Source organism: Manduca sexta, chromosome 27 (genome assembly GCF_014839805.1).
Source record: "Manduca sexta isolate Smith_Timp_Sample1 chromosome 27, JHU_Msex_v1.0, whole genome shotgun sequence".
In the NCBI taxonomy this organism is placed as follows: Eukaryota; Metazoa; Arthropoda; class Insecta; order Lepidoptera; family Sphingidae; genus Manduca; species Manduca sexta.
In genome coordinates this window covers 10,430,668-10,719,025 of record NC_051141.1, presented here as the reverse complement: position 1 = coordinate 10,719,025, position 288,358 = coordinate 10,430,668, and the positions used below count along the sequence as shown (strand labels likewise).

The following is a 288,358-nucleotide window of genomic DNA, read 5'->3' as shown; positions in this document are numbered from 1 at the left end:
TATAATATAAGCGTAAATCAATATTAGGGCCTTTGAATTTGTCCTATCCCGTCCCTTATTCAAGGTGAAACTTACCGGATAATCAAATTCGACTAACTTACTATATCATTGTGAGTTCATTTTTAATTCGACTACTGTGGCTTAATTTAAAACTTTCAATTTTTAAACAGCGTGAGTGGTTTTCTTGATTTTTTACAAATTACTCATCTCACATTACCCACAAGAGGAATGCACGAGAAAAGATATCGTTCGCCACCCGCAAGGGAAGACTCTTTCTATTCCCATCTCAAGGGAAATAACAGGGTGGATCGGTGAAAAAAATTATCTTTGGTGCCTACGACGAGCAAGTAGAGTAACAGTTATGATGCTCATACAATCAGCACTTTATACAGAAAACATTCAGAACAGGCGTACACGAATCGCGTATTTCAAAAAGATGATCATATTTTTCTTAATATTTTGATGATATTTGTATATCGAATTGCATTTAAATAAAAGAAAATATTTTAATACCCAATATAGTTTTCGTATTATTGAATCTTTAAAATAAATCTCTAAGTCTATCTGATAGTAAACGGTTATTTGTGACACTTGATGAATTTAAGAAGTGGTTACTTAGGGGTATATGCCGGTTGATTTTCGACTTAAAATTCGCATAATCTTCAAACAATAATAATGAGCTCATAATAGTAAATAATATTATCTAGGATGTGAATGACCGTCTCGACCCGGTTCATATAGAAATCATTGAAAGTGACAGCTTGCTGTTCCGTTTTATAAGGTGAGTGAGGTTTTTGGAACCCCAAACATTCCTAGTTTTCATTCCATTTCTTAAAGGCCAGAACGCATTTATAATTCTTTTGGTAGTGCAGGTGTTTATGAGGGCTGGCGATTAGAGAACGCCTAAAGCATAGCCAAGATGCCTTTCTACGAACGTAAACGTAAATATTATGTATGAGGACGACATATCCTGGTGATAAACTTATCGATGATATATTATTATTGTCTTTCCCATATATTTTATTATTTTATATTGGCTACAGCTAAAAAATTATTTGTGTTTTTTTTAACATGTGAAGTCATTGTGTATCTTTTATTTTATAGTTATTGCTCGCGCCTAAGCCCGTTTGAAAACGTTTTTCCGGGGTAAAAGTCCGCCTTTATACTTTCTAGGGATAAAAAGTAGCCTATAGCACTTAGGAATAATAAAGCTTCCTATTAGTGAAAGACCTTTCAAAACCAGTTCAGTAAATCCAGAGGTTAGTCCCTACAAATTTATATACTCACAAAGTTTTCATTTTTATAATATTAGTATATATACATTTATATAGGTCCCCCTGTCTGTGGTATAATCTTCCATTCCAGTTTTCATTATTATTCATGTATCTAATAAAAATTCTCAATGCGACGACCGAGCGAAGACAACACAAAACCGCAACAATTCTCTAAATGTTATGAATTTACTGGTAAAATAAAAATAATTGTTTTATGTTCCTCTTTTTACCGTTTGCAAAAATTCTTGTATCATTTTAAACTAAATTACATTTCGAACCTCTTCGTATGTATTCTTAGTATTGCTACGAAGTGCTATTCTCTGCCATTACTGATGTAGTATATTTATATACAACGTTGTCCTCAAAATTTTATTCTGGATATTATAGAATTCTTTATAGTTAATCTATTCCTCTATTCTACTAATTTCAATATACAGACTAGCAGTTTTATCGATGATAATGTATAAATATAAAAGGCTGTACCAGGTTACTTGGAGGATTCACTTTCTATTATTTAAATGTACTAACAATATGCAAGCATTGAATCAAACTTCGTATGCAAATTATACTAGGGTATCATTATTTTAAATGCTCATTTTATGTCCGTTCAGAATATAAAACACAGATATATTAATTATCTCCTAGTTGCTCTCCCGAAGGTTTTTGACTTAATTAGGTTTGAAACGAGCAACTGGCTTGCCTGACAAGGACCACAGCTGCCCATGCGATTTAGAGACACAGCACACGAGTTTGAATCACAAAGCTCTGCATAGTAATGAAGCGAAGTTTGTGTGTGGTGTTGCGGACGTTTAATTAAACTCCTTTGATAATATACATATGATTTGGTGAACAAAACAATATAATACTACTAAAAATTGGAATCGGATTTTGTAAAACAAACTTACGTGTGAAACTGTTTACTATCTTTTACTTATTTTTGTGTCACCACATTCGAAAATATATACATTTCCCATTCTCATCCCCCATTTCACTCTTTAGGAAAAAGTCATAATTATGACAATTCTTAGACTCGCAGATATCTTCATACCTAATTAATTTGGGCAAAGTTTTACTTTCACGCCCCATTTCACTCGCTTTAAAGTTGATAAAAAAGTATTTCTCAGGGGTGAAGTTAGTATATTCTTACTTTAGTTATGGTCATTTTGGAGGCAAAAATTAATGCGTGAGAGATGCTGCGGACTGCCTTACTTGTGTAAGCGGTTTTCGTTACTGTAATCCTTAGAAATCTTATAAGGTAAAAGCCGGATAGTTGCCTCGAACGGATACATGCCTCAGTTTCAAATACACTGACGATACGATTGTTGATAGTGTTAGCGCTTGATCATAACCGAAAGTGTCCCCCATGCAGGCCTTAGTGCCACATAAACCGTGGATATAGGCACACGTATTTTATCCATATGCACAAATATCTTCCACGGCTAAGCTTTGACGAGCGTTGAAATTATATTAGTAAGCAATCTCTGTTGAATTTCTTTATTATTTATTAAGATTTTTGTAAAATTTGTGTTTATTAGCATGCGTAAGGGTTAAAATTACACTGTTTATTACTCTTTATTGTTAAATAGTTTTTCTTTATTTCACAAACACAAAGGGCAAGTATCCGTACCAAAAAGGATAGTTGCCTTATTAACTTTTGCGGATAGCAGACAGTTTACTTAAATTAATACAAGTTTGTTTCTATCTCTAGGAAACCTAGAGAGGCATCTATCCTCACATGAGGCAAGTATCCCCAAAGCATTTTTGACGTTAGGCTACTATCCGCCATAGTAGGCAGGTATTCTACTTTTTAAAGGTCAAATAAAACAAGATTTACTCAAAAACTATATCATTTATATTAGTAAAAACGGGCTAGTATAGAAGATGAATAACCAATGTTTCAATATACACTTTGAATTCAACATTAAAAACAAAAGATTTTTCTAAAAAGCGGTTTCTAAAAATAAACATAAACATTGTTTCAAAGCCTTCAAGTCAAAAATTACATTTTGAGCGAATAAGTAAAATAACTTAACTACTCCATTATAAAATACAGGAACGTAGAACACACAAATTGTTTGATATTGGTGCGATCGGTCCCGAATCGTAGCGTCGCATCGCACTTCTCCGAAATATCTATAACGCAATAAACTAAAGATCAGTAGACTCTAAAAAATTCTATCATGCTGGTTAATCATTTAGATAAAAATGTGTCGAATTAACTGACTAAACAATATGATATAGGTACCCATTGCTCTGTAGTACATACTATGAGTGTGGACTGTGGAGGTCAAAAAACTTGTTTTTATTTGCCATGTTCCAAAAATAACAAGTCTCGTAAGTGTGAATTATAAATGAATGAAGTTCATAAGTGCGGGTCGATTTCTTCTCAGATAACCTAATTAGTTTACGACAAAAGCTTGAAGCGGGTCTTACTTAACGTGTTCAAAGAGCCACGCTGGTCTTTTCTGTAATTAAGGTAAAGCTTTTCCAGATTAGCGCCAAACTAAAGTTATGCATGTCTCTAAGATATCCGTTGCGAGGTCTCTGCAATCTTCACCAATACACCTTTCTCACGATTAAATGATATAAGTGACGAAACTCAATCAACTTTCCCGGTTGAAACCGTCTCTATTTTTAGGCAGTTAAAACTAACTTTACGTATTTTTCCTTTAAATTAGGCAGATACAATTTAAAATCAAGGTAAAGCACAAATAAAATATATAACTTATATTTGCTCAGAACCTCGCGAGACCTGCGACCTCGCCTCAAACTTAGAAGAAAGTTTTCCAAGCAAGACTTCTATAGAATATAATCACTCGTCGCCTTCGCAGTTCAGGGTGTGAGAAGTCACGTGTCAATACAGTACGGTACAGTCATGAACGCCATACGGGTATAAATTATGTAATGAAGTTTTTGCCTTCGCTCGATTTTCGTTCCTCTACACGATATTTTTGTATAAACGCCGAACTAAACTGAACGACGTGACTGTGGACTGGTACAAAGGAAAAAAAGAATTTACTCAACACTATTCTGTGCTCACGGGTCCGCTTAGGTAAATGTCTTTTCCGGAAAAATCTCACGGGAGTACCTCTCCAGGATCAAAAGTAGGCCATGTGTCAGTCCAGGTTTCAAGACATGATCTATCTCTTTATATCTAAGTGCCAAGTCTTATCCAAATACTTCCAACGAAGTGCGACATTGGTTAACAAATATTGAATACCAGTCGACCCGACAGACGATGTCCTGTCAACTATGAATTTGCAGCGCGCATTCTGTCAATCGCTGGAATTAACTTTTCTTAAATTTTCTAACGTTCCGCTCAACTTACTGAATTTTTTCTTTCGTAAGATCATTCTCCTGACAATAACAAACACAACAAAAAAAAATTGTAAAATCGGTCCAGCCGTTCACGTGTGATGGCGTGACCAAGGGAAATAGGGATTTATTTTTTTATATATAGATAGATTTCCGCACACTTTTGGCTCTATGATACTAGTCGTAAAATATAGAATTTATGTGGATTGTAAATCACTAAAAGACAATCATAACACAAAGGAAATAATCCTACAGGACCACCTTTCTAAGGATTATGTCTGACCGTCCAACCAGACCGTAAGCCCTCAATTACATTTTTCAAAAAAGTCTCAGGGTAAACAACATATACATTATTTTTTTCTACAATTGTTCTTTTCTCGAATTCTTGAAAAAATATACGAAATCATTGTTTATGCATATCGTTTTTATAAATTATCGAAGCCATTAACATATGTATACATGTAAAAACTATGACTCCTTCCTTATTCCTGACACTGCGAGTGAAATTAAATTAAATATTTAATAGAATATATAAACCGTTTAACTTTATTTATATTCTGTATATTTTTATTCTACCACCAGTTTAGAAAACAGTTTCCACCAGAGAAGAACCGACAAGAAACTGGAGTGTGGCTTTGTTTGAATCGTTATTAGGTGATGATTTATTTTAATTCATCTACTCTACAAAGTGTTACACAGCCTTGAAGTTCATTGACATCCGAAATAAGTGCTTTAGTACCGTGGTGTCACCACCATGCGACGTGAATTTGTTTACCCTCTTAAAGCTCTTTAGTTGGGAAATTGCCGAGGTTCACCCACTTTGTTTGAGAAAAATGACTGATTATTCCATTAACACGAATATTGCGTAATCTGTACTAAACTGTATATTTTCGGAGTGCTTTGGGAATTTTCCTTTTTTTCCATCCAACAAATAAAAATTGTGTTCCAGAAAAAAATATCTTCTATTGGCTAAGATGATGAAAAGTGTTTACCATAACCAAATCATAGTTACTACTATACTAAATCGATTTTTGGCTGGAAATCTGAATTTGCAATGATGAAACTCTTTAAATAAATTTTATGTACTACAAATCATTTACTAAATTTAAATGCTGCCAACGTTTTCTGCGCGAAAATCTCGTTGCGATAACATCGCGCTGAATCTTTTCAATTGTTTTATCATTTCTTTCTGCTCGCGTTATGCTTGGTCATGTCCCACTAAAACGTTTGCAAACGCTCTACACGTCGTAAAACGGGAAAATAGTGGTTTGAAAAAATGCCTCCACAGCAAACGCACATTGTGTGTGCTGACCAAATCTATGCCGTTGATACTAAAAACTACGACGCATGCTCCAAGCCGAATGGATGCCCCGCCGGCCCCACCGAGAAGGGTCTTTAATTCAATTTTAAACTTAATTCTATTGCGTTCTTTGCTTATTTTGAGTTTAATTCCGTATTAATATAATAAATGAGAAAATGATCCTGCCTGTTACGTTTCATTTGTTGTATATGTAAACGAATTTTATTATTATATCTACGTACTCTGTGTACTGATTTAAGGTAACTTCCTTTTCTAATTATTGAACCCTTGAAAGGTTAATGCTCATGCTGAAATTTATAAACCGCTAAACAAGTTAATATTTTTGGTTTGTTAACATTTTGAAAAAACAAACCAAACATTGGAAATTCTCTTCTTTTGAACCCCCAAAACAAAAATAGCATCTTATAAGTTTAAGTGTATCTATATGTGTGTCAGGAATAGCAGATTTCAAACGAATGGGATCTGATTTGATCAAGATGGTTCTTCTTATAATTAAGGAAGTTCTATTAAGGCATTTGAAAATCATTAGCTCTTTTCCTACTTTCACAGTTCCGATTAATTTCATATATATATATATATATATATATAAAAATGAATCCCTATTTCCCTTGGTCACGCCATCACGCGTGAACGGCTGGACCGATTTTACTAATATTTTTTTGTTGTGTTTGTTATAGTCAGGAGAAGGATCTTATGAAAGAAAAAATTAAGGAAGTTCTATTAAGGCATTTGAAAATCATTAGCTCTTTTCCTACTTTCACAGTTCCGATTAATTTCATATATATATATATAAAAATGAATCCCTATTTCCCTTGGTCACGCCATCACGCGTGAACGGCTGGACCGATTTTACTAATATTTTTTTGTTGTGTTTGTTATTGTCAGGAGAAGGATCTTATGAAAGAAAAAATTAAGGAAGTTGAGCGGAACGTTAGAAAATTTAAGAAAAGTTAATTTCAGCGATGGACAGAATGCGCGCTGCAAATTCATAGTTAAGACGGGACAATGTCTGTCGGGTCAACTAGTTAACCAATAATAATATAGTACCTTACAATTTAAAGTACAGAACCAAGTTCCTATTTTTTATATAGAATAAGAGAGAAAAGTAGCCATTAATTTAAAAACTTTCCTTTAACTTAAGGAACAAAAAATATATCAATTAAAAAGCTTAATTGATTTTAACAACTAACAATATTTATTGATCTTTATACCATTACATCTCTAAAAAGCAGTGTTGGACTTATCAATAGGTTGTATAGGTGCTGTATAGACCACGGTTATATTTTAAAATAGAGGTGGTCATACAAGCCCAACTTTCTGAATTTGGGGAATTTTTAGTACCCCTCCTGTGGTGCTGTTTTCCTTTTTTGGTCGCCATGCTGTTATATAAAAGTTAATTCTGCTCGCGCTGCCTGCACATTCGGCACGTGGGGGGGTGGCACCAACTGACTGGGCTATACCAAGGAAAATATAAATCCGGCACTACTTCAAGAGTAAAACTGTTGAGTTTGTATAATATTATCGTCAAATTAGATATCTATATAATGACTATCTCTTGTAATAGGCGAGAAAAGGGGAATTGCGAGTCGGCAGGATGAAACTAATGAAACTCGTTTATTTTGAAATTGTATGTCTAAATAATCATTTAATTACATTTTGAAGTGATTTAAATGCAAATTATTTTATTAAGTACATTTTTTTGTCAATTAGACGTAATTAAACATGAGAGTCAAAGCAAAGCTCTCGAAAAATAAACCGCACGATTCTATAAAATGCGTTCCATAAATGTAATGAACAGCAAAATGCAACACGCAAAAAAATATTGATAGGGCATGTTTATTTACGCAATATAGGTATGATTAAAAGATGAAATAAATATTATCTTCAATAAATCAACAGTAAGTAGATTAGAATAAGGAACTTCATAACATGAACCGATATTATTAAAATACGTTACAGTGAATCATAGGTAATTGAAAAAATAAAGTAAGCACATTGAAATTATAAACAAACATGTATAATATAAAATTATATCAGATATCGATTCAATTGAATGTCTAAAGTAGCATGTTATATTAAATCACCATCTAAGTGGCTACGTGAAAATGTCGGAACAGAAACCTAGATTTTATAATCAAATCGAGTGCTACCTGAGAGGAATTCAAATAGGGCTCTAACCGGTATAACAGATAAGTTAGGAACTTCCATATAACTTTCATTCTATCCTAACGGCCACGTTCTTTTGGACAGTAACAGCCATAGTTACTGTTACTTTATCAAAATTATGACGTCATATTGTGGCAAATACCATACATTTACTTTAGCGATGTTTGTGTTTTGTTAGTTCTAAGGCTTTTACTTTAGTTGTTATTTTTATAGTTGATGGATAAACTTGCTGTGCGTCAGTTATGTTTATGTGATTCCTGACCGCGTCGCAACGTCCGCCATCCCTATTATACCCGGAGTGGTAGCCATGTGCATCGTGTGCACTCACCGCTCGCTAACGATAATCCCACCCTATAATGTAATAAAAGGATGGGACGTGGCAGGCAATATTCCCATGCCGCAAAAAATATTGCGGTGTTTTTTAAATGTTCATACGATTTCCGGATTAGGAATTCGATTTTTGAATCTCGTCCGTTACACATTTTTCAAAAAGTTTTTTGAAATATGAAATTACACATTTTTTAAAATTTTTTACGCATTTACATAATATACAGTTTGAAAATATTAGACGTGTTTTGAAATAGATCTTGCTCAATCCTTACTCTATTTCCGATATAAAAACTTGCTAGACATAATGTAGCTTCCTATCGACTTCCTACAGCGAAGAAAAAGTGTAAATGATTTCCGAATCGCTACAGTCGTTCCAGAGTACTCGCAATTACAAACTAATAGAAACTTTAACTAATAATGACATAAATATTACAAGTAATAATAACGTTACATTCCGTAATTTATTTGCAAATAGTTACACAACTTACGAAGTTGTTCGAAATCAAACTAGGGAAGTAGGTGCCAATCGGGAACTGTCTGCCCTGTGTCGCTTGCCTGGCATCGAAAACTAGATATTATACAATAACTTTCTGCTTCCGAACAATGAGACACTACTGGATGGCTGGGATGCAATGTTATCCATTTCTGTATGTATGTCTTTTATGTATCTTTACAATGTTCATTTTATAATAAATTTCAGGCGACCGTGAGGCAAAACATAAACAAATAAAATTATATTTTTGACGTAAATCTTTACAGAATCCTTATCACCAGTCAATGAACTAAACAATAACTAATGTGATATTTCGTTATTATTTTTCTAAATTGGGAGCGAAAACAAGCAAATATACGCACGCGACTAATAGATTCGACATTTAACAAAAAGCGAACGCAAAAAAAAATGTTACGACTAACAAGTAAATATTCCAGCGCCGCGCCATGAACGTTTCGCAGAGTATTCGCGGGCGCCAAAAACGTTACTTTACATGGTAATGTTTTTTTCAATTGAGCCCTTCCTTGTCTTACATCGTATACAAAATAACATTAGATATCAGTTTTTGTAAAGCGCCGCGGAGACTCTGTCAGCTTGTTGCCGCGAAACATTATAGAAAGAGGGCCCTATTCCAGTTTTATTAGTATATAGGGGATTTTTTCATTTTTTGTTTATAGGCGTACTAAAGCTGTCCTTCGATTAGAATGCCCGTAATTGCAAAGAGATGTATATTCTTCAGTTGGTGGAATAGAGTCCTCTGACTGACTTTAAGGAACTAGTAATTTTTTAATTTATCCAAACATTTCCCATTAATTAACACTAATTAAAACAATGGGTTATTCTCAAGTTTATTATTTAAATATATTAATTAGAAAGTCTTCGTATAGAAGATAAACACTAACGTCGTAGAGAGTTACACCTTGTCACGAAATGCTTTTTTTACGGATGCAGAATTATAGAGAAATTATTCCACAATATCTTTGTTATGTGATTAAAAACTGATCGTGATAAATGTTTTTGTTTTGTGTAAGACGTGTCTGTTTTAATGTAGTGGAGTCTGAGGGAACGCAGTTAAATACGTTTAGATCTACGAGCTTAAGCTAGGTTTCGTACCACGAGGAGAGGTCACGTCGCATTGAACTGCGACACCGGTTTGATTTTAACTTTAACGTAAAATGCTGCTTCAAAAGCAAATTTCATTGTAGCGATGTCAGCTTCTTCTTAAGGTAATATACACTATACCAGGATCTTGAAAATTATTATGGGATATTAATTACGGTGTTAACCCCTAATCAAGGGAGATGAAAATGGCGCCGGTTAAACGATTGTAATGTAATTTGGTATGGTATATCTAGAACCTTAAAAATAATAATATGAATTATTTATTTTTATAAAAACTAATGAGAGGGGATCATGACGGGGAAAACTAAACCGCTGAATCAATATGTAGTAATAAAATTCGGTATGGACATATCTTTAACATTAAAAATAAAATTGTGACATGTTCATAACTCTAAATAAGGGAGCTAAACGGTAAAAAAATACAACTAATTTGAACGTATTGTTATTCGGTATGGACATATCTTGGACGGTGAACTTTTGAGTATAGATATAGATTTTTTTATGATTTCATGACTAAGTGAACACAAAGAGGTAAAACAGAATCAGTTATCTGATTGTGATGCAATTTGACATAGGAATATGTACAATGAATGGTGTGACGCCTTAACACAGGGTATGAAAACATTATAATTTAAAAGCTAAACCCATTAGGTTGAAATTTGAGACGGAAATTCTATCTTTAACTTTAAAAACCTTATCCAAACAGATATAATATACTATATTTAAATCAACTTTTAATATGTTGGAAAAGCACTGAAACTAGGTAAATCATCGAAGCGATTGTGACAAAGTGTGGTTCTACTTATTAACCTCTTAATAGAATCCTATAATGATTATAATTGATGCAATTTTAAATTTATCGTCTACTTGACCTTAATCAAAGTTAAAGTGAGTATTTTTTTAACGCCAAACTTAAAAGTAATATATGAGACCAACTTTAAAGTAACAAATACCATGGATACTATTAAAGAATCACCTGAGCGAATATCTGTCACCCAGGTACTATTTATTATAAGAAGAGAGCAGAGCAAAGTAGAACTTGTATTCATAACATCTGAACTTCTATTTTAACAATCAATATACTGGAAAATTTGTTAGATTTCAATACAATGCAGAGAATACACCGATATCCTACAGAGTACAATAAATGAGACAAGCCGACACGCAGCGGTGCGAAGTGGCGAGGTAACCAAAGTAAAGTACGTGAGGCGTCAATCGTAATGAGCGGAATCAATTTTGTCCATCAAGCCCTACGCGTGGCCCATACACGATAAGTCAAATAAATATTATTAACCCGTGACTCCGACATGTTTGTACAGGTACATACATAATTTGAATGCATTTAAGGATCCCTTAATTAACAAAATTCTATTTAGTGTAGCTTCTATTCTATTTATATTTAATGTAATAAGAAATTAGTTATTTAATACACGAAAAAGAATTAGTTATTAGAAAGAATAAAATAAAATGTTGAGACTAATAAAAAAGGAACTAGCGGCTATATTTGCACAAATAATCAACAAAATAATAAATTTATATCAATACAATGTGATCATGATAATATTCACTAAATACTAAATAGATTTGGATTGAGACGAAGTTCCCGATCTCAATAAATTATAGGAGTTGACGATGGAGCTAATGAGAGAACAAGAGACATAAATACTAGTGAGGTTCTTCGAGTAGATAACCGATCGATCAATGCCAGCGAAGATGGAAGGACGGTCCGCACAATAATGCTGCAGCAAGGGAGTTCCCTTGATAAAATGTGTTTAAGGTTCGCCTACTGACGTCAAACTATAGAATTACCAATCGTAACATACGAGTATGTTAGCGATTGGATAAAGTTCGTGCAAGTGCCGACCGCTTTACCTATTTCTTTACGAGCGTACCCGCTGCGTAATACACCTTTTGTACGCTTTATTCGATGTATAGGACTGTCAATTACAATAACTATACAATTTATACGGGGGACTCATGGACGTGGGAAACGATTCGGATTTATCTCATTATTGACTGATCAATAGATAGAAAGAATATTATGACGAGTGTAATGCTATAATCAATATTGAACATAGCTAGCACTACCAGATTTTTTTTTGGTTGTAAATTAACTTAAAGATAATATTTTCGAGTACTGGCTTGCTGTTCTAAATTGCTGATATAACTTGAAAAACAACTCTATGTTAATAACACATAGATGATTAGTAGGAATATAAGTATATTCCTACATTGATCAAATGAATACGTAACACAACAGATAAAATGGACAGTTAATTGGACGGATACTAACTACTGGGTAACTTGGTAAGTTATCGGATAAAGGCACTTTCATAAAATGACATATTTGTTAAATATCTGACCCGTAAACAAACTAGTGAGTGCATTCATTCAACTTGAAAAGCAATATAATAGGTACTAGAGAGTTGTCATCTTTGTATTGTTATGTCATTTGTTTACGTTAATGTTGGTTTGGTTGCCAACAGATAGAAGGGAGTTAATTATCTGGCAACTATCACACAATAGACATGTTGGCAATCAGTAACCAAGTGTATTTGTGTCATCTGTACGTAACATTGTTTTTTATTTAATCCTTATCGTTTCGTCTAATGAAATTAGATTTAATTATTCCAAATTGGATCTACTGTCGCAAAAGGAAATCACACAACATAACGATAGTTTTGTTTTGTCTTAATTTTGTATATGTTAAAATCGTTTGTTATTTTCGAAAAAGATTATTTCCCTTATTATGCATAATATTTCTTCTATGTACAATAACAAAATATTTAGAAAAATCACTTAACTTTTTTCCTACTCTCCTTTTATCAATTATTGTATCAAGAATGTTTCCCTTTCTCGGATCGAGAGTTCCGTCTCGTTATTGCCTAAACTATGTCCACGGCAAAGCAAAATGGCGGAAGCATTGTTAGGTTTAATTTGGAAGTCAATCAAACTCCTGGGTGTTATAAGACACTTTATGTTTCAGTGCGAGAATTGCAGTATGGAACCACGCAGTACTTTAACAGCTTAACGATAAGCTTTAGAGTAAACAAATACAATAATAATTGTTCTTTTCTGTGAGTTAATGCAATGGAAGTTTATTTTGTATTTTTTAATTTCGGAAGATAAGCCTATTAGAGACTGGCTTTTGCTCTCAGCTCCGTGAAAATCCTAGCTTAAAACGAAATACAAAAAGACAGGTCACGTAAAAATTGATCTCAACTTTATAAAGGCGTGTTACAGAAAAATGAAGCTTATTTACGCGATTCTTACATTTTATTTTAGAATTTGCTAATTATAATTATTAATCTGCTATACAGCTTTATCATAAAATCTACATAGATTTTAAAATGAATATTCGATTTCATGATATTGAATTTAAGATGTACTCTTAAATTAAAACAATTGACGGTGGTCAATTGTTAGTCGTAATCGTTAGCCTAAAATTTTAACCATCACCTGAATTAACTAAATAATAAACAAAATAATCTTTCAGCTCATTTCTTTACCTACTATAGAATAATTTTTTTTAAATTAATATTTCGCACCCTTTTAACATGGGTGATTGAAATTGAAGATTACTAAATAAAACTTGTAATGATACTAATGCTACTAATATTATAAATGCGATTTTTTTTTTAAAAATGGACGAATGGATGTATGTATGTTTGTTCCTCTTTTGCGAAAAGCTACTGAACGTATTCGGATGGGACTTTACAGTAATATTGGTTATACATCAGAATTACACAAAGGCTAAAATATAACGATACATATAGAAGTGGCGATGGCCTAGTTGGTTGTGGAACGGACTGCCGAGACGAATGTCCGCAGGTTCAAAACCCAAAAGCACACACCTCTGACATTTCTAAAAAAATATGTGTGTATTCTTTGTGAATTATTGCTTGCTTTAACGGTGAAGGAAAACATCGTGAGGAAACCTGTATTCCTGACAAATTCTCTATAGGAATTTTCGAGGGTGTGTGAAGTCTACCAATCCGCACTAAGCCAGTGTGGTGGACTAAGGCCTAATGCCTCTCAGTAGTAGAAGCCCGTGCACAACAGTGGGACAGTATATGATACAGGGCTTATATTATTATACTAGCTTTTGCCCACGGCTCCGCCCGCGTTATAAAGTTTTTCAGGCTAAAGTTTTCCGTTATAAAAGTAGTAGTTTCCCGGGAGCCTATGTTCTTCCCAGGGTCTCAAACTGTCTCCATACCAAATTTCATCTTAATACGTTGGGTAGTTTTTGAGTTTAACACTTCAGGCAGACAGATGCAGCGGGGGACTTCGTTTTATAATATATTTTTTAGAACTTTTTAAGAGGAACAATCCTGTCATACATCATAGTTGCATAACTTTAACCGTTTACGCAGCGCACGCAACGGAAGCTCTCAAAACTAATAATTTTTCCTCGATTTGCAACATGTTTCATTACTGTTCCGCTCCTATTGGCCATAGCGTGATGATATATAGCCTATAGCACTCCACAAACAAAGGGCTATCCAACACAAAAATATTTTTTCAGTTCGAACCGGTAGTTCCTGAGATAAGACAATACTGCTCCGCTCCTATTGGGTATAGCGTGATGATATAAAGCCTATAGCACTCCACGAACAAAGGGCTATCCAACGCAAAAAGAATTTTTCAGTTTGGACCGGTAGTTCCTGAGATTAGCCATTACTGCCCCGCTCCTATTGGGTATAGCGTGATGATATATAGCCTATAGCACTCCACGAACAAAGGGCTATCCAACGTAAAAAGAATTTTTCGGTTTGGACCGGTAGTTCCTGAGATTAGCGCGTTCAAACAAACAAACAAACAAACAAACTCTTCAGCTTTATATAATAGTATAGATAGATTATAACAGAAGGGTGGAATATAAAGGCAAATGATTTAATTATTATATTTTATTAGACGGTCAGCGTTGCCTTATACTAGTGTACACAATTGAATGTCCATAGAAATTAATGCCTTGGGTTTTTATACCCGTAATTGAACAGTTGGATGTCATGACATCTAACTGTTAAATGACTGATGTTGATTGTTCGTGACATATTACGAACAATCATCGGCGGACCATAGGCAATGTCGATACTTCTGGCCGGCTCGAGAGAAATTTGCGGCATTCAACCGCCGTGGTATGGCTCTGGCTCTGGCTCTGGCTCTGGCTCTGGCTCTGGCTCTGGCTCTGGTTCTGGCTCTGGCTCTGGCTCTGGCTCTGGCTCTGGCTCTGGCTCTGGCTCTGGCTCTGGCTCTGGCTCTGGCTCTGGCTTTGGCTTTGGCTCTGGCTTTGGCTTGACATGTGCTGCGTTGGTACAATATATTATATAACGATACATACCAAGCAAGTCGGAAAAAAATAATCCCAGAGAACTCCTTCAACCGGGTGAAGCCGCCAGCAAATGCTAGTAATTCATAAATCCTTAAAGTATAGAGGTCAGGTCCTACAACAGGTCTAAGCTAAATTTTGCTATTACTTTTTACTGATTTAAATACTCAAATTGAATTACCACGCGCCAATGAACTGAGCATTGAAAATTAAGGACCGATGCGCAGTTACATCAAATTAGTAATAGAAATTAGAAATAGTATAATAATTATGTTTACAACTGACTGAGACCTAATTGCAGTGCATTATTCCAAAACTTTGTCGGATTGTCCACTGTTCATTAATAATTATCAGTGTAGTTTACTAATTGTAGCAGCAAGTTATTTGGGGCTATGTATTAATTCAATTGATTATTTCCGAATTCGTCGAAAACTGCGTTCATAGGTTTTCGAGGTACTTTCGTAAGTAATCCTCCGATTAGCATAGAGTTTCTGTTAATATATTATATTTCACGGAGCGTGTACGCATCTTTATTCTCCTCACATGAAGATCAGAGGCCCCAAGTCGATCAACTGACTACTTTACGTCTCGCTCTATGTCTATTTGCGCAAGAGTGAGGAGTATTAATAAAAATAGTTGCATAACACTTCTTACCCCGAGGCAGACATGAAATCTCATATTTAATGAATCATTACTAGTTATAATAATTCATAAGTATACATAAATAAATGAAAATACTCTGAACCTTTTACCAAAAAATGCTTTAGCCATTCTTTTTAATATTAATAATACATGAATAGTCGCGCATTGATGTAGAGAAGGGTCGCGAACCGGTTTTCACTTAGGTATTTATTTTGAAACATGATAACGTCAGATTGACATGCTACCCACGCTTTGAGATATATTTACGATCGAATGCACGATTGAAGGGATCATTAAGAATTGCACATATTCAATTTGTTCTTGTCCATGATACAAGATAGTTCGCGTGACACTAAATATTCTGTCAACCTGTCCTCAGTGCTTTTTATACATTTCAAATATGTTAACTGGAGCTTTTTTTGCTTTACTATAACCTAATATAAGATAGTATTTCTACCAGAAATATACCCGAAATACACCGAAGAAACACCAAGTTCAATCTGAATAACGACGTGACTTTATTATATTTCCAATAAAAGAAAATTAAAACTAAACACTTTTCCTTGCTCACCTAGAATACAAATTAGAATTAATGTCCAAAGAACCCGCTACTTTCTAAAAACTAATATTTTATGGCAAAGAGGATGATTAAAGTGGCTTTTAGTTCCATTTGAATTTTGTAGCAGAAGCGATAAGAAAGTAATTCACGTTTAATTCCGTTAATCGAAGTCATTAACTGCCGGCGTCATGGCGTCTGTTTTAGCACCCAGACGCCATTTTGCCAACGCATAATGCCTAACGAATAATCTATCCGTAGAGTCTCTATTCACAAGCCGGAATCTACTTGCCATGGTCGATCCCGCGTCAGAAGTCAGCATTATAAAATTTGTTATGAATTTTCTAATATCTGTGGTGTGATATATAAAGATAATATACATATTAATTTCAATAATATCTTTGCGATGAATTCTGTCTACGAATATTTAATAACTTAAGCGATATCAAATTACAGTAATGTTATATTCTTTACTGATTTAAATTATAATTAACTTTATAATTGTTGCGATTTACAGCGATGTCCACGAACGGTGTACAATATAGATCTATAGGTCTATAGACCAGTGGACTGTAGACATTCGGTTTACTTCCATCATTAAAGTATATGTTTCTCTGGGCTAAAACCGCGTCCATTAGCCGTAGCATTCGTTATACCATGTCGCGGTTTTAACATGTTTTTCGTGTATGTAAATATTTTAAGACGTATCATTCAGCTTTTCAATTTTTTTTTTTATTACCGGTATACACATAAAAAAATATATACTTTTAAAATATAACGAATAATTGACGTTACCTCAAAATTCAGAGTTAAAATACAATAGTCATTGGGGTGTGGTAATACGAAGTATCATAAAGTAGAACCAAGATTCAATAATTGAAGGAATATTATTTAATTGTATCTATTAATTGTTTAACGATACAAATGATTATCTTTGATATTGCTCGCTATTTCCGGCTCCCATCTATCGCCATTTAACAATAATTTCTCCTTGTTATATATGAGTTCTTCTCGTGTTTCTGTTGAATATTCGAAATTTGGGCCTTCTACAATAGCATCAACAGGACAAGCTTCCTGACAATAACCGCAGAATATACATTTGGACATATCTATGTCGTAGCGGATCGCGCGACGTGAGCCGTCGCAGCGCTCCTCGGCGTCGATTGTAATGGCTTGCGCTGGACAAATGGCTTCACACAATTTGCAAGCTATACATCGTTCTTCACCGGTTGGGTATCTGCGCAGTGCATGTTCGCCTCTAAAACGCGGAGACAGAGGACCCTTTTCAAATGGGTAGTTGATTGTAGCAGGCTCTTTAAATATGTGAGCCAAAGTCACCGCGAAACCTGTAAAAATACACAAAGTTTCAAAACCAATAATTATTCAAAACTGGTAGTAGTTGCATTACTTAAATTTTTTAAAGTGACTTGCATAAACTATAATGCGACCATTGCCAACTGCAAAGTTTTGTATTCGAATGTTGGAAACAAACTTCTTTTCCACTAAAGCGCTTAGCAAGCAAATATGTTTCATTAGAGTCGCAATTAGTATGGAAATAGGAGTTAAACTTTAAAAACTTGTACAGTTTTGCTCCACGAGAAATATGAATAAATTAAAGTGGAGCGACAAAAGAGAAGATAACTATAGAAAGAGAATATAATTCTAGGATAGCGTTTGCGAGGCCTTTAATCAGCAAATGGCCACCGAACCATCGCGCGTCGTAGGATTTATCTAGTGCATCTTATTTCTCGACAGTGTTTGCCTTACATTGCATTCTCACCCGTAATAAAAGAACAATAGAAACCTCGGATTAATTCCGTCCAGAAGATAGTTTGCGAAGCTCGGTCGAAAAAGTCTTTCATAGTCGTTGATGGCGGCTTATCATTAATGTATATAAAATTGACTTCGTATTTTGTGCGAGGATTGTAGTAAAACGGCGGATATGGAGGACATGGTTGGCAAGAACTGGGCGGGCATGACAAATTCTCTGGCGCACACGGATTACCACTACAACTTCTGTGAACATTGAACAAGGTTATGAGAGTCTTCTTATTATTTGTCTTGAACAAATGGTTTGTTATAAACATGATTCTTTTGGATTGTTTAGAAATTCAAAAGTATTATAAATATGCTCTTTTAATCAAAATGATATGCTCCAATGGTCTTTGGTTGAAAAAAAGAATCAACTTCATTCAACAACGTCAGGTTTTTATGTCAATAAAATTTACTTTTAAAAAATAACAAAAAGGTTTATTAATTCCTTTTATCTGTTAAACTCTCAGAACAATGTTAAAATAATTTAATGGGATATTTACCTCAGAACAATGACAAGCAATTCCATGATATTGAAATAAATTTATTATACACTAGCTGACCCGGTGAACTTCGTACCGCCTACCAGTCGATTCTTTACTTTTTTTTAATACTTATTTTGCTATTCGGGACAAAAAAAAGTTGAAAATTATAAAACACTCAAAAAAGAAAGTTGAAAAAAAAGAAAGTTTTCTAAAAAAATAAAGTTGAAAATTATAAAACACTCAAAATTCTTTCCATCGTTCCATATAACGTCACTCAATTGTTTTGTCTTTCCGGATCCCCTCCACTAACACTTAAACTTTATAGTATGGTATTAAAGTTCAAATTAACTTTTAAGTATTATTTCGAATATTTTGTTTAGGAATATAGAAAAGTGTTGTTTTTAGAATTTATCATGTAATATTTTTAAATTTTTCTCTCCGTAAAAGCATTCTCGTACTTCAAGGAATACTATAAAAAAAGAATAAGCGAAATCGGTTCAGCTGCTCTCGAGTTTTGCGCTTAGCAAGACATTCATCGATTCATTTTTATATTATAGACCTATTATTTTTATTATTATTTTTTTATTTCGTCAACTTCCAAAAAAGGAAATGGTTCTTAATGTCTATCTTTTAGATCTACACCGATTGTTTTGAGATTTGTTGTGCGATTTCCTTGAGTACGTTTTTTTTTATAATTATACTAATGTTAGAATAATCTGTGTTTGCCTGATTAACCATTTCGACCAGCAGTAAATCCATGAACAGTCATAGAAATCAACAAATATACAGCACATGCCTCACATAACTTTGTGATTGGAGTGTCAAAATTAAACAATGTAACGCGATGTTTTTATTATCCATTATTTTTAAATAAACGTTTAGTCAAAAGAGAGTTACACTTTTAGAGCGCAAACATTAAGAATAAAAAAAAACACATCTATACTATTATATAAAGCTGAAGAGTTTGTTTGTGTGTTTAAACGCGCTTATCTTAAGAACTACTTACTGGTTCGAATTTAAAAAATTTTTTACTGGTGGATAGCTTATTTATCGTGGAAGGCTATAAGCTTATATAACATCACGCTTCGGCCATCAATAAAAAACCATTAAATTCGAGCATTAATGAGAAATGTTGTATAATCGGAGAAAATTTATTCCTTTTGAGAGCTTCCGTTGAATGCGCTGCATAAACGGTTATAGTAATGCAACAATAATGCATTACGAAATTATTCCTCTTAAAGGTTATAAAAAATATATTATAATATAAAGTCCCCCGCCGCATCTGCCTGTGTTTCTGAACGGACTAAATTCAAAAACTACCCACTTAAGTTCGATGAAATAAGGTGATAGTTTGAGACCTTTGAAAGGACATAGGCTACTTTCTATCCGGGAAATTTCATTCCGGGCGAAGCCACGAACAAAAGCTAAATACAAATAAAAGAACATATGGATTTAAAAGTAGTTTAATACATTTTTTCATTTCAATTGGCCGTGTCTTGTGATCCATGATGTTACTCTCGTAGTATAAATCATATTAATACGTAAGTACCTCAACATGTGCACTTTATATGAATAAACATTCCTAATATCTGTATATAGAATGTCCCAGAAAGTAGTGTCAAGCGGAGGTCCAGAGATAGAGCACCCCTTGGGACATCCAAATCACCCCCATGTATGTTCCGCGATTTTTCATAGTTTTCGAGTTATGAATATTTTTCAGAATTTTTGAGAATTTTAGTTTTGAACGATTAAATGTTTCCTTTTTAAAAAAAAGTAGAAGTCTTATTCGAAATTTTTTTTTGCCACTAAATTTTCATTAGTTGTACTTTTTTGCTAAAACAATCAGCTTCGTAACGTTAATGAAAATTATAAAAATGTAGGTGTAAAGTGAAAAACTTACGTTCTATGATTTATAATTCAAATTTTCTTCTGTAAATTAAAAAACTAAACAGGTAACTTCGTGGTTCTAAGGTAAGTCAAAAACTTCTCCAGATTCTCAACTTACATATTTATAAAAAAACATAGTCCTTCATTATTATTTTGGCTAAAATCAGCCTTAATAGACAGCAAGGTGGAAAATTCTTAAAGTATGCCATTAGATTAATTTTTTTTTGTTGACTTCTAATCACTCCTAAGGTTAATTAGTTTGTAAAGTAATTGAAAATGACTGCAAGAAAGCTATAAGTTAAACATTTGGCATATTCTTGTGCTTAAGTTCAATTAATTTTCCATGATTCGTTCTCGTGGGTTAAAGTTTGTAAACGTGGATGTAACTCTTTTATCTGCGATTACAATGGGCCGAGGGGAAGATACCGAATTATTGCTATCTCTCATTCTCATCACACTCATCAAGAAAACATTTAATCGTTCTAATCGAAAATTCAGAAATATATTCATAACTTGAAAACTATGAAAAATCGCGGAACATACATGTGGGGTGTGTCGGATACCCCAAGAGGTGCTCTATCTCTGGACCTCCGCTTGACACTACTTCCTGGGACACCCTGTATTTACTTCAAAGGCGTCCTAATATTTAACGCATATATCAAAAAGTATCTAAAAGTAACAACAAATAAACGCAAAATCTTAAACAATAAAAATATGTATCCAGAAAAGTTATTTTATTTTCTATTTCAGAATTACTTTAAGTGACGAGAATAGTGATGAAGTAGGTCGCGTTTCATCGGTTGCATTGTTAAGTATGCTGCGGTCAATATGCCATTGTGCTATTCTTAATTTAGACTAATTTGCATTCGATTATTGATATTTCTGCAGGTTGCTAATTATTTGACAGTGACAGTGACACATGACCGTTTCTTAATAGCTGATTTTTCAATCGTCACATAAAATTTATGCATAGGATAAAGTACAACCTAAACGAATTAAAAATAACATTTGTACAAAGCATCAATTTGTTTTAATTTAAATTCAGTAGGTTAAACCTTTTTCGGTAAAAAAATGTTATCTGACGAGGAAAAAATTGTATATAGCAACAATTTTTAATTTTATATGTGTTAGGGATGTGCTGGATGGTCAGCGAAGGATATTCGCGGGCGGATACGGATCTGATTCTGAATACGGGTAATTGGTATCATGATCCGTATATACGGATATAGATAAGAAACCTCTTTATTACTCAATCGATGTCGGTGTGGTATTTGTATGGTTGCTCGCTACGATAAAAATTTTTATTGTAAGAAATAAATAGTAATCAGAAAAGAATTCAATAGCTTTTCACTGCTACCTAATTACCTATAATATAACTTCATCTACCTATGGGTTGAACATGAAAACGGTAAAAAATCCGCCATAAAAATAACGGGTACGGATCTTTCTTTCCTCTCAGATATCCGTTCATACCAATCAAATACGGATATCCGGCACATCACTATTAGTAGTGTATATACATACCCTTGAATAAGCTACATATGCTTATAGCTTATTCAAAGCTAAAAATCAGCTCCTAACTTACTAAATACATCAGTGAATGAAATTCGTGAATAAATAGAAACGATGTCAAAGTTCATTTTAGTTACGCGAAAGTGATTCCATTACTTACAACTAAGTAGTACTTAATTTGTTTACTTTGCTTATTGAGTATTAATACTCTGGTTGCTTACGTAAGGAGCTCTTACGCGATTTGCTATGATTTTATTATTTTTATTGATTTTTCACCAATACTACATAACTATTGAGTGCTACTGGCTACTTTTTATCCCGGGAAAATATTCCGGAAAATCTTTGATACACGGTCGCAACCGCAGACAAAAGCTAGTTTAGTTATTAATTATACCTACATTATTTGCTTTTAACGACTTACTCTTAACCGAACGATACCACAATGATAATAAAAATAAAATTAAACATACCAATGCCATCTACGGCTGAACGATTATAATGCAGTCAGGATCACATGTGCGTACTTACGTTATCGAGAAAGGTCCCGTCATGTGTTCAGTGTCGTTAGCTGGTCGTTATGCTAATAGCTAACGTTTCGACATCGCGTTAACGCACCCATATCGGGAATTATTCCACTTTATACGTGTATGTGATGTTATAATTGTCGTTATTAAACATCCAGTCTTCATGAACTCTGAAAGTAACAGCTAATGTGAAAGTCATTATATACCATCTCTCAAGCGTCTTAACTACAAAAAAGGTAATCATAGGTACATTTCTTTATTTATTTACCAATCAATGAAAAACCTGGCGAAAAAAGGTGATCAGCTATAGGAAAGGTAAATTTAATATGTGCCCGACTAACTCTCATGTTGAATTCAGAAATAACTTGTCAGTTCGCATAAATTTTGTGCAATATTTCTACGAATGCATTTATATAACATGCGATTTTCAGTCACAACATCAAAATGAAAGCTATAAATCGAATAAGCCATCGGCGACTAAAATTCCTACTACAATACATACAATACATTTTCAATGGTTATTGGTTAGCTCACAGCCGAAGAGTGTTTTTGAAACTGTAGAGGATCGGCCTAAGTAATTATTGCAAAAGGAGGCAGCTTTATTTAACATTACAGTCGCTAAAAATACAATAACTGACGTGAAAAACATTATCAAACAGGGAAATTAATAAAAACAACATACTTAATTGCCAAACTTTATTTATTACGTGAACATGAGTACATTCAGAATTAGTGCACATTACAAGATAGGTATATATTAAATATTAGGTATTTATTTTTAATCCAAATAGGTGCTAATAGCTAATAGCTACTACAAATTAAAGTTCTAAATATACTAAAATTAAACCGCATTAAACAATGTTGAAACTCGCGTAGTTAGCTTCTGATACATTTGTGGCCGGAAGTGTATTTGCTAACTTCGGGCTAGAATTAACAGTTACCTAAAACGGTATATTCGTGTTTAGCGTGGTAACTGAAAATAGTAAAATCAGTTTATATAATATAAATCAGATTGTTTATTTACATATTTGAGTACCCATCATACTTGTAACTAGTATTTTTTATTTTACAGAAATATTTTATCTTCGAATTTGCATGCTATTGTTTCGAAAAACGTCAGTGGTTTTAAGCATTTTCATGCAGGTTTATAAATGCAATAACTTTTAATTTTGATGCCACCTATGAAAATTCACGTAAAAGTTATGCGCCTTTGTGCATAATTTAATATCTATAGAGCTTTATAAAAAACCATGAAAGTGTGATACAGATAGTGAACGCAAATTTATTCTATGACATCGATAAAGTTTCTCGATATAAACGGTTGTTTAAAAAAGTCAAGTTTTAATTTAATAAAACTTCACGTAAAATGGATAATGTAGAGCCTAAAATTTTAAATATTGTTGAGTCAAACCGTATTTTTGAAGTGCGCTTAATACAACCTTTTTGCTTACGTATAAAGACTCACTATCTTCCGGAGAATTTAAATACAAAAAAAATGGAATTGGCGATACTCTTATGAATCTCGAAATTTCTAATTCATTTTATAATTATATTTTTGTGCTGAAAAATTATTTATTTAACAGGAAACAAAAGTTTTACTGAAGAAAGCCTTTTTATAGGTGTGGACACCAATGTTTCTATTTATTGTTGTACGGAAAGCTATCACAAATCGTTTTTGGTTTAATAATATGATAAATTATTTTCTTGGTTTACATATTCGCCGCAGTGCGATAAAAATATTAGCCTATTTTTGAATATATGTGATATTAAACTAATTGAAATATTCTTATATTCGAGATAAACAACATTTTTATTTACTTTTTAGCCCTTGGAACAAGGTGAGATGTTATTATGTGCAATGATCGCGTTTCTTTATCCGTGACAATATCAATTTTGTTCCTGATACAATACAAATTAAATAATTTTAAATAAAATAAAAATCTTACATCGTTAATAAAATACATATGACTGGGCACCTATGACTCAGGAAATAAATTTCGAGATTTTGTGAGAACCATCTTATTTTATGAAATACGACCCCCCTTATTCATAGACGTTTTTTATCTAACGACCGAGTAAGGCTGTGATAACAAGTCTGTTTCTCAGTGCTGACGGCATGACAGTCTTCGCAGTGCGTAGACGTAGGGCCGTTGTGATTGGCTAATATTGAAATACAACAATAATAACCAATCACAACGGCCCTATGTTTATGTCTCAGTGCCGTTGGGCACTGAGAAACAGGCTTGTTATCACAGCTTTACTCCGTCCTTAGATAAAAAACGTTTATGAATAAGGGGGTACTTGTTCACAGTTCCTGTATAAAAATCTTATATAAGAGTAAGAGTTTCTCTTTACGTATTTTCGACTTTACAAGTACCTTGTTGTTGAATCTAGGACATCTATATGTACTTATTTGAGTCTACATCGATAGCCACTTAGTTATACATATATGCGTTGGTTAATGACATTTTCACAAACTATTATACCTTACCCCTAAATAATATTATAAATATAAATTTGTGAACATGTTTAAATATTTAGAAGTAAACCCTTAAACCTCTGAATACATTTGGTTAAAATTTGGAAAACAGAGAAAGCAACAACTCCTTTATCAACGAATAGCCTTTTAAATCCCCGAGACGCTGAACTATTTCGGGGTAAAATATTATACTATTACGCGAGCAAACACTATGTTATATTTTTTTCTAAAGAAATACTGCTTCGAATTATATTAAAATTATAGAATAGATGCAAAAACAAGGCAAAAAATGTATCTTCTTATAACAACTTTTATCGATGAATATAAACTCATTAGAATACCCTTTTTTTTCAAATTTATTATTTGAAAAGAGGCTATTCTAATGAGGTAAAATTAAAAATTATATAAAACGAAAATATTATAATTACTTTATAATTATTTGTTTCATCAAAACGCTTTCCGAGACTTCATTTTCGCTCAAGCACACTCTAAAAATACGAAAGAATCATACTACGAAACAAAAAACATTTACTTCCATACTACGGTTATATGCACGATTATCATAACTCCAGAAAACTGTAACTAAAGTCGTCTACCAAAGCTCGACTAACAATCAGAGACTACTTAGTAATCACAAAAATAACACCGAGAGCAATCAAGAGCGACCGCAATTACAACTTCTGCACGACTACGGAGAAGAGGTTATAAGATTTAGCTTTAAAAGCAGAAGGCAATGTAATTAAATACAGCGTTTAATTGTACGAATTCGAAGCGAGTAAAATACACAATATTAGTTGACTCCTGTATTATGTTAGCAATTGAAGCAGGTCTTGTAGCAAGACAGAGACACTCTAAGCGAACTTTTAGAGTTCCAAGGACGAAAGGTTTTTTCACTGAGTCAAAACCTACACGAGACAAGGTTTCGGGCGAATTTATGAGAAAAGTTAATATTAACAAAAGGTGGTAAAATAAAAATGTACAGAGGCTGAATTTATCTCTTAATATAATATCTTCTCACCGTTTAATGCGAATAATATGGACAGATAAGACTAGGTGCGTTGGCACAAATGATGTAAGTGTTCATTCATTACCGAAAATCATTTGGAATATTATAGCATTGAATGTTATATTACACTATAACTCCTAAAATGCTTATATATTTATAGTATTACAATTTAGATATGTATACAGTGTCAATATAATCACTGATAACAAACACACAAAAGAAAAAAAAATACAATCGAATTGAGAACCTCCTCCTTTTTTGAAGTCGGTTAAAAATAAACTCTGATGAAATAAGGTTGTTCGAAATGGCATCGGCCGTTGAAAATATATTAAACTTTGTTTATATAAATATTCTAAATACTATTTTAAGTTGTGTTACTATTTATTACTAATTATAATTATGCAGAGTCATTGTGGTACCTATATTACGGTAACACATACTCATATTATGTAGTAGAAAATGGTAGGTACAAGGCAGGCGAGATTCTATCTACATTAAAAAATGAAGAGTTTTGAGGTACAATTTTGAATTTATTTTATATAAACGAGAGGAAACAAGTCGACTGAGTTAATTATCTATGTATAGGAAATGTAGGTAGTAATGTGATAAAAAAAAGAGACATGAGGGTCGTCTACGCCGACTTTTAGAAGCGATTCAAAATAAATTTATAATTATACCCCTAAGTTTATCATAAACCACTATTCCCTGTACTTAAATAATATATTATTTAAGAAGTGATAGCTTTATTAACATTTATACTTAGTATCTACGTAGCATATTATATTCATGTTAATACAATATTACTTAATCATAAAATTATATACAGAGTGTCTGACCAGATAACTTTCTTGAAACAACCGACCAAAATAAGAACATAAGCGAAACTATCACTGATACGAAATACTAATATTTTTTATGAAAATTCACTAACATAAAATATGTTCTATTACGTACCAATCCACATACGCTACTATAAATAGCTTAATATTCTATGAAAAATTAGCAACAGACAATGTGTGTCATTACATAGCATTATAATATACAGGGTCATTTTGAGATCGCGTTACTAAATGATACCACATACTTATCTACTAGGAAATAACACATTACAGTAACTTACTTGAGCCGTAGATGTAAAATAAAAAACGTGTAAGTTTCGAACAAAATAAATATACTTTTAATTTTATGTGCCCTAATGCCACTACTACTTCTCTAAGATAATTCGTCACTGTGGCAACATCATACATTCAGTCAGAAATACATTCACACACACACCATATCCGCATAAAACTACAAAATGATAAAAAAATCAGAAAACTAAAACTAGGATTTTTGGTGAAAATATTAATGGATGATTTTTGGCACAATGTCAGCAAAGATGAAGACGAGTATATGGTTTCATTTGGTAATGCAATGTCAAAATGACCCTATATATTGGTAATTGTTAATATATTGTTAATTGTTAATAGAATGTTAATTGTTAAATAATTTTATATTATATTGTTAAATGGCTAGATATTTCATAATATGACTATTGACTACAGTGTGTACACAATGCGATAAATTACGTACTTTATCCAGATTTTATTTATAATCTTGTAAGAATTGGTCAGAGTAATGATATAAAACAAAATTTGTTAGTGTTTTGAGATCCTATATTCGTAGGACTCTCTCAGCGTAACGTGAGACTAACCCAAATTGCCATCCATCTCAGTAGCGTATCATTAAAATGACAGAGTCCGTAGCCAAGACGCCACTCTACTTCCATTATTAACGCTAATAGGAACAACTAAAAAATGTAAAGGTACAACAATCATAACGATACGTCTATCGCTAGGACATGACATACTCATACATAAAGTTAGCGTTAATTAATGTAGAGAGATGAGTTAACACGCTGCAACAGCGAAACTAACCACCCGCACTACTCGACGCGGCGCGAATCAAACCACATTATTAATAACTCGACCTAAACTTTTTGTCGCCAGTAAAAGCATTATCGCTACAACCGTAGCCCCAAGGGTGGACGATGGAACGTTTATGTCGGGCTAACAGACTTATTACGCCTAAACTTTAATGCCACCCTTAAAGTAAAGCATTGTTGGAGTGGCGTGAAGCCAGGACGCTCACATGTACATTATGCACATCTTGCAACGCCTTGCCATGCACTCCGAGATGGCCTAACTGCATGACTAATCATATTATGCTCTTAATTTAACAGAGCATGTATCACAAATTTAAAATTAAAGGTTGTGTTGCCGTATTTTGAACGGTAAGTTAATTTATTAGAATTTGAAAAGGCAACATGTAATTTTTTTGTGTCAATTAATTTTGTTTTATTTTATTACATTGACCAAGCCTTACTCTAGCTTACCTATAAGTAATATCTACAAAACATGATAATTAATTTCAACACAATAATCCTTTTGTCTTAATTCCATTAATATTTTATATATTGGATAACTAAAACTTATTATAATATTAAATTATTCACTTTGGCTGTAATAAATAGATTGGAAACCTATGTATCTAGATTTTAGCTTTGCAAATCTAAACACCAAATACATATTTTTACACAGTATTATATATTTACAACAGATTTAAATAGAACCTCGTAAGAACACGTACATTATTAGGTACAAACAGTTTATAGCCACTTGGCTATCACACAATACTTCCAAGACATAAGTACTACTGGTACTTAATATTAAAACTACTACCTGAAAATAGGAATTTCTAAGCTTAGATATTATATGTGGGTGGAATTTTGAGATGGGGCAGCGAGGCCATTAAGCGGCACTAATTTTTGTTATGTTTAAAAGTGAATCGATGGCGTGTTTTTCCACAAAATGTACGGTGAAAGATTTTTTGCAGTTCCTAACCTTAAAAGGCAATCGAACTTCTAATAGTCTCATAGAGTCTATTGATCCGTGTAACAACATTAGCACATAAAAAAAACTTTATACCTATACATAGGTTGCCCAATTTTCAAAATCTATGGATATAAATTTTAATTTCTTCAAAAAGTATGATTAGACTCTTTAAAAGATTTCTTCTAGCTGCAGTGGTTAAGGTAACTGCCCTTACTGCCTCATCTCGAAAATCCACTCCGTATACAAAGTAGGTATATGAAGGATAGAAATATACATATTATGCTGAAAAAAATTATAATTAAATATTTACTTATATAATTATGATGAACTTCCATCCCTAACTTACAATCAATACCACAATAATTTCGTACCACAGTCCACATCATGATGATCATCGAACGAGCAAGTGAATGAAACATTGCTATGACTGCAAACCGGTTATTTTGTTCCACTGCCGGATGAATCCCAGAAAACTTTTCGCGCCTGACTATCATTTATATTTGGGTTTGTAATACATACGGGATGAATAGATTTTAGCGAGGTGAAAAAGAACAAAATTGAAATCTAAATGATAACTAGAATTTACTTAACTGGAATCTATGTGATAATAAATATTCTACGCAGTCATCAACAATGACGATTTAGTTTACGGTAAAATTGGATTACGTAGTAATAATTTCGGCCTTTTTTACCCTCTTAGTTCCTATTCACCCCGTTTTACCTCTATTGAACTATTTTATAATATTTCTTAATTATCGATTATATGTTCTCGGTTCTATCACTATTATATTTGTTATCTCTCTGTACAATCTACTCGAATTGGTGTTCCACTTACAGGGCAATTGTTGCCAATTGCAAGAAAAACCTAAAAATCTTCATAAAGGTGAGTCCAGCTTTTTGTGTCATTGCATGAACGTATAGGCAGCCCCAAATTTAAAGTATAGGCTGACAAGTCGACGTTTATACGGTGCGGCAAAATGGACCCACTACACCCGAGGGTACGTGGATTAGGGTCCAATAGAATGTCGACTGACGAGATCTGATGACCCCGCGATAACATAATTATGCCGACCTTTTGGCACCGGATATACACTGGCTGATCCCGAAAGGTTTTCATGTCTTGTGTACGGTGGTATCTATCCAGGCGGATATAAAATATATCCAACCACCAGCAAAGAGAGTCTAGTATAGTGTGTGTGTTGTGTGTCAACGACTAGCATACGTTCCACGTATTAAATTAGGTACTTTGTAATTCATACATTCAGTGATTTTTTCGCGTGTATATTAATTTGAGGCTGATTATACATTGATGCAGACTGCAGCCAATGCTGAACTCCTACAAACAAATACGAATATTATACATTATTAATTTTTAACATTGGATTATGTTTCATCATTAGTATTATATCTATTATATTTATATCTGTACAGACTATTCGAATTGGTGTTCTGCTTACAGGGCAACTGTTGTCAATTGCCAGAAAGAAAATAAAAGTCCATAAAGGTGAGTCCAGCCCTATTGATCCTGTTTCGGAATAAAAGATAAGAAGTTGATACATTATGTAGATCTTCCTTTTATAATTTTTCAAATATGAATGAATGATGAGACGAGGAAACCCTTGGCTGGTATTAAGTTTCACGATTACTCAAACACGGAGCACTATAGAACTCTGTATTACAAAGTACTGCGTGACACTGCTCTCACCATGTTGAGACTTTAGCTATATTTCAAATTAACACATTTTCTAAATGTATTTTCAGTCTCATACTGCACGCGTTGACAATAATCGATGAAAAAGAATTTTACAAAATTTTTGATGTGCTTCTATTAGCAGACAAAATATTTTGGTTACAATTTTTAATGATTATAAAAAAAACTCAAATACCTACTTTTTACTAATTTTTAATCAGAATGAATATCGCAACCGACATTTCGCACTTTTTGCTAAGACCACTTTCTTCTTTAAATAAATTTTAAAATGTTTATGGCAATTTCCAATTTTTCTATAGAATGATTATTTTTCTGCCAAAAGATTGCGAATCCATCTATTTATACTTATGTTATAAATATATATTATGCAGCTCTGTGGTTTTGCTTTTAATGACGACACGAGCTTGCCGTCCGCCTGATGGTATGCCCTAAGACCGTCCATAAATAGTACAAACATCATCCAACACCTTGAATTAAAAAGTATTATTTGGTATTCCATTGTACTCGCCATCCTGAGACAAGAGATATGAAGTCTCTTATTATGTCCAGTAATTACACTGGCTACAATGCCCTTCAAACCGGAACACAACAATGACTACACACTGGTGCTTGGTGGCAGAAATAGACATTGCGGTGGTACCTACCCAGGCGGACTCTGACAATTTAGAGACCTACCACCAGTGTGTGTGTGTCTGTCTATTACGTTTTCACGGCCAATCCACTGAACTGATTTTACTGAAATTTAGTGCCATCTTAAACCATAAGAGCATTAGCTATTGTTAATCCCGACAAACTTTTACTCGGGCGAGCCGTGTGCAAAGGCTAATATATTATAAATATTATTGAAATTAATTGGCAAAAAAGTCGCTCTGGTACAAAGTGCAAAAGTCAGTTATGGTGTTCTTCCTGAAAAGGCTCATTATGTTCGGTCTACAGCTTTATGACACTTGCGAATTGCGAGTGATTGCGTAGGCAGGTGATAGCGCAGCGAGTTCGCTACTAATTCGCGTCGAGTTCGCTGATAATTGCCTCGCAATTTGCCAATGTGAGACTCCTCTCATTAGCATCTCTCATTCCGAAGTGTCTGGTGAATGAAGACTACTCTACACAGGATATGTAGCATACAGCTTTGGATGGAAAAGCATGCGCCCAATGCCGGACTCCTACAACCAAAACATCTATGTACTTATTCTACTTTCGTTATGTTACAATGATGTAAACCGTTATACATTTAGTATTATGTATTCTATTGTTATATATTTTCTCTGTACAATTATATCGAATAGGTTTTACGTTTACGATTTATTATTTGCTATTAATTCAAGTTAAAATTATATATAAATGTTTCTCCACGACTACATACATGGAGTCAATACGAGACGTGATTAAGTATTCATTTAGGTTAATTATTTCTTGAGAGGCCGTGGCCAAGATTTCTTTTTATAATCGTTTTCACTAACGTTATATATTAGAATGACAACCTAGAGATAGATTTAACGATACGTCATTTCCATAGGTTTTTTTGTTTTCTATTAGTATTAACGATTATAGAACGGTATCTTGGCTACGGCTCTACTATTACTACGTACAACTATTATAATTTCCCCTCTACTAATATTTGCAATAGGTCTATTGTTAACAGTGAGCTCAATTTAAAAGTCATATTCATTACAATAGTATGAGTAAAGTATATCATTAGTTATGTCTAGTATATGTATGTTATATAGTATTTGTTATGTACAGTCTATCCGAATTGGTGTTCCGCTTACAGTGAATTGATAAAGAAAATAAAACTTCATTCGAATGGTGAGTCCAGCACTACATCGCCACTCCTGTTGTTGGACTCCTACAACCAAAATGTATATCTATTACTTGACTATATTTTATGTGTTACGACCTATAGCTATCACGGTTTGTATAGTATCTTTTTTATTAGATTTTACTTCCATTATAATGATCTTGCGAGTATAAATGTATGGTAATTGTTAACGTATGCTATGTCATATGATATTTACTATGAGTACTTATAAATTATTGTGGTTAAAATGCCTTACGATATAATCTTATCTAAAATGTCTTATATTCATTTATAGCCGTAACAAAACCAAAAATTACCGAAATAAAACAGCGAATTATAATTGAATAAATAAGACAACGGAGTAACTATGATTCGAATAAAAAACCGGATCTAATGAATTACGAGCCGGTATTGCTAATTACTCTGTTGCATGTCAGAACTAATACCCCGACGTTAGTATTTGTACCTTCGCAACCACATAATAACCAATCTACCTGCTAATATAAAAATAATTATGATAATCTCAAAAAAATAATTTTTAATTTATTATTTCTAGTGTCTGTTCAGTGGTCGAAATTCGACCGTCGAATATAAAATATTTGTAACGCATATTATATTTTAATTTTATTTTTCCACCTTAACCGTGTGAACTTTAATTATGCGAAATCTGTCACACCTTCAGGCGTGCAATTTGCTTAAAAAGAGGTACAAAGTTTTTTCTTAACGTGTTAAAATATAGATTTGGTCTCTTACCTACCAAAATACTTTTTAAATCTTTAACAACAATCGAATGAAAGGAATAAAACCGTCAATGTTTATTTCGAACGAACAATTTTATACACAATGCTTATAGAGATATGTGGTAACGTAAAATTCCTTTTACTGAAGTTAGGTATTTTTCTAATAGAAAGAATATCAGTGAAATGCTTTACAAACTCTATCGAGAGGAACTAACAACAAACAAGTGTCCAAACAAGTTTATTTGGGCTTCGCACACTCCAATCTATTGACTTTTATATTAAACAAACATAAAGCTAGGCACGATTATAAAACTCTATTCGTTAAAACTGACACACTTTGTTTACTGTTTTCAAAATAGGAATAATTTAGAAAATATAACAATAACTCTGAGCTTTACAAAAATGTATAAAAGACATAATGATCTTCCCAACTGGAAGGGTTTTGTCCGTAGAATTAATAATGAACTTTCTATGCGCTGAAATAGACCGAAAATATTATGCAGTTGAACATCTTTTATAAAAGCATGGGTAAAAAATGTGGTGATTTAAAAAATAAATTGAATGACGAAAGGGGTGAAGTCATTCGCCTGATGGTAGGCATTACGACTACCTATAAATATTAGCAACACTACCCGGAACTTTTAATTACAAAGCTCTGCGTGTCACTATCCTGCAATCGTCACCCTGAGACATTAGATGTTGAGTCTCTTAATGCCCTGTAATGATCATGGCTACAATGTCCTTCTAACCGGTACTCAACACTGTTTGCACAATACTGCTTAGCGGCGGAAATAGACATAGCGGTGGTACCCACCCACTCGGCCTCTTGCATAAAAGAGACCTACCACCTGGTTACATGTTTGGTGATTATTAAAATGAAACCTTTTTTTTTTAAATGAAAATATATGATGTAGAGCATATTTAAATAGAGTATAGCAAATAGAGCATTTGAAAATTAATGATCAAAATTAGTTTATGAGTTCAATTTACATTTTAAATGATTTTACGAGACTACTTGTGCCCGTAGTTTCGTCTATGTAGATGTATAAACTCTTCCCGTAGTATTCTCGTGTATTATGTTCTTTACCTGTTTTTTTAGTCCGATATCCAGCGACATATTTTCATTACTAAGTTCCTCTCGACCGATAACTTGTGAAAATGCTTTAGTTTGTAATTTCAGTAATGTCGCGTAAAGATTTCACTGGTTGTTCAATTCAAGTTGTGGGTTCGAATAGTATTAAGTAAATACTATGTCTTATGGAGTACAGACCTTTTTTATGAATCCAAAAAGGCAGTGTATCTCTCGATTTCGTTTATTCCCCTTGAAACCCAAAACTATTAAAGGCTATCGAGCATTGGAGGATGAAGTCACGAACTGCCTGCACTACGTTCGAGGCTAACCTCTCATGTGAGTACAAAATTATGAGCCACGTCGTCCGGTTCAATTACAGTTAACAGCACTCTTACGCCTTAGTACTCCACGGTTTGTATTTAATTACTTTATATTTATTAAAGCTTAAAATAATTTTATGAATTAAGATGTTATGTTATTTAAATAAAAATTTTAGTCATTATATAATTATGTTATAATATGAATAGAGTCATAATTAATTCATTTCAGAATGACTAACAATAATTATAATCAAACAAAAATATTAATAAAATTAATTTTATACGATAATATTTTTATATATTTAATACGTATTCCAATTCTGTTGAACATGATTATTCATCCTATTTTTATTTAACACTACCGCCCCATAAACACCATGAAAAAATCATGGATACATACATCATTACCAAACTGACAGGCAAAGATTAGGAAATGTGGCAGGGCATTTGGCCTTCGAGCAATACCCCTAGCTACTCAGAATATACCGCCTCACGTTGCTTTTTGTAAGACAGTCGTGTCCCAGTCCCCGGACGAGTGGGCCTATTCATGTTAGAAAGAAGATGTACCGTGAGTTTCTACCATATTCATTACAATAAACAAATAGTGCGTTTACACAAAAATAACACGCCATATGTGTAGATGTTTTAAAAACTTCACGTTTAGGTGTTTAGTAAAAAACCATTTCACCCAAACTGATTGCCAGCTCAAACTGATTCTATTATTCAAAGTTCAAACTAATTTTATGCAACACTGAGATTTGGGAGCAGTAAATTGTAGTTAGAACTAGGAAATTCTAGTTGTAACAAAGGTATTCGGATTATACTAGTTGTAACGAGGCGAACCGCGTCCTAAGTAAAAACTGTATTCTAGTGGCTCTATGTATACAGGATGTAACATTATGCTTCTTTTGCTAATTATATCGTCAATTCATAAGTTACGATAAACTTTAAACTGTTATCAAACTTTCCCCATGGAATTAGTTAGACATAAAATATATCAAATAAAGATACCTCAATGTGCTCAAGATATTGACTTTAAATGTAGATTAGAATCAAAATAAAAAAATTAAGTACGATGATTTCATTCGAAATTATTTTTTTAATCTTACTCTTTCGGTTACATAGAATTAATACAAAATACATTACAATTACAATATTAACGGCGTATTATTTCTTTTCCTATATGGGGAATAAGTGTACCTCTTTTAACTGTATATTAGTAGACACCTTAAAACTGAATATTTTTTGTCAACTGTACAACAGATATAATCTACTATGTACATACTATAATATGTTTTCCATAATTTTTCATGTTATTGGATAAATTAAAATCAGCAATAAGTAAATGTATCTATTTAGTTATAAAAAAGTCATGAACTATGTATTTATGGTTTGTATCTTAAAAGATTATCATGTTATTTAATATACTATAAAATAAATAATATTTAAATTATTAAGTTGTGTCTCCTTATCTAAAATAACATTAATACTAGAATTAAAGAAAAAATGTTTATCCTTAAAATACTCCTATTATATCTAATATTATAAGTTTTGTTAGCTGCTATTTACCACATGACTTAAACTTACATATAATATACTTAGTACCTATAAGTCCCGTTTCTGATAAAATCTTAAACGTTTTTTTTTATATAAAACTCTAATATTATTATAGAAAAATAGTCTTTATATTCCATGAACATTACCTTAATATATGTACATTAATAATATAAACACGACACTGCGCAAACTATTAGTCTTCCAGTTTACACCAGATCGTCTTCATATTCGTATCACATAATATCATTAGAGTTAAACATAGGCGGTGGTGGAGCCGCAATGTAATAACGCATGGGTACCGATTCGTTGACAACAGTAGAAATGGACGCGAGGGGGGTCGGTGGGTCGAGGAGAACGCGCACCGTTTTCGGCGGCGCAGGCGTCGGCTGGGCGCATTGTTAGCTCCCTTTGGACACGAGCTGGTAGGGCGCGTGGATGGTGGCCACGCTGCCCAGCTCCGTATGCCCCAGCAGCTCGTCGGGGTGCTCATGTTCGCGCTCGCGTCGCTTCTCCTCATTGGTGTAGTAGTGTGCAGCGCGGCGCCTCGTGCAGAACAGCGCCGCAGCCACGGCTGCAAGCACCGCCACACACAACAACATCAGCCCTGCGATCACGCTCATCTGAGCTTCGTGCGTGGTCGGGCACGGATCAAGTCGATCGAAGCTCAATTCACCGAAGTTAGTCCCGTGTAATCTCATGGGCGAATAACACTTTAACTGCCGTATCGTGCCGTTGAGCACGGTGGTCGCCATGTACAGTAGCATAGTGACGGCCCCGCACTGGTCGCAGTGCCAATGATTCTTATACAAGTTCACCTCGGCTATCGCTTCTAGCCTCTGCAAGTCCTGTTCGTTCAATGTTTGCAACTTATTGTGCGATATATCCAACCGCTGCAAAAACTTTGTCTTCGATAGAAGTTTGTATGGGAAAGTTGTTAATTTATTCCAAGATATGTCTAAAGCTACGAGATGCTCATTGTAAATGAAAAAATTTGGAGGTAATTCTTGTATAGATAAATTCGCCAAACCCACGCCGTGAATCTCCGGTAGAATTTGTAGTACGATTGCAATTTCGTTTAATGGTAAGTTATTACCTCCAAAGTTTATAGTTTTTAAAGAATCGACCACAGGTGCGAATGTTTGCAAATGGAATCTGTCGATTTTATTGTGACTAATGTCCAAGTGTACAAGGGCGGTTAAATTGGTGAGCGCTGCTGGCGCCAGCAGGGCGAGACGATTACGTGCCAACGTTAATACACGGAGTTCTTGATTTCGCCCGAACATGTTGTCCACAACCACCGATAACTGATTGCCGTCCAATTTTAGTTTTTTTAACTTTTTCAAGCTTATAAATTCGTCGGAGGTCAAATATTTGAATTGATTTTCTCCCAAATCCAATTCCTCGAGGTGAGGCACCAGATGATAAATTTGTGTATTTATTCTTCTCAATAGACATCGTCTACACTTAAACACTCTTAAATGCTGTACATCCTTGAACACTTCCGGATTTAAATCAGCTAAAGGATTCTCACTTAGATCCAAAAAAGATAATTTCGCTAACATTCTGAAAAGCCTTGGCACCAACGTAGAGATGCGATTGTTTGCCAAATTCAGCGCTTTCAGTGAAGTTAGATGTCTGAAAGTTTCACTTGCCATTTGCTCTATGTTGTTATGGTCGAGATATAAATCTGTAAGATTTAAAAGGCCTCGGAAATTATCAGCACCAATACTTGTCAGGTTGTTGTGTGTAAGATTTATAAGCCTTAAGTTTTGCAGGCCCCAAAAGGAATATTGTCCGATTGAAGGGACGTTTGAGTTTACGATGTGTAACTCAAGGAGATTGGCGAAGGGCGTGGGCTGCGTGAAAATGGGCCCGATCGTAAGGAAGTTGGGGTGACCCGGAGGAGCAGATATGATAATAACATGTGCGCTGCGATCGATGTAGTCCACGGGCACGATGTGCATGTCACCACGGCTGCACGTCACACGCACCATGCTGCCCTCCGCCGGGTCAAACGTGCTCTTACACGAGCATTCATCAGGACACGTGATTTCTGCTCCGCGGACACTCTCAGATAATGATATTGCCAGCAGCACTGACGTCAGAATCCAACCCGTTGGGTTTCTGAAACAATAAAAATAATAACATTGTATTTTTATTTTTCCAAAAGTAATAATATTTTGCTTACATAAAAAACATAATATTATATGTCATAACTTATTTGCTAGTTTGTTCAAAATGTTTTGGTTTTACATTAAACATTTAAGTAGAACCATACAAACACATGTATTTATTTGTTAAAAATACAATAAATTTGGGAGCATTCATGTTTTGGAGCAAAAAAGCCCAAATTCTGTGAACTAGGAACGAGATTAGAGTCTTGTGAAATATGCGCCTCGCTTTGTCTGCGGAATCCAAACCCCCTGAAAAATAACACGCAGATAACAAAAGGCATTTTGACGGGAGTAAGCGTCATTCATTACGCGAAACTCCGAACTCTGAATGAAATTCTCTGCCTATATAAATTTTAAAATGAATTTAAATAAAGAGACTTAAGATAAATTTAAAATGAAATTACTTTTTACATTGCAAAACCCCGCTTTTACAAAAAATATCGCACATTTAACATGATTTTTTAAAAGAATAAGCAATATTGGAACGGGTATATGTCCGAAACGTATCGGAAATATAAGTAATTAGCTTTTGCTCGTGGCTTCGCCCGCGTGAAGGAGTGTTTCGGGATAAAATTCCACTGTATGATATACGTCTTGCTACATATTTTCCCGGTACTGATAGGTTCAAACTAATTTTATGCCCATAGGGGTTGAATTTATCAAAATCCTATTTAAGCGAACGTCTTCATCATAGTAGCTCCAATCTTTAATTTCAGTTCAATAAGTCGAAAATCTAAGAAGATTTATACAAACTTTCATCCCCTATATTATCCCCTTAGGGATGGAATTTATCAAAATCCTTTCTTAGATGCCTACGTCATAGTAGCTTTATGCATGCAAAGTCTCAGCCCAATCGGTTTAAAATTGACAAAGTTTCATACAAACTTTCATCCCATATTTATCCCCTTAATTAATCAAAATCCTTTCTTAGCGGATGCCTACGTCATAGCATCTACCTGCATGCTAAATTTCAGCCCGATCCGTCCAGTGGTTTGGGCTGTGCGTTGATAGATCACTATGTCAGTCAGTCAGTCATCTTTGAGTTAAATTATATTTAGAAGTAGGGAATGATGTACATATTTTTTTTGGAAGGGCATTCCCTTCCAAAAAATTAATGTAAATCAAACTTTACCTAATTATTAATTAACAAAATCTAAATTTAAATTAACTTTAAAGATTTAACTCTCAGAAAATAAGAAAGAAAAATTGATTTTAGCAGTATACCCCCATTAACATTTTCATATTACTATTAACCATCTCACGTGGTTTAACCATTATTTTCTTTAAATTTATTTCTGGATATTTCATAGATATTATTTTATATTTTATTTTTTATTAACTTCATAATCATATCTTACAACCAAGAACACTAAGTTCTTAATTAAATAAATTTATATTAAGAGTAGTAAACTCACAAGACTATAATATAATCAGAGTTATTAAAAAGTCTGTTTTGTGGCAAAATGAGCATTCTCGGAAAGATATTGCACGCGCTCATTCTATCACTTTACAAGTTCGTCACATGAAATCCCTGTTGGTGACACAATCGATTTATATTCGATGAAACCTATCTTCAACCTGTCACAAGTTCGGGAACCAAGATATCACATTTTAAGCAAATGTCAAAAAGATTTTTATGTTCATTTATTTTCCTCTTGTTTCAATCTATTGTACATAGGTACGTATAGGTACGTACGTACGTACGTACTTTCACAAAGCTTGCTTTGCCATTTTTGTAATGATGTGCATAATCTTTTTCAAAAGAACATTTTAATTAATTCTATTTCGACACTTCATGGTCTTATAAATTAATGTAAAATAAATAATAAATAACTATTTATTTACACATAGATATGTCTACTTAGTTCTAAACGACATATAAGATTCTATCGGCAATAGCTAAAAACCATTTTGCTAAAACCAGCATTCAAATAAAATAATTGAAATCCACAGAATGCCACAATAAAGTTTAGAATGCCACAAGAACATAAAAGAGGCTAATCCTAGAGAACTCTTCATTTTGTAGCTCAAGTAAATATAACAAAGTAATATGACAATGTTATGGATAGTGTTATAACCGGCCCCGCAGGTGCTAAAAACTCATAAATTCAACGACAATTTTATATGGAGCTCCAAATTCTTTTAAAATACGGAACCATTTTCTAAGATAAATATTGAACTGTAATTTTTAAAGGCAGAAAAACAAACACTTTCCCATAAATTTCTCTAGAGAGTCGACCGCACGGAAACGCCGACAGAATATGGATCGGGTATTTAAAAGGCCATCTAGGTGCCAGAGGCAATCTTATTATAGACTTCAATATGTTTCAGTATGCGATGACATGCGCTCTAAAGGGAACTTCCAGCGAAATTCTAATTAAATACTCATAAAAATGTATATGTATGTACCGATATGTTTACATTTAAGTATTTGTTTTCAAGTGTACATATCTAGTCATGTATTGTAAAAAGAAACTTTGTTTTTAAATCTTGTTAAATCTTAGTAGAGTTAGAAGACATCATAGATTTTATCCATAAATAAGAAGTCGTATTAAAACCACCATTTAACGAATAAGCAATACTTTAAGCCATTTACATTTTTCTATTTCAAGGGTTTCGAGTGCCCAAAGCGCTCACCTGAAAGTCCGGTGTGTTTGTATAAGCCAGCCCTGCCAGGGTAACAAAAATGGAGTTAGGATAAAAAAAAGGTTTTGTATTTATTTAAATTAACAGGTGTTGCTAGATTTGAAAAAATGAATTGTAGTTAATCAAGATGATTTTCATCATCGCAACATCGTTAATAAATTTATAAATGAATTAGCATGCAATTCTTTATTTCTTTATGTTACCTGCACACTAATGTCGTTTCGAGCAATATCAATAAATAATGAACGGTATATTTTAAGACTGAATAAAAAACCCTGCTGAGAATCCCGGCAAATAATTTAGGATTTCAAAGGAGCATTTAATCAATTTTAAATAATGTTAAATACTTTTCCGTGTTGCTGTAAATTGACTTTATTTATTTAGCTAAAAATCTTTTCATCTCTTTCTGTCAAACGTTTACATACGCGGAGTTTTATTTTCTATATACCATAATATTACCATACCATAATATTAAAGATTTTCGTTACCTGGTATTAATAAAATAATATTTTAGAGACGTAGACGTATACATTCTCAATAATTGAGGCCGCGCATATAACATGGCGAATTACTTGTCACGTCAAACTGCTGAATAATCCGATTCCATGATCGTACATCAATATACATATACGGATATATTGATGAATGTACACACATTAACGGGTCATTTAACAACGATTGCTCTTCCGTCGGTGTCAGCGGGTAAATGAATGGAATACGAATTTCCAATATGGATCAACAATGTTTGTACTAATCGTTCCAAATAACATCGTAAAATGTGCAGATATCCAAATGTACCTCCATAGCCTCTACATGTATCATAAATCAAGGCAGACCAAATTTTCACCGCGATAAAGTCACTCCTCAGTGTTTCGCCAATTTCGAAATTTATTTATACGAGCACTTAATAAAAAGTTATTAAATGTGTAAGTGTAAGTGCACAAAATGTATTTATTCTAAATTTGTTTGATAACACACATTACAAAATATTAGTTACCCTGTAGGTTGATTCCCTATGCCACTCGCGATAACACACCGTAAACGCGTGTTGTCAAAACAAGCTCTAAACACAAACGCGTTTCATACACGCGCCACGATGCGTAATTGAAAAATAGGTATTGTGTATGCCATACGATAGGTTGTCTATGCTTAATATTTTTATATTACGGTGTGTTAATGCGTTCAGAAATCTTTCATCCCCTCGAATCGGCAAGTATCGGTTTTTGAAAAGGCTTTTTTGTTTGTATTCGTGATATTAAATGATGTAACTCGAATAAATCACTGCCAAACTTTATTTAATCCCATTTTTGTATATACTTAAATGTAAGAAACATGAAAGGAATATAAAAATAATTTAAAGAAATTTCTGTAGACTGTGATTGTCTTCAAACGAAAAAATATTACTTCAAAATGATTGTCAAATGTCAATGTCATAGACTTATTTACTTGATTTGTTTACTAAAGCCACATTTTAAAAATTGAATTGAATTGATATATTTAATGCTACTGAAGATTTTACACGAATGCTGTTATATGAGTAATAGTAAATGCTGTTGTGCTAATGCAGTTTGTGCAAAATTGTTAAGGCATTAACTCATTTTTTTTTTATTTAGTTAAATAATGTGACGAGGATGCCGTTTATCTGATGATAAGCGATACGACCGCCCATAAACAGTTACAATGCCATCCCGGAACTTTGAATTGCAAAGCACTATGTGACGTTCCACAGTAGGTTTTCAGAATGAGACAAAGATTTTAAGTCTTATAAAGTAATTACGCTAGTTACAATTTCCTCTAAACTGGTACACATCAGTGCATGGACACAGTTTAACTTGGCTATAGAAACAGACATTGCCATAGACACCTTATAACTATCAAGACAGACATTCACATATAACAGACTTACCACCAATCATTAAAATAAGTGTATATTGCCTATTAAACATTATTTTTAAAAATTTATAGCTCTATTACCTAGTAACTTCTATTAGCCGCTCAACCGACATTAATCTTTTTGGAATAAAAAGTACTCAATTCAATCCACAGCTCACTGTCTGAGTACCATATTTCATACACATTCATTTAGTTATTAAGGTGAAACTGATTAATTAACAAACATTCAAACTCATGTATAGAAATTTTACTTATGTTATCTAAGACTGAACAACAAATAAAAAATAAAACAAAGATAATGTGTTGTTAAAACTGAGTATATTTTACTATTATTTATTTGGAATATCTTGCATTACATTCACTATCCTGTAAAAGTAAATAATTTTATTATTACATTTGATATTATCAGTTTTGTTAACATTAGTATTCAATGTAAGATGCCTTTGGTCTCCTAAAATAAAAAAGGAAGTGTTTGTACAAACAATTTTAGATTCAACATGATTACATACTTTTGTATGTAATTGTTTAAAATGATTGGGATTACCTACATGAAATTTTTGCTTTGTTTCTCTGGATCGATATTCACATTTTGAAGATTTTGATATTTAATTTAAAGCTGGCTAAGCCCTTGATTAAGACGTCTACCAATTACTTATAACAACAATAATGTATAACTAGTAAAAATTTCTTCAATAATCTTTATTGTTATCAAACTTTATAGGTACAAAACTTTCACCACAAAGAAACTACATAATATTAATTGTAATGTACATAATTAAGAAAACATTGTTTAAAAAGATACCTTCATTCGTGTTTTATATTTGTTTGCCTATCTATTTACTAATAGAAATATTACATCGAAGTAATGAAAAATAAACTTGATTGACCTCAATTGTTGTCAAAAGTCGGGTTGCCAGTAGTAAAGTAGCTTATTTTTCACCGCTGAGCCCATAACACAAATTTGACTATCAAGATACAAAAACATAGGTTTGAATATTAATTCGATCATTTAGGATTTATGTTTGTTTTGTTTCTGATAAGGTAGAATATTATATTTGAGTTTTCACGATGTAAAGAGGATACTATCGTCAATAGAAATTATACAGTCGTTGTATCTAAATAATTAATTTGTCTAAACGCGCATAGACGCGCTGGATTGCCGCACGTTATTTTGACAATTCGTAACATGCCCGTAAGGCGGATGTGTCACACCTCATCGTGTTCATGAAATGTCAAATTAGCATCCAGAATACTCTTACACAGTCATAACACGAAGTTAACGAAACACGCCGTGTTACAAGTTCGACATTGTCGTAGAGAATCATGCCCCTGGAGTGAAATCATGTCAACGTGACTTTTTGACGATGCTCAAAGTCAACGGCAAAATTACCGAAACGAAAAGTCCCTCCCAATTCCAAATAACATAGATAATATATTTTGTTATGAATATTAATAAGGAGTTCTAAAGATTCGATATGATAATTATTTTGATATCAAATGACAAAGTCACGATAATATTCTACGGTTCTAAAACGAGACGGCGAATAGCTTTGCTAAAATACACGTTTTTTAAGTATATTGGGGAGACTATGGAAACTTTTATAAAATAGCCCTCAAGCATAAAAGTCCATCAGCGCAGAAAAGGTCTACATACTTAGTTGTAAATTGCAAACATATTTAAGACGATAACTTTTCCTAATCGGATTTTAAAGAACCAAAGCATTTAATCTACGCTCAGGTATATCCTGTCCATCTGTGAAAATTGTATGTAAGTCTGTTCAGTACTTTCGGAAATATGCGCTTACAAACCAAGAGAAAAACAGACAACAAATAATTCTAGAAATTGCTGGTTTTTGTTATATTATACGAATAAGAAAAACTTTAGACAGCACCTTTCCCTTTTATTACTTTTCTCTCGATTTATAATAAAACAGAAGAACATGACATGTGTGTAAAATGCCATGTTCTTATGTTTTATTATATTATGAAGGTATAGATTTAAGAATATTTGAATTTTGAAATACCATAACGCATGAATTCGTCATAATATTGTCTTTGCCTAAATCATTCAAATAATTATAGTGCCATAGAAGTGATAAAACGAGATGAATTGGACCCGTGGTCATCGTCCGCACGAACTTCGTACCCTAAAAACTTCGATTAAGTAATTTTCTAACTCATACAAAACTTTTCTCATTATAAACTTGCGCTAGAGTTGTTATTATGATATTGTTCATGTTTATGAAATGGTTACTGCCATTTAATTGATTTTAAAGCATTGCGAACTAATTTATTTAAATAGGTAACGTAGGTGATTTACACATTGTCAACACAAGGTGTATGGCAGGTCTTAATGCCCATAGATATTCTTAACGCAAAGGTTAACTACCTATGGGTGGTGTATAGATATAGAGGTGAAGAAATATTTATTAAAATAATTCTAATAAGAATAAGAAAGTGAACTTCACGATATCTAATTATAAAATAATTTACATAAACCTAGTAAATACATTATTAATAAAAATTCACGACAGCCTACTGAGGAATGGAACGGTCGACCGAGACAATGTCCACAAGTTCAAACCCAAGGCACACACCTCAAAAATTTCGCGGTTGCGTGTGTATTATCAATTTATATATTTCGCTTTACCGGTGAACAAAAATATTGTGAGGATACCTTAAGATTTCACCATAGGAATTTCGAAGTTATGTGAAATCTGTCAGTCCACACCAGGCCAGCGCGGTGGACTATGGCCTTAAACCCTCTTAATAATAGAAGAGGTCTGTGCTTTTAGCAGTAGACAGTATATAATATAGGGCTGGTATTATGTGAATGCTGATTCGTGAATACAAATATATACTTAAACAAGACACATAAATGGATACACTAAATGTTAGCATGAAGATGATGCTCCTTAAGGTAACGGCTGCCGAACTATCATTTTAAAAACCGGCCATCGGGAGAAGGATCTAACTTCGAATGGGACTGTGTTCCAAAAAAGACTGGATAAGATAGCGAAGGAAGAGTAAACGAAATCGGAGTAATGAGGAGGACTCTTCAGAAGATTTCTAAGAAGCATAGGTTCCCGTCATGACTATTGCAACCGTAAAATAGATGGAGGCCAAATAAGTGCAAGGGAAAGGAGACATAATAAAAGAGAACAGCGTAGTTATGCTCGTAACTAATGGTAATGATGCAGGTAATTATACTTTTGCAATAATTGTATTATGGTTTGGTTGCTTCATATTTAATTTCAGACTCGACAGTCGTATCGTAATAATATATTTACATCAATTATTTTTCCGTGCTGTAACGCAGAGGAAAGTAGTATCAATTATTCATAATACAGTAGTATTTTTATTGATAAAGTTTTTGAATGGAAAATAATCATATTTATTTTACTTGCTCAAAATGTAAAATTATTTTTTATGTAATTCGATGACACGTATTATTGGGAATTATAGTAAGATAACGGCACCCTTGATGATTCACCTGATTAAAATTGTTCCGTGAAAAGAATATAAACTTTTGATTCAATTACAATATATTTAATAATAAAATTACCAACAAAAAATTGACGTATATTTTACAATATAGCAAGAAACATTTTTTTTTTCTAAATCATAGCTGGTGGGTCGTATAAGGCACCTGAGTGATCTACATCAGCCGCAATATGATATTTACGTAAGGATGTATATTATAGACATTTAAGTATTACTCTTTTCTTATGGTTTTATTTCCAAAAATGCTTTGAAGTAAATAAATCAATTACAAACTTGGTCGTGGCCTAAAAGTATTCAAAATAAAATTTATATGGAAACGATAAATAATTGACTGAATAAAAAAAAAGTCACGTATGTAGTGAAATATTTGGTAACAATGTAACAATAAATCAGGGGTATTTTCGGTCATTGTCTCTTTATTTTTATGAGAAAACTTGTGGTGGGCAATATGCCTTGAGTGGGACACTTCACCTAGGTTCAGTAAAATCTTAGGTAACAATAAGCAAAAAATAATAAAACTTACCTAAAATTCAATGCAAAATAAATTAGGTATGTTGTTGCAATAATAAAAATAATGCAATGCGTTAAATTTCTATTATTTTAAAAAGACACGACTTAAAACTGGGCGGTAATAACTCACCATCGGGTACCTCAGGTGTTGGGCAGCGCAGCTCTTCATAAAGTAATGTTCAAAATATTTTAAATTGATCTCAACAAATACATAGTGAGCGAAGTAACGTTTTTTTTTTTAAATCTTTAGTTCTCGTATTGACGCTCGGCATCTGAGGGACAAAGTGAGGGTGAGCATAACGGAGAGTATTTAATACTGGCGTATACACTTGTGATGAAACTGTTTATATCGGTATCGTGACGTGTTACGAAAGGAGATCAAAATGTAAGTGAGTGAAATTGAGCAATTAAATTTTATAAATGGAAGTTTAGAGGACAAGGAAAAGATGAATTCAATTAATAAGGAAAAACATATAAGATATGTGAATGTCGAGGTTATAATTGAGAAAGGTGTATAGAAAAAGAATACACAAGTACTAAGCTGATCAAAAGTGGATTTCGACCAAGATAATAAATTATGTCATTGCTATGGCGGGTAAAGTATAGTGAACATGTATTCCATACAAAACGCTTGAACTAATTAAACGTAAGCATTTTTAATCACACTCGTTGTTGCGCGGTTTACAAAATTTCCAAATAATAAAAAACAAATTGACTTTTAATAGTTTACAAAACAAACGCAATCTGTTTTAATTTTATAATTTATGGTAATTGTGTTTAATCTGCGCATCGGTTATTGTTGCTGAATAATGACGTGTTGGTAAATACTATTAAAAGTGTATTTCACCTAGGGATGTGTTTATTGACTTCTTAGTAATCGTATTGACGCAGAGCACTTTATGTCTCGACTCTCATGTGTGGAGTAAGTCGTGCCTCACGTCCATTAAACCGGTAAATCGTTTCCCAGGCCACGGCCATTGTCCTCACTTTTATGGGTAAACGGAATGAAATACATACCTAATTATGTGTTGATTTATTTTATTTACTGTAGTTGGTGCGACTTCAACCTCTTTATAACGCAATTTTCTGCATTATAAATATACCAAAATTACTCTAGCGATCTATAGAACCACCTGTACAACGCCAGCGCCACCTACTTAAAAATCAGGTTGACAATTCCAATATTTCTCACGGAAGCACATTGCCGGGATAAAAAGTAGCGTATCTGTTAATCCAAGACTTGGTCTATCCACGTGTCAAATTTCAACCAAATCCGTTAAGCGATTAATGATTTCTTATTATTACGCAAATGTGAGACATTGAAATAAACTCTCGTCATTTCAAAGACTTTGTGGTCACAGGTCCGTTAAGCAAATTCTGTTTACTTCTAACAAACATACAAACATTTTATATTATTAAGAAGTAAGATAAGATACAAAATGATGATTGCTTCAGTGGCGCAATTGTATTCCGTGCGCGACACTATACCCCTCTGAGTTCTCGGGTACAAATCTCGAAGTCGGACAGTGATACTGGTTTTTTGCTAAATTAGTTTGCCTCGATAGAGAATAAATTATTAAAAGGATATAAAAAAATGTAAGCGCGCAATATGAATATTATTCACTGTAAATTGAGTGTTTTATAGAAGTGCAAAAGTGATTCAGTAAACGTTTTCATGCGTTATTTTATTCAATTTATATTTATCTTTACTGGCTAGATGTATATGGTATGGTATAGCTGAACAAAATTTATTACGTAGAATAACATAATCTGGTATAATTTTTAAAGTTGCCTGCCTTTATGGATGTAGCTTATCGTCAGCCAGCGTGAGTCGTAACCGGCATACATAATATAAACTTTAACACATTTGTATGAATATTAGGAAGCGAATCGTTGAGCTAACGTGAGGGATTATTGTGAGATGGACTATTATTCTGTCGTTTTACGAAATCAGCAGACAAATGGCGGCTGTTTTTCGCTAAATTGTTATTCGTATTCATTTTGCTTTTGCGATTATTTTATTACGCGTGTTAAAAAACCCTCTAAAAATTTTGCTCGTGTTTTCCCCGCACATCATGCATCGGGCAGTCATGCGATGGAGTTAAAATGTTATGCATTTAGGGTTTTTCTAAAACTTATTGATTAGTCCGGTCATGTTTCTGACATGTGACAAGTATCGCAGTGTCGTACCCACCTAACAATTACGCGCGTTTCGAAAGAGTGCGTTGAACACTCATCATCTAAACGGCGCCTTAGACTTATCTACATCCTAGTCGTATTGTCTCAAATATTTTTTTATCTCAGAGATAAAAAAGCACATCATATTGATATAATACCATAGATATTCAAATAGTCTTTTTCTATCCGGACAGAACGAAGTGACCAGTCTGCACCTTATGGTAAGCAGAGTCTAATAGAATGCCAACTGACGAAAGATGATTATCCCTTGTGAGTTGACACAATGATGCCGGTGTGTACAACCGGATATACACAGGCTGATCCCGGAACGCGACACACTTTCATGGGCCACTATGGCGGGTTTTAACACCTTGTGTGCGGTGGTCGCTATCCAGGCGGATTTAAAATATATCTTATGACCACTCAGCAAATTGACCGTCGAATAAAACATGGCCTAAAAGTAAGTAGGTGCGTAATATATGTATTCTAACAAAAAATCTGTTTACTAATAAAATCTATTGGCTCTACAAAATTCAAATTGCGGCGAACCCTCCTTCGACTTCGAGAAGAACTTTGTAATAATGTTGACAACTATATTAAATTGAGACTCTATTCACCTCGCTGCACTATTACGCATTAAATTAAAAAAGGGTCGTGGGCATTGAACCTTCGTTATCGCAAATATTTATATCATTTACCATATCACACGCGAGCGCATATATTCAGCGATTTTAAATTACCATTGCAGTCCGTCCAACTAGATAACGGGTAGTAAACCAACATGACATTGAGCGGCTAATTGATTCCACTAGCTGGCATTTATACCTATCATGACTGTACTTGCCTCAAACCCGAAGAGTTCGCGAGAGTACTGTTAAAGTTAATTAAATAGTATTAAGGTAGTTAGATCCTTCAAGGACCTATCTATCTGTAATGTCGTAATAGTTTATACTTTCATAATGAACACAAACGCAGGAAACACGTACTAGGTCTTAGATAAGTACGATAAGTTTTGGTCTGAACATTGCATCATTTTATACCAAATAGGTCTAACTCCTAAATATATTAATAATGCTAAAAATTACAATCCATAGAAAAAAAAGTTTACGGTATTTTACAACGTAAAAACTAACTGACTGATAGTCAAAGGATTGTCACGATGACGAGCATTGGCAGGTCCAAAATGTTCTCAATTGATAGGTCATCCAAAACAAAACGTCCTCTCATACCGAAATGTATTATTTACGTATTGGTGCTTTGAAGCACAGATCGCGCGTTTTCTTTTGGTATTTGCAATGACACATCCCATGTTTGTCTTTATTGTCTATTGTAACGCATAAAATTATTATTTTTTAACTGTCTATATCAAGAGTGATTCGTCAGGGCCATATGATGCGTGCAATTATAGAATATATAATCGCACGCATCATATACGCCAATTACCTATTTACACTATTTACGATAAGATTAATAAACAGCGCGGCATCTCAACTTAGCCTAAAAATCGTTGTCATAATTTATAAAAAAAAATGCGGAAGGAAAATTATTTAGGAACTGCGAAATAAGGCGACAAGGTGAACCAAACAACGCTGTACAAAAGAAAATGGTTTTACAATAAGCTTTCGATCACTACTCAACACTATCGATTAACATTCCAACCTTGCCTTTTTTCTAATATTCAGCGGGGTATTCTTTTATGCAACTAAAAATTCGCATTTATAGCATTCCAATATCCAGATCACTTTTGAAGTGATTTGGATATTGGAATGCTACTATTTATTTTATGAATAAAATACAGGTTTTTACAATATTATTATTATTATACAATATAAGGTGACTGTAGAGGGATGAGAACAAAATGAACCTCAATCACGGGAACCGTTTTTCGTACAACTGTATTCGATACTCGCCGTTGAAGTTCGATTGTACGAATCATAAAGGGCTACCAATGGTCTTTTTTGTATGAGTCTTGAACACAATGAGATAAGACGTTATATAAAGAATCTTGTTCGTGGGCTCAATTGAGGGATTTTATCGTTATTATTTATCTTCGAAACACATTTGTAGGAGCTTCCTTTTATATCACCCTTTATTTTACATGACGTGGTACAAATTGATTTCTCGGGTTCTCGCACGACAAGGGTACCGCAAAAAATACACTATCATAAAAGAACAACCATCCCTCAGTAATGACTGTACATTTACATTTTAAGAATTCTATTTACTATTATTGGCTACCTTTAAACATTGCTATCACTCATATTTAAGAGTAACACAATTGTAAAAATGTCTACATGCGAGTACATTCTTGTAATACGCATCCATTTCGTATTATATGTGATAAATCACAATATATTGAAATCAAATTTATCTTTATTTATTAACTGTATGTCAAAACTTTTATTTCATAAGTAATTATTAATAAAACTTAGAGTGTCGGATAGCCTAGTCATACAGTATCTGCTATCCACTAATGAAAATATCTTTAACTACTTACATACCTATACATTTGTTTATACCATGTAAAAATACTACAATACGATCCTAAACTTACAACTTCACAATAACAGTATATTATTCTTAACAGAAACCAATTTTAGCACATTTCGTCGCATTGTTTATATATGTGTATATTATAAAGAGCAAACTAGAACATAACCTTCAGACAAAGAACGGCTTTAAATCTTCTATAGTATTCTTATCATTCAAAATACGTTTAAAAATCCTATTTTATTAGAATTGTATTGTGTCTCGCCCTCCTCAATAAAATCCAGTTTGTAAACATTAAAAGAAATATTCCAGGGTACACAGCTGCAATGCCAAATCCATTCAATTCGAAATCTCCAACAGTGTTCCAACTATGACAATAAATTTTATTTTGATATAATAACGACAAGCACATCGAAATACGAATTTAGTAAGCAGAGTGGACTATTTGCGCAAAAAATTAGGGGAGATAAACAATAATTTATCCCGCGGTCCGTTCAATGGCTATGATTTTTGTATTCCAACTGAGTTTGCTTTTAAGAGCGAAAACGAGATGCGTTATTTTAAATGCGCAGTAATTTTGAGGTGAGTATAAAAGGCTTCACTTATTATAAAGGACATTCGTGACCTCTACCCGCACTCCCCAATATCATACCTGTTTGTAAATGAATGCGAACAGCTGTAAAGTAATATATTATGCAAACACATTACACGCGTATATTGCTTTTTTTTACGATAATAATTTCTTAAGCTTTTTATTCAACGTATCGCGAGGGCCGACGTCTATTCAGAACACGAATCAAAAGAGTTTTAAGTTAAAATCACCTTTAGTAACTATAAATGAAGCCGCCACACGAACGAATGCTCATCGAATATTTAAACACGGGCATTCCATAAGGGCGTCCGCATTCACTAACCGCTAACTGGCGATTCGTATTAATATTCAAGAAACGTTTTTATAAGGAATAAAAGTTATTACTGGCGCGTTGAGCGGGTAGCTCTACATCGGCAGAACCGGACTCGACGTTCTCAGCGGATAGGGCGCAGTCGCAAGGGACACTCCGACTGGTCTGACCGAAGCCTCTCTAATAGAAATACCGTTGAGGGTTGAATTACGAACATGCAGAATATATTATCCGCTGGAGACGGTTTCACTTCTACCTTGTTTGTATAATTTGCATTATGTGACTGCAATGTATATTAGGTACAGTAAATTAATGCACTGCCATGTCTATTGAGCTAAGTTACAAATACTATAAATCAAGAGCCATTTTATTTCTTTTTAACAAAGTGAAAAGGCACCGTGATGGGTTTCGCTCCAATAAAATTAATCTAGGATATTTATCAACGGTACAAGCAATATGTATAAATGTTGGCATTTGTATTAATGACGTTTAATTCTTATGGAGATGCCTTTGAAATAAATATGAATTAAGTAAATGTGGTAGAATAAGGTTAAAAACTGACGGGATATAAAGTCGATGTGCCTTAAGTGGCAACCGGTATATTTTCTGTTTTAACGTGATTGCTATCGATGCACACCGCATATACATACTTCACCACAACAAAACGAATATTTTATGTTTTCCTTATATATTTTGAATGTACTATTAAGTGGCATTTTCTTATGCTATTAATGGTGAAGGAAAACATCGTGAGGAAACCTGCACATCTGAGAAGTTCTCTATAGGAATTTCGAAGGTGTGTGAAATCTACCAATCCGCACTAGGCCAGCGTGGTGGACTCAGGCCTAATCCCTCTCAGCAGTAGAGGAGGTTCGTGCTCAGCAGTGGGCAAGTATATAATAAAGGGCTATTTAATTATTATTATTATTTACTTAAAGTCTCATTACACTATTTATTCCACGCTCCGAACCGATATGGCTTTATTTCATTAAAACAAAGCCCGCAAATGTGTTTTGGTGTTTCATTTGCCTTTAGTAAAAAATTGAGCGACACGTGACACTTGTTTGTGAGTATTGAATGTAAAATATAAGTTATAATACGAACTGTTTTCGATTAAATATTTATTTTTTTAACAAAACTAGTTGGTTATCTTCCTTTATTTAAATTAATTTATATGTCCAAAACTTTCTGAACTAACCCGTTTGGACAACAACAACAATGTGTATGTAAATTGAAAATGTAAATGAAATGCGCATGATTCGCAAATTGATTTTTTGTGCTCACCAATTCGGAAAAAGCTTTTCCACGACTATTTTCCCACGAAAAGAGATGAAACGGGACTCAGTTTCGTGGGTACCGCTTTAGTACGAAGATAAAAACTTTTAGCACAATACCTACGCAAGTCCCTCAAAGATTTTAACCTAAAATTATCGTCATAGATCTAATTCACATGTCAAACAATTCGTACGTTCCTGTGGTTTGTGTGATCAAAATAAACATTTGCAATTATATCAAGGGTATCGCAACATTTCATTCATCATAATTTATATAATGCAGTGACGATATACATATTACTATATATAAAGCATGGTTAACATTTTGTATTTCTATCGAACATAAAAAATCTGCCAATTATATTATGTTCCATAACGACTACTCGTGTAAAGTGGTTCTTGCGTAATGAGTAGTCTTTATGTTTAAAAAATGTGTCGTACTTGTGGCTGGATATATTTTGTATCCGTCCGGATAACGACCATCATAAGGTATTAAAACCTGTCATAGTGACCAACGCAAGTTAGCCGCGTTCCTGGATTAGCCTGTGTATATCCGATTCCAACAGGCCGGCATATTTGTGTCGACTGACAAGAGATAATCATCCCTCGTCAGCTGGCGCTCTATCTGGACCATACTCCGCTAACCATCAGGTGCAGTAGAATCATTTTTCCGTGCCCGAATACAAAAAAGACATTAAACATAGAACAGAATTTGAACACTTCACACGTTCATTTACATTTTGCATGACGTTTAACTTCAGTAACAACTAAAACAATTTATGTTGACGTAGGCCAGCGTTTAACCCGATTTAAGCACGGTTGTTAGGAAGCATTTATAATCGTAAAAAGATCTAATAACCCTTTCAGAGTCGCCACCGGATTCATAAACGATGTTTGTGTTGGGGCACAATATTGTCCTGAACTAATTTATCTGACGTTTAGTATCGTTCATTTATCTCAAAAAAGCGGCGTATCGATATTTTTAATTTTATTCTTTTGTTACCCTAAAATTAATGATTGTCGCAGAACTATTAGAAAGTCTGATTCAATCTTGAAGGTTTTATTGCCATCAACTCATTGGATGCCGCAGATTTAAAAAAAAAATTCTATATCCATACTAATACTGTAAATGCGAAACTAGCTCCGTCTATTGTTACACTTTCACGGACACACTGTGGAAACGATTTGGATAAAATTTGATAAAATATATTGAGACGATGGGAAAGACTTAACATTCCAGAAACATACATACTCCTAAGGACTTTTATCCCGGAAAATTTCACGCGGGTGGAGCCACGAGCAAAAGCTAGTACTTAATATATTTGTGTTAATAAACAACTCGGCACACTTACTTGTTTCAACATGAACATACATACTTACTTATACAGTTATTATGAATAAATATGGAACAGGTGCCAGCCTCTAGCTCACGGCGTTTTTACATAACGCGAACATCTTAAACCAAACAATCACTTTGGTGTTCCGGCTTCAACTGAGCATAACGTGTGCAAAATATAAATGTTCTACTTACTAAAATTCTTAAACTTATTGGCAAACTAATTAGGTGGTCTTAATAAATTTGGTTTCTCTCAAAGCTTTAGCATACGGCTTCATTGGAAGATTCTAGTTTGCGAGTCCTAATTTGACACTATCAAACGCACATATTGATAGATTTATGTTTGACATTCTTAAGAAATACTGGGCGTTTTACAAACGTGTAAAAAGCAATTTAACAAACTGGCTTAATGAGGGTGTCTAAGGAGGTTTGTTCATAATGATCGTGACAGACTATAAGTTAGGTTTCAAATTTCTTTACAGAAACAATGTACTTAACACGTATACAAAAAATTAAAGAACAAGAAACATAAATAATTCAACAAAATATAAAATAATTCAGATATATATAAAGGAATACTTGAAACAATGTTGCTACAGCTGAGAGATTGTACCATTACTAAACCCTTGACAACGTCGGAATTGTATCCCGCAGCCGCAATCGCGACCACAGCAGGCACTTGAGCAACATGATACAAGTTGATGTTCCTTTTCTATTTCTGTATCTCTTAACTCACAAGCGGTTAGAAAACTTCATCCATCCAATTTCAGAATACGCACTCGTAACCAAATATTGATTCTAATATATCGTAATCTTACACTTACAGTATAAATGTTTGATTTTAAATATTTAAACTGACTAGCATATGTACGAAATATACAGCTGCAAACTGTACGATTGCAGAGCAAATACTTAAAAGCGAATAAATAAAAAAATTCGCAATTTCTTCCCGATTACTGATTCGTTTTAAAACCATAATTTATTTAATGTTTATCTTGTAATGCTCGTATCTACTATCCTGATAATTATTATAAGGTAATAATAAATAATAATGCCAGCATTGTATTATTTACTGCGACACTGGACACAGGCATCCGTTACTATTTTGTGCCAATATTTGAAGCCATGACTAAATTAAATTAAAATTACATTTCCAATGTTTTAGCTAAATTTCACTTTCGCTGTTTCATTACTTTCATTCAGAGATCAAAGGTGACCCTTAAGGGGTACGGTCCATTTCGAATGCTATCGGAATTGAATAAAGCGGATGTTATATAACCCTTTGGAATTGTATGTATTAATAATAGACGTGTTCATAATATGCGTAAAATACTAGTACGTCCATTGCATGTATAATGAAGGATAGAAGTCAGTAAACAAAGGCCTACAGACAATGTATTGTACGTTATGCGTCCAGTCACTAACCAGCTTTGGCAACATTATACTGCTGTAACGTGAACAAATTTCAGTATATGGCTTAGAAACAATTTTATTTTTTACCAAATAGCTTTTGTCCAGGTAGCTTTCATATGTTACTATCTACTATGAATGTTATCTTAAGAATACCTCAACACTATGATATTAAAAAATTCGGTAAACACTTTTGAAAAGAAAAATCAGCAGTATTTGTTAGACTTTTGAATCCGTAAATATGGGAAACGATTCATAATATAAAATCCTTTGAATTGTATTTGTCACAGTGTAACTTCAACAAGTGAAATATTCGTATACTGTAAGGTGGTCACCGTATTAAACTGGATGATCAGCGACTTTTGACGTTCAACATGTTATGTAGGTATATGTACGATTCTTGTAGTGTTTTTTTTCGCCACTGGCTGTACCTAGGGATTTCTATAGGCAACATTTTCTGAAGCTTTACCTCTTAATAAAGTTAGTAAAGAATTTTTAGTAATCATTGGACCACCTTCTTGTTTTAGTAAAATATTTTGAAATCAAGATTATTAAAAACCAATTATCATTAATGAAAAATAGTCTTGAAAAGTATTAAAGCACATTTCAAATAAATATAAACAAGTCGACAAAATCAATTTAAATTGAATAATGAAAGCAATTAAAATTGATTTTACCACAACAGACCGACTGCACATGCATAATAAATAAATTGAGAAACTTTGTTGAAAATATTTAATTTGTAATGAGGTTAATATGATAATTGTTATTATTAAATTACCTGGCTGAATAGAAACATTCAATTGTACAGCGTGAAATTTATAAAAATAAATTTTAGATGGAACATCAGAGGCAGTTAAACCTTAATCGCTATATAATATTATTTATTATTGTCTCCTATATAAAGAACGTTTTCCTGTAAGCTTAAGCGCTCTAATAAGTTAAATAAGCCCACGAAATAGTAAAACAATGACATAAAAAAAATAATTAACTCATATTAGTAAAACAAGAACTTGATTAATAACAGCTCCACAAACCTTTCGTACAATTTAAAAGAAATAGCTATTTTGATTTAGGAAGGCTCACTGTTACGACGTCATTATTCTATTTGTAGACTGCGGCTACAAACATACATATTACATGAGTGATGTTTTGCAATCCCGACACAGACCTCGCTACTATCGCTTAAACATTAACAATCTCTGTTCGCGGAATCCATTATCGACAATGAAATGTGATATATTACGTACATTACGTTATTGTACAACATCGTTAGCGTTTATCATTTTCTTACCTTCAAACTTATTAATATCATTATCACGGATTAATAAAATTCATACTTTAAACAAATCTCTAACTTAAGCGCGTGCTTTAATGATTCTTTCTTGCTGTCTTCCACATTTTTCCTTACACTCTCTCATCTACTTAAGTCTAGATGCTAGGCCAGATACTATTTGTTAATAGTAGGTACTAGAGTGTGAATTTGTCTATAGTAATATATACACGTTATACGTTAAGATAAGTTTAAGTTTTATCAGCGCCTCATTTCTTTTGTTTGTCAGTTTATTTGTATTTAGATACCGACAATAAATTTAGTCTTAATGATTTACAATTTGAAACGAATAAAGTTTATGTGATCCCAAAAAATGTAATAGGTAACGATATAAAAAGACGAGCCCAATACACATAACCAGGTGCGTAGCAATTCTCCTTTTCCACTCAATTACTCACCATTATACGTAAAACAGTGTACTTAAATTCAAAGTAAAAATGGGCTTGAAGACGTAATCTTGATATTACATAAAATTACTTTGCTTAACATAACTGGGTGCGAACAGTAGGTATTAATCGCAGGACTGATATTAATGCAGCGTCGGTTCCGTAACGGGTCTATTATTTCCTCTTTTTCTTCGCAAATAGGATATTGGACCCAAATTACCATTTTCACATCTACATAAACATAATAAGGCACTGACTAGGCGCTTAATGGATTAATAATAGGTAATATTGAACTTGTGAATATACCAATGTAGATAACGCAAAACCACGTCTAAATATTAAATACTAACAACTATGTATTATCTTATTACGGCAAAAACACCTAAGTACATAAATAAATAACATAACAAATATCTCGATAAATATCTCGATTCTATATTTTAAGCACTAGAAGCATAAGGGTTTTCTTAATAACTAGATTAAAACACGTCACCGCTGTTGTTGCCTGCGGCGTTGCGCTCACGTTTGCATGGGACTCAAACTTCAACATGTAGGTATTGATTGATAAAACAGGAAATATAGGTATACACATATATCACATTCGGAAAATGTCTTACTACTTATTTCATACTAAATGTTGCCCGCGGCGTTACCCGCGTGAAAGCCTTTCTCGCTACAAAAGTCGTTAAAATACAGAGAGATGTCAGCGCTGTCTATTTAAACAATGAGATAAAAAAAACACTATGTCCCAAGGGACCAAATTACCGGAATTTAAAATAGCCTATGAATCCCGAAAGGGTTTGCGAAATTTCATCTAAATACGTTCGGTTGTTTCTGCGTATACTTCTTTCAAACATCCAAATATTTTCACAACCTATCGCATTTATTATAAATGCAATAATTTGTGAAATTCTTTGGATGATATTTTACATTAATTATAATTGCGAAAGTAGATATAAATTGAGAAGGATTAAATAATCTTTAGAAAATCCATAATAACATCAATAAAACTGATAAATTCAAAATAGGAAATTTTGTGTGCAAATTGTCACTATGAATTACTTTTTAGTACATACATAAACATAACATAACATCACGCATTTATCCCCGAAGGGGTATGCAGAGGCGCAACTAAGGCACCCACTTTTCGCCAAGTATGTTCCGTCCCATGATGTGATAGGGGGCGAGCCTATCGCCATATCGGGCACAAATTCCAGACTCCGGGCTGATACTGAGCAGAAAAACCCAAATATCACTTTGCCCGACCCGGGATTCGAACCCAGGACCTCAGAGCGCTATGATACCGGGCATGCAATACAACTACGCCACCGAGGCAGTCAAACTTTTTAGTACCTTAAAAAAACTCTAAATCAGTCTATAAATGTCTCTGCGGGGCTAATTAATAATATATTAATAAAAACTCTATACTTAAAAAATATGAGTTTAACAATAACGATGTTAAAATCTTTGTGATTTTCATCTTTCAAAATTAATTACACGCGCTTAGCACAATTTCGGGATGTGCGTAGGAGTAGGTTAAGTACCTAAATATGTTGTATAACAAAAAATATACAATATTTTTGCTATGTATTATATAGTATAATATTTTCTATAAATTATGTAATTTTCCTATAGTTGTTAATTTAATAATAGTTCAAAATCATAACGCATCCCCTCATCTGTACAACTAAACGATATGCCTGTGTATTTAGCTGTAAAAGGACGAGTGTTCGCTCATAGCACCGACACAACCGGCGCCATGTGTGTGACAGCTTACACGAACTAGTTCCGTCACTGTTTGAAAATTAGGCTTCAAATCTCAAATAGGAAACGGTCATATTTGGCAGCTAAAATGTTTGCTTATTGCTCGGGCAGGAATACGAATCCTACTCAGGGTTATTATTTTTAAGATGTGAATGAACTTAGGGGTTATTACGCTCCTTAATATGATAGATACTAGAGTAAGTTTGAATGCGGAACTTATAAAATATCGTGCAGATACGTTATGAATTATAATGGCACGCCTAATTAGTCTTTCTTGACCTATATTGATGTAAACAAACATTTCACTTCCTGTATGGCTAGGTCAAACGGAAAACGCTCCATGGCAGTACCGTCGTGGCGCTCAGACGCGATGTGGAAGTTTATCAACTAAACGCGTTTCTAGCGCGCGCCAACATACTACCGGGTGCCACCGTCGCAACCTAATAACTAATAGGCTAATTATAGAGCGATTAGAGTAACGTGTTCAGAGATAGGATGCCATCAATAGTATTAACGCAAAGACCTAGTTCCTACAGCGAGCGTGTGAAATTAATTACAATCATAATTATGACTGCCACCATTTCACTGTAACATAGACTGGTGCAAGGCGCTTTTTGAGGTGATGCTGGTAAATATTTAATTTACAATAAGTTGCCCTAACCCGTAACGGATTGGCGTTAACGCCCTTCGTAACAAGGAATTCCATTCGGCTGCCTGCTCTAGGATTGAACCGACACGAGGATCCCAGGTTATAGTTTATTTTATAATATTGTTCATAGATCTATCAGATAATGCTCATTGAGAGAACATAATTATATTTAGAAAAATAGCTTTTGTTCGCAGCTCTGCGCTCGTGAAACGTTTTTCCCGGATAAAAGTCCCGCTTTATATTTTGATGGGACAAAATGGAGCTTATATTTTAAGTAAGACCTCTAAAATACATTGGGAGAAACTGCATTCAACTCCATGCAGTATTTTTTTTCATGCAGTAGCTTTTTCAGGCAAACAAACGAAAAAAAATTGTTTTGGCATTAGTTGCTTTAATAAAGACCATTAATTTTTCTTCAGTATCTTTAAAGCACAGACAATCGACATGTTAGAATTAAATTGTATGTATACATAATTATATTCGTCAAGCTATTTACAATTATAATTATAATATCGCTAAACATTTGAAAACACACGTGATTCCATTTCTACAGTAAAATACGGCTACCCGGCGTCATGATTATTAAATCTATGTGAATTTAAATCCCACAACACCCAGATTTGAGACCAATATTTGCAGATCCCTCAAACATTTGTCTCCATATGACACATCCGCCCGCTTGTCGGTTCACACTTCTCTACTCTAGAACATGTGTAATGATATTAACTAACTTATTTATGAAGAAGCTATCATCTATGCCAATACAGCGTTTGGCAAATGAGGTCAACGTTGTGTTAGATAGTACGCAAATAACATGTAGATCTGCATACTACGTACGGAGCTTGTGCAAACTGGGCGGGATTTCCGCACCTCCGGTAGTTATTGGGAGTAAGTATAACAACTCTTTTATTATACCCCGTATAATATCGTTATATGTTATTAAACATATATGCCCTAACCTATGAAGGCTCTTACATTTCGACTGTTGAAAGGCTAATTGACTTAAGCGACACTGAGTTTCATAAATTCTCGTCTAGGTCTAAGCATCTATTTTCTAAACATTTATGTGCTACAAAAGCAGATGTCGTCGAACTCTATCGTTCTTACTTAATATATTGGTCTTAAAACCAATGTACATATTTGCCCGATATCATAAATAAAAAAAAAATACATGTTTAAAATTAGCACCTTTTTCTACGATTATTTAACGTAATATTTTTTTTTCGAAAAGAATGTCGCTTAATTCAATTAGCCTTACATCGTCGATATGAATTTATAACATCTTAAAGTATTTATTTTACTACGGAATATTCAACAATTATAATCTTTCCCAACCCTCCTATTTATTGTTGATATAAATATCTATTTAAGTTGCGGCTTGAAATCGAGTCGATTTCAGACGCTCTTCAGGCATGAGTGTTGTCAGACACTGGCTGACAGCAGTTGCAATGGCAGATAATTAAATAAAGCGAATAGCTCTATCATTTGCTCGAGAGTTCAATAATCAAACTTAAAACGCGATCATTATTAATTAATAGTTATAAATAATATATGTGACATTATAATTTTTTTTATCCAGGCCTCACTGCACCTGATGATAAGTGAAGAGACGCCAAAAAACATATTGACCGCCCAGAGAGATAATCATCCCAAGAAGGTCGGCACCATTATGCCGGCCTGTTTAATTGCTTGTTCACGCTCCGCTTGAACGACTCCAATTTAAAAATGTATAATACCAATAATGTAGTACGCTAATAATTCTAATTAATATTGATATCCATATAATATTTTTACAACAATAGCCCTATCACGATTATGAAGAAACTTTGGTGCTGCTGAAAGCTTCGTCCGCGTGGAACACCAGCGTTAAAGACATGGGAAGAAAGTCCGACTGCATACTTGGCCAAAAAGTATCCGTGTATTACATATGTCTATTGTCTATACGCTTACCCAGGATATGGTCGTTCTATGCGCCTGAGTTTATCTAAATCCGTTCAGCATTTTCTGCTTTCTAACAAACATCATGAACATTTTCATGAACTTTCGCATTTATAATAGAAGAAGTGTCATGGAAATAACGTACCGAAAAGGAATAGGGTGCCTTTATCCCGGATAATAGAAATGTTTCCATTGGATAAAGTTTAACTCCTCTTTCCTCAGAAATTGCCGCTACCAAAAACACAACAGGAAAAACTAAAAATATACACACCTACAGAATTATAGGTTTTAGATGGAAATATCTTTGTTTAATATTTGTATATAAGTAACCCTACTGAAAATATAATTGCATATAAAGAAAACCAATTGCCCTATTAACTATAGACTTATTATCTTATACACTTATAAGTAAATAGTGAGTCAAATTGTTTTGAATAAAACATTCGTCCTATTTTCAATCCTTCCTTTAATTTTCCTATGTTGTTATATTTTATAGTTTACTATTATGATTAAGTATACAAAACAAGTTTCCTATAGATTAAATTGTTACGTAATTGTAACTTTTAAACGCCTTAATCACAGAGTAAGGAAGTTGTACAAAACAAATCTATAGCGCCCAGTATCCGATACTATCAGCTAGTGTCAAATGTCAAGCCGATGGAATGAAATCTTGATTAAATTGCGTTGAGTGCCTACCGTAATGACCAAATCTCCTAACTTTTCACTGTAATGGAGGTTGCGTCAATCGAATATTACGATAATGAGATACATTTGCTACGTTAATTTCCACTTAAACGGCTGGTATTAAAATATTTTTAGCGAAATCACATTATTACTATGTAGTTACGGTTTATCATTAGCGATATTCAAATGCTCTTTGTATAAATGTATTTGATATCTTAAAATCATATTTAACAAATATTTTATCAGATGAAGGCAATAACGTACGGACCGGTTATACCTAATTACGGTGTTATGTAGCATACAAGAATTTGATATTGATATATCAGAGACCCATGTTTTGAATAATTCTGAAGTAGTGATATCTGACCTTTAATGTTGAGCGATTCCACTGTATTTTGATAACAATACGCATCAAACCTGAAGTTAGTGTTTTTTTTTCTTCATATATTGTAAACTGCTAGCTTAGCTGAATTTCTGTCACGGTGGACAATCTCAACTGAGATCAGCCAAGTAAGCAGGAGATATTATAGTGCACATTACCTACACTCTCGTAGTCCGGTGAAACCGCAACCCGACATAACCGGAGAGAGATCAGGCGCAGGACCAACGACTTAACGTGCTTTCCGAGGCACGCATTGCAACACACCACCGAGGCCGTCGAACACAGGGTCATTTTGACATTGCGTTACTAAATGAAACCACGTACTTATCTACTCGAAAATAACATTTTAATATTACGCGCCGTAATTCCACCACTACTTATTCTAAGAGAATTCGTCGCAGCTGCAATATTATACTAAAAGTATTCACTATTCAGAAATATACTTACGCACGCAGCATATTCGCATTAACTACAGAATGATCAAAAATCAATAAACTAAAACCAGGATTTTTGGTGAAAATATTTATTATTAATAGATGATTTTTTGCACAATGTCAGCAAAAGTGAGGCCGAGTATATGGTTTCATTTAGCAACGCAATATCAAAATGACCCTGTATAATTGTTACACAACAAAATTCTGCTATGAAAATAATTCTAAAGCTAATTAATGGACATGTTTATTTTTGACTAGAATATGAAGTATCCCTACCCTCTACCGCCCGCTGAATTTCATGGTCATTCATTATGTATTGATTACTTACTAATATCAATATCGTAATGTACACAAGGTCATAATTTGTCTGCTCGATATAATTCAGCAGACTCTTCGAAAGTTTATCGGTGAGAAAGAAATATTTATGGTAATGGTGTATTAAGAAAAACTGTTACCATTTCTATCACGTAATGTACAAAATATGTAAATATAAAGCGCTGAGAGTTTTGCTCGCAGGTACGAAGCTAAATAGGTGAAAAGAGAAAGAATTTGTACAGCTTTGATAATGAAATGGATGAACCCGGCCAGTAGATATGGCCAGTGTTCCACTCAAGAGTAAAAATAATTCCATCTTACTGGTTAATGTGCCAGTAGGTGCCCGTGTTTCATTCAATAAACGGAACGGATTTTGCTGAAGGTAGGTAACTCAAGAGGTCTTTAATTAAGAAAATCCTTTTAATACGTTGAAAGAAAGTAGTAAATGAAATCATCCTTTTTAAACATTTGCTAATGAAAGTAATTCCGACTAGAATATTTTATAGTTTACATAGCAAAAGGTACCTAATATTACTAAAATATTTACGTTCATTAATAAGTAGATTTAATTTATTTGTCAAACAAAGGCAACCTTTTAAATAATGTAGCTTTAAACATGCAGTTTCTTAGTTTCATACAAGAGAAAATAACAATGAACCTTTATAAAATGAACTTTGTTGTATTAAAATGCCCTGGCTTGCGTATATGCTCTTCTCACTAAGGAAGCCATTTAACAAAATAAATAATAAAGAATGACCACGCGGGTATCCTTTTTCATATTACATTAAAAATTGAAACATCTTAATATTATATCAATTGTTATTGAAAGTTGTAATTGATATACAGGGTCACTTTGACATTGCATTACTCAATTAATACTACATACTCCTCATTATCTTCGCTGACATTGTACCAAATAATCAGGACATAACGAATATTTTCACCAAAAATCTTGGTTTTAGTTTTCAGATATTTTGATAATTTTGTAGTTTAATGCGAATATGGCGTGTGCGTGAGTGTATTTCTGCCTAAAAGCGTGATGTTGCCGCTACGACGAATTCTCTTAGAGTAATACTAGTGGCATTAGGGCGCGTAAAATTAAAATTACTTTTTATTAATATTTATTTTGTTCGAAATTGACTCTTTTATATTTTATATCTACAGGTCAAGTAACTTAATGTAAAGTGTTATTTCCAAATAGATAAGTATGCGGTTTCCTTTATTAACGCAACGTCAAAATAAGCCTGTATTATTTTTAAAAATCATAAAACGATACATAACGCAGATGTGAAACATAAACACTCCTCCTCTAATATTGTGAAGCCATGAAAGTTTAATTAATTATAATTAAGTAAAAGAGATAATAAATTACAGGTATATTATTTACCACAAGATAAGAGGGAAATAGTGTAAATAATATTATTATAACTGGTTATGCATGCGTAGGTGTTATGAGATTGCCATATCACAGGGAGCAAGCATTAAGAAGACCTTAATGTTTATCGATTTAACCAGCGCCTGTTAGTCGGATATATTTATGTGTGATAATTGGTGTGTAAAGATATTTTACCGAAAATACTCTTTTGAAGTCTACCCGACTAAGTTATAAATTACGAGTATATTTCGCCAATATACTTAGTGCTTCCAAAAACACTTTTAGAACAACTAAAACTTTGTCCTCCGCTTATAATTTGAGCCTGCAGTTTTATTTGTTTGTTTGAACAAATTAATGTCTGCACGCTTTGATTCTAAAAGGTATGTAGTTTTACCGAGAAAAAAAGGAGCTATCCATGGAATGGCCGGGCAATGCCGAGACCTGAAACAATTACACATCTACTAGATTAAATGTTTCTACCTCTTCTACGGCTTCATTGCTTTTTTTACATTAGTAAATACGTTATGAAAAATTCTGCCGGAGTCTCATTTATTATATTATACAGGCAAGGCAGAGTAACTTTTCTGAACCTGAAGTTAAAGGGCGTCAAGTCCAAATATAAGGTATGTACTATGAGCGTCCAAAGACCGTATTTGCTTTTGTGCTCAAAATTTCTCAATTAATAATAAAGCAGATCTAAGATGGTTGAAAACTGGGTCAGTATCTAGAATAATTTGCATAAAAAGAAGTTAAACACCTTTTTTAGTTATTACAGCACAGAAAAACACACTCACTTGTGCGTAGTAACTACCAATTTAATCACAGGAATTATCACAGATCATTAGGACTCTAGCTCTGAAATTGGCTCACCTATTATAATACATTAAGTGTACAATGCCATATGAAATTTGCAACATTTTTTTGACAACTATATAGAATACAGTGTATTTGTATGTTCAGTTGCATTTCCATTTACATATTTATTTTCAGTAAGTTTGTAATGTTGACAGTTAAATTAAGACAAGGTACGTAAAAAATACTAGGTAATATAGTCAAATTTTATTAGAATACGCTTAATTCTAAATCTGCAGGCAACCTAGTATATTGTCACTTATTATACCGCACAGTAGCTTTATATAAAACGGGAACAAATTCAAAATCTAGTCTAATCTTTCCAATACATTGTGTAGTTTCCCACTAATGCCTTTTAAATTTATTTTTGTACTTAATCGTCTTTTTTGGGACTATATTGAAAGGTCGTCTCCATGATATGTGGAGAAAATATATCTTATTGCTAGGTGAATAACTTCCACCAAGCACTACACAATAAAACCTTTAATATTGTTTAAAACAGCAGTGTATATAAAGTCACTAAGTCTTGCTCATAGTAATATCCACATAAAAGCCCGTTACTGATTTAAAAATTACCCTACTAAGATATAAGGTAGATCATTGAAAGAATATTCATAAACAATGCGACATTTCCAGCTTAGTAAGTACGCGCAGGCTAAGAAAAAACAATCCTTTGCTTCATTTATTCGTAAATTAAACAGGTACACGTTCCTTTTATATTTGATACGAGTTAAAAGAAGCCAGGCTGAAATTAAACTGATAGAAATATAGCCCGCAAAGGTATATAAAAATAACCTTTATAGTAGTTAATAAGAGAATATTATAAAAAACATATCAACATATGAATCGCCGTTCAATATTTCCCAACTACCTTTTTAAGATAGGTCTTCAATATTGTAAAGATGTGGTTATTCCCAAGGACACTGGTCAAATTATCAAAATATTTGATCAAAAGGAAACGACGCGGCGCACCGAACGATATAGATACTTTGTTAAATGATATATTTATTCTATTATAAAAGTTTATGAAACGCAATTTCGACGCAGTTTTATAAAAAGATACTGCGTAATAAAACTACTATGATTAAAATCAGATTTAAGGGGAACTTTGTACATAGCTCGTGCAGCTGTATTCTCCCTTCTTATTTACCTCGCGTTTTATATTGCATATATTTGGGGTCCGAAACTCAGAGGGGTGGAATCAAATAGGGTTCCTCATTAGTGTCCGATTGACTGTAGTTGAAGTATGAGTAACAAAATAAAAACTATTGTACCTATGTTAGCATGTATCCATTTTGATACCTTTTACTGTACCTATTTTGACAGAATAAAACACTATCAAATATCTAGATTATAGTGTACTCAGTGTATTGTTATAATGGTATTCAAATATCAGTAAGCCTCACGGGATCGTAATACTGAACAATAAATCGCTATCTATTGAAAAAATCAAATTGCGCTCATTCACACACAACAATAACGACTTAACTGCATACCATTTTAAAATACTGTTATTAGTATCGACTTTGTAGTTTAGAAAAGTTTAGCAATACTGCATAAATAATAATAATAACTCTACAGACTTAAATACCTTTCTGAGACGGAAACCTACAAATATCTAGGTATGCCTGAGGCTCTGGGTATTGTGTGAGTGCAGACGTAAAACAATCGGTGAGGGAACGTTTCTTTGGCCGCTTGAGAAAAGTACTCAACAGTTTTTTTATCGGGTGGGAACAAAATTCGCGTCTTCAACGGTTGGGTTATGCCTATACTCATGTACTCTTTTGGTATACTCAGATGGACTCAGGCCGAATTGGACGCCCTGGATAGAAAGGTCCGGACTCTACTGACGCCACATCCTATGCACCACCCACGATCGTCAGTGATGAGATTGTACATACCGCGGAAATGCGGGGGCCGAGGTTTACTTAATGCTAAGGACTTGTATAATCGCGAGGTGTGCAATCTTTGAGATTATTTCCTTCACAGTGAAGTGGGCATGCATAGGTTTGTAGTTAAGGATAAAAGATTACCCCGCTCTCCTTGGCGAAAGACAACTAGCGGAGAACTGGTATTAGCTATCAGGGAGCGCCGGGAAATATTAAAGAGCAAAGAAGTATACGGTCGGTTCTATCGGGCCCTTCATGGACCTGATGTAGACCGGCGTGCGTCCGTATCTTGGCTACGTTTTGATAACCTCTTTGGGGAAACTGAAGGTTTGGTCTTTGCAATTATGGACGAAGTTATCAAAATGAACATATAGGAAATACATCCTGAAGGACGGTACGGTCAATATTTATTGGGCATGCCATCGTTCTGGTGAATCCATCAGGCATATAATTTCCGGTTGTTCGTATCTTGCTAATGGCGAGTACTTTCATAGACAGAACGTTGTAGCCAAGATCGTACACTAGCAAATTACTCTTCGATATGGTATTGAGTCTTCTGAAGTACCATTTTACCAATATATACCACAACCAGTTCTCGAAAATGATCATGCAACACTGTATTGGGATCGTTCTGTTATCACAGACAGGACAATTCTTGCCAATAAGCCTGATATTGTGATAGTAGATCGATTGTCGCGCCGGGCAATACTTGTTGATGTCACCATTCCGCATGACGATAGCCTTGTTAAGGCCGAAAAAGATAAAATGTCTAAATATTTAGACTTGGCACATGAGGTTACCGACGTGTGGGACGTGGACTCTACAATTGTAGTTCCGTTTGTCTTTTCTGCGCATGGGTTGATACCAAAAAGCCTCGACCAACATCTTCAGAAGCCCTTAATTGGCCGTTGGGTTGGAAGCCAGATGCAGAAGGCAGTATTGCTGGACACGGCGCGCATTGTGAGGAGATTCCTCACTTTGAATCCCTAACCGCCGGTGGCCTGGGTCTTGAGCTTCGCCATCGAAGGGTCATTAATTTTTTTTATATTTTTATATGCATATTTTTTTATATATATATTGTAAAAATGTAACAATAAAACCTTTAAAATAAAGAGAATTGACCATAACTCTAAATATAACTAGTATATGTAGGCTTCATACATTTCACGCCTTAACGGTTTTACTGATATGGAAAAAAATAGTTATGAGGATAGTTTGAACTCCGGTCTCCGAAAACGGACATGGGATACTTGATTTTAAATGAAGGGCGAAATAGGGGTGGTTTAAATGGGAAGTTATGAAGCTTACATGGATAAAACCCTAATCAGTAGGAAATTTGATAGAAATGAACTTTAAGAAAAATGTTCAGGCATAGTTAAAAAAAAATCAGAAGGCTTTTTGATCTTTCATCGTAACAAGTAAAATTTACTCTATTTTTAGATATTTTTCCTTAATTCATTTAGTTTTAATTAAATATATATTTTTAAAATAAGTATTTATTTATTTTATATTAAATACTTTCTAGCACATATAAGGTATAAAAAGAAATATATACCATAGAGACTAGCCTTCAAATAGTTCACTACAAATGCATATTATGTTTCCATATATATTATAATTCTCTTTGATGTTATGTGTATATTCAAACATTACATGGAATAAATCCTATAAAATTGCCTCTATTTGTTAAATACTTTTAACTTATACTGAAAATGAAAGGCTAAACTCTAGAAATTGCATCGTCTCAACAGGGTGCGGTTATATCGAGGCGTTGAAGTTCTCGTGTAATCTAACTCCTAGGTATCAACGTTGACAATGGTATGACCTCGGTCGAGCCTGTGTGTTCGTGCCGTAGATTCATATCACAGCTTGACTCTACACGACTTTGACGTGTCGGCAGTCAGTTTTCAACTCCACAGGAAATTTTAATTGCTCTTTTTGAAGTTCCAACTTCACACCCAGTTATATGTTTTTGGCTTGTTATGAAGTTAAAAATGTAAAGAAATATTCTAATACAAGGGCACTGAATTACAAAATATGTATTTAACTAAGTATTTTTGATCTGTAACGCGTACAGACTAAAAATTACTCAATTATGTAATTACTATATATACTTACTTAATATTGTTGTAAGTCAGAGATTTTTATTTACTTAATTCACATTTCAAGCCTTTCCATTGTCTTAAATGCTTTTCCGAGTACTTCTCAAATACGACTATTATAATTATAATCAAATGTAAGATAAAAAAATGTATTAGCAGGATAGCTAAGTGACTGAATCGATAAGCACCAGATGGTCTAGACCTAGCCACGTCTGGCGTGCCAGTCGACAAAAGTTTTTATCCAAGAACGTGAACTGAACGAATATAGGTACGGTTTTTATAGGTCTCCTCAAAGGGATCCTTTATAAATCTGTATATTCGCTGTCTAAGGTAACTGGGGGCAAATGTGATATTAACTATTTTATTATAACAATAGTCGTCCCATTCAGAATCTGGAATACTTAACCACATCGCGTGTATGTTTAAAACTAAATATAATATCAGTTTATCCAATGCGCTATAACTGTTACAAGACTTAAATCGTTACGCTGCATTATTTATCAATGTTTCCAAAATATTAGTCATTGATCAAAATCAGACAGGCAAATTTTTTTTCAGATTAAAGACGGCCTTGTCTTTAAGGTATATTTACCAATACCACTTTGTGTAGAATGTGTAGCAATACACTTAGGTATACATTCGTTGTGAATATGGACTATTAATAATACATATTGTATCCACTTCTACTTCGTTGTATATCTAGTTCATTTAAGAAATAAAAAAATATAAATTATGAAATTCGTGAGTTTTGTAAGTTCATTGCTACGGAAAAAACTTAACCGCCGGAGTTTCTCAACTCATTATGTAAAATTTTATAAACTTGTGTGCAGAATCGTTGCCCAACGAGGTAGGTGCGCTGTTTGACCGGACTCAGAGAAAAATGTGCCCCAAACATAAACACTTAAAATATTGCAATCCATTGTTTATCATAATGGCGTACGAAATGAAAGTATGAAGTGTGGCGCAAAATATAAATTCTCATTATTTCCCGAAAACAACGAAATCAATTTTGTCACGACTATTTTCTCTTACAATATCGGGGATATAAAGATTTCATCGAGTTTTCTCAGAAACGCAATTTATTATTGCATGAAGCTATGTGCGAATACTTTTATAGGTTGAGCGATAATACCAGCGGTGCCCTTATATTTTATTTTCCGAGTAAAAAAAGAAATCTACCACCCCAATGGATGTTTACCAAATGTGTAATGGCACTAACGAAAATTTACTGGCAGCGGAAAGTTCTTAAAACTAATAGCCTATTACTATTTAGTTGTAATGTAACATTAAATATTCTGTAACGATTAGGATTATATAAAGGATACATTGACACCATTACAATTGGAAACTAACGCAAAGTTGTATAAAAATAATTTTAACAAAAAATTAAACCGCCTTCAAAAACCACTCAAAACCAAAAAATTATTTCACATAACAGGTATATATTGGATACCAATTTTGGAGTCGGTGCCTAATTAAAATTGCTAGTTAGCTATATTTGTTACATACTCCGTCTATGAGCTAAATTTCTTTCAAATCAATTAAAAGGAGTAGGTTTGCGTGTACTACTAACAAACATACACAGTGAAAGGTGTAATACCAAGCACATGTATGGTGTTTCATCTTTTTATTTCCTCTTTTTTCGAGGCAGGGAGTGTAATATACCCACATTTGACCAGCTATATGTAACAGGGGAAGATTTTGGGTAGTGTACAGTTCACAAATTTAAATATATCCTTAATAGCTTCCATTTGCTATGCTGCGGCGGTGTGTTTATCTCCGGTGACGATCTGACTTGCTGACTTTTTACGCTGGCAGCACATTGTTTTCGTATATTCGTAAATGTATTTATCTAGCTTAACTAGCAATTTTAATTAGGCACCGACTCCAAAATTGGTATCCAATATATATACTGTTATGTGAAATTATATTTTGGTTTTGAGTGGTTTTTGAAGGCGGTTTAATTTTTTGTTAAAATTATTTTTATTTTTTGCTTTTTTGTGTTAGTAAAAAATAGACCGTCTCGATGGCGTAGTCGTGTTTTGCTCACGATGCGACTATCACACTGAGGAGTTACACCTCTGAGTACCACTGAAAAGGGGAAAAGGTGTGATGCTATTTATATGTATATAAGAAGTAGATTCAAGCAAACCTAACGCAAAAACACAACTGATATATTTGGCTCACAGTACGACTATCGCGCTGTGGTGTTACACCTCTGTCTACCTCTGAAAAGGGGAAAAGGTGTGATGCTATTCATATGTATATAAGAAGTAGATTCAAGCAAACCTAACGCAAAAACACAACTGATATATTTGGCTCACAGTACGACTATCGCGCTGTGGTGTTACACCTCTGTCTACCTCTGAAAAGGGGAAAAGGTGTGATGCTATATATATATGTATGTATGTAAGAAGTAGAGTCAACTAAACCCAAAGCAAAAACACAACTAATGTATTTCGCCCGCAGTACAACTATCGTGCTGAAATGTGACACCTCTGCCTACCCCTGAAAAGGGGAAAAGGTGTGATGCTATATTTATGTATGTAAGAAGTAGATTCAAGTAAACCTAACGCAAAAACAACTGATATGTTTCACACACAGTACGACTATCGCGCTGAAATGTTACGCCTCTGCCTACCCCTGACACTCGGAAAAGATGTTATGCTATATGTATAAGTATATGAGAAGTACACTCAATGCAAAAACATAACTAAAAACGTCATAGGAAAGCAAAATTCGCGATTTCGTTTTCTAGTACGACATCATTATTCTAGTTTTTTTAGTTTTAAAACCAAACTACTGAAGCGATGTTGAAAAAATTTTATGGGACCAAACTGGAGAGAAATTATTTCGAATAAAAAAAGAATTTTCCAAATCCATTCATAAATGAGCGAGTTCTAAGGTAACAAACATACAAAAAAAAATAAAAAAAATAAAATTCACGACGAATTGATAACCTCTTCGTTTTTTTGAAGTCGGTTAAAAAAAGTCTAAAATGCCAAGCCTACGGCTCTAACGGGTTAACCCAGATAATATTGGAAAACCAGAGTCTATAGGTAAAGTTTACGTTGATTGAAGCAGTTAATTAATTAGCTAATTTAACCTGTAAAACAAAATACAATAATGATGTACAAATAAAATAATACAACAAAATTCTGGTATTTTATATATTCGGACTCGTTTACAACAATTTCCAAGCAGCTATTCTCTCAACAACAAACGTAAGACCTCAGCGAGTATCACGCATGATACGGGCATAAGAACGCATCAGATCAAATAACTTGCTCGCTCGAACTCCAACATGTTTGTTTTGGGAAGTTTAAAGACAACTTTAGTTTATTGTCTTAGAATGTACAACGTCCCTTACAGGTTACAGACAATGTATTTTATAATATATTCAACAATGTAATCCGGGTTTACATGCCTTGAGAGTCTCTGGTTGCAGGCAAAATACATTATTTCTATCGTATATCGTGTGTATAATTTGTGAGTAGCATTGCGGAACGGATGATCGAGTACCTTTCCAAGTTACAAAACCTTTAGTTAATAAAAAAACAAACCAAAGAATGAGATCTCACTAACGACTATTAAAATCTCTACGATAATCATATGTACGAATTTTCATTAATTAGTATCTGTAGTTGAAAACACGAGTACCTCACTCTCAGGCGACATTGAACAGTAATTACTGCAAACACTTATCCGTAGTTTATAACCTATTCCAATTTTAAACATTAATTTTATTCATAAGCAACTAATAAGCGATGATACCACGATTCATTCATCCTTTATTTACAGAATGTCTATTAAACTAAGACATATTGTGAACAATCCCGGTCATCTAATGTAGTATTAGATTACAAAACGTATATTCGTTTAAAAATCGGGGAATCAAGCAAATGGATTATCTACACAATATGAATTTCAACGTATTATCTTTCGTAGACTTTGAAGACGTTCAGAAATTGAATAAAATTTCTGAATTTTCCTACGACAAAGGACTTATATAAAATTTTATTTCTACTTACAAATGTGTTAATAAATACTTAACAAAATGCATTACTATATTAAATACCCTACGTCGTTTTGACATGATTACAAAGGATTTATTTTGATTAGTTAATTCTCAGAATCTGATAGAAGATTGAGATTGAGATCGTTTACTGAAAATGGCTGTTAACCGTGACACAACAATCTTGGAAATTCAATGAAAGTCCCGTTTGAATATAAAGCTTATCGCTATAAGCTATTTAATCTACGAATTATAACGGAGGTAGGTACAGTCCCAAACAGACCCGATATAGTTTAATCTTTTTGATTTGAAACAAGTTACATCTGTTTTTGTACATTTAACACACCAATCTTATCAACTGGTCGAGATACGTGGCCTTTAGACCAATTATTGGGCTATTAAGTAATTAGAATCAGTTATGAATAGCGATTATAACTGAGATAATGTATAAAGAGGCAGTTTAGTAGTGATGTCGTAAATGCTTTCAATTACAAAATATATTTGGATTTACGCCCATTAGTTTTCGACGAAACTCTCGGGGTTCGATAATTGTGAGCATAAATAGGTCGCTAGCTTAGTTGGTTGCGGAACGGACTGCCGAGACGAATGTCCGCAGTTTCAAATCCTAAGGGCACACATCTCTGACTTTTGTAAAAATTATATGTGTATTCTTTTTAAATTATCGCTTGCTTTAACGGTGAAGGAAAACATCGTGAGGAAACCAGCATACCTGAGAATTACTCTATAGAAACTTCGAGGTTGTGTGAGGTCTACCAATCCGCTCTAGGCTAGCGTGGTGGACTAAAGGCTAATTCCTCTCAGTAGTATAGGAGGCCCGTGCCCAACAGTGGGACAGTGTATAGAACAGAACTTATATTATTATTATGTTGTATCTTTCCTGCGGGAAATCACAGCATAAAGGCCGGTCCTTTTGGAAGGCTTGCGTGGGGACATGGATCCAACACGTAGAGGCCCCTTTAAGATACATTACTCTAGTTGGGGTTTATACAACTTGCGAGTACTCTCTCTGTCTATACTTATGGAGGAAATACAGCCAAAGACAGCGCTTACAAGGTGCAGGGACTATTGCAGAAAAGATAGGAATTATACCGGGTCTATGGATGGGAGCTAGCTGGACTGATTGCTGGGCTATTGACTGAGACAACGGGACGCCTGCCAAGTAAAATATCTCAATCTTATGTATTCAAGGCAGACGGTGACTTGCCCCCCACTAGATGGGCATCCCATAAGTGGCGTAAGCCAAGGATGCAACACCGGTGTGGGTGGCTTAAGAGTGTCGAGAGGTGTGCACCGATTTCACCATCGCTGGTCGCTATCGCGTCCCGGAGCGGGCTTCCTCGCTATTACGCAGATTGAGCACTTCCACCCTGGAGCTTAGGTTCTTAGCTCTTGCGACTTCCACCCCTAGCCGGCCAGTTAAGGCAAACCAAGGGTCAGGGGGTCTCATTTAGCCCCCACGGAATCAGGGAACGCGGTGTCGCCACTCACCGTCGGCTCGCCACAAAGCCGCCCCTGCGGGCTTATTATTATTATTATATATGCTTTCAATCTGTGTGATTGACTTTATAATTTTATAAAGTCAATTACACAGATTGAAAGTCGAAGTGTTAGCAAGGTACAGCCATTTAAGAGTTCGTAGCTCTTCTAATGTAGATTCATATTTCTCCTTAGCAGAAATTAACAAGCGATTATAATTAGACGGGCGCGAGTATGGATTTATTTTCATAAATCCTGCCTCCTAGTGACATCTACAGTTTTGTAAGTTTATTAATCGCATTATACTGAGAGGTTGAACCAATCGCTAATTAACCTAATCGATATTAATGAAACGTGGATATGCCTGCTAATTTCAGAATGCGTACATGATATTTTAAGACTTACGACACAAAAAGCAGAGTTAAAATTTTATTGGAATTGTATCGCCTAATTTTAAGACATAAGTATTATAGTCCTTCGGGGAAATATAAGACGTATAACTCTAGAGAGCGGCGCTTGCGCTTCCTTTGCACTTCAAATTTTTGCCCGCGAACGCTCGAATATGTTTAAGAAACCTGTTACTATATTAGGTATATAATATAAAAATAGCTTTGACGCTTTACAAATCTTCAGAAAATATAAACCTAATATAAACTACAAACTAATTACTAAAACTAGATTTAAATTCCGTGTCTGCATATTATAATAATATCCTAGGAATGAGAAAAATGCTTGACAAGTGTAAAGTTGAAACCTTTATGCAACGAATGCAGTGGCAGGCAAATGTCTAGAATAAATTGGATGAGAATTGAAACTAAACCACATTTTACGTGCTATTGATGTTACAAAAAAGCAACCCAGGCCTCGGACCGGCTCGAAACGATGTGGCACGTTCTTCCTTTCTAATCTACATTTGATAGAATAACATATAAAGAAAAAAAATATGGTTGTTTTTAAATTCGACCAAAACTTATTTAATGGTGTGGGAAAATAAACTTAACTAGGTACTCGGTACAAGCTTTCAAGTAAACACATATCTCTCTTTATAGTCTGATGAATTCCCACTGATGGGAACTCAAACACTTTTGTTAAATATTCCATGATAAATCTTGTTTTATGTTTAAACTCCGACCGTATGTTGTTGTAACCGTTTGAATTACTAATTAGCGAAATAAAATCTAGTGACAGTTAGTGAGTACTTGGTATGTTAGATATGTACACACTTAATTCGCTGATAACTCTTTTCCAAAGAGTTAGTTTCTGGTAAAAATTTATTGTACGAAAATCCACCCGTCCAGAGATTAAATAAAGGACGATAGATTGACATCTGTGATCGATATCAGCTATTTAAGGTACAAATATGGCAATTTACACCGACTCATGTTAACATACGCGACAAATATATCGTGAGGAAAAAGAGTGAGAATGTTAATCTCTACGAATTCGATTTATAATAAAATATTTTTAAATCTAGATTATAATATGGTGTACTTAGTTTTAAACTAGACCAAATAGATAAATTCAAATTGTTCAAATAATGGAATTGCATGGAACTGAAGTACTCAATTGTAATTAGATTCAATGTGGAGATATCTAGAACTTGAGGCTAGATATTCGATAACAGTTGCCCGCAAATGGTTAGGATATTACGAATGAATTATTGAATGAAAATTTACCTATTTTGTGATTGAATTGGTAATGTACTTTATCCATTACGCGCTACATTATACACCACAGTAACCTAAAAATATAAGCCATAATCTCTTAAACAATAATTTGGGATTCCCATGGGCCAAACTATCAATTTATACGCAAAAGTCGTCACAAGATGAAAGAGACACATAGAAAAAGAAAATACAAATGGAATCGTTAACAGTATTTATTGTCTTAAACATGTCATCAATATTTAATAGTTAATTTACATTGATTTTAATTTACTTTGTCACTATACTTTATTGGTGTGAACAACCGGCCGTCGTGGTCTCAATATAAATCCAATATCAATCTTTCGAGTGATTTCGACTAGATCAATAAATAATTTGGCAATGATAATTAAACGTAGAAAGGTATAATTACTATTTAGGACTTTTTCTTTTAGGGTCAGAAATGAAGTAAAATCTTATATTTATATTAAACTTTTAAGTCAACTCATTGATTTATTAAAATTTAAAAGGTTTAAAACTTCGGTTACATTTAGCTAGTATCAGTTCAACGATAGAAAAACATAATGATATGACAAACTAATGCCAGACAAGTAACCTGCCGACGGACATTGGACAATGGACAAAGGTAAGTCCTTTAATGTAATAAAACGATTGTTACTGCTATACTTATGTATGTGACACACGAAATACTTACTAAATAAATCAACAATTATTGGATAAGTATTTATATCAAAATTACTTAATTATAAATGCCCACATGTGTTAAGACCATAAAAATATTAAACGGCCTTTTATATTTAAAAAGTAGGTACCTTTTCTAATTGCGATCTCATTATAATTACGAAAGCACTGCGAATTAAGAAAATATTATTTACAGCAAATCGAAAAAGACTATATTAAACTTTGATATTGAATATTTCGAGTTATAATCATTATATAGTTATTTTATAATACAGTGTTACCACGGATGTACTTATCCCAATAAAAATAAATAAAAAATATTACCAGAATATATTGGTAATGTGTTTATTTTTGTAATAACAATATGAATACTTTCCGTATTTAAGGATGCATGCTATTTCTAAATAAATATGGTACGTGATATGGCTATCGGTCTTAAAAATCACGACAAAAAGTTGACTGAAACTGTAGAAATTCTCAATAAGACCTCGCAATATGTGATGGCACCTACTTCCTAATTATTGCATCTTTTTATATGTCGGCATTTTATTTTCTTAATAGCTCATTGTAATAAAATAACAATTAGAATTTAAAGCCCATAATTTTTTATTTAAAGGTAAAAAGCATTTTTAGTTCCCTAAAGAGCGGAAGTCAATAACGTTTTAATTTTTGCCCTTGTACAATTGCAAAAGCAGAAAAGAAAATCCTGATACCATAATTCCAGTTTATTTTCTTTTAATTCCTTTAAATGATATCTACTTTATTCACCTTTGTGGCCATAAAGTAGCAAATCAAAATAAGAATGTTCCCGAGGGACAAAAAACACCGTGCAGAGCCAAAACAACTCGCGGAGCAGCAGAATAAATCGCAAATGCTCATTAGATACCGGCACACGTCGACAGAACAACGAAAACTTTTTGTAAACTTTGTAAAAAAATAATACATACCTCCGCCAATGCCATACTGTCCATCCGCACCAACTTTTATTTCTCATTTTCAGTTGTTAAATTATTTGACGAGAGTGTAAAGTTTAAGCGAATACATGGCCCGCCCGCTAAGAACAGTGACGCGAAGCAGTCGAAAGCGCGGTACGATTGCCGTAGCACGAACGCGACGGTCGGCGGACACGAATGTGGGCGCGAGTGTGACTGAGCCCTGAGCACTGAGCAGTGAACACAGAGCGGCACACCGCCGCGCCGAGCACCGCTGTGCGAACAGGGTGGCTCGTGGTAGTCGACACCCTCGCCCCGCACTACGCCGCCCTCGGTGGACGCCGGCCGTCTACGCGTCTACTCTACTTATACAAAATTATTCCACACCGGACATACAGCGCTCAAGAAAAAATACCGTGTAGCACTTTCACCCCCATATAATTTACTTGTCGCGGAATGTTGTAATAACAGCTTTTATGCTTACTTTGAGTTTTTCTACAGTAAAATAACTGCAAAGAAGGATCAATAAGTAACTATAATATTATTGTTATTTATTTTTTAAATATAAATGTCGAATAATTTAATAGTATTATTATGTATATATACTTTTTACATATTTATCATCGAGAATTTATTAAATCTAGGTATCATAGTTTCAGTAATGGTATACAATATACATATAAATAATCTGTAATCAACATCATGATCCTAATAACATGTACAGCGTACCAGTGCCGAATTTTTATTTTTTATGAGTGTAGACCACTTTATTTCCGCCGCCCCATATAGATAGGTTTATTTATGTATGTAAGTTTCTAAAATACTTAATCATTTCCATTTGTTTGTATTATGGAAGGCACTAAAGTTAAAAAACGAATGATTAATTAAATCGAGTGAACATCTTTTGAAATCTGCGACCCATAAGAGGCTGGCCCCATAAGGCGCGGCCTATACGGCCTATTTGCAAATCCAGGACTGCAATATGTACATATGTCTGTGCATCTGGTTGTGTATAGGAATTGTGGTTTAGAAGCCTCAAAGGACATATTATGTCCTAAACGTTAACCCCCTTATTCATAGACGTTTTTTATCTAAAGACCGAGTAAGGCTGTGATAACAAGTCTGTTTCTCAGTGCTGACGGCATGGCAGTCTTCGCAGTGCGTAGACGTAGGGCCGATGTGATTGGCTAATATTGAAATACAACAATAATAACCAATCACAACGGCCCTATGTCTATTTCTCAGTGCCGTTGGGCACTGAGAAACAGGCTTGTTATCACAACTTTACTCTGTGCTTAGATAAAAAACGTTTATGAATAAGGGGGTTAGTATCTAGCACATTTAAAAACACGCGACAAATCTAACTAAACTTTTTTTATAGTAGAATTACTAGTGTCTTAAAAATATTTTTGTTTCTTTTATTACATACCATAGATTTTAAATAACAAAAGACTTCCCTCTCTTACTAAAAGGATAGATGTCCCAGTGTTCATAGAGGATAAACGCCCTAATGGCGTGGAATACAAATAAAATACTGCGACAGTATTAAATACCACACGAATCAATAGTTAGCTATTGATAGAAAAAAACGATTTGAATAGATTTAGATTCAATTACTAAAAGTTAAAATGTGTTCTAAGATATTTGTTCCAAAGAACGAAAAAAATGAGTAAAATGTTTACTAATGTCATGTCCGTAAGGAAAATGCGTTATTTTCATTTATGGTTTAATGTTCAAGGACGGGTCTATCGATTATAATCATTAAATAATTTTTCTTAAAATTAAAAGTCTTTATATCACAAATAGATTTCAAAAAGTTGCGCATCTAAGTATATATACCCTGTAATAAAACTATATTTTTTTACTACTTTCTTGTAAAATATCTTCATATCACAACTCAATTTTTAAAATGCGGACATCTATAGTGTATAATGAAGCCATATTTTTACCAGTTTCCTGTAAACCAGATATTGAATTAATTTATTTATTTAATTACGATCATGATAGTTTTAAAAACAATTATATTTTTGTAAAGCATGCAATTATAGTCATTTTTATTAGCGAGCAGTATCTACGAAATGAGTTCCGTCACTAAATACTACTTACGATACAAATCTTTTTGCGAAATACTCACTCATAATTTGTACAGCAATTATATCATAATACAAAATTCGTATTAGCGTATTTAGTTTCCATCCGCGGAATTTGAATCAACTCTAATTATTGGACGAACTCTGAGCTAAAAGATAAACGTTTAGCCAAAGCTCTAAATTAACGAGATATTCTATAGGCAGTTTCGCGGGGCTTAATTGATTAATAATCAATCAATAGCTTACTAATATTATTAATGTTGAAGGTTACGAAATGTTTGGACGTTTGTTGGAAATAAACACAGAAACTATCACAAACAGTCATATCTGCACTGACAAAGTATATGTTAAATTAACATAATATAAACTACTTCTTATCTCCGATAAGTTCACAGTGCGACTAGCGACAGTATTTATCAACACCTCGTTATTAATAAAGGTTGTGAATAACTATCAAACAATGCAAAAATTTACGACAGACGAATAGACATAGCATGTTAAATGTATGAACTATATGCACGCAATCATACACAATACGTTATACTAAAACTATTTACACACATTACACACCCTTTGTTACAAACCACTTGTCAAGAAATGTCAATATACGTTTTTGTTTGCGTTACCGATATTATCTTTGAAGCGGTCGTTTCTTGTGTCTCCCTTGCGAGTTAGGGAAAATTTGATCAAAGTAGGCTTTTGATGTTCGATGAATAGATACTACTGCAGTTGCGTTTGGTGTTATGCTTGTGACAGCTATCTACTTGTATTGAGCGGTTGAAAGCTCGTATGGAAGAATCTGCCCGTTATCTTGTCTATTTTTGCCGCCATGCTGTACATGTACTACACAAACTTAACTGTATATTGACGAGTAAAGACGTGGTATTTTTACATATAGTGACCCTACTGCACCTGATGGTAAGTAGGGTTCAATAGAATTTCGAATGACAAGAGATGATTACCCCCCTGCAGTCGACACAATTATATCGGCCTATTGGAACCGGATATACACAGGCAGATCCCGGACTACGACACACTTACGTGGGTCACTATTGCGGGTTTTACATGTTGTGTATGGTGGTCGCTATCCGGGTGGATATAAAATATACCTGCCACCAGCAAACCGCGCAAGGTACTCGCGCATACAACGTAGATGCCTATTACACATAACTTGTGTTTATTGTGTATTTAGCTTGTTTAAAAGAACACATATAATATCAATGATAAGTACATGTACTTCTATGATATTAAAATCCATTATATACTTCTATAAAAACATATACTTACTTATTAAAAAAAAAATTGTTCGTCTTTACTTGTGGTGTCATAATTATAAATATAAGTTATTACAAATAGTAGAGAACATAATGTGATAAGAGCAAGTGTCTGAATTTTTCACCAATATCTATCAAAATGGTTCGCTTAAAAAGATTTCGTTATATATAAAACGACCTAAAACAAAATGCATAGACGGTAAGCAATATTTGTTTTAAAACGATACCTATTCGCTTTCGTGTCCTTTAAAGGAGCTCCCCCACATGCTCTATAAAATATATCAAAACATTTGTAAGGCAATATTTTATTAGAATTATTACAAAAAATATAGATTGTTATCCTGTTAAGTCAAATTCTTAAACACAAGTTTGTTGCAATTAGTTGTATAACAATAAATACTCAATTATAACAAACTGACGGTTATGAACTGATAAGTATAAAATGGACAAATATGTTCTACTTTATTTTATAACATGTTAAACGATGTTACAAAACTTGTCATGTATTTTAACTTGTGTGGAATCGTTTCATTCCTTAACTTTTTTAATGGATTTAATTAAAGTTATTGAATATTCTAGTGTTATATAGCATTCCATAACACATGTACTTTTATTAGATATCTAAGTATGTTCACCGATTGTGTTCGATTACCAATACATATATTCTTTTGAAGTAGAATAGTAGCCTATTTTTTGGTGATGAACAAATTACTTAAGAAAATAGTACATATCATAGGTACGTCCAGCTTGGTAACATCAAAATAATTCGTACATTCTTCGATTTTTGCTAGACTAAGTTTTTAGCAGAAAGGTTTTAGGTACTATACTGCACTTTCCTCCCACTACTACGACCATTAGTTTAAGGGGACCGTAATAGTCATCACACGTCAGTGTGATACAACATCGTCCTATTTTAGCATAATGTCACCTCACTTTAAAGTGTGGTAACTTAAAGTGTAAACATATACCCATTAAAAAGGAGAAAATTCTCAAGTTTAGATAACGCAGGTAAAAGAGAATGTTACTCCCAAAACATAGAATTTTTAATGAAACTGAGATACGTAAGCATTATTCCTTAAATTGCCTAAATTTATAACAGACGCACAAAATACATATTGAAGTAAATTTTTAAACCATAGTCTCCAAAGCATTCATTCTATTTTTGCTCATACTCCTTTGAAGTATGTTATGATCGTAGTTGGCTACAAGTGTCCAACATAACCTTTGATAAACCTATATCTAACGGCCGATTTTAAAGCAGCGGTAGTCTAGCGGCTAATTATTGAGAATTTCATGTAAGTTATAAGGCATGCGGGAATAATAGCTTTATAATTGCATTAACTACTCTTTGTTTCTTTTATAAACTATTACTTACTAGTTTTCCGGTGAATCATTCTTCGGAAATCCCGGTGGCGTAGGGAAGACCGAACCCCTCCTATTGTTTGCCTTATTATTATGGATAGTTGAAATTTTTTCTCCAAATCTACATAACGTATTATAAACATGCTTTATGAAAAAACTTTTACTCGTATACGTACTTATTATATTATTATAACTAGTGTGATTTTTATATACCCTATAGCAATGCAAATTGGTATAAAAGTTATTTGGTATCGGGTTATTCAAATTCCTAAATCAACTAGTGCAAAAGAGACAAAACTAAAGCACTAAACTTTTTATGATGGAATTTATCATGGAAATATCAAAATCTCTAAACCTCGGAAAAAAGGTATGTATGCTACTTAATCTTTCGAATCAAAGGTTAGAGAGTTTAATGGAGGTGAACCTACACAAATAAACCAGTACGAAATAATATTTGGTGTCAAATTTATTAATATCAGCTGCTCAACAAGAGATGACTACTTATTATCTTTCAATAAAAGACCTATACTGGCAATAACAATAACATGACGCATATATAGTGCTAATCCATGAGGTTATAAAAAAAATATTACTTATTAGCATTTAGTATAAAATCATTATGACACATTAACTTAAATAACTTCTATTCTGCAGATATGTCACTAATGTTTTTCATTACGTTGTACATTATATTATATAAGTAGTAGAATAATAACGTATATTATACTTGTACTTGTTGATATCGACTAATTGGGGCAATAAATAACATCCAATACCTACTGCAAGCCCGAAAAACGCCGAACTTCGGCTACGAACTTATGCATTGACATCGGAAAAGTCTCGTCAAATAAATAATCGGGAGATTTTATCGTGATTCCTGAATAAAACCCATACATATCAAAAATATTAATTTGTCTACTAATAATTGGTTATTTGCTTTAAAGGTTTCATATATCACATGTAATACGCTTTCATTAATTTCAATTTCTCTCAGTGCAAAATAGATTGCATATCGGCTGTCGGCCATTGGCCTTCTCAATTTCAGCGCTGGACTGGCGCGCTTTATGGCTTTTTCTTGGAATTATATTCGACAGCAAATAATTATAAATTACGTTTGAACCGGTGAATTGACTGAGTACGGAGTACTATTTTGTCGGCAGGCAAGAATTTAAATACTGTCCATATAAAAAATCTATCTAGATTATTATTATTTCAGATGGAATTGGAGAAGCATTTCGAAATTTTGGCTTAAGACGTCATTGTACCATCTGAATTTTCGTCTAATTAAAATATATTTTAATTAAAACAATGGATGTGTAGTTAAAAAGGAGTACTAAACTTCAATCAACAATAGAGAATAGAGATTCAAAATCCAATTAGTAGTCTTACAGAAATAGAATGTGCAATTCTTGTTGGTTTACTCTTAAAACGGTAGGATTCAACTTTAAGTTGTTTTGTATAATAAATCTACCAACGGTATTTACAGACGAGTGCTCGTCGAGGAAACGATTTGATATGAAAAATAATTGTAATATCACGTGAAGCTTGATTAATTTATAACCCTTTTTCAAAATAACGTGAAGTTTCAATAGATTTCAAAAAATGTGATGAGTTTTAAAGTAACCTACGACACTAGCTGAAGCTGAATAGATAAAAATTGTCACGATCTCAATCATCGCCTCTCTTGTAAAAAAAAGAAATCTTTCTCATTAAAAAAATGCTTCCTTTGCTTAGAATTATAAAAAAAGTATATTATAAGCAAAATTTAAAAAGTTTTTTACCCGAAAAAAGTATTTTTTATTTATTGCGCCTATATTGGTGGTTTAGTAAAGGTGAGCCGAAGAACGGTTTCCTTTCCAAAAGTGATAAATATTGTTAGAGACCAAAAATTAAGTATGTTTTCATTGGTCGCTGATGACAGGACAATAAAAGAACTTCTTGAACATATTCATTACTTATTTTAAAGATAAGAAGCATCTCCGCCTCAGTAACTGACCATTGAATTGTTCAATTTATAGAATATGCTGTACTAAAGCGCGATAAGCATTCGATCTTACACGTGTAATTACATGTGTTTGTTAAAATTTACACAGGAAGTCGTGTCAACGCAGTACCTAAGTAATATTTTGCTCTAGTGAATATCTAGTAATGTTGATTAGTTATTTATTCACATGTGTATGTACTATTTATTAATACTATATATTCTGTCTTAATTTTTTTTTGATATCCCGGATTGTCCAAAAACCAGTTTTCATCAAATCCTAGAACAAATACCTAATAATCTCCCAATACAATTGGAATTTTAGCGCGTGTCAATTCTAATGGACTGTGCCTATACTTAGTATCTATAATTCTAGCAGGCGTACACAATTAGTTAAATAATCGACTGTTTAATTAGCTACCTCGGTTATTACATAAAAAATGCCACTGGAAATTTCTATACGTTAGCGTTCTCATATACATGATATGTATGATGAATTGAATCGCCTATTCACCAGCCGATCAATTTGACCAGCCGTCCCCGCCTACTCTATAAATCAATGGCGTCGGTCTGTTTCAAACTAAAATTACTGCAATTGAAAATTAATTAATTTCTGATCAGTCGGGGTTTCAATTAATAGAACTAGAATCTGAAATCTAAGGTGAAATGCCTTTTATTTTTCAAAGACTATAGTGCTTGTAATAAATAATAATAATAATAATAAACGTTGATTATAATCACAAGATATAGTTAAAATATTTATATTTAGCTGCAAAAAATCGTTTTATTTTACTCATAAGACTTGTAACAGTAATCCGCATTGTATATTCAAAAAAATTTCTTCCTTGCTTGCTTTATGACTGAGGACACCTCTAATCCCCTATACTGAGTAGCACAGACCGAAGAGAGGGTTCATAGTAATGTATAAGGCATATTATCGATTTAATTATATAACGCTGAAAAGTTTATATGAACTCACTAATCTCAGGAATAATTGCTTCGAATTGAAAAATTCTTGAGGAAGGCTTTAGGCTGTATAACATCACGCTAATTACTACTAATAGGATCGTAGCATCAATGAAAAATGTAAAAAAATTGAGAAATTTTATTCCTTTTGAGAGCATTCGCTGCATGTCGGAATTATTGCTCTTAAAAGTTTAAAAAAATATATTATAAAGCATTGTATCCCGCCACATCTGTCTTACTGTCTGAACGCTTGAAAATCTCAATGAAGTTTTGGTATGGAGATATTTAGAGACCCCGGGAACATAGACTACTTTTTATCCCGGGAAAATATATAGCGAGACTTTTATCCTGGAAAACTCTTTCCAGGATAAAAGTCTTCTTGATGCGGGCGACGCCCCGATCAAACAGCTCTATGTTATATAATGATCAGAGCATCTATCCTTCTTCAGCGTCTATACGACAACTTATATATTTACGAAATAGTATTCGAGTGTATTAAGCTTTTAACCACATCGCATGATTTTAATATTAATACATCATACAGAGTTTGTTTAGGTAGTAAAATTATCAACAACTGTAACAAAATTCATTCCACATTGTTCATAACACACTAAGGAACTAATAAACACCTCCTTACCTCGAGTTGTAAAATCCAACGTCTTGTCTTTAAAAAAATTGTACTTTCCTTAGAATTATAAGGTTTGATAATATGTGAGAAACTTAGAAAATGTTCATGGCAACAGTAATATACCCCTACAATCTATATTTTTATAAGTATTTCTCTATGTTAATATTCTACCTACTTGTTTATTGTTAAACAAATATCTAGGAAGCGGAACAATTATAATAATACTAACATAATATCATTAGTACGTGTACCAAACGTGTGCATACACCCCCCGAGGCAATTCTTGTGCGCTCGCTCTCCACACCGATGCACGCCTATGCATGGGGGGATTTGTCGCGGCTCTATACATACAGATAAGAGTGCAAATCTTTGAGGGAAGGCCATGTTCGCCAGTGGACATCCTGCGGATGATGATAATGGAATACTTGCTTCATCAAATGCTGGACATGAACTAAGTTGTCGTTATGCCCTAAAAGATCTCTTTATATTCGGATATGGGTGTTATATAGCGCTCTAGGTGCGACATTTTAAAATTATTTCATTTCGTGACTAGAAGTTTATAGAATCAATACGATATAGTAACAAAAATACATTATTGGCATTATTTTGAATAATACTCGAAGTTGTTATTTTTTGTGTAATTGATATTATTCTTACTTAAATTTTAAACTCAGATAAAAAACTACATCAATATATAAAATGCGATAATCCCGAGTCATACATATTATAATATCATAGTATATTTAGGTAATAAAATAAATAAACTTTCCGAATTTTTTACGATTTTACTATTTAAAAAGTATGGGAATCTAAGTTTCCCAAAGTGTCGATTATAATTCATACAATCAGTTATATTTTTTATTCAGCTCTGCGGTGTCCATTCCATTACGAACCTAAGCCGTGAAATGTCACCGAATGACGTTGATAAATGACGTTCCACTTTTGGCAATTTTGCACTTTTTAACAGTATATTTAATTTAAATATATTTAGGTTAGTCCACTAACTGGTATACTGTGTAAGGAATAGAGAAATACCTGCCATGACAATTCTTTTTTTATTGATTCTCATTGTAATTGCTACTGGGTTCTATAAATTTTAATATCAGATATCTCAAGGTGATGGGTAACGTACGATTTCATGCAGAATCAAATTATTTAAAATTCAGTCAATGTCGGTATTGTTTATAATATGACGCAGCCATAACTTATAACGCTAATCAATGCCCAGCTCGTCGTTAATTTGTATAATTTTGGAAATGAATATCAAGGTTTTTATGGCAAATTATTTGTAAGTTATTTATGAATACCAAAGGATTCTTTGTTCCTTACAAACTAAAATTTGTCCAAGTTAATTTACATACTAATATTTGATCTTGATTCTATTTTATTTTCATTGTTAATTTTCTAATGAGGTAGATACCTAAGTTGTTAGTTTTAACGGATGTATAAATTAAACTATTTTACGAATTTTATTGCGGTTTTAATATTTTACTTAAAATTCGTAAAATAGTTTAATTTAAATGTCTAACATTCGCGTAAACTTAAGAAATCATTTAACGGATGTATTTCAAATTCGGATCTATTTCTTCCATAATTATTTCTTTAGTATTAGTATAATCTAATAACCATAATGTCTGATTATCGCATAGAATTACGTATTATTATTCAATTGGATATCATTGGGCTGGTACATCACGTTATAGTTGTTGCTAAGGTCAGTGAAGACATGAAATATTCATGAATACGGTTATCGATTGCACTGTTTATTTTTATTTATAATGTTTTCAAACGATATGGATGTTCAGAAGATTCGTATGATAAGGTTGATTATTGCGCAGCTGCTGCCATAGCTTTTGTTTTGCGTTTATTTATAGATGTCGTTTGCGCCCTTTTTGTTTAATAGCATTGGTCGAGTGAAAAGAACGAGTTAGTACTTGATAGCAACTAGTAAAATAACCCACAATGTAGAAAATATTATGATTTCTTCCCAATCTTAACAAACAACAATTTAAAGATTACAATTTTGTTTATTGCTACAAAATTTCATATAGTTGGAATGACTACTTGGGGACTATTCGTTTACATACAAATTTAATGAGTTCGCGACGTAGTTATCCACCCACTGCTGAGTATAGGCGTCCTCTTTGTCGCGCCACTGTTTTCTGTCGTGTGCGAGTCTTAGCCACTTGCTTGCATGCTGTTTGCGGCATACCATGTGGTCATCCGCCCATCGGGCTGGGGGTTTGCATCTACTCCTATTCTCTGTCTGCATACGTATATTTGATTTTTAGTTGACCATGTCTTCAACTGCATATTCTGAGAGACACACAATACTGCACAGAAAATATAAGTTTTTAACCTACACAGTGTTACTCTACTTTGAAACATATGTAAATATATATTAATTACATTCCCGAAATAAGGTGAGTACACATTATATAATTTACGATAACGATATGAATCAAAACTTATGCTGTCCTTTTATGTATTCCAATCATTGTGTTCGTTCCGTTAAATTTTATATGATAATCGAACTATTTGCATTATCTTTGGGACTCATTAAATGCGTATGTAACGGGGGTTTAAAGGTACGGTAATGAACTGACCGTTGGTTGACACATATTTCAAAGATCTATAAAAGGCTTAAACCTTTCCTGTGGGTCAAACCGATCCAAAACGGTAAAAGTAATAAATAGCATCCATGTACTTAGTGGTTTTAGTGATACATTTAACTAAAGTATACCTGCTCAGTGATATTTATTTAATATTTATGATCAATAACAACAAATAAAGTACTTCATAAAAGATACATGAATTCATAAGTTTCAATTATAAAACATGTAAGGAATCTTCCAATTACAAATAAACTATCAATTATAAGTAGGTGCTTTTATAAGATTTATTTGATTGCTGACATTTTAGGAGTACTCTTTTATTTCTTTACTGGCAGACCATCGTGAATGTTTTTATTGAATAAAATACGAGGCATTTGAAACGCTAATTTCTAGGCATGTTCCGCCATTATGAAATATTACGTCACTTCAACATTTTAATACCTTCCTTGAACTCGTTAGTATCACTAACGGGTAATGTAATTTTGATACAGAAAAAAAATTAAGTACAAAATGTTTAGGCTTTCAGTTCAAAATTCCTAAGGTTGAGTCTGAAAAATGGTGTGTGCGGTTTCACCTACTATCTGCGAAGTTTCATTGTTGTCACTTCGCAGAAATGTTGCCGATATCTCTTTATTAATGAAAATCACTCAGTCTTTGTTCAATTGTCCAATACTTGTCGCAGCTTCAAATAAACGTCCTTTTATTATTGCAGTATACAAAACAAGCCCATTAGTCAAACATGCTAGCTATCTGATGAGGAAGTCGGGTTTAGACAAAAGGAGGTAGATTGCAAATTTGTAATTCTACTTACCTGCAAGTGCACTTTTTTAAACTGTAGAACAGGATAAAACTCATATCCAGAGCGATGAAGGCCTCCCAAATCAAAATCATTGTTTTCACATTTTTTTTTAAATCTTTTAAACGAGATTTGTCCATTATTAGTTCTGCTATGGGAGTACATAAATCCTTTATTGCAAGCTAATCTCACTGACTCGCACATTGACGGCAATAGCTTTATATACACAGTTGACTGAAAGCAAACTGAAACATTCCAGAAATGTCTCGCACGTCTCCAAGTTTCTTGTATATAGGTTGACTTCGCAGTGGCCCGGAACATTTCGAACTATGTAGATTGGTTAAGCCGCCTGGTGTTTCCTCCAAATGAGCATTGGACTCGAACAACTTCTCGGTAACATTATAAATCTGAACTGTTTGTGTGTAGTGTGTAGTATGTACTTAAGAGACAACACCTCTTCGGAGACCGATTTCGACTATTGAAAACAGAAGTGCTTTTAGCATCCGCATAATTAGCCTTATCAGGACGTCTCCTCGTTACATTATGATTAAGCAAAATCTATTTTATCTCCAAATAATTCAATTGTACTTGCCGTGAAACATATTTGGCATCTTAACTACGATAGGTCGGACAACCTTATGCTCTTTATGGATATATGTGATTTACATGCTCTACGCTTAGTAAAATGTAAGATTTATAAATAAAATATTTACAATTATTAGGTACTTTTTCCTTCATTCTGCAATCTTTCTTTATGCGTATAGCTACGTTACAAAACTTTAAGGATGGTATCCTATTGCTAACTATTATATTATTGGTGATGTGAGTTCGTAATTAGAGAGGACCATCTGGATATCTTTAACGGAGGCCTATGTGCAGAAGTGGACTTCGTGTGGCTGATAATGATGTGGGCATAGTTTAATGGGTACTGTGCGCAGAATAAAAGTCAAAATAATGTTATACTTTATTTAAGGCGCTATGCATACGTCTGTAGCTGAGTTAAGTAGCGTAAGCTACGGTCATTTTCATAGTAGTGTAGTGGTTCTTGGCAAAAAGATAGATTGGGTTAACGTGACGAAATCTGAATCAGTATACTACGTTATACTTTTAACCAACAACTTAAAAAGTAGGGTGTTATAAGTTTAAAGTATGTATCTGACATCTGTATGACTCTCTGTGGCATCGTAGCTCATAAGTGAGTTTTGAGTATGAGTCGATTTGTATGCGGTTTTTTTGCGAATCATTTCCTATTTTCACAGGCCCAATTATTTAGAAAATTTGTGTTCTGTTACTTCTGTGGTATTACCAAGATACGGCAACCTTCAAGTTGTGCTACACCGATTAGTCTGCAGGAAACCCAACTTCTTAGCAACTTAAGCAGATAAATGTCGTTTGGCCTCGTAAGAATGATAACAATGATAGATGGATGATGTTCGAGGCCCATGGTGGAGAAAACAGTTTTATGAAAATTTTAAATAAAACATTTAAATAATAATATAATATAGTATCAGCCCTGTATTGTATACTGTCCCACTGCTAAACACGGGCCTCCTCTACTACTGAGAGGGATTAGGCCTTAGTCCACCACGCTGGCCCAGTGCGGATTGGTAGACTACACACACCCTTGAAATTCCTATAGAAAACTTCTCAGGAATGCAGGTTTCCTCACTATTTTTTCCTTCACCGATAAAGCAAGCGATAATTTAGAAAGAATACACACATAATTTTAGTAAAGTCAGAGGTGTGCGCCCTCGGGTTTCGAACCTGCGGACATTCGTCTCGGCAGTCCGTTCGACAACCAACTAGGCTATCGCCGCTTCAAATTAATATAAACATTTACGTAATTAATTTTTTTTATTATATGCGACATAAAAATATCTCTAATAAGTAAAAAAATAAAAGTCCAACGCCATGGATCACCAACACCTCGGTCCGCCCCGTGGTCACGAACTTGCAGTCTTCGAAACGTCGGGCGAAAATTATAATATAAAAACCGCGATAAAATCCGCAAAATAATTTTATTTTAATATATTTGTCAATTCAATTTATTATAAGAGCCTCATATTATTTTGTCTCAACTGCCCTATCGTCGGAATATCACTGACGATGTATTTCATCCTGGCGAAAACGAACAGTTTCGTTTCAATAATGCGAGCGGAAATTAATTAAATATATTAATTAAGTGTTAAAGAAAATAAATAATGACGAAATTATAAAACCCGCATCATGATAACGTCAGTTGTTATTAAATTCGTTTTGCTCTCGCGAAGGCTGCAGGGACAATGAATGAGCGCGGCTTTATTTTGTTTTATTTAACACAAGAATACAAAAACTTTTGGCAGTCAGTCATTGATCGGTATCCGTCGTCAGCAAGAAGCATGTAATTACGATGGGAGGGGAGGACAGCTTTGAATCATGGCAGCATGGGGTCGATTTTCAATTTGCATTTGAATCCGCGCATCACGTCGGGGTGAAGAGTCCCTAGTACGTCAACAAAGAGCAAAGATTAATTTACATGCAATAGGGATGGACAAGTGACAACATTGCTGACATGCGCTTGTGTTGTACGCACATAATGTTATGCACTGATCAAACGCATTGCTATGATAGTCTAATTACATTCCATGCACGTGACACGTCCTCAATTTTGGATATAATCGATTAAATTTATAGCTATATTGTTCATGGCCCTTAGTTACCGATCTATTATGCCGTTAACTGAAATTCCTACTTAATGAAAATGCTAATAATGATAGCGTAACAAATATTAAAAAAAATACATGTCAAATTGATAACCTCCTCCTTTTTTAAAATCGGTTAAAAAGGAGATGCTGTCAATTGGAGGTGGGGTCAGAGGCCAGATGCAGAAATATTGCAGTATGTATTGCTGGACACAGCACGCATTCTGCGCCTTATGAGAAGATTTCTCATTTTAAATGCGGCTTGGGTCTCGACCTACGCAATCATTTATTATTTTTAAGACATATACATCATTTTGACATTGCTTTACTAAATGAAACCACATACTTGACTTCACCCTTGCTGACATTATGCCAAAAATCATCCATTAATAAAGAATACTTTCACCAAAAATCTTGGTTTTAGTTTTCAACTTGTTTGATCATTTTTTAGTTTAATGCGAATATGGCATGTGCGTGAGTGTATTTCTGATTGAAAGTATGATGTTGCCGCTGCGACGAATTCTCTTAGAGTAGTAGTAGTGGCATCAAACATCACTGTTTTAACCTATTTATTCACTTGAACAACAAAAAATTTCACTTATTTGACTAATATTTTTTATTAAAATCCAGGTTCACCCTTAGATTCGAGTTCTTTTATGATGAGCGCCACTCCGTACACAACCACAAGTTGTCAATATTGACCATACTAAAGTCAGTTTTAATGGATTGCAGTTCAATTTAGTTGAACACAGCGATTGTTCGGAACGCCAAATCTAGTACATACCTAATACATATATATCGATGAGTGGCATTAAAGCCCATAAAATTAAAATTACTTTTTATTGATATTTATTTACACTTTCTTATTTTACATCTACGGTTCAAGTAGCTTATTCTAAAGAGTCATTTCCAAGTAGATAAATATGTCGTATCATTAAGTAACGCTATGTTAAAATGGCCCTATATAAATACCCTTTCATAAAAAGAGTATATAAAGGGAATAAACTTATTATAATAAATATTACTATTCTAATGTAGTACAATGAAACGCCATTCCTATTTTGTATTTCTAGGCAGGTTTTATAGGCAACTAAACTTCGGTAGTTACATAACGTGTCTCTAATTAAGCGGTTAGGGCAGTTATGTTCACAAACGAGACATTTATTTCCCCCGACGGCTGACTTGTCGCTGTTTTTGTGTGATTCGACTCCGTAATTACAAAAACTGAAAGCAAAAATGAAACATGATAAAAGCCACGTACAATATATTATGTCAACTTTGCAGTAACGTAATTTACATAAATGAAAAAAAAAAGAGGTATTGTGATTTTGTAAAAATAAAATAACGATATTATATAAGAACTAGTTGACCCGACAGACGTTGTTCTATCTTAACTATGTATGCACGCGCGCATTATGTCGATCGCTGACAGTTATTTCAAACCACTGACTGAGGTATATAAAATTAATATTTTCGTGAAGTTCTCTTAAATTTTCTAATTTTCCACGCAATTTTTGGAATATTTTCTTTCATCAAAACCTTTTCATTTTTATATATATAGTTAAGATAAAAATATAAATAATTTGCTCAGGGAAAGAGCTCATACCTCAGTGCACGTCATGTGTAGGTCAGCAATGTTTTTTTATGATTTCGGTAACAAGAAGCACATAAAGACATCGAATACACAGTAATGACATCTGTTAGAACATTATAGGAAAAATAGGCCTAGATCCGCTGTTGCATTAGTCATTCTTCCGCGGGCGTCTTTATAGATTTTAAGTCCAAAATAGAAATAAATTTCTATTCATGTTTGCGATTTTTCATAGTTTTCTCGTTATGAATATTTAAGAATTCTTGATTTGAACAATGTTTTTATTTTTTTTAAGTAGGAGTTTCATTTGATTTTTTTGTTGCAACTAAATTTTCATTGGTTATACATTTTGGCTAAAAACAATCTGCTTCGTAACTGTAATGAAAATTATGATAATGATGGTGTAAAGTGAAAATTTACGTTCCGTGAATTACGACTTAAAGTTTCTACTTTAAATTAAAAATCTAAACAGGTGACTTCGTGGTTCTAAGGTAGGTCAAAAAAATCTTCAGTCTCTCAACTTACATATTCATTTAAAACATAGCCCTTCATGGGGGCTACTTTGGCTAAAGACAGCGAAGCGGAAAATTCTTAAAATTTGCCATTATATCACAATTATTTTTTTGACGTCCCATTATTCCTAAGGTTAATTAGTTTGTTAACTAACCGAAAATGACTGCAAGAAAGCTATTGGCATATTTTTATGTTTAATTTAAATTCAATTATATTTGCATGATTCTTTCTCGTGATTTAAGGGTTGTAAACTTGGGTGCAACTCTTTTACCTGCAATTACAATGAGCCACGGGGTAAAGAGACCGAATTATTGATATCTCTCAGTTGCACCCATAACATGATAATTCATATAAATATAAAATAAATATGAAGTCTTTAAATAGAAAATGGTAATATTTTCAAACCTTAAGCCATATTCGATACACAAAGCCAGCGAATACACGAATAAATTGCAAAACGGGGCCTTATCAATAATAATGTGAATTCCATTTCACTTCTTTCACTAAAAATAAAATTTTAAAGAGAAGGTAAAGTGTTTATGTTAATATAAGTACTAACGTAATCTTTTTTTTGACAATATCTCCTTTCCCAATTCTATTAAGAACGCTTCTTACAGTTAATTGAGAAAAACAACGTGACTGAAAATAAAGAAACTCATAATTCCAGGATGTAACTATTTTTTATTTATTATTGCGGGATTACCAAAGAAAACGATTTAATAGATTAAAATTGGATATGTTACTTAAACAATAAAGTTTATGAGTTTGTTCATAGCTCTACTATCGTTCATCTGATTGAGTTGAAACTTATTACCTACAGCCCCAAGATTTATAATCGTTGATATAAGTGGCGTGAAGTTTCTAATACAGAGTTTTATCAAGATATTTGTAGAACACGAGTCATATCGGGTTACATTTAAGCACTTAAGAACTAATTTGTACCACGTATTTTAATTTAATTTAAATTCATTACTTGTCGGAAGGCTTACAGCCAAATAACTATTTCATAAATATAAAAAAAATATATAATTACATAATTTGCTAATTACCATCCTCCACCTATAAATTATCAAGCACAAACATCTTACAAAATACAAAATAATATTCCGTTAGCACAATATGAGTCCGCAGCGGATATAGTAAGGTCTAAACAAAAAAGTTTCGTACCAGCATTCCTTTAGCCTTATTTACTGTGGTGCAGAACAGGTCAATGTTAAGATTCAGAGGCAGCTCATTAAGCCTTTGAAACTTCGTGAAAGAAAAACGTTCTACCTGTATTTACTAATTGAAGGCGATATGGACAGTAAAGGTCTTTGCCTAAAGTTAAGCTGATTAGTGCGCAAGGAAATTTTCGATAATATATCTGGGCAATCAATTGAAACCTGGGCTAGTATCATTAGAAAGCAAATATTACCTATCATATGTATACAAGGTATTAATTTATTTATTGGGTTTTTAAATCAATATTCATAATAAACAAATGATTATAAGTATATATGTAGTTTGTAAGAATATCACAAAATACCTATATTGTTAAAATAAATACCGTTGGAACTAATAGGCATACAATCTTTCGAACCATGGTATAAATATTTGTTGTGAATAATTTATGAGAGAGATCATCACATCTGTACACGCTTCCTAAAATTTTACTGAATGTTTTATACGCAAACAAAATTACTATGAATACAAAATTGTAATTTTATCATAGAATATAGTGCAGTTTAAAACTTCCTAATGCTGTACAGGTGGCTCGTTCGACAGTTATGTGTACTCAGCCGATTAGAATTTGTTGTTGCAAAACTTTACCGTGTTGCTTGCATTTAAACTCACTCAAATTACTATTGTACGAAAGTACTTTAGACACTGTAATAGCCTTACTTACAGTCTATGATTTTAATGTGAACCAAAAGCATATACTTAATATACGTCTTTAATTAATAACAAAATATTAACTCCTCAGTAAGCTTTTAAATTATCCCAAGATATAATTATTAGAAAGATTTTCGTTTTTTTGCGTTCGGCGCTCATAGTTGATTCATTGTATGAATCAATCTGTGATATTATATTGTGACAAAATATAAGTATTTGGTTATTATTATGATATTGAGGTCACCTACGATAATTGACACAAAAATATAATCATAATATTATGGTAATTCGGGAAATATATTACAATAGTTTTTATTTTAAATTCAGATGAACGTTAATCATAAATATATTATACCAAATTATAATCAATTCTCTCAACCCTAGATATAACCAACATTTCAAAATAACCTCAAAATAAATATGAAAATAAGTAATAGTACGAAAACCCCTCTTTAACTAAAAAATTATAAGTTAGTTGTTTTATTTGGAACTATGTACTTTATTCTTTCTTTGTCATGTGTAACATTTACTATCATACAAAATTAAATTATGCGAGACGGACTCTCATACAAATACAGGCATTCTCCTTTATATTTAAAAATTATACTATACCTTTTATTTCGAAATGTTTTTCTTATAATATCGAAACAAATAAATAAAAATTGTAACTCAACTCGATTGTTATGAATTATCCTACAAATTCCAAATGCCAGTATATCCTTTTGAGAGACAGATATTACAAACTATTGTTTTTGTGTCTATGCGAGTATCGTGCGGGTCCTCCACGGGTTAACAATACTACACGTATAAAGCCACGTCATGTAAACGTGTTGCTAAGCAAATGCTGAGAGATTACACGGACACGTCGGATGCAAGACAATAGCAGCTGCTGTTGCAAATGAATTCTACTAGCCTAATGGAATTTATGGCGCGTAATAAGTTTATAATTTCCACTTCGTACTTTGTACCCAACGCCGATATATAAATTTCACTGCTAATCTATACAACCAGAGCCATTAATATATTCTACAGGATGTAATTTTCTTTTAATTTCCTGTAAACGAGATAATCATTATTGTAAGAAATATTTTATATGCTACTCACAGGAAATGAATGCGTAATACCTAATCTTGAATACTTATGAACAGAACGTGGTATGGTAAGGATAATTAGAAATAATATTCAATGTTTAAGTATTTTCTTAACTCGCTATTTAACCCCTGACGTAAAAGGAAGGTGTTATATGTTTAATGTGTTTTTATGTGTATCTATATAATATATGCCTGTATGTGACATCGTAGATTTTAATACGCTTTTTTGTTTGTTTGAAAGCTGATGTGGTCGAGATGGTTCTTAGATATAATTTATAAATATCCATTCAGGAGTTTGGAGATCATCAGCTCAATTTCAACTTTTAAAAATTAGGTGAACTCTTACTTCATTGATAATTATTATTTATAACATATGACAATCTTGTGTTGATGCTGCAGCTTCAAGTAGTCTTCGGCATACTCAGCTGCTCAACAAGTTATAGCAAATATGGAGTATTTGCGCTCAAAAGAATGGTTTTAATGAGTAGGTGGGAAACAAATAATGAACGAGGCCCCTTGTAAAGCAAATTATAATTTCACAATTTTGAAATATACAAATTTAATTACAAAATTGAATAACCCCCATACAACAAAAAACTTTAATTACTAAAAAATAAAATGAATTTGTTTGTCCTTTAACTTTACTCAACTTACAGAGTAATATTTTCGCCCGAGCGTCATTATATTTAGCAACAATATATCAGTAAATCGGTTAAATATTCCGTCATTTGTTTTATTTTTTGGGAGTACTTCACCTAAGTTCAATAAAATCTTTTAAAAATGTGATAAAAGGCAAAAAATAATAAATTAATACAAAAATTCAATGTCAAATAGATTAAGTAGATATATTTTTGGACTGCCTCGGTGGCGTAGTTGTATTGCACGTCCGGTACAATAGCGCTCTGAGGTCCTGGGTTCGAATCCCGGGTCGGGCAAAGTGATATTTGGGTTTTTCTGCTCAGTATCAGCCCGGAGTCTGGAATTTGTGCCCGATATGGCGATAGGCTCGCCCCCTATCACATCATGGGACGGAACATACTTGGCGAAAAGTGGGTGCCCTAGTTGCGCCTCTGCATACCCCTTCGGGGGTAAATGCGTGATGTTATGTATGTATGTATGTATTTTTGGAATAATAAAAACAATCCAAAGTATACATATATAATACTCTACTATTGTTTTTATTTAAAAACAACTTGACTTCTGGGGAATAGCTACTGCCACGACGGACTACAGAAAAAATGTCAGCCATTTTCAAAATTATAGTGCGCCGAAACCAGTCGCAAATGCAATTTATTTTGTGGTAGCAGACGCTTAGAGCACATAATTTGAAATGATTTGGTAAAAGTTTTACTAGGATTTTTGTAAACTAGAATGTGACACTATCATCAGTCGCACTTACATTATCTAGTTATTTTTTAAGTTACAATTTCTAATTAATTTCTAAGCGACATCAACTTATGATTATTATCAGCCCGCAATCACATGGACTATTAGAATACCACCTCGCTATACCTTAAGCCTTGCTAAAAAGCCGTGTCATTCTTTTCGTTTTCCTTTTTAGTACTTTAATTCAGGGTGTTATCGATACAGAGTCGAATGTATTATCACTGACCAGTTGTATAATTCATCATTTAAATACAAACCGTCCATCGTGTCGAAACGCTCTATTTTCTTAATCACCACTTACGAAGGCAAATTTAAAATGACTATTTTTTTTTAATATTACTAGATATTTATGTTTAGAATCGCCGGCGCGTTTATATTTTGATGATAATAAAATGGTAGTGAGCATAAATTGAAAGTATTTGGTGAGACTAATTCACCGCCACTAAAACTATCCCATTATTGAGATTATTTCAAAATAATTTGCTTTTTTTCTTATTAAAACATTTCAGTTTCGCGATAATAGAAAACATCAACTACGCCTCGCAATTCGCTGAATACTGCTAAGCACAACAGTACTAAGTATAACCCTAAGTTAAACCACCTGAGAAAAATGGACTGATCCGGAAAATCGAGTCCATAACGCAATCTCTAGACCATTGAATTGGAACTAGTAGCCTTACAGGACGGCAATAATAATAAATGAATTTGCACAAAAGAAAGCAAGCTGTACCTAAGGTAAAACAGAACGCTCGGAAATTTAAAAATATATATGTAGGAACTCAACATTTTTAATGATCAGATAGATACAAAAAAATACCGCTGGTATAATATATTTGTGAGAATTAACGTTATCGATTCCCAAATAAGAATGAAAAAATTGAGATATATAAAAGGTGTGTCAGTTCGTTAGACACAGACCTAATCAAACATGAAATAATAATAACGCAACTTTAAAGATATTGTTGGCATGAATCTATAAAGACATTTCATATGATATTATTATAATTGTTTTCATTATAGGCTCGCCGATATTACAATAATAATGCAGAGGCTAATGAGATCTACGAAACATGACCGTACAGGTACATTCCTGATCTATAGCGGTAGTCATTAACTTATTTTATTTATACTTTCCAGTTTTTGAAACCAAGCTTTTATACAGTTTTTTGTATTGGATATATATATTTTGTCTTGTTAAGGAATAATACGTCGTGTGTTCAAGCAGAATTAGCGATGTTTGCCTGAAGTAACATTTTTCTGAAATACTTGCACACATGTACTAAAATAGTACTTTAAACATCTTGTTGTTAGTAGGAACTGGGGAAGACAGATCAAACTTCAGATAAATCCTTAACTTTAAATTAATGTCTGCGTTAATACACTTGAGAAAATAATTAAGTTCGTAAACAACTAACTTGCTAGCAGTCGCACTACCACTGAGTGTGAACTTTAAAATCAATGAATATTACTATTACCTTCATAATCACAATAAGTAGTAGTTTTGTTCCTAACTAGTTAACCGCCTGATAACGGCAACTAAATGAAATAGTGTGTATACTCTCTCGGGAGCAAAGAGAAGTATCAACTAATATTAGTTATGTAGCTAGTGTTATAGGTAACATAGATTAGAAAACTCCTAACTTTACAATGCAAGATAAAGTACGGTTTTTAGCTTTAGGTACAGCCAAAACGCTTTCTATGACATTGAAAGATATTATGCTACTACCTACTTGTAAGTATTTGGTTAACTGAAACCGGCATCATGGAATTGTAGATACGTACACTGTAGGTACTCATGCTATTATGTCATCATCATCATCATCCGCTCTGTATGATATAAGTACTAGCCCACTGCTGGGCACAGGCCTCCTCTACTACTGAAAGGAATTAGTCCTTAGTACACCACGCTAGCCTAATGCAGATTGGTAGTCTTCACACACCCTCAAAATTTCTATAAGGAATTTCTGAGGTATGCAGGTTTCCTCACGATGTTCTCCTTCACCGTTAAAGCATGCGATAATTCACAAAGATCACACATAATTATTTAGAAAAGTCAGAGGTGTGTGCCCTTGGGATTTGAACCTACGGACATTCGTCTCGTCAGTCCGATCCACACCCAACTAGGCTATCGCCGCTTTTTATCGTTATGCCATTATGTATTTGTTTACATTATTATAATTGAAGTGACAGATACACAGATGCAAACAAAACATCAGCTATATTTTTTTACTTTGTAGATGGGTAGACTTGTGTATAGTCCCACAAACTTATCTGGCCCAGCGAGATAGTCGCTGTTATTGCATTTGGTGTCGCCAGTAAAAATATATTTGCAATAAAATGGGTAAGCAAGTCGATGTAAACAAAAATATTATGGTAAAAATTTTGAAAACTACTAAATCGATTTCTATTCTGATTAATAGTTTCGGAGAAATGCGTGGATAAACTAATATACGTACATGTGCTTATAAAGATTTGTATATTTGTTTGGCAGCCATAACAAACTATTATAATATGTAAATATATTGCAGTTCCTATAATAATAAAATACATAAGTAAGTGCCAAATAGATCTCCTTTTTTAAAGTTGGTTAAAAATATGAAATTATGCACACACTACCTGTGAACCTAGACTTGACATTAAACACCTGGCGATTTGAAAGAAGGTTTCAAAAATATTTATATTTTAACACAATAATTATGATCATCTAATGTATGGCGAGTGTTCTCTTATTGAAATACTCCAGCTATGCCTTTACACCTGAATTATTTTATTCATTAGTCACTTCGTCATCAGAGTCACTACATTTGCTTTCACTGCCACTGGCTAAATTAATGATGAAAGGCTCGTCTAAGTATATATCCCTACTTTTATACTCGTTCTCAAGTTTTTTTATTCATTCACTGTTATCTTATTGAAGGCTTCTGCAATCAAAGAAGGCATTTAAGAATTAGATTTTTTCATTCTTATATCCAATCTAGTAGCACGTACGAAACAGTGTTTACGTGGAATTTATTTTCAAAAGCCTGCAACACTAACTTGTGGCGGCAACTACGCGTTCATACAATTTTTCGAATGGTATTTGGTGTAAAAACGACGATTTTCTTCCTTCTTAAAATTTAAGACTTTTAATATAACATTTCTCGCATCACTTTTTAAAGCTATCAACATTTTTCGTTAGCTATAACCACTAAACGGAAAATAAATACATAAGCAAACAACCAAAGGCAGTTATGTCAGCGAATGGCAGGCAGATTGACATTTCAAAATGACGTCGTTAGTTCCTCTTTCAGCCACGGCGCCAGATAAGTTTGTGGCACTATAGCTTTCCATGTTCTGAGCATATTATATATTATAATCAAAGAGAATTGTAATATATATGGAAAATTATAATTCTCTTTGACTATAGCGCTCTCCAAGCGCTCTCCGTCAACTGTCACTCACATATAGAGGCAAACTCCTCTTTCCAGTATTATATATTAGTCTATGAACTCCTCAGACAAACTGAAAGATACTCGAGGACAATTCAACAACGTGTATTATAAGATCCTTGGGTATATACTGCCGTGCTAAGCTCAAAAACGATATCTCAAAAAAAGCAAAATTGTGATTTTTATGGCGTCGGATAACTTATCTAAATAACGATATCTTGTTTAGACCTTCTTAAAAAAAACCTTAAAATAGTATTTTCTATCTCAGTTCTACTTAAAAAAACCTATAAAACTATATTTACCAAACTGCGATTATCTCGAAATAAAGTTTCCCTGACATACCGCTTTTGCGCCACGGCAGTATAGCGATAACCAGCAAATTACAAATCGAAAACCCACCACAACAGCGCTAGCGTAACAAGTGGGTACGACATCAAGACCGAGTGAAGTGTGTCGGGTTGAAAAATTATTAAGTGAATGTTATTATATTAATATCGAAATATGCCTTTATCATAATTATTTAAAAAAGTGTGTCATAACTAAGAGAAAGTTTTTTTCTTTTTTATTTCAATATCCTACTGTAATAACTTTTGGCGGTATCTTTAATATTTACCTACTTGCTACCGTGGCGGCACCATATTTTTTACGCTTTTCGACGGACTCTTTTTCATACCACTTTTTAAATACATTTCGAACTTTCCATATATATTATAATTCTCTTTGTTTCGAACCACCTCGTGTATGGAAAAGTGTTCGTCAAAAAGGATTATGGTAACTATAAGTTATTAGAGGATATTATTATTTTTTTCAGATGAGCATATTTAAAACAAGAAAAAACCCTGCCTGTATTTAGAATCCTTCTTGCCTCTACCCTCCATATTGTATCATGGAGGGTAGAGGCAAGCATCAAGTAAGCATTGTTGAATTGCAAAACATATTTTGTGCACTAGTGAAGAAGTTTTACCCCTCTTTTGGAAAAAATATACTTTTCCATATATATTATAATTCTCTTTGAATGTACTATTTTCATCAAAAAAACTTTACAATTTTTTTTTCCAATGTGCCTAATTGTTCGACAATTCTGAGTCGACAACAAAGAGAGTCGACAATTATATTTCTCTTGGACATGCCGTACACACTGTAGGAAGAGAAGTTTAGTAACCATCCGAAGATTTTTTAAAATACTAGCAAGTTTAAAATCGATATCGCCCCATTATCATAATCGATTTAGTTAAGACCGAATTCTCATAAGCTCACCACTAATATTTTTTATCTTTGTTTTTTAATTTTTGTCTGTAGAGTCAATTTTGCCAGCTGGGCGGTTCCGATATTTATTTTTTAAAATAATTTATTATTATTGTGTCGGAGCTACATAAATTTATCGTGTCATTTACGGTTTTATAAACTAGAAGTTTAAAATGTGAGTATAAATAAGCTCTTATGCCGCTACGTAATTAATTGTTACATGTCGATTGAAATCAATACCATTGTACCTAGATTGTTGCGAAAGTAACATAAATTAGTGCAATAACCTTACAAACAAACCGTACTTTAGCCGGAAGTTTAACTGAAGTAGGCATTTATGCTTTATTAATTCACATAAACAAATATGTTTTCACTCCAATTGTTAAATAGGCAAATACTTATACTGACGTCTCGTCGAGTAACAAAGTTTTTAGACCACGACTCAACCGACATTCTTTTGTGTCACGAAGTTCTAAATATGCGGAAATCTATTTTGCGATTTTTCATTGTTAAGTCGTGTCCTCGTCCTACTCAAACCCATTTTATAATTGGCCACTGTCCTCTAAAATAACAGTAACTTTCAAATGCTTACTGTCTACTGCAACTATTCGGATTTTGGTATTATTAGATGCATAATTTTTTATACTCGTTCTGTGTTTATAGCTGATAATTATTATTAGTCTGAAACCTAATTTAACAAAATTGAGTGTCAGACATGAAAATCAATTCAAAAACCTTCATACAATGTTGTTTAATACTTGGCATGTGGTAAAATTTAAATACCTTTTTAAAATTACACAAACTTAATATTTGTGTAATAAAGTGAACAACAACAAGAAGTTCAGTAATCAGGTACTTATGTAAAGTAAAGAGAAATCTATTGTCTCAAAATTACAGAAAACTCTTTAATTTGTCAAGTATACATATCTTTTAAATGCTAATGCTGGAACATTGTTTTATAAAGAGGTAATTTTTTTTATTGGCATGAGCTCTATAATTTTTATAAAGGAAACATTTCTAAGGTTATAAGTTGTCCTTGCGAATGTGTTTATTTGCTATTGTTATGCGAATGTATTTTATCATTAATTATTTTTAAGCTTGGCCTAATTCTTATTAGATTGCAAAAAGACTGACAGTGGGTTGGCATAAGGTTAGTCGTGCCATTTGATAGTTTCAAGCATCATTCGATAATTGAGTGATTAAACCAGATGATGAAACATATCAAGCAACAAATATAAATATAATATATCTTGTAGAAACTACAAATCAAAGAAGTCATTAACAAATTGGATTTTAAATCTAGATACAATAGATTAAGTTTAAAAAAATATATAATGCCCCTGCTCGCAGGATGGTTGAGTGCTCAACTGTGACATTTTTTATTGTTATCCATTTTGAAGTTGTGACATCATATAAATTGATAATACCACACAGTGAAATTAATTTAAGGTCTTTTTACCTTTCATACCACCTACATTGCAATGCCACCTTTTTCATCTCAACAGTTTATATTTGTGTCATGTCCTGGTTAACAAATTGCAATCAGCACCAAGTAGTAGACTAATAATTATTACTATATTAATATAATGTTTATTATATTATATAATATAATGTTTATTATATTATTTTATTAATTTGGGACAAATAATGTTGTTACAATAAAATATAACTTAACAGTATAATATATAGTGTAAAATATATTAAATGTGAGTTTTTGTTTTACGGTTTATGTACCTGTCATTGTATTATCAATATTATTGCAAGAAATTATGGATGTTTGTGAAAAATCTATGAAAATCAATATTGCTAAAAGGTTTGCATAGTCTTAATTATAATAGAGAAGAATTGTCAGACTAAAATAGTTTGGCTTAAAAGTTAGGAAATAATCTGTGGAGATAACAGCCAAGATGCAATAGTGACAATGAACTACGAGGTGATAGTTTTCCCATTAGCCATCTTTTGCAATGTTCTTATAAAATACTTTTGTTTTCATTCTTGAAATTATGTAGGAACAGGTACAGAAAGAAATAAATTAGTAACTTGACATATACCGCAACTATTATCTTGCAATCGGGAACAAAAGGATTTCAAAGAAGATGAATATTATGTTCATATTTTTAATCCAACATAACAATATGAATGTAATATGTCTTTCGAATTGTCAACACTTAGACAAGATTTATTCCGGGAAGGGACTCTGCAGATTAAACCCCACACATGAGCAAATAATATAAGTCAAGATAGGTTTAACTTTTTTTTTATCATGACACTACATTCATTAGCCTGATTAGTGCTGGCTTATACAAATACACTGGACTTTAGGGTAAGCGCTTTAGGCGCTCGCAACCCAAAGTCCAACTATGTACGAGTTCATATTTTTTATTTCTTTTTGGGTGACTCAACCCACTTACAAAAGAAATAGGATGAAATTTGTATTATTAACATTTGAAACCGCGGAGATGAGCTCTATCTAAACATAACTATATAGTAATTTAAACTTTATATTAATTTTTCCCCATGGCACTGTAACTCTATAAAATTTGATATATGTGTTATAAAATCAGGGAAAGTATATTACTATGGGTGAGTAGATAGAGATTATTAATATTGCATCTGTGGAACTTATTGGAAACTAATACAGTGAAGGCAAAAGTATTGTACTTGATTTATATTATCATAATACGATCGACTCACCTCATTTTAGTGCCATGAGTCACGTTTGCCTAAACATTTGGTTCGGCTGACATTTTTTACAAATTCGTAGGTGTAAAAACAGGTATAAAAACCCGTCGGCTATACTGCTTTAACATGACTTAACTTCACAAAAAGTTGTTATCAACGATTTATAGAGAGAAACTTAGGCAAAATGTATTAACATTTGTAACTCAGCAACCATAAGAAAATACTTCGTAAATATACCTACATATTTTACTTTGCCTGTTTATTTCTGTACTATATTTTTTCCGGATCTGGCTGGATCGCTGCGGTATCACTGTCTCTCAGAAAATTGGGCAGTGTATTAAATTTCCTTTTCGTAAGGTCAGCGTGATTGCTAGAAGCCACTTCGCCATGGATATCCATTCCTTTCCTTAATATCAACAACTGTTGTTTGTCAGTCAGTTATCCCAGTCCACACGGACTGCCTACAACCTCTAAAAATATATATGATTATCTATCATGGGGAGACTTTAGTTAAAACAGAGCAGACACAGTAGATGCTCATGTAGAAGAAACTATTTGTTACACAAAAGTTGTACCATATTTTGCGGAGTTACAAGTTAGGAAATACGAAAATTCAAATATATTTTATAAATTTGATCAACAATTACCATAAACTTATTTAAAAAAAGTTACTGTTCGATCTCGGGGCTCGACATATCCTAGAATTCATTGGAACCGTGATAGTTAATATTTTGGTTTAGCATAACCATAAAATCATAGTACTACTGCATTTATAACAAAATATACATATCTTAGTCATTTATTTTTCTTTCCAGTTCATGATTGCCGAAGGCGCTATAAGTGCGACAGTTTCTTCAGTTGAGATTACAGGTATTTGTTATTTTATTGATATTTCCAAAAATATTATTACATCTATCAAGCTGTTTGTATAACTTTTATCGGTAATATCCATAGCTTTGCAGTAGCTCTCACCATAAGATTATTTTTTTAGTACAATAGTATTATACTCACAAGCAATACATTTGGTTTGATTTTAATATTTTTGCAAGTTTATTTTGTCCAGCCATAAAGCTTATATAATATACGTAATTTAAAGAAACAAAACGTGGATACTTCCATACTGGAACTAGCTCTATTCCTGACTACCGTACAATGAGGTTGATTATAAACTTCAGGCTCGTATTTTTAAAAGATATATACCTATACCGAAACTTTTATACATTTAACTCAGTGTATTTTCGGCCTGTCGTCATTAGATTCCTTATTTCCATCCCAAATACATAGAGGAACTAAAGTCCAAACATAAGTCGTGAATGCTATTCTCGCCATATAAAAAGTGAACGATTGAAAGGAAATGTTGAAGCCCGCAGAAATCGCAACGGCATGCTTCCACTCCGCGGTCGTTATCGGTCAAAGAGTGAGACCCTCCCGGTAGAGCCGGCATATTTATGCTGTTGACATACCTATTATATGCCTACAGCTTAACTCCACCACTTTTAAATAACCGTTGTCCGTTGAATAATGTTACATTAAACCTCACCGCAAACGGCGTACGTGTTTGAAAAGCTTTTACTTTCAAGATGCTCTCATGGGATGATTGGGTACAAGTGGGTATATAAAAGCTCTCTCGAAATTAGCCACATTTATTTATAGGTTAAAATTTATCGTAATAAATCTTTACCACTTTTTAAGAATACTGATACTAATTCATATTGATATTATTAAACGCGGGTCTGCTGCATTTTCGATTGATATATTTACCCTCTTAATTGCCTGCACTGATTTTACTGAAAGGTATATATATTATTTAAGAATATGCATTTCAGTGAAACGATATTTTTTCTTATGAATTTTTTATTCCTTTAACTAACTGACAGTCGACAGACGTTGTCCCGTCTACTCAATGACTAAATATAAAGAGGACAGGCCTCAAAAGTTAGCTATATGAATAAGTTATATTTATGTTAGGGAAATCGACGCAGAATTGTCAATATATATGTCTATCTCTTTTACTCAAAGCTTATTTGGAACGCAACAAAAAAGACAAAAATAATTGCTTTCTTCGCATATGGCACTATTTCGTTTACTTCAACACACTGGGACCGCCTTGCGGCAGAAACGCCATTTTATGCTGGCCAGTCGGCAAGTACATGTAGTGTCAGACGATGTAAACAAATCTTCATAAATATTGAATTTAAAGTAATATAATCATATTCTCAATTGTTCAGTGTGTTTATTAGTGTATTTGTTAAGTTTCGAAAATGACTCAGTGTTGTGTGAAAGGATGCAAATCGAATTCACGCAAGAAAGACCCCGAAATATATTTTCATAGGTTAGTAACTGTTTTTACCGAAAATTAGCAAATATCTTTGTATAATTACTTTTTGGATGTGTTTTATCAATTAAAATGATATGTGGATCTGGTTTGTTAAGCTTTGGACTCTTTTAGGCGTGATTTATACACATTAAAATCATTATGTTTGTTTACACACGAGCTTAGGGATGGGTGGGTGGATTTGTTTAGAAATTATTGATATCGATATTTTAACAGACGCCCGTTTATCAGTTACGGTTTTGTCTTTGAAAGAATGTTAGAGCACACATCAATATTGTATTATTCAGAAGGACAAACTAAGTGAAATTAGAATATTTTTTAAGATAACCAAAAAATTTAAAAACCAAGGCAAAATGAATTGAGAATATTGAGCGACGTGATTGGAATCCTACACCAAATACATATTTCTTTACATTTTGAGAAGATATGCATAAACCACACGTTTAATTAACGCGAGTAAAGATAACTGTTTTCCAACAATATTCCCGATAAGTAAAATAGTAATGATTATTATACTTCACCTAATAGTAATATTACTTTAATATATTGCTATGAATAAAATTAGAATTGTTACATAAAAGAATAGATAAACATAAAAGAAACAACATAAAGATGAAATGTAAGATATATTTTTACAATTGGCGGTCTTATGTTTCGAACAACCTTTGCATGCACGGAAATAGATACATAATCATATTGTTGTTATTGCAAATAATTATTATAATTGATTATCTTAACCACCATTTTACGGTCATTGATTTTAGTTTGCTGAACCATAGTTATGTTTCTCGATCAAAGAGCATAATAATAAAATAAAATAAAACCAACCAAATAATTGCTGGCTACGCTATCTTATTCCATTTATCATGTATTAAATAAATATCTTAATCTGTAACTTAAATTTTTAGCAAGGAATAGTGCAACATACAAATATAGATCAAACACAACTGGATGTTTGTCACAACAGGTACTGCTTTGTTTAACAATTGTTACTTATAAATCAGTTTCAGTTTGTTTGTTTACATTATGATTTGTTATATTTATATTATGCTAGTTCCTAACCCCTTTCGTATTTGATCTTTTTGGGGCTTGTTTGTCTCTCTTAATTCTTCGATGTCGATACAAAATTTTCGGTACTAGCATATCAAATTGTAAGGGGCGGAGTCGGCACCATTTTGTTCATGAAATGTGCCGCATGTCACGTGACCATATTACCCATCCTCTATACTTCTTTTATCATTGCGTCTACTATGAATTTGCAGCGCGCATTCTATCAATCGCTGACAGTTATTTCAAACAGTTGACAGTTACATAAAATTAATATTTTCGTTAAATTTTTCTTAAATTTTCTAATTTTCCGCGCAATTTTTAAAAAAAAATGTGATATCGGTCCAGCCGTTCACGCGTGATGGCGTAACCAAGGGAAATAGGGAAGATTACGTATACAGTACGGGCCACACAAAAAATACAGAGTAAAATAGGAAGGAATTCATAGATTTTACATAATAAACTCTGATGCTTCAATCTGATAGCAAATAATGAACATAAACCGTAAACATATACTAATACGACGATACGGCGACTAATCGCGTTGTATTGGGGATTGATAATTTAGTAGGTGTATTAATATTGTCGCATTTTTCGTCCCTGTGTGTTCATAGCACGGACTGATGTAATAGGACCTCTAAGTGATAGATCTAAGTACATCCGATTATTCCGTGGCAATATCTATCGAAAGTTTTTCACCACATTTACCGCGATCGTTGTAGAGTCATACAAATAATATTAAATTATATCTGAAACCCAACCACTAAGATTACCTCTAAACGTATATCATATTCGTAATTTTAAGATGGACGTATGCAAAACGGCATCCTATAAGAAATATCTGTGGCGCTCTATAAAATTAAATATTTTTTCATATAATCTCTGCAAGCGAAATTGTCTGATCTCAGACAATAACTGATCCATCATGGTAGTGAAAATATTTGCATAGACAAAATTGAATAAATTTAAACCCAATGCTAGTGCATAGCTATTAATCATTTTTGCATGCTGTTGTAATACCTAACTGTCAGCACCGGTAGGTAGTACGTTCTAGATCTGGCGTTCCGTACACTCATTGTGTTCGACTCAACTGTACTGCAATCCGTATACCTGCCTTTAGTATGATTTCAACATGAGAGCAGTTGGGTATGTACGGAGTGACGCTGTATATATAAAAAAAACTCGAGTCTAAGTTGACACTGGGTTTGAATAAAATAATATTCAAATTAGTAAAATTATTTGTAGTTAAGTGAATAAATAGGTCATAACAATGACGTTTTGGTTGCCATTTTAGTTATGATTTTGAGCAAATAGTTTATAAAGACGTTCGTGTCTATAGAATATACGTTAATGATCAGCACCGATATGCGAATATCAAATACTTTATCGCAGAGGATCTGATCTTATCTTAACTATCACACTTTCTTTGTTGTTAATAGAACTCAAGCAGGCTAGTTTAATGGTACATCAAGTTTACATCGAAGACCTCACGGTGCTATCATTTTAAATAATTAGTTATCACTGTCGCAAATTTCACATGTTCAAAATAATATATGCAGGCAGAGGAATTAACATTTAAATAGTTAAAATCAAATAATGCAGAAATTCACCGTAATTTTAAATCTAAAATTTCGTCATTAAAATCGATAATATATATAACAATAAATTTTGTGACGCATTATTATTATTGGTTAAGAAAATCATATTATAATGATGACTTATAGGTATCATATCCAATTGGAGTCCTAGAGGGTATACCTTTTGATAATTATTAAAATACCAATTAATATAATAATGAAAATACTTATATGGAGGCTAGCTTTAAAAATCTAAATTATATATGTACTTACTTATATTTATATTCCTTTTCTAAAAAGGTTGCAAATCAAAACATAAAATCTATTTAAGTATCCTCACAAGACTTTTACTTGCCCTTTGTCGTAGAACAGTTTCGTCAATAATAATGCGATATCTACAGTCATCTAAATATTATTATGTATATACGTAGTGATATTAAAATATATCCATAATGACTCACCCAACTAGCTCCGCCTAGTCATCACGTAACATTTTAATTTAAAATAATAGTCATGCGTAAATAATTTTCTACTATACAATATTGTTATAGTTACTATCTGTTTTTTAACTTTAATATTAATATACTTATTGTGTATACATATATTGATGCTATATGTTGTATTTACCTATAATCGTAAGTTCTATCTAGATGTTCGTCGTCACAAACGTTTATAGATTGAATAAAATAATGTAGGACCGCGTTCTCGATGTCATAATCGCATTCAATATGATTTAATAGTAGAAAAAGCAATGAAAAAACTAAGCAAACATATTAAACACATGCTACAGCTAAATATTCAAAGTTTCATCTGGAGAAGCCTTAAAACAATGGAAAGGAAATAATATAAATCCTAATAAATTAATCTTGGGTCAAATGCATATTAGTCTATACCAGTCATACTCAACCTTTTTTTTACTAGGGCCACAAAACGTTTCAATCTTGGGATCCCGGGCCGCAAGCGAGAAATTATTAGGTCATATAAATAAAAAGTAAATCAAAGGTAACGATGTATTTACTTTATTGATGAAAAGAAGATTGAAAACATTATAGACACTTTCATTTCTCTTTAATACATGGTAATCTTGACGACAACAAATTACTAGCTAGTTTTTTGTCTTTAAGCTCCGACCCCCAAACCACTCGTTCTCTTATAGGCGCGAAATTTAAAATAGAACGGAGCATAGGAACTTCAAGTGGACCAATCAAAAATGCCTTAAACGATTACAAACAAAATAGAACTTAAACGATTAAGAAAAATATTCAAAATGAAATGCATATCCGATGTAGAATCCCATTGCGATTTATCTGGCTGCCTTTTAGATTTTTTCATACCTTGCCACTAACGCGTTTGTAGAAACTAAAACAATAAAATTAAGATTAGTAATTAAATACATTTATAATATTAATTATGAATGGGTATAATTTGACTCTTGTTAAAAATTACTAATGTTATGCATAATATCTTTTTATAGTAAGTATATATCTGCGTAACCTAACCAAACACTAAAATAACAGATAAAAGCATTGGCCACTTGAAGCAGTAACATTATTACTGTAGCGGTAACATGATTAAGTGTAGCTTAGTGTGTGTCAGTTCAGTGCCGTCTCAGCCGTGCTCGGCATAACGTCCATATTATATCGTGCGGCTCGTGTCCAACGTGGTTATTGTGTGAAGAACGCGTTACATGGCAGTCGGCACACAGGCGGCCTTCATGCTTAGTGGACGGATGACCGCGGCGGCCGCGCCGGCCGCTGAGCGCGCGGATCCCGGCGCAGACTTTCACCTGCTAGACCGAGACGCGATTTCATCAAAACAAACTGCAATTTCACGATTTACTTTTTTCATAATCTAACACACATTCTAATATTAACCTATACATATGACTATTAAAATGCATTGTGATTTGTGACACATTGTGACGTTATCGCTTTTATTACAAATTTATGGTTATATTAATAACTTTCACTGATTATGCATGTGTGGTGGAAAACTTATTACAGATAATCAGTATAGAAAGTGAGTTTTTAGCAGGTTTTTGTCGGTTAACCCTAACAGTTGAAGATAAGTGAAGTTGTTTTTAGCGCTCTAGAATAATATAAGACAGTATACTACCATTATTTTAGAATATTCGATGCTGAAATTTTTCAGAAGCCTTCTTCATACACTTTGGGAGCACGAGGCCAATACATTGATATACTATTATTTTTGTACATAGATAGTATACCTAATCAGAAAGCGGTTTCTACGAGATTATGTAATTTGTAAATTAATTGTTAAATGGATTATAGCCTCTAATATAATTAACATCCTCTTGTAAAGTTCGTTCAGATGAAAAATATTTTTATATTTTTTAAGTATTTTAGTTAGTCTACAGTAAATGTCGTATTCGCACCCGTAATCAGCTGAATACTCCAGACAGTTTTCCAACAGGGTTCTCTTTCTTCAATGGTTAGGCGACCTCCAATAACAGAGTCATGCTACGAACTCTCTTTATACAAGTATTGACGAAGGTGGATTGTCATATTTCTAAATCTTATTTAATAATATAACCCTCATTGTTAGTCAGAACTTACTCTTTTATACTATTTATTACTTCCCATTATGAAATGAAATAAATTAATGGGAAGTAATAATTGTGCTCTTATTTTTATTACTCATATAAAATTTTTAATCTGTTAATATACGAATGCATAAGCGTCAAATTTATATTTCCAACACTAAACACTAACAATAATGTATTTATACAGGTTACCGTCGCTATTTTGAAATCATCGGAAAGTATACTAATTGTATCAAAATAGCATACATACCTAATTCCTTTATAGTCTCACCGTTTTTCGCATGAGTAGATCGGGTATTCATACATTTTCCAATGAGTATAGATCAATGTCCATATTAGAGATAAATAGATGGTCATTAGGCAGGGATGACAGCGTGATGGTATATCGGGGCGCGGCGGTCGCACGTGTGACGCGTGTGTGAAGCTGATAGCGTATCTGGTGCAGAGAGGAGCGCGCATCCAGACGCGGAGTCAGAGAGCAGGGCTCTATATGGCAGTTCCGCAATCACAATGAAGGTGGATGCCGACGCGACAGAAGCGCCCGCAGCGCCGCCCACCACGCCGCCCACCGCGCCGCTCGCCGCATCCGGAACTCCGATCGCTAGTAATACAGAATCGCCTGTCTCATCTTTGGACGGTTTGTTGGTTTAACACCTAACGCTAAGAGCACCATGTATATAGTCAGTCCTGCATACATTATTGTCATAACACATTTGTGTGTGTAACATGTCACTAACTGGGCTAACCCTGCTTTTTTTTACAGTAGATGAGGTATTTGTCAATCGAGAAAGTGGGTCTCCTGAATGAGTGATCACCATGATCGACCATGAACATCTATGTTTATACGTAACGATTCGTACGTGTCGACTCCAGAGAGACATCAATATTAAGCCACTGCCAATCTTACTAATCATACGAAACGCTGCAGAAAAACTGTTAGCTTCGCGTTACTTTAGGAGAGCCGGTAATCCCAACCGATCTTAACAGGCCAATTCATACCCTATAACGGAATTGGCTACGGGCCGCCTCTACCACTCACAATATTGCTTTTAATCAATATTAAATTTTACACAGCGCAAGAACATTTTGATCACTTATAATAAACTTATGTAATTTATTTTTGCTTCTTAATATAGGTAGCAAGTACTTAAAGTACCGTTTCACTCATTCTATACCACATAAAACGTACCTAAATTATAATAATAATTTTGTTTCAGAACTACATTTGCTTATGTTTTATAATATATTAGATACTGTTACAATTCAAGGGTTCGATCCCTGATTGACGGACAAGTTTCTGATATGTGAGACTATTTGATAGATCTGGCGATAAATATTTTCACTAGTTAATAACTATAAACACTCCATAATACAAGAATCAAAGGTGCAACCATCGAAACGTATAACCTGTAATGAATATACAGTAGGTATTATAACGAAATGCAAAAAAAAACATTTATAGGCATTTATAGAAATATAAAGATATACCCTTTCTTGGACAGGAATACCATAAGAAGTTTAATTTAATATTTTTTCGTTTTTTTTTTTAATTCCAATAAGCATCAATGCTAGATTTTTCATTTTTTAAGTATAGGCCGCTCAGTTTGTCCACCGCGCATGTTCTGTGCCCGGGTGCCTATTTTCCGAGAGCAAAACAAACAAGGACCCCGATTACAATTGTGCCGAGCCTAGGCCGCCGTCTATACAGTATATGGACAAATCCAACACTATCTCTTATAAGCTTTATAGTCTCTTACAAAACAATTACTGGCTTCATAATAATAAACAGAAAGATCAGTGGATATCATTGATATATTTTTTTATAAATGCAAGATCTAAATCTACTTACACTCAATTACTGGGTAGAACAATACGAAGTGTTTCACCGAAAAATGTTATATGGGAATGCAAGTCATAAGTAAAGAGCATATATGCATGATTAACAGAAATCGTCTATTTATATACTGCAACAGCTGATGTCGGAAGTCATTTAAAACATTTACTTAATTTATTAAAAATTATTAAGAAATTCTATTCGGGTAATATATATTCGTTATTTTAAATTCTCTAAAAAAAAACATCTAGAAAAAGTGCTTGCTGTTTGTTGTGTTACCTACTGTATAAATACCAGGTTTCCGTAATAGGGTCAATGGTTCTGAAATATTCTTTACTTCAATAAGATGGGTTGTATATGTTTAAAACGCACGGACGAATTAAATCAGATTGTTCTTTTGTCTTATGTGTATAATTGCAAAAGAACATTATAGTTGGATAATTCTAATGGTTGGAAACAAGTATGCTATTTATCATGTTGGTGTCAATTGTCCAGACTTGCGCGTGCCGGAAACTGAGGCTATCCCGAGGCCCGACCGGGCTTTGCTCGCCAAACTGGAGGAGGAAAACCGTCGCATCGAGGCGGACGCGAAGAGCGCCTCGCTTACGACCGTGCATAGCAGAAAGAGTTCCGACACTTCGCAGATATCTTTGGCTTCCGGTAAGTGACATTATAATATATGTCAGTTGCCACATTTATGAACTGAACGGCTTGTCTGATTCCTTTTTTCTTGTGTTCTTAATTATCAGGATAAGGTTTCTATCAAAGAATAATATTGAAAAATGAACAGGAAGAAACGGGGAACGTTGGAAATTTATGTTTGCATGATTTTTTTTTCCGTTTGCGCTACATCTTCGAAATTCCCTAACAAATTTCAATAAAATATTTAGCGAGATTAGTTTGTTCCAGCTTGAATGATAAGATAATTATGGACCCGATAGGTGGCGCTATTGACAAAATCTAAAAGACTAAAGTTTAGGTAAAATCCGGTCTACGTACGAGGACTGTGGCAGGACGTCTGCCGGGCCCATAACTCGTTGACCAATTTAAGCGCGTAGGATCTTTTCTCTTTTAATAGGTATTGCATTTTGTTTTTAATGCAGATTATCGATAAATGGATGAAATAAAGTTGATCTAATACATCAACAATTCTAAGGTCTTTATGTAGGTGTCTATTCCTTGTTTAGGTGAAATTTTGGATTGTATGGATCTTCACGATTCAATTTGAGATTACAGAACTAAGGCGCAGATGGACCATTATTCAGAAAAAAGTTATTGCTACGTATTATTATAGATAATCACAAATACTGGTTTTCAGTTTAATTTAAATTATTGACTTATAGAAATGTATATTAAATGGAACTTTTTATTTAATCAGGTATGAATATAAGACACTCCAAATAAAACACTTTTCATGTTTATATATAAGTAAGCCGAGAAACAATTTTACGCGATGTAACTGTACACCTAAAATCATTGGAACGATCCCGAGCTTAACCACACCCACTGAGATAACGTAATGGCCTAATTGAAATCACAAGGGCCAATAACACTTAGAGCCACCATCGTGCTTAATTGAAAACCTTCTGTATATTTTTTACTCCAAATTACACACCGAGCAACGACATTTGACCTTGGTTGCGACACACTTATCGGCCTTAGAAAGCCCACCCATAATGCTTTGTTGTTATTTACAGAACCTTTAACTATTTCTACATTCATGGCCAATATATTTTATTAAGTACATTAATTAATAGTTATTTTATAGCCGTTCTCAGTAACATTTACTTGGAGTTTGCTATCTTAACTCGACAGTAAAAGTTATGCTAACTGTTATTGCTGTTTCAATATCCAGCGATATGCTTGCAACCGCCGAAGCGCAAAAATAAGCAGTGCAACTGATTGTAAGAAACCAGCTGCAAGAGTCTTATAATAATTTACGATCTCTTAATAATTAGAGATAATTCGAACCTAACTAGTCATACCAGCCTATTCACGGTAAAGATGTTTTCTACTAAATGTGGAAACGTAGTTGAAGTGGCCTCGTGACCAGCTTTAATTGTCCTCGATGGACCGCTTTAACTGATGTCGCACTAGGGCATTCATCCGCTTTCTCACTAACGCGAGAACTATTATACTCGAGCGAGAGAACACGGTTTCGCATGCCCGTCCCCCACAATGAGATCTAGGTGCGTAGACTACACTCGACTTTTTCCTATGGTGCTTTAAATTTCATAACCGATCAAAAAGCATATCGCAATGAATCCTATTTTGTTTCTGTAATATTGACAATGAAATATGAAATTTACCGAAGTCACTTGCATATTGGGCAATTACGCGCTCGCGTCTCTACCGCGTTAAGGGAAGTGCTTCTCCTCGCACTTTCACTCTGTCCAAACATTGCCCAGACACTGAATGACGTCGTTTTTTACCTATTATTTTACATATTTTCATAGTAAGCCGGTGTAAGGTATACAAGGGGTTATGGACTCAGTTCTATGCTCGCTCAGTTGATATTATACTCTCGAGTGCTACATTGGGCCTTAAGACTGGTCAAACCAACATAACCGTTCCCCTCACCTGTCCAAGTGACGGTAGCGATAACGCGTAATTAGCCCGCGAAACTAAAAGGCCATTACTGCAACCCTGCCAACTTCTGAGTGTATCTAGACACGATATTTTTTGCTATCTTTTTTTGACTTCATGGTATCAAAACAACTCTTTCGTGGTCAATATGGAATCTTCTTGGAATTCCATACGTTCAAGTTTTAATACATATAATTATATTTTCTATATATTTTATTAAAAAATGACAAGTCTTTACATAACATATGAACTTATATCCTATGGCCTTCACACTATTATGTTCTATACTTTGGTTGATGTATATGAAGATATCTATTTTTTAATCTATTAAATATTAATTTAAATTAAGTTATCGATTATTTTTCCAGGAATGGTTACTAATATTAAAGACTTATTCGAAATAATGTGATATCGTGTCCCAATGTTACCCAATGCATTCATTAGCAATACCGATTGCTTCAGGTTAAAAATAATCGTCTATCTACAAACACATCCAATTATAAACAGTAAGGTGTAACTGGCACACGGACAAGCAGAAAAGATACAATTTTTATCTCTTATCAGTAAGTGACAAGCGATAGTGCAACGCGTTTCATCTTCCTCTGGTGCAAAATAAAAAAATGTGTTTCGTAAAATGAATGAAATAAACGATTTATTTGGTAGTAAAAATGTGTTGGAGTTCTATTTTTCTAGCGTCCTAGAAAATTTTTCGCTAGGTATGTACACGTATTATACCTAATTGTTACAACACAAGATGCGCAACTAGCGTGATTCATGCTTTAGTTAAGTGTATAATAGAACAATTATATTCTATATATTACGTACATTTAGGATTTCTATTACGCTGTTATTAGATATTTGTGTTGAAAAATCAGAGTGCATTGTGCATCAAAATATGTTTAATCATCAGCGTAAATCTAGGATACTTTACTGGTGGTAGGTCTCTCATATGTGAAAGTTCGCCTGGGTAGGTACTACCGCAATGCTAATGTAACTACTGGACATAATGAGACTTAACATCTCACGTGTCAGAATGGCGAGCGCAGAGGATACCAAAGAATACTTGGTAATTCAAGGTGTCGGGTGGTGTTTCTACTGTTTATGGGCGGTCGTATCGCTTACTTACCATCAGGCGAACGGCAAGTTCGTCTCGTCATTCCAAGCAATAAAAAAATAGGATAAAGGTTCCGATGACGTTCTTTATCAAAATAGTTGTATTAAAAAATAATTTGATCCACAAACTGACAACTCGTCCACTTAAAAACACCATTCATAAAAACATTTAAGGTTATAGCTTAAGGCGATACCTCAAGGTCCATTTTCATATATTTTGTTTCACCTTTAATCTGGGTAACTAAACAAGTATTGGCAAGTAAAGAATTTAAATTCACGTCTAGTTAGTGATTAGTTCTCGCAGTTGAAAGAAAAACGTAAAAATAATTAATAATCATGGATATTTCGGCCTTTAAAATTTAATACGACGAAATTAGCTATAACCTTAAACAAAAAATATACAGTTACCCAATTATGTTTCATAAATTTTTGAGCAATCTAGTTACTTGCCTAAGTTTATTATAGGTGCTTGTTTAACTAGCACAAAAATATGATTTCTTTTTCATTTCTGTGTTTATACAATTTTAGTGTAAATATATGTATACGGACTGAATGCCTTCTCTACAACCAAATCTAACGAAGTGCAGACATACAAGATTATATTGATGCTTGCAGCAACAAGTTCTAGTTATGAGGCAGAAGCGCGAGTCAGCGGCGGCAGTAATGGTGAAGAAGATCTGTGGAGTTTGTGGGGACGGATCGTCAGCAATTGGGAGACGGAGTGGAAACGCCGCAATCAGTTCGTCAGGGACCTGGTCCGACAAGGCGTGCCGCATCACTTCCGAGGCATCGTATGGCAGCTCTTAGCAGGAGTCGATGCGTCACCCGAAAAGAAACTTTACGCTTCATACATCAAGGCATGTTGTACTATTTGGACGATCAATATGTTAAACACTTAATTGTAACTTGTAAGTTATATAAGCGTAAATGCAAAAAGGGAATTGTTAAGAAATCTCTTTAAAAATACCTACCTACTGGTAAATAAGGAGTTGGCTACATGTAAAATACCTTCATGAACTAGCATAATATTGTATTCATGAATTGATTATAATTCACTACATAAAATGCCCAGAATATGTGAGCATGAATGTGCAGTCAACACTATATACTGCAAGCGCATTGCACACTGAAATCGCGTAACGAACATTAAGTTCTATTATTTTTAATTGCAACAGGAATCTATTAAGTGCTTTATAATTACCTTTATTTCGGTAAAATATTAGTGCTGTATTATTCTCATATAGCAAATGACTACAAGAGATCAAGGTATGTTATTACACTTATTTTTTTGAACAGGCAAAGTCCGCGTGTGAAAAGGTGATACGGCGTGACATAGCGCGCACGTACCCCGAACACGACTTCTTCAAGGAAAAGGATGGGCTCGGCCAGGAGTCTTTGTTCAACGTGATGAAGGCTTACTCGCTGCATGATCGCGAGGTGGGATACTGCCAGGGCTCGGGATTTATTGTCGGTCTGCTACTTATGCAGGTTAGTGCCATTCTATTTCTGCTCATTAAGGGTGAAATTTATGTATGCTGAATCTGTTGACCTTTCTGAAGCTAATTACATCAGAAGTTGCGATTTAAATATCAAAGATTGTAAAATTCATACGACTTTTGACTTCTCATGACTTGTTACCTTTCAGTCTTTAAAAACAAAACGCAGTTGTCAGTATTTTTGTTTGATCGTAAACTTTAATGTAACTTAACAAAATATTAAATTTGCTAACGGCTCCACTGTATTGTAGAATGGTTAACTTAATTTTGTGAGTTTTGGTTAATGTCAGTTTTCGATAATATCATATGAATATATTAGATGCCCGAAGAGGAAGCCTTTGCAGTACTTGTGAAGATCATGCAGCAGCATCGCATGCGGGACATGTTCAAGCCGAGCATGGCCGAGCTGGGACTGTGCATGTTCCAGCTGGAGAACTTGGTGCAGGAGTTGTTGCCGGACCTGCACGTGCACTTCCAATCACAGGTTACTGTAATCTACATTACCGACTTATAATTACATGGAAATTAACATGGCTAACGAAATTTCGATGTGGTACAAATATAGGCAAATTTCTACTAGTAAATAGAAAAACGCTTGATGCTATTTCGCTGGTTCATTAGCACAAGGTTTTATGTTATATTTATTGCCCAAATTGAATTTTGTATTCACTAAGAAATTTCAATAATCCGGAAAGATAAATAAAGTAGGAACCGTGAATTATTGACTTCAAATTTTTACCAAATTGAAAATAATATGTTTCATTTTTCCGACTTAAGTAAAAATTTACATACAACCTTGTAACAGCGGGCATGCATGTATGGATATTGCTAACTTCTTTAATATTTTTTTTATCAATTTATATATTGAAATTAACTCAGACTTTTGATTGACAGTTACCATATTTTTTTTATTAATGTATATATTTAAAAAACCGATGTTTTTGAGTGACAGTTGCCATAAAAGTGGTTTCGTTTCCAGAGTTTTAGTACCTCGTTGTATGCGAGCAGCTGGTTTTTGACTTTATTCACAACGACGCTTTCTCTGCCGCTGGCCTGCAGAATCATGGACGTATTCCTGTCTGAGGGAATTGAAATAGTATTTAAAGTTGCATTAGCTCTACTTACATTGGGAAAAAATGATTTGCTATCACTCGATATGGAAAGTATACTTAAGGTAAGTCCGATAATGTTCAAAAGTATCGATTTAAATTCAAATTATTCTCCTACTTCTTATTTTTAAAGGCGGAATATCGCGTCAGTATTTATGTTATTGTTATTTATTTAACTTAAATGTTGTATTTCAGTACATACAAAGAGAACTGCCAGCAAAGGCGGAAGCAGATCAAGATGCTTTCATGAATTTATCTTATTCAATTAAAGTGAACCCAAAGAAAATGAAGAAGCTCGAAAAAGAATATACAGTAATCAAAACTAAGGAGCAAGGTGATATCGCTGTACTAAGAGTGAGTAATGCCGGTATGATACTGTAAAATAGTATTTATTATACCTAAGCGAAGCTAATTGTATTTATAGTAACAAGCATTTTAATTGGCTGGCAAAGTAAATTATTAATATCGTGTTGGTAATAATATTTGTTGCAGTGTTTACGTCAAGAGAATCGTTTGCTGAAGCAGCGGGTAGAACTCCTAGAGAAGGAGAGTTCTGCGTTAGCGGAGCGGTTGGTGCGGGGGCAGGTGGATCTGGCGGAGGGCGAGGAGGAGACGTTCGCGCTGGCGCGGGAGGTGCAGGCGCTGCGCCGAGCCAACGTCGACGCGCAGCAACGGCTCGCAGTCGCACAGGATGAGATCAGATCGCTTGAGATGACCATAGCTGAGGTATCATATTTAATTATCATTTTAAAAAACTTTTTTTTTTGTACATTACATGATGTCTTGGTATTTAATTATTTGTAAGCTGTTTTATTGAGAAAAAACAGGATTTTCTAATGAAATTTAAAAAATTTAATCATTGAATATCAATTGATTATTATAATTATTTATGCATATTTTTATTTCAAATGTGTATTTTTTAGTTATATATAGGTAATAGAGTTAAATGAAATGATAAAGCTTAGTTCAGACTGGCAAATTCACTCAGCAATATGTGCAAGAACATCCAGATGTGTTTACAAAGCGGCAATATTTCAATAATTTTAGACACATGAAAATAACTACTTAGTGTGATTTATTTCCTTGTGTCAGCTTGCAGTGCTTGTTTAGACGGTAAAAATCGCTTGCGAAAGTCCACTGCAAGTTTTATTGGTAATTTAAACGTTAAAACGTACGTCATGTAGAACAACTCGCGTCAGTCGTCGCTGGAGGGTATAGAGGGCGCGGAGGGCGGCGGCGGCGGCGGGGGCGAGCTGGCGCGGTGCCTGCAGCGCGAGCTGGTGCGCGCGCGCCTGCACGCGGCGGAGCGCGAGGCCGCCGAGCGCGAGCTCACCGCGCGCATCGCCGACCTCGAGAACGAGAACAAGAGTCTGCGGAGGCAGCGCGTTGATAACAACGTCGCGCATTTGCAGGTCACTGCACTTTTTTCTTTTTCTTCAATGGAACTACTGCTAACACAGACCTCCCCTAAAAATTTTCGGACTGATCTGCTAGAAATTTTTTAAATTGTGTTTTTATAAATTAAAATCAATTTATATAAAATGCACTATAAACAATGAAATATTGCATAGTTTTTAGATCATTTAGTTATAAATTTATAGATAAATGAAAAAATTATAAATATTTATAAATGGTATACCTTCGCTATAATATTAAAGATCGGTCATTTCTATTTAATTCTTCTCCACATTGGTATTGGTTTAAATGATATGCAATACCGGTCCAGGACTTCAACAAATAGAAACAAATCCATAACATAACTAAGGTACTTATGTGCCTTAAACTTAAGGAACAAAAACATTTCTTTTCACGTTTTAGTAACTTTATACTTTGGCCATAGAAAAAAAACATTACACTTTCTATTGCACATAAGATAAAAATCTATAATCCATAGAATTCTGACGTTAGCTACAAAACACTCATAGTAATTTCAATAAATAAATATAATGTTTTACAGGACGAATTAATCGCCGTTAAACTGCGGGAAGCTGAAGCGAACTTGTCATTGAAGGATCTTCGTCAGCGCGTGTCGGAGCTGTCGGACGCGTGGCAGCGACACCTGCAAGTATGTACCATTGTATTATAATAACATGTACTATTAACATATTCATGACTATGTTTACTCGCACTTTTGCCAGCATAAAACTCGCCATTTGAGTTTTTAACTTTCGATCGATTTTCATAAACGATTCCTTCCGCTCCCTCGGGATTGACAGCAAAAATCAGTTTGACAAGACTATTTTTTTACCACAGATCCGCAAATTGTGTGTTCGAATATTTCGTGGAAATCTAGATTGGATTCGCTTTAATGTTTATATTTAAAAGGTAAGTTTATAATGATTCTGTATAAACATGAAGTCATATTCCCAGGAACACAGACAGGAAGCGCCGCCAACGCCCGTGCAATCCAACGTGGTGTCAGATATAATGGCGACGCCCAAGAAGCTGCTGCGCGCGTGGGAGGGCCGCTCGGCGGACATGCAGAAACTCGACGAAGAACTCATGACCACCAGGATACGAGAGGTCGAGGCGCTCACTGAGTTGAAAGAGTTGAGACTCAAGGTGAGGTAACGATCTATTTGTTTGAACCATATGTATATGTATAAATTAGTGGTTTAGACCCTATGGTATACTAGTAGATTACGTTTATCACAAACCGTTTATGAGAAATTGTGTTAGTTGTAACGAAATCTCAAATCGGGATTGAAATTAAAAATAAAGTGTCATCTTAAGCAATAAATAAAAAGGTGAAGTGATTTGACGTCACAATGTAGACAAAATCATCGCCATTTGTAAAATTTTATTGTTAGATGCTATTGATAGGACGTAAGGTGCGATTGCCGGCTTTACGTTATACGAAATTATTAATTAAATTTTAATGTGCAGGTGATGGAGCTGGAGACGCAGGTGCAAGTGTCGACGAACCAACTGCGGCGGCAGGACGAGGAGGCGCGGCAGCTGCGCGAGAATCTCGACGCGGCGCTGCAGCGCGAGCGCGTGCTGCAGGCGCGCCAGAGGGAGTCGCAGCACAAATATGCGGATCTCGAGAGCAAGGTGTGCAAGCAAATGTATTATTTAAGCTATTCCAGTTATTTCGTTTGATCTGACGCGAAAATTGAGCAATCAGTACAAAACTTTTTAACTTGGTTCCATATGCAAACTTCAATAAGTTCGTATCTATAGTAATTTTACTTTTAACAGGCTAAATATGAATCTATGCAAGCCAATATCAGAAACATGGAGGATGCACAAAGAATAGCCGAGCTGGAAACTGAAGTATCGGAATACAAATTAAAGGTAAACATAGCTGTTAACCAATATGGAGTATAATATGGATAATGATTTATATATCTCTGATTGATCTGACTTACATGACATATACTAAATATTCAGAATGAAGTGATGGCCACTGAAGGAGAGCTCCGAAATAACATGGACGATTCCGACAAAGTCCGCGAGTTACAAGAACAAGTGGCCGAGTTGAAAGCTGAGGTCTGTATGCATTATACCCATACACTTTACGCCTATAATTAATTAAAAGAAATATGTATTATAAAACTATACGTACTAAACACATCGCAAACTTGGAGCTTCGCTAGTCTAACATACACGAATGATACATACATGCTTATTCACATGACTTGCGGATGGCACGATAATACTAAATACTGTTCTATCTATGATTACATTTGGTTCGTTTTACTTTTGTGGACAAACGCGCCGCGGTCGCCACGCGCCGCAATATGCTTCATCCATCCATCTTTACATGCCATAACCGCTTTTCTTGTTGTCCGTTATAACGTCGAAATAGTTCATAATGTTATCCAAATACATTGTTCTAAATATCTTGAATAAAATTAAAAAATATTTACAATAAAAAAAACACTAATCGTCAAATATGGAATTGTTGTATTGATTGTATAAATTGCTTACCTCCCTGTCTGATACATTTTGTTTGGCACTGCACAGTTTCCGACACCAATCACCACTCCGGACACTGAGCCCTGGAAATGGCTCGAGTAAGTTCAACATATTGATAAAACATCGGACTGAAGACTTGACAAGCACAATCCATCCTGTGACGTAGTTATCACAATAGTCATTGTCAGTGACTCATAATTACAATAACAGACTTGTTAGATATTTAAAACTTAATGCTTGAACATTTCAAGCGATGGATTTTGCTGTTAAACCCCGTTCTGCGTCAAATATCCAATTCGATTGTAATCATTGCGGCGATTGTGATGCAGGCTATTTTCCGGTAAATACGGATTTATTTGTGTAACATACTTTGTTTCGTAGTTTGTTGTACGCAACACCTACAGAAGTGGAACTCCATGAGTACTTTATTATGGTTTTCTTACTTCAAATATGACTCGATTTTGTAGTTTATTTCGTTTGCACATTGTTGCTGAAAGACACTAACGCTAATGTATGTTTTGATTTTGCGGTCGCTTGAGAAGGCTTGGTTAACATGGTTTTAATGCACGTTGGTACCCCGTTTGTGATTTATTTCGCTAGTTGTACATAACTAGATATGCATGAACTTATATTCATAAATATAAGCCTGGTGTGTTTAAATAATATGTTAATTTGAGAAAATAATCTGACAGCTATTCCCCCTATATTATTAGTGTGAAAAGTAAAGTAAGGATTCGGTGGCGGTTCCATTTTTACTCACCAGCTAAAACTCAAATTCCTAAATAATAATTACTTAGGACCTCCTAAACATTAATTAGGAAACATTTTAATGAATTCTACCAAACCGTTTGTAAAATACTCGCATTTTCTGAAAACTTAATCCGGGTAAATGTCGTTTCTAGAAATGGGAATCCCATTGTGAATATTTTCGCATAAAAAGTATGCTATATGAAATTCAAGGACTTTGTATATTTGTGTGCAAAACTTTAACCGTATCCAGCCATTTATAATATAGTCATGTTAATAATATGGGAGATGTGGATCATCGACTCTAACCCAGCACTCCCAAACATTATAACAGTTTCACCAACCCCCATGTAAACACATCATGGAATAATTAGCAACAAAAAAGCAGGCCGCCCTATGTAAACAAAATTTATAACTTCAAACATCCAAATATAAAAACAAATGTCAATATATTACTATTTTACATCGGCCATCGCCGCCGATGCGCGACAGTGCCATTTTTGTCGACTTAGTGCACCGCCACTGCTTCTGTGTTTCCTAAATCCGTGTTGGAGTCCTAAATATTCTATATAGTATTATCATCTATAGTAAAATATTTGTTACACTAAAAAAGTTAAGCCAAAGCAATTGTTTTAAAAATGAACGCCACCTTCTTACTCTTTATTATATAAATAATTAACTTTAATCAGATTTTACTATGGATGAAACACAGCCTTTAATTAGGTGATAATGTAGGTGGTTTCGAGTTTTACCCTGTAGGTATCTTGTAGAGTAATTGTAGAGATGTATCATGATTTTCTTTACTGAAGTGGTATGCTGTTCTGTGTTTGAGCAGGACGCAAGATTTAGTAGCAGTTAATGTAATAATGATTCCTATAATAGCTTTTGGTTAGTTTGCTGTCCTTTAAATTATATTCTCGCACTTTCGTTTCATACCGTCAAAAGCATAATTACCGTTTTCAAATTACAATACATTTGTATAAAAAGTTTTTATAAAATTTATTTAAATGTATTCATTAGTTGTCTGTGGTTCTACGAACAATGTATCATAAGAAATGGTTTTGAACCGGTGTCATTACATACTAAAACGCATTTTTTTTAATTCACATAGAACGTACTGCGTTTAACCAACAGCAATTAAGATGGAACTCATATTACAACAGCTAGTAAATCGTAGTTTATTGAGGTGTTGTAGTTTTTTTTCGGTATGGATGCAGGTCATGAGGCTAGAGTCGTGGAGGGCGCGCGCGCTGGGCCACACGGAGCTGAGCCGCGCCATCTCGCTGGAGGACGAGCTGGAGGAGGACGACAAGCTGCGGCTGATCCTGCGCCGCGAGTCCTCCGCCTCGCTCGACCTCTCCGCCGCGCTGCGCAAGCAGTCCTAGCGACTACTCACACAACTACACGCGACGGCTTCTTCGCTAACTGCACCAATCACATGTCTTCGTTCTTGGTGATTATACATATTAAGACATATTCCAAAATGCTATTACGCTAAGTACATGTTATTTACTTTATAACACGTAATTCGATTATAGATCCGTAAGAACACGTGACTCGTGACGAAATATTTTGCAGTTGCTATATCGCTTTATTTACTAAAAGTATTTATACATTATGATCTCTATTTTCTATTTTACTTTGACAACTATGCCAATGCCCTTTACATCGATTGCGAATAAAATGATATTTTTCCTGTATTTATAATTAATCCGCTGGTAGCGTGTTAACAATTATTCGAACCGTTGTCTGATTAAATCATTATGTACGTCAGTCAATTTAATGCAGGATTCGATGTTTCTCGTATCTGAAGACATTGTTAGGAATTAGGATTCTGATTCACAATGGAGCTATAATATGACTTGGTTTCACAGCAGAGTATTAGATCTATTAAAAAAGTTATACCTATTATCTAGTGGTAGTTCTAATATATGAATAAAGAATAATCATATTTAGGTTCCACATCCACAATAATCCTCAACTCGTGATGCCAACTCCATACATCAATGCACATTTGATATAATATTTTATATGGTTGTAGTTAAATATACATGTAGTTATAACGTAGTTTATACTTTTTTAGAATTCACTAGTATAATATGCGTATCTGTAGAATTTGTAATAAAAAATGCTACATGTAATGCAGGCCACAAAGATCTGAGCAATAAATCGTAACCTTGTGCTCCATACTACATAAACAATGTACACATCGTAAATTATGAAACTAGCGTCACTAATATTCGCGTGAAAACTAACTCCGGTTTTATAGAATTCTCATTCGACGATTTTAAAAAATCTATTTATATTTCGTTTCGATGGTGCGACCTAAAACGAATATCATTCAACTGTTTTGCAACAGGTTTCTCAGCGCGATCGTGGCCTACATTATATGTAAGGCGACTTAATTTATTTGATAATGACAAATGGGTATTCATGATCTCAATCTTTTATTATCATACCATGATCCCATTTACAAAATTTTATACGGTGTTATCGAACGCTCTACACTTTGCACAACCAGGTAAAGGGTACACAGCCGAAGTAGAAAATAAACTTACATTACTTTTGCTATTATAGACGTCAGATATTATAATAGCCGGTACAATAATTTCAAACTGCGTATACTTTGCACTTACTGCAAAGCGGCTTTCATTAAAGTGCCTAGATGATGAAGTAGATGTAAGTTTTACTGGATTTTACATTTTGAAAAATCAATATAGTAATGTCATCAGTGCGGACTTTCATAGATTTTAATTTTAATATAATCAATGGATCAATTTAATTGTTGAATAACTTATTAATCTTTACAAGTATGACTTGACATGAAATCAATAATTAGATCATTCATAATATTACACAATATGAAGAGACTTGGGACAGTGCGGATTTACCGTACATAGATAATATAGCTACATTATAGATAATATGGCTACATAGTGACTTATTTGTTTTGGTTGTGCTAGTCAATTGATCACCACCTCATGCTTGTGGTGCACTTGCATACCTATAAGTTACAAAGCCTGAAATGAGAGATTTGTTTGAAAGGTTACATTCCACTTATTATATTTTACTAATATATTTATATGACTCCAATAAATAATGATTGAGCTTTATTTTATGAGTACCAAAATATTACAATTGTTTGTTACTGCTTGCGGACTTAACCCTTATTTCATATATGTTTTAAATTAGTATCCTATTTGTTTAATCTCTTCCAACGTTAAATCATTGATTTTATGTAGAGCGACAAGACTGCAATACAGCACACGCGATACTGTTAGCATAAACAGCATCGAACCCTTTGTGTCATGCCTGTTCGCCCCAAATATAGGGAGCAGAAGCTATTTGTGCTTAAAGTATCCACTGTGCTGTAGCCGTCAGTTACATCGTTTCTAATAAAACATTTAGCCTATTTTATTTTATTGTAGGTGTGGACAGAAAGATATAAAGCGTACTTATTTAATACCTAGTTTTATTACATAAGGAGTAAACTACGTGTATCTTGTATTAGTTGTTTTGTATTAATACTCATGGATCATGGTGACATCATGTTTGACCATCAGCTAATTCCTTCATGTTTGCGTAACTCGTAGCTCTTAGTAATAGCTAAAATATTCGATGGGTCAATAGTAGTTTTGTTGTACCACGATGTCTTATAATTCTTCAATAAAAATTCTTAATGATGTTTTAAATCTTAATTTTTAATAATGTTTTATGGTTTCTTCTTAGGACCATACTATGTTAATAGATTTAATTTGGCGATTTTTTTATTAATCGGAATACTGGCTGCTATATCAGCATTCTTAAAATATTTTCACTATATGTTTCAACATTTATTTACTCTATTACAAGCGCAAAGAATGCTTGAGAAAATGTTTATATCATTGTTATTTATATGATTTTTTTTAATGTATTTTAAATGCAAAGGTACAGTTGAGCAATTTGATTCATGGCCCATGTAACACTAATCTTCGGAATATTCGTATTATATTGAATTCAAAAATAAAATTTTGTGATTATCGTTTTTACAATAAGAGTCCATAAGCAAAATTATAAATACATATTATAATTATAAAACTAATTTACAAACTAATATCGACGACAGAGCTATAAATTATAAAGACAAGAGTCGCGTTAAAAGTATCTTCAATTATTTTAAGAAACATATAAATAAGTAATATGTAATAATAATTGTATAAAGTAATTGGGTCAAATTGTTTAGATGTACATACATGCTCAGTATTTGCAACTGAATTTATAGGATAAAATAGGAATATTTATAATTATATTTTTATCATTCATTTAATGTGGCAGCAATTTTATTAAATATTTTATATTATGTAGTTATTTATTATGAGAACTTACTTCACTTTTAACCTATAATTTAACAGATTTTAAAAGGACAGATGTAACATTTAAAGGCAGTTATGAATCTTAGGTTACTGTTTCAAACTATTATGTTTTCTATACTCATGGTTTTAATAAACTTGTAAGTTACCAAATACCTATAGTGCATCGAATATTTTACAAAATTAAATTTACTAATTTCATAAACATTCCCCTTGTAACACAAACCTTGTTGAGACCTGTTTAACTGTACAAGATTTTTGATGTACTATATTTATTTAATAAAATTATCTATTTCATTTTATAGCAAACAGTTCTAAGATTATATAGAGCGGACATTGGGAAGATTGTCATACAAACATTTTGCGCTTATTTAATAGTTACTCAGTCGAAAAAGCAAAACATCAATGTAAAATACTTCATATTTATTCCATATCATGATTTACACGTTTTTAATGCGATTATTATCGTATTAGCATATTTTTTTAAATATACATATTATTTTTATATTATTATCTAAGGACGCTGTGACATCTTTGATTGTTGACAGACATTTAAAAAAAGACGGAGATTTATTACCAATTGGTAATAATTTAGGTGCAAAAATTTGGCCTCGATGTCCGGTTTATGACTAACTATAGTTAAATTTCTTTGTTTTGTAGTAATTTTTGGAACAATATGGATATGTTTATCCCCAAAATCGCTTTCATTAGTACCTTCTACATCTATGGATGCCTTAATGTTTTTTTTATTTATTCGAGCGAATTACGAATTTTGGAAATGGCATTGAAATATAATTGTGTGAATAGTTGCAAGTTCGTAATTTTATGATTTAAGTTTTTACATGTTTAATTTTGTTTATGATTTAATATATTTGCGTTATAAGGATATTTGAATGCTTAAAATGATAAATTAAAATCTTAGAAATTTCATATACATAGTGCTCACATAATTGTTCAGTGGATAGAAGTGATTTGCTACAGATCATCATGACTGGAATATGAAGGAAAATTATTCGCGGAACACTATCAATTCAGTTACCCTAATTGCAGTGTAACTAATTTATACACTTTGATGACAATTTTATGTATTTTCATATTATGTATTGGTAATAAATAAATTCATATTGCATTCTGTATTTTAATGTATTAAATATCCCATTTTATAATTGTAAATGAGTATTCCTGAAAATAAATGTACCTATGAAATAGTTTTTACAAAATATTGTTACGATTTTTTGTTTCTTATTTTTTTTTTTTGTTTGCATGTTTATTGTCTGTTATTTAATAGAATTAATGGACCTATTAATACAAATAAAAAATGAGGTTAATTTAGAATTGTCCAGTCGCGTTTCCAAGCGCGAAGCACCACGCACAACAGTTGTGGCGTCTCCCATACATTGTTATAGTAATTCGCACGCCAAGACCACGCAACGTAAATATCATAGCCAGCCGCACTCTCTGCGTAGCGAAGCCTTTATACTTTCTGTGTGAATAATTATTATCTATTCAACACAAATATCCACCTCGTCGAAATTACTGCATTGTAGGCAGGATAAAAAAAAAATCGTTTAATTAGTTAGTAATTTATTATAATAACTTTAATTAATATACTTAATAAAAAATTATTGATACATACACACAAGATAAATCTACGTCCATTAAAATTTTGTTAGTCATATATTCTTTTTTGGAGTAGCAATTAATTTCGTTAGCATATCTTTTGATATTTCTAAAATTGAACACATTTTGTTAGTAAGTTACTTCCAAACAATTGTGGGCAAGTTGGCTTTTATTTAAGCCATACTCTTGTATTTAGTAAACAAATTATATAAAACCCGAAGTGTAGACTTCAGATCGAGATTAACAATATCTGAAATAGAAAAATAACATTTACTAACATTAGCATTATCTTTTATACAGTCATAGAAAAGAAACTCGCTTGTTTGATAGTTATTCTCTCTGTAGAAGTTAATATTTAGAACTTGTAATCCATATTAATTTAGAAACAATTAAAGACGAACTTCATATGATCTGTAAACAGTATTTAAAGATTTATTTAAAAAAGGGATTTACCTTCAGGACGAGCCTTGGGCTTAGCCAGACCAACATCTTGCATCAATTCAAAGGCAAATGATACATTATGGACTTTCTGATCAAAGTCTTGTGGGATCTGGTGAAAATCGTAGAGAGGAACAAAAAAGCCTTCTAATAAACCCATCAACAAACACAAATATACACCATCATGGAACTGAGTATCCAAATCCATAACTTCAAGGTTCACTTTACTCAGGTGCTTATTTACAAAAGTGATAAGCGACTGAAACAAAAATATATTGAGAACATCATCATATAAAGAAAAACCTTTATATTATAATATTTCAAGCTGTTACCTTTTTCACAACTTGTAGTTTATCTGGAGCATGATCAAACAAGGCATCAAATGCGTCTCTTTCGCACTTCATTCCCAAGTCGTCGTAAGTGGTTGTGATTGTTTCGACGAAGGTTCTTAAACAACAACGGCAATCAGTATTTTTTATACAGAGAGTTAAAAAAAAGTTTACTAAAAGACATCCATAAGAGACACAAAATTATTTTGCTGCATTTTGTAAAAACAAAACAGTCTACAAAAGTAAACTCCTGAATGATATCCCGTTACCTGTGAGATAGTTGAGTGGGTGTATCTTTCTTAACCACGACCACATTTACGGTCACATTCTCTGGTAGGCGAATGGGCGCCCTGAAGTGGCGTGCCAAGGCCACCAGCAAATGTAATATGGACACAATGTTCTTGGAATGTATAGAATCAACACTCCATTTTGGAACTGGTTTGGAACTTCCATAAATGACCTGAAAAAAAATAAAGATATTACATGAGTAATAACAAGCATGTTTGTTAATTCACTGGTCAGGGCTTGATTAGAGGCTAGAGTCCTTTGAATTCACTAAAATCCAAATAATAATTATTTAAATTGAACATTATTTTTGTAGACACATATATATCTTACTACTTAGGCTAGTTTGCCAATTAAATAAGGCAATGACTCCAAAATCTTATGTAATATAATAATAATAATAAAAGTTGGAAAGAAAGGTACATTGTTTACATTTAAATATTTTTTATATTAAACTACTAGCTTTTGCTCGCGGCTTCGCCCGCGTGAAGAAGTTTTCGGGGATAAAAGTCCCACTATATATTTTCCTGGGATAGTAGCCTATAACCTTCCCAGGGTCTTATACTATCTCCATACCAAACTTTACTTTCTTATACCACGTCTCATGTCATGTCCCGTTCCTGTGGGAACTGGATAAAAAGTATCCTATGTCCTTCTCCTGGTTCTAAGCTACCTCTCCACCAATTTTCAGCCACATCGGTTCCCCCATTCTTGAGTTATAAATAGTGTAACTAACACCACTTTCTTTTATATATATAGATGTAATGGGGTTTGTACTAATGCCAGGGTTAGTTTTCAGAGAACAGTTAAGCTGTCTGGATGCAGCAAAAGAAAAAATGTTTGGTCAAGGCAACAAGGTGCAAACTAGAATGACTTCAGTGAATTAATGATATAGGTTTATGTTGCTTTTGAAATTCTAAATAGTGGTGTATCTTAATAGAATTTAATATGTTAGATAACTTGTGCAATGTTATCCACATATTTGTAACTAAATTACTTAGGAATCAATATCATAATTCTATATTCATTAAAAAATTGTTACAATCAACAGTCAGCTTCATATTTCCAAAGCTTGAACCAGGAATTTAGTAAAATGTGTATGTAAATAAAAATCTTACTCGGTTGACAGCTCTCAACACTACAGACAACTTTTGACGCTGGCCTTCTTCAGACTGTGTTACTTCTGGAACATCTAACTTAGTCTCTGTAAGTATTTCAAGAAGTTTTTGCAACACTTGTCCATCATACAAGTCCTCGCTGATGTCCTTTACAATTATTCTTTGAGTAGCAAGCTCATCATTGATCCAGTCAATCAACACTTGTATTAGTTCTTTTACCCTTGGATCCTCTAAAGATCTAGGTTCTATTATAGCCCTCTCTTCATTGTCGTCTAAAAGAACAAAATATGTTGATTACGCCCTTGCAGCATAGACAAAAACATATATTGTAACAAATTAGATGTAAAATAAAAAAATATTTACGCAAGCTATATTCTTCTGGTGGGATTTCAGGGGCGGAAGGGCTCCCAGGAGAGTCAATGGCAAACTTTCCTTCAGCTTGAACATCTTGAACTGAAAAGAAATTAATAAACATGAATAATAAGAAGAAATAACTAGTTTAATTTAAATATGTGCTATCACATAAACTTAGGTTATATTACATTAAATATTTCTTTACACAATTTTACAATACCCAAAGACAATAAATATATCTTAGTTTTAAATTTTCATTTACACCTGCATTTAATCTCGCAATAAGAGCATGATAAAAAAAATGTTTTGTTGTGTATATGGTTAAATGTTGAAGAGGTTTTTACTGATCGCCCATCATTAATTACTTATATATTTGATTTACTGTTGTTCAGTAAACATGCAAAATGGTCTACAGAAATAAGGAAGTCCTGAAAGCTTCATAAAGTGACCTATGCTGAACCCCATTCATTATACCTATTGGAACTACTTCGGTCAGCCTATGCACAAATTTGCTGCACAATTAAAATATTTAAATTCGCATTTGCATTAGTATTTTCATATAGAACAACTAAAGCCATTGTGATATTATAATTAACAATATAATAAATATACAGGCAATAATACCAATTCATTTTTGAATCCTTATTGAACTGTTAATGAATCACTGAGTTACCAAAATAACACAACATGCATTTTATTGCCATATATGTTCTGTGCATCTAAACAGCAACTAAATAAATCAAATTAACAATATCATTAACAAATATATAAAAAACTGCAATAAAATTTATATAATTGTTTTATTTTAATATCTAACATTCACAAAAACATAAGAAATCATTATAGTGTTTATAATCAATAGCAATTCATGGAACACACTTCAACCATTTTCTGTGACAGACATATTTTTCTGTTATATATTTAAAATATTAATATAAAGCAAATAAAATACATTGGAATGAATTGTGATATACAAAGGGTTCAAAATTGTTTTGTGTGTTAAGGAAATTTTATTCATTATATTTCCCTACTCAGTCCTTACCACGAAGTCAATATTAACAATGATGTCAGACTGTAAGTCAAATATAAAAACATGCAAGATTCAACCTGAGGAAATACTAGGTCAAGGGCATAATGGTTTTAGCTATGACTTGTTCACTATGATTTATATAGTCTTTTTTTATAATGATTAATGCAAAATTTGGTTGCAGAGGAATAACTATAATATAATAAATATAATATAATAATATAAAAAAAAACACAGTATGTTTGCAGGCACTATATATTCCAATCGCGTTTCGCAGATAAACTATAAGATCGCCATCCAATGCACACCCACAACAATTTTTGAAGGTACATACTATTTGAATACATTTATCAACCCACACAATAAATTTTTAAACAAAATAGATTTACGAACTATTTACCTTCTTTTATCCGCTTTTTACGTCCAATGGTGCCAATTTTATCCCAGAATGATTCTTCTTTGTCTTCCTTTTTGGGCAAAACGGGAGTACGGGGCGATTTCGGGCGTGGTGAAGACATTTCGTAACTGAGGAAAACTGGAAATTATAACATGAATCATCAAACCACACCTACCAACTTTAAAAGCAAATGTTTATTCCGAATATAATGCAAAAACATCTCCTAGTACATACACATATAGTACCAATATGCGTACCTTTATAAAAAATTATTCAAAATACATCAGCAATCACCACAACAGAACATATTTTATAATCAGTCCAGATTACAAAATAAACGAAGGAAACTGGCCAAAAAAGTGTCAGAATACGATGTCAAACGTAAAATGTCAATTTGTAAATAGTGATGTAGTGCATTATGTGAATACTTAAAAAAAGTAATAAATATTACTATTCATAAAAAAATGCTATATCATTATTATAATAGGAAAATTTTATTCTTAAAATTATTATATTTAAATATATGAAAATATGATGTAGGTCGGTACATTGAACCGATTTCTTAATCATCACAGATTGGTTATAACTCATCAGAGAGGACGAGCCAATTGTATCTACAAACAACAAATTTTGTCAATTTCAGTATCAATACTACACTGAAAGTCCAATACGGATAGTGAAACCGTGTTGCATCAATGAGAACGAACACATAAATAAATCTTTATACATCAGTTTTATATACTTTAATATTATACTATAAACGTTTTCATGATCATTGATATCTCTGACAATGAAAAAAATTACCCAAGCCGCGTCCTTTATGTACCTGTTATCGAAGAGATTGATCTATCACTGAATAAAAGTTCTGAAAGATAAAGCATAAAATTGTAGCCCTACAAAAGCCTAATGAAAGTGGCCAAAATTTGAACTTACGTCCGCCATTTTGCAGAAAGTTAAAATTCACACTTAAAAAATGTGGCCTTCATCTATATGCATATATTGAATATTCCAAGGCTGGTTTTATTTTTTTTTTACTCTAGACAGACGATGTTTAATGGAATAAATCAAGTAGATAAAAAAAAAAGAAAAACGTAAAAATAATTAATAATCATGGGTATTTCGGCCTTTAAAATTTAATATGACGAAATTTTAAAGGCCGAAATATCCATGATTATTAATTATTTTTACGTTTTTCTTTCAACTGCGAGAACTAATCACTAACTAGACGTGAATTTAAATTCTTTACTTGCCAATACTTGTTTAGTTACCCAGATTAAAGGTGAAACAAAATGTATGAAAATGGACCTTGAGGTATCGCCTTAAGGGTGTTGCTGATCTTTTTGATATTGTGTCACGTTAGCAATGAGACTTGCTAGTCTTTCAGCGTTGCCTTTCCTAGCCCGATGTAATGTAAATTCATTTGTAGGAAACAAAGCAGTTTTTATCCAAGTCCTCGAATGAATACAAAGTAATAAATAATATTTGCATATATAAATCGATATATCGGATAAAAATAGATTGACACATACGTTTAACATCACTATTCAATCAAGGATTGAGCATTCAACTTTAATTACAATAGATAGATTGTATTTGTAAGTTGCAAAGTCCATAAAAAATCAATAGATTTAGCTCTAATAAAACAGTGTGAAAGTTTAAACATATTGCACTATAATTATAGGATACTACGATTATATTAGTTGAAATTAGGGTTCGTAATTGAACCATCTGCGTTAAATAGGTTGGTACGAGTCATACCTAAAAATAGCTTGAAGATTGTATTGCATCACTGACATATGATCGAATACATATTTTGTAAAGACGATTTTGTTTACTTGAAGTGTTGAATTCATTTAAGAATGGAAAAAGGTGGGAACCCCCCTCCATATGGCTGGAGCAATGCCAACACCCTGCAGCCACCCCCGGCTGCGCCCCCGAGCTATTCGCAAGCTGTCGGGGGCGTGGGACCTTCGAGTCCCTACACTCCACAATACCCGCCATGTAAGTATTCTGTTTTTTGAACTATTGCTAAAAATGCGAATGTTCTAAAGGTATCACAAACCCTATTAAAATAAAAAAGATAATATGTAGTATTATTTATTACATCCCTATAATTTGTCAAAATATTCAATTTTTATTGTGATTTCTTCAAATATGTTGATTTATTTTGAATACTCCGCATTTCATGCCTGAGTTCTACCAACCAAGTTGCTTTCACTTTGCCTGATTCATATTATGGCCATTATGTCTAATGTCTTTCCTACTATGTCAAATTGATTAATATATTTATTGTTATTACATGTTAATATAATTATCACCATACAGTCCATGATGTAATAACATTCATTATATTATGTATTTACACAAAAGACTATACACCTTTGAATTTGTTTTCATAGCACAGGCCTGTTAATGTTAAAAAGTTTACTAGCAAGTAGTATTTCCTTTTTGTTTCTTTCTTCTTGTTGTATACTGCAGTCTATACTTGTGAATTTTGGTTCTTTATATACAAAGGTTGCCTGGAAGATATCGCTTATAGGGATAAGGCCGCTCATTGTACACCATATATTTAAGAAAATGTAATAATCTAGTTTGTGCATTCCTTATTAACAAAGGGTACAATTAAAGTTATTACCACTGCCCATAAACACTCAAAGCCAGTTACCACTATACCAAAACTTCATGGATGATTTGCCAACTCTAAAGGAAAAGAAAGTGTTTAGAAATCATTCACTATATCAAAGGCCAGAATAAGCTGGCTCTTTGTGTTAGTATTCTTTGAGACTATTGTAACATCTCAGCCCAGCTGAACATTCATATCCTAGACATAACGGCTGTAGCATGATACTTCTACTATTAATACTATGTGTATATAATATTTTATTATTCGTTAATTCAGAATAAATTAATGGTAAAAGTGTTGTATGGGCCTGTAGGTCTTAATCTTTCCATTCAGATTACAAAATGTCTACCCATTCCTGCATGAAAGTAGAATATATCAACATACTTTTCCATTCATAATATTAGTAAGTACAAGTGATTCTCACCTTGTTTGCTTGTCAATCTACAACAGGAAAGACTTACTCTGTATTTGTCAAGGAATAAAGAATTGTATACAGTTTCTCATGGTTCAAGATTATTCTGCACCAAATTTAATGAAAATTTGTTTAGTAGATTCCATAAAAGCATAATAGACATTTACTTTCTCATTTCTATCATAATTTCTATCATAATATATTATAATCATCCCCTATCACATCATGGGACAGAACATACTTGGCTAAAAGTGGGTGCCCTAGTTGCGTCTCTGCACACCCCTTCGGGGACAAATGCGTGATGTTATGTATGTATGTACTTTCTCATTTATATGATTAGTGTAGTATATGGATGAACATAGTAAAAGCAATTTTCTATATAATTTCATATCTATTTCATTGCTACTTAAATACGTAAATAAAGTATACTCGGGTGCTTTTTAGTATAATGAGGTTTAAATAAAGTAAATTTGCCTGTGTTGACATCAATGAGGACATCATGTTTTGTTTTACAATTTGAAGTTGGTTAATGTTAATATCAAAAGCTTCTTTAGTTAAAATGTAAATATCTTCTCTGACATTGGTAGATCACCTTGATGGAGTGATAGTTCCATTATCTATACTAATAAAGTTGTGAAGATAAATAAATTGGCAAATTAACTATATGGTACATATACATAATTAACTATATGACACAAAGTATACTATTTTAGATATAAAACACTTTAATATCATTAGCATGCTTTAATTACACTACATTGTCACAATTAGCTTAAACCTCACTTCCAACAAGAGAGAAGACAGATTTGGGTATTTGGTACAAATTTCTTCATCAAGAAGTCCTTGGTGAGGAGGAGACACTTAAAATATTGCCTGCATTCATAGATAAAAACCCACCCAGGATTATTTACGAATTCTATATTATTATATAGAAAATTAATAGCTAGCATTCTTATTGACAATTCCATGTCATTATATTATTATGTATTCATGTCTGATGTAACTTCACAACAATCATGCGCAATAGTGGATGGGTGTTAAAGAATGCGCAATTCGAAGGCTATTTAAATAATCTACAGATGGTGAATGATCTTGGTTTTATTAATCAAATTAACACCATATCAAAACGCTCAGTGCAGGGACTCCGCGGTGTGTTTAATAAAGTTGTTGTAAGGTAACTTGTAAAGTGAATTTATATATTGTGCCATAGACATGAGAAATACGATAGTAAGTGCGGAACGTGCAATTAGAGCACGATAAAGTGGTCCCACTGCAAATGTTTCTCTTACATGTTGATAATTGTCTGTAATAGCATTTTATGTTACAATAAAGTGAGTTTTACCTGCCAGATATCCCATACCATATCTAAAAAACGCATAAGCAAGCTATCAATTCTTCAGTTAGTTGTCCTTATGATAGTATTAATACTCTGATCAAACAGGCATGATGTAGGCTAAATATACCTATGTTTGTAGTAATGATGTGACTCTTTCACCATTAAGTGCCGTTTATGTAATAAATTAATGATTGTGCAAAACATGTAGAAAGTTATCAATTTTCTAGTTAATATCGGTATAAGTTGCTTAGCAAATCATAAAACTGAATGTCGTCATCCAGAATAACAAAATGGCTACTGATGACTCTTAACAGTACCTACGACCCTATGAGTAAGGACGAATCATATAAAAGTGACTCGTACTTCGTTCATGTAGGTACTCTTCAGCCGCGCCCTTGGACATGTATCGCTATGATGTCAGTCCTAAAAGAAATATAATAAAATTATAAATATATTATGTCATTGGCAAATGCTATATTTCGTCATTTTACAAACTGCTCCGTTTATAACGCTCTCATCATTATGTGTGTATAACTTTATAAGATTACTATAATCCTGAAAGAAAATTATAAGATATCATCAAGTTGTTTATAGTTTATACCTTATACTATTACTGCTTCTGGCAGCTGTGAACGCTGGCAATACGATGAATTGATTGGTAACATTGTCAGACCCAAGTTATATTACAACTAGCCATAGTACTAGAAGCAGAGAGGGCATTTTATAAACTGAAGTATAGGAATTCCCGACGCGTATAAAATGATTGATTCTTTATTGTGTAAGTTAAAGAAATAATTATATTGTTACAGCTTCTGGCCCCCAGATAGTCACAACTGTTGTGCCCGTCGGACCACATCCAACTCACATGATATGCCCTAGTTGTCACGCAGAAATAGACACCGATACCCAGACCAAACCGGGACTCATTGCTTATATATCTGGAGCAATTATATTTCTTCTAGGGTAGGTCTTAACATGTCCATTCAGAATCATAAAATTACATTGAAATAATTCTGTCTTCTTTCGGAAAATTTAATGTGAATGTTGTATTGAACTTTATTACTAGTTGAGCCGTCGATCTTTTTGATCTCCATACATACAATGGACGAGGTGTACTCATACAAGCAATATACTTATACAATGTTTCAGGTGCGTGTGTGGGTGTTGCTTGATACCTTGTTGCATAGACAGCTGTATGGATGTGCACCACAAATGTCCTCACTGCGGAGCTTACCTCGGACGTTATCGACGATAAATACACACCTAGCTATATAACTAATATCGTTACATGATACTAGAAGATGGTCGTCACTAATCTTGAAACTAAGGCATCTAACAATGATCTGAAATAGAATTCTCATTATTGAAAAATAAGTAAGTTTATTATATTTCTCGTTGGTCCAACTGTGTATATTTTTATAACTGGTTTATTTATTCTGTATTTTTATATGCTTGTATTTCTTAAACAATATTGGACTTAGTATTTATTAATGATGTCTTATTTTGAAGACCAGCAGCTACGTTTAATTTATAGTAGCAACTGGCAAAATAAAATTTTCTAAACTTTACGATATCTTATAAGTGAAGGGTCGAACAGTAACAGCGACTATTGCTGTTATAATAGAATAAATGAGTTGACGCATTTTTATACTATCATGTCTTTAATATTTTTATTTCTCATTTTGTTAAGAAGTATTAAGATATGTTGTGTTTTTGTTGCACTGCCATTGTTTCGCATTTAGAAAATAATTGAATGCGCCTAATCAGTTTTAAACTGTGTGCGTATGTACAATATTATTTAATGTCAATGCAGATATGTTGATAAATCATATTCCAATATAATGTAATTTATTATTAAACTAAAAACATATCTTAAGTATTTTGCATACTACTAATAAAAATTGTCTCAGTAACACGATAATATGCATATTCCCTACTTATCTATTCAAGTTTATATAACTGAAACCTTTGTTGAAAACTAACATTTTTTGAACTTCTAACAGTTACCAAGTTTACAAGTGTCTCATATATACTGTTAATGTTAGTTATTTATACTTGTATATCTTAGTCTAATATATATACGTAGATACATTTCAAAATTTTATGGTTTAAAATTACCACCAAATATTTACATTGCATGTGATAAAAACTAGTGTTTTACAAATCTACAGAAAAATAGCTAATGTTTACAGTATTGTATTAATAGATATTTATAAAGATGTACTTTAAATACTACTTATCAGAAATACAGACATCTTAACCATACATCTTTACACTGCAATATCTAACTCCCTATCCCATTGCTAGTAGCAACGTGATATTTGAACTTATAAATGTTGCTAATGATTTTATGTGATAATTACTGTTTCACTGTAAACAGCACTGCCCGTGGCCTGAGTGTGGCCATGTCTCGAAAGGCAGGCATTTCAAACAAATTATCAAAAAATAAAAAATATGCATGACAAATGAATATTTGAACGATTGATAAATTACGCCGAAATAAAAAAAATATTTGTGTAAGTACATAATTATTATTGTTCTTATTATTCTGTTTAAAACTATGTAGGTTTCTATCTTGGCAAGAGTTTGTGGCTACCTAGTACCTACCCTCTGCGGTCATACAATATCTGTCTATTAATCGTCGATTTCAATATAAGATCCCAATCGCTTTTATGATCAATCGCAAGATTAAGATTGGGGTCGTTGTAAACGGCTGTAGAAAGAGCTGTTTCTAGATGGTTTTTCAGATCGGGTATATAATGGTGCAAGATACACTCACTTCATCCTGTACCATGAAACTGATAAAACCAAATGCTTTTTTTGTTAACTGATAGAGTATTGTTTTTTTATAGCCATATCTACCCCTTTTTTAAAAGCTGTTATGGGGCATTTTATTTCCACAATTTTATAATCTCCGGCCTAATCATCAGGGGTTGCACCTATAAATGAGTAATGCTCATCAATGATAAGCCCACAAGGGTATTATAATATTAATGGCTTCTTCCAATTCCGTTTGTTGCAAGGCTTCTATTGTGACATGAGCCAGGCTTATTTTATACAAGTTTTTGCCCGCGGCTCCGCCCGCGTTATAAAGTTTTTCAGGCTAAAGTTTTCCGTTATAAAAGTAGTAGTTTCCCGGGAGCCTATGTTCTTCCCAGGGTCTCAAACTGTCTCCATACCAAATTTCATCTTAATAAGTTGGATAGTTTTTGAGTTTAACACGTTCAGGCAGACAGATGCAGCGGGGGACTTTGTTTTATAATATATTTTTGTAGAACTTTTTAAGAGGAACAATCCCGTCATATATCATTTTTGCATAACTTTAACCGTTTTCGCAGCGCACGCAACTAAACTAATAATTTTCCCCGTTTTTGCAACATGTTTCATTACTGCCCCGCTCCTATTGGTCATAGCGTGATGATATATAGCCTATAGCACTCCAGGAACAAAGGGCTATCCAACACAAAAAGATTTTTTCAGTTCAAACCGGTAGTTCCTGAGATTAGCCATTACTGCTCCGCTCCTATTGGTCATAGCGTGATGATATATAACTTTGAGCACTCCACAAACAAAGGACTATTCAACACAAAAAGATTTTTTCAGTTCGAATCGGTAGTTCCTGAGATTAGCCATTACTGCTCCGCTCCTATTGGGTATAGCGTGATGATATATAGCCTAAAGCACTCCACGAACAAAGGGCTATCCAACGCAAAAAGAATTTTTCAGTTTGGACCGGTAGTTTCTGAGATTAGCGCGTTCAAACAAACAAACAAACTCTTCAGCTTTATATAATAGTATAGATAAGATATTTTATACTAATGGTGCAGTGCTTCCCCATATTTGTCTTTTACAAATAAGTCCAAAGTTGGAAGCTGTTATTTCTTGTTTCATATTTCAATCCAATCACTGATATCTCATTGTAATATGGTGTTCCTTTCTATAGCCGTCCTATCAGCACTGAGGTTTTTCAAATCATCAAAGAAGAGTTTCTTTGCCTTCTCCAACTGTTCTGAAGTCATATCAGGACGTATATTTGTAGATCCATAACCATGTTGAACACTAGCATTTTTTTTATTAACTTGTATTTTCTTTGTAGGATATCCTTTATATCGTTTTCCTTTTATTTACCTTCCCGCTTATTTGACTTTTTCCGCTTTTGGCAGGCTGGATATGGATGTAACAATAATATTTAGATTAATCGTATCTCGGCTCTCAGAATCAAAAATTTTGGAATTAATCCGTTATATTTTTCGCCAATCATTTGAAAATACCCAGTTTACAGTCAAATAAATCGGTATGGTGGGCTTTAACTTGCAACCGCAATATTAAATTATTTATATCTACAATACGTCCTCCTTTGACTGGCTGGTAGTGTTCTACCAAAGAAGTGTTATTCGATTCTTATATTTTGGTGAAAAAAATAATAAATAGATAATATACTTTAGGTTTTTGTGACTAATGATTTCGTTATATTATACAAATACATTCATATTATTTTGTGTTAAATCATCATCATATTATTCTGAGTTATTCTTTAATTGATATCGTATTTAAAGTCACGCTGAAAAAGTATAAGTTGGTACCTTATTATAATAGACATGTTTAGTAGATAATTTAATAGACTATACAATATTTCCGTACCTGTGGTTCATTGACTCATCTATCGCCTTTTACAGATTTCAATTGTACTAATGTAATGGTCTTATCAGACACACGTGGCTGTTTTTGTGACCTAAAATAAAATATCGGTTTAAATATGCGATTATTTTTTTACCAATTTATAACCAAATGTTATAAATCTGCATTCTATCCATACAACTGATTTATTATTTATTTATTTATTTATTTATTTATTATTATAATTCAATGAAAGTTTACAGCACTTAGCCAAAACACTTACATCTAACAATATAATCTAACTCTAAATCTAACAATATTATGACAGCGATAACAATAAAATAAAATTCAAACAAATAACAAAATAACTAAAATTATTTCCAACACTTAACTTACTAAGGAACATTTTAAAGCGTTTCTAAATATAACTTAATACTATTGTAAACATGACAAGGTTTGTTATAAAATATATCCAGATCTGTGTGATGAGCGTGCACGGCATTGAGATGATGATCACCTAGAGAGCAGGAAGGGAATCCATAATATTTTTCGACAAAAACAAATATAAAATCGACATAAATACTAAATCAGTCATCTAATATTAAATATTTTATTTTGTTAGAAACATGGCGCTGAAATACTAAAACATAGTTAGTTAGGAGCTGTCTGTTATTAGGATTGAAAAAATTTAAGCATTTCCCGATATCATGAACATTATTTACATCTATAAAATCATAAAAATGTCACCCATGTCAATATTTGATTTCAAAATAAATAGCATTATTTTCATAATCAACACCCTGAAGATTTTAGAAATGATACCCATCTCTTAATATTCAGATACATTATATCCCCCGTCCCGGATTTGTATTTTGTGCCCAAATAAACTAGAAAATCATGTATCCGTTATCCGTTGTCACGCGGAACTAACAACTAATAACCCGTATAAAGTATAATAATATTTTAAGTGTCCTTCTTAAAATTTTCTATTAATTACAAAATCGACTAAAAATGTTTTTCCCAATTTTGACAATGAAAAGAGAGTATTTTACTTACCATTACTCATAGTTTTCTTTTCCTGTTATTTTTTTAAAATGATAATACAGATTACTCCGAAATTTGTTTTTATTTTATTAGCCATTTTAGTTACTAAACGGCAAAAAATAGACATAGGTCCCTTGTTGGCAAGCGCCCGATGGCGGCTGGCGGGCAAGCGGGCGGCGCAGCCTGTTGGAAATTCGCTTTGCAACGTTCGAGTTTCGAGAAACATTTAAATTATCCCAAATATTTTTTTTATGGAAAGTTAGACATTTTAATATGAAATACGATTTAGATTTTTATTTTAGCCCCGTTTTCAGGATTTTTTACGATCGAAGAAAAAACATCCCATCGTGTAAAAAAATGGCAGACTCTTTAGAAAATATCTTTAGGTATGTTGTGTATTTTTTAAGAGTTTTATTTAAGTAACGGTAAATACCTAATAAATTTGAATTTGCAAACTATAACTTCGCCTTTACGCCCTCGGTAACTCGCCTTAAATTCTCGTTTTTAGTTTCTATGGAGTCTTATTTTAATAGGGTATTGTGAGCGATATTCCTACAAAATTAGCCGAGAATCAGACTGAAATTTATTCTTTATGTCTCTGATCGTCAAAAGACTCGTATAGGTAGTACTGTAGTACGTCAATGCGGTCGAGAATTGCTTGGCCATTGCGCACGTTCAAACGGGGTACCTTTTTCAAGCAATAATTCAATAAGTGGATACTATTATTGCTAGAAATAATTAACCCATCCACATTAGGCTTTAAGATGTTGTCGTTACGCTATGACACGTAAAATACGCTGCCAAGTAGCTTACAGGTTAAAAGGCTGCTCGATCTGCGCACTAAAACTACGGTAATGTTCGGTGGTGGTTAGTGACGGGGACATGATATGGTAAGTCGCTGCCCCGGATCTAGAGGGAACATGCCAGGGCCCGTGCCCTGGGTGGCAAATTCACACTTTGCAGACGTATACACATTACACAACTAATCATTAACGCAACGTTAACTACTGAGACGTTCTGTACATTAAACACATAAATTAGTTCCCGCGGGACTCGAAATGATGATGATGACAAAAGGTAAAAATATACGTGGTCGGGGACGGCACTTTCCAGATTTTGCCCCGCCTCCAAAAAATTCAAGATCCGGTACCGGTTAGTCGGTATTAACCACGAATATCAGAAATTGTTTTCTCAATCCACCGTACCTTTTGTCATCATCAAAAAAATATATATATTTAAAAGTACGTTGCGCAAGGCTAATTTGGTATCGTGTTGGGCGGGATTATGTGTTCCCCGGGCTTAAGTTTATCTAGATAGGGTACCTATCTATGTATCTATGAAACTGTATCAAGGGTATAAAGCCTTGATAGATAAAAGAATGAACTCTTCTCACATGTAAGGAAGGCCCGTGGCCGACAGTCGAACAATACTTTAGTAAACTTATATATATGGAATTGTAAATAATTAAAATGCTAAAACCTTAGACAAATTTGTCAAAGAAAGATCTTGTAAAATATTATATGTTATTTCAATACTAACAATTTGATATGCCTCCTTACTGAAGTACATAGTAATTTATTAAATGTCTTGTAAAAAATATTTAAAATGTTTTATTTGATATTTCCATATTCAAAAGGAGTTAAGCGTGCCTGATAAATGTTCAGTTTTTAAATCTCAGATCTTAAAAGGTTACCTAACCTTATTGATCTACTTATATTATGATTTTGTCTAGTGGTCTTCGTTGTTATAATTTGCTCTTATTTATCCATCATTACTTTTTGTTATTGTTGTTGAGGTTTGTTAAGTTGAAAATAAGATATGTGGGGAGAGAGCCCCTACAATTTGTTGATTCCGGTGAGGGACCGTCTTATAGGCAGTATTAATAAATTTGTAAAAAGTAATATTCATCAATAATCATTTTAATGATTAAATGCTAAGTTAGGGAGTGCATGTAGTATAAATATGTAGGTAATCATATTTTTTTATTTTTTTATCGAATAAAAATCGCACGGGCAATGACGTTTTACAAATAGACGCGTCATACACTAACAAAATTGCACATAAAAAAGGCGCAGTATTTACTATAGTCACAGCCCTAGCGGCTCGCATCGATACGGCCCGAGTGTGCCCGAGTATGCCCGAGCGTCGACCGCCCCGTCGCGTCGCCATGACGGTCGAATAAAAATGCATTTATACATACATACATAACATCACGCATTTTATCCCCGAAGGGGTATGCAGAGGCGCAACTAGGGCACCCACTTTTCGCCAAGTATGTTCCGTCCCATGATGTGATAGGGGGCGAGCCTATCGCCATATCGGGCACAAATTCCAGACTCCGGGCTGATACTGAGCAAAAAAACCCAAATATCACTTTGCCCGACCCGGGATTCGAACCCAGGACCTCAGAGCGCTATTGTACCGGACATGCAATACAACTACGCCACCGAGGCAGTCTAATAATATAATATGTACATCGTCTGAAAACACAGGAAGGTATTTTATTTATAAAAATACAAAAGTTAGTAAGCCGACTAGCGGCGACAGTGGTTGGAGGTTGACTAAGTGAATGTCGGGCAATTACCTTACTTTCGTCTTGCCAGTATTGAGCTCGGACAACGTATCTATGTAATAAAAACATCTTAGCGCACGGGTATTTGCATTTGCTAAACTAATTTAAAAACTCTGTGGTCGATTGTCACCATTGTCATTCAGTTATTTTTATGATGATTTGTTCCGGGCAGGGGGATACACGTGCACTGCATTGCACCCCCTTCCCGGCGCCTTTGCTAGCTTTTCAATCACAAGAAATTGGAACTGGACCAGAATCCTCCCATCGGCATCCCACATCATTTATATTGTTACTTACGCCCAGTGACACTCGCTGATAATAGCGCCTGTACCCGAATGTAGAAGGTTCGGTGATAGATCGTTCTCGAAGGATCACGGTGTTTCCGGAACGTTGTGGAAACATAATAACGGACCCCAATTATACTAGAGAGTTCTCGACCATTCTGGATCTTTCGAGAATGTTACACAGATATCGATCGATAGTACATGCGGCCGGGTATAAAAGGAGCGCAATAAGTAAAGTTGTACAAATTTAACAAAAAAATTGTTAGAACATATTTACAATAAAAAAAAAGAAATCAATAATAAGTTAAACATTTCGTTTCGACCGGATTCTCATGAGCATTGACGAAACCGGTCAACTTTCGAGCGCTGTAACAGCGTTTTAAATGAATGAAATTAAAAAAAAATATACTTAGTGATAATTTTTCCTCAAAGATCATCTACAAGATTGGTTTGAGGTATTTTTTTGTAAACTGTATAAAAATAAAGTTATAGAGCAAAAAAGAAAATTTTTATAATTTTTTTCTCACTTTTTTGCTTATAACTACTTTAATATTTAATTTCGGGCAAAAAGTTATATAAACATATCTGTAGGCAAAATAATTTGCTACAAATTATGACTTTACAATTTTTTTGTAAGACGCATAGTTTCCGAGATATCGTGAAAAAAGTGTTTTCACCCCTTTTTCGAAGATTGCGGCCGGGGGCCAAGGATGGCGACTCCACAAACTTGAGGTTAAGCTTCTACTGACCCCCCACACATGTCCCAAAAATAAAATTGCGCGCAGTAACAAATGCAATATTCGGTCTTTAAATTGTAACATTTCAATGGACTATATTTCATGCTTCGTTGGAGTGTTAAGGTGGTAGCTCAAGGTCCATTTTCATACATTTTGTTTCGGCTTTAATCTGGGTAACTAAACAAGTATTGGCAAGTAAAGAATTTAAATTCACGTCTAGTTAGTGATTAGTTCTCGCAGTTGAAAGAAAAACGTAAAATAATTAGTACTCATGGATATTTCGGCCTTTAAAATTTAATATGACGAAATTTTAAAGGCAGAAATATCCATGATTATTAATTATTTTTACATTTTTCTTACAACTGCGAGAACTAATCACTAACTAGACGTGAATTTAAATTCTTTACTTGCCAATACTTGTTTAGTTACCCAGATTAAAGCCGAAACAAAATGTAGTGAGCTTTATTCAGTGATTTAGTAGTAAATAAAGTGTTGTGTTATTTTAAATACAATCGGTATTAACATTGTTTATTGAGAACCCTAGCTCGTAATAACTAAGATGTTTTTATTATGTAATAAAGATACGTTGTCCGAGCTCAATACTGGCAAGACGAAAGTAAGGCAATTCCCCGACGTTCACTTAGTCAATTTCGAACCACTGTCGCGGCTAGTCGGCTTACTACCTATTTGTATTCTATTAATTAAATGCCTTCCTGTGTTTTTAGACGATGTACAAATTATACAGCAACTATAAAAGAAAAAAACGTTTCATTTCATGTATAAGTATACACTATTTAACTTATTATTTATCAAATAAACCGAATGAATTTTATTCGACTGTCATGGCGACGGCGGTCGACGCTCGCGCCGTGTCAATGCGAGCTGCTAGGGGAAGATGGGTAATGACTGTCTCAGGCTTTATAAACCTACTATTCCTGTTTTATAATATAATAACACGGTATGAAATAAAATCATGTAGTTAGGTAATAGTTTAATTAAAAAAATACATCAAATACTTGTAAATATTTACGGTTGTGCTTTTGTTTGAATTATAGAATCCCTAAAGATGGACTGCTAAAAGAAAAATGGTTGTGTGTGATTAGAACTCAAAGGTGTGAAAATGATTGGATACCAACTACTTACTTACATATTCCACTGTCTGTTCCGATCATTTGTTAGAGTGACATATACGTAACCAAAAATAATGTTAAAAATCACATAAAAGCAAAAGGTCACATAATCCTTCCTAATGTCAAAGATATTCAAATTATTAAAAATCGGATTTTAAAATCGTTTGTAAGTTGTAACGACGTATTTCTGTCTTTTAATGTTCATTCCTTAGAGTAACACCGGACGTTTAATCATAGATTACACCTTATCCGCGCTGTTATAGATAAATTCATTAATGTTCGCTTACATTTCGCACACAAAACTAATATAGATTGTAAAACTGATTATAAAAGACAAAAAAGGAATAAATTAAGTTTGTTTCAAGGTATATAAAGTAAACACCCTGGCGCTAAATAACTAGAGTTTTATGATGGAGACGATGATATATTATATCTTAAAGAATTTTTGTATACCTAGTCTTAAGTATATAGAGCATTTAAAGCAATGAATATATTTTTTTATATAGTTCACCTTACTGTCTAAAATAAATGTTTCTCTGTTCACACAATAAATTGTTTTATTAAAATGAAGTGTCAAATTTTCCCCAAATTTCTCTGATTGTAGGTCACACGCGCTTTGGCCAATGAGCGTGCGGCACTAACGTTGTTACGTAACTGTCGATGTATATATATCCTTTTCTAACGAATGTATGCTGCATCTTTTTATTCCTTCTTCGAACCAATTTGTAATTATATGTATAGCTACGTGACTATAGCACATAGTGCGCCGTTTTTTTGTGCCATTTTGTTAATGTATGCCGCGTCTATTTGTAAAACGTCATTGCGTAATAATATATTTTTTATTCGGACTTGAGCCAATACTCGGATATAAATTTTAATAGCTTTTTAAAAAAATAATTTTATATTTGATGGAAAAAACGTCTGGACGTTGAAAGTGACAAGTGTGACAACACTTATCACTTTCATTTCAATCACTTTCACATAAAACACTGTGATATGTTTGTATATTGAAAAGAATAGCGTATTGATATTGTATATGATAATTTTGATGGTCATTTTGATTATTTATGTGTTTGATGAATTTTTGTTGATTGGTAGTATATTTTCCGTACGTTGCGTAATGGAAAAATTATTATTGGCAACACTGCCGCGGCTACTAGTGTCGGCGGATCTTTGCGGCGGATGGTGTTCGTGTATTTTAAAATTGTGTTGTGTTTTTTTTTAATAAATATAATATAATTTGTGAATTATTTATTTTTGTGAATAAGTCTAACAAAGTACAAGTATGTCGTGGTTATTCGGATATAGTGCCAAACCTCCACAACCGCCGTCTGATGATCCACCTTCAGACGGCGGAGGTACTGCCGCACCCTCCGTTAACCTATCCAAGTCTGAAAGAAGGGCAATGGAAGCTTATCGCTTCGATTCCAGCGCCTTAGAAAGAGCAGCTCAAGCTGCTAAAGATCTTGAATCGTCTAGTAAGTAAGCATGTGGAAATACTTTGTCACATTGCTCGCTATTGCATAATGCGACCGCATAACCTTACTTATGTACTTCATCTTGGGTCGTGTGTATCTATCTATTATGAATATTTTTGGTTCCTTAGGATCTACGCCCTGCTATTTTGCTGATGTTCAATACAAATAAAGTATGTGCAATGTCTAAGAAATAATTATTTTACTAATAAGAATTCATAATGGTTACTGAATTAAAATTATTAGATGAAGTAGTTCTGATTCTAGAAATGAATTTGAATAGAATTAACCTGTTATGTTCAAAGTGTGTTGTTGAGTTTATATTTATCTTCTTGATAGAATATGCAAAGGATGCATTGGATCTTAGCAAGTTACAAGAGGCTACCAGGCAGCAGGAGCAGATGGCTAAGATCAAAGAATACGAAGCTGCCATAGAGCAATCTAAAGTGGAACAGAAAAAAGTAGATTATGAAGAGAGAAGAAAAACTCTCCAGGTAAGTACTTATACATACATATTTAAAATTTTAATTGTCATATTCATAATATGTTATCTGAGCATCAGAACTAGTCTTACGAATGTAGGTGTTACTGGTAGTTGTACTTGTGTGAAAAACCTTTAGCTGGATAAAAGCACCAGTTTATTTTTTAAGATAAAAGTTGTCTGTACCTTTTCTGTTTCAAGCTTCTTCATAACTTTTATGAATTCTTAACAGACATAATATAGTTGCATTAGATTAACAATATTAGTATGGATAATATCTGCTTTACTTTATATTTTTCCACCAGTACCTTTAGCAGAAATATTGTCATCAAATATGGTATTGGAACTTTCATATATATATTTTTCATTTATCATATTTTTTGCACTTTTGAATGAAGAAACAGTGATCTATACGTAGATATATATAGAATAAGATAGAGGTGTTTAAGGATTGCATTTTCATTTTAGTCTTCCATACTTCCACTATAAGTTATTGTTTAAATATTTGTTTTACAACATTGACAGGAAGAGACAAAACAACATCAAATGCGTGCTCAATATCAAGATCAGTTAGCTAAGAAGCGTTATGAGGAGCAGCTAGTGCAACAACAAAAATCTCAAGAAGAAATTTTGCGAAAGTATAAAATAAATCCTATTATTTAAATTAAAATTAATTAAAATATTATATACTGAATATTCAATCTAATATTGCAGACAAGAAGAGAGTGTAGCCAAACAAGAAGCCTTACGCAGAGCTACTATTGAACATGAAATGGAACTCAGAGAAAAAAATAAACTTAAAGCCATAGAAGCAGAAGCAAGAGCTAAAGCCAAAGCAGATAGAGAAAATCGTGATATAACACTAGAACAAATCAGATTGAAAGCAGCTGAAAACAGAGTTACCATTCTAGAGAGCATCAAGTATGTACAAATATTATAATATTCCATATACAATTTTAACTTGATTATTCAAAATTTTATAGAACATCTATAGTAATAATTTATATGATGTATAAAAAATATTTTTGAACAGGACTGCAGGAAGTGTAGTTGGTTCAGGATTGAACGCTTTAGTTACTGATTGGGACAAAACATTGGCAGCTGCAGGTGGTTTATCTCTTTTGGCTCTTGGTATTTACACTGCAAAAGGGGCTACTTCAGTAACAGCAAGATTCATTGAAGCTCGTATAGGTAAATTGTCTTATGCTATAATATTGTTTTCTTTGTAATGATTAAAATGTGTCAGAAATTATGGAATAATGCTACTTTGTGTATTTTATAATAACTAATGTTGTATTCTAGTACCTTAGGAAAAAAGTATAGTGCACATAATTATATAACAAACTGGTGTTTAACTTAACTGACTGTGTTCTTATTTTAAGAACAAAATTTTTCTTTGTATATTTATCACAAATTCAATGTAAGTTTACAGTACTAACACCAAAACACTTACATTCTCATTAATAAAAATTTAAAACATACAATTTTAACAAATTTCTTGTAGGCAAACCTACTCTCGTCAATGAAACCTCAAGATTTTCACTATTAGAGGCTGTCAAACATCCTATACTTACAATATCAAAGGCCATCACAAACTTTAGAAAACCTTCAGATGCTTTGGCAGGAGTAGTTTTAGCACCTAATCTTGAGAGACGCCTACGAGATATTGCTATTGCCACAAAGAATACTAGAATAAACAAAGGATTTTATAGAAACTTATTGATGTATGGTCCTCCTGGTACAGGCAAAACATTGTTTTCCAAGGTAACAGATTTGTTAAGATAACATTAACTGAATTTCCATGTATATAGTTCACAAACCTAGAATATTAGATTAACCTAAATTTGAAATTTTATAGAAATTGGCTACCCATTCTGGCATGGACTATGCTATACTTACCGGTGGAGATGTTGCCCCAATGGGCAAAGATGCAGTTGCTGCCATACATAAAGTATTTGATTGGGCAAATACTAGCCGTAAAGGTGAGCAATTTTCATTATTCAATTAAAAATAAAGGTAAAGTGAATAGTAATAAATCAAATGCCAGATTTTTACTTATATATTTTATTACATAATGAATATGAGGATATCTATAGTGTATTAAATTGTTCTGTTGTATTCTTAAATAAATACTTCATTATTATGTGTGATTATTTATTTAATCCTATACATTAATTTTTTATGTAGTTATTTTATTCTTTTGTATAAACCATCATAGAAACAAAAATAATTATTTTATCATAAATTTTATACAAAGTATGTTTTCATTCAAGGGGTCCTACTCTTTATTGATGAAGCTGATGCATTCTTGAGAAAGCGTTCCTCTGAAAGGATAAGTGAAGACCTGAGAGCAGCACTAAACGCATTTCTGTATAGAACTTCAGACCAGAGCAACAGAATTATGTTGGTACTGGCATCCAACACACCTCAACAATTTGACTCTGCTATTAATGACCGTCTTGATAAAATGATTGAATTTGGTCTGCCGGGTTATGAGGAACGCGAACGTTTAATTCGTCTTTACTTTGATAAGTTTGTACTTCAGCCTGCATCAGAAGGAAAAAGGTGAGGAAAAATCTAAAATATAATACATCTAGTTTAAAAAAAATTTGAAGTCCAAATTGAATACTAATCAATTTTAACATTTACAGGCGTCTCAATGTGGATCAATTTGATTATGGAGCCCTATGTTCCAATCTAGCGACACGGACGGCAGGCATGTCCGGGCGAGCTCTTTCCAAGCTCGGAGTCGCATGGCAGGCCGCAGCCTATGCTTCAGATGACGGCAGACTCACTGAGCAAATGTGTATTAGCATCTGTGATGATGCTGTCAAAGATCACCGTCAGAAGGTAAGGATAATAGAGTCGTTCATAATTACGATTTCTTTATGCGTGTTACCACAGCGTTTTAAACGAAATAGATAAGAGCCTAAATATAAACTACCATTTCTTGGTTATCCACTTTACTACACAGAGGTGAGGAAATGCGATAAATGCTTAGGCTTGTAAATTGCATTAGATATTATGATTGTTAAGACAAACATTTATCAATCACCATGTTGTCCAATCCATAATTTTGTTCTTGCCTTCTAGATGGAATGGTTGTCGAATGAAGAGAAGACACGTAGTATGATGCCATATCTATTAGATTTGCCGCCTCTAGACAAACCAGAAAATGATTTCAACAATTCCAATGATGAAGTTGTACAAGAGGCTACCAAAACCCCTATGAAAGCAAAGAAACAGAAATCTGTACCAAAAGAGCCAGAAACGGAAAAGTGACACCAGCTAAACGCAAATAATGTTGTAGATGAAACAACAGAACCAGTCACACAATGTTCCAATAGCAACACAAAAAATGCCCGCTGTGATATAAATAACAAATTCATTTTTAACTGCCACAGACTTACATATAAAAGATTTATTCAATTGAGTGATGATGATATGATGGCATTGCAAAAACTGTCTCTTAATTTGAAAACTAAGATGTTAATCACTAAAAATGTCTAAATGCACTATATATAAAAATATTTTAATGAAGTATTTATGCAATGTAGTAAAGTTATAATTATTGTCATTTATGGGTAGTTTTCAATAAACAAACCTAATCTAAATCTTCGATCCGAGGTAGTGTATCAGCTACATTATACATGTCAAATAAGACACTCTTAAAATTGTTAGTCCTTTGAAAATATGGTCATTTTTGGGACCAGCATCTGAACGTGGCCGTCATTTATTTTGCGCATTCCTATGCATTGGTTACTATAAGAATAGATTTATTAAGAAATGGGGTGTTTTCAATAAAAAAAATTGGCATTTTATATTGTATATGTGTGTCAAATAGATTTGTGTACGAGTTCCCACTGTCTTGGCAGTGATTGGGAAATGCTTTATCGCGCAGAATTTCGGCTTTGCATAGATGGTGTTATATCTAACACCATTAATATTTGGTAGTGTACTGATGACCAATAATTGTACAAATTATAATAATGCAATGTAATTCTTACTATGCAATTTAATTATAATTATTGAAGCAAATTTTTTGGCATAGGTCCGACGTTTTTAGTCGACTGTTATTAAAAACATTTTTTTGTTTGTTATTTTATTGGTTACTGTTGTATATTAGTCATAAATAGTAGATTCTATTATTAGAATATTGTTCTTAAACAGTTTGTTTTACTTAGCTTACTTATTTCCTAAATCGAAATCCCAAAGTTTATATTACCTACACATTTATGGAAAAAAAAAATTATGTGTATAAAGACAGACCCAGCAAGATGTATAACGTATATATACTTACATCGATTTGTACCTATCTGTACATTATCTTATAAAAATGTATCTGAGTAACAGATACAATTTTTTTACGCAATAATTAAAAGCATCTTTAGTTTAAAATAAGTTTTGATTCCTCTTCCTACATCCAATTATTGTTATATACTAATTGATTATAGACAGTTATTCTGCCATGTAGTTTGTTTTACATGACTGTACCATGCTGTCTATCCTTTCCATTTAAAAGCACCATTGGCATTTGTTAAACATAGATATGACAAAATAAGACAATTCACTAATAGTTAAAGCATATTAGGGCACGCGATTTTGATATTAAAGTAAAAGATTAGACCGTAAAAAATATTTCAATAAATTATATTTTTCTCGTAACATTTAACTTATATTTAAAACAATTTAAATTTTAGTTACAATAAATCAAAGGGAATCTACAATGTATTTGATAATACTTAAACGAAGCAACAATAAATATTACGCAAAAAGCTAATATCAAAATTCACAATTTATTGAAACAAATATGTATGTATTTAATTAATATTATAATTAAACGACGTTATTACATGTAGTAACTTACGTAATTTGTAAATAGCTATAATAACAACCAAGCCAAAGAGATAACAGTTTTATTTTTTTTAAAAATTCAAAGCCAGGGTAATATTTCTACTAACATATGCTTGGAAATTTTTGCTTCAAAATTCATTTGTATTGCTTTTCGTTAACCCAGGAATGAAATATTTCAGGAAAGATATTATGACGTAATTAAATGTTTCAATAGTAAATAAAAAATAGCAAACTTCATTTGTTCTTGACATTTCTTACAAAAGCACAAGATGCCGGAGGACGAGGAAGGACTAACATGGTATAAAAGTTTAATCAAGTTTTTTTTAACATTTTCTATAATCTACTAATGGACTTCCAATGGAAGGGGAACTAATTGCTAAGCTATAGAATACACGATAAGTTTCTGCAATTAGCAATCTGGGACAATCAGGTATACATTGCACACACCCAGTAAGGAAAAACTGTATGATTTGAACTACCTTCGAAAGAACCAACAATCCTAGTTCGTAGATGTTGCATTGGGACATGCACAATATTTATATCAGGTGGAGTATAAATAGCCCTTTACTGGGGTGTCTACAACTATGCAATACCAAATTAAAAGTAGGAGGGGACACTGATCGTGGCCATAACTGAATCGCAGTTAAGGCGTGAATCTGGATTTTAAATTTAGTTGTACCTTACTCTAGGTGTAAACACCCTATTATAAACGATCGCTAATTTATTGCGGTCCCACAGCCTAATCAACTTTATATTTTAAAGCACATGTTTCTAACGATATTATCTCATATTGTTAAACTTTTTTACAATTTTATGTTAATATAGATTAAACATTAATTTTAAAATGATTTTATTAAAGATCACAGATGGAATACAAAAAATACACTGCAATTCAAGATCTTCGACATATATAAGTAAATACATTAATATAACCCACATAAAACTATACCTTTATAAAATAACTTCTATATCTGTATGTATAAGTACTAATAATATAATATAATAATTTGTAGACATCAAACCATGCTGCATGTTGCAGTAAGTGGCAATATTGCTTTTACTGCTAACAATAACAACAATTTGTGATAGCATAACATATAGCCATAGAGAATGGACTGAGCGATCCCTATACAACTTCCAGGTGAATTGAGAAAGAATAGTTTGAAAGAACCATAGCAATCTTAGAGGAGAGAGACAGGTACTAGTAGCAGTTGCTTTGTCCCATTTCTTCAAATTGGTGAAATTTCGGAAGATATTCCTCGGTCCATTTGGTATGTTTTTGGAAACTATTTATAATATCGCGTGACATATATAAGGACTTCACACGTATTGGCTATATTTAAAAGTGATTTAATGTTATTATAAAAACCTAACCAACTTCAGGAATTTATATCCTTTCGTTACTAACTTTTAATCATTATTAGGTTTAAATATAATATTATATTAGGATGTATCCAAAGATGACGAATGCGCGTGTTGCAAAGTTGATGCGCACGCGCGTGTTAATGTATTTCAGCGCTGCTCGCAAGTTCCACGTGCGCCGCGCAAGGACTGTTATGTTATCATTACAATATCTTCGAAAGCAATGTTATGACAAGGTATATCAAAAGCGCACTGAATAGAGAGCGCGAGAACTACATTCGCCATTTCCGTGCCAGCAAATATAGAAGCGCGCGAATAGTTACTGTAAATGCACGCGAACATAACTATGCTCGTGCCGTGCGTTCGGGGCGCATCCGTCATGTTTCAACGCACCCTTAAGAGCCACCGTAAAATAAATATGTACATTTTAAAATGAAATCACACAGCGCTTAAATGTAATGATCAATTAGACTTGGTACCAGAACAGCATGAGGACTGCACAGGTGTTTCATCATCCACAACAAGAACTTGCGATGTTCTGTTCACCTCAGTTTGGGAATTTTGCTCATATTTTTCCAACATTTCTCTTGTTAAGTCCAAAAATAGTTCTTCTACTCCTTGATTTAGCTTAGCTGAAGTATAATAATGTTTTGCACCCACCATGTTTGCATAACTAAAACAGAACACCATTTTTATAGCCTTATTGCATATTTGAATACTGCATTTAATCCTATGTCTAAGTTGATAACTATATGTAATACACCTAAAATATGTTTGGTCAGGACAGTATTCTATATCGCACTTTACCTATTAAGGTTTTTTGTCGTATGTGATATATTTAATGAATAAAAACTTCCAAAATGTCATACATTACTTAGTAAGTTTTAGACATACAATACGCTATGTAATATAATACTTAAAATATGTTACTAGAGTGGAATTGTACAAATGATGTTAGCATTTTGGGATTTTAATTGGTTTAGCTAAAAATGTTTCATAATATGTATGAATGCATGTATCATTGTTATTTGTTAATAGTGGAGCGCCTGGGGGTTTTCATCTCGGATTAGAGTTATAGTGAATGAATTAATACGATCGATGTGGGATATTGTTTTTTAAACTATAAATTGCAATGTTTACCCAACATTTTTCTGTGCACTCCATTTTTTCATTGTTTAAACAAATTATTATAAAAAATTAATGTTTGACCATATATTTTCACTTTAAACTGTATTTTTTTTATTTATATGTTAAATCTTACCGGAGTAGACATAAAGGAACATTTTTCAAAGATACCTGTATATAAAAATAGCAGTAGGGATCTCGAACAGGTAGAAAAACGTGGAGGGGAGAGCGGAGCGACAGCTGCTATGTACAATGGAATTTCTCGGCCAGTTTAATTATAAATGAAATGTACTCTATTGTGTACATTTAAAAAAATAAGGTAATTAATTACGACTAATGAAAAGAAAAAAAAATATTAGTACAAAATCTGTTTATTTAAATATATTATATTGTTGTCTACATCACATATTATCTTCTACTTCATCTATCTGTAGAATAGGTGAAGTATTGGAACAACTATTTCCGCTGCACTGTAAACATGCTACACTGCAGTATAAACAACTTTTTCTGCATCCACCAAAGCTCCACATCCCTTTTTGTAATTAAAAAATAAAATTTGCAATAAATTATCCGGAGCAGGTAATTGATTCATTGTTATTGGGATGTACATGTTATTGGAATACTTCCATCCCCAATTTTCAATAACTACGTCATTTCCTAGCCATATCTGAATTTGTAGGTACACTCTTTTAAGGTGCTCAAACGCTGCATCAGTTGTTGGAGGCAGTGATGACAAAAGAACACTCGTATTTTTGGCTGTTGCTTTTATGAAAGAATTGAACCATAATGTATTTAAATCATGAGTTTTAGACGGAGCGCCGTATAAACTCAAAATACATGCTACACCTGCTTGCAATATATTATTGGGGTCTTCATTGATATTTTTAAATACTTTTACTGAGTCGTGTAAATCAATCCGATTCTCAAAATTTTTGGCAAACTTAATTTTTCCTTTATTGAAAAACGCAGAAGTAGTGTCACAACCTGTAAAGGCATGTAAAAAAAGAATATGTTCTTTACAATTTGGTAATGATTTTTCTAAACATTTCGATGAAAATATCTTCTGTTGAACTTTGCCTCGGGATGGTTTTAGAAAATATATTTCACGATCTTTGTCTACCAATGCCGTTAATATCACTAAGACATCGATATCTTCTGACTTTACACGACTCAGTAAAAGTATTTAAAAATATCAATGAAGACCCCAGTAATATATTGCAAGCAGGTGTAGCATGTATTTTGAGTTTATATGGCGCTCCGTCTAAAACTCATGATTTAAATACATTATGGTTCAATTCTTTCATAAAAGCAACAGCCAAAAATACGAGTGTTCTTTTGTCATCACTGCCTCCAACAACTGATGCAGCGTTTGAGCACCTTAAAAGAGTGTACCTACAAATTCAGATATGGCTAGAAATGACGTAGTTATTGAAAATTGGGGATGGAAGTATTCCAATAACATGTACATCCCAATAACAATGAATCAATTACCTGCTCCGGATAATTTATTGCAAATTTTATTTTGTAATTACAAAAAGGGATGTGGAGCTTTGGTGGATGCAGAAAGAGTTGTTTATACTGCAGTGTAGCATGTTTACAGTGCAGCGGAAATAGTTGTTCCAATACTTCACCTATTCTACAGATAGATGAAGTAGAAGATAATATGTGATGTAGACAACAATATAATATATTTAAATAAACAGATTTTGTACTAATATTTTTTTTTTCTTTTCATTAGTCGTAATTAATTACCTTATTTTTTTAAATGTACACAATAGAGTACATTTCATTTATAATTAAACTGGCCGAGAAATTCCATTGTACATAGCAGCTGTCGCTCCGCTCTCCCCTCTACGTTTTTCTACCTGTTCGAGATCCCTACTGCTATTTTTATACACAGGTATCTTTGAAAAATGTTCCTATATGTCTACTCAGGTAAGATTTAACATATAAATAAAAAAATTACTGTTTAAAGTGAAAATATATGGTCAAACATTAATTTTTTATAATATTTGTTTTAAACAATGAAAAAATGGAGTGCAAAAAAAAAAATTGGGTAAACATTGCAATTTATAGTTTAAAAAACAATATCCCACATCGATCGTATTAATTCATTCACTATAACTCTAATCCGAGGTTTTACGGGTTTGAATGCTCCAGGCACTCCACTATAAGCACAGTAATTTTTTAAATAAAATTCGACGCAAGCGTTTTAAGAATAGTTTAAATATTATTGAAGGTACGAAAATTAATCGAAACATAAAATTATAACCAAAGTTTCAAAATTTCGCATGGAACTTTTATTCCATGCGAAATTTTAAACATATAAACAAACTAAATCACAAGGCCACTAAAGGAATATAATAATATAACATCTGATAGGTGGACGATAAAGCACAAGGTACATGAAAAATGTAACAAATATTAAAAGGCAATTACCAGACTAACAATATTTGTGAAATAGACAAAAAAGGATAACCATAGTGAGGTTTCACCTCAATACTGTTATGAATTCGGAAGAGATATAATCGATTTTTGCAACAAAAGATTTTTAAATAAGATATAATAATTATAAGTAACAATTTACTTTAAATATTGTAGATGAAAATGGATAATTGGTCAAATTTTGCGAGAAAGTGAAACCTGGCAAATAAGTAGCTATATTGGCGTTAGATTTGACAGTTACGACCTTGAAGTCAGAGTATCAGATAGTGATATATTAATGATTAGTTATTATCGTTCGCCTGGCAAGTGCATTCAGAATACAAGTAGCTGGAGAATCAATAAAAACACAAAACCATTTTTGAAATGATTACAATTTAATGCTACTAGTTATTAATGCTGCACCAGAAACTCAAACAAAAAAGGTTTGAAGCGTTGATAGCATAATTTTATCTTTTTCACATCATTAATAACAACACCAAGTTATTTATTTCGCATGAGAGGTAACTTATTGAATTTTTTTTTGGGTATATATGAACTACTGGGCTGTACCAAACAGGCTATAAAGAAGAATATAGGGAGCAGAGGAAAAGCATTGTCACATATAAATTATTATGAACTTCGCCTTACTGCATACAATAAAGAACTTGTTAATGGAATTAATTCATACCTTTCCGCTTCTTCTAGAGGCACAGTGCGTTCATGTTCGAGGTCTACTTTATTCCCAGCTATGATTAAGACAATGTCAGATCCCAGCATTTTTTTTAACTCTTTGACCCAATTCTTGACCTGAAATAAATTTGAAATGTCCTTGTGAACAACTTCAGTAATACTTATGTATATAATTGTGAAGAACTTTTATCTAAAGTTAAAATTATTTTGGGAGTTGATTGCAGATAGTATGATAGCCTATAAAATGGTCATTGTATGAAAAAAATCCTACCAAGGAAATTATGTAGCTTACTCTTAAGTAAATTCTACAACAGAAATCTGTGCAATTTAGAACCTGTAAATCCTAGTTATTGTTCTGATTGCAATGGATTGTTCATGAACATTTGTCAATAATAATACAAAACCATGGAACCAATTGCCACCAGCAGCATTTCCAGACAGATATGACCTGGTGACCTTAAATAAAGAGCATATGCCACTTCAAAGGCTGGCAATGCGTCATATTGAAAGAAAGAAAGAAAGAAAAACGATTTATTTTCAGATGATTTAATATATTGCAGACATTCATGGGCAGTGATCACGTACCATCATGTGACTATATGTGCTCTCTACATACTATATCATTATAAACTATATTTTAATATGATTTTTTGTAGAGCATTTTAAAATCACTTAATGTATGAAGTCAACTCACAATACGTACTTACATACATATTTAATGTATCATACATAAATTATGAAACCTTAATAAATAATACACAACTAACTTTACCTTGCCGAAAGAATCTTCATCTGTGATATCATACACCAAGATGGCTCCATTGGAATTACGGTAATATATTGGACCTAATGCATGGAATTTTTCTTGACCGGCAGTATCCCATATGGAGAGGTTGATGCGTTTGCCTTTTATGTTTAACCGTTTGTTCAAAAATGTTGCCTGAAATATTATAATACATTACAAATGGGAACAAAGGTATTTTTATCGCATGAGATAATTATATTTGACGATTTAAAATATTTTACGTAGTATGTAAACAAGTACATACCTGTAACGTAGTTAAATGTTTATCATTAAATTTGTCTTCAATGTAACGCAAGAGTAGTGATGTTTTTCCGACGCACCCTTCACCCAACAAAACTACTTTAAAGTTATTTGTTCCACCCGGCGCTGTTGTCATGATTGCGTATAAATTTAATTTCTTGGAACCTTGAGAATGTTATTACACAGGTTTCAAATGGCTGCACCAATTTCTAGATATTAGCAAGTAGCTGTATGTATTCCTAGATAGTACAAAAATGGCTTTACGTGAAAAGAAATTACATCGGTAGGTACACTGATAGCAAATCCTTTCTTTTTTAAAAATATTTAGTCTTGGTCTAAACAATAGCTGATAATAAAAATAATCCTATCAGAATGTAGTCACAGTTTATTCCAGTCAAAATCAAATATGTCAAAATATAGTCTATAGTGATCTATGCTCAATAGTTTATGGTCTAAGGTATTCATTGGACGGTAAGTTTTGCTGTCAGTTATTCTACGATCTTGATTATGAGATAATCGATCGTTGAATGCAGTAACTAGGTCATTTAATGAAACTGATTGATGAATATGTGTTTTTTTGCCTTACGCATCAAACACGATAAATGTTCATAACTATCCGCGTAGCCATATATCATTACGGTCGCTAATGTGCTACAGCCAGAGAAAGAGTTTATTATATTCTATCCTAATCTCGAGTTTTAGTAAATAAATATAATATATTGTGTATCCAAAAGTGTTGATTTCAAATTAAAAAGATGTATACTTTAGGGGATGTTTGAAATAAAAAAATGTGGATAATCATTTTGAAATCAATGAAGCAGCATCGAAACTATAATAAGTTTGAAACAATGAAAGTAAAAACTACTTATATGTTGCAGAAATATTTTGAATTTTTCATGACGTATTGCAAATTTTGAATAGATAGATTACAATCGCCGCTAAAAACCGCCAGGGACTGATTAATGCCAACGCAAAAAATCGCAATCAAAATTCCAATTCAGACTTTTCTTTTACGCATATCCATACTTAAGCAAAAGAATATGTATCTTAGGTACGACTGCACACGATTATGGGTGATTGTGTAATGTCAATTTGATTCTATCGTCTCTATTTATGATTGATGATTTTTCGGTACCCTATCAGTCATTACGGATAAGGTACCGATAAATCACCATTTTTTTTGTCAATCTTTACTGTTGGTTTCAACTGACAGTTTTATGAGTGTGTAATGGAAGCTTAAGATGTCTTTTTTCTCTCTTCGGTAAGACAACTAAAGGATGTCTATAAAATTTTATTTTTTATAGACTTACAAATACCTAAATGTTTATATATTATAATTCTCTTTGACCTAAATGAACTGCGTCTACTTGTCGGGACCTCAGGTCGGGACAGGGCGGAGCGGATCGCATTTTTGTATTCTGTGTATAAGGCGATACCTCAAGGTCCATTTTCATACATTTTGTTTCGCCTTTAATCTGGGTAACTAAACAAGTATTGGCAAGTAAAGAATTTAAATTCACGTCTAGTTAGTGATTAGTTCTCGCAGTTGAAGAAAAACGTAAAATAATTAATAATCATGGATATTTCGGCCTTTAAAATTTAATATGACGAAATTTTAAAGGCAGAAATATCCATGATTATTAATTATTTTTACATTTTTCTTCAACTGCGAGAACTAATCACTAACTAGACGTGAATTTAAATTCTTTACTTGCCAATACTTGTTTAGTTACCCAGATTAAAGCCGAAACAAAATGTATGAAAATGGACCTTGAGCTACCACCTTAACTCCATGCTTTACAATCATCAAATGATTACCTTTGGTCCTCTTTACGATACTGAATTAAGGTTATAGCTTAAGGTCCATTTTCATACATTTTGTTTCACCTTTAATCTGGATAACTAAACAAGTATTGACAAGTAAAGAATTTAAATTCACGTCTAGTTAGTCGTCGTATTAAATTTTAAAGGCCGAAATATCCATGCATATTAATTATTTTTACGTTTTTCTTTCAACTGCGAGAACTAATCACTAACTAGACGTGACTTTAAATTCTTTACTTGTCAATACTTGTTTAGTTACCCAGATTAAAGGTGAAACAAAATGTATGAAAAATGGACCTTAAGCTATAACCTTAATTTAATAAATACACAGTACTGTTTATGTAAAATATAGCCCTACGACCAAGCAATGGCCTGCGTTATCGTGGAGTGTAAATCTCATTCTTCTCGTAAAGAAAATGAAACTGAAATCAGCTTCAATCGGTGAGTAAACAAAAAACCTAATATATTTGCTTAAACCCTGTACATAAGTGCAAAAAGTGTTATTAATTATACTTTATTATGCTGTAGTCATATTATAATCTGCTGTTGGCCATTCGATACAGTCATTATTAAGTATTTTTAATTTTTACCAATTTACGTAGTTGTGTTCAATAGTGTTGTGCTGCATATTCTATCGATAACATAGATGTTAGTATATTGTACTTTACTATTTTGCATCAATTGCGTTTTACTTACAATATCGTCGTTGTAGGTGGAGAACTAAACAACTCGGATTTTGGCCATTTTGGACATTCAGCACTTTTGTGTTGCCCAAAACATGGCGCATATTTTGGCCTAACAAGCATTTCATAATCTTATCCCGTTTCGAAATTATAGCTTTTTTATGTTAAAAGTGGAGAAATAAATATATTCAAATAATATATATTTTGTTGTAGAAAAAGTAAATAATTAAATAATAAAATCAATAAACTGCGACTTATAATCTGTTCAATAGTAAAGAAATTAAATAAGATGAGTTGTTTAATTCTTCCTCGAGTCTATTGTTTGTAAACAAAATTAATTAAGTGTGTAGAAGAACTAAACAACTTGATTTGTTTAATTTAGACATTGAAAATCCTAATGGTATTTAATAAACTTTAATAAACTCTATAATTGTAATTATTTAACCTTATAATTACTTTACCATATGGTTTCTAGTGTGGCAAAACTAAATAACTATACGAGTCATTTAGTTTATTTCACCAAACTTACAAAACATTGTCGTGGCAGAATTAAATAAGAAGTTTTAATTTTTTTATATTTTTATTCTTCAGGTCAGAGTTTTTTTTTGTTAATGCATAATATAATAGATAATAATACCCAAGATATATAAAAATACCGACATTAAAATTATTTATAGTTTTTTAGTAATGCTTAAAAATAACGAAAAAAAAAACAGTTAATCGCGTTTATCTCGAAACTAGAAATTTTGAGTTATTTAGTTTTCCACCTACAACGACGATATACGGTGGTGTAGTGGTAAAAACCACTTGGAAATCATGCGCGAAGGCTGGGGTCGAGAAAACTATCTGATTTTCATAGTGTGTTTCATACAATGTGTTTCATTGCAGATTCCTCACAGATGATGCTATGAGGCAAAAATGGATCGTTGCCATAGCTCGTACCAATTGGCATTGGAAAAAACAGCACCGTGTTTGCTTTAAGCATTTCGACAAAGTTTTATTAACATTGAAATAAGTTATCAAACATATGTGACATGAATGATACCGCTGTGTTTTAATTTTAATGTCCCATTTTAGTAGCTTCTGTCAAATCACACCTCTTGGGTATCTTTTAATCCCTAAGAAAGTCAGAAAAGAACAGAAGGCGTACTGGAATTCTCCTAGACGAAATTCCAGCCGATTTTTGTTTGTTACTTACAGCGGTTTCCATTCCTTTCGAAATTTTTTACATTTTCTTAATTTAATAATCTAAGTGGTAAACCATTTTTGTGTGAATGACATTTCGGAAGGCATGGAAACTGCTGTAAATAGCAAATGAAAATTGGACAAAATTTAGTTCGAAGAAAGTTTATTGTAATTTAACAGCTTCTTAACGAGTGTTTTTATATACCCAGACCTCATTTGGTACTTGAATATCAAATCAGGGTTTTGATATCTTTTTTTAACCTTTATCTAATATAGCAATTTGCAACGGTTTGTTGGTTGACCGAAAAGTGTTTATTTTAGCAGGTCTGTGAATTTACCATAGCCGATAGACAAAGCATCGATCGATATCGATAAGATGTCAGAAGGGATCGCAACACAATTAAATTTCATGCTGTCTAAGACAGAGTACACTCAAATTTTCTAGTGTTACTTCTATGATTGTCATTGTTCTGAGCATATATATTATAATTCTCTTTGCGTTAAATCAATAACCCTCTATGATAAAAATATATATTCATATCAGAGAAAAATACAATCTCGGATTAAATACTACGAATCACATTTTGCGTAGTATATTACAATACTACTCATTGATTCAAATTCTTTAAAAATAAGTTATAATAAATATTTACTCATGCGGCATAAAAACACGTTTCCCCTTGTCGCATCGCCTTGAGGAATCTGCTATCAAACTATGCCAAGAATCAGGGGCCATGAGAGTAACATACACGCATAAACATCAGTAGACGGTTATTTATATATACAATATGGAAGATATATCTTTCTGCAAGGCATATTCAAACAGTGGTTATAACTAACGTGACCATTTATTTTTCGTCTCAAAACGGGACATCGGTTTATTTACATCATAAAATAAAACAATGGAAAAAAAAATAACACACGCTTATTAGAAAATTTGTACTTCAGCGGCCGAGCGTTGCACGTATGAAAACTCGGAAAATTGCGTTTTCCCGAACAACTATAAAGATAAAATTAAGAAGCAAAACCTGATCTAAATACAAAATTTTATACAAATCCGTTCAGTTGTTTCTGCGTTTACTTCTGACAAACATACAAAACATCCAAACCTTTTTACAAACTTTTGTATTCAGGAGGATTGGATTATTACATAATTATATATGAAAAATATTATGTAAGATACAAATGTTCAGTTTTATTTATATTTATCTGAAGAACAAATTTACAGCTGTTTTTTTTATATATTGTCATTAGTTATCAACATCGTTTTCAGAACTGGAATCTGTAACTGAGTTTTTTCAGATGTCTACATTTTATTAATTAGAGAAAAGATTTATAGGCGTCGTAGTAAAGTAGGAGCCCGGTCGGCTCTTAAATTTTCGCACGGTTTCGAAAAACGGGACAATTTTGTGTCCCCGAGTTTTTTCTGGGGACACCGGGACAGATTACCGAAAAAAGGGACGGTCCTGTTCAAAACGGGACGTCTGGTCGCGTTAGTTATAACCACTGTTTCAATTTGCCTTACTTTACCCAAGTACTACAAATAGAACTATATTTCCTAGGGTGGGTTACCGCGACACTGTTGCATGCGGCGAAAAAGGCCACTGCGCGTTTTCATTGATATCTCGGCGCAGGGTGTTCCATCATAGTATTAAGGAATCGTCTCAATACCTATTCACTTGGATAGTGCTATAAGTACTTACCACCCGAGTGTCGACTGGTTCTTTAGGCCGGTAAAACTTAAATAACTGTTTCACTTACCCAGTGGCGGGCCTTAAGTGACTTGAGGCCCTGGGTAAAATTAAGAAAAAGAAACACGAGGCTGCATTCAAGCCACTCTGTCGAGCTCAAAGCTGCTTTAAATACTGGTGTCACTTGTTTAGAGTTATATATTTTAAACCATGTGCCTTCGCATAACACTCACAAATAGATAGAAGCATCTTCAAATTTCAATCCTTATGAGAAACTGCAATGCCTCAATGCTTATGTTGTCGAGACAGATGCTAACGATGTCACAATTTACGTGCGTGCTACTGAGTCTTCCAATCAGTTCGTCAATAAGCCTATACGTTTAATAAACGAGGCGAGGTTAATCCTCATTGCTTAACACCACATTTCAATTTGAGCTCGTCGCTTGGTCTCCACACCAAATGCACGCCCATGCATGGTGGCACATTTGCCGCGATCTTAGGCACACAGTTCTGTGTACATTTAGGTATACGTCATGGTTGCTAAATACACATTGAGGCCTATAAGGGTTCGCGAACATTTCCCCTCCATCTCCCTTCCAACTATGTCGAGAGGGCTCCTTCTTCTATTACTGACACCCGCCACACTCACAGGAATGCTAAGTGATACATTTATTTTATTTATATTCTCACAAAAACATTGAAAAGTTATGTTTTCATGTTTACAATAGGCTAAGCAAACATTTCAAATTCCATGTTTTCGTAAAAGCTATCAGCATTGAGGTAATGTTTTCTAACGAAAAATCCTTTGTTAATGATAAATGGCGATTGCATGGCGACAATAAAAAAAATAAGCATTTTGGTAAAAGGCAAAAAAAGAATAATAATAAAAACAATTGAAACTGCGGAAAAAGAATCTGAAAACCGCCAAATAAGACTAGACAATAATGTCCAGGGTGCAACAGCTTAACAGTAGTCGCACCTATAGTACGGTATACTATTGCTATTGAAAAATGTAAATGTCCTGCTATCTTGTGCACCACATGTTGGGGTATTCAAACATTCATGTTAATAAATATAAGTTTTACACAATTTATTCAGAGTTTTAAATGGCTTGCATTTATTTTCATTATTTCAAAAAGGGTTTATATTCTTTATCAATTCGGTTATTAGTTGATAGCGCATCATAGCACAGCAAGAAACCGTCATTGATATAGGTACCCTCAATATGTATTTAAGTTTCGTTTACCTTGTGTCATAAATTCACCAACTATGTGACATAAATTCACCACTCTATAAGTGATTAATTTTATTGTAATAATGAGTTGTAATAAAAAGTATATACTTAGTACTTTTAAATTAGGTCAGATCAACAAATTTAGTAGTATATCGTAACATCGAAGACGGAGTTAAAACAAAATAATTTGACATATTTTTGAGCTTATTTCGAATATTGGTGTTAAACCAATCCATAACACTTGTAGAAATGTTATAATTAGAATTGTTTAAAAAAAATGATGAAACATTGAGTGCTGTATTTTCGGCATCGCCAATAGCTGAGCTAAAGTCCATAGCATCAGTAAAATATTGTGTAATGTCAGTTTGAATAGCACTAAGGGGTGTAACTTCACGATTTTCTTCTCGCTTGACGCTTTTGTTCAGCATTGTTTGCTTTACCACGGTGGTGGATGCAGAATGCGTTGCGGCTTTCTTTCTGAACATCTTTTTTTTAAATAGTTTTCTACTTTTTGTTCTTTTGAGCTTGGTTTCGGTCCACGAAGTGGACACATTCTTTATTTCTTTTGAAAAAGTTGTTGCAGCGGCAGTAGGGACTTTAATTTTGTTTACAGTTTTCGCAATTTCCCCCTCACTTTTTTTTAGCTGTTTATTTCCGTTGGCTGTTAAGAAATTTGGAGCGGTGGTTGTTTTATCTCTTAAGATATTTTTTGGCATTAAATATCCTGTGTGGTTTATGTTTTTTATGGCTGTTTTCATCCAGCTGAGTGCTGGTTCTATGGCTACGAAAATTCTTTGCGAATATCGGCAATTACAATTATCCACAGAGACACCTAGTAAACGTCCATCTAGAAGTAGCGGTAATCCTTGCGCGTTTCTGAATGGATCTGTGTAGTTTGTTGTGTATTTATTGCTGGTACAAACATAAAACCCGACAATACGCCTATTACATGGCTGTATTATAGTTGCTTCCAAGCGAGGTTTGTCGCCTACCTTTGGAATAAACGCTTTCAATCCGATAGTTGAATGAATACCAACCGAGCTTATCTTGATGTATTTTGATTTGATATCCATTCCTGATGCATAAACTAGTGCTAGGTCGTGTTGACTGGAGACGTTTTCTTCAAATGCATAATTTATAAAATAGGGATAACGGTACGTGATAAGTGTAGTAACATTACCTCCAGTGCATTGGCACGATTTTGCACAAAATGCTGTAGTTATAATAACATTAGCTGATATTAGAGTGCCTATACACGTGTCTGACTGCGCTCCGGAAAATTTGCAGCTGAAACGTATTAAACTTTCAAAATGAAAATCACTATCGGAACCGTAGCCTTGAACAAAGAAAAGCGTAAATAATATTTTAATATTCATAACTATTATTTGAAAATTCTATATTTTGTGTTTCTTTTTTATGATTTTTTTTTATTAGTATTCGATTTAAATTATTACTATCGTAAAATATTTTAGTGTTAAAGTGAACTTCTTCGTCGCCTTGTCAAAACAAATAACTAATTTTTTTGGGATATGGAGTTGTATGCCTCCTCACACTATAAGTTTCGAAAAAGAAGTGTTTATAATGTTACGAGATTCAGACAAGTAGGTATTATTTATGGTTAAATTTATAACCACTCTTTTTTTCTTTTGTATTGTAATTTATACGCGCGTAACAGAAATTTATACCCACTTAGTTTATATTCTGTGGAAAACGTGGTGGGTTGTATGTTAATAAACTTTATGAATGTACTTATTTGGTCTTTTCTAATGTAGGTACCACTTTGTTTGTTTTTCTTCAATAAAATAAAATAATATTTGTGCCAAGTTGGTGTCATTGAAGTTTAAATACTATTACATTGGATTTCGAAATGTGACGCTATATTAGTGTTGCCCAAATACAAGAACAAGACGAGACTTAGCCAGTCTTGGTCTTGGTCTTGCGCCAATACACCTGATCTTGGTCTTGGTCTTGGTCTTGCGCTCCCAGTCTTGGTCTTGGTCTTGGTCTTGCAGCAAGAGTCTTGCAAGTCTTGCAATTACCTATTAGTCTATTACTATTTATTAAAGTTTACTTTAAATCTTAGAAAAACGTATTAGAATTGGAACATTGTGAGCTTGAATTAACATAGCCATAGTAAAGATCAAGCAGATTAATAAATAACTGAAGATTTGATAAGAAATTCGAAAAATCAACTGACCTATATGTCGTTTTCCATGGAAGTAACTGTTTCTTAATAAACATTTATGATTTATAAGCTTACATTTGCTAAAACATGTAAAAAAACAAATTAATTACAATAACTTGACTGTATTTTAAAGAACAATACTTATCTGTCTAGAAAGAGATTGAACCTTCAACTTATAAGAAATTTAATAAAAGAGTTTTACGATTTATCATTTATTTGAATAAAAAATAAAATACAACACTAATCAACAGCTTTATCATTAGGTTATGATACTTTATATCAATTTTTTTGACCAAGAATTAATACAAAGTAACCATCTGGCTGACTCATCACTTAACCTATTTCTATGTTTTCTAATTACTAATGATGCTTTAGATTGATTGATTGATTGATTGATTGGGATCTGATGGGGATTTCCCAATTGGGCCCCATTTGGGATTTCCCAATGGGGGCCCATTTGGGATTTCCCAATGGGGGCCCAAGAGGGCTTTGCGTGACATCCCAAAGTGGGCCCCAAGAGGGAAGCCCAAGAGGGGCCCCATTGGTCGCACTTTTAAATTTCTAGTCGGGCTATCCTTACCATTTTATCCCAATCATAATACTACTTGCGTGATCAGTATAATGTATTCATTTTCATTCTAAGCACTCTGAAACTTATTTATTCTTTGGAACACCTGTAGGTACTCTTAAAATTCGAAATTATTTTGCATGAGTATACCTACGCCCTATGGCGGCAATCAAATAGTGTCAAATGTTATGATTTCGGCGTGGCGGCAACGATTGTTTTAGATTTCAAAAGAAGCCGCCGGCGCGTGTATCATAACCATGTACTTCCGAAAAGCGGCAAATTTCTTTGAGAAGTAAGTACAAAACCTTTGATGCCGCATTATCAAAGTGCCGATGTTTAAAACATAGCTATGCATGCACTCAGTTTGATTTTAATAGATATTTTTTTATTCGTTATGTTTATGGTATTAGTCGTAATGCGCATAGGTTCAGTTTTTCATATTCTTTGATACAGTTTTTTGCGTCTCATAGAATTCCTAAGCGTACCTACCTATACACCGAACTGTTACACCTAACTACTCAGTGAAATAGCGCTAAGTCCTAGCTGCAAGACGCAAGAGTCTTGCAGGCTATGTCTTGTTCTTGCTCAAGTCTTGCACGGTCAGTCTTGGTCTTGGTCTTGCTAAAAATACGCGGTCTTGTTCTTGGTCTTGGTCTTGCAAAAACGCAAGAACAAGACCAAGACTGCAAGACCAAGACTGAATTTGGGCAACACTACGCTATATAGTCTGAGTTCCTAGAAATCCCTTACATTATTCTAGCAAAACTGAAATGTGTACGTGCTGAAAGATACAAATGGAGTAATATAAGATTTTACATATTTTTTAGCTTGCGAACGGGCTCCACGTTAAACTTCATGAATCGGTCTCTTTCTAGAGATGAGACTAATAGTAGACTTAGTGTAATTGATTTATTGTTTATTGTTATCCTGCCACATATTGCGTAGGAGGTTAAAAATTGCTGATAACATTATAACGAAAATCAAATAAATACATATGTTAAAATTCGCAGCTGAAATTAGACTATTAGACCAATGTTCGTGTTTTTCTTATAATAAGTCTGATAGTAATGTGCTTTTTGAATAGTATATTTTTGAACTACAATATTATGAAGATATTCTCTCTTATACAAGTTATATACCTATAGATGATAGAGTTAGTGTTGGTGATTGATGTTGAGTTTACGCAATAGGGGTATTGAAGGTACCATTTCGGTCTAGGAACTGGCGTAGTGACGGATAACCAGAGAAAAATATAAATAAAAAGTATTGCTGCTGTGTCGATGCTGATGTGTAATAGTTTTGAACGTCTCGACTATAGACTATATGTACATGCATGTTTCTTCTGGTGTTATTCGTCAACATTAGGAGATTGGATTTGTTTGTTTGTTACCCTATAGGTACCTACTCAAAAAATTAATATGCAAAGAAAGTACGTAATGGTTTAAGAAATGTGCAGTTTCAACGGCGAAAGCGGCCAATGGCTGGCACCCAGATAATTTGATTCCTTGACAGGATGCCGATCTCCATGGGCGCCATGACAAAATATTTGTAGGTAGTTGCGAAATAATGTGTGACACGTATGCATTCACTTCTTGTAAGGCACTAGCTTTTGAATGTCCAGTTCATGTCCAGATAAATGTATTTGAATCCCCCACCTGCCGAATCTGTGGATTCAGGGAACGATTCACCGACACCACCCTTTATCTTTATATTTATTGTGAGGTACCTGTTTTAAAAAAGATTTAAATATTTATTTTCTCACAAAGTTATCAAAATCTGTGCTGTTATTGAGACTTATGAAGTGGAAATAGGCCTTTATTAATTCGATTAATAGCGAATTCCAAATAAATGATCGCGTCGACTCAATTAATCTGGTGCCGACGTTGTTGGGTGTTGGGCGCCTTGTCGCGCCGCCGCGCCGCGCTGCGTCGCGCCGCTTCACTTCCAGGAAAGTGAATGCGTGAATGCCCTCTCAATCAAAGAAATCTCGTAATGCTCCATATTAAAGATATTACACACCATTGACTCGAAATAGACATATTGCTTTTATTTACGATGCAAACCGTGAATGAAATACTATTGACCTCCACCGCATTAACGAATTAAATTAGCCACTATGTGAATACTGAATATGATATTTTGGTTCGTGCAAATGAAAGCATATAACTCGATAAATCAAGATAACGTCATAGAGTTATGCAAATGGGTGTGCTATTAAAATGCCAATAATGTGCCAACTTCAATTGCAATGGGCTAGTCCGATGCTAAATAATAATCAGCTGATACTGTTTGTGCGTAGGAATGCCGACAATGCCGTCATCGCGTTACTGTGTACTCTACACTAGATAAACCCCCTCTAATAAGCATGTACGTTAAATGTTATTGGCGCTAATATTGACCGAGACCGACTCGTCAGTAGAATAGTATCAAATATTTAAATAAGAGGGGACTTTAAACATTTAAAAGATTTTAAGGTAATTTGTCAATAGGTCGATATATATATATATGCGATAGATCTCAGGAAGATATAAAAAAATACTTTAGTAACAGTAGTTTTCAATCCACTTGTCTTATTACAATAGACTTTAAAATTAAATTTATTTTAAGAAAAATATTGAACCGCCTTGACAAGCTACTCAAACCCAAAAAATAATTTCACATAACAGGTATATTGGACACCAATTTTGGATTCGGTGCCTTATTAAAATTGCTAGTTAAACTAAATAAATACAAGAGCAAAAGTACGGAAAGATTATTTAATTTTAATTGCATAGTCCATTTATGAGCTACATTTCTTACAAATCAATTAAAAGGATTAGGTTTGCGTTTACTACTAACGAACATACACAGTGAAAGGTGTAATACCAGTACATGTTTTGTGTTTCACTTTTTTCTTTCCTCTTTTTTCGGGGCAGGGAGTATAATACACCCACATTTGACCAGTTATATGTAACAGGGTGAGCATTTGGGTAAAGTTCAGTTCACAAGTTTAAATATTTCCTTAATAGCTTCCATTTGCTGTGCTGCGGCAGTGTGTTCATCTTCGGCGACGATCTCAATTGCCGACTTTGTACCTACGCTGGCAGCACATTGTTTTCGTATATTTGTTAATGTATTTATCTAGCTTAACTAGCAATTTTAATTAGGCACCGACTCCAAAATTGGCATATATATACTGGTACCTGTTATGTGAAATATTTTTTTGCTTTTTCGTGTTAGTAAAAAATAGTAAACTGTGTCGATGGCGTAGTTGTGTTTCGCTCACAAGACATGCTGAGAGGAGTTACACTTCTGAATACCCTGAAAAGGGTAAAAGGTTTGATGCTATATATATATATATATATATAGCATAGTAGTAATGGAATTAGACTGTAAAATTAAAATTAATTTTCATTGATAGTTATTTTCTTCCAAACGAATACTATTTTATTTTACTCCTATAGTTTGAGTAACTTTTTATAAAGTCTTCTTTTCAAGAAGATAGGTACATATATGGTTTCAGTTAATGACGCCACATCAAATTAACCCTGTATATTTTATATAAATTCGACTTTCCTGACAGCTCAATAATAACTGAAAAATATAAATATATGTATGTAAGAAGTAGATTCATGCAAACCTAACGCAAAAACACAATTGATATATTTCACACGCAGTACGACTATCGCGCTGAAATGTTACGCCTCTGCCTACCACTGAAATAAGGAAAAGGTGTTATGCTGTATGTATAAGTATGTAAGAAGTACACTCAACCAAATTCAATGCAAAAACATAACTAAAATCGTCACAAGAAAGCTAAATTCGTGATCTCCTTTTCTTGTACGACAAAATTATTCTAGTTTTTTTAGTTGTAAACCAAACTACTGAGGCGATTTTGAAAAAAATTCTATGGACCAATCTAGAGGTATATTCTTTCGAATAAAAAAAGAATTTTCCAAATCGGTTCATAAACAAGCGAGTTCTGAGGTAATAAACATACAAAAAAAAAACATTCACGTCGAATTGAAAACCTCCTCGTTTTTTTTGAAGTCGTTTAAAAAAGGAGGATGTTCTCAAATCGCCTGTATTTTTTTTGTCCACACAATTTTATATCGATTGGTAAACAAGCGATCTAAGCTAGATAGGTCTAATTTGGAGCTAATACTTATTTCGGACAGTGAATATTTTATTTTATAACTTTATAGTACCGTTGTATACTCCATTATTTAAAGTGTGTAATATAAATGATATAGGTATATGTTTTGTCCCAATTCTAAAATTACAATAAAATATGAACTGAATACAACAAATATTGGGTAGATACTACAGGTAACAAATATACAAGAATTACTTAACGTTTAGGTTACAAATTACCCTCTGAATTACCTTAATTAATGTTAAAATGGTATAAATATGTAATTAAAAGACGTCATACATTTAATTCAATTTATTCACATCTATTACAATGAAGGTATATTAATAAAAATGTTAAACATTTAACCTAGTTATTAATTCTGAATTTTGGAGGTCCGTAAGTTTCGTGTGGAACACCTTGACTAGTAGAAATAAGGTTGGAATCGTCATATGATACGCTCGAAGCGGTAGAACTAACGTGGCCACTGGATGCGATGGCACTAGCGGAAGTGCTGCTCTCTGGTACACCCACTAAAGGTACTGAAGATACGTCGGAGAGATTGCTAGATTCTGTGGATCCGAGGCTAAATGATTGTGCTCCCGAAGAGCTGTGACTGACGTCAAAGGAGTTGGATCCGAATCCACTAACGGGTACTGAAAGCTCTACTGGAGTAACAGAGTGCTGTTGGGAGTAATGTCCGTGCGAAACGGAGGGAGCTGAGTGAGAGCTACTGCCGAAAATACTGTGCGATCCGGAACCAACAGCGCCCTGCGAACCAGAACCGAAATAACCGTTCGATCCCACGCCGAATGAGCTTTGTGAACTAGAATCGTGGTCAGCATGACCTTCATCGCCAATACCAGAGAAAGAAACCTGGGATTGTCCTTTATTATAGTCGTTTACAATGTCACTGATAACTGATTGATCTTCCTTATTCTTGTACTTAATGAAATATACTTCAGGTTTGGAAGGCGGTTTCTGTTCTATTTTTGGTAGGATAACTTCCGCTGGTTGTTGTTCTTGTTTTTTGGAAAGCACATAGACAATAGTTTTTTCCTCGTTTTGTTGAGGAACAGCGACAACTTGTGGAGCCTGTGCTTGCTGGGTTGGTGTTTTAACAAATATAATTTTGTAATGCTTTTGGGGCGGCGGAAGGACAATAGGTTGGCGAGGTTTAGCTTCCTCAGGTTCTTCAGGAGCAGAGTGAACGTAGAAGTGCTTGTAAACTTGAGCAGGTTGTTGTTGCACATAGAATTGTTGGTATTTGTATGCTGCAGCATTCTGGTAATTGTTCTGATATTGGCTGTAACTAGGTGCACTGTGTGAGACATCTCCGGAATGTACCAATGGTCGCACTGTGCTGCCGATGCTTGAACCGCTGCCGAAGCTGGACGGGAAGTATTGTCCGCTGGAACTGCTACCAGAGGAATGCGGATAGTATGAGCTGCTGGAGCCACTGCTTGCGCTGAAGGAAGGGTAGTGCACGCCGCTACTTAATCCACTGTTCAACCCAGAAATACCGCCATGGTGAAGTCCAGAACTACTAAGCCCGGATTGACTCAAAATGTTAGAGGATCCATGGTGACCGAGTGAAGATCCTTGAGATTTGTAGTCAAAACTAGAGGAGGAGCCAATACTTCCACTCAATGCAGAAGAATGACCAGCGCTTTCACCGAATTGGTATGATGGAACACCGTAAGATGTTTCTGGTACTTTATAATGGTAACCAAGACTTACATCCGCAGATGCCACTGCCAGGATGGTAGCAAGTACCTGTAAAGAAAATAAATTTGTCATTAATTTAACAATACTATTTTAACTTGATGAAATAATGAATTGGATGTTTGTTACAAGTAAACTTATAAATCACGGAAGAGTTTGGATAAAATACATAGTTACAAAGGTAGACACAATCCAGAAATTCAAACAGTTTAATTTCTTTGCATTTATTGAAGCCCGTAGGGAAGTATCTTTCATACACAATAAGTACCCTACGTCTGACTTGACTATGACTGCTGTGTATATTTTTAATTACGTCTTTAAGAATAATTATATATGTAAATGTCGCAGGATTAACACGTGTATTAGGACTAAAAAGCTGCTTCTTTGGAATTATTTTGGCCTTAATTAGTTAAATTGTAAATTAATCATAAGTGAAGAATTAGAATGATCACGAATGTAAGATACTATATTATTCACCTTGTAGCGACTAGGAGGAAATGAAATGCTGTCCGGCGGTTTTTGATATCGACATTATTGGAACTGAGCATAACTCTTGTTGCTTTATCCGTAGTTTTTACGTACAGTACCTTCAGTTTTAAAGGTCACAAAGATTATTGTATTTGTGATTTATTATTTAATATTATGATTGTGATATTAACATTTTTGTTTAATTTTTTTAGACATCCGACGTAATTTGAACCATCTAAACAATTTTTAACCAATTTTTTGGCATGCCAATGTCTAGATTAGATTTTTTAATAATAAGAAGCACCTTTTCGGTTATATAGCCAACATCTGCATCCGGGAAGTTTATAAGGCAACAAAAGTTCCGATATATAGCTAGGATAAAAATATTCAGGAAATTAAATTTTATGTTGAGAGTTTTAATACAAATTGTATAATTATAATCTATTCACGTCTGTTCTCACTTTTATTCACTTTGACTTTTCAACGATAGTTATGAAAGGACAATGCCCAAAACCAGGCTATCTTTGCGTCAGTCATGCGTCTCAACCAAATATCCACAAAAAATCACCATTTTAATTATTACTTTATTTGTATTTATTTCAGTCATAAGCGAATGGGGGTTTAAAAGATATGAAAAAAAAAGTTGTTTAATTGTTGCAAATAAAACATCCGATAATTTACTGCCAGTATGGCGAAATGATACCAATTTATAACAAATTCCCTTCTTAGGTGGAATAAAAAAGTAATTATGTACAAAAAAATGTGCTTGTACTTGAATTTATAATATATGTATATTATTTTTATAACAATATATTTATTCATCTCAAATATATTGTTATAAAATAATATATTTTACTTAATAATTATGGCCAAACTCCAAAGAGCTGGAAAAAAAGAGAAAATATTAATTGTTCCAAAAACAAACAAATGGCGACTTGTTCTTGCATTGACAGAAATACTAAAGTCAGCTAAAACATGTCTGGACTTTATTTTTAAATTATGAATATATGGGTAGAGATTTTTATTCCACTGGCAACTGAAATTAATGACATTTTGACATTTCAGATTTGTTTGAATGTTAAATCATTAAAATATTGTAATATTTATCTTATTCAAGATCGGAGTGTTTTTCTTATGTATTTTAATGTTGAGTCGAGAAATCCTCTGTTAAAAAACAACGTGTATAGTGTGTTTTTCGAACTTTGAGACGGAAGACTTTTAGTAAGCAACACAATGTCGTCTAGAACCTAGACCCAGGACAGTTAATCAAGACGGCATATCCCGGCGGTGTATTAACTGCACCTTTGTGATGCCACAGCGACGACACGTATATTTCTTGGACGAGCTGTCCAGTTTGTAAGTTTTGTAGATTATTATAAACATACCAACAATGTGGGAAAAAATCTTGCCAAAGTTAAAACAGTTTAACAATAATAATAATCTGAACATGTTTACTCAACTTCTACATTATATTTTAGGTTTCAAGGCGGGAATGAGTTTGTGCTGCTTGTTGGAGATCAGCTAATAGAGAGGTTCACAGACAACAACAACATGACATGACCCGACCAGCGCTACAAGAAGTCATGCACTCACTTCAGGAGTATATATAAACGTGCTGCAGCTATATCAAATTCTTGTTTTATTTTAGGATGCCAAGAATATATTCCTCTATTAAAAATATACATCTATAATATAAAAATATGCATCCGATTTCGTATTTCTCGTTTTACTTTTCTTTTCCTATGATAATTAACTATTAGCGTAATCAGGCTGTGAAGTGGGTTCCTGGGTTCGATTTCCAGGCCAAGCAACATTTTATCTCGGTGTTTCTAACATGAGTTGCCTGGGATCGGAATCCTCCAAAGAGGGTTGGCGTCAGGCATAGGCCGGTCATAAACACTAATCTGAATCTATTCTACAATATGCGTTGACGCTATATTGGAGTGAGATAATGGTAGGTGGAATTAAGGATTAGGTAATCCATGTAATAGAATAAGTCGTAAGTCAGAAAAATATATAAGTACACAAAAGGTCAGGTAACATAATATGTTCCGTGGAAAAACTAATATTCCGTCAATTTTTTTTAAGTATTATTAGAGTTTCGTCTTATCAGATATGTTAGTACCTATCATCTTATGATGGCAATTAAAGCTAGGTGAAAAGAATGTCCAATAATTGCTTATAGCAATAACAAGTAGGTTCTGCAATATTCACCTTAATTAGGCACGTAGTTACTTTCTGCCGTACATTATTGCAGTCCATACTTAACCTCAAAATAACTGCGTTATAAAAATTCTGATTACTCCGAACTCCCATCGAATTTCCAATTGTTTTCAATTTGTATAAGAATTAGGATATATTCCCTATAGTTTAGTGAAGGTTTTGTACAGACGCAAGCGTAGCCCAACTTTCATACCAAAATGGGCATTCTCCTTTGCGAAATACGAAAAAATATCTAAGAGGAACCACTTGAATTAAGACAGAGTTCTAACAGTTGTTTATTGGAAATTCAGATTTCAGGCCCATTTAAAATAGTATTCTGTATGTAGATAATAATATAGACTTTAGTGTCACGTCAGTTACGTATTATGTTAAAATATTTTAATGGCGTAACATAACGTATGATTAGAAGAATTTAAACATAACTCTGAGATTACGCACATCATAAATATTTTTTTTTTGTAAGGCGATGTTCAAGTGTTTTGTTTTCCTTTAACACTAGAAAGTGTACGAGAAGCAAGGTCGCGGTGCGCGTACCGCCCACATGCTTTGGGTGTTTGGATAATTGTCTGTTTCCGAAGCGATCAGCGGCCACGCACTGTCTTGCGCAACCTGCGCCGGCGCCGGCTGCAACGTCTTAGAGCTCAGCGCTCGACGGCCAGCGGTGATGCGAGTGCGATGAACTTGAACTGACCACACTTCCGCATACTATGCATTACACAACATCTATCCTCAAACCGCTTAAATAATTCCATATTAAATTGTACATTTTACCGTTGCAACTTTTTCTACCTATGCAGTATCCAGCGTGCACTGATTCAACTCTACATTCTGTTATTGTGTGTACTGTTTAGTGTTTAAAAAAGTGCATTATTAGGTGACTAAATTGTAATAAGCAAACAAACTTTAGGACTCATACTGGTAATACATATTAAAATATGTGTAATTTTTATATACAAATAAGCTAGCAACGGACAAATACGTCTCCTGAAGAACTCTACTATGCATGAACCACGGCACCTACAGCATCCTGGAGACACCAGTGGCGTTAAAGAAAGGCAATGAAGAAAAGTAAGATGAAGAGGTGTTTGAGGTTTCGAAAATATGTCACAATAATAAGACCCTGATCGATTCGTCCTTTACATGCTGTATACAATTAATATTATTGTTAGTGTGTGGCTCTACCAATATATTACTATTTCATCTTTCGTTAGATCCATGTAAAGCTCTAAGCTTAAAATGTCCTATCAGATAAATGAAATTTTTAAAATATGTTTTCTTAAACGATGTAATGGTTGAAATTAATAAATATATGAAAAGTGATTAACCGTTTCTTATAAAATTTGATACGGGGATAGTTAACTTATATTCTGCGCATCAGCAAAGATTTGAGAAGCATGGCTGTGTGATTTTTTAAAATTAGATCCTAAACGTTTATCATAAAAACTATCAGCCTAATCGATGGCTATACGAATGGAAATATCTATTTTTCTTAGTGGAATAATAAAAATAAAAGTTCTCGGGTATGTAGAAAGTAGATTGTAGGCTCCAGGGATCGTCAACCAAAACATTATGTCAAGTTAAAGCTCGGCAACCAGCAAAACGTAATTAATGTAGTTTTTAGCAAACTATTCGAAATTTATGACACATATAGAATAAAAAAATAACATCACATTTCTGCAATCTGTATATATACTTAATTTTGTTGTTTCAACATTTTTATAATATAGATATTTATCGTTAATTTCATAATTAAAATATCACTGATATCTTTAGTTACGTCAATTTCCTAAAGTACACAATATCATTTGAAATTGCAACCACTATTTAAAAAAATTATTAAGCAAGCTATTGGACATTTTAATATGTAATGTTTCGGTAATATAAAATTTACATAGACATAAATATGATTTTTTAAAGTGTTAATTAATTTAATTTTTTTTAGATATTAAGAGATTTACGAATACTTCGTTTATTTCCGACTGTAACTCGTGCTCCGCCAAGTCGCAAGCGAATGCTTAAATATGTTTATGTATTATCGATTATATGCTTTCTTTTAAGCTTTATAAGAAAACTGAGGCCATAATATGGCACGGGTTTTTCGTTGGGATCAATATTTCATATGATATTTGCTAATTGTCAACCACACGCATTAATGGCATTACCGTAATACCCGCACATATTCATAATACGACAGAGGAGAGGATCTCTTGTGAATCGTGGATAGCTAGTTAAGTAATTGACCGATGCGTGGACAATTTAGTTATATAATATTATTGTTGCTGATATTCAGGAGGTATTTTAGTAATTCATTTAAATGATATCAATCTAAAAGAATACAATCGAAATTTCAACATTGCTCATTATGATTATTATACTTTTAGAATATTCAATGTATTGTGTATATTTAGATACATATTAAATAATTAGTATTTGAAGAATAGCCAAATATTTATGTTATTTCATGTCTACCTTGACTTATTACTAATCTAGCTCTTCGTCCTCGCTTTCTTGATTTCTGGTAAAATATTTATCATAATATATATTTTGTTTATAAGTATTATGTTTAAATAGCGAGGGTCAAGGCCGAACCTGGTATTTTATGTGGATACATGCAACACCGATATGCTTAATGTAATATTATATTCTTTAAAAGTTGCGTCGCATTATATATGAATAAGAATGTTATATTACACAACCATTTAAATGACAATAAATAATATTGAACATAATGATATCCTTGCTGCGAACGTAGTCCAGGCAAGATACATTATAAATAGTGTTTAAAGTGTATAGCTTTACGTTTTGATCATTGATTCAAATCAACTTGGAATTAAAATAAATGTATTTTTAATGATTATTCATTAAAATTATGAAATAAAAATTTTCAATGGCGTCGGGGCGTCGAACTGTTAGACAAGAAAATCGACACGAGTCGCGACGCGTCGGTCATTAAGTATCAGATGCTTAACTTATCCAATGGACATGTCATTACGTAGGTACATTGTATTTTTATACAGATACGTTATGCTTTTCAGTTGCTTATCGCGTTACACAGTAAAACGCTTCCATGAAATCGTCTGAAGCGTTCAGAAAATGTTTTACTTTTAAGAACATATTGTACGTACGAATATTTTTTCTTTTATTTTTAATCTTGAGGACACTGTCCTAAGAGATTAGGATCATTAAAGATGCATGGTCTCTAAGGAGACCTACACCCAATAAGGGGTTCGCAGATTAAAATTAAAATGATATAAAATTTATTAACGTAATGTTTAAAGTAACTGATATTTTAAGATTCTGTTATTAATATTGCATAAAAACAAATTCAAACCTAGATTTTGAAGATTACTGCACTTTTTTGATGTAAGAAATATAAGGCTTTTTAATTTTTTTATTTATCTTCGCCTACTTACCTTCCAAATAACGTTACTTTAATTCTTTTGTAAATAAAAACAGCGTATAAAATTCGAAGTAATAGACATCTAATTTTAATATTTTAAAATTACAATGGATGTCTAGGTCAATTTTATTCTTAGAAGCAAGTGCTTCTAAAGTATAAAATTGCTAAGTATACAAGTACTAAGTATAAAATTGTTAAGTGTACTACTTGTTAGTATAAAAATGTAGGGCTCACGTCGAAGTCATCGTGAGCCCTGCATTTTCCACATGGTGTAAACAGATATCAGTTATTATGGGAACTTTAAAACAGAGTAAGTAAAATATTATGGCTTTTGTCTGTCTCTGGAAAATAGCACCTTTTGTTAGTATGCTTTTATTTCCCGGTTATGGGATGGCGATGAAAGTGTGATTGCCAGTACCGCCTTTTTCTAGGGCTTCACTAATATATATGTTGAGATCAACGGTTTTAAACATTAGGGTAAACATTAGGCGACTGTTCGCGCAATTTGCTAACACTAAATTATTATTGCCTAAACCCATATACCAACGAAAACTGTAGCAAATTCTTCTGGCAAAATGCCCAGTTCGCTAGAGCAATCGTCCCTATACAGCCCAACTTCAAATTAGAATAAGCTTAGGCGCCCCTGCGCAGCCCACCCTCAGCGGTGTCCATGATAGTATATACATACTGTTGCATACGTACGTATCGATGACCTAAACAGTAGGTATCCCAATGGTTACACAATACACAATGATGACTAATATAAAGCGCTTTAGTCTTCATACCAGGTACTTCGGGAGAGCACATGACCCACAAACCCTACCCTATCAGTCACCTCTAACAACAGGCAAGCGATACCGGGGTAAGAGTTTACAAAGATACCCATTCAAAGATTAATGTATTATATAAACGTTCGAACATAGTCCAGGAACAAACAAAATATAAAGAATATCGCACACGGATGTCTCATTCTATTTTTTTGGAACTCGAAATATTAGACATGTCAATCGTATGATTAAGGGTAGTTGTGAGATAACGTTATAAATGGATTTCTTATTAAGTTAACAATGATTTTATGTGGTGGATTTTCCTATATATCAGGGTTTCGTACTTTGTAATCGATAGACGGAACTTGTGGTTCGCGCTATGTAAGTATTTGCCTAATTTATGTGTTTTAGAGTTTTTCCTGTCATTTGATTTCGTATCAAACCAAATAGGATGTGATTTAATAATTTTGTGGGTATATTGCTGTGTAACGTTGTTATGCATGTTTCTAACAAAATAGGCTTATATATAAAAGCTTTCTTTAGATATTGACAATTTTAATATGCATAAACAAAGTTTTTATGACTGAAGTGATAAATAATTGGCTACATTAACAGATACAAAATTTAAGGTACTTAATTTGTGGAATTATTGGCAATGCAATGTCTTTTCATATCATTTTACATAAAAATATGTATTTAATACATTGAAGGAAACTTTCATTATAACGCATTATATACATATGTAATTAAATAAATTTTATTTAAATAGTATAAAGTATTTTTTTTTCCGGACATAATAATTATTATTAATTTATTTGTACACTTATTGTATTACAAATAATAATTATGGAATAATCCAACTAATTGATTTCATGGTATCGGTCTTATGTGACGGTGTGCGCGCGTATCTTAAAAATTACTCTCATAATTTTTCCCTAACACGCCAGAAGTATAACTTCAAAAATATACATAGAAATAAATATTCTTATATAAAGTTATCCTGTGATGCGAGAATTTGGCTCGCCCTTTAAGTGATTTTATATTGCGTCTTATATAACTTAAATCAAAATATCTTAGGTACTTCTCTATTTTAAATTCTCTTAAAATGAATGTATTAAATTATCAGTTTAAAAAACTTGTTATTGATGTAAGAATTTCGTCAGTCGTTATTAAACTTATGTGTCTACGTTTCAGGGTTTAATAAATTAGTATTGCTATTTAAATTGTAAACTTATGTAGATAAAGAATATTGCAACACATTTGTTTATTTTTTGATAACGTAGGGTCTATGAAAACAAGTGGACGTGGGGATGAGCTTTTAGAATTATTCGCAGTGCAATAGATTCAATCGCATTTTTTTAAACAAGATTTTTTTTCACATATACAATACTATAATAGTACCCCTCACTTATATTTATTATGATGTTAATTGTATTAGAAATTTCATATAGCACTTTATTAAGTAGAATTATAATAGTAGCGTGTACGTACCCAAAGCGTGTTCATGTTGGTGTCACTCCAGGCCCGTCGAGCACAGAAACAGGTGACGCGTTAAGTGTCGCCGCGGATGCGGTCCCCTCTCTTAAATACCTCTTAGAGAGATGAGCCTTCGTTGACTTGGTTGTCTGACCGCCAGGTCGCTTGGCCGGCAAGGTTACACGGGCGGGTTCACAATAATCGACCGATGCTCTAAGCGTATACGCAACTATTGAGTTAAGTAAGGTACATAAAAGTAAATCGTTTCATAAATAATTGAGTGTGGTATTAGATTATGGTATCTGCACATAATACATAATTCAAATTTAGACTTATGCACTCATAAAAAAAAAGTAATTGGAGATCAAAAATATTCTTCATAAAATTTCATGTAATTAAGCGACAATTAAGTATACATTGGTAGGTATGTCCAAATTCTATTATTGTTTGGCGTGAAACATAGCCTGTTTAATAAAATAAATAGGCAATTTATAATAGAATGGAGCATTTAGTGTTGTATATTAATTAAGGCTCTAAAAATAAGTTATTTACATATTTATGTCATCACGAGTTTAATGGCACCCAACTTCTGAACGTGAAAGATATTAACAGCAATCTATACAGAGTTAAAATCATGGTTATTACAAATAGGATGTGTATTAAAAATGTACTAAATTCAAATAAGTAACCGGAGAAATATACCATGAAGTACCGAACTTTAATTTCTAGTGGTTTATAGCAACAAAAGTTAAATTTCTATATTATAGTCCGCAATAATTAATCATCACTCTCCCGCTCATTGCAGATTGTATAATTAGTTACATTAGTAGTGGAGTAAGTAAAATATAATGTAAAACTCAACAATCAATACATACATATACTACTTACACATTGTTCGCATAAGGATTTTTTCCTGTTGTACGTTCTTTATAGTTATTGCGTACGTATTTGCAATTATTTGATAAAAGTGGTTGTTTATTGTTGAATTGCCTTTTAAATGAGCTATCTTTTCACGAATAAATTAAAAGATTATTGAGTACTTATAGTAGATTTTTTGATTCCTTGATTGGTCACGGTACTTTTTTTTTTGACACTTTTGTTACGTGCCCGTCTTATTGCATACATTTACCTTTGTGATTTTGGATTATAGTTTTATGATAGAGTAGGCATCAAACACCATCTTCCTGGATTGTCTATTTAAGACGATATTATTGACTTTCAATATGAAAATTAAATAAAATGGGACTACTACAACCACAATTATAATTATTGCCATTTTTATTTGTAATTTTTTTGTCGGAGGATCGGCTTGCGCCCTTTGCACCCAGCGCGGCGCCCTGGTGCCACGCAGCCCTTGCGTGCGTGCTGGGATTCTTTGAATAAAAAATTATATCTACAGCGTAGCTTTACCTATTTGATAAATTGTATTTTACGAGTATACCTACATACGTTTGTTTTTATCTAAATATAAATTTGGTGAGCTCTCAAGAGATTTATTGTATTTTTAATAAATGACATTCAACCTTTTAAAGCCGGATATCGAAATTAATAAACGGTTTCAACAGACAATGCCATAATGCCTTGGTTATATTTAAACCTTAACCTAATAATTAGATGCTGTGATTTTTTTACTCATGTTTTGAATTATATTTACATTGTGGTTGGTGTGCCAATCTTATTAGCATACGTAACAAATTTTCAATAAACAGGTATCTTGTCTTAGACAAGATTTTAATGAACAAAGACGCGTCTTCGTATGTTTGTGGCTGAGTTTATAAGAGTAGCGTGAGGTCAGCGATATACAAAATAGATATAATATTTTTAAATCTTACATTCTTTCTTGGAATTAATGATATCTCTATATTATACTTTAATAGTCCATCCAACTGCCAATGATCATACACACTATCATATAGCTTATTTATGGTGTATAGATTAATTTGCAGAGATATATTTATTAAAAATGTATGTCATCCAAAATCTAACAAAAAAAAATAATTCTAAATCCATGCAATAATAAATTAGATACAAAGCATTTAAATTTGGTGGAAGGAGTACCTAGTTGTCTAATAACTGCAATAACATACTATGACGTCACCAATTATCACTGGCCATAACGTTGCGTGCGTGTGAAAGAGATAGCGCAATAATCCCGGACACTCTCACTTTTGCTAACAATAATATTTTAAATATGAATAAGTGCTTTATTTATTATCAAATTTATATGCTGATTTCACAGAAAATTTCGTTTCCGTATAGTTTTCTATTGCATGTAAAATAATATACAAAATCAAACATAGGAAACTGTTCTATTAATGATGGTTTTCTCTGTCGGGAATACGAAAATATCTCTCAAACCAACACATCTCTTAAAATGAGGACCTTCTATACAAATTATACTCATGGGTTGATTTATCAAGAATATTTTTTTAGTATTGTATAGATAATTACTATTGTATTCTAGGAGCTTAATGTTTAAAATTCTACGAATCGGTGGATGATTAACTTATGTATGTCCTTTCCCAGGTTCAGTTACTTACTCCTTATATCGTTTAATAACGATTTGGTGTTAAATTTAAAATGTAATAGACGTGTTTCGCGTTTATATTAATAAACATAGATGGTACATTATGGAGAAAAACAATTATTGATGAGGTATCCGGCTGTGTTAAATTATATATTCGTGATCGCCTGATGTAATCAGACCGGTTCAAAAATTTTCTTAAAATTATTAACATCATCAGCTTTACATGTATGCTTTCGTTTTATTTATATATATTCATTTGTGTTCGTTTTAAATTACATTTTATTTAAAAATTCTAAAGAAATTCAAACACATAAGTGAACATTTCATAATATAATCCCTAACGAACAATGATCATCTTTATAAAGCTGTATTAGTTGTGAAACCAAAATAATTTGTACCTATCATCCTAGGAATTGGACTGTAGCGTTAATGCGTTTATAATAACGTATATAAGAAAGAATATATTATAAACAGGTTTATAAGGAAAGTGACATTTTCCTTTATTTGTTTCCATTATATATCATTGAATTAAGATGTAACTTAAAAACGATTAATACAGGTTACCTTACTTTTGATGAATCGTTTAGACAATGTTCCTACAAAAATCTGCTTAATAGTACTAAATTTTTAAAGCACTGGCGTAATGGGACCGTTTTGTTAGGGAAGCGATAGCGCACTAGGATCGCCGCGAATTCACCAAATAAGTCATTTAGTACACTATTGACTACTGTGCAAAATAGTACTTTACCTTAGATACCTTATAGTCGGTTCAAGCTTATCTTCAGGCTAATCTTAATTGGCGAGTTTTTCATCGTCTTAAGGAATTTTGGAATCAAGTGGAACTCTTAAAATTTTGTCATTGTCATTCGCATACATGTACATGTTTTCATGAACATTACTTCTTTTAATATTATATTAATTAGCAATGTTATAATACAAATTACAATACCATAATTATAAGCGACTAGCTTTTGCCCGCGGCTCCGCCCGCGTTATAAAGTTTTTCGGGCTAAAGTTTTCCGTTATAAAAGTCACGCTATATATTTTCCCTATGTTCTTCCCAGGGTCTCAAACTGTCTTCATACCAAATTTTATCTTAATATGTTAAGTAGTTTTTGAGTTTAACACGTTAAGGCAAACAGATGCAGCGGGGGACTTTGTTTTACAATATATTTTTGTAGAACTTTTTAAGAGTAACAATCCCGTCATACATACATCATTGTTGCATAACTTTAACCGTTTACGCAGCGCACGCAACGGAAGCTCTCAAAACTAATAAATTTTCCTCGTTTTTGCAACATGTTTCATTACTGCTCGGCTCCTATTGGTCATAGCGTGATGATATATAGCCTATAGCACTCCACGAACAAAGGGCATCCGACACAAAAAGATTTTTTCAGTTCAAACCGGTAGTTCTTGAGATTACCCGTTATTGCTCCGCTCCTATTGGTCATAGCCTGATGATATATAGCATATAGCACTCCACGAACAAAGGGCTATCCAACACAAAAATTTACTGAGCAGAGTACAATGAGTAGCTGTCAAACAATGTATCACGCACCGGCGCCATCTACTTGAAATGAAAAGTACTTATTTTCGTGAGGGATACTCACACCACGTACTGGCGCCGTTGTAGTACATGCTATGTATCAGAAATGGCGCTGTATATGAAAAATGATTGTCCGTGTTTTCCTGCCTTTCCTGAATTTTCTTTGCTATAAACCTCACGGAACCCGAGACCTTTCTAACGAATGCAAAACCGTGGAAATCGGTTCGTGCGTTCTGGAATTAAAGCGTCAGGAAGGAAAACCCGATTTATTTTTATATTATAGATAATATAATTTTATAACATGTTAAAATGTTTGTACTCGTATGTACGCGATTATTTGCTAAATTTTATATGTAGGTATATAAGCAGGTCTAAAGCGCGGCTTCTTCCGTATAAAAAACCTTTAGCGCTATAAAAGTCCCTAAAACGCTTGTAGAACGCCAGCGCTATTTCTATAGAAAATCAAATGTAAAAAATCCATTAATTCCATCATGGCAATAATGAATAAAAGTAATGTGTGTCTGTGCCTATCAGCGTGCCAAATTTCGTCCATATCCGTTCAATTGTCTGCATTTTTTTCTAACTGACATCATATAGTCACATACTTTCTCATATATAGTATTAGTAAGATAAGATTTGTAACATAATTTTATGGACTATTAAGTGTGAAGTGTGAACAACACTATGCATGAATGCAGAAAGAAGACGAAAGCTCCACTTGTTACTTAGAAATCTGTTTTCATAATTAAGATAGACAATCAGTGGCGATGGTTGAAATTTTCCGAAAGGGAAACCTACACAACATATTATAGGTACTGACGAAGGCATAAAGGCGTTCTAAAAATTATTAATAATGATTAGATTTTACATACATTATGAAAGGAAAGCTGGCAGGAATCGGGTTATACGCAGGCTTCGCCACTGTAGAACACTAATTATTGTTATTTTTCATCTGTTTTTTTGGATTTGGACTGATTTACTTTTATTATTAACCTATGTTTTTATTAAATAAATATTTATTAGGCTTATTATGAATATTCTATAAGATCGTTAAGAATCTAAATAATGCAATAGACCTACATTAGGAGACCATTTAATCGAAACTGGTTCGAATCAATTCCATAAAACTACGTCTTACTTTTATATTATTGATGGTTCGATAATGAATGCCGATTTGGCTTGATATATAGGTAGAAAATACTTTGCTTATACAAATCCAGACATGCGTAGCATAATACGTTTTGCTTCTACATTTATGTTCGTGTATTGATTTTTTAAACTCATTGTGCACACACACACACAAACACACTTCTTTATTTACTAACGATCTGTTTGATTAATACTACTTTATTTTCAGTATAAATGTCATGTCTCATTGGCTCATTTTGGTTTGACCGAATATCCACGTAAAACAGCTCAAGTTAAAGATTTTTACAAAATAATTAATTAATAAGTAATTAAACATTATACATTAATTTCTTTAAGGAAAGTGGATGTTAACTTTACTCATGGCATTAGGGTTTCATAAAGACTTTCCAGCCCTCACAACCACTATTAGAACTCATTTCAGTGGCACGCATTTTATGACACCAAGCAGTGAAGCTTGGCGAGTCTCAGGGAAAGCTAATAATGAGGTTTATATTTGGCTCTACTATTACCAATGGTCATTACTAAGATCTCCTGTTCCAAACTAATGGAAACAATCAAACATCACGCCTTCATATCCGGAGGAGTCGACATAGGTGCAACTAGAGTACCCACTTTACACCATGTGTGTTCTGAGCTAAAAACCTAACATCACTACCCACTATCAATATCATTTAACTAGGTTTCCAACACCGGACCTCGGAGAGGTGCTATATATACAACTACACAACCAAAGTAATTGCCAGTTTTCTATACCTAATACTGATTGCTTGATTATGTTTTTAGAAAATCAGAAGATAAATTATAAGGAACCAGTTTAACGAACGAAGCCTAAAATATCAATAAAACTATAATGGGCATTGGCGAGATTTACGAACATTACCAATTTTGAGGTCAGCGACCCAATGAATTAAGTTTATAACTATGCCTTATATTAAAGCAGCATAACTAGGATTTGTAAAACACGAAAAAACATAATAATTAACTTTATGGGTTATAAATTGTGCACTATGTCATTTACGGAAATAGATAATCCTTAAGATGGACATTAAGTGCCCTTACGAAAATAATGAATAATAATCACGGTAAATGACGTTTCGCATTATGTTGTAAATCAGTTTTACCGACACCAGTTTTTTATGTTTTCTTTGTAAGACGTGAATACGGAACTAAAAATCGTTTTCTATACTTTCAGGGTCAAGTAAACTTTTAAAAGTTACACGAAACTGTTGGTTATTGCAAATAGTAACGGCATCAATGCCTGTACCACGCCCTTAACAGGACCGGCCTATGCTTGATTTTGTATATTATTCTATATGTAATGGTTAATAATACGAAAAAGAAGCACTCCTGCGAAAACTGCATAAAAATTGTTTAAAAATGAGCGAGTAATTCATATTTAAAATATTGTAATGTGCAGAAGTGGGCACGATGTGGGGATATCGCTTCATCTTTTTCTTTCGCACGCGTCGTAATTCCCGATGACGTCACATGAGGGTATTTTGTCTCTTTTCTGTTTCTTGTTAATTACCCCTTCCACCGAAATTCAAAGATATATAACTTGTTGATTTTTTACCGGATTTAAATAATTCCTTCTGTGTTATAATTTATATTATGTAAATATTTGATAATAGTAAAGAACAAAAATGCGTCTGGTACCTTATTAACTTCAATTATAATCGAACCTATTTTATTGAAGGTTTTCGACGCCTTCATGCCTTTTTTTAACATAGTTTTACAAACCTAATCGCCTTTGTCTCGTTTAATTATTTGATTAATGGAAGCGTTAAAAAAGCGAGTTGTTGTATGTTTTATAATAATCGCCAAATAGTTAATTCTACAATGAAATACTTAATAAATAGACCCGTATTATATACTGTCTCATTTCTGGGCACGGACCTCTTTTACTACTAATAGGTGTTAGGCCTTCTAATACGCTAATCTGGCGTAGTGGGAGACATCACGTAGGTATGTTAGAAATTTTTTTGAACCTACGTTTTCTTACGATGTTTTCATTTGCAGTTAAAACCAACGATTATAATTGATAACGTAACTTCGAAAAGTCAGAGATGTGTGCCTTGTGGGTGTTGAACCTGCGGGTTGCTGTCTTGATATTTCGCTCCATTCCTAACTAGGCTATCATGCTATATCGAGCTTTTCGATGTAACGATGATGATTTACTAGGATTTTATAAACTGGGCGGAGGCGGGAGGAAACAGCTCAGCTCAAAATCAATAATATCCGGGCCCACGCTTGCGCAGAGCAGGTACTTCGCAAGGAGTATTTGCTGTGCAGTTATTATATCCTAGTATCGAAACGTGAAGTCCGTGCGATACGGGATATTGAAATTCGCACAGACCAGATTTATAATCTGTGGCGCTAGACTCCCAGTTATTGATTTAATACCTGTTACACATACATATGAATATCCCAGGTTATGTATACACACTTTATATACATCGTTAGCTTTCGATGTATGATCCGCGACCGGCTTGCACATATCACATTCTTAGAGATTTAACGCAATCGAATATAAGAGGTGACTACGATCCTCTAACATTGCTCTCTTTAATCTCTATGGATTTTATTATACAAGTAATTACTATAGGATTTATAAACTTGGATATTTTTAAATTATCATGACAAAGGCAAAACAATTAGTTCGTCTGTCACGAACTCATTTGATCTTAGGTCTCAGACTTGTTGCTGCGGTACCGCCTGACCCAGACAAAACGTCTTGTTTGGAACGATACTTTGGACGAAACAAAAGACGAATCTGAATATTACTTGGACTTATTATCATTGTGGTCACAACGTCATACAGCATTCGGTTCCATTAAACAAAAGTCCACAGTGACGTGATTCAATAATCTATAATAAATGCAAGGGCTATTGATTGTGTAAGGGGTTTTTGCTGTGTTTCGATTGAATTCCAAAAATAATATAACTATAATATAATAAAAAAATAAAGTTTCTTGATCCGAGGTCATTGTGTCGGGATCTTCCTGGCAATACTGATTTCTTTTTTAAATAAAATTCTGATCGGACTTTCTTGACGAAATTGTAGGACGGCTTGTTTATCCACAAAACCCTAAAATGAAATAGAAAACGAATCAATGTCACATTAATACTGACCCAAGGCTTTAATCTGGTCAGCGAAAGGTTGCTACTTGTGTGCAAAACTAATTTTTAATAGTCGTGTTTTTTAAGTTAAGACGGGTTCGAATATACCCTTGACCTCTGCTGATGGTCATATGGTTTGGTTGTGATTCGCGGAAATTCCAGCATTTATTAACACGCCTCCGCCTGATAAAGCCACAAAATAATGTCATTAAGCATATCGACATACCGACGATCAGTACAATCATAACAATTGACGGCGCAAGCGCACTTTTTAACTTGTGTAATCGTCGTTCACGGATATTTTTAAAGGTACCTACACGTGCATTTTTATGCGATGCGCCGGCGTCTCATATGGGTTCTCTAATGTTAAGTAATCTCCAGAATCGTGATAACCTACAGCGCTAGATGAACTTCGGATGTTTGCCGGATCTTAAGGAAAGTAATAGTGATTAGGAGGTAGGGAAAATGTATGTCTTAGAGTATTTTGTTAGTTCTATGAAACCGAAAACTTGGCTATCACTGACACTGACAGTTATATCTGAATCATGTCTCTAATACTCTTAAATTTGGCAAAATCACCGATAAAACGGTGGAGCCATTTTTATATTAAAAGAAGAAGAAGAAGAAGAAGAATACTCTTAAATGTAAATGCAAGGGTATTTTATTATATTCAGAAACTCAGATTATAATAAATAGAAGTAAATAGATACTTAAAGTATCTATGGAAGTGTATGTGATTTCGAAATTTATACTTTTTTTAAGGTAAATTATTTGCTTATAATCACGAAACAGAACACGGAACGTGTTTCGTAGCTGATCAGCTATTAGGACTTATCTATGTAACGACTGTAGCGCTTTTCATGGACTATAATTACAGGTTGAAGACTTTCAAAGAATAAAGCAGCGCATAAAATACAATTTACACATTATTTATTATGTTTATCTACTATTGCTACGAATAACCGGTATCAGCAGCATTTATGCATGTTAAATTTACCCAACGATAGGACTATTTTCGCCATTCATACGATTGAGCATCACATGAGGCTGCCGGCGCAGTTCTCTGCTTACGCCATCTCAAGACCGACTACCGGATATGTCTGGTGCCTTCTCAGTGTCACGATCTATTAATAACCTCGGTTAAATATTAATAATATTATGTTTAGCGTCGTGTATATGCCATTATATGCAAGCCCGGGAGCGTTTGGTTTTGAAAAGTATCACAGGAGTACCTATGCAAATTTACCAGGATTGTTGCATTCCAAATGAGGTAAAGGGATAGTTACTGTTTTTTGCGATTTATGTATTTTTTTTTTATAAATAAATCGATATTACGCCTATGGCGATAAGGGTTTCAGTGGCTGCCACATTGTGTCACTCGTCGCTCTATAAATACAGAGTTCGTCTTCTAAGAAATGTTCAGATTTGATTGATTTATTTCCAACATAAACATGTTAATTACAATACACGATTATCCGTATGGATAAGAAAATTCACTAATTATAGCATATATTACAATAGGTAAAAAATAGATATTACCGAACTTGGAAACTAATTCTTTTATGAATTCGATTAATAAATAAATAAATAATAAAAAAAATTAAGTAGAGCAACTTTCGTGATGTATCAAGGGATTGCCCAACGTGGACAACTCTTGTGCATCCAATCATTGACGGCTCCGTGATTGAGGCTTGGATTAGTCTCCTCACCTCGCGACACTCCGCAATACCCCCATTCTAAAAGTAGTGGGGCGTGTCTTCTTCGAGGAAATAATCTATACTAGGATGTGCCGATATAAACAACGCTACAATATTCCTCAGAGATCAATGTACAGCCCATGTTAGAAGGGCTATTAAATATTGCAGATCTAAATTATATGGTACGGCAAGTTTTAGAGAAAAACATTTTCTAAGAATTATATGTTTATATCACTAAAAAGAATAACCTTAATTATGGAAAGAATTTCCATTCTTTCAAATATCGCGTCGATTATGTAAAATATTCGTAGAAAAGATTCCACTGCCTTGTTATAACCAATAGCTGATGCTCTCCGACTAAATATTTAAAACGGCTCAATTTAAAGATATTAGCTTAATTAAAGGATACTTTTTTATTTTATTATAATGTTTCATATTAATTACATTTTTTTGTTTCTTATTCGCGTCCGCATTAGTTCGTTGTCATACTTATCTTATTTTATTACTAACTAGCTTTTGCCCGCGGCTCCGCCCGCCTTATAAAGTTTTTCGGGCTAAAGCTTTCCGTTATAAAAGTCACGCTATATATTTTTCCGGGAACCTATGTTCTTCCCAGGGTCTCAAACTGTCTCCATACCCAATTTTATCTTAATACGTTGGGTACTTTTGGAGTTTAATACATTCAGGCAGATTTTGTTTTATAATATATTCTTGTAGAACTTTTCAAGAGGAACAATCCCGTCATACATCATTGTTGCATAACTTTAACCGTTTACGCAGTACACGCAACGGAAGCTCTCAAAACTAATAAATTTTCCTCGTTTTTGCAACATGTTTCATTACTGCTCCGCTCCTATTAGTCATAACGTGATGATATATAGCTTATAGCACTCCACAAATAAAGGGCTATTCAACACAAAAAAAAAACAGTTCGAACCGGTAGTTCCTGAGATTAGCCTTTACTGCTCCACTCCTATTGGGTATAGCGTGATGATATATAGCCTATAGCACTCCACGAACAAAGGGCTATCCAACCCAAAAAATTTTTTTTAGTTTGAACCGGTAGTTTCTGAGATAAGCGCATACAAACAAACAAACAAACTCTTCAGCTATATATAATAATAAAAAGTATCCTATGTCCAATTTTCAGCCAAAATAAAATTTAATGATCTATTATAGTTGCGCCATTTCTGTTCGTTAATTAATTCAGAGACTCTTAGTCCTAAGTTGTAATTTTAATTGAAAAGCGTTAACACAATTCATTATACTAATTTACAATGCTGTTATAATCCATCGCGATCTTTCAACTGTATAAAACCTAAAACGACAAGCACTAAAATCATTTTTACGATGGATTGTAACAGATAACCCTACTAAATGTAAGAGTACGACTGTCAAGTATTACGCCATTAAAACTGACCGACGTTTAATTTAAACGATTAACCGGACACCGATTATCGAAAAATTACTTAGTTTATAGAAATTTATTTATTTATAATATTTTTTTATTTTTTTTATACTATTATTTATTGTTAATTATTTGTTTTGTTTCTAAACAGAATTTAATCACTTTAAGTGTGTTATACGCTGTAGTTTCATTAACACATCCGTCGTATACACTGTTGTTAAAAAAGGTTGACTACCCACGAATCGTATCTCATACTTTGTTTACATTTAGTTAAATACGTAAACCGCTGGAGTATACCTACCATTATAGTTCCTTTAATTCCACCATGAACAAAGAATTTAAAAAGCGAACACAGATAAAATCTTTAGTTATACAAAGCCGGTAGTGTATATAAATTAATACAATATGACAGGCAACTACAAAAGTTTCTTCTACATAATATGGTCCAATACACACTAGACCGAAATTTACTATACTAATAGGGTACATCGTCATTTTCATGAATAAAAAAACAAACTAATGAGTGGTAAATACTTACGTATGCTGTTCTAAAGTATTAAAAGTTATATGTTGTATATTGTGAAGTATCAAAAAAGGAATCATAGACAAATTATTAAAAAAAATGTTGTGTCCAAAACTTTGGGTAGCATTACATGTATGATATCTTAGTCTGTTAAACCATCTAGATAAATCTACCAGTAATAGAGAAAATTCACAAAAACGGGCATAAATAATTTAACATGTTTATTTCATGTTATTTAAAGTTAACTTCCCGTCAGTTATTATTTTGCAACAATAGTTAATGTATACTAATCTTTTAATTGAATTTTCACCTGAAACTTGTTTATATTTTTTTACTCGGGGCGTAGGGCCCCTAACCTCCTTAAGGTTGATCCGACCCTGGCAGGAAGATGCAATGCTAACTAGTTACTTATCTACACATATAATACGTTTTATTGTGAATAATAAAAAAGCAATCAAATTAATTTGTACTTAAATAAAAAATCCCAGTTGGTATTTCTAAAGTATTAAGTATTAAGTTGGTAGATCATCACCACCTTCGCTACATAAGCGTTCCAGACACTATGTTTGAGATAGCATAATTAATGTCAACAGCCAATATAGGACATCGTGTTATAGCTAGGTTTTTAAATCAGTATTATCCTGACTACCGGCCTGTAGCCCATATCAACTATTATAATGTAATAGTATTTATTTCTAAGAAAGAGTGGTGAATGTGGAATCGATGGTCCTAAGAAACTAGTGACCATAACATCTCGTATACCTTTTTATTTAATGATAATATACTATAGAGTTAACATATTATTTATTCTTAAAATCTTTTATAACTTTTATAATAATACAACTATATTTATAAGTAAGCATTTTTTAAGATGCAAAGGATAATTTTTAAGAAAATAATGTCACAACAATTTTTTGTGATGATTGTAGGAATTATGAGAGGAAACGCGCAGACGTCATTGTCGACGCGCTGGTGGTAGGATATATTCTGTATCGGACTTGATATCGTGTACCGTACAAAAAGTCTTAAAACCTGCCATAGTTATCCACATAAGTGTGTCGCGTTTTGATATGAGCCTGTTATATCCCGATCGAACAGGCCGGTATAATTGTGTGGATGGACGGAGCATAATCATCTCTCGGAAGTGGAGGGACTCCACTTCGCTTAGCGTCAGGTACGGTGACGTCACTTTGTGGTGTCTGTACAATAAAAAAATCCTCTTTACTTATTCTACATTTGATAACTTGCATACATGATAAATGGTAATAAATGGTAATAATAAATGGTAGCATTTGAATTAGTGCAACTTTTCGTCCTTTAAATAACTATAAAGAATGATATTGATCCTTACCGCCGTTGTTGTCTGAAAAATATAAATCATTAAAGTCAGTAAGATAATATCTTATTATAAATAGAAGCAATAAATGCAGACTCATATAAATTAAGCTATTATAAATTTTCCTACCATCTAATTATGTTTTCATAGATTGAAATGTACTGCAATTATATTAATATTTAATCGTCTCTAGGTCTCTACTAAACAGTATAGCGCTACGGGTGTTAAATGTTTGTATGTGAAGATGTATTTTTAACCGATTTCAAAAAATGGATTGAATTAGGCACCAACTCCAAAATTGGTATCTAGTATATACCTGTTATGTGAAATTATTTTTTGGTTTTGAGTGGTTATTGAAGGCGGTTTAATTTATTGTTAAAATTATTTTTATTATTTTATAAAATTTATAGTACCATCATGTGCTATATTTTCAATATGATGCTCAAGTTTGACTTATTCTGCTCGAAACTGGGTCGTAAGACCGGTGAAACCAATATAACCGTTATACTCACCCTCTAGATAGTGCTAGAGATAACGCAATATACTCTCCGCAAAAAAAAGGCTTATCTTGCTCAGGTAATTTATTTAGATAAATCATTGCGGGAAAAAGAAAACTAAGTACTTATATCACTTTAAGAAACCAAATAGCGTTTAAGGGGTCGGTGTCATTAAATTGCTTGCCAGAGAAGTTAGTCTTTTGTAAGCTGTTAATGGTGAAGAGTTGATTCGATGAGTACATAATTATTCATGTATCAAATCATGCATGGAGGTAGAAGAAACTAAATAATAATTCTATGGTTGGTTGCCATTGAAATAAAAAAGCATTTGATAGCCTCGGGTAATACCTAATTATTGTGGCCGGGTAAATTGTTGAAATTGCTAGTCAGGTTGCGCTTTACATATGTAAATGTGCTACAAGCTTATGAGAGCTCAAGATCACCCTCGGATCAGTGAAAAACGTGAGGATTTTAGCCACATATTTCATGCTCATTTTGTAGCTCTATTTCAATATATTATGTTTAACAAATCGAATTATGGATAACCGTTTTTTGCTCATGCATGTGCGCATGATCAATCTGAATTTATCATTGTATGAAGTAATATTTAAGATCTCATAATATGATAATTAATAATATATAATTAAAATGCGATTGAAAATATATTGTTGAAGTAAATCTCATATTAACGTGTTTTTATGCGGCGACAATTTGTGGGTATTTTTAAATACAACGAATTCCAAGTAATATCCGCATTTGTAAATATAACAAAAACTAGTTTTGTAGTAACGATTCTTTTATACAGCTACCAAATTCGCGATTTCACGGTCGCCTATTTAATTTGCATAGTTGAATAATATAACTTAATGTACAAGTTATTGTTTACAACAAAATTTGTAATAATAATGATGTATAAAATATTTAACTTAGTTAAACAATACAATATAAATGATTGAAAATATTACACAGTATTTTTTGTTAGGAAACTTACGCTTTGACTTTCAAATAGTAGCAATAAGGATTATTTGATGTAGGTAATGTGAAAAGCTGATTTTATTGTATAGCGCGAGAAAACTAACCAATGAGACGGGTATTTATGTATTATTTTGTTTCAGATAGTATTATTGTAATGATTTTCTATTTATTCAGAAATCTACCTCTTACTAAGTTTAAACAAATTTGTAGAAGTTACCGTTTAATAAATAAATATAAACAGATAGAATGTATGCAATTTAGCGTATATGATCCTTTTATTGGTTTTTATGTTTACCATAATTTTATGTAATGTAAATATTTACGCAATTTGATTCCGTTTATATTTGTGTGGGTTCATATTTGTAAGATATAAAGCGCCTAAATTCTTGTCCGCAATGATACGCACAACCTCGTCAAACCAAGGAATGGACAGGCAAAGTGAAAAATCGTGTAGAATTTTGTACCACGCTTTCGAATCCATTTTGGAACTGTATTATGTTCATACAGGATCACCAAACCTTGACGATATTATTCTCTTTCATTGAATTAAATTATCGATTGTGACGATAACAATGATATTTCAATTTCGTAAGCACCTAAAAGATATTAATTATTATATAATTGAGGATTGAAGCGGCGATGGTGTAATTGGGATCAGAACGCTACGCATAAAATAAAATCATTAAGTACTGAATAATAGACACAAATGTCCGCAAGTTTAAAATCTAAAAGCATGCACTTCTGTCTTTTTTAAATTTATACGTGTATTTTTTGTAGATTATCGCTTGATTTAACGGTGAAAAAAAGACACATGAGGAAACCTGCAATCCTGAAAATTCTCTATAAGAGTTTTAAAGGTTTGTGAAGTCTGCTAATCCGCATTACAGCAGCGTGGCGGAATAGGCCTTTTCCTTTTCAGTAGCAGAAAAGATCCGTGCCTAGCAGTGGGACAATATATAAAATAGGGCTGACATTGTTTATATTAAAACAATAGCTGGCTTTAATTGTTTACTTACGTATGTATTTGAGGAATGTGCGAGCTGTCATAGTTTTCCCGCTACATTGACTTTTATATTTTAGATTTAGGAGCCCTATGCCACTTAGCACCTAGAGTGGCCGCGACACTAGCTCTACATCTTTAACTGTGTGGCATTTCACTACGCTTATCATCTTAAGATAAATTAAATATCAAACTGGAACACAACAGTGTTTACACACTGCTGATGGCGGCTGTGGTATTGTGGTAGTAACTACTCAGACGGATACTCCCCTACGAGAGACTCACTACAAGATTTTAAGACAAATATTTGTTCTTGTGGGACTTGATCTCTGTATAATTTTAAATTTTTTAAGCACTCACAACGAGTGTATGAAGACACAAATGATGGAAGGTCGTGTAGTGCCAGCGTGAAAGCACCATTTTCTAGGTTTGACTGGAGTCAGGAGTCGGCTTCACATTTTAATTTTCTGTAAGATTTGTTCTAGGCTCTAGCTGTTCCGGTTACCTTCCGCTATTGATCCATTCGTCAGTCTTGCACCGGCCGGGCCTAGCAACTTATGCAATTGCGGAAGAGTTTTCTTTTTGACTGGTCTGGCAATTATTTTTGCAGTCCAATAGATAGATAGATAAAAAGGTTCGGCTATTTTTGCTACAAATGTTTAAAGGCGACATTGTGTTGCCATTAAAATTATATAATAATTATTTAATTATATATTATTTATGTAGCACTTATTTATATGCACTGCTCTGGATTTTTTATTTGTGCATGGAAATGCACCCAGTATAAAAAATAATATCTGCTTTGTTTTTAGTATATGCTTCAATGTTTTAATCGTTCTCTTAGGACGCTCTCGGGAATACAAATGACAAGAAATCCGTGGAAACTGTTTAAATAATTATATAAGCATTAAAGTGTGTGTATGGGATTTGTTGGTACAAATAATGGTTTATTTGTTGTCAATTGTTTATATAATAGTGACACAATCCATATCAAGAGACGGCCAAGAGTCAAACACATTCACGTCACGGAGGTTCTGTATTTTAATCACCGGTGACCCAATTAACTCGGAAGTTTATCTATCTTTTGTAAACTTGACTTAAATATTGCTAGACAATGATATAATAATTATTTGCCTCGATGAAAGTTTTGTAAGTGATTAGGTCGGTAGGTATTTGAAATATCCGCAATAAGTACTCGTATGTAAGTTCATCATTATCTCCACAAACTTGGCCTATTGATAAAGTAGACTCAGTCAATAAACTGACATCTCAGATATTATTAATAATTTATTGTTCATAGTTTTCATGGTATTTTAAAAAAATAAGCTAAATGTTTCAAACATCTTTGCGGTGTGTGTAATACACCTAATGTTCTACATACACCTACCTCAATAAAAACAGTCGAATTATTTTTTAAATATAATTTGTACAACTTTAGTGTAGTGGGCTTTTAAATGACTATTATTTTAGCTTTTCATCGAAGTGTAATGTGTATTTTACAATAGAATAATTATTTTTCCCGTATTATATAGATAATTAATAGAATAATATAGCACAATACCTATAGATGCCATGGTATTGCACAGATTGAGAATAATCCTATCTTTGAGACATTTAATTGGGGCTGAGGTTGTCACTTGTTAATTGTTCAAATATTTTGCACGGGTCAGGCGCTATGGTCCCACGTCGTGTAACGGCTGGCCGCTGTGTGTATGTCACTAATAGGCCACAGTGACGACGCACGTCGCGTCTTACTATAGCTCTTCTTCAGGTTAGTCAATTCGTATGGTAACTCTCGGATATCGTGTAAACGAAAGTGCAAACAAAGGCCATCATTCCGCTTATAACCGTTCATTTTTTAAAAGACTGACACCAAGCGGCTTTCGCGACAAAGTCTGTACTAACACCAACACCAAAATTTTTCCAAAGTGACCACAACAAAATTTTCTGCATATTGGCCACACACATATAAGCGAACTATACTAGCACATTATATTATGTATATTTTTACACAATTTCTAATATTGACAAAACTGTAAAATGTGCAAGAACATTTTTTTTCTAAAGTGCAGTCAATTAGAGACAGAGGCCTTGCTCTGTCAATTTAATAAATAATAGCTTAAAATCAAAATGTTGACATTTCTTTGCCGCCCAATGCCTTAACTCTCGTAGTCGATATAGGTCGTATATAGGGCGAATCGAATATATTAAGTTGATATTGTCTATGCGGCATTCTAATTCAATTATGAAGCGTTTCTAAGAGTAAATTAGTTGTATAGTTAGTTTTAGAAAGGGACCTATATTTTATTGAAACGACTACTTTACACAATTTTTTAACATAAATTATCCTTAAATTCCTATTATAAAAATTTTATATTAACATAATATTTTTTTGATTTGTATCGTCTGTATTCCTTTGAAAATAAAATTGTAAATTATAATATTGTTTATAGAATATGTATTATTTGCAGTAGCCAAAATACAGACATCGCAAAATAGGTGAGGAAAAATTAGAAGGTAAGTTCCGCTTAACGGGATTGAAGTCGTAACGAAGGGTAGATCATGCAGCGTGGTGGTAAAACGCGTGTCGGCGCGCCTAGCCTATGCGCCTGTGCGCCCGCGCCGATCAGCGCTCGGCGTCGGGGATCGACACGCCCGTCCCGTGGTGCGTTGTGCCACTTGCCAGTAGCGCGAACAGCCCCGAACGGCACACACGATGGTCGCGCATAAGCACGCGCTCGCGGCCGCGCTGCTGTATGCCTTGGCCGGGCAGCTCGGTGCTGGAGCAAGCCTTCATTGTGCCATGAGGAGAGAGATTTCACCGTGCACATGCCGACGCGAAGACACAGGCACAGGTGCCATTCTTGTCGTCTGTCAGCGTATCAACGCTTATGAAGAAATCACTAGAGCGCTCGCGAATAAATTCAGCCCTGAGACTAAAATCGGCCTGGACATCTCTTATTCGCAGCTGCCGGACTTTGCCGACCATAGTTTTCGTGAACTAGGTCTTTCTATTACAAGGCTCAAGTTGAACTTCGATAATCTAAGGCAAGTCGTTTAAGCAACATTCTTTGGATAACAATATGTTTATCAGCGAAGAAGTCCAACTAATGTGTATCAACGTGCACTTACCAAGTGTTGACTGTTGAGCAATGGTTTTGTGACATTTGTACTTAGCTATACATTTAAATTGCATTTATACTTATTGTGATCATGATATCAAAACAATGTGTAAGTTGAATGAGAAAACAACAGGTCTGTGATAAGGGGAGCGCAATACCGATGAGGATAGCAGCGTTATCGGACCAGTGGGCGGTACCGTCACCGGAGCTGGCAGCTGCTTTCTGCCGCGGCGAACACGCATTCCTAAAAGATCCCACTTCACAAAATGACCAGCTTCATACCATCATTGATCATGCTATGTACAATTTTGAGGGTCTTTTCCTCTTTTAGACAATTTATATATTTAATTTGTTTATAAATATTTTTTATCTTCTTAGATAATGATATTATTAAACGCAATATAGAAACGCAAATTGTAAGAAATAATATAATAGGTAAATAACAAGAGGTACAAACAATATGTATGCACTTGCAGTGGTATTTCTCTTCTAAGACAAAAATTAAGTCACCTGTGACCTGTGCGCAGCTCTTATTGACCGTTCAATTGATCTTCGGTGTCTTTAAAGCCGTCCTGCGAACCAATAACCAAACTAAATGTTTTCCTCTTTTATTGAGTCCTACGCCATTCAGTAACATTATATGGCTTTTGTATCACCGATTTGATTATTATTATATTTATGTTTTTACGATTAATTACCAGCGTTAAGCTTTTTTATATAATACTTTATTATTTTTTTGGGTTACTCAATTTTGATGCCTTTAACCTTTTGTCAGTGAACCCCAGACCGCGTCGGGACGGCATCTAGAAGACGTTGCTCGATAGTTTACCCGGGTTATCTAAGGTCGCTTCTAAAGCAGTAAAATTGAATGATATCGTATTGGTCGTGTCGTATTCACTGTATTTACCCATTAATAGAGAACTAACAAATTAATGTGACCGTTGTTTATCGTATTTGTAGACTATTATAAAGGATCTTGGAACAAAATTTTATAAGGAGTGTGTTAAAATCCTTTTTTAAATAAATGTTGTTTGTAATCAATACTTCGGGAATTTAAAATTATATTATCACATTATGCTGGAAATATTGAGACGGATAATGTTCAACAACAATATCACGCTGAGTCCGCTACGTAATAAGTAGGTACATCATAGTATCAGACGCCACCACTCGAAATTTGTTATAATCAAGAACTAAATAGGTACTTCGTATTAAACTTTTCTTTCTACAACTTAAAACCGCATGTTGTAGGCATGATAAACTCCCCAATTGCTCAAAAAGTCGCCACACTAACTAAAATTCAATGATAAGTTTTGCATGGCACGGGCAGTACGATACAATATGTTTCATAATGCTGAGTAATAATTACGCTATACAATAGCTACAATATCCCTCCCACTGCCCACCGCAAAGCAGCAGTATGCTCACTACGGCTTACTCTAAAATATAAAATTCACAAAAGGAATGGATTGTCCAAGACTTTTTGATTTTTTATCAATTAATTAAAGAACGTGCAGAGTAGCCAAGAAATAAAACAACATAACACAAATATACAGTGACATGGAATTAATTGACTAAATTCTAAAATCGTATAGATAAGGAAGACATGTTGAAGCTGCCTGATAATCTTTAATTGTTCTAAAGTTATGATGATTACACTAACATGGTCCATCCAAAATCCTACTGTTTTCTAGCGAAAGTCTTCATCAATCAGTATGCGGTAAACGGGAGTAGTAATTTAAAATCTTTCCCATTCCTAAATAGTATTATTGACATGCTTGTATCACATTTTCTTCCTTACTACCCCAAAAAGATTTAATGTATGTAGGCACGTATGATGAGATATGCTTAAGGATCTGCGAAACAAAAACATGTTGCATATAGAATTGCTATTTTAATTATATAATACAATTATTCATAATTACAACGCGGGGCGAATACCTAATTATACGTATCTAAAGAAGTGGTTCCCCTGTCTTTCCCAGATTGGTTTTGCGTAAAATTTAATATTCTGTGTGTTCACTTATTTTTGGACACATATAGCCAAAGCAAGACTGAAAATGTAAAGCGACTGATATTGCTGAATACCATGTCTTACTTAATAATACGTTTTGAAAAAGATGTGGACTGACTAGCATGGCTTGAATGTACCTACTAACTATGTAGGTAGCGGTCGTTCTTTATTCAATGTTATAACTAATCGAGTGTAATCGCACAGTACTTATGACTTTCGGACAGGATAATAAATAAACATGTGCTGTTAAATTAGTGACTGGAAAAGTACATGTATTATGAATGAATCAATAAAATGTCTTTGTGTACCGTATAGTATGGAATCACGCGTTCAGTTGCCCAGTCGAGCCTAGCACGCTTCGTTTAATTGTATTTGCTGGTCCCGTTTTGTAATTTAATTACCCTTTGGCCTACGCGAGAACGTCAATTTATGAATCGTTCGACTCAACTGGCAGCAAACCTTGTGCGCATGAGTTTTGTACCTCTTTACCCTTTTAGCATTTGCTTGGATATTAATAAAACTAAATCTGTTTAGTAAGAATAACAATAGAATTTATTAAATAACAAGCCAAATTTAGATTTTCGTATTATATTAATTGTATTGTATATTAACTTTCATTGCTATTGGAAGTAACTCGACATTTTACTATATTATAAGGCAATGTGACCGAATAGAGCCCAGTTTTTAAAACCCGTAGTAACGCTTTCAAACCATTTTAAATTATGTTGGTTTATGCGTTTGCGATCACAAACGAATGTGCACTTGCGACTCGTTTCATAAGCATCGCTATTTTGCTGTCGTGCTTCGTTACAGTGAAGAAATTATTATTTTCATAAAGTAAACTATTTTATAATAAAAAAAAAATTGAAGGACTTTGCGATGTTTTGACTATTGTGAGTTATTTTCGATTTAACACAATTTTAATTTTGGATACTTTTATATAGACCTAGTAATTGTTATATTTTTAATATAATATTCTCATGATATATCCACATGCTCATTTGTTGGTTTACGTCATAAAAGAAGACTTCGGTTTATTTTTTAACGTGGATGTTTCAATAGAGGTTATAGATTACATGTCAGTGACACATTTGTCGATAATCTTTTACATTTAGCGAAAATTGTGTGTCAAAAATTTTCCGGAACGACTTAGTGGTTCAACAGCATCACTTGTGAGAAGAAAATTCGCGTTTATAGAGTCAATAGTTTAACTACCGTTACCGAATATATATATATATACATATGACATGTAATCAAATATATATATAGTCAGTTTTCATAACAATTTTGCGAAATTCCAAACAACTAAAAATACTCACTATCGAGGAAAATTCACGAGATTAAATTAATGGGTATCGCGGTCACTTCCACAGACCACTCCGCAAGCCATTTACAAAATCCACAATTGCTAGTAGGTGAAGTTGTATAAATCATTTTGCTGCCAAACTAACAAATATATACAACTGATTTACAATTATGCGGAAAATGTAGTGAAGGGCTTCGTATATCAATATTTTCGGATGCTCAAACAACGTCTTCGCCAACTTACTTACTTACGCTAACTTTATACGTATCCATGATAATTCTGAAATCGTTGGTTCTCATGAGCGCTGCCACCGGATACCACGTGACCAATTTGTGTGTTGGTTGAACTATGCAATGAAAATTAAGAAGAAAAATAGGTATATGCACAAGCCGTATGTCCACAGTATGGTGCGGATGTACCGTGTGGGACATGGAAGTTGCCGTGGAGGGCGCTGCGGCCGGGTGCCACAGCTAGGCGCCGCCGCGCGCGGCCGACCATGCGACCGTTTGGCGCCGCCCCTGCGTTGATAACCCCGGAACGTTGACCCGCTCACATTAGCGCTTACTAAGCTCGCATCACACGCATGCACTACACCCGACAACATGCATGTCTACTGTATAATATTATAATTACTTTCCATCTCACTTGACAGAACTTAAAAGTCCAGTTTTCTGCGAGTGAATTTCAGGTCGCACAGAACCATCGAATTGCTCAAAACTAACAGCCATTTTAATATAAATTCGTCCCCAAAATATAAATTCGTCGATGGTAAATGTGGGTGTTAAATGATCAGATTAGTTAAAGTAATCAAGTAAATAATATAAATATTATGTAAATAGTTTAAGGAAAACATAACTGAACATGCCATTATGTTCAGACCCACATAATGGTGAAGAGGGTACTATGGTGCTCAGGCCACTGAGGCTACTATTGCACTTAGCTCTTCTTGAGACGAGCTAACTTACTTTACGTGATTACGTAGTTTACCTAATTAGTTTTGTAAACTAGTGTAAACTACTATTCTTTCTCCATAAAACAAATATTTCATAAAAATATAATCATGTAAACGAGTTCTTGAACAAGGTATAATTCGCTCGCCCCGTATAACATCACAGGACGGAACGTATTTGGCGAAAGTGGGTGCCTTGATTACACCTCTGCCTAACCCTTCGAGGATAAAGTTGTGATGTGTGTGTAATTATAGTTTTCAAATATTTCAAACGTGTGTTTATTGCTGATTTCCGTTACGTAATGAAAGAATACTTAACCCACGCATTCATCTAATATTAAAAATGAGAAAATTTATGAAAATTCATTTATTTTTACATGTTTATTAGCACTTCCCGCGTCAACCGCAGAATTTATTTGGATAAACACTAGCACTATGATAGAAAAACTTTTAGATTTAAATATCCGTTTTTTTATTAGGAAAAGTGACATCTTTATTTATAAAATAAACTAATTATACCCAAGTAAATCGAGACCCAACACTGGTTCAAGATAAATGATAAATATTGGATAGATACGTACATTAAATTATAGATACAGAAGTTTATGCGCCAAGAATATAGAATTGTACACACAATGTGTAGATAAACATTATCATAAGCACCTTTGGTCCTGCGTGGGAAGTAAGCGTTATCAGCAAATTTTTAATAATTAGATTTATTGTCGTAGTTCTCACATCCTAGTCAGAAAATATAATTTCCAATACAATATCCATCCGTATTTAGAATATCGCCAGACGGCACACACAAGACGGTAAATATTGTTCAAAACAAGGGCTTCTTGTAACGTAGTGTAAGATAAAAATATATTACAAGTGAAATAAGAATTATATATTTTTATCCCTTGTTGACTGCGACCGGTGGCGACTGATAGCCAAATGTGAGCTATAATAATAATAATATCAGCCCTGTATTATATACTTGCCCACTGCTAAGCACGGGCCTGCTCTACTACTGAGAGGGATTAGGCTAGTCCGCCACGCTGGCCTAGTGCGGATTGGCAGACGTCACACACCTTCGAAATTCGTATAGAGAACTTCTCAAATGTGCAGGTTTCCTCACGATGTTTTCCTTCACCGTTAGAGCGAACGATAAATTCACAAAGAATACACACATGATTTTAGAAAAGTCAGAGGTGTGTGCCCTTGGTATTTGAACCTGCGGACATTCGTCTTCGTAGTCCGTTCCACGCCCAACTAGGCTATCGCCGCTTAATGTGAGCTATATTATAATTTTATCTTTACTACCAGTTTTGCTTGCGTGTTCTTCCGTTTTGCATTATCCGATTTGATTTATGAGTAATTAGAACACATATAGACTCTATTCGTGATTGTTGCAGACTATTTTAGTATACGTACTATAAATAACTACTTTATATGATGTGCGCTTCTGCCTACCCGTTACTTTGGATTTTTTGAAGTAATATACAAAGCCTCAGTGAACTGCCTAGATGTGACTCGCTGGATGAATGGATGATGGTCGCAATTTTAACTCACAAGGCTCGAGTTTTACTTCCTCTGTGTTATATGTAATATACGTACATATTTATAATTATCAATTATAAGAGCGTCAACTGTAAAGAAATATATTGTCAACAAAATTGCCTACCTTCTAAGTCTGAGAAGGAATTTAAAGATACCCGTGAATTTAATTCAGCCTACACGTTTAGGTAAGTGTGGTGGAGTGAGGATCTAATTACTCTCATTAGTAGGTATAACTTTTTAATGGGTCTTCTTTGTTCTTGTTTGACTATAATATGGGGTAGGCGTAACATGATTTTATACAATATGTTGTAGGATTAGTTTAATAAATTATCTTTATTTTCAATCGCCTTTTCAAGGCCAACTATTTTTGAGGATTACTATTGGGGCCAAATCGTGGTTACGCGAGAATCCACCCTTTGCGGGTGTCGTGATTCTAATTCAGAGTAAAGCGTTTTTAACTATTTTATAAGTGGTACGAACAATTAATCATTTAATACTAAAAAAATATTATATAGGGTACTGCCATTACATAGATCATAAGAAAAATGCATTCATATTAACACATATGGTATTTATTAACGACTCCTTGTGTTGCGTAATTATGAAATTATAGTATTTTACTATTTGGTGGTGCTGTTGACATTAATATTTGTTTTCCAAAAAAAGAGCGATAAGATCTATTTATTCCCTAAGTTTTAGTTGTTCTCCAAGAGAAAATTTAATGAAACAAATATAATGATAGTAACATCACAATTCATTTTGGCTATTTAATTGTACGTTCATAAAAAAATAGAAAAAAATCAAATAATTCGCGATATACATAGTTTAAATACTAGGTAAGTACAGGGGCCTTATTCTCTATCCTGGGCCCTTATTCTGTATGATAGTGTAAACGCGTAACGCGGCCGTGTCATGTTATCTTCGAGAAATGTGCGTGGAATGGTATTCTGTAAGTAAAATTTCTATAGTCCTAAACATGATGCGTTGTGTTACGTGCTTGTTACGCACTGTCAAAATAACGTGCAGGGGCCTTATTCTCTATCCCTCACGTTATTTTGACAGTGCGTAACAAGCACGTAACACAACGCATCATGTTTAGGACTATAGAAATTTTACTTACAGAATACCATTCCACGCACATTTCTCGAAGATAACATGACACGGCCGCGTTACGCGTTTACACTATCATACAGAATAAGGGCCCAGAAGCGATTTAAATAAAAGGCGTGAGAGTGTGCGTAGTATTTTTTAATATTAGTATTATACTATAATTTATGTGTCTAAGTATTTCTAAAACTCAAGAATGGAATCCAGGGTCTGCCCCAATCGCTGAGTGCAGCGATATCGATGTTTGTAAATATAATATCTATTAGGTCTTTATGCAGTAGACTCTAAATTTTAAACACTTTCGAGTACAGATTTCAAATATTAAAATGTTATTATTGTTTGAATTAAAAATCCATATAGGAGTGTGGGCCCTTTCAAGCATTATGTAAGCAGAATTTTAGCATTTTCCACCCCTCGTTCCTCTTGTCAACAAACATAAGTAAAGGTCTATACCTACTTACATAAGCATAAGTATAATTTTTACAAAAATGATTCATTTTATTATTTACTAATAAAAAAATATATAAAAGTGACTAAATATTGCCGACGTCATCACTGGGTAAATCTTCCCTCCGTCCTTCATGTAATCGAAAATAAGCAAAGCATAAACCCCCCACCCCCTATGACGCTTACGTAGTACTTGAACAGCAACTGTGTGGATGATAATCATTATTATCTCCGCCAGTTTAATAAAGATCTTTGTTGTTGCCAAGGTCTGTCACGAACTTGTGTTTCTTAATTATCTTGAAGTCTGCCGCAAATTGCAACGAATCCTCTCAAAATAATCAATAACGTTGCTATATTTGTGGTTTTCGTTTCAAAATCGTTTCCTCCCTCAGGTGTAAAAAAATTCTAGCAGATGAAGAATATAAATTTTGATTTCGGGAAAATGAACCAAATGTTGTTCTAAAATTAATGAGTCTCGTCATAAGGCATTTCCCCAGCAAAACGGTGCGCTAACCGTTTTTTTAGAAGCCATTTATTCGAAATATATAAATTCGAAATATATACTTATAGAAAAAATATAAACATCATATTTATGCAATATATTATCTTCCTTTCGGTGGTTTAATTTTATTTGTAATGTGGATATTGTACGATATTTTATGATGGAAGAGCCACTAAACTTGATGATTCCGTGCATCTCCTCCTAACGAACACACAATTTTAATTTGATTAGATAGGGAATTTAATAAGAAATATTTTGATAGTTGAAAGTTTCAAACAACTTTTTTAATTTAAAGTAATTAATCATCCATAAATCCTTTGCATATTCCGGCCCATAATTCGTGTCGTTAATATATAGAATGAATGCTCAAGGCCGTTTGCTCGGCTGAGACCCTTAAGTTGTTTCGGAGGTAAGACGGAACTAACTGATGTGTATAAATATAATATTAAAAACATATCACAACACCGAGCTGATAAGCACGCAGAAAATATATATTCTGCTACACGTCCGAGGCCAGGGCAAGTCACTAGTCGATTATAAAGATATTATCCTAACATTACAAATAGATGTTGCAATTTTATTTATGTAACTAGCTTTTGCTCGCGGCTCCGCCCGCGTTATAAAGTTTTTCAGGCTAAAGTTTTCCGTTATAAAAATAGTAGTTTCCCGGGAGCCTATGTTCTTCCCAGGGTCTCAAACTGTCTCCATACCAAATTTCATCTTAATACGTTAGGTAGTTTTTGAGTTTAACACGTTAAGGCAGACAGATGCAGCGGGGGACTTTTGTTATATTATTTAGAACTTTTTAAGTGAAACAATCCCGTCATACATCATTGTTGCATAACTTTAACCGTTTACGCAGCGCAGGCAACGGAAGCTCTCAAAACTCATAATTTTCCCCGTTTTTGCAACATGTTTCATTACTGCTCCGCTCCTATTGGTTATAGCATGATGATATATAGCCTATAGCACTCCAGGAACAAAGGGCTATCCAACACAAAAAGATTTTTTCAGTTCAAACCGGTAGTTCCTGAGATTAGCCATTACTGCTCCGCTCCTATTGGTCATAGCGAGATGATATATAGCTTATAGCGGTACACAAATAAAGGGCTATCCAACACAAAACGAATTTTTCAGTTGAAACCGGTAGTTCCCGAGATTAGCCATTACTGCTCCGCTCCTATTGAATATAGCGTGATGATATATAGCCTATAGCTCTCCACGAACAAAGGGCTATCCAACGCAAAAAGAATTTTTCAGTTTGGACCGGTAGTTCCTGAGATTAGCCATTACTGCCCCGCTCCTATTGGGTATAGCGTGATGATATATAGCCTATAGCACTCCACGAATAAAGGGCTATCCAACGCAAAAGAATTTTTCAGTTTGGACCGGTAGTTCCTGAGATTAGCCATTACTGCCCCGCTCCTATTGGGTATAGCGTGATGATATATAGCCTATAGCACTCCACGAACAAAGGGCTATCCAACGCAAAAAGAATTTTTCAGTTTGGACCGGTAGTTCCTGAGATTAGCGCGTTCAAACAAACAAACAAACAAACAAACAAACAAACTCTTCAGCTTTATATAATAGTATAGATTGGATGAAATAGATGCCCCAGAACAATATACTCTATTGAACACAAGGATCTAATTATAATTACTGCCGAAATCAGAACAATCCATTATCAGGAATACAATCAGCTTTGAACTCGGAAGCTTCAATTGACTCTTGAGTCCTTCTTGCGAATTTCTAATGGTGAAAAAGGACTATAGAAAAGACAACAATCAAACATTGAAATTAAACTATTTTTGGGATTTTATCGCGATTTTAATTATTTTAGTTTTCTCCCGACGTTTTGAAGACTTTGCAGCCTTTATGGACACGGGGGGAGGGGGAGGGGTGAGTGAGTATGTACTCACTTTGATTGTTTCACGCAGTATTTCATATATTATATATATTAGCGTCTGAGAAGACTTTATTAAGTAAGTTGACACTGCGTTTTAAAAAGCATGGTTAACGCGATGCGGTCGGTAACATACATTGGAATTTGCGAGCCGAAAATACATAGAGATCGCACGTAATAAATACGTCATGTGCATTGTTACATTATGTACAATATATTACAAACTCGTACAGAGATAATTGTATTTTTATGAAATGAATGTTATATGTTTAATTTTAATTAACTGTGAAAATTTCTCGGTTTTAATAAAATTCATTTCATTTCAGTGAATTGAAAGAAAGCGTTTTTACGAAGTTGGACTTGTTGGACTACTTCAGCTTGGCAGACAATTCTCTGACGGACATGCCCAGACATGTGCTACAGCATATTCCGCATGTAAAGACGCTCGACCTATGCCGCAACAAGATTACAAAACTTACGGAGGAAGATTTTCAAGTATGAGTTTAAAAAATTTACATTATTAATACTGCAATATTTGCTTTCAGTGTGTTTCTATTGATATTTTGGAAGAAGTTTGAAGCAAACAATAAATAGTTTATTTAAATATAGTAAATTTCCGTGTCCTTAAATGTATTAATTCCTAAATACAATATTTCATTCAAATACAGGACATACAAGAAGTAGAACATCTCGTAGTAGCTGATAATCAAATATCTAAGATCGAAAGAGATGCAATACCAAAAGCATTGAAACATATTCATCTGGGAATAAATAAGTTAAGCACACTAAACGGAGCTCTCCGAGAATTGGACGGCTTAGAATGGATCTTTATTAATGCAAACAACTTGAAATCTATCGAAAATGAACTACCTACCGTGAGTAACAGTCAGTCGTGTATTATTAAATGGTAACATTTTTGAATGAGTCATATTTTCGTGGCTTCCTAATATAAGAAATCCTTTCCAGAAAGCCAAGAAAATAGTGCTTATCCACGCAGCAAACAACGAGCTTCAAAGTTTACCGAAAGACTTAAAACAAATGCCTTCCTTGGAATCTTTATATTTTTATGGCAATAATATAAAATATTTAGATGGGGCATTACAGAAATCCCGCAGGTTGATGCGAATCGGACTGTCATTCAATAAAATTGAATCGGTAATTATAATAATCTATTAATTATACAGGGTGTCCCAAAAAGTAGTGCCCAGTGAAGGTGCAGAGTTAGAGCACCCTTTGGGCTATCCGAATCACCCCATGTATGTTCCGTGATTTTTCATAGTTTTCGAGTTATGAATATTTTTCTGATTTTTTGAGAATTTTCGATTTGAACGATTAAATGTTTATCGTTAACTACTGTTAACTTCCATTAAAGTTACCAAGCTGATTGTTTTTAGCAAAAAAGTACAGCTAATGAAATTTTAGTTGCAACAAAAATAACTGGAATAAGTCTTGTACTTTTTAAAAAAATAAACATTTTAACGCTCAAATCGAAAATTCTCAAAAAATCAGAAAAATATTCATAACTCGAAAACTATGAAAAATCGCGGAACATCCATGGGGGTGATTCAGATGCCCCAAAAGATGTTCTATCTCTGGACCTCCACTTGACACTACTGTCTGGGACACCCTGTATATATAGGCCATTCCACAGGTGGAAGGCTAAATATTTGAAAAAAGGTATAGTAGTAGGCCTAAGTCCGACTAAGTATATATAAAAATAAAATAATTATAATGATTACGAATTACGAGATATGGCACAATTAATTATCTAGTTATTTTAGTAGTAGAGCAAATTTCTTATAGTACAGCGATAATGAATAAAACTGATCTTTGATCATTAATTCCCCAGTAAAATACGTCATCATGTGACGTTATTTACATATAAATTATTGTCTCTTACAACAACCGCCGCCGCATGAAAAACTGTGATAACAACAATGACTTTTTGCGAACTTAAAAATACAGGTCATGTTTGTCATGCTATTTAGATTGCTTTTGTATTTGTCCATATAAAGCGAGACCTTGGTCTAACTCTTTCTTTAGAGTTTGAATATATGATCCTTATTATAAAGGATTATTTAATATATACATATAAGAACATTGTGGATCACCAGTCAAAAAAGCATTGGCTATTAATTTTATTTATTTGTGATTTGCTTCTGCAACCACCCAATACGTAAGTATAAACATACTTATTATGTCTGTTCCATTAGGATAAATAGAATTATATAAATAGTTTTTTATATCGTAGCAAAACAAGGAGACAGTATAGGTTTATGGATAGTGATAGGCGTGTGCCGCCGTCTCCGCAACGAAAATGTAGTTCTAGTCACTATGCTAGCAGTATCGTGATGGTTTTTTAGAATCTGTCCGTCTATAGTCATAACACATATTATAATATAAAGATTTATCAGCATTTAAGCCGACATAGTGTTAAATAAAATTTAAATGAATGACTCGCGAACCGAGGGTTCTCTACAAACCTGTAGGTATATAAATAAAAGTTCACCCAACACGACAATCGAGTGATAGTTATGGTATTTTTATTGTGAAATGAAATCCATAACATTACAATATGGAAAGCTGGAGGAGCATAATTAATGACAAAGGTCTAAAAAAATTCATGCCAAGTTTCAAAATTCTATGTCGACTGGAAGTAGGTAGCCTTTAGGTTTTGATTCCCTTGCGAGTAGGTGCGAGCTTGAAAATATGCGGCTTAAATTGCTGTTTCTTTTGATTACATTGACATAGAAATTTGATTTTTTACAGCTTTAAGGTATTATAGACCTGATTATTAAATATGAATTTTAATTTAATACCTCTACGCGTTCATGAGGAAAGGGATAGTTACTTTAAAATTCATAAAAATATTTTTATTATATGATCTAACTAAAAATTTACGGTTTTCGCAATGTTTCCTTTATCTTTACTGTAAGACGTTGCTTCGTACTAATTTTCAAGATTCTAAGTTCATGGGAAATACCTTGTAGGTTTTGATTCCCTTGCGAGTTTCGAAAATTTGCGGCATAAACGGCTGTATCTTTTGATTGCGTTGGCTTAGAAGTTTGATATTGTCACTACTCTAAGACAGACAGACAGACAACAGACGGACGGACGGACGGATGGATAACAAAGTGATCCTATAAGGATTCCGTTTTTTCCTTTTGAGGTACGGAACCCTAAAAATTTACGTATACTTAATAAGCTTAACATTTTTAAACACGGTTTGAAGTGCGATGGTAATTTTTCTTTACATAGTGACAAATTCTAATGAAATATTTTACGAATTTAATCGACGGGGATATTTTCAAGATATAATTTGGAATATAAATAATTTTAATTAATATGACTAAAACAACTAATTGAAAATGTTATAATAGTGGTTGTATATACAAAAACAAAAGTTTAGTAATATAGGTAGGTACCTCTGCCTATTATTATACCGATACCAGGCGAGTGCTTATCAATATATTATACAATTAGGTAACTACTCCTAATTGTCACCGATAGGCACTTGCCTATAGATATGTCAAAAGGCTTAATGCCGTGCCGTTTTGCCGGACACACGGCTTTGATTTGACCTGATAAAAACAGCTCACGAAAACATATTAAATGTAAAACAACTACGTAGTGGCTGGTGTGTTAATCAAATTATATTAAATGTTACGCACTTATTTAATTCCTAATATAAACTTATTGCACATTTTGATACGCGATGTAGATACATAGTAGACAGATGTCTACTATACTCAATTTCTGATAAAACAATAACACATAATGCAATGTATGTCTTCGACTAGTTGTTTTCTTCAGTGAATGCAAACTGCAGACATAATAACTATTATAGTTTTATTCTAAGGATTGTAATTAAACATTTAATAGAATTTCTTAAAAATATCTACGAAGTTTTTATGCGATATAAAATCTCGAATTTGTTCGGCTAATTATGTATTAATTAATTAATTATGGCTGACTGTGTATAATTTTTACGGAATTACATCATGTATTTATCACATTTACACATAAAAACGCGACTGGAATCTTAATTTACTAATATTGATATTTTGGTTAAAACAATGTTAGTAAAATTTTGTTAACAGATTACTAAATAATATGGCACTGGAATGATTCCATTGCCGTAAAAGATCTAAATTTATTACATTTAATAGTGCGTGGTAATATTACAGACGATTATCTATTATTGTAAACCAAAAATACTATGAAGTTCTTCGAAAATTTCCAAATCGCAATGTGTCGCACTTGTGATCAGAAATTTAAAACATCGGACGAAAAGTTTGGTAAATGACCAATGACTGACATTTAGTAATTTTTCTTAAGAACCTTATAACATAATATTCAAATCAGATAAAAGTTATCTTGCATCTTTAAACTAATAAAACTATAAACAGAGTGACTGACATAATCAGATTCATTAATTTATATGTTATATGTTATTAACGCTAAAATAAGTTTATAAGTAAGACTGTACATTGTTTTACGTCATACTTCCCACTTACAGTTAGCCGAAGATGAATTTACTGAAGCAGAAAAATTAGCTGAACTGGATATAGCCTACAATCAACTGACGCGTCTGAATGGTTCACTACGAAGTTTGAAATCCTTACGATATTTGAACCTTACACACAATTACTTGGCAGAATTTTCATTACAAGAAATCAAAGGGTTAAAAAGATTATCCGTGATAGACTTGTCTCATAATAGAATAACTCATATTACGGGGAATATGGAGGTATGCAATTATATTTAAAAAAAATATTCAAGGTATAGTTTAAATATTATATTGCAGTGGAGTGTTATATTATCAATAAACTATCATATCCTGTTTACAGAACTTAGTAGACGCCGAGACGCGTGTATTAGAACTACGTTTAGATCATAATCGAATTCATAGTCTTGGTGGTGCGTTAATGGGACTTCATGGGCTATTACGACTAAACTTAAGTAACAACTTACTACAACAGATATCTCCTGACGATTTAATGGGACTCGAAGATTTAAAATTACTTGATGTTTCACACAATCATATTTCTACTTTGGAAGAAACCTCGAAGGTTTGTGTATGAATACAAATGAATATCATAAATATAAGCTTTGCGAACTCCTGCGAATTAAAATTGTAGAGATATGCATATATTGCATTATTTAAGATGAATTTAGCATAAGCGATTTTTTTAATGTTTCGTTTGCGAACAATTAAATTGATTACTGACCTTTATTTTCAGACGTTTTTACCTTCTCTTGAAGAATTGATTGCTCACCATAACAACATTACTACACTAGATAAAGATTTTCACGGGTTGCCAGCACTTTGCATAGCAGACTTATCCTATAACCAGATTCATTCCGTAAATTATGATCTTGTATCGAAATCTCGATGTACTATTAATGGTGTTCCTGGTATATTGAAGATTTATCTTCAAGGTTTGTATTACATCAATTTAATAATTAAACTCTCTAAATAAACTTAGAGAAATATACTTACTCTTGTTTATTGTCCGCAAATACTAGTTTCTTGCGCCACGTATACTTGTTAAGTGTAATAATTTTATATTAAAACTATAAATTAGCTTTAAAATTTTGCATGTACATTTTGCTTACAATCAATTTGTGGAAAATATATTTGCAAAGCGAATAATATTCAAAAGTGATTGTATTTACATCTGCATTGCGATTTAAACGTTTCAAAATATATTATATTAAATTTATTATTTGTCATAATGGTACATTACCATTGTACATTCACCAGCCAGTTCTAAAAAATGTCCACCCGCTTTTGAAATAATTATATTTTAATGTCTGCTTCTCATTCGGCCTCTATAAGAGAACTATTACCATGTAGGTATACTAAATTATAGTAGACATATACGTATAATTGATTATTATGAAATTACCTATGGAATAATACGAGTTTTGCAGACTTTACAAATAATAGTATAATTATGGTAAGGGCATTGTTGCAGATAACCCTGTGCTATGCGACGATCGTCTGTACGAGTTGGTGACGGTGTTCGAGAGTCTGAACGCTCGAGTGAGTGGACAGTCGACATGTGTGACCACTCAAACCGCTGCGCCCGTACTGATGCGCGCGCTCAACGACATCGACAAGCAACAGGAAAATGCACCAGTCATTGTAATGGCCCGTATGGGATCTGGCATTCGAATCATATCACAAGAAAATTTAAATCGCGAGTCAGCGCCATCGCCTATTCCCCAATTAATGTACAGGCGAGTAGGTGCCCTGATCGGACACATGGTACCAGAGCGCGAGGGCGGGTTGCCAGTTGTGGTTGACTCGCCGGTGACACTGCCGCCGGCTAGCATTAACGTAGTAGTCAAATGGCCTGATGAGAGAAGGGCAGAAGAACAATCTCATCCTCTGGCTGATCAACTGCGTTTTCGCGATTTAAACTCATCGACGCAGTGAGAAAAGCCGCACTAGGCGTTCCGCTATTGCTGGTGGTACCATCGAGCTATGACCTGCGCCTTAAGAAATATTCTGCCTTTTAATAAAATTACGGCAGTATCTTTCAAATCGATCAGGCGCGTGAATAATCTTAACATCCTGTTTTCTTCTGCGATGTAAATAGAAGATTTAATATGTATGTATGTAGGTATACTTGGAAAAAATAATTAAATCGATCACGAGTGTCGAATGAGAAGTGTACTTGTTTGCCCTTAGCATGTAGCATTAATTTCATCTGCAGTGCTAAATTTCATTATTCAAAGATGACAAAAAAATAGGCTAATTGTTAAAAATTCTGTTAATTATTGTATAAGATGTTAATAAAATAGCTTCTGCAGTAATGAAATTTAAAAGTGGAGGAAAATCACATTGTATATTTTGTCATTAAAATATCACGCTCGTGGGTGTAGGGAGTTATAAATTTCAGAACTCTATATAAATCTCTATTGATCCATATAGATGTAACTTACACATCATGGTTATTTTATGAGTTTCACATTAAAAGTTGCTCTTTTTATCATTGTTTTTTTCATCATTTTTAGCATTATCTTGCTACATATTAAGAGTAAATAGGTATCCATTTTAGTATTAATGGTGTGATTATTATTTTTATGAAAGGTCGCGTAATATGTGAATTATAATTTTAAAATTGTGATTATTTGAATTAACCGGAAGATAGTACGACGTGTTATATATCTACAGCCTCGAGTGAATGTGGGATCGAGTCGATTACGTGGTTGGAATCATTGCGTCGTTTCGCGTTTCGTTACGCTTTCATATCCGTAAAGAAGTTCGCAAGTATTTATTTTTTGGGAATAACTACGTGTAACAGAAGTAACGGTAACCTGAGCGGTGATCAGTAGACACCAGTCCATTTTCGGTCTTAAATATAAATTAAACGGTTAAACTTACATTTAAAATGGTGTCTGTCCATGTATTTTATTGATGTTATTATGATCTGATACAAGTATTGGTCGCAACTCGATGTTGTAGTAGTATTTTTGACGATAATAATTATTTACGATAGTCTATCACAACTAAGATTCATTTTAAAACATTTAGAGCTTGTTTCATAACTTCTGGGTAGGTAAATGCTGCTCGGCAAACAAATGTATAAGTCGACCAAAGACAAAAGTCAGACTCTACCTATGAGTATGCTACCAAGTAAATGGCAATAAAATAAGAAATATATTATTACTGTCAAATAAAGTTTACTTAAAATTTGTTAAACATTTCATTAAGAATATTACAAATCGACACTTCAAACCCAGAGGAATCAATGCCATACATCACCGGAAATTCTGTTACAGATTCCTATGTAAAAATATATAGAAATTATTGAGTACCCTACAACGCTCTATAAATCTTATTATGATATAAATATTTATAATTGTACCTAATAGAGTGTACGGTATAAAATGGGTTAAAGGTATATGAACAAGGGATCTTTTGTCTTGAGTTTTTTTAACGTTCATAAGCAACATAAAGTAGCGACAAGTGGACAAGATAATATGGAAAAAGTAATTTCTTATAATATTTTTATACTAAGTATTTATAACAATAAGTATAACGAAATATTTGTAATGAAAAGTTTCATTAGTTATGCCTTTTTTCGGTTCCGAGAATTAAACGAGACAGTGAAAACCTCAACCGCAACTGCAATAATTATAAACTTATTTATAGAATTGGTTTTCATCTGATGTACGAATGTGCGTCCTAAATGTTTTATATTATACAGGGTCATTTTGACATCGCGTTACTAAATGAAAGTACACACTTATCTATTAGGGAATAACACTTAACAATAAGTTACTTGAGCCATAGATATAATATAACAAAGTGTAAGTTTCGAACAAAATAAATATTAATAAAAAGTAATTTTAATTTTACGCGGCCTAAATCCACTACTAATACTCTAAGAGTATTCGTTGCTGTGTTAACATCATAATTTCAGTCAGAAATACACCCATACGTCATATTCGCATTAAACTGCAAAATTATTAAAAAATCAGAAAACTAAAACCAGGATTTTAGATGAAAATATTCGTTATTATAGGATGATTTTTGGCACAATGTCAGCAAAGGTGAAGACGAGTATGTGGTTTCATTTAGTAACGCAATGTCAAAATGTCCCTGGATAATAGTAATAAAGAAAAAACTAAACAAAAGTATGTAAAATGAAAGTAACATATCTTGTTTATTTTTTGTGATTCTCTCGAAATATGATTCCGAACTGCTAACTTAGTTGATATAGACTGTATACACTAACATCATACATATTTTTTGTTAATAAAAACACCAAAACGACAATGACTTATTTTTGTTACATCATGTGTGTTAAAAAATAAATTAATTGTATTGATCATAAAAATGTGAAGCTGTACCTAAAGTAACATCTACGATGAAATATATTTTGTTTAAATATAAGATATTTTATTAGTGTAATTTATATTGTCGATTAACAACTACTAATAAAAAATACAAACTGTTGATTGTTTTATTATACATATAAAACTAACTGTAGTGAACTTTAATTAAACTGTAATTTTTTTTTAAAATTCGGAAGCGTTTGCTGGTTAACGGTATTTGCAAGAACTGAGCAGGGGAGACCTCCAAAAGAAATCAGGTGCCTTCGTGAAAGGATTTCGACTGTTACAAGTTCTGGACATTTTCTAGTTATGGCGATGACATTTTAACTGTTTCTCAGTTTTGTAGCACACACACACATGCGCCTTTTATCTCCGAAGGCGTTGGTATGGGTGCAATAAGTGCACCCACTTGCTGCCGTGTGTAGCTATTCCGCTCCATGACGTGATAGGGAGCGAGCCTATCGCTATATTCCGATATGGCGATAGGCTCGCCCACAAATATCAAACTCCGGGTTGATACTAAACAGAAAAACCCAATATAACTTCTCTAAATCTAGGGATCGAACCGAAGATCCCAGCACTGCAGCTGTATACAACTACGCCATCCGGGCATTCGTGACTCTTGTAACGTTCTTTAAATAAGTTGATATTGTCGTTTAATATCACTACAAAACATAATTGCTGACAGTACTTGGCATAAGCGGGTTGTATAAAAAAATATAAGTTTTTGAAGTGCTTTTCGATTTTATCGACGTGCCTTATTGGAACTTGTCATGACTAACGACGACCGCAGTTACAGTAAGAATCTATTGGACCATTTTATGTACTTTAATATTTTCTAAACTACTTTAGTACTGTTTTTTTTTACCAATTTTATGGAAAATATATTAAAAATATTTCGAATAAAACCAACGAACAACTGAACTACTGATCTTTTTACTAGTCACAAAAAAAATTGAACGTTGTGAAGAATCCGCCTATTAAAAGTTAAAATTCCTTGGAGCTGGCGCGCGGATTCGAATAAACTATTTCAACCGCTAACAAGGTGTGCGTCAATGGCAAGAATAAACCATATAAACTAAAACAAAAATGCCTAATAACCGAATTTTAGCCACATCGGCCTAAAATATATAAAATACCTAAGGTATGCAGTTTGTATATGTATAGAGGTACGCAGGAACTATTATCTTCCATTAGTAGGTATAGATGTTGGTTACCTGGCGGTATACCTAGTATTTTATAGTGACACTAGGCACAACTGTGACTAGAGTTGCCAGCAGTTTTAAATGAAGAACCCAGAATTGGCGAACATAATATTATTATTATTTATATTTAAAACTTAATGTTTTCTTGAAGAAATTATTATTCGGTTTTAAATTAGACTCACGGGCCACATTCTCACTTGGTTTAGAGAATCATTTTTACGGAAAGTGAGAAATGGGGGTTTCGTCTTGGAGAAACTTACGAATATCTACATGTATTTAGAATTGCTGCCTTTTGCATAGTAATATATGATTTTTTTGGGAGATCTAGTACCTAGAGTTTAATAATAATGTTGGTAGTACACCCGTACTGGAGAGAACCAGGGATACGATATGAACTTTGTTCAATTTCCATATCCGGGTTATTTCTTCTCGTAATTCTGTATAGTTGTTAATATTTTCGGTTATTGTTTATTGTAAATTATGAGTGTTGCGTACCGCTACGTCGATTATGTATGCTATTTTATTATTCTTGTTCATTAATGTTATATCTGGTCTATTGTTATGTATGGTTTTATCGGTTAATATGGCTCTGTCAAAATACATTTCATATTTATTGCTCTCCGGTACTGGCTTCGGATTATATTGATAGTAGGGTTCTGGTTTTCTGGATATCAGACCATATTTTAAAGCTAATTTTTGGTGTGTGTAATGAGCTATTTGGTTATGTCGGTGTGTATAGTCGGTTTGGGTTAATGTTGGGCACGCGCTAGTTATGTGCTGAATAGTTTCGGGTTGTCGTTGGTATTTCCTATATTTATCATCAGTTGTGTTGGGGTCTTTCAGTATGATTTTTTTATAATTCTTGGTATTTATAACTTGATGATGAATTGCAAGCTTAAAACCTTCTGTTTCTGGGAATAGTGAGCCTACTTTAAGCCATCTGTTAGATGCTGTGGGATCTATGTGAGATTGTTCTAAATCATGTATATGCCTACCATGTAATTCTTTTCTGCGCCATGAATCTATTTTGTGTTCAATTTTTTTGCTACTGTTTTAAATTGCTTATTTCGATCAATCAAGATTAAAGGTGTAAAATTTTGGTCTGATTCTACTTTGGCTTAATGAATTTTGCATATTATAATTTACAGTTATGTTGCTTAATAAGATATAGTCTGTTCAGAACAAGAACCGTCGTGGGTTTTGAGGTCGCTACTGCTTAATTACTTCTTTTGATTAGTTTCGGTATGTTTCTATATAAAAATCCCTAAAAACAACACGTAAGATCATTCATAACAAAGCAATAGGACATGACAAGTAAGTATATAGGACATGACAAACAAATAAGTTTAAAATTTATCAAAACGCGGAGAAGTCATGTAAAATGAATGAGGACGTTTAACTTACTAGTATGCAAAAATAATACATCTTTCTATAATCCTCTTACAAGAATGTGTCACCTGTATAATGAACTATCTATAAAACATGCCGCACTTGATATTCACACTTCAAAATATTATACTTTCCGACGCTCAGTAAAACACATATTATCCACAACAACCAAGTCAAATACAACTCCCACATCGTCTGCCTTACCTTAGCCAACATATTTTATATTTATTGTTATTATTTTGTAACTAAATAACATGTACGTGTCACCTAATTTGAATAAGTTGTATACACTTCTATTTGGATTCTGACTAGCCATTAGATCCACTGTAATGTAATTTAGATAATTATTGTCAGTAATATGTTTAGTATATCTTTATAAATAAATAAATAAAATTCGAAAGTTAGTTCACTTTTCGGCCTCGACGGTTCTCTTTCTGAGCGCACTATATAATTTTGTGAAAATACTTTTTTATAATTCAAGAAAAAAATTCGATTCATATTTTATTTCAAACGTTACCTACTTTCAAAAAATATATTATGTAAACAAGTAAGTATAAGGCACCAATCTCGAAACAATAATACTTATTACTTTTTTGTCACATTTTTCCAACGACGCTTTGTACTACTTTTTATTCGAAGTCCTTTTGGTTGGCTAAATAAGCTATGTTAATATCCAGTAAATGTAAACTAATAGGTTTTATACGTTTAAAAAACAAAGATTAGCTTCAATAAAAGTATATTTTTCTCCTTGGAATTCCTTTTTGTTTATTTTTATATTTATGTACGCACGCTATATAAAAATATGAAAATTCGTAATATTTTGGTATAAATAAATTTTCTTTACGCTTTTTTGAAATTAATTACAGCAATAAGCTGTGACTTTTATAACTAGTGTGTTATATGTGTCCATAAACGCGTCCATCACCCAAGTAACATATTACGCAGTGTCGTGAATATACTACACTCTCAAGTATATCTAGATACTAGGTAGTAATCTATAATCTGTGTCGATACACTACTCTCTTCAGTCGACTGTGTAATGCTAAAGAATAGTAATGAAATTAATTAAAATATCGCAGCATTGTGCAAAATATTGTTCCTTTTTTGTATATAGTGCATTCTAAATGTGAACACAATTGACTATTATCCTGTATCACACAGGAGAAAAAATTGTGAGATCTCACAACTTGTATCAAAATGGACGGTATAGTTGTATTGGATCTTAAGTGGCTTTGTGGGTAGAAGTGAAATAAGTGTTATAAGTTTGACTATTTCCAAATTTCCGTGTTGGAGACGGACTGAAGCGATTGCCAGGATGGCGGTAAGTAAGGAAGTATTTTCGCTTTACGACAGCTCTCCCGAACCTTTGTTCGACATCTGTATGGAATATATTGTCAATAATTTAAACACTATTACGACACAAGATTCGTCGAGTCGCTGGAGGAAATTGAAGGACGATGTGATACTCCCTGCTGAGATATGCGAACGATTTCTTGAGGCCTACCAGCGAGAAAGTCGTGTAAATGACAACATCGCCAATTTATTTCGCGATAAAGTGCGCGCCCGCCTGGACACAGTGAAACTGCGTAGCTCGCGCATAACAGATGAAGGATTACGGTTTCTCATGGAGCACAAACCTCGCGTGGTGGAGCTGGTGCAGTGCGAGTATCTGTCGCAGGCTTCACTAGAAGCTATTAACCATCATAGTCAGAATTTAATATCTCTAAAATTAGGACCAGTGACATATGTCATCTCTCAGGATGAGAGTTTATACAGACACAGGGGGTACATTATTGACGCGCCTAAACTTCGACGCCTCACAATCCACCGCAGGGGACTGGCCATATTCCCACTGTTGTTGCTGCAACCTTTGACACACTTAACACATCTGGATCTTTCTGAGTGCTCATCTGCAGGTACAATTTGGGCCCTGAATGAATTAAAGAACTTGAGATCCCTGGTATTGCACAGTGTACACTGGTCAAAAGATATAATTGATTGGATAGCTGGTTTGCATTCACTGAGGCACCTGGATATTTCTCAATCAAATGATAGACATGGAAAATATTTGAATCCTAATGAGGTATTGACAAAGCTTATAAAAAACTTGCCAGAGTTGGAATCTTTAGATATTTCTGGCACAAATCTGGCTGGAACTGGAGCAGCCGTGTCTAAAGCCAATGAGGAAGGATCATCTGCAAACACCGAGCCACCCGTGCGCTGTGACATCCCAGGCCTAGTGAGCCGAGTTGACAGGCCCCTTGAATTTCTCGGGCTGTATGGTACACATCATGGTGCATGCAAGAGACATGACATCCCTGCCAAAGTGGTGAGTCACATACATTGCCCTAGGTTATATTATTAAGATGCATTACAATTATTCTCACATGCAGTGTGGTCACTTTATATTATTCAATAAAATGAAATTGATTATTTCTAAAGACATTAATATATTTACTGCTACATACAGAAATATTGGATACAATTGCCACATTTTGGTTTTGTTTAAGATCTCTGGTGATGCCAACGAGCAACAGATCTTAACTGCAGCAGTAGCATACATGGAAAGGCCTGTCATGTTGACTAGAGTCCTCAATGATCTTTATTACTTGTTCCGATATGAAAATAATTCATATGTTGGCCGAGCACTGTCAGTTGTCTTAGATGCGATGGATCAACATGTGTCAGAAAAACATATACAAATATCTGGAAGGTAAGATGGAATTTCATTTTAAGTTGTAATAATTTAATTTTTAATTGTATCATAAATCCTAAAATTACAAATTAAACAAAAAAAATCACATAATATAATGTATAATTCAAGTTTTTTTTGTAGTTTAGGTATGTTTTAAATAAAAAACAAATTAAATTTATAAATAATTATAATGGTTAGAAAATTGTCATATGACTTAGAACATAAACTTAATTAGTGGCCTATTGCTTAATAATCTAGAGAATAATCTCTTACAAATATCTGTACATTTGTGTGGTAGAGGCTTAAAGCTAGTTCAATAATATGTAATTGTGGTTTGTAACCCAGCGTTTTATGTTTTTCAAACAATCTATTATTTTTATCACCTCTATTTCTGTCCATTGTTAGATAACTATCTGAACTACAGATTAAGTGTAGTCTTGCAGACAGTTTTTTGCATAAAGGAAAAAGGGCAAGTTGGTATCTACTTCACATATTAAGGCTTTTTTTTATTAATATAGTATGACTGTGGGATGTAGACATGTTCATTGCGACTACCTAAAGTTCTTTCTTTTATCAGAAGATGTTAGTGTAGTAAGCATATGCAATTGTTGCTTCCCTTTTTGTAATATTGTCGATGGAGGCAAACCTACACTATATCTTCATCAAAAATTTAACATCTTGTGATGTGGAAAGTTTTTAATACTATGTAGTATATATATATATATTGGGAACTCGTTAGATATATTTTTATTTTCGTAGACAATCAATTTCTTATGGAAATTTTAACATTATTCAGATCTCATTAAGCAAGTGCTATCTTATATCCAGTGTCATGCACTTTGTGACATAGATTTTTAAGTGCTGTGGTTTTTGGCCACGCTATCTTGACTCAGTAACTTATATGTTCGCCCTTAAACCAATAATAAACCCACCGAAAGTTATAACTGTTGTGTGATACGTATATTTTATTAAAAAATATGCATGTTTTGTGTCACAAATATTTGTGTTGGTCCCGATTATCACTGTAGTGACTCAATATATATTTAGATCAATGGGTAATCACTAATCCTCATAGTTTAGGCTTTCACCATACACGCTTATGTGAAAAATTCATATATCAGTATACATATTATATTTAAAAAAACAAATATTTGTACTTGCTACTATTTTCAAAAATTGTGATAAAAACACGTTTTTTTCAAACCGTCAGCATTAGAAAATGCCTTTAAATAATTGTGAGGTTATGATTCAGCTCACTTTAAACAAATATAAATTGTCTGTATAATAATCTAATGTGCCTGAGAATTAAAAAATGACGACTTTTTTGCATTTTCAAATAGCTGCCACGAGCTTTTGAATTGGAGCTTCTTACATAGTCACTTAACATGCCTACTCAATATCTGCTCGATAGTTTTTTTTTCAATTTTCTACCCTTGCGTATGGCTACACCCACCAAGCAAACCCTCAGATTTAACATATCTTCTGTATCAGACACGTGGCAAATATTATATACTATCAATATCTGACTCAAATATTTCCATGTCACTGTTTCCCCTTTACATTTTTTTAGTTTCTTTGTCCTAACAATTACAAACACAACAATAAGGTAATCTGCAAAATTCGTCGAGCCGTTGTAAAATGATGCATTTACTTACATACATGTGGCAATCATGATACATTACATTTAAATTTATTTTATTTTTATATTCTAATACAGTGATCCATAAACTATTTATATGGTTTGTCTGTATTGAAAATTACGAGCCTCTTATTTAAAATAATATTAGGGTCTACGTCAGAGCATCGCCCAAAGGAGCAGAATTACCTTTAAAGACAATGATTATTTAGGAAATAGCATTACAAATAATGTATAAAAAATAAAGGATTTAATGTGTTAAATATGTATGGATATAAAAAACTTTAGTACGAATATGATGAAGGTCCTGCATAAAATATTATGATAACAGACATATACAGGTATAATCAGCTCAAATATTCCCTTTGAAGTGTAGGGACGGGGTAAATCAATAAGATTGCAGAACAAGAATCATGCAAATATACTCAATATTGCATTTACATCAAAGTAAATTATTATTAAATAATCATATGCTTTGATGTAAATTGCAATTGGAGAATTGTCATACTCAAACTAATATATTTAACAATATTGGAATTTTATCCTTGCATACTATAAAATAAAGTTCCCCGCCGCGTCTGTCTGAACTTGATAAACTCAAAATTTACTCAACGGATTTTGATGAGTTTTGGTATGGAGGTAGTTTGAGACCATATTGGTCAGTCAGGCCAGTCTGGGACATAGGCTTAGCTTTTACACGGGAAAATATATAGAGCAAGTCTTAGGCTAGAAAAAACTAACACGCGGTCGGAGGCGTGGGTCATTTGGTATGAAGATAGTTGGAGACCCTGGAAAGAACATATACTACTTATTGTCGCAGAAAAATATAAAGCAGAACATTTATCCCGGGAAATCTTTTTTCTCTGTAGAAAACGTAAAGTCTTTTGGCCTTGTATAAATTTACAACTATTGTGACATTTTGTGAGTCTCCATGTTAAGATTGACTATAATTGTATTGATGCATCAATGTAATAATCTATTACAAACTATTTTAGTTGCATAACTACTGAACAGTGGTAAATACTATTCAAGATTTCATAGTCTATTTTTCAGTAAATATTTTTGCAAATTTATAATCTGCAATAATAAGGGATTTGTAATATGATTTCCTTAAATATAATTATTAGAGGGTTTACAAATTATACTTTCGGGAGCAGCGCATCCTGTAAAGGCTCGTCCATATATAAAAAGACACGTGCGACCGCATTGCGGCACTTAGCGGAAAAGTAAAAGCACTCTTAGTTATTTGGCTAGCGTTGTTTTATATTGTGGCAATTCTGCAGCGCGGCTAATTTAAGTCACCATTACAGTCGTTTTGTTTGCATTCACTTATTTAATGTTCATTGAGAGGTGTAATAATAACAAGAATTGTACATGTATGGTTGCAGCGCAACATTATTCTACATAGTGAAAGGAAAGGAGAAAGATCGCATCGGCATGAAACTAAAAAGGCGTATCATCACAGCGCTGCTGGATGGTATGGCGGCCCACCTTGGAGACGACACCATGATGCGCAACGGTTGCCTTACTCTCTGCCAGTTCAAAATACCAACAGACGTGGTAAGATACAAACTACGTATGTATATCTTGAGACTACTGACTAGTAACTAATGTCTCAAGTCACTTTTCAAAACTACCTACACTCGATTTGCTTTTTTTGGGGAAACTAATATAATGAACGAAAATAAAGTAGTTATGACAATAGTATGTTGTCTTATTATTTTATTTTGTGTGTTTCTATTGACTAAAGTTTATTTACATCACCAACACGATTATTTGCGGTATTCATAGTTGTCTACAATAATTATTAAGGTAATAATATATGAATTTCTACATTTTTAGTTGAGCTTGAGATACACTTTCGTTTAAGTACATTTTTGTATGAAAATTTGTGAAACGACCAATGAGCATAAAATTTGACAGCAAGATCATTGCGTGTATACACTTCGAATAGTAAATCTAGTACTCATGGTAACAGTAAACACAAAATGTACGGAACAGGGAGTGTGAATCTGCTTTTTGACTAATAGAATTAATGACTAAAATGACTATAAAGAAGTTAACGTTAACTTAATCGATCGAATATTTTATTCTTACTTAGCGCACTGCACTCAGGGAAAAACGTAAACGTTAATTTTTTTTTTAAATGATCAAATTCTCTTCTGAAACAAAATAACAAATGAATTCATATACTGTGTTTTCTTTTTTCAATTTCAGTTGTTTGAGTATGAAAGAGTGGTGAAGATCCTGTTGTGTGGAGTGTCTGATGTGAACCAAGAGGGATTCGTGCAGCGAATCGCGATATACTTGCTTAACTCGCTCGCTTGCCAAGTCGATGGGAAACAGAAACGTTTTCTGGGCAACGAGGGCGCCATCTTGGTACGTTGATATTTAAACATATTTTCGATTATTAAATACCTAATTGCTCTGCGATTTTACACATCTGTACTTGCTTGTGTTATTTTTTCATAGCTTGTCATTTACTGCACTTCTTTTAATTCAATACAAAAACTTTCACACCGTGGTTTCTATAAACATAGTATGAGCTCAGAACATGTTCTTTTTTGGATCAATTCATGTATGCAGACCTTTCAAACTTATCTCATTGCGCATGACGCGAATTAAAAATTGATTAATCTGCGACTAGAAACGAAATTATCGTTTTGTTCTAAATATTGGTATTGGCTATGTTGGTATATGCGATTGTATTTTGTATATATGAGCCGGGCAATGGCTATACGTAAATATGTTATAATAATGCAAATTTACCTATAAACCAAATTTTGACTATAATTTTGTGTAAGCATTAAGCGAAATTATAATAGTAGCAGCTGCGCGGTGCAACAATGGCATTTTTTTGCGCCACGCAGCAAGTGCCCTGGCAAGTTGACAATTTTATTCATAGTGTCCTTTGCCATCAAGATATTTATCTATCCGTAAGATTCGTGCCATCGTCTTTCTATGACGATATGTGGCCACAAAGGTTACTTACTTTATACAATGCAAAATGCTCAAAGTTTTGTATAATGATTCATATAATATTATTTTAGTAATATATAACTCAATGAAAAAAGATTGACAATGCATACATTAGCGATCATTCTCTCGATTCGTTTATTCTAAAATTACTCAACAGTACACCCATCTATATTTAAATCACACATTTCACTGAAATATATACAAAAACTTTTTGTTGAGGCACAATGGCTTTGTACACTCAGCATCAAAAGTTGCCAAGTAACTAACATGTTAATATGGTACTACACATTTAATGTACGTTCTAAAAGTTGTGAGCATCCAATCTATTAACTATATTTGGATGTTCAACAAGTCGAACGTCAACGGCATGTAAGTAGTGCAGATGTTCAAAATGGAATATAAATAAAAAACCTTTTGTCGATGCATTGTCGTAATTAATTGAAAATCCTCTTGTGTGTCATCTTAATTTCTCGCATAACGTTCATAACGTTTCTTTTGTTTCGAATTATTTTTAAACTGTCTGAAATGGAATGGTAAATATAAATAATATATAAATTGTGTCCTTCACAGTAATACTCTGAACTAACCCGCGGACCCGCATATCTATCTTGCTATATATATAATATATATGGATCGTTTATTTTGAAAGTGGTGTAAGTCCATTTTTGAGAAATATGAGCTATCACGTAATTCATGCTTAATTTAATGTAAATTATTTATATATAACTAGTCCGTGTTTAATTTCTCAAAAAATTCCCATGTTTTGTACAACTTAAAATCGGTCGGTAAATGAAATTGCATAATCATCGATTATGAAAGTGGTGTAGGTCCAATTGACAGAGGTAGGTGGCATAGCAGATGGATGCCGATCAGCGTTTTGTTATTTTTCATTTATTTTATACTAGCTGTGTTCCGCGGTTTCACCCGTGGACGATTAAAAAATCTCCAAAATGCAATTAAAAAACAGATAAAAAAAATACTAATGGGGAACAGGTCAATTGCTTGCAAATATGTTGGTTGAGGTTCCTCAAAATTGCACCATATACCATTTTTTATAAAACAACGATGACGGACGCAAAATTTAAAATTATCAATTTATTACCTCTGCGTCCTGGAAGACCGTTAAAATTTGAAAAAATCACCATCTGCCACCTTTTAAAAATATATAATCAAAATGGTCACCTTTACCAACAGTTCTAACAACGTTTCTTTATTCATTTATTTATAATATAATCATACAACAAAATTCAAGTGTTACAGATTTGAATACCCTAACACCAAAGGTTTTTTTTTCATACGAAGGCATCTTTGTCCTGCAAAATAAAGCCCGCTGTTCCAGTGGTTAAAACCATGTTTAGAAGTACGAGATGTCATATTTAATATTTTATTATAAAATTAGTCGTGTCTGTGACTTCGTATGCGTGGTTAAATAAATGTTTTTCGATATCTGATTTTGAAAAACAAAGTCTATATTCTACTACAAATTAAATCCTGTCAGCAAGTGAAAAATACACAAAAATCAATTCTGTAGTTTCGGAGATGTGCGCTTACAAACCAAGAGCAAAAAGGACACAGAAAATAATTCTAAAAATCATTGATTTGTTCTATTACTGTACCTTAGTTACCCCTATTTTTTATTACTTTCTTTCCAATGTAGACACACCGGGATCTGTTTCTATTATATTAAAGTAGCAATAAAATGTTAAATATAATCAATGTGATTGATAACAATATGTTTTTCAACACTCTGGGTGCTTAGTTTACACTTGGTTATCTCATTTTGATCAGATAATTGTGAAGAACTTACACATGCATATTTTGTTTAAAAATATTTGATAAACAACTGTTTAGATGATTTTGATATAGGATGCTAACAATATTTTGAATATTTTTGTCGTGTAAATGATTTTGGTCCTTTTAGCAATTCAGAATTGTTTGGGTATACAGGGCGCTCCGATATATTTGCTGTTGACTGTACAAAACTAGACAATATGTATACCACACTTAATTAATTGTATATTGGTGTTAAATTGCCTCGGTGGCGCAGTTGTACTGCGCGGTATGCTGGTATGCTGAGCTCCAAGGTTCGAATCCTGGGTCGGAACACAACTGGGCAGAGTAATATTTGGATATTTCTGCTCATTATCAGCCCGGAGTCTGGAATTTATGCCTGATATGGCTATAGGCTCGCCCCCTATCAAATCATGGGACGGAACACACTTGGCGAACCAACGAACGAACTGTATACCTCTTCGGGGATAAATGCGTGATGGGGTGTGTGTGTGTAGTGTTAAACTTTTGTAATACATTCAGAGACATTGTAAATGGTCATCAAAAACAACATATTTTTGAGTTAAATCAGTGTCAACGATAATAATTAATAAAAATATACAATGATCGATGCAAATTATATTTTAACAATGACAGCTTAGTAATTGATGTAATTAGTGAGTAAATATAATTTGTATTATGAATTTAGGATTCCCAAAACCAAATCATATAAATGATGGAATAGATTATATCGTCATACGAGGCATGTAAAAAATATAAGTCTGAAAGTGTCAGCTCTTAGCGAAATTAGAGGCTTCTGTAAATACAATCGCATTAATTTAATAAATTCGCTCTATGTTTATTTGGTTTGGCACAATCCGGCATAGTTGTGTAGTCTGGCGACAGGCATCCCTCGCCAGTTGACGCAGTTATGCCGTGCTGTTGAAGCCCGATATACACACACTCATTCTGGACCGCGACAACTTACGTGGACTATTGTGGCAGGATTTACCCCTTTTGTATGGTGGTCGTTGTCCTTCTACCAGCACATTCGCCCTATGTATGCCTTTTCTCGAGAGTAACAGTTACATTCACCAAAAGCTGACATTGTCACTTGTGTTTCAGGGAAATTATTAATTATTACTTAGCTGTTGTCGCTAAGCTGTCAAAATGTGCTAAAATAAGACGTTTCAAAAATGTATCACGTTGTGATATATTCAATTTGTCTTTGCAGAAGATGCTGAACCTTATATCGGACCGTTTGTCGCGCCGTGTGTGTGATGATGTGCTAGAGGTCGCCTGGTCCACGATGTGGAACGTCACCGATGAGACGCCGCAAAATTGCCAAAGATTCTTGGAAAACAGCGGCATGGAGTATTTCTTGGCATGTCTTAAGGTATCGTCTTCTACTGCAGAATTTTATTGAACTAAGTTTTGAATGTGCCTTTTAGTTCACATGACAGTCTGTTACTCAAATAAGTCCTACGTCCTAGTTAATTTTGAATTATGCTTACCTATTATATGTAAGGCTCGACCGAGACGGGTTTTTTAATCTCGGCCGAGACCGAGACCGAGAATGAAATAAAATCTCGGCAGAGACCGAGAATAGACAAATCATGAATAAACTATAAAAATCTATGAGCTAAATTTCCTATATACCTTATATACCTGTTATGTGAAATTATTTTTTGTTTTTGAGTGGTTTTTGAAGGCGGTTTAATTTTTTGTTAAAATTATTTTTATTTTTTGCTTTTTTGTGTGAGTAAAAAATTGACCGTCTCGATGGCGTGTTTCACTCACGATACGACTATCGCGCTCAGGAGTTACACCTCTGAGTACCTCTGAAAAGGGGAAAAGGTGTGATGCTATATACATATATGTATGTATGTAAGAAGTAGAGTCAACTAAACCTAACCTAAAAACACAACTATTATGTTTCACACACAGTACGACTATCGCGCTGAAATATTACGCCTCTGCCTACCCCTGACACGGGGAAAAGGTGTTATGCTATATGTATAAGTATGTGAGAAGTACACTCAACTAAACCCAATGCAAAAACATAACTAAAAACGTCACAGGAAAGCTAAATTCGCGATTTTGTTTTCTCGGACGACAAAATTATTCTAGTTTATTTAGTAAAACCACACTGAAGCGATGTTGAAAAAAAAAATTATGGGACCAATCTAGAGAGATATTCTTTCGAATAAAAAAATATTTTTCCAAATCGGTTCATAAATGAGCGAGTTCTGAGGTAACAAACATACAAAAGAAAAAAAAACATTCCCGTCGAATTGATAACCTCCTCCTTTTTTTGAAGTCGGTTAAATAGTACTTTCATTTATACAATTTATACTATGTGTTAAATGTTGGATCCCACTGCTGGGAACATATCTCCTTTACTACTGAGAGGGTTTAGGCATTCAAGCTGGCCTAGTGTAGGTTTGTTACTTTTATTAACTACAATATTTTAACTAATTTCTATTTAACAACATTGGCTAACTAAACCGTGAACGAACGGCGCGAAGGCGCCCGCAGTTCACCAACTGGGACTCCAACCAATCACAACGCAGACTCCCTACTCACTCACTCACACCGAGCGACGAATATGGCCGCGCGCTGATTTGAATCTCATTCTGTTCCGTACAAAGTTTCTCGGTCATTGCCGAGAATCTCGGCGGTTTTTAGCCGAGAACCGAGATAAAATTCTCGGTTGGATTTATAGCCGAGAATGCCGAGACCGAGATCTCGGTCGAGCCTTAATTATATGACATTACATGTTGGTGCGCCTCTAGACAAATAAATTAATATCATAAATTGTTAGTAATGATAGTTAAGGATTATGATCATCAATGTCCATATTTTGACATTTAAGGACGATGAGAAGTATGTTCGATATTAGAACCTTAAAGAATTCTAGATTGTAAGAAGGGTTAGTTTACACAACTTCGGCACTCTAGTACAAACTAAAATAACGAGGTGCAACGCATGGTATCAATCAATGCCTTCCCTTATTGCATCTATATATTTTAATGCCATTCAGACTTCACACGCAACACGCGCAACACGTATATGTATGTATGTATATTATATGTATGTATATGTAGTCTATAAATTATTTGTGTTAGCGTATGTGTATATTTGTGTAGTATATTCTATTTATTATCGTATCAAATTTTTCATATTATTATTTAATAAAGTTTTAAATAAATAAAACTTGAGTGTGTCGCATTTGTATTTGTTTTTATTCTTAGAGAAGCAAATATGTTGTTAATCATTATACTGCCTAGTGTATTAAAGCTAATTAACATGTATTTTTGTATATTAGCCATGCTCAATGAACAGGACATTGTTTATTTTTTACTCTAGGCTACTTTTATTTAGAACTTGATCTGTCTTTGTGTCAAACATCCAATTGCATTCACTGGATTATGCCTTTATATATATATAACAATGAATATCTTCACGAAATTTAAGATTTAGAATATAACAGTAAGTTATTCCATGTATTTTAATTATGTTAAAGATTGATATCCAACTATTGAGTATAACAACCAGTGTTTGTTGCAGAGTTTCCCTGACAAGGAGGAGTTGTTGCGCAATATGATGGGTCTACTGGGGAATGTGGCCGAGGTGACCAAGTTGAGACCCAAGCTCATGAACAAGCTGTTCCTCTCTGTGTTCTACGATCTGCTTGATTCCTCCAGCGATGGTATTGAGGTAATAATTTACATTTAAAGAAAAGTCCCAAATTCTCCATTGAATTTCTAAAACTTTAATTGATACAATTACATTTCACTGCTAAATGGACTAAGTAGGTTAAATGATGATGTCTCTCTTGAGATTATTTTGTATGTAAAGTTAAGCCTATATCTTACTTACCTTAGACACTAGTTTGGGAACCTAATCGAATATCTTCTTATAATTGTGTTGTTATACAATCAGGTGAGCTACAACGCAGCGGGCGTGCTGGCACACATGGCGTCGGACGGGCCCGAGGCGTGGACAGTGGAGGAGCTGCCGCGCGACATGGTGCTGATGCGCGTGGCCGCCGCCGTCGAGCGTTGGGACCTGCACGCCGAGCGCAACATCAACTACCGCTCTTTTGAGCCCATCCTCAACCTGCTCAATGCGCACCACACGCCGCAATGTCAGCACTGGGCTGTCTGGGCGCTCGCCAATCTCACCACCGTCTACCGTACGCTCATCTCTAATATCTTCTTGTCATCTAGCCGACATTTTTTCTGTACTTATACTGAAAGCTGGCTTTTCCTTCTTTATGATTTTATTATTATTACGATTATAACTTCAAACCGCAAATTTATTTTTTTATTCTAGCTGAGAAATACTGCAGCTTGGTGGAGGCAGAGGGAGGCCTTAAATTGCTGTACGAGTTGCTGAATCACCCCAACCCGTACGAGATGATCAAGAAACTTGCATGCATCGTGATTAACAACTGCGCCAAATTCGCCGCCAACGAGGCAACCACCCCGCCAATACCCTCGTCTCCGGACAATTAACTAATGGAGTACTTTGAGGATATCAATCCTCAATTGCGCGAATAAGCTTCGACATCGCTGATGTGACAAGGACCCTGCGGCACGCCCTTGTTGCGCCGCTGACGGTCCGCGCCGGCGCTTCACGTGTCTGCGATGTCCCGAGCTGCTGCCGTCGCCACGCCACAACACAGTGCGACATTGTTTGTTCGTATCAGTGCTCGGTGCTATTTTGACGCAACCTGACTATTGGTGATAGTGTAGATATTCAACACTTTCAAGGATTTAGATAGGTTCCCACTGTGTTAGTACAATAAGGATACCGTGCGCGCTGCGTGCCACGAGCCACGCCGTGTGCTGCGGATGCTGTGTGTGACGATTTAATCACAAACCGAGTAAATTCTTTACCGAGTCGAAATTTGATCGAGCTTAAAATTTTCCGCAGTGTCCACGTAGCGTTATTATTAAATATTTACCCCTAGTAACCAATGAGTACAGACAACTTTTTGAAAAATATATTACCCAGTAGACCCATGTAGTGTGATGTGTAGGATATTTTTCTAATATCACGGATAAGATGGTAATTTTGATGAATCTTTAATGTTAGCATATATAATATTTGGACATACCACAATCTAACATACTTGGACATGCTATTGTAATTGAGCATGAATTTTACATAGTTTTGCTTTGTGTCAAATTACAAGTAACACAATTAATTTACTTGGTTCAGTTGGTTTTAAACATTATGCTGCAGAATAGTTTAATAGTTTAGTTGTTTTAATACATACGGGTGTGTACGTATAAAATTTCGGTGTACTGGGTTGGTGTACAATTACTCGCCAGGGACAGACAGTCAACCATTTAATATAATGCAATAGCAGTGTCGTGCGTGGCCCTGGGAGATATCTGTTACGCCTGTATCAACTGTCAACCGCTCCACTTTATGTTATTAAGCATAATCAAAGTTTATTTTGGACATGGGCATGGCACATGTCCAGAAAATGTTTCAAAGAAATTGTATTGTGTGTGCTACTCTAGTTTGCAACATAGAGTGTCGCATAGGTTTTCGTACCTTCAACAGAGTCATTAGAGCTCATTGGAGCAGTGACTATTGGGTATATTTATTTATTTATTTCGTTTACTTTGGTAGCTGTAAAATATTATGATTGCAATGTGCTCCGGTGCTACGTGTAGCTTCTAAAGCTACATACGAAGATATGCCAATGGACAACATTTCAATGAATTATTGACATGAGAGCACAGAGAGGCTTTTGTTCTTGTTGTTCAAAGCGGTCGATAAAGTTTAAGCTGATTTTTTTTTATTGGCAGCTATCATTTTAAGGCTTTTGTTCTTGTTGTTCAAAGCGGTCGATAAAGTTTAAGCTGAGTTTTTTTTTATTGGCAGCTATCATTTTAAGGCTTTTGTTCTTGTTCAAAGCGGTCGATAAAGTTTAAAATGAGTTTTTTTTTATTGGCAGCTATCATTTTAAGGCTTTTGTTCTTGTTGTTCAAAGCGGTCGATAAAGTTTAAGCTGAGTTTTTTTTATTGGCAGCTATCATTTTAATATTTCCGCCAATAGTATTTAAAATGTCACGTTACTTTTGTATTGAGCCACCATTCCCTTTCTGCGTGTATCATGTGATAGCTGTGCTCTCTACACTATTAGCATAGAATAATAATGTTCCATTATAAAAGGTCTGTAGTAATCGGTTACAATGATATAATCAATCAGTAGTATATGCTTGTAATTCATAACATTCATATTATGATTGGTGTTCCATGTTTCTCCAAATGTGTTTTCTGGTAGTTTTGACATAAATGTATTCTAGCAGTAAACCAATGGTTAAAACGTGTCATTGTCTAATTATTTTGCTATACTTCTACATATAAGATGTCGTAAAAAAGATCATTATATTAAAAGAACAGTTTTACTCTGATAGTTAACTCTAGATGTTTAATATTAGTTCTTAAGACTTTGCAAACAATCATGTTCTGAATTATTGTACCTTGCCGGAAACTTGTTTATTTCTTTTATGATGTAATATTATGTTTATCAAGGACAACCATGATATTTTTGTTTCAATTGACTATATGTAAATTAGAACGCGCATTAAATACCACCATAAACGACGACAATCAAACACTAAGTAGTCGAAATGCGTCTTACACAAACCAGTTGCTGGACCTGGCCGGTCGTGCAAATTTAGACTTGTATTAAGATTGGCCCACATCTGTTAATTTAAAAAGAAAATATATTTATAGCTCAATACTGTAAATTGTTTTGCATATTTAAGTTGGAATCTTCATTATCTGTTACGTTATATCAGCTTGTGATGTGGCAACTTTGTTGTTTTTATTTTATATTTTTTGTTTCCTAGACATATAAACATTTTTTGAAATTCTTACCTCTATAAATATGTCATTTGAGAAACTATGTTATAAATAAATAAATTGACGTCAATAATTTCATTTTATTTACAGTTAAGTCATGTTTAAAGAGCCTTGAGTAAAATTCCAGGATGTGTCATACTGCTAGGTAAATATATAAATATTTATTTTACGAATAAATCAGCATTATTTGGGTATTTTATATCGTTATACAATATCCAGCGATAAATATTGCACTTGGATTGATTGTTGGTGAAATGTTTGGGAAAGTATTTCTGTAGTCAGTGATAGTTCTCTTTATTTTAATCAAACCCGCTTCAGTATTCTAACGGATAAATTTATAAAAACCCCAACTTTCAATAGTACGATGACATCCATAAAAACAAGGGAATCCTTTACAAGGTCAGTCACTCGAAATGATCTATAATGTTTATAAATATATTGTAATCGCACCTGAGAGGAAAAAAAATAGGATGAACTCTTAAAGCGAGTGGTAAATACCACTGGAAATTCAAGAAGTACTTTGAAAAGTATATTAAACGAAGTTAGAAGTCAGTACTGAAACTCAGAGGCTTACAGATTTTTTTGTGAAAAAGTTACTTGTCGAAGATAGGCACACTGTGTTGCAACTGCCACCATATCGACCGGATTTCAATCCAAATGAATATATGTGGTCTCAACTGAAAAGCTATGTAGTCACGAGAAACGTGGATATGAATTTAACTACAGTAAAACAATTATTAAATAAAAGAGTCGAAATGAATGGAGCTGAAGATTTAAAATAGGTTTGCGATCATGCAATCAAATGCGAGAATGAATATCTAAGAATTTAACACAACGTAGACGATTATACTGATAAACTAGTAAATTTTACTAATTTATCAGTACAATGGTAATTAATTTAACAGTCGTCATAAACACCAGATTGTTAGATCATAAACACCAGATTGTTAGATCATAAACACCAGATTGTTAGAGTTTTGTCTATCTCGTTCCAAATGTTTAAGTGCAATATTTATTGTCGGATACTGTATAATGACTTGCAGGTAATAAAGCAAACGATCCCATCCGATTTTTGAGTTTTATAAGAGACTCCCTCATTACTAATAATTATTACTAATAATAATGTCAGCCCTGTATTATATACTGTCCCACTATAGGGCACGGGCCTCCGCTACTACTGAGAGGAATTAGGCCTTAGTCTACCACGCTGGCCTAGTGCGGGTTAGAAGACTTCACACACCTTCAAAAATTCCTATAGAGAATTTCTCAGGTATACAGGTTTCCTCACGCTGTTTTCCTTCACCGTTAAAGTGAGCGATAATTTACAAAGAATACACACAATTTTTTAGAAAAATCAGAGGTGTGTGCCCTTGAGAATTGAACTTACGGACATTCGTCTCGACAGTCCGTTCCACAACCAACTAGGTTATCGCTGCTTTCTTAGCTAGAATAGGTGCTAATACTAATTATAATGAATATGTACGTGTTTAATTAAAGTTTTTATAAACGTATTCTACTTAAAATATTACGATTAAGTATTTATTTAATGTGATAAAATGCAACTCCAATTTAATAGCAATATAAATTTTATTTATTAACACAAAAAAGAGCTTATTCTATTTTTCTATAATAATTCACATGATAATTATGTGTTGTTTTAAGCAAAGATTTAAAAATGAAAATAATATCTAACAACGGGATATTCATGCTTTAGAGTCGTAAAAAATAAAAAATATATATTTTATATCCTGTTACTAATTGCCTACTATGGAGTTAGCAGCTAAGCACTCTTAGAGGACGATATGCGATTAAATAAAACGCGTGTAGCCTTATATTAATCGAGTAGGTACAAATTTGCAGCGCACACGGAATTGTCTGTTTTCCTACCAGCTGCTCAGTAACAGTTGTCGTTTTGAAATGGGAGCGATATGCCGGCCTCGTGCCGGGAAAATCTGCTCCCGGATGTGTACTTATCTGGTGACACGTCGTTACCAGTACAAAGGTTTTATTTCATTCTTGCAATATACAAATGCAGCAAGTGAGATGATACTTTGATAAATAAAACAATGTAAACGGTACAACAAATTATACTTTATTTTTATAACATCTTTATAATAATAACGTGTTCTTATACACATAAACTTTGTCAATGCATTATGCCGATGCATACAAATGAATAAACATTTCTAAATAAAAGTAACATATAAAAAGATATACCTTTGTTATACTATTCAAATAATTATTTGCGCTCTACGCTTCACCTCTGTGTGTATTACAAAAGTGCAAACGTTCAAAAAGGCGGTGTATAATTTGTAACTTCATATTATAGATCTATGAATAAGGTACTTGGTCACTAATGTGATTGGTGTCTCGTCTATATCAGCTAATATACATCTATTATTATAGTTACGATTATGACTCGCTCGGAGCATTTTAATGTTAAACAGGGTTTAGTCAAATATTTAATGCCAAGCAGCAACATTCGCGCAACTTTAAGTTACGCTTTAAACATAACTAATAATATCTAACAATAAATGAATTCATTAGAAATAATGATATGTGGCTATTTGTATACAATTAAATTATTTAACGTGAAAGTAATAATTTTAAATATCACATAATATTCGTAGAAATATTTCCTATTATATCTTCTAGTGGTCCTTTATAACGCGCTACATTTAGCCACGAGGTTGCTTCGTAACTACGCGGAGTGCTCTAATACAATTGACAGGCGCCCTATCTCATTCTATTCATACTAATCACATGGTATGTAAATCTACAATCTTGCTTATTACATATTAGAAATAAACTAATTAATTGTTGACCTCGTGGCTGACACGTGAGTGTAACATATGGTACGATATTTATATAAAATAATAGTTTGTGCGGTTCATCTGCCAGCAGTTTGTGCTGCAGTCATTATATACAGAAGGTATATAATGAACTGCGCTCGTTAGCTATCACGTGCGGCGCGATGGGTGAATCTGTGATGTTATTCGTTTAAAATGCAGGTACGCATCAGAGCGTCGACCACAGCGTACGGGTCGCAGTTGGAGGCGGGTCTGCGGTCTTCTAAGTAGCCTTTCTTCTCTTCAGCCACTGTTCGCGGTATTCTTATGCTGCTACCTCGGTTGGCGACACCTGTGACGTCATGCAATTAGTTATTACCGGCCGTATTATTTGAAAGTGACAATCTAATCACACTGACAAGGCTATTAAGTTTACCTGCGCTGAAGTCGTTAATACTGGCTGTTTCGTGAAGGCCGGTCAGCCTTCTCTCGTTGTCCTTTCCACCGCGCGGATCGTACACCTTAATGTGCTTCATGTGGACCTTCGATAGTTTATCTATCGCCTTTTCAATTTCACTGTTTAAAGGAAATTATATTAAATTAATATACGAAAATGCGGAATATTATTCTATTAAACTAATTAATACATACAATACTTACATAATACCATTGTCTTCTCTCATTTTTTTGGTTGAGAAGTTAGTGTGCGCTCCAGAGCCGTTCCAGTCTTGGACCGGCTTAGGATCGAAGGTCACGATGACTCCGTATTCCTCAGCAAGTCTGTGTAGGATGTACCGCGCCACCCATAGGTCATCGCCGGCGGTCACTCCGACCGATGGCCCCACTTGGAATTCCCACTGCGAAGGCATCACTTCGGCGTTTGTACCCGAAATTGGAACACCAGCATAGAGGCAGCATCTGCAATAAGAAACCAAGTTTTAGCTTAATATGCTACGTATATTTGTAAAACAAATAATTGTATAAAACAATATTCAAGTACCTGTAGTGAGCCTCAACGAGGTCTCTGGCGAATACTTTGTTGGCACCAACGCCGCAGTAGTAGGGGCCCTGTGGTGGTGGGAAACCGCCTGGGGGCCATCCGAAGGGTCGCAGATCTGAATCTAACAGGATGTATTCCTGCTCAATTCCGAACCAAGGTTCATCATCCTTGCATTTGTCAGCAGCCTCTTGACACCGGATGCGGTGATTGCTCTCTGCGCAGGAAAATAGTAGGAAATGGTAAATTCTGTTTATAATTTTACATTTTGAAACTTTATACAGTAATTTGTTATTGTTATAACAATATGTAAACGAAATATTAATGCAGCAATATCAAGTACCTGTGGGCTCCATGTTGTACTTGTAAGTGTCGCACATGACGAGAATGTGGTTTCCTCTTCGGAAAGGGTCCTTGTAAATGGCACGAGGCACTAAATAGGTGTCAGAGTTGTGGCCATCAGCTTGGCCAGTAGAGCTGCCATCGAAATTCCAGATAGGTAAATCTGTCGAGTAAATAATCCATTAAATACGAAACAGGTTGCATTGAGGACAGCTGTTAAAGATACACAATATCAAAGGTTACCTACCTACTTTTATGCTAAATAAAACGATTATGCAATTTCATGGTTAGCACGGCAATTACTACGAATAACTATCTACTTAAAAGCGAATACTAAAACGGAATCGACTACTATACAATAAAAATAATATTATGTACGACTGGTCAAACATTATTACTGAAACCTGACAAGTTTTCATTAAAGCTGTTCTTATTTTCTGTTTCTCGCAACTTGCATTTTACGCTATAGACATTTTCAAGATCTCTTGGATAGAAATGTGGCGGTGAATATAAAAAGGAATATGTTTGTTTCAACATATTTTTATATTTTAACAAATAGTCTTTGTTCATATCTTCTAATATTACTGCAAGTTTATCTATCGAAAAAGCGTGACATTAGTATAAGCTAGTTAAGCTTAATAATATAACTCTTCAAACGATTCGAAATGACACTGCCCCTTTAAATTAGGTTTAAAAATAGTTTGAAGGCCTCTTCATTTTATGAAAGCGTTTTAATTGTAAAGTAAATGAGGATGTTATGAAATTAAATGAGCAGCGTTTAAAGCGCGAACTCGTAAAGTTCATTAATAATTATTAATGTTAATTTAAAATTCCTGAGGCCTAATAGCTCGCTTGTTTAATATTATTTGCTTAAAATATTTTTAAAGAATATATTATGTACTTATACTTATTTAAAATATCTAATATTCCGGTGCCTACAGCTTACACGTAACTCGATTTAATGCCTAAGTATAGGGCTTATAAGTATAGAATTTAATTTAATGTAAATCGGAGATATAAATTTAATATTAATAATTAATTACCTTTAGGCACTTTCGGTATGAAGCTCAAGGTGCGATCCTTACACCTCAAGTGTTCGCCAGTTCCGTCGATCCAAATGTAGGTAGCCAGGATTTTGTCAGCGGGCAAAGGCAAGTCGTTGTACCTGCCCAGGAGAGTCTTAGAGAGGACTGCATTTGGGGAGTTGGTTAGTACCGGCCCCGATAAAATCTTCGGATTATCTGAAACATTGTTACATAAAGGTCAAAATAAATTCATATTGCTAATTAGTTTCGGCTCTCGACCTTAAAGACACCGACTTAACCGACGATCCAAAACAACCCCATCAAAAATATCAATGGCCTGTTTTTGCATATTATTATGTACTTTTTTATACTCTTACATGCGTCACTAAAAGATAAATTTAATTTAAACTGTGAATCACATCACAGTCAATTAATTAAACATAAACTTTAATTATATTGAAACCACGAGAATTTTATTTTGTTAATGAAAATCGACAGACAATTGACATTTACTACATTCTACATGGTGACGTCAAGATTACATCACAACATACCTAACATTATGATACTTGAAAACTTTAATTACTTGTGATGTGAATTATGTTATTTATGTATCCAGGAAGGATAAGACAACGAGCGTCGCAGGTACTGTAGTATATTTGTTCGCAGTTCCGCAAGCGTAAATGCGTTTTTTAGAATCAAAGTACTTATCACTGTGCAATTTCCACGAATCACTAGCGACATCTTGAGAAATATAGCATTTATTTAGTTCGCGTTGTCGTACTCACGAATTCGGTAAATAGTTTATAATTATTGGTTTTCAACTTTAATTGGCCAAAATAGAATCTAAACAACCAAATGCGTCGAATGTTATTTGTAAAATAAAATATTGTATTCATCGTTTTATAAAACATTTTCAAGTTTACAAAGGATTTATAACACGCCATGGAAACTTCAATGTCAAAATTATCATAAATATAAAAAAGAAGGCTTCGAAAACTAGTTTTTGATACAAAATGCCGTTGTCTTTTTCTAAATATAAAAATATACTTCCCTGGAATTTTATTATGTAAATTGTATTGTCAGATGCGGAACAATTTTGAGAAATACTTGCTTAATTTTAAAAAATGAATTATATAGCAGATAACGGAGCATCAAACTAAAAAACATATTGAACGATTGTCATGACCTATTTGAAATTATATACTGTAACAAACACGAGATGTCCAGGGCTTATATGTGGCCGCATCTGTATTCTGGTAGTTTCAATTTACATGCATAAAGGCATTGTTATTAAGATGTTTATTTGATATTTATTTACAATTTAAGCATTAAATAATTTTGCATACTTTGTACAATTTTATCTTAGTTAAGTTTAAATACTTTCCACGCAGCGCCTACAATAAAACACCTAAGCTTATAAAAATATTTTTAAAGCATTGGGAAAGATAATAAATGGGTTGGCCTATTTTTGGTCCGCACGATAATGAGTTATTCATCATTTGGATCAATTTTCATCAGTAAACTCGCTGGTTGCTAATTTACGATTGGTAAATGAAGTGGAAATCGCGCACTATCTTTGCCAATACGAGCAAAAAATTCGTACACTCTACAAAATGGGTAGTATGTGCCAACAGAAGACAATTTGCCTACCCACCAATCTGATTTGATGGAGTGTTTGCGTATCTTGCAGACGTTACAATGTCCTACGATCATGTGTGGCTTATGTGGTTCAAAATTTGTAGAATTAATCCTCGATAAACTGAAACTACAACTCAATCTATCAATTCAATATCCATATTGTTGAAATCCATTTTACGATCAGTTGATAAATTACCAAAAGCATAACATGGCAATGACGTCAAATTCGAGATTATAAGTAATTGCAATTAGTGGGTCAAGGGTGATACCGATTGATTATAATAAGTCACAAGAAGTTTATTGTGGTATTTACGTATCGGATTATGTTGTACTTGTAGGTACTCCATTACTTACCCTCTATTTTCCCATGTGCTGGATCTGACATTTTTCTGTTATCTAAGGCACTAACAACCTGAAACAAGCAGACGGTATTGTTATTTTAATATCAACATATTTTCAGATAGAATGGTCTTACAGTGAAAATATTTTACCATTAATGTGACTGTGGGCGCGGAAATGAGAACGAAATAAATCGATCATCATTAATTATGAACTTATGGAGGAAATTTGATCGCTGGAACTATTCCGACAAGCTTTGACCCGAGTCTAGTTTGAAGGTTTTTTTACCAAACCAAGCTCTTTGCGGTTGAAAAAGAGAATTAAAATAGAAAAAGAAAGAGAAAAATAGCAATTTATTGTTTTTCGTAATACCAAGATAACTATGGATGTGGAGAGTTTTAGGAAATGTAAGGTAACAATAATATAGTCTCAATACAACATTTAGATGGTTATAATCGGATTCATAACCATAAGAACATTTTCTGATGGTTACTTAAAATTGTCTTTCTTTGTTTCCGTCGGCCTCTTAAAAAACATCAGTCTGTATATTATATATATTGTATTTTTACTTTTTGCAACATATTTATTATTTTTCCTTGACATTTAAATACACATACACCGCCTAGTTGATATTATTATGTATAATAATAAATTTGCTGTTATAAATTTATGTAGGCAAGTTTTGTAAAAAATTACCTATTTATTATTAAATGATATATTATACGCACAAACAAAAAATCGAACCATAAAATGCAATGTGAGAACTAAGTTTCGCAGGCGTACATAGATTAAACGTGTAGAATATCGGCCTCCAATCCAGAATAATGCTCGAATTGTCGCACAAAAATCACCCGCCGTTCACCGTTACACATAAAAATTATAATCTTTCAAAAACGGACTTAAGAAGTAATATGGCATATGGTGTCTTTTATACCGGGAATTGTAATGATTAAACGCGTTGGTTCGGAGCATGGACTCATTAGTTACCTCCAAGGTTCAAAGTTTTAATTTACAATAAAACGATTAGGTAAATATCCAGCGGTTTTTCCTCAATTCTACGTAACGAACCTTTCCCGCTTTGACGCCTCACCTTTGTCTCTTTGACCACGGCCCACAAGGAAAGAACACGCTACTACTGTGATAAACGAATAGAGGTATGTTATGCGTATATATTTTTTTTAAATCTCTACTTATCATCAGTAATAATTATTCAATTCATAACTATATAAGTATTTGCTTTGACCATAAATAATTATCAAAACTCGAGATTCATCGGATACACAAAAAATATAAATAAATAATAATAAATACTCTGCCTGTGGTAAAATTTCCATTTTTAATACCATAGAACGAGGATAACTTCAATCCGAGAACGCATTGTTTTACATCAATTACTAACGGATAGAATATATCTTTAGAAATCTACAGTGTTGTATCAACCCGACTACTTTAGTATCAAAATGTATGTTTTGTGATAGAGCCGATCAGTGGATTTATAAACGGCGGACAGCATGAGTATTGCGGGTCGCCCTGGGTTGTCAGTGTCGTACAGAAAACTAGAAATGATAGTTTGCTGTTGCGTACTATACTGAGAGTGACATTTTCAGAGGGCCTAACCGGGGGATTAAATAAGTATTGAGAAGATAAGGGGTTATCTTCTCAATACTTATTTATTTACTGTAAGGTCACGCACAATGGCCGACTATTTTACGGGCTATGTGCGGGAAGAGGAGCCTACAACCAATACCAATTACTTACTGTAAGGTCCGCAAAACAGTCTTGTTTCTTCTGAATTTACGACAATTTACATCCCTCACTTGTACCTATTCTCCTGTCTCTACCGCCTGATAGAGACTATTTAATGCAAGGTAACATGTTTGCTCGTATGCTACCATGCTGCTTCAAACTATAAAATCATAGTGTGAACCGTAAGAATCGATCTAAAATATACAATTATTTCGCTTAAAATAGCACTGATGATATTTGGTTGTCCAATGTTACTGAAAACCCTACCGTTTATTAAATAGTAATTATGTCGTTAAATATAAAATTATTAACATACAAAACATATTCGTGCCTTCTATTCCTGAAGGGGTAATAAGAGGCGCAGTTGGTACATTCATTTTCCGCCATATGTTTTCGGTCCCATATTGTGATAGGGGGCAAGCTTATCATATATCATATCGGATATAAATTCTCGACTCCGGGCTGACACTGAGTAGAAAGACCTAATATCACTTCGCCCAAGCCCGAGCCGGGGTTCAAACCCGAAACCTCAGCACTGCAGTCTTACCGTAACACAACTACGCGGTCGAGGCGTCAAAATTATCAAGTCTAAATAATATAATGTCCAAGGAATAAGTTTGTAGTTAGTACCTATTCATTAATAACTTTGCGGAAGTGGTCAGAATATTGTATTTGTGGTCGCATTGATGAGTAAAACTCATAAATCTATTTTCTATGCTCATTTGTGAAGTAGCGTTTATTGTTTGTATTAAGTCTTTTTAAAATAATGCTTTTGTTCGAAGCTACCAATAATGAGACCGTATACAATAAGCATTTAGAAACAAAGCTTATATTTTTCAGTTACTGTATTTTGAACCTAATGATTAAGGAATAATTAACAAACAAAAATTCCAAGTTCTTACGTCAATATTTAATGTATCGCCTTGGTAAATCTACGAATTAAATCTACTCTTACATTCGATTGAACTACTTATATTTTAAAATCCCACAATCAAACCAAATACCGGTGTTTTTTTTCAAATAACGCGTCAGTGATAATTATTTAATTCTGTTTATTTATAGTGATATTTTTCTATTATCTTGTTTTTGCGTTGCCTACACTGCGTTGTCTTATTATCAATTGTTTATAAACTCGTCAATTACATGTATATCTAAGTAGGTTAATAGCTCATAAATAATATTTGTTATTTCTCGTAAAATTAAATGTTGCAATAGGATTAAAAAAATATTATTAATATGTTTTATTGGATGCCGCGTTTATGTTCCGAATGAGCGAGACACAACTAAGGAACAAAGACATTACTCCTCGTCAGATGTCCGTACGCATGTTACTGTGTTGCATATTAATGGACTTCAGTATGACTTACGATTTTCTTTGTTCTCGTGTAAATTCATAGTTGTCATAGATGTTAGTTGTGATAAATACAATGATGGGAAGGTCATGGTCTATTGATTTATATGTCACTCTTTGAGACCATGACTACTTAGATTTTTTATTCATCTTAACCATTTCATTTGTATGTATACAATTATAATTGTTTGTCGGTGTCATTCGAAATTTGAATTTATTATCGTGTTGACATATTTATGCCGAAATGAACATATATATAAATTGCAATATACCCCGTGCCGGTTTACATCCCTGTGCAACAGTCACGGTCTTTCTTTTTAAAGTTGATGAGAGCATTGGCTGGTTCACGCGGTTAGCTCGTGACCGGACGGCCAACGCAATCTGTTCAGTTTTGTACAGCTGATGGCCAATGTACGAATTATTTCATTACGTACTTTGCAAAACAAAAACAAATCGTGTGCGAGTTATTGTATTCAGATTATATTGTTAAAAACTTTCAATACAATCATCGAAGTTCTATTACTACTTTTCCATTAATTAGATCATCATAGTTGTTAATAAGATAACTATTATGAAATAGGATATATCTTTGAATGTTTTTTTTCCTTAATTTCATTTTGGTGAGAGAAAATCACTTGATATAAGTAGTATGTTTCGGGCTGTTAGATATTACAGAATCATATTATCTTATATGGTTAATTGTTACCATATGTTATCCCCTAACTATTAAATTATTTAAAAATACTAGTTGATGCCATCCCCACAGTTATAGTAAATCCAACGGAATTTCATTACGCTCGACCGATCAATCTTGGTTCAAAGAGTATCTGCAGTACGAAAAATAATATCCGATTAATAGACAAAAATGATAATGTGTCAAATCTAAACACGACACTAACACACAAATATGTTAATAATAACGATGTTCAGTTGCTGCATTTAAATATGGGTAATAGAACTAAAATAAAATAACACATTCACGTTGAATTGATAACCTCCTCCTTTTTTTGAAGTCGGTTAAATAAAATGCAAAATGATTTTACCTAATTCTAATTTAATATTCATTAAATAATTCAAATGATGACAAAAAATATTTTTAAATTAATAATAATTTATGTTGATAAATTCTTATAAGTACATACCGGACGTAAAGTGCCGCTATATCAAAACACGGAACTGCAATATTTGGTAAAACTCATGTCATAGGTAAAATACATTTTTACAATACGTAATGTATCTATTGTCAAAATTTCCTTGAGAAAGCTTGATATCCGATCGATATTGCCTAGATCTTCTCGACAAAAAAATCTTATTTTTAATGTATCAGCATGAGTTTGCATATTGCAACCGGCCAAGTTTATTAATAAAATCGCATAAAAAAGACAAAAGTGGTATTTTCACACATATTGTGACTAATATAGCTATTTTAACAAGTTAACTTTACCCAATACTTCGGGACGAAATTATCTTAATTTGATAAACAAACTAGGTCAGGATGCACAATGAACGAATAAAGTGCGCCGCGAGGTGGATTAACTCATGTCAAAACTGAACTGATATGTCAGTTTCTTTATAAGGCACCAAAACGATCTTGACCTATACGATTTGCGTCGTACTTTCCAATAACATAATTCGATTGTTTCAACGTTATTTTGTGTAAAATTTACGTATGAACTATGAACTTGGGTAACTTTACAAAAATAGAGATACTGTGAAAAGGAATTTTTAAAGTGTGTAATGTGTCTACTTATTTATGAAAGATTTATAACTACTGACAGGTACATAAATAAGCTTATTTAATGAAATTGATCTTATCTATTTTTTTTATTTTTATAGCTACGTTATGTCAATAAGCCATTAATGCGTAGATAATAAAATACAGCTACGTATTACGGAGTTAAAAACCGGATTCATTTATATGTCTACACGTTGGAATAGATAACATTGGTCAAATGTTCACAGTTATGTAATGATAGACTACATCATTCCTTCTCCACATTCTTATGACAAATTTCCATATATGAGCCAACATCAATGATGAAACATTTGCGGGCTTGTACCATCACGCTGTATCAGTCGAGTGTCTACTATAGTTAATAATAATCTTCTGCAGTAATGCGTTGATATATACCTATGTATCTATACAGCTAAAGATATAGATAAGGACACTCGATACAAACCGCACGGAGTAGGGCATTCTAAACAATTTGTAATAAACGTTATTAAAAACAATATTACAATTATTACGACAATCTGCGACACACTACGTTATTATATTTACGATTAACAAGTCACAACTAACACAGATTGTTCAAGGCTTATCACAAATAAGTATTTAATGTTAGATTATAATAAATATAAGAAATTGTGAGCTGTAATTACATTGAACGCCGACAATAATTACTACAAAGTACGAATGTAAAAAACTATCATTATGAAATAAATATGGTGGCATGGACGGCGAAAATAACTCATCTTCTGGTAATTTCGCCAGCCAGTTGTGTTACTTTTGAGTTAACAAGCTGTTTACGACACAGAACGAGACATGGATAAGTGCCCTCTCACATCACAAGGCAGTTCGCAACTTAGAGTTGTACCAGCAAGGTAAGTTTATTGTTATTGCAACACTTCCATCATTATGCAATGGATCCTTCAGTGAAGGGTTAAGGACCTTCACAGTTAGATGTGCCCACATTGTATTACATCTTCTAGATATTGGTTTTAGATAATATCGGAATTTGATGTTCATTGTCCGATGATTTGCGGTTCAATATAATTTTGACTAGAAATTGTTGGTATACCATACTTTATTTAAACAATTGGTAGTCATTCGTATTTTATATATAAAACCTAGACGCGTAAAATACAGATGTCTGCCAAAATGTTAAAAACTAGGGAGTCTAAAAACTTTTAATTGAATTATGAAGTAAGTACTTGATAACTATTGATAATACATAGGACAATATATATTATACGGTTATAACAGAAAATGATCACCATAAAAACAGAAGGAAATTTAAATTAAAAAAAATCGTACTTAACTGGGACTTGCATGCGAACTAAACCATGAGTAAAAGTTGGTTGTAATTGAAATATTAAATATTCTATACCTATTTTAGCCGCGCGGCATCGTCTAACCACTATCGACATAAATAATTCACTATGCAACACACTAAAGAGTGTTTACCCGTTATTACTTCATATTCTATTAACTGTTGATCAATCAATAAATCACCTACTTAAATAATTATTATTAATTAGTAATGACAGTCTTACTAAAGTGCATATTTTAGTACCTATATTATGATATAAAGTTTGGCTCAGGGCTCCGCCTGAGCGAAAGTTAGACAGTGTTTTTTCACAAATGAAAGTTCTGTGCAGTTTCCCGAGATAAAAGTTATCGAGGAGCGTATTTAAACATAAGGCAGCTCATGGTTATAAGTAATAATATTATACTTAATTAACCGTTGGGTTGGAGGCCTGATACAGAAGGCAGTATTGCTGGACGCGGCGCGCATTGTGAGGAGATTCCTCACTTTGAATCCCTAACCGCCGGTGGCTTGAGTTTTGAGCTACGCCATCAGGGGGTCATTGATTTTTTTATATTTTTATATGCATGTTTTTTTTAAATATAAATGTAAGAAAAGGACTTTTAAAATAAAGAGAATTTACATAATAATTATAATAATATGAGCCCTGTATTATATTGTCCCACTGTTGGGCACGGGCCTCCTCTCCTACTGAGAGTGATTAGGCCTCAGTCCACCACGCTAGTCTACTGCGGATTGGTAGACTTCACACATCCTCGAAAATTCCTATAGAGAATTTCTCATGATGCTTTCCTTCACCGTTATAGCAAGCGATCATTCACAAAGAATAAACACATTTTTTTTAGAAAAGTCAGAGGTGTGTACCCTTTGGATTTGAACCTGCGGACATTCGTCTCGGCAGTCCGTTCGACAACCAACTAGGCTATTGCCGCCTATTATAAGTTATAAGTAAGTAATAATAATAAACATAAAGAATATAACGATAAATCACAGACTAACTCTGAAAAATTATGGTTAAGGCTCTTGGCGTCTAGCGACTTGTTTGACCTATCTTATCGATCATTAGGAATAAATATAACCTTTAGGTGTGGTCCGTTTCCCTTCATACTTCAAACGTAGCTTAGGAAAGCAAAATACCCGGTGATAATCTTCCCTTAAAAAATAAGGTCATGTGTTGAGGATAAGAATAGAACACTGAATTCCTTCTTAAAATAGGTACCTAGAATAACGTTTCATACTGTGTGTAAATTTTCGGCCTATAACGAGGTGAATTCCACCAAATCCATTCAGAATCTTATAAACATCCTCACTAGCTTAAACCTGTTTTGTAATGTAAAGCAAACAATTCATATAATGTAGATGGACTGTTGTTTAAATATAGCCAAATATAAAGGATATTATTTCTATAAAATCTACACTCGGTTCCCGGACTCCATGTTCTGACATGGGCATCACGCAAGGGTGGACCATGGATGATTGATCATAACCAATCATGTACAATTTGAAATCAGTAAGTAGTTTTGTAAGTAGTTGTAAGCCTGGTTACATTTTTAGTGATGAACTAATTGATTAGCTCAGTTATATTATGCGCTGGTACGCAATGCGTATTGCGCCTCGAATTTACGTGGTAGCGTTCGCAAGTCGTTGCGCAGCCACGATTTAAAAAATATTTTTATAACCTTCCTATCTGATATAACTTAAGTACCTACTTGATTGTGATAATTTTTCTAATTGTATGTTGTGCACTTGCATCACAATTTAACCAATGAAGTACCTATTTTCGTAGAGCGGTTGGCTTAAACTTTAACTCAAATGCATGTTGCCCGAATCCTCTATGTATATTTGTTTTTTTTTTGGACCTTGTAAATATTTGTGTGTCCCAGTATATTGTGCTAATAAATGTTGCTTTCTGTCTTCCTTCAGATACATTGGAAATACGAATATGATTACTCGATCGTCCTACATTTGCAAATGATTTTTTTGCGTCAATTGGAAGTTTATTTTGCATGTGACTAAATCAAATTCATGAAATTGTATTTAATCTGGAAATCAGTCTCCACTTCGTCTTTTTCATTTATTCACGCAACAAGAACACAAATCTGATTATTCGAGCATCCAAAAAATATTTAAAATTATACTAGAGCAGTTTTATAAGGAAAATCAGGGATCTTGTAAAAGGAAACTTGACCGATACTTATAACCGGTAGTTTCCGAGTTAAACAATACTCTCGACCTTAACATTATAGTAGAAACTACGCGCCAACAGCGACACGAGACTGACGATTCAAGCGCTCTATATTATGAAGAACTATACGTTTGATCCTGACGTATGTAGCGTATGACACTTGGAGCGTTAAGCTCATGGCCTTCTGGTTAGGTAAAATATATAAAGTCATTAGAAGAACAATTTCTTCCATCTTTCGTCAGGTCACGTCATTAAACTAAATATTCAGGGTGTAAAAAATACTATTTAACATCCGTAATATGGTTCCGTTTACATATTATATAGTAATTAATATCAGCCCTGTATTATATACTGCTCCACTGCTGGGCACGCGTCTTTATACTAATTAATAAGTTATAATTATATAACGGGGAATGACTTAACGAAATAGGTACAGCAGAATATTTTGCTGCTGACATGACGCGGATTGCGGAAGTTATTAATACGTTTACGGCAATGAAAGCATTCATAATTAAAATACTTTGCATTTAATACAAGGAGTACGAGTTGTTCGTAAACCCGAATAACGTGATTGCGGGACGCGAAAATGTTTTTGTCCCGACTTGCCTTTCACTCAAATTAACGACCATTTAATAGGCACAAAATTTTGCAAATTCATTTTTATAATGAATTACTTTTATGTGTCTAATAAATACAAAACAAGTTTTTTTTATGTTGACGGTGAGCATACAGGTAGAATTTTGAGTTGCACGCGATATTTAATAAGTATTTTTTTATATTTACATCGCGCATAAGATCATTCACGTGCAAACAATGGAATTATCTTATAAATAATTACTTATAATATGCGTGATTGTTTATAGCGAAGGATCTATAAGAGTTCGATAAGAGCTGATTATGTTATTTTGAGTACATTTTCTAATCGCATCAATAAGAAGTTTAATCTGCAAGAGGATTATTAACGTATTAGTAGGTGAAGTGACCTCTCCACAAACGTTGCGTCGCCAGGACTTGATTTATATGGCGTAGGCGCGTCGGTAACACATACCATCCTCTCGACCCAATGAGAAGAGTCCACAGGAATGTAACTAGTCAATGCATGTGATGCCAAGGCTGCAATGTCTATTATTAATTTCAACAAAATGCATTGGAATGAATAGTAGTGATTTTTTTCTTATAATCTTCCATATAAATCCAATCCAAGCGCGATTATCACCTTTATATGTATGTGTGTATGCGATCATAACAAAATTCCGCGCCAAAAACATTGTTGCCGACAGGCATCCGAACGTAAATAGTCGTTATTGGGTTAGGTTGATATAGATTTCGACATCTTTAAGGAAGTAAACAGTCATTGTTCAAATTTCGTACTTCCTTTTATAAAAGTGAAAACGCATTCAGACAACTTGACTCACATTTGTCTTATTTTATTTTTAGGGAGTTCCCAGGAATAATATAACGCGATCGACCTCGCACGCGTGTTACTGACCTTAAACTCAACACGCATAGTATGAGTGCGGACCGTTTATTTACGTTTCGTTTATTGCTAGTAAATATGTACACTTGATACAAATTTTTGGTAAATTTTTCATCGATTTTATGCTCGTTAGTATTAAACCGCTAGAGCCTGCCCTCGATCATAACGTCTATCAATATTTTCAAAACTAAAAATGTATTTACCGAGAATGTTGATACTGGACTCTAGCTAATTCGTCACCTGATTATAGTTCAACAAGTTTTAGCAATATCTGTAAGACTTTGACAGCTCGAAGATGTCAGGTGACGCAAATACAACATAATATGGATTAACAAATATAGGTTACTAGTTGACCCGACAGACGTTGTCCCGTCTTACGTCTTCCTCACGCGTGATGCGTGACCAAGGGAAATAGGGATTTATATATATATATATATATATATATTTTTTAATTTAGTACCTATGTACTAAGATAATATAGCGGCTATTTGTCTGTGTATACACTAAGTTAGTTCTCAATGGATTCATAACCTTTTATGTACCTTAAGGAAATAACTAGGACATTTCCTACATCAAGGCGTATTGTTTATACAATACTATCTATTTATAAATCTTAACCTTTGCTTAAAAGGTGCACGTATGTTACAATGAATACAGAATAGGTAAAACTATTTACTTTATTTCTTTTACATGTGCTTGGTACACTACTAATTATAGAAAAATATTTACATCAAGTTCGATTTTAAGTGTTTCAAACAGTTACACACGATACCTATATCAAATTGGCTTGTACGTAATGTCCTTAAGATGGGAAAAAGCCTCACGGGCCACAGAGGAAAGCTATTTACATACCTATCATATTTATGCTTATTTAAATTAAAATTATAAACATAACCACCTATACATTACTAAATAATGCCTGCTTTACTTCTTTTTACGTTTGAATGTTTGAATATCCTCGTCCTTATATTCAATTTACCTACTTTATGCTGCTATAAATAAAATGTTAAGGCCGTATTTTTAACCTCGTTTCTAAGGACTTCAGATAAAAGATTCGCATTTCGAACGAGTAAATGATCCACGTTATTAATCTATTTATACCAATGAGTTTCGAACATGAGAAACTAATATTTGGAAAATATTATTTAATTTTACCAGTTAACTTATTTTAAAATTTAAATTCAGGTCGCTTAGAGACCTAACATGATAATAATATAATCGTATGCAACACTTGTTATTATTATAATTTAAAAATGCGTAAAATTCTGAGACATTGTAGTTTTTTTATAAACATGCACCTAGGTAAAGTTCAACAAAGCGCTGTCATTATTTAATGAAGATATAATAAAGATTAAATATATTGAAATAATTAGACTAATGAGTGACTGTTACCATATTAATGATGCTTTGTTGTAGATCTAGATATTAATACGTACGCGATAAGCATGTATAGATTATTGTTTTGAGTTGTTAGCTATATAGGGAGCAATGTAATTTGAACACGGATTATGCATCTAGATGACACTATTACCATATTATAAGGATGGTTGCATTGAGGGCGCGTTGCTTCGATGAAATATTCGCTAACAAGACTTCTATTTTTTTTCAAATTAATCTATGCCATGTTACGACAAGAAATAATTACTTTATTCGTTATTTTTAAATTTTGCAACACTTCTCCTTAAACGCAATACTTTCTCTTAAATGTGGTCTACAAAACGATACATTTATGTTCTTTATAAATTTAAGAATGCAACTTTTAAACATAGTATTTCTAAAGTAATTTATCGTACCTGAATATCATATCTGTGTGTCAACTGTGATTTCGCTAAAATTTAGTTCGCAAAGCAATGATATATTCGAGTGCATTTGGTGAGAGCGTTACATATTTTGGCCGGAGTTGCAAATCGCTGTGCAGTGGTACGCGGTGAGATGGCTGATGGCACTGTGGCAGGCAAGTGGCGCGTGCACACCATTCGCACGTGCTCACTCGGACAGCCCGATGGGGAGTTTCCACACCCGGTGTACCGCACCACCCGCCGGCCGCCCGACAAAACACACTGCATACCGAACGCACTCATCCGCTTAAACCTTCAATATCCCCTTAGGCAATGTTTAATTTTTATCTGCTATTGTAGCTTATTTGTAGATATTACTTATTTATAATACCTTGAAAAATCTCTTGATGGCAGCGCAGTGTCCGCTCGAACGTGCGTAGTATTATTCGTGCGACGTATCGGAACGCTGAAACGATTCGATCGCAACGCGGAGCGTTCTACAGATTGACTGTTTGGTCGCGCCAAGTGTGAGTCAATTTATGCGCGCGCATCTCCCCGCGTCTGCGCCGTGGTGGGAGCACTCCATTACGTACACATCAGTATGTTCGTACTTCACACGTTAAATTGTAATCAATTCATTCAGTTATTTCGCCAGGAGGGAGCGAACCCACCGGTAAATCCTATCTGACTCCAGCCTGTAATTTGCGCAATGAAGGGAAGTACATCAAACTGCTGTGACATCAAAGGACATATTGATTATAACTGTGCCCTATTTGACTCACAAGCAGCTACTCAAGTGCAGTATGTTCAAAACACAGGGTAAGTTAGAGATAGCAATGCATAAAAAATATAGAAGTGCTATCAAGTTTATGGTAGCTAAATGGGAATTTGAACTGCGTGCATTTCCTCGATTAGCGATTCGCGCTCTTTAGGAAAACCCGAATTTCAGTTGTAAACCACATGAAACAGACGCCGATAAAATTGGTATCCATGAAATTTCTCTAAACTCGACCAACAAAATAAAGTCGTAGGTGTCCATAAAAATGTCATCTCGTTATTGTGTGTTTAACCTGCTCAGCGTTCTTGAAGCTATTGTTTTAGTGAGTTTGAAATTAAAAAACATTGAATGTAGTAAGTACACGATGTCATGACCAATAGGGTGAATTAAACAAACATCTACAATTGCTAAACATTACTTGTTCTAAACTATTATACGGTAATATGTATGAACTAGTTTAATATTATTATTAATTTTATATTTTGAAGAACTTTGACAACGCACTCCTAATTATAATCGGTTATTACTTGCTCTATAAATTTTTCGAAATTTTGATGTATTAACTAAAATATTTGTCATTTGATTTTTAAATAAATCATAACTTTGAATTTTTAAAAAATAATTCAAATTATAATTAAATTATTTTTTCTGACTAAAATTGCTGTATGAAGCAGATACTGTACAAGATATTTATTAAATTAATTTATGAGTAAAACAATAGTTACTAATTAATATTATGAGAGTTATATCCTAGCTGATTTTTTTTAAAATAGTACACAAGCACAGCCATATTTTAGCCACAGCAATTTTGCTGTAGTTATAATTATTATTTATCCAAATAAAATACAGCCATGGTCATTTGGCTTTTATTCAGTATTTTTATTGCATTTCTTTAAAATTAAAGGATATTAAATATTTTAACTTGAAGGAGGTATTTGCTTTCTACATATGTGTTGAGGTGGACAAAGTATGGATTTGGACTGTTTTTAACTCGACTTTCATTTGTTTTTTTCGGCTAAGTTCTAATTTATATTGTAAGAATATTTAGTGACTGTTTTGTTGAAATTTTAATTCCGTTTTCGATTTTACTATCAAAAATCCCCTAGTTACGCCAACATCGCTTGATTAATAGAAGTGATCATGCGGATCTCAGGGTAATTTAATGTACATGGCTGAAATTATTATTTTTTTTCCAGATTCAATTGAGTGTCTGAGTCATGGCAAATTCCTGATCGAGATGCTTTCCGCAAAGTAAACAATAACACCAGACTGGGGTCCACGAAACTTCACGAGACACATTGGTGTTAACAGATGAAAGAAACATTGGTTAAGGAAGCAAGATAAATTCTTAACAAAAGGACAAGCCTTAATACAAATTAACGTACAGTATACATACCTATAATCGTTCTTTCCTAGAAGAGTATGCATAGCTACCGCAGAGTTATAGCATGTATTGCAAGTACCGCGGTCAAATTTAGCTCACTCACACCAAAATTGGAATGATGATTCTTGGCGAAATTCTTTCCTCTGATGAGTCTTCGTGGTGTCTGAACATAGTTGGTGGAAGGGACAAAGCATCGAGGCGGCACGGAGCTACACTCAATGTTACACTCTTCAAAAAGAATAGCACGTTAGAAGGTTTAGGGACACAACATCCTTATATCAACAATTTTTTAAGGTATGGCAATGCGACAGTTTCATAATAATTTAAAGGTATTCAAATTTAAATTTTAGAGTTGCCAATATACCCCCGAAACTTATATCGTTCCAAAAATTAGGCGGGAAGTAATTCCTTACTAAGGCGTAGTGCCATATTTAGCACGTGGTAGTAAATAGTAGAAATATATTCTTTGTATTCATTACTGAGATTTCATTATGTTAATAATAATTTTCCTCGACATGAGGTAATTTTGCAGAAGCTTATCCACAAGTTGTAACTAAGTGTGAGACATCCTTAAGGTTTAATTTAGTTTCAGGTAAAGTCTTCCTACTTCTGAGTAGAATCCCATGTAAAAGATATTTTTATTAATATAAAATCAATAAAAATATAATATTTCCACCCAATTATAACTTTCGTTTTATTTCAATAGTCTATGTTGATCTCATTTTTATTGTAGATACTGTTACCCAAAATAACGACTTATTTATTAGTAGTAAATAGAAATCCTGGCCTAGCTTAAAATATTATGTGAAGCCAGATAAAGAAAAGTAAGTAATTTATTCAGATACTGTTTTATTTATAATAAAGTCATGTAGTCCATTTAATAGATTATTATATTCAAATGGCTAAGTCCTAACCTTGTAGCGGATATTGAAATTTAAAGGAACGCATAATTACCCGTCTACCTACCTAATTCATTTTGCTGTGGATCATTCGCCCAGTTATGCCCCTGCTGTTAATCGTTTTAATTATAACAATCGATATTTTCTTAAAATCTATCTACAATATTTTTAAGCCGAGATACAAAAAAATGAACTAAGTCAAATCACAAGGAATAAAATATAGACGTAATTATACAAAAAATTATATAAAAATTACAATAATATCTACATTTTTTTGCAGAAACTATTGTATTAAAATTAATTAAATTTATCGTCGTTACACAAATATCTAAGCATATCAACTTTGCTTGACCTCGAAAGATACTTTGATGAAATATAATTGAGACCTCTCCATACAATAAATTTACTTTTGCTAACTCAACTTTACAGGATAGCGATTTAAGATCGCCATAAAAAAATATTCGTAAACGTACTTATTTCTTATGGATTCTAGGAAATTAATAATTAATATAGCGGTGATCTAATTACCGAGTTATCCGGGCTAAATCACAGCGAAATACTATCCCATATTTTTGACCACGGCAAAATTTTGGATAGCTTACCGACGTAAATGTCTCTACTCAGAGTCAGAGTGCTTAGATCTAGAGCTTACCTACAATAAATCTGCTTAAAACATTTATCTACACTGCTCAACAAAGTCTAGGCAACAAGGGAAAAATAGATGTTATACATCAATAGAAACCTTATTTAATATTAATTTTAATTTTACAATTTAATAAAAGGCTTGTTTATGAAAAAATAAAAGAATTGACAAAAGTAACGTAATGCTAGAACAAAAACAAAAACATGTGCATTTAATTAAAAGAAAAGAAAGCATGAGTAAAAATTAATTAAAGGAATATTCCTAATAACTTTTGAATAATCTATTGGACCTCCTAAGGCATTAGCAACGGCTCTACATCGACGTGGCATACTGAGAATGAGGTTATCAATTGTCGCCTGTAGTATAAAGCTCCATACTCTGGAAAGGTGTGAAAAAAGTTCTTCCTCCGTATTCAAATTTTGCGGAAAATCGCTGAAACCTCTACTCCTGACCATATCCCACGCATGCTCAAAGGGATTGACGCGGACGGCGCAGGCCACTATAATACGGTGATATTGTACTCGCGGAACAAATTCTTCATCAGTCTTTGCAGAGTGTACACGGGCATAATCATGCATGTGGGATGACCATAGGATGCACAATCTCGTCACGGTATTACTCTTCATTTAAATTGCCTCGTATCAAACTCCAGCCCACACCATTATCATTGCGCCTTCATATGGATGAACTTCCTGAGGATTCTGGAATCCATTCTACCGACCAGGAACTCGCCAACACGCACTCTTCTTGAATCAGGATGAAATCCGAATTGAGACTCATTCGAAAACAGAATACATGCACACTGATTATTGTTCCATCGCAAATGTGTATTAACTCACAATAAACGACGTCCTCGATTTCCTTGTCGAAAAGCCGGAAGTCTTAGGGATATGCCAGCGTGAAGACTGACTTTATGTAACCTTCTTCTGGCAATTTTGTCACTGATAACCACTTGGTGCTGAGATTGGAGTCTTCTTACCAACTGGCGAGCTGTAATCTGGCGCTGCCTTCTTGCAGTGTTTTGCAGACAACGTTCTTGTCTCTGGGCAGCTTCTCCGTATCTGCCTTGGTGGCGTTTGGCCACATCTCCTGTAGCCCTGTAGCGTGCCCATAATCGGCGAATTATGCTTGGTTGCCTATTAACAGCCTCCGCGATTTCGCGTTGACTGCACCCAGGTTCCAATATACCCACAACCCTAAGCACCTCTTCCCGTGGTAAATGACGACGTGATATGTCACGTCGGTTCAAGTGTAAGTCATAAGGCCTAAGGATCACAAAAATTACACGCCCCTAGCGAATAATAATTTTAATAAATTTTACATAAGAAAATCTCGTACTCTGCGACTAAGTTAAGTTGTTCCTCCACATTTCGAAAACATTTTGAGTTACTTAGATTACTTATAATTTTTAAAATTTCGAACATAATACATTTAATGCACTTTCAACCCTCAATTTAAAATTTTAGTGACCAGTACTTTTATTTAAAGAGGATTTATAAATAAGTTGATATACTTTCCTTGTCGTTAGACTTTGTTGAGTAGTGTACGTTTTAAGTTGTAAACATGTTTGTTTATACACGTACCTACCGATAGTTTCACTCTACTATACGATAAGTCACCTTAAGGAATGTGTTAAAATACATTAGTTCGTTGAAATTAATTTACAATAACAACAAACAGCGTACCTACAGTCAAGGCGTAGTTCAACAGCATTGGAATTCTTTATGGGAGTGAAGGCGTTTGTTGCTATTGAATCAATTTCGTCATACTACATACTAAATACAAAACAAAAGGAGTCCCAAAAACAAAAATATGATGATTAATATTTTTTATATACCTACATACTACGAGACAAAGACAAATAACATCAAGTCAGACACAAATAATGAAAAATAAATATTTGCTATAATTAGGCACTTATTACGTTACAATTTGTTATAGCCATAATTAAATAGTTTCTGGCAAAATTACAATTGTCACTTGAATGAATATATTACGATTATTTAATTTAACAGTATTCAAATAATATGGCACTAGAATATGTAAATTCGATAAATGCTAGTAATATTATATACTTATACAAAAGTTGGTGAAGATGTTTGTATGCAGCAAACAGCGCGAAAAAGTACGCAGTGCGACATTATTTTGGGAAAGGTCCTACACACATGCGAAGTCGAATTCATCGAATGTCTAGTTATATCTATATATCAATCATAAATAAATAATATAACTTTCATAAATAAAATTAGTCCAGAGTTTATTAATTAGTAAACTCTGGATTAATTTAATTTATGGATTAGAGTTTATTTTACTTTGTTCACTATCGCTAGGTTTAACGTTGAAGGAAACCATCGTGAGGAAACCTGTATACCTGAGAAGTTCTATATGTGTGAAGTCTACCAATCCGCACTGGGCCACCGTGGTGGACTAAGGCCTAATGCCTCTCAGTAGTAGTATCTAATATAGGGCTGATATTATTATTAACTAGCTTTTGCTCGCGGCTCCGCCCGCGTTATAAAGTTTTTCAGGCTAAAGTTTTCCATTATAAAAGTAGTAGTTTCCCGGGAGCCTATGTTCTTCCCAGGGTTTCAAACTGTCTCCATACCAAATTTTATCTTAATACGTTGGGTAGTTTTTGAGTTTAAGACGTTCAGGCAAACGGATGCAGCGGGGGACTTTGTTTTATAATATATTTTTTTAGAACTTTTTAAGTGGAATAATCCCGACGTACATCATTGTTGCATAACTTTAACCGTTTACGCAGCGCACGCAACGGAAGCTCTCAAAACGAATAAATTGTCCCCGTATTTGTAACATGTTTCATTACTGCTCCGCTCCTATTGGTCGTAGCGTGATGATATACAGCCTATAGCACCCCACAAATAAAGGGCTATCCAACACAAAACGAATTTTTCAGTTCAAACTGGTAGTTCCTAAGATTAGCCATTACTGCTCCGCTCCTATTGGTCATAGCGTGATGATATATAACTTAGAGCACTCCACGAACAAAGGGGTATCCAACGCAAAAATAATTTTTCAGTTTGGACCGGTAGTTCCAGAGATTAGCCATTGCTGCTCTGCTCCTATTGGGTATAGCGTGATGATATATAGCCTATAGCAATCCACAAATAAAGGGCTATCCAACGCAAAAAGATTTTTTCAGTTTGGACCGATAGTTCCTAAGATTAGTAAACAAATATAATGAGAAAGCTTCGAACTGCTAAGCTATCGGGAGTTACACGTGTCATTGTGAGTCAACCATAAAAGATAGACATATGCTGTCGTGGGATATTTTTTACATAATTTTTAAGGAGAACATTTCCGTCATACATGATTTCTATGTAGCTTTAACCATTAAGGTTGCACACGCGACGGAAGCTTAAAAAATGGAGTAACTTCTCCCGTTTTCCCAACATTTCCCTTCACTGCTCTGCTCCTATTAATTGTAGCGTGATGAAAAGTATACTATAACCAGCACAGGAGTATGAAAAATAATTGTACCAAGTTTCGTTAAAATCCGTCGAGTAGTTTTTGTTTCTATAACGGTTATACAGACAGACAGACAGACAGACAAAAATTTTACTAATTGCATTTTTGGCATCAGTATCGATCCCTAATCACCCCCTGATAGTTATTTTTGAAATATATTTCATGTGCAGAATTGACCTCTCTACAGATTTATTATAAGTATAGAAGATAGATTAAACAAAGGGCAGATGCACGACTAGTGAGTACCCAGTCTTTGATTTATTAAAATAGGCAGGTCTAGTTTCAACAGCTGCCGTGGACGAAATCGTCTTGAAATACACCATCATCATATCAATCTAATAATGCCCACATATAATGATATTATAATTCGAATTATAACTTCGTAGTCACATTATTTGAATTCAATGCTTTAAACGTGATGATTTAAAATTTTATATCTAACCATATTATACTCAGAAAAAATATTTTTTGACGTGAGCGAAGGTTAAAAAAATAATAACCACCTACTGTAATTGAATTAAGTATATGTTTTTTTTGTAGCCCGGTTAATGCTTGCGAGATGTACACAATTAATTAAGTAATTTCGGAAATAAATAGAAATATACTTATACCCCTGCCTAACACAATATAGGTAATATAATATTTTACTTTGTAAACTTTAATTGTATATGGTCACGATTTTCCATAACATAGCCACTAACATCTAATTGGACACTAAAAAGTTACAAAGAAAATAAAGCGTGACTGTTGAATCGTCTCACTCCTTTAACAATTTGTTTGAAAATTAGTCAGAGGCAATACAGTGACTATCACGCGGATAACGCGTGCACTCATGAACAAAATAACAAAAACTTTTCCGTAACGCTTTTTGCTATCAGCTGTTGTGATATTGTGTCTAAGTAAAGCCGAACGCAAGAATTGACACGCGTCGGCATGCCTCTAATCGCGAACAAAACAAACAGATGCGCTAATAAACTGCATTACTGTGAGCACCTATTGATTAATCGCATAATTTATTGTCTTAAGAAATCAAATCGTGTTGCCCTAGTAAGTATAAAAAAATACCTGTTGTAATTTAAAATAATGAACCCATGAGGAACGATGACCTTGTACAATAAATTGCGAAGAAAAATTGTATTTTAGGATTTTAAACAAACAAATAGATATTATATTATTGCGTTATTTATGTCATTGGGTGTATAAGAAGATATTATAGTGTTTGTTTTATATCATTACATTCGCAGACGCAGCCATAAAAACACATTGATCTTATCAGACAAAGTCTACATACTCGTGTATCTCCTCTTAGGTTAATTTCTCTAATATTTGCATGTATACAAAAGGCAAACTAAAAAAAATATAATGTCATCTTTGTTTAATTTTATTGCATAGTAAAACTAATAAAACTTTACTAATATCCGATTAAAGCCTGTGTACCGTAAAGCCAGCAATTTAAAGAGTGCGCCCGTGAGTAATTATGTCCGCAATAAGCTTTAATAAAAATATATTTAACAATTATTCTGGAATATTTTTTTTATGTCATTATCTTTTATAACAAGAATCTTGAACAAAGATTTTTTTCCTAAGACGTCATGTAAGGTCGAAATATTATACCTATAGATTAGGAAAGCGGGTAGAGAAACAATGCATTTTCGAGACAAAAAAATAATTAGGTAATAAAATTAGGTTTAGTTATACATTATAAGTATTGAATTCTTTGAATCAGAGAGTTGTGTTTGATTATGTCATCATCAAGAACTCGGAGGGAAATTAAGTGTGGTATTTTTTCTTTATCATTTGTACTCAATGTAATTATGTTAGATATAATATTTATTTGTCTTTATCAATATAACTTAGAGTTTGATTAAGTAGGTAAGTTTTTTTATTGACAAATTGAAATATAATGAGCAGCAAAATTAACTTAATGTTTTTTTTTTTCAAAATAAAATTTATCAAATACCATACAATTTAATATTCACATAATATTTTATTTATCTACTTATTTTTTGTCAAATATCTAATAACAAGTAAATTATTTGATAAACTATTCAAAGAGTTAGGTACCGAGTGCACAAATTTGTCCCGTGCTTGATAGAAAAATCTTATCATAAAATACAATGTTAAGATAATGGTGTATTTATGTGCATTATGTGTGTCATCGTTCATGCTCACGGCTTCTCAATTTTACCTGAAACGTTGTTGGCCTTAGCAATAGCCACTGACACAATGCCGAGGTGATAAGCGTGCGTCAACCTGCGCCCCGAATTTAATGAGCGTGCGACGTAAACAAGCATTAAACCTACCGGTGTACTTTCATGAGCCTTTGCAGTAACTGAGGATGTCTGCTACAGGATACTGGTGACTTCTTTGCCTGAGGAACTGCGACGGCTCTTAAGGAGGAAAGAGAAGTAAGAACTGGAGGGAAATGTAAATGTTTTTAATGTAGGAAGGTTTATTTATTCGTCATATATTTTTGTTGTTTGTGCCGTGTTAAGATTTTTTACTCCATGGTCTAATTTTAATGATTCCTTTTGAGTTCAGTTTCATATAGGTTCCCGTTTTAATTTCATTGGTGACCTTGAATTTCGAAGATGCAGAAGAAAATTCCTCAAAATCCAATAGGATTTTGATGATTCTTCTTTGTTGGATTCGGTTAGCTTCAGTATACCATCATATTAAAAATATTAATGTTTGACCTTGAACTTTGAAGATGCAGTAGACAGTTCCGCAAAATTAAATAGAATAAGAATGATTATTTTGGTATTGAGTTCAATTCCCTGTATAACTATAACTAGCAAACTAACATTTAAGATTGTAACAATAAGGTAGAAAATAACACTTTTTAAAAAAAGAAAAACCAACTTCTGAGACGTGTACAATTCAAAAAAGAATTTAACTTTATTCACAGAAGCAATATAATCTTTCTTTGTTTTATTAATGAGTCGGTGGCTTATTTAAATTGACGACTACGTTAAATAACACACAAATATACAAAGAACGATGGTACAGAACAAACTATTAGATGGATAAGTTGTTGTGAATAATTTATTTAATATTTTTAAATAGACTTTTTTTATAGTAAGCATATTTCCGCGCGTAATTCATGTGCCGTAAATGTATGAGACTAATGCTCAAGGTCGTTTGCTCAGAGAGGGCCTTAATAAGTAAGCCTTGAAATACTTCTGATAAGGTTTACGCAATGCAGTGCATACACCTCGATTCGGTGTCAATGTCCCCGAGGATATATATAATGTACGGTACCCACTAAAGCCTTGGATGCCCAACGTCCTCAGCCTTTCATTCATTTACTTGTTTGGCGGTCTTTGAGGGTACAATGCTAAGCAGTACCGATCTTTTAGTACAATATCGATGTACATTGATTACTTCCTAGTTCTGGTGGTATAACCTATACTTTTATGTACCAAACTTGCCTATTATCATAGTAGCTGTCTTGTGCTATCGGAAGGGTGGCGAGTTACGTATTAAATAGCGGAACCTTGCGCCCCCCCCCCCCCCTCCCCACACACTTCTATTGTTCTCTTTGTTTACCATTATCATTCTTACTTTGTTTTATTGATCGTCGCTGTTTGTTTTAGTTATAGTTACAAACTATATTGTACTGTCGGTGGGAGGGCGAGCGACGTATCAAATAGTGTAACCCTTCTCCCGCCCTGCACGACACCCCAATTCTAAAACATAAATAGGGAAATTTTTGTGCATATTGTATATTTTTGTTAGTCAATAAAAAAAAGATAAATAAAAACAGTGCCGATCAATGCCATGGAGACATGTGTGCTTCAACGTGTGACCATTAGCACAAGAATACGATTCCTCTTATCTAGTCTTTCTTATGTAAACCGTATCAATTGTTCCAATAAAGACACGAATCTAATTAAATCTGGGTCTATAAAATGTATTGTGTATATTATGACAATGTTTAAAGATTGTTATGTAACATTTATTATGTATTGATATTAAAATAAAGGGTATCAACTGTTAAAGGCGCGGATGCGCCGATGTTCATAGAGGCAGTACCTACGCGACATAATGTCAACGATCTCTATACTAAGCATCGCGCCGCGCCGCAGCCGCTGCGTCTATCGGTCCATACCTACTCATGAATGATAACGCGAATATTTCGAGCTAGTTTGTATATTGCGGACTTCTGAACAGCCGATCATGCCAATAATTTGCCAATAAACGTGATACACCGCGATAACTGGTGCGAACTGCACGCTTCTGACGCCGCGCCGTCACCTTCACACTTAAGAAATTAGCATATTATTATATAATATGAATGCTTATTTGGTCAAGGACAATGTATCATAAATTGTGTATAACGAACCACTTTGCTTTGTATTAAATAATTAGGATTAGATATGAACTGCGTTACCTAATACTTATAATGGTTAAATCAATGGCCGGATCTGGCCGAACGGTCGTTAATGCTTATTTCAAAATATACAAGGCGTAGGTATCACTTATCCTTAGATAATATGCTGTTCATGTCAGATATTGTAGATGTAAAAGTACATTTCGTAAAATATTTCGCAACTGCAGCTGCATCTTAAATCCGCGATCAGTTATTGTCCTAGTAGGCCTCTAGGTAACTTAAAGTTAGAAGTTAATAAAATTAGCATTAAATAATAAACTCTATATTTTTTTTTGCATCAACAACGGCTTACAATCCATTTCATGTGAGTAACAATAAAGTTCAGAATTGGTTTAGTAAACATATTAGTCTACTTAGCGTACTTACTGCAAATCAGATCCGGTTACTTGTAGCAATTTTTTTTTACAATAAGATCACGTATTGAACTAGTGTGCCTGAGATTTATGTTCCACGAAGTTCAAACAAATGCCTTAAATAAAAAGAAATATTGCTGTGTTATCCAGACCGGACGTACCTAATGTTTTTTAGTACAATTTATTCGTCGAAATTTTTTTTTATACGAGTGCGGCAGAATTGTCCCGCATCCCACTGCATTTCATGGTAAGTGGTGTGTGATCTACGACAGTCGACACAATTCTGCCGACCTGTTGGAAACGGATGTGATCCCGAAAGGCGATATAATTACGTGGGCCCGCAATGACGTTGAATATATCTATGTGTAGACTCCTTGGGATCGTAACTTCAAAGAAATGAAACGATTTTTAATTTATTTAAGAAATTCTTTGATACTTTTAGTAAAGAATGCTGACTAACCAATTTACATCGTAACTGGAATAAGTATTTACTAGTTGCGAAATTAATTATTATAATAGGTACATTTTTTATTACAGTTGCATGCACGTTGTAGGGAAATAGTTTTTTTTTTATATTTGTATTACTTAACATTTCTAATACACATTTTATTAATGTGCCGAGGGTATGTTGATGTAATAAATTAATTGAAATAAGATAAATTTCATGACCAATGTAGGTAATAACTTTTTTACCTGGTCAATTCGAGAATCGAGATGATATTATTTTAGTAGACAGTTTAAGGTTTGTAGGCATTAATTGCTAAATATATTTCGTCCCGACGCGACGGTAGTAATCGTCATGTCTCTACTTAATTTTTTCTCAAAATCTTTATTTAATAATGCATTTTATGTATTTATTGTATCCGAAGCCCGTATTTTATTTTTCTTAAGTCCGAGTGACCTCAGCTAGCCTTTCTGTTCGTCATCGGCCTCTAACTCTAACCAATCCTTCGTCAATTCATCCCCATGTTCAAGCCCAAGACCTTATCTGCTAGACCGGTTTAATGATTCTAAAGTTGCCATTTATAGAATTTAATTACTTTGACTTTGTTTGACTTCTTGCTAATAAGTTTGCGCTCCTGATAAAAAATATTTATAACTACTCTTGTATAGATATTAAATTTATTTATAACTTACTATGCCCACTGCGTATTTTGCGTGAATTAAAATTTATCTCAGTTTGTTATATCCTTCTCGATACAACAATTCGTATCATTGATCATGTCTCGTTCAAAAGTAATTTATAATCAGTTGTATATACCAGAGGAACAGACCAACGGAAGCAAGCTGATAGAGGACCTCAATATGTATTGGTTTAACCCGTACGTGAGTTGCGCGATATTGCTTGCCTCAAAAAGTTATTAAGATATTTCTCTTAATGTCAATCACAATGGTTTTGTCTCCAAAATAATTTTTATCAACCACTACACAATTAACACTCGATCCAACAGAGAATTTAAATATTAACTAATTAATATTAATCTTTTAAATATTACTTTTTGACGATAGGAATCTGATGAAACCTTCGAGCCGATGTCGGCTAATGCGGGATACCTTCGCGCATGACGTCACGGCAGTTAATGGGGTTGAAATGGATTTTAGGAAATTATTACGTAGACAGTAACGAATGTGGACAACATTAAGGTTTAAAAAGAGGTAAGTCAACTCTATTCTTACCGCGACGGTAGTGTTCTATATTGCTGTATAGCATGTAATCGTTATAGGCACCACGACGCATTTAAAAAAAAGAACAGAGAGATGGATGAAACAAAACAAGAGGATTGCGACATGGCAAATAGATAACCTTAGAAGCTGCCGGGGCACAAATCACCCAATGGGGGGCAAACTATACCGTTGTGCGGATAAGCGTCATTGAGACACGAAAACGTTTGTCACAATTGATCGTGAGCAATTTATGGCAGACATCGGAAGTCAGAAAGACTGTCTACTGCAGTACTACGGTACTCTAGCCAACGAATAAATACATCAGACAACTGAGACAGGCAGCCAAATAATATATTTAATTATTTTAAATAATTTCTTTACATTTATTGATTTTTAATTTTACAAGTAAATAATTAAAATGTTTCACTCAGTTTAGGACCGTCAGATACCTATTTTCTAGTAGTGGGTCAAGTAGGAAAATGAACTGATATCGGATCCGCTGGCCTAATTATTGTTGCCGATTAATGGGGCCGACGGCACCGATCAACTTATAGTATATTAAGTGTAATTAGTCCCCGTGCGGCAATTAAAAATCGAAATAGTGTCTCACGCAAACAATATTGTAAAATCACAGATGTACGTCAATGGTTTATCCACAAAGTAATACAGGTTGTTTTTTTTTAGACGGGGCAACAGCAACAGCTACCGTAGCCATTTGTAGCGACAAAAATACTTAAAAAAAAAATATTCATAATTTTTAAGACATTTTTGATCGATATTCATAGATTTTATTTAAACGATAGGCGGTTCATGTAAAAAATGTTTCTGATGGCAAATGATTCTTTTACTTATAAGGGTCAAAAGACTTTACGGACCATTAGAAGTTTCAGTAATTTTACGGTCTGAAACTGCAAAAAAGCTTTATTCGTATTTTTTTATGAGACTCCAATGCGATCTTAAACATAACAAAACTTTCTACTCACATTCACCAAATCTACGTAAGGAATAGAAACGTATTTAGAAACAAAAAAAATATATTTTACAATTATTGCGTTTTTCACAATTTTTACTTTTTGTACCGACGGTAAATAATTTAGAATCCGTGTCATATTTTTAATGTAGGCAAAAATTGCTTTTCGTGCATTTTTCTGTTCTTGAATGCATTTTTATTGATATTTGACGACCAATCAACCCAGAACACAAAGTTTTTATTTTCTTTAAAAGCTAATTGGTGTCGAATTTTCTACAAAGATTCTTGCAATTTATAACCTTTAATGCACTCAAACGTCTAATGGTCTCGTTGAGATTGTTGATCCTTATAAGCAACAGAATCGATTAGCTTACATTTTTTTTTCAGAAATTACCCATATAATTTTTAATGTTATTTATTTTCAATTCCTTGAAAGTATATTTTAAAGCCTTTTAAAATTTTGGACAGTCTTCCAATTATTTTCTTCTAGTTACAGCGGTTAAAGTACCTCTCTTTACTGTCCCATCTCAAAAGTCCACCCTGTATAACTGTATTATTGTAATAATGTTGATAATATGTTCACAACACATGATGAAAACCTCTTGAAAGCTGAATAAGATAAAACGTCTAAATATTTACAACTTATACTTGACAATAATAGGGCCGATAGTTGGTACGACCGCTAGGTATTTACAACTAGGAGCATCAAGACAATCATCGATCGTCGAGAGTAAGTAAAGTCCATGCGATCGTTGGTCGTATCAGCAAATCACTAATAAAAGTTATCTTTCTTAATGTATTTTTATTTAAACGTTGTACGTCATTAATGATAAAAACATTTTTATGATACTCTTCTTACCTAAACTTAGCTTCAGCAAATGTTCCACGTTCCTTAAAAATATATTATCAGAGTTTTTGTTGTTGTTATTAATAACACTGTTCGAAAAAATTAACGCAATAAAATTTAAGTGAATTTGAGTGGATTATTTTGTATATATAAATAGCCTGTAACTAATATGCATTATTAAAAGAATTCAATCACCCACGGTATTTTGCAACAGCAGTTAATATTTTTTTAAGTAGTTTCTGTTGAAAAATTAATATTTCTAAGAGAAGTAACATTTATTAAAGTTTTATTCAGGATTTATGGGAATATTTGACATCACGTACATCTCTTATGACAGCAGCATTTATAACATATTATTCAGCCTCCGCTTGCCTTGGTAGCGTTTTCCAATTTCGGTTTGTCCTGATAGATAGAACGGCACCTAAATTTCGGGGAACTATTCCAAAAGTGATATTATTACTTTTCTCCCAAAGGTATTGGATAAGCTGCTGTAATAGTTGTTTGAATACAAAATATTCTTTACAGATTCGTTAATGATTACTGAAAGCAGTGTCCGTGTTCAGGCCAGGTCGTTGGAACTGCCAACGGCATTGGACGAGATCCTTTAGTAATAGTCTATGATGTTATTTTTACTAACACACAGTAAACATTAGGAGATCAAATCAGGTTCCAATTTTGTAACGGAAAGCAAATATGTTATTTAAAATGATGGTTTTAACTAATAGTGTCCAACTACGACGTTAGCTATAAATTAAGGTGGTAGCTCAAGGTCCATTTTCATACATTTTGTTTCGGCTTTAATCTGGGTAACTAAACAAGTATTGGCAAGTAAAGAATTTAAATTCACGTCTAGTTAGTGATTAGTTCTCGCAGTTGAAAGAAAAATGTAAAAATAATTAATAATCATGGATATTTCTGCCTTTAAAATTTCGTCATATTAAATTTTAAAGGCCGAAATATCCATGATAATAATTATAAAATAAAATAATTAATAATCATGGATATTTCTGCCTTTAAAATTTCGTCATATTAAATTTTAAAGGCCGAAATATCCATGATTATTAATTATTTTTACGTTTTTCTTTCAACTGCGAGAACTAATCACTAACTAGACGTGAATTTAAATTCTTTACTTGCCAATACTTGTTTAGTTACCCAGATTAAAGCCGAAACAAAATGTATGAAAATGGACCTTGAGCTACCACCTTAACCGCATAAAAAAATATTAAAAGCCGTACCAGCATTGTTTGAAATGAGAACAACCAGCACAACTGAAATCGGAGAAAAAAACATTTTTATTTCATCAATTTAATGCTAACCCATAGAGGACACACGTTGGTGAGCGTTATACGCGTAAAAATAAGGTAGATTTAAACGTAATCCAATTGAATACAACTAAGTATGAGGTTAACAAAAAGGCAAGTATTAGTATTGAAAATTGATATTCTTTAACAATGATTTTGGTGACCAGTGAATTTCAGTAGTTTTAATATGAAGAACGTCCCTATTCTGCCGACTTTTGGTTGTCCAAGAATTAAAGTTGTTTAATTGTTAAGTGCGTGTTAACCTCCCATGATTTTTAAATGATTATTACTAGAATTATAAAAGACTACCTAGAATCGATAAATGAATATTTATAGAGAAAGTCGGTAAACCAGCATTTGCTGGTTCACCTGCTGTTAAGTGTTCATCCCACAAGTACCGAATAACATCCGGTATATTTACCGGATTGTAAATTATGAATGTCTTGTAACCTATATGAAAAAAAACAGGGAGATTTGGCGAAATGGTTATACAGGGAGGATTTGTGAGATGGGAACAAAGGCTATGTTATGTATAAAAAAGTATTGGATTTCGTACAAAATTTATGGTGAAAGTTTTTTGTAATTTGTGACTTTAAAAGTACTCAAACCTCTCATGGTCTCATAAAGTTTTTGAATCCTATTAAGCAGCAGGATCGATATGCATTCAAAAAGATTTTTGCATAAATTGGCCATTTTCTTCTTGAATGTGAATATTTTTCAAAATATGTGGATGTACATTTTCATGTCTTAAAAGTGACGGACAAGCACCTAAGAAAGATTAATTATTGCTTCCTTTTGAAATCCAACCTGTATAGTCATCAAACTCATTGAACATCAGCGCCAACTTAATGTTAGCGGACCCATCAAAGCCTAACCCAAACCAACGTCTATTTTCTGGAAGGACTGGCATGATTCAAGTGGGGATAGACGAAAGTAAATTATAGAGGCATCCTTAAGGAAATGTCCCATATTATAAATGCACATAGTTACTGGCTACAGTAATCTGTGCCCACTTTTATTTCCTTTGAAATAATTTAAATAAAATGGTTCGTATCGACTTTCACACTCTTTTTATGCTGTAAACGTATAAGCCCACAGCGTAACCTCCGTATACACTGCAAACCATAGAAGAATTATACAGTCATTAGGAGAAATTAATTAATTGTCAAGGAATATTTCTTTCTATTTACACAGGAGGAAAATTTGCTTAATATTGTATTAGGTTCAAAACTTCTAACCAGAATGTTCAGTTTCAACATTTAGGTATCTTATCGTGAGCGGTTCCATTATCATTGCCCCATCCATTGTTAATCTCTTTCACTCTTAGCAAATTATGCTTAGATAGCGTCCTGCATTGTATAAAGTATTTAGGTAATTATATCAGAGTTTAAATGCAGTAATTGTACAGGGTCATTTTATCATTGCGTTACTAAATGAAACTACATACTTATCTACTTGGGAATAACACTTTTTAATAAGTTATTGGTGCCATAGATGTAAACTAAAAAAGTGTAAGTTTCGATCAAAATAAATAATAATAAAAGTAATTTTAATTTTCCTAAAGTAGTGACTTTCGTAGTGACTGCTACTCTAAGAAAATTCGTTGCAGTGGCAACATCATACCTTCAGTTACAAATACACCCACGCACACGCCATATTCGCATTAAACTACAAAATGGTCAAAAAATAAGAAAACTAAAACCAAGATTGTTCGCGTAAATATTAGTTATTAATGGATATTTTTTGGCACAATGTCAGCAAAGGTGATGACGAGTATGTGGTTTCGTTTAGTAACGCAATTTCAAAATGACCCTGTATATACTGTGTGTTATGTACTATATTTAGTAAAACTAAACGATACGTAACCTTATATGAAGTATAACATGAGAAATGATTTACTTATATGTATTTAATATGTTATGATGCAGGTGATTTTTTTTTTGTGTTATTTGTTGTTTTTGGCTTTAGGTTTAAAAGCAGACCAATTACTAGGAAAATACAACGTATAATTTGAAATAAATCATTCCGATGCATTTCTATGTAGACTACGTATCTTTATGTAGATATTTTACAGTTATCCGAAGTAAGTGTCTATAAATGTACAATAATGTGGAAACGATATAAAGTGAGCGGATCATAAAATGCCCCTGGAACAAATAGTTTTATAATTCTTTTATTTACTGGATAATTGAAACAAACAAATTATTAAGGAATACTTCGTTTTATTTTGTAACTTATAATACTTATATAATAAATAAATTGCAGAGTTTTTTTATTATTTATTAAATTGTAGTTTAGTTAACTCTTCCATACGGCTTCCTTACAAAGCCGATATAATTAGTTATAATTAGTTAGTAGCCGAATTAGTTTTACCGCACATCTTCGCCCGCGTGAACGAGTTTTTCGGGATAAAAGTCCTGCTGTATATTTCCCCTGCATATAAAGTAGCCTATGATCGTCCCCGGATTCCAAAGTACCATTAAACATGACATTTTAAGAAAAAAATGAAAGGGAAGAATTACTTTGCTTAGAAACGAAATTCTTTAACGAATAATGATAATCTCACATAGAAATTGTTTGCATGCTAATGAATTGAAATTATGTTTGCTTTTACAATTCTCGTACACCAGTATATGATTTTGAATACGTTTTAACATCTTTACATGTATCTATAATCACATGATTATAGATACTCTTATCCAGACAGAACCCGACCGGTAAAAATTTTGATCACATTATGTGTCGCTACATGCGCGTAAAAATAGCACACGCAGCCAAAGCAAGACAAGTAGTGTAGTAGTGTATACTGAAATGCAAGTCCCTCGAAAAGGTTGTCAATCATTCCGTGAGCACGTGGCGGCGATATATTTACACTGCGAAATGGTAACGTATAGGTATGTACAGTGTACACCGTGTAGCATCATACATTTTTATCAAATGCATCGCCGCGAAGGATCAAACTCGTACGTGAACTACAAGTTCTATAAATTAGAATATAAAATTATCTTATCTGTTTCATAAAAAAAATATCTATAACAATCACATTAGGTATATTTTTAAAAATAAATTGAAATGCAATCAATATATATTACAGGTAATTATCCGACGAATACTATATGTACTAACTTAGTTTTATTGTATAGATATTACTGTCGTTACCTTATAAATGGACTATTTTTACATAAATATTCATAATACCCATATAAAAAGTGGAATGATAAGATTCCCTGCTGTCACGTGATTTTATCAGAATGCTATGAACAGACTATTAAAAAGTGGTAAAAAGTAATTACAATGGTCTTATCACCTAATTAATTAACTTGCGAGTGATAATCTATACTCAATAGCCGAATTAACTCATCTGATTTAGCATTACGTAATACGATTAAAAAAATATAATCACATTGTCGAGCCTTGAGTTTTTTAGCGGTTTGGATTGCTTTGTTGACTTGTATTATAATGTAAATATTCAGTACTAAGCTATTATATTAAATAGACTTATGTACTCTTAACTCTATATATTATTTTATATCTTATGTCATAGTCTTGGAAAGTAATTGTAAGTCCTCTATCACAAGTCACAATTTATACCAAAAATATTTTCATATCATATAATCATTTGTTTTTGCGGGGAACGATCCGTTGCCCACCTAATCGCAGCCGGCTATTCAATGATTGTATCGTAGCCTGTCTTCTCACTATTTTATTTTATTTATTAGGGATTACCAACAGAGTTTACAATATTACATACAAATAACTAAAACAAAAAAAAAAACATCTGGACTAATTGCAATTCTAATAACAGACAACCACAACATGCGCAAGGTTAGAAAAAAATTATTAAACATATAAAAATAAAAAAGAGAAATAGTTAACAATATAAATCTTTGTATGTTTATTCGATATATCTAATTAAAGTTTATTGTTATCAGAATACATATTATACATCATCAATATTTATCAAAACAGCTTGTTTGAATGTAGACAAGGGATCATGGTAAATGTCTATATTCTTTACTCCGGTTATAGAGAGCTGACAGACGAGGGATGGGTGAGATATATAATATTTATAATGTTACTAGTTGACCCGACAGACGTTATCCCGTCTTAACTATGAATTTGCAGCGCGCATTCCGTCAATCGCTGACAGTTATATAAAATTAATATTTTCGTTAAGTTTTCTTAAATTTTCTAATTTTCCGCACAATTTTTTTATTTTTTCTTTCATAAGAACCTTCTCCTTACAATAACAAACACAACAAAAAATAAAGTGAAATCGGTCCAGCCGTTTACGCGCGATGGCGAAACCAAGGGAAATAGGGATTTATTTTTATATGTACATACTTATAGATTGTGCATGCATATTTCTGCATTTTCATGAAATCTGTATTTAAAAGATATTGACTAAGGAAACAAGACTATTTATTTCGCATTGCTCCAATCAACGAGTGTTGCGAAACTTGAGTTTGAAAAAAACATGTTATCCAAATCTATAGGTACCGCAGGTCCGCAATTACTTACTTATAAAAGCATGTAAAAAGGAATATTAGAATGTAACTCATGGTGTTAAGTATTTGCTAAATAATAATGATCATACATCATTGGTATGTGCCTCACGTCTAGTATGTTTTTTATATAAGGCGGTGCGTTAATCACGGTTTCTGTACGTGCTTATTTTATTCATTTAATTTTGTTACGCAAAAAATCCTATTGATGATAGCTTTTATGTATTTTTTTCATAGCCGAGATGAGTTCCTTTTCATCGTTAGTTACATAATCTAAATGTAGCCATGCCAAACTGGAACAATATAAGTAAATTATGGAATAATTAAAAGACACATCAGAATTGGACATCTCCGCCTTTTCTTGAAGTCGGTTAAAAAGAACAGAAAGTCACTATATTCCACATTGCTTTCGAAATTTAGTGAAGAAGTGATGCTACTTATCGACAAATGTGCTAGATATGATCGAACAACGGCTATTTTCAGTATACAATCCCACACCTCGGAGCAAACTATTAAAAAAATGCATATCGAATTAAGAACCTAATCCTCACTAAGACGTAAGACATATTGTGTAAGCAAAACAATTGTTCTGGTTTGCTGCAAAAGCCATTCAGATCGTATCAATAATATTTTGTATATATTATGTTATTACAAATTGTTTTTAAACTGCATAAACTACTCTGATGGCCAAATAAGCCATTATTTTACAAACTGTCAACTAGCCTATTGAAGATCTTCCTAGCCGACTTTTCGGCTACGGCGGCCAATCTCAACGGAGATCAGCCAAGTACGCAGGAGATATTATAGTGCACAAGAGTATGCGCAAAACACAGGTGCTCTCTCTCTCCCTCACTCTCATAGTCCGGTGAGACAAAAATCCGACATGGCCGGAGAGGGATCAGGCGACGTGTTAGAACATTTCTGTTTACTTCGGATTCTTTCTTTATTTTTATTTTCGCACAAGTCAAAGCGGTGTTGTTGTGTAAAAAATAAAGACTATTGTTCGTTAAAGTAAAACAACTCAATTTAAATAAAAGGTCAAAAAGAAAGTTTCGTATATGGTTTTTTTTTATCAATTGAAAATTGATTCTACTTAAGCCAAGTGTAATTAGTATTGAATGATAATTTCTCGTGATGGGCAGGAAAAAAAGCATGTTTACTATTTTCATGATATACATATAAATGAGAAATACATACAGAGTAGGCAGCCAGATAGTCGCCGACTACGAAAGTGGCCGGACAGTCTGCTTTACCGACTAGTCATCGACTAGTAGCCGACTAAGAAAGTGGCCGGCCGCCGGACAGTCGGCTTTACTGACTAGTCGGTACATCTCTTTAAATTACTCATCCTTTTATTTTATCAAAATCTATAAATTCAGATCTTAATGCAGCTAATTGTACAGCTATCCTTTCCGTCCCGCCTCAAAAATGACTCCATACTTAAATACTTAACTGACATCGTATAAATAAAAACAAAGTCATACAGAAGAACCTACAACAAATTAATATATTTTCTAATAAGAATCATTAGAATTCATTGCATAATTTGTGGAGCTATTAACCCGTTTCAATGCTCTCAACGATTTTTGTAGCTCCTTCTGAAGGTAAGTATTTATTGGTGCCGCGGAGAAAGGAAAGGCAAACAACGAAAAGAAACTTTTACACCTTCGACTAGTAATATTCTGTCCCGCGCAATATCGCAATCTCGTAAGATCACGTACAGAAGTTTGCAATTCTGTCAAACAGATCTTATGATATAGCATTTCCAAATACAAACGTAATAAGAACCGTGTTAATATCAGTAAAAAAGTAACAAGCAAATTCGCGATTCATCACGATAAACGAATATCAATAACTCATAATTATTTCTTATGTTTACGCGAATGTTCATTGAGATAAAAGGATTTTTCGAATTTTTCACGGTTTCTTATGTTATAATTTTCCCCTGACGTTGCAGCCTTTATCGTCACGGGAGAGGGGGGGGGGGGTGCTGCAAATGCTGCAAAATATTCGAAACGTCCGGAGAAAATGATCATAATATAAGAAATCGCAATAAAATCCGGAAAATTTGATTTATATATAATTTAATACCTACTTAATATGTATAATGAAGTACCTTATTCCGTTTGGAATTATGTTAAGTTCACGTAGTTTTATTCGTTTTCTTCTCTAAGTAGTAAAACCCTTGAAGCCTTAAAGGTCCATCTATTTTTAAAATCGTTATAAAATCTTTTCATCAAAAATATATAAAGAGAAACCCGTGATCAAATTACAATAAAACATATAAAAAAAAATCGTACTATGTTTTGCACTATAACCCAAACATAATACCAAAAACATGTATGGTGGGCCTTGTTAGGAGCCGGGCTCTCTTCGGTCACTCTACCTATGCTAACATTATTAGTAAATATAGCGTTAATCGGCATTAGCGCTATGTTTACACACTACTGTGGGTTAAAAATATCATTTTCTTACCTTTTTTTGTGTCGCGAAGAAAGTGCCTTATTACTACCGCCCAGACTTCATGGGGGGCGACTGAGCGTTTACGTTGGGTTCACCGTGCCTTACGGCCCGGCATTGAGCC

The 288,358-nt window shown here is 33.5% G+C and overlaps 11 protein-coding genes and 1 long non-coding RNA gene across 22 annotated transcripts; 6 read left to right on the top strand and 6 right to left on the bottom strand.

The window, feature by feature from the left end:
* Positions 1 to 17,419: 17,419 nt before the first annotated feature.
* LOC115444939 (NADH-ubiquinone oxidoreductase subunit 8-like) lies at positions 17,420 to 18,769 on the bottom strand. The gene is made up of 2 exons (XM_030170942.1): positions 18,356 to 18,769; positions 17,420 to 17,897 (listed from the first exon to the last, which is right to left on the bottom strand). The coding sequence occupies exons 1-2, from the start codon at positions 18,636 to 18,638 to the stop codon at positions 17,464 to 17,466; spliced, it is 717 nt and encodes a 238-aa protein (XP_030026802.1). The 5' UTR covers positions 18,639 to 18,769; the 3' UTR covers positions 17,420 to 17,463.
* A 14,852-nt stretch (positions 18,770 to 33,621) lies between these two features.
* On the bottom strand, positions 33,622 to 79,785 carry LOC115444935 (leucine-rich repeat-containing protein 15). Its single transcript, XM_030170935.2, has 2 exons — positions 79,552 to 79,785; positions 33,622 to 38,451 (listed from the first exon to the last, which is right to left on the bottom strand). The coding sequence occupies exons 1-2, from the start codon at positions 79,596 to 79,598 to the stop codon at positions 36,726 to 36,728; spliced, it is 1,773 nt and encodes a 590-aa protein (XP_030026795.1). The 5' UTR covers positions 79,599 to 79,785; the 3' UTR covers positions 33,622 to 36,725.
* Positions 79,786 to 105,087: 25,302 nt separating this feature from the next.
* LOC115444907 (ecotropic viral integration site 5 ortholog) lies at positions 105,088 to 133,550 on the top strand. 7 transcript variants are annotated; one of them, XM_030170891.2, is made up of 18 exons: positions 105,089 to 105,230; positions 108,553 to 108,607; positions 115,705 to 115,896; positions 117,589 to 117,753; positions 121,408 to 121,649; positions 122,089 to 122,280; positions 122,608 to 122,772; positions 123,268 to 123,462; positions 123,593 to 123,751; positions 123,890 to 124,123; positions 124,582 to 124,809; positions 125,355 to 125,462; positions 125,768 to 125,959; positions 126,284 to 126,451; positions 126,599 to 126,694; positions 126,791 to 126,889; positions 127,367 to 127,416; positions 129,283 to 129,517. In XM_030170891.2, exons 2-18 carry the CDS (start codon positions 108,556 to 108,558, stop codon positions 129,287 to 129,289), a joined length of 2,544 nt encoding a protein of 847 aa, XP_030026751.1. In that variant the 5' UTR covers positions 105,089 to 105,230; positions 108,553 to 108,555; the 3' UTR covers positions 129,290 to 129,517. The 7 variants fall into 7 exon arrangements, with proteins under 7 accessions (XP_030026753.1, XP_030026751.1, XP_030026749.1 ...); XM_030170889.2 differs by lacking the exon at positions 127,367 to 127,416 and having other exon boundaries at positions 129,283 to 133,550; XM_030170890.2 differs by lacking the exon at positions 127,367 to 127,416 and having other exon boundaries at positions 115,705 to 115,863; positions 129,283 to 129,450.
* A 431-nt stretch (positions 133,551 to 133,981) lies between these two features.
* Positions 133,982 to 138,383, bottom strand: LOC115444909 (beta-parvin). 2 transcript variants are annotated; one of them, XM_030170896.2, is made up of 8 exons: positions 138,240 to 138,383; positions 137,986 to 138,110; positions 136,568 to 136,657; positions 136,205 to 136,476; positions 135,071 to 135,261; positions 134,805 to 134,919; positions 134,488 to 134,731; positions 133,982 to 134,284 (listed from the first exon to the last, which is right to left on the bottom strand). In XM_030170896.2, exons 2-8 carry the CDS (start codon positions 138,101 to 138,103, stop codon positions 134,208 to 134,210), a joined length of 1,107 nt encoding a protein of 368 aa, XP_030026756.1. In that variant the 5' UTR covers positions 138,104 to 138,110; positions 138,240 to 138,383; the 3' UTR covers positions 133,982 to 134,207. The 2 variants fall into 2 exon arrangements, with proteins under 2 accessions (XP_030026756.1, XP_030026755.1); XM_030170895.2 differs by having other exon boundaries at positions 137,986 to 138,120; positions 138,240 to 138,381.
* A 1,102-nt stretch (positions 138,384 to 139,485) lies between these two features.
* On the top strand, positions 139,486 to 144,881 carry LOC115444914 (LITAF domain-containing protein). Of its 2 annotated transcripts, XM_030170900.2 has the most exons (4): positions 139,486 to 139,723; positions 139,841 to 139,983; positions 143,163 to 143,316; positions 143,503 to 144,881. In XM_030170900.2, the coding sequence occupies exons 2-4, from the start codon at positions 139,842 to 139,844 to the stop codon at positions 143,606 to 143,608; spliced, it is 402 nt and encodes a 133-aa protein (XP_030026760.1). In that variant the 5' UTR covers positions 139,486 to 139,723; position 139,841; the 3' UTR covers positions 143,609 to 144,881. The 2 variants fall into 2 exon arrangements, with proteins under 2 accessions (XP_030026760.1, XP_030026761.1); XM_030170901.2 differs by lacking the exon at positions 139,486 to 139,723 and having other exon boundaries at positions 139,730 to 139,983.
* Positions 144,882 to 153,878: 8,997 nt separating this feature from the next.
* LOC115444910 (ATPase family AAA domain-containing protein 3A homolog) lies at positions 153,879 to 158,860 on the top strand. Its single transcript, XM_030170897.2, has 10 exons — positions 153,879 to 154,215; positions 154,552 to 154,706; positions 155,219 to 155,331; positions 155,408 to 155,614; positions 155,727 to 155,884; positions 156,198 to 156,457; positions 156,552 to 156,675; positions 156,967 to 157,258; positions 157,345 to 157,543; positions 157,787 to 158,860. The coding sequence occupies exons 1-10, from the start codon at positions 154,023 to 154,025 to the stop codon at positions 157,973 to 157,975; spliced, it is 1,890 nt and encodes a 629-aa protein (XP_030026757.1). The 5' UTR covers positions 153,879 to 154,022; the 3' UTR covers positions 157,976 to 158,860.
* A 646-nt stretch (positions 158,861 to 159,506) lies between these two features.
* On the bottom strand, positions 159,507 to 166,606 carry LOC115444911 (ras-related protein Rab-21). The gene is made up of 4 exons (XM_030170898.2): positions 166,198 to 166,606; positions 165,921 to 166,088; positions 165,147 to 165,265; positions 159,507 to 161,582 (listed from the first exon to the last, which is right to left on the bottom strand). The coding sequence occupies exons 1-4, from the start codon at positions 166,327 to 166,329 to the stop codon at positions 161,372 to 161,374; spliced, it is 630 nt and encodes a 209-aa protein (XP_030026758.1). The 5' UTR covers positions 166,330 to 166,606; the 3' UTR covers positions 159,507 to 161,371.
* Positions 166,607 to 179,974: 13,368 nt separating this feature from the next.
* Positions 179,975 to 189,852, bottom strand: LOC115444933. Its single transcript, XM_030170934.1, has 2 exons — positions 189,749 to 189,852; positions 179,975 to 181,450 (listed from the first exon to the last, which is right to left on the bottom strand). The coding sequence occupies exons 1-2, from the start codon at positions 189,761 to 189,763 to the stop codon at positions 180,044 to 180,046; spliced, it is 1,422 nt and encodes a 473-aa protein (XP_030026794.1). The 5' UTR covers positions 189,764 to 189,852; the 3' UTR covers positions 179,975 to 180,043.
* An 18,336-nt stretch (positions 189,853 to 208,188) lies between these two features.
* LOC115444912 (carboxypeptidase N subunit 2) lies at positions 208,189 to 227,380 on the top strand. The gene is made up of 8 exons (XM_030170899.2): positions 208,189 to 208,562; positions 218,733 to 218,901; positions 219,075 to 219,281; positions 219,373 to 219,561; positions 222,926 to 223,156; positions 223,257 to 223,478; positions 223,650 to 223,848; positions 224,388 to 227,380. Exons 1-8 carry the CDS (start codon positions 208,231 to 208,233, stop codon positions 224,849 to 224,851), a joined length of 2,013 nt encoding a protein of 670 aa, XP_030026759.1. The 5' UTR covers positions 208,189 to 208,230; the 3' UTR covers positions 224,852 to 227,380.
* A 3,455-nt stretch (positions 227,381 to 230,835) lies between these two features.
* On the top strand, positions 230,836 to 245,891 carry LOC115444915 (protein zer-1 homolog). Of its 2 annotated transcripts, XM_037444065.1 has the most exons (9): positions 230,836 to 231,174; positions 231,278 to 232,182; positions 232,364 to 232,566; positions 235,573 to 235,744; positions 236,402 to 236,563; positions 240,168 to 240,329; positions 242,504 to 242,653; positions 242,879 to 243,131; positions 243,272 to 245,891. In XM_037444065.1, the coding sequence occupies exons 2-9, from the start codon at positions 231,478 to 231,480 to the stop codon at positions 243,451 to 243,453; spliced, it is 1,989 nt and encodes a 662-aa protein (XP_037299962.1). In that variant the 5' UTR covers positions 230,836 to 231,174; positions 231,278 to 231,477; the 3' UTR covers positions 243,454 to 245,891. The 2 variants fall into 2 exon arrangements, with proteins under 2 accessions (XP_037299962.1, XP_030026762.1); XM_030170902.2 differs by having other exon boundaries at positions 230,836 to 232,182.
* Positions 245,892 to 247,895: 2,004 nt separating this feature from the next.
* Positions 247,896 to 265,126, bottom strand: LOC115444916 (glutamine synthetase 2 cytoplasmic). Of its 2 annotated transcripts, none has more exons than XM_030170907.2 (8): positions 264,936 to 265,126; positions 252,973 to 253,030; positions 250,996 to 251,193; positions 249,954 to 250,115; positions 249,614 to 249,827; positions 249,274 to 249,531; positions 249,050 to 249,189; positions 247,896 to 248,965 (listed from the first exon to the last, which is right to left on the bottom strand). In XM_030170907.2, exons 2-8 carry the CDS (start codon positions 253,001 to 253,003, stop codon positions 248,817 to 248,819), a joined length of 1,152 nt encoding a protein of 383 aa, XP_030026767.1. In that variant the 5' UTR covers positions 253,004 to 253,030; positions 264,936 to 265,126; the 3' UTR covers positions 247,896 to 248,816. The 2 variants fall into 2 exon arrangements, with proteins under 2 accessions (XP_030026767.1, XP_037299964.1); XM_037444067.1 differs by lacking the exon at positions 264,936 to 265,126 and adding an exon at positions 264,652 to 264,843.
* Positions 265,127 to 265,143: 17 nt separating this feature from the next.
* On the top strand, positions 265,144 to 267,389 carry LOC115444918. The gene is made up of 2 exons (XR_003938770.2): positions 265,144 to 265,363; positions 266,519 to 267,389. It is a non-coding gene; the product is annotated as an uncharacterized LOC115444918 (long non-coding RNA).
* Positions 267,390 to 288,358: the final 20,969 nt, after the last annotated feature.

Excerpts from the sequence above, each read along its gene's own strand:
- LOC115444916 (XM_030170907.2), bottom strand. The coding sequence starts at position 253,003 with ATGTCAGATCCAGCACATGGGAAAATAGAGG. Across the intron at positions 250,116-250,995 it reads CATACCGAAAGTGCCTAAAG|ATTTACCTATCTGGAATTTC; the intron begins GTAATTAATTAT and ends TTTACTCGACAG. Across the intron at positions 248,966-249,049 it reads TATTAACGACTTCAGCGCAG|GTGTCGCCAACCGAGGTAGC; the intron begins GTAAACTTAATA and ends ATGACGTCACAG.
- LOC115444935 (XM_030170935.2), bottom strand. The coding sequence starts at position 79,598 with ATGAGAAATAAAAGTTGGTGCGGATGGACAGTATGGCATTGGCGGAG. Across the intron at positions 38,452-79,551 it reads ACAGTATGGCATTGGCGGAG|AAACCCAACGGGTTGGATTC; the intron begins GTATGTATTATT and ends TTATTGTTTCAG.
- LOC115444914 (XM_030170900.2), top strand. The coding sequence starts at position 139,842 with ATGGAAAAAGGTGGGAACCCCCCTCCATATGGCTGGAGCAATGCCAAC. Across the intron at positions 139,984-143,162 it reads CACTCCACAATACCCGCCAT|CTTCTGGCCCCCAGATAGTC; the intron begins GTAAGTATTCTG and ends ATATTGTTACAG. Across the intron at positions 143,317-143,502 it reads GCAATTATATTTCTTCTAGG|GTGCGTGTGTGGGTGTTGCT; the intron begins GTAGGTCTTAAC and ends ACAATGTTTCAG.
- LOC115444939 (XM_030170942.1), bottom strand. The coding sequence starts at position 18,638 with ATGTTTATAACAAACCATTTGTTCAAGACAAATAATAAGAAGACTCTC. Across the intron at positions 17,898-18,355 it reads CTGGACGGAATTAATCCGAG|GTTTCGCGGTGACTTTGGCT; the intron begins GTTTCTATTGTT and ends GTATTTTTACAG.
- LOC115444911 (XM_030170898.2), bottom strand. The coding sequence starts at position 166,329 with ATGACAACAGCGCCGGGTGGAACAAATAACTTTAAAGTAGTTTTGTTG. Across the intron at positions 165,266-165,920 it reads ATGAAGATTCTTTCGGCAAG|GTCAAGAATTGGGTCAAAGA; the intron begins GTAAAGTTAGTT and ends AATTTATTTCAG. Across the intron at positions 161,583-165,146 it reads CCTCTAGAAGAAGCGGAAAG|TTATGCAAACATGGTGGGTG; the intron begins GTATGAATTAAT and ends GTTCTGTTTTAG.
- LOC115444907 (XM_030170889.2), top strand. The coding sequence starts at position 108,556 with ATGATTGCCGAAGGCGCTATAAGTGCGACAGTTTCTTCAGTTGAGATT. Across the intron at positions 123,463-123,592 it reads ATATGGAAAGTATACTTAAG|TACATACAAAGAGAACTGCC; the intron begins GTAAGTCCGATA and ends GTTGTATTTCAG. Across the intron at positions 126,695-126,790 it reads TATCGGAATACAAATTAAAG|AATGAAGTGATGGCCACTGA; the intron begins GTAAACATAGCT and ends CTAAATATTCAG.
- LOC115444909 (XM_030170896.2), bottom strand. The coding sequence starts at position 138,103 with ATGTCTTCACCACGCCCGAAATCGCCCCGTACTCCCGTTTTGCCCAAA. Across the intron at positions 136,658-137,985 it reads TAAAAAGCGGATAAAAGAAG|TTCAAGATGTTCAAGCTGAA; the intron begins GTAAATAGTTCG and ends ATTTCTTTTCAG. Across the intron at positions 134,920-135,070 it reads CCCACTCAACTATCTCACAG|AACCTTCGTCGAAACAATCA; the intron begins GTAACGGGATAT and ends TTGTTGTTTAAG.
- LOC115444915 (XM_030170902.2), top strand. The coding sequence starts at position 231,169 with ATGGCGGTAAGTAAGGAAGTATTTTCGCTTTACGACAGCTCTCCCGAA. Across the intron at positions 235,745-236,401 it reads TCAAAATACCAACAGACGTG|TTGTTTGAGTATGAAAGAGT; the intron begins GTAAGATACAAA and ends TTTCAATTTCAG. Across the intron at positions 242,654-242,878 it reads CCTCCAGCGATGGTATTGAG|GTGAGCTACAACGCAGCGGG; the intron begins GTAATAATTTAC and ends TTATACAATCAG.
- LOC115444910 (XM_030170897.2), top strand. The coding sequence starts at position 154,023 with ATGTCGTGGTTATTCGGATATAGTGCCAAACCTCCACAACCGCCGTCT. Across the intron at positions 156,676-156,966 it reads GGCAAATACTAGCCGTAAAG|GGGTCCTACTCTTTATTGAT; the intron begins GTGAGCAATTTT and ends TTTTCATTCAAG. Across the intron at positions 157,544-157,786 it reads TCAAAGATCACCGTCAGAAG|ATGGAATGGTTGTCGAATGA; the intron begins GTAAGGATAATA and ends CTTGCCTTCTAG.
- LOC115444912 (XM_030170899.2), top strand. The coding sequence starts at position 208,231 with ATGGTCGCGCATAAGCACGCGCTCGCGGCCGCGCTGCTGTATGCCTTG. Across the intron at positions 208,563-218,732 it reads TTGAACTTCGATAATCTAAG|TGAATTGAAAGAAAGCGTTT; the intron begins GCAAGTCGTTTA and ends ATTTCATTTCAG. Across the intron at positions 223,849-224,387 it reads ATTGAAGATTTATCTTCAAG|ATAACCCTGTGCTATGCGAC; the intron begins GTTTGTATTACA and ends GCATTGTTGCAG.